Here is a 288,358-nt window from a genome sequence, read left to right as displayed (position 1 = left end):
ATGTTCGCAAAAATCTGTAAGCCCAATATTGCAGCATCTTCTCTGGTCTTTGCCCTGTCCCCACCCCTACCCCCCTACCCAGGCATTTCCCTGTTTAGCTTCTCTTCAAATTGTCTTAGACACTTCAAACCCAAATTATCCAAAAGTAAACTCATGGGTTTTTTCCCCAACCTTGGCTTCCAGCCCCATCTGATCCCTCCTGACTTTCCATATCAGTAAATGGCATCAATAGTCATTTTTCAAGCAAGAAACGAAGTCATCTGTATTTCCTTTATTCTCACCACCCAAACCAAACCATCACCAAGAAGCCACCATTTTGTTTCCCAAATATCTCTAAATCCACACAGTGCTCAGTGCTCTCCCTGCTGTCCCCCTAGTCCAGACTGTCTTTATCTCTTGCCTGGATGACTGTGGTAGCCACAGTCATCCAGTGAGATTCTCTTCCAACCTTATTCCCACACTGCATCTGTAAGGATCTTTCCAAAAAACCATGGCTGTTCCCAGTGCTCCCTACTTAAAGCCCTACCAAGGGCTTCCCATTGCTCTTAAAATAATAAACAATTCTCTAACAAGTCTACAAGGCCTCGATTCAAAGGCCCCTGTTCTCTGTGCAAGCCATACTGGCTTGTCTAATTTCTCCCATGTCCCAGTGATCCTCTCAAAAAGACCTCTACACATACTGTTTCTTCCATCTAGAATGATCAAATGCCACGATAACCACCCCTTCATCTAGCTAGCCTCTACATGACCCTTGGATCTCTGCTCCAGCATCATTTACTAAAAACCTTCTCTGACTGTTCAGTTTAGGTGGTTCCTTTATAACAAATTCCCCTTGAACCTTATTCTTTTCCTTCCTCAGAGCACGAATCTCAATTTACAATTGCATATTATGAATGGGATCGCTTGATTGATTTCTCTGCATCCCAGAAGCTTAACACAGTAGTAGGTTTTTAACAAATATGATTGAATGAATGAATGAGTTAAATGACACATCCTTTAGCAATCTGAGATTTATGACATCACAAAATAGGTCAAGGCCCAAGTTCCACATAGTCACAGGGATAGGTTCTTATCTGAGATAGGGGGGATTATAAAGCTGGGAACAACAAATAGGAAAGTCATCATGCAAATGTGTGGTTATTCAAAGTCACTCCCCTAGAGAAAAGGTCACAGGCTAAGAGAAGAGTCAGGTCCAAAGGCTTTGAGAATTAATCCAATTCTATTTGGAGAGTAAACCTCTGATTTCAGAAAGTCTGCCACAGCAGCTTTGGAAGAGTGCTAGGAGCATTCTTGATTATCACGGGGCCAGAAATCATCCTACTGGTATTCATTTGGAGGGCCAGGGAAACTAACAACCCTTCAGTGTTGAGTCAAGCCCATGCCACAGACATTTTTCATGCTCTAATGCCAACATCACCTATGTTGAGAAACACCAAAGGGAATCTGGGTGGGGGAGGGCATAATACAATTACATATCCCCCTAAACAAGCTCCACGATTCTAAGAAACTAAGCACTCAATACTAAGAAAAGAGGAAATCACTGTTTATTAAGATAGAGAACCAAGCTGTGGCAACAGCTGCCTCCTCCTTTTTTACCAGTCCTGGTGCCAAAGCAAAGCGGGACCTTCATGGCCTGGCTAAGGCTGGCATGCATGCTTGCAAGCATGTGCATGCATATGCCCTTGGATAGACTCTGGCTGGTGAACACAGACACACATATGGATGGATATGCATGGTCCACTGACAGTTGATCCTTACCCTGCCATGTCTTTTGTCTGGGGAAACTTAGAGGCTCAGCACTGGGGCTCATGGAGTTACCAGCTGGATGGATGCAGATCCCCCCAGCTCCCCAGGCTGGACTCCTCTCTTACTGATTCACCGCAAGATCAGCAGCTCAAAAACAGAAGTGCTAGAAAGTCCCCCGAGCAAAAGTCTGTTGGCACTCTCTCAGGAAAGTCTGCACTCTCTGGCAGATGCCTTCTTATGAGCTACCTCTACTTTGCTGCTGTTGCTCCGGCGGTGCCATTTTTAAACCCTCATTCTAACCACCCAACAGTCCTGGGCAAACAGCTCACTCCCATTCCGTAATGTCTGCTGGCACTGCACCCCCAGACCAGCACTGAGCAGCCCTGACCTGCCTGAACTGGTCACATGACCTTACCAGAGACAACGGGCACCACAAGCCACACAGGGTATGCATTTCTGAACCCCAAGATTCTGAATACTTGGAGAGACAACTTAAGACACAACCAAGATCTAAGGCGAGGTTGAAGAATAAGGTTCATCTCCTACATAGAGGTACCCCTTCAAGACAGGGAGAGAGAGCTGTTTCACATAATACACAGAAACAAACATAGTCAAGCAAATGAGGACACAAATAAATTGTTCCAAATAAAGGAACAAGATAAAATCTCAGGAAAAAAAAAAAAACTTAATAAAATGGAGATAATTTACCTGGCAAATATACCTGATAAAGAGTTCAAGTTAATGGCCATAAAGATGCTCACCAAACTCGAGAGAACAGATGGTCATAGTGAGAACTTCAATAAAGAGAGAAAATATAAGAAAGTACAAAGCAGGAAACTCACAGAGCTCAAGAATACAATAACTGTACTGAAAAATACACTGCAAGCATTGAACAGCAGACTAGATGATACAGAACAGATCAGTGACCTGGAACACAAGGTAGTGGAAAGTATCCAAACAGAACAACAAAAAGAAAAAAAAAAAAGAATTTTCAAAATGAGGATAGCTTAAGGCATCTGTGGGATGACAACAACAAGCATATTAACATTCTCCTGAAGGAGAAGAAAGAGAGAAAGGGGCAGAATATTTACTACAAGAAATAATGTCTGAAAACTTCTCTAACCTGGGGGGAAAAACAGACAAGCAAGTCCAGGACGCACAGAGTCCCCAGTAAGATGAATCCAAGGAGTTCCACACCAAGAAAAATTATCATTAAAAATGTCAAATTTGGGGCATCTGGGTGGCTCAGTGGGTTAAGCCTCTGCCTTCGGCTCAGGTTATGATTTCAGGGTCCTGGGATGGAGCCCCACATCAGGCTCTCTGCTTGGCAGGGAGCCTGCTTCCCCCACCCCTCTCTGCATGCCTCTCTGCCTACTTGTGATCTCTGTCTGTCAAATAAATAAATAAAATCTTTTTTAAAAATGTCAAAAGTTAAAAACAAAGAGAGAATCTTAAAAGCAGCAAGAGATAACAAATGGTTACATACAAGGAAATCCCATAAGACTATCAGGTTTTTCAGCAGAAATTTTGCAGGCTAGAAGAGAGAGACATGATATATTCAAAATGCTAAATGGAAAAGACTTCCAACCAAGAATATTCTCTCTGGCAAGGTAATCATTCAGAACTGAAGGAGAGGGAAAGAGTTTCCCAGACAAGAAAGAGCTAAGGGAGTTTATCATCACTAACCTGGCCTTACAAGAATTGTTAAAGGGTCCTCTTTGAGCTAAAAAGAAAAGGTCATAACTAGAAATAAAATATACCTCACTGGTAAAGGAAAATATAGTAAAGGTAGTAGGTCAACTTCTTATAAAGTTAGTATGAAAGTTCAAAGAAAAAGGTGGTAAAAACTACACAATAGTTAGGTAAGGGATACACAAAATAAAAATATGTTACAGATGTCAAAAACATAAAAACTGAGTAGGGAGTAAAAATGTAGTGCTTTTAGAATGCAGCCAAATTGAAGTGACTATCAACTTAAAGTAGGCTGCTATATAAATAGGTAATTACATACAAAGCTCATGATAACCATAAACCAAAACCTTATAATAGATACAGAAAAAATAATTAGAAAGGAACCTAAACATAACACTGAAAAATGTCATCAAACCACAGGGAAGAGAGCAAGAGAAGAAGAAAGGAACAGAGAAAAGCCACAGAACAACGAGAAAACAATGAGTAAAATAGCAATAAATATATGCCTATCAATAAGTAATTTAAACATAAATAGACTAAGTTCCCCAATCAAAAGGCATAGTGTGGCTGAATGAATTAAAAAAAAAAAATATGACCCATCCATACGCTGTCTACCAGAGACTCACTTCAGAGCTAAAGACACACAGACTGAAAGTAAAGGGATGGAAAAAGAAATTCCATGCAAATGGAAATGAAAACGCTGGGATAGCAATACTTAATATCAAGCAAAATAGACTTTAAAACAAAGACTGTAGTAAAAAAAAAAAAAAAGGAAAGGATTACATAATGATGAAGGGGTGAATCCAACAGGAGGATATAACATTTGTGAATATTTATGCATCCCAAAGAGGAGCAGCTAAATATATAAAACAGTATTGACAGATACACAGGGAGAAATTGACAGCAATACAATCATAGTAGGCAACTTTAAAACCCCATTTACATCAATGGATATTTCATCCAGACAAAATAAATCAAAAAGAAAATATCAGCCTTAAATGACATATTAGGCCAGGTGGACTTAACAGATATTTATGTAAGGTTCCATTCAAAAGCAGCAGAATACACATTCTCCACATGCACACATTCTTCAGGGTAGATCACATGTTAGGCCACAAACCAAGTCTCAACAAATTTAAGAAGACTGAAGTCATATCAAGCATCTTTTCCAATCACAACAGCAGGAAAGTAGAAATCAATTAGAAGAAGAAAAATGGGAAAAACATGAGCACATGAAGACTAAATAACCAATGAGTCAATGAAGAAGTTAATGTAAAATCAAAAAATATCTTGAGCCAAAAAAAATGGAAACGTAATAGTCCAAAATTTATGGGATACCACAAAGACAGTTCTAAGAGGAAAGTTCTTAGCGATTTGAGCCTACATCAAGGAATAAACAAAAAAATCTTGAATAAGCAATCTAACTTTATACTTAAAGGAACTAGAAAAAAAATGCCCAAGGTTAGTAGAAGGAAGGAAATAATAAAGATCGGAAATAATGTGGAAATAATGAAACAGAGACAAACAAACAAATAAACAATAGAAAAGATTAATGACACTAAGAGCTGGTTCTTTGAAAAGATAAAGTTGACACACATTTAGCCAGACTCATCAAGGAAAAAAAAAGAGGAGGACCCAAATAAAATAAAAAACGAAAGAGAAGTTATAACTGATATCATAGAAATACTAAGAATCATTAGATACTACTTTGAACAAATTATACACCCCAAAAATTGGGCAGCCTAGAAGAAATGGGTACATTCCTAGAAACATACAGTCCTCTGAGACTTAATTATGAAGAAAGAGAAAATCTGAATAGACCAATTACTAATAAAGAGATTGAATCAGTAATCAAAAAACTTCCAGCAAACAAAAGTCCAGGACCAGTAGCTTCACTGGTGAATTCTACCAAACATTCCCACTTGATCTTAGCCAAAAGGCCGACACATTCAAAGAAGAGTTAACACTATCCTTCTCAAATGATTCCAAGGTAAATGAAGAGAAGGACATTTCCAAACTCATTTTACCAGGTCAGTATTACACTCAAAAAATTATAGACCAATAGCCTTGATGAACATAGATGTAAAAAATCATCAATAAGATAATAGCAAATCAATTCAACAATACATTAAAAAAAATGATACACTATGACCAAGTGGGATTTATTCCAGGGACGTGAGGACAGTCTAACTTCTACAAATCAATCTATGTGATACACCACATTAACAAAATGAAGGCGGATAATCATATGATCATTGTAATATATGCAGAAAGGCATTTGACAAAATTCAACATCCATTTATGATAAAAACTCCCAACCAAGTAGTTACAGAGGAAACAGATCTCAACATAATAAAGGCTATATATGACAAATGCACAGCTATCATACTCAATAGTGAAAAGCCAAAAGTTTTTCCTAAGATCAGGAAGAAGACAAGGATGTCCCCTCTTGCCCCTTTTATTCAACACAGTATTGGAAGTTCAGCCACAGCAATTAGGCAAGAAAAAGAAAAAAAGGCATCCAAATTGGTAATGAAGAACTAAAACTGCCCCTATTTGCAGATGACATGGTACTATATATTAAAAAGCTCTAAAGACCCTAAATAAATTAATTCAGCAAAGTTGCAGGATATAAAACAAATATATAGAAGGCAGCTGCGTTTTGATACACTAATAAGGAACTGTCAGAAAAAGAATTAAGAAGACAATCCCATTCACAATTGTATATTAAAAAAAAAAATTCCCTAGAAATATATTTAACCAAGACGGTGAAAGACCTATACTCTGAGAACTGTACGCACTGATGAAAGAAATCAAACAAAACACAAACAAATGAAAAGATATTCCATGCTTATGATTGGAAGGATTAGTATTGTTAAAATGTCCATACTACCCAAAACAACCTACGGATTCAGTGTAATCCCTATCAAAATACCAATGACATTTTTCACACAACCACAACAAATACTATTAAAATGTGTATGGAACCACAAAAACAAACAAAAGAAAACCAAGCAAAACCAAACCAAAACAAAAAACCAAAAAACCTGAATAGCCAAAGCAATCTTCAGAAAGAACAAAGCTGGAGGTATCACACTCCCTGATTTTAAACTATACTACAAAGGTATGGCAATCAAAACAGTATAGTACTTGCACACAAATAGAAACATAGATCAAGAGAACAGAATAGAAAGCCCAGAAATAAACCCACACATAGACAATCAATTGATCTAAATAAAGGAGGGAAGACTATACAATGGGGAACAGACAGCGTCTTCAACAAATGGCATTGGGAAAACTGAACAGCCACAGGCAAAAGAATGAAACTGAACCACTTTCTTAACTGTATGTCAAAATAAACTCAAAATGGATTCGACCTGAAACCATAAAACTCCTAGAAGAAAACATAGGCAATAAGCGCCTTGATGCCAGCCTTAGTGATATTTTTTTTTGAACCGGATTCCACAGGCAAGAGCATCAAAAACAAAAATAAACAGGCCTGTACCAAACTCAAAAGCTTTTGCAGAGCAAGAAGAACGATCAACAAAAGAAGGCAACCCACAGAATGGGAGAAAATATTCGCCAATCCTATATCTGATAAAGGGCTACCATCCCAGAGACAGAGAGACCTCATACAACTCCATAGCAAAATGACAATCATAATCATAAATAAAAGGCCAATTAAAACTGGGCATAAGATCTAAATAGACATTTTTCTAAAGAAGACATACAGATGGACAAAATGAAAAGATATTCAACATCAGTAATCATCAGGTAAATGCAAATCAAAACCATAATGTTACATCACAGCACACCTGTCAGAATAACTATTAGCAAAAAAATAAATAACAAGTGTCAGTGAGGATGTGGACAAAGGGAATCCCGGTTCACTCTTGGTGGGAATATAAATTGGTACAGCCATTACGGAAAATAATACGGAGTTTCCTCAAAAAATTAAAAATAGAACAACCAGATGATCCTGCAATTCCACTTCTGGATATATACAAGGAAAACCAAAACACTAACTCAAAGAGATATGTATACGCCCATGTTCGCTGCAGTATTATTGACAACAGCCAAAATATGAAAGCAACAGAACTGTCTATCAATAGATGAATGGATTAAGAAGATGAGGTATATATACAACAGAACATCACTCAACCATAAAAAAAGAATGAGATTTTGCCATTGGTGACAACATGGATAGGCCTGGAGGGTATTATGCTAACCGAAATAAGTAAAAGAGAGAAAGACAAATACCATGTGATTTCACTTGTATGTGGAATCTAAAAAAATAAAATGAACAAACAAAACAAAACCAGACTCAGAGATACACAGAGCAGACCCATGGTAGCCAGAGAAAAGGGATTTGAAAAGGGGTACTTAAAATAGGTGAAATATCATATTAATTTTGTATGGTGATGGGTGGGCACTAGACTTACTACGGTGATTATAATTTATATAAATCTTGAATCACTATGTTGTATCCCTGAAACAAATATATCACTTTATTTGTGTCGATTATATTTCAATAAAATTCAAAAAATTGTCAACCCAATGCATCCCCTCATGATTAATAGAATCTTATAGTATAATATGGCCTAATAGAATACAGTATCATATATCATATAAATTATTATGGTCTTTATAACATGGGTAATGTTTTTCAACAATCACATTTTTGCCTAATCTTCAATAATTACATTATTTCTTTTCCTTTGGTAACAAACCCAATGTTCAGAAAAGCACAAAGAAGAAAAATTGAAAATCACTCACTTTTTTGCCATACAGAGAACGTTAATGTTTTGGTGACTCTTCTCCCTCAAGCATACATATTCTTTTTAATATAAAATTGAGATCTTATGATACATTCTACTTTTTATTTTTTTATTTTTTTTTAAAGATTTTATTTATTTGACAGACATATCACAAGTAGTCAGAGAGGCAGGCAGAGAGAGAGAGACGGGGAAGCAGGCTCCCTGCTGAGCAGAGAGCCCGATGCGGGGCTCGATCCCAGGACCCTGAGATCATGACCTGAGCCGAAGACAGAGGCTTTAACCCACTGAGCCACCCAGGCACCCCACATTCTACTTTTTAACTGGCTCTTTGCATTGAACAATATTTCCATTGTACGTTGCATAACACGATTTTTATGGCTGTATATCATTCCATTGCATGGATGTCCCAACCCTCATTAACCAATCCCCTTACGCCGGACATTTGTGAGCACGAGCAGTGCTCCCCTCAGGATCTCCCCTACTAACCGTTTCCCTTAGGAAAAATTCCTGGAAGTAAAATGGCTAGGTCAAAGGATGCAGTTTTTGATACTTACTGCCAAATTGTCTCTCGCAAATTTCATAACATTACAGTGTGCTCCCTCACAAGAGTGCATGAGTGTTCATTTCCCCCAAACACTTACCATCAGCCAGTGGTGGTTTCTTCTTGCCTCTTTCATCTTAAACGCAGCGGGCCGTGTTTAACAGTGAAATTCATCTTTGGAATTCATCGCCATCCTGGGTAGCCTACAGGTACACAAAAGACAGGCCTTCTGAAATGACCAGGGAAACGAATGACATATCTCAACATGAACCGAATGCTGAATTAGGTTTTGCAAAATAAATGATGGAACAAAACTCTTTTGCTGACATATTAGGGATTAAAATTCTGAGCATGACCGTGCCCGTATAGTTAAAATGACTGATTAGTCAGTGACAATGTCCCAAAGGCTTGTCACTCTCTCCACTTAGTTTCTGGTAGCATCGGCTCTATACTCTAGAGGGTTGTGTTTTCAAATACTACTCCAAGCTTTATTCTCCCACCATTTCATGTCTCCTAGTTCTCATCTTGTGTGGCATCCCTGGGCTAAGGAAGAAGACAGGGGTGCCATTTAAGCCCTCCTAGGGACAGCGGAGTTGAAATTCTGCCATCCATCCTGGTGCAGTGTCCAGCTGGGCGTGTATGCACTGTTTCCAGAACACTGACTCACGCCTAAGGAACAGCCATGGTATTTGATGCAGGAAAATACCGGTGATTCATCTTCCTCTGGAAGGCCAAGCAAGATTGTGGCCCTTTCCTAAGGTGAAGGTGCCTCATTTGAAATTCACCCAAAACCCCCGATGTCTCAAACAGTTCCTTCCGTCTGAAAAGCTGTATAAGATTTGTCACATTTGCCTACTCACATTCGGCCATAGGAAGTTCCAGCTCTGGAATGTAATCATCATATTGAACAACTAATTTCTAAATTGGGCTTGTGATCAAGACTGTTTTATAGGAATATTCATTGCTTCAAATCTGCAGCCAGAAAATACATGACAGCCTAGATTTTATGGCTGGTTCTAGATAATGGTGACACATTTCTGAGAAATGTCTCTGCTTCCTAACTCCATAAATTGGATGCTGTTTATAATAATGCAGCTAGAGCAGTCGTAGTTTATCATAAGAGCTGTTGTCCCCATGGAAATCATTATTCAGTGTATACTTGATAAACTGGTCATCATTCACAGACAGAAGAGAAATTGATATGGCCTGTTTCTATTTACAGGGGAATGGGCAATACGTCATCTTCTTATTGGACCGATGTTCATCCTACCAGAAGGACTATGTTGCCTCCTGCGTGTTGCTCAGAGAATTTTGTTAATGTCATTAGTTTTACAGGCTCTAACGCCCAGGGCTTGAGAAGAACCACTCCTGAGCTCAGACTTCTCTTCTCAGAGGAGAACCTAGGAAAGATTTCCAGATACGAATTTCATCTTGTATTTCTCAGATGGAAAAACAAAGAGGAAGTGATGAAAGGCCCGATGAGGACCTTTGCTCTTCAAAGCTGCCCTGGTCAGGATAGGCAAGCCACAATGACTTCATGTGCTGTGACATATAGGAAGATGGATGGTCAACCATGAACTGGTAAAGAGTTTACAGCTGTGGCGAGGCCTTCCGTCCTTGTGGACACGTGTTCCCCACAAGGAACATGGTAACCTCTCCCTGGAGATTAAAATCCTTCTCAATGGAGAACCAGGTGTCAGTGCAGGGGACAGTCATGCTGTGGACATCACCCTGTCCTGCCCAGTCCTGCAAGCTCTTGGTCGGCAACCATGGGTGACAGCTCTGTTGCCCCTGCAGAGAAGGCTGCCCCGGGCCCTGGCTGCTGGTTGTGTTTGCCAGCTGTATGAACAGGTGCCCTGGAAAAATGCACAGGGGCCACGTGTCCTCTGAATGACGGTCAGGCTGGGTGTGGGCTGTGAACTGTCCTACTCACAAGGTCTCAGTCTCCTCTGGGGCCACACTGAGACTCTTCCCAGCTTCTAGCACTTTCCAAGTTTCTAGTAATCTAACTTGCAGGCCGCACAGCCTCGCTCAGATTTTCAACCTCTCCTGACTCACTGGAGGAAGCCATATTGAATTAACCTGCAAGATTTATCGCGACCCAGCTGCACGCCTGCCTCCAAGCTGAGAGAGAACTACGATCCCCTTTATAGGGTCCTTCTATGTTTCCAAACGCTTTCACAAAAATTGTCTTGAGGTGGCACAACCAACGGTTAGAGTTTGAGCTCCAAAGACCCAGCTGGGCCCCTTTGTGCCCTTGGTGGCCTCCGTGGGGCTGCAAACATCGCTTTCTCGTCTGCAAAGCAGGGACCATTCTCATGGCCATGCAGTTGGTTTCTCAAAGAACATAATCCCTTAAGAAGTGTTGGTTCGATGCTGGCTCAGGGGAGTTGTTCACAACCCTCCTCCTTTACAGGTGAGGGGACTGGAGGCCGGGCAGCGTTCCTCACTTTTTGGTACTATTGGCACTTGGGGCCAGATAATCTTTGGCCAGAGAGCCGGCCCTGTACGGTGTAAAACATTTAGCATCATCCCCGGCCTTGGCATGACAGATATGGGGAGTGCCATCCCATGGCGCTGTCAACCGGTGCTTTTTGACACCCCCAAAAGTCTCCAAACATGGAAAATCATGCCCCCCCCCAACCACGTTGGGAGCTACTGAGGTGTGATAATTTGTTAGAGGGCTAAAGAGGAGCCCAGAGCCAGGACCAGAGCCCAAGAGCCAAAGCCTGTAGACGACCCATCCTCTGTCACCACAGTATCTCCCCTGAAAGGATTTATTACAGACTCACAGAGACAAAAACACCAGCAAGTTCTGCCTGACACTCAAGGGCCACGGGAGTTGAGAAAAGGGGGCATTCAAGATGGGGTTCCTGTTAGATGAGGACAGACAAGGGAAGGAGACAGAATGTGGCCTGGGAGTTGCAGGCTGGAGGAAAGCCTGGGTGGAGGGAAGACCAGGTGAGGTGTGGCTGCTCAAAGAACGAAAGGCAAAGGCTGGAGTTGGGGGGACACATGGGGCATAAGGAGGACAGAGGGACCTACTGTGGGGAGCGGAGAGGCGGGGAACAAGGGAATGGAGCCAGGCCTCAGGGAGGCAGCAAGGAGCTTGGAGCTAATGCTGAAATAGGTCTTGGCAGGGTGGTCCCTGGTCCCTAGGGTGGGGGTTAGAGGAGTGCGCCCACAGGCTCAGGTGAGGACATCTATCTGGGATGGGACTAAAGGGCCCCTGTGACCTGGAGGAGAGGCCTTCCCTGGCTGCCACCAATGGTTCTGACAGCCAGCCTGTCAGAACAGACTACAAGCAAGCTGCCTCACGAGAGAGGTGCTGTGTCTTCAAACTTCGGTGAGGACTATGTGCGCGGTGGGCCACCTGCTTGTCCTCTACAGACCCAGGCCATGTTCTGGGCCTCACTGTGCTCAGAAGCTGTGACAAATGACTTCTCCCTTAAGACTAGCCAGTTATCACAGGAGCCATTGTCCTTGTCCCCCGACCTTCCAAAGCCAAATGAAAGGTCTTTGCTTAGGCCTCTTCCTGGTTCTGAGGCGGAGGTGACAGAGGTGTTTGCTCTAACTGCCATCTGGGGAGTCAGGATTTCCTGAGGCAAGGGGCAAATGCTTCACACTCCTACTCCTCAGGAAATCCGCCCCAAGAGGCAACGAAAAAAAAAAAAAAAAACCACCCGTCGGGTCATTAGTCTATTTTTATTCTATGTGGCCTGACTTGATGCTTATCTGTCTGTACCTCGGTCTACCTGTGAGGATTTCAGTATGATGTGTGTTCAGGAAGACTTTCTGAGAACTTCCAGCTTATGAATTCTGGGGGACTGCTGACAGAGCTCAGACGGGCTAACGGGTCCTCGGCCTTGAGGCGGGGTACCAGGTTGGATGGCTTCTGAGAGCAACTGGTGACTGGCCTCGTGAGCTCTAGAACAGGCCTTTTTCATTTCTTGCTATTTCAGTGACCAGACCTTTCTCCCACATAGCAACAAGCCACCCACTGAGTCATTCATAGAGTGGTTCACACATTTATGCAGAAATACTTACCATTGCCATGAGCAGGGTTCTCTGCTCAACATGGGATCTCAGGGAGATCTTTGAGTGAAGAAGCCAGCAGCGCACAGACCCAATGCGATAAAGCTCTTCCGAGCTTGTGGGAGGTTGTGCCTCATGCCACGAAGGGCCACGCGTCTAAACCGTGAACGTGGAAGTGGCCCCCAAGCACAGAAGGTTGGTTAAGTCAAGTGAGGGGAGCGGGTGTTACCAAACGAAGTATGGCCAGCGGGACTAATTCTTTCCTTCCTGTTATCAGTCATCTTACTGTGCTAAGGAAAACGCCTGTCGACTTTCTGAGTTTGCTTCTATAGTGCAGATGGCCTGGCTGGTCGCCCCTGGCAGGGCCTCTTGCCGGGTGCCATGGAGGCCGGCTGCCGGCAGAGGGGGCCTCAGGCCCATCCGGGAAGCTGGCTGCACTCAGAGGTGCGTGTTTGTGCTGCTGAGCGAGCCCAGAACACACTAGAGGATGAGTTGATCAGAACACCATTTGGCTCGGTCCCCACTCGCCGGACTGACGGAGCCTTAAGTCCACGATGAAGTCACTTACAATGGAAAGTGCCTGGCGATGAACAGAGATTACAAAACCAGAGAAAGGAAACTGCAGGTGGGAGGGGCCCACGGGGACCAGGAAGCCCTGCTTTTTCTTAAAGCCGGCATCTGAGCGGGTGCCAAAGACCCACGGGGTTCATGCTGGCCATCAGAAGTTCCGAGCCGGCTCTGGTCTTTGTACCGGGTTGAGGCTGGTCATCCTGAAGCTGGAAGGGTCTCTAGAGGATGGAGGGTGAAGCCTCCAGGAGCGGCAGCCCGGCAGGCTGGCAGTCCACCCGCACTACTTGATAGCCCGCTGCGGACCTTAGGAGCTGGAGCTATTTGGCACACAGAAGCAGGGACCGTGCAGGCGAGGCTGAGATCCCCTCTCCGGGGAGCTGTGCCATCCAGAGGCTGAGATGTGACAGCTTAGGAAAATTAAATGTGACTGTCGAGCTGTGCCTGCGTTATGTGGCCCCAGCAGGGGGCCTGCAGCTTCCACGGCCCTTGGGCCTGGGGATGGTGCCCAGAGGGAGAGTGGGACAAGAAAATGTTGTGACAGGCTCACATTTAGGAAGGTGCTTACCAAACACTAAAGCAGCCCCTCGACACTCCAGCTCAACTCAGGTGAGGCCCTGACTCTGCACCCCTGCACGCAGCAGGGCCTGGGGTCTGCTGGAGAGAGAGAGAGAGGCCACTCAGACGGGCTTTCTGTTCCTTCCTTCCAGAAGGGGCTGGGAGCCTGCAGCCTCCTTCATGGGTGTGGGGAGCATGCGCAGAGCCGGGACGGCTTGGAGCGGGCTTGGTGCCAGTTACAGGCCACAAGGGCCACCCCCATCTCTCTTCCTGCCCCTACCTGAGCCTAGCCCACCGGCTTGGCCCCAAGGCCCTGGGTATCTGCCCTGACCTCGTTCTCAGGTCTGGCTTTACCAGGAGGCCCCAGAGCTGCTATGGAGCACAGAACGGCTGCCCGGGCCCAGCCCTTCCCCACCCCTGAGGGATGGCACTGGAGCCTTGGCAGCCTAGGCTGCTTTTGCCCGGGATACTCTGTAGATAATAATCATTTATTCACCAGTCATAACAACAAACCGTGGCCCATGAGGACTCAGAGCTGAGCTGAAGAGCAGCAGGCAGCAGGCCTAATCAGAAATTCAGTATTTTCTACCTTTCTTTTCTATTAACGATCCAAGCGCTTTCCCTGCAGCGTGCTGAGCCCAGGAATGGGACGGAGGGTGTGCAGTCAGTCTGGCGGCCCTCCGCCTTCCTGGGTGCCCCCTCTGCCACCTGCGGGCCTCCCTTCCCAGTGGCGGGGGAAGGAGGACTCCCAGCCCCGCAGCTCAGAAGCTGGGGCCTCTAGCAGCGGCTTGGTCCATCCGGTGTCTTCCACCACCTCTCCACACCTGCCTGAGATCCCCTTCGCCCACCTGCTTAACCACCACCCAGGTCTTTCAAACAAAGCTGCGCTGGCTTCTAGGGTTTTTGTAAGTGAGTGAGAGTCAGGTCTAAGGGCAAGACTCTTACTATTTTTGTGTCCTTTCCTTATTTACTTTTTAAAAGACCGCTTCACCGTTTGCTGTCTGGGCCACCCACGGCCTAAACTGTAAAGGAGATGAACTATGGCCACACTCCTCCCCTTTCTTTCCTCCTGCTTGTCAGCACCCCCTTGTCCTCCAGGAAACTGGCCCACAGACCCTTGAAAGTACACCGGTTCTGGGGGAATTTGCGCTTCACAGGCTAGGAGACCGCCCAGCTCCCACAAACGCCACGGATACTTCTAGATTGGAGAGCAGTGTGGCGCTGCTTCCTGGGCCCTTTGCATCACAGCATTTGGAATATTCTGGAGGCCTCTGTTATGGGCCCACTGGCAACGTACGCCTACCTCCTTCTGTCTGAGCTGCCCTCCCTCCCTTCACCTCCTTGGCCTGTTAGCCTGAATGTGGGGGCGTCCACTGCATTTACCTCCGTCTCGGGCTCCAGACTTGCCTTCCCACACATGTACTGAAATGCTAAGACACCAGGTCACAGTTACGGGAAGGCCCCATGTTGAGAGAACATACCCTCCCCTCTGACTCTGTAAGGCCAGTATGGAGGCTTCTGTGTTCTCTCAATGCTGGGCCCCTCCCCCATGGCACTGGGCCTTGGAGGGACGTTTGGAGGGTCTTCTGGGCAGTCCCACCCCGCCAGTGTGCTGACTGAAAACAGGCCTCGGATCTGCTGGCCTGAGGAGGGTCTGGGTGTTCGGGAAAGGAGCAGCCGTGGTCGAGGGGGGCCAGCGTGCGCCGGCGGTGTGCAGACTTGGCTGCTGAGTTCTGAAGGCTCGCAACTCATGGGAAAATGCCGGCGCTGTTTACCCACCAGCCACTAGACTGTGGAGCAACACATACATACCGGGTGGCGATCTTTGCGGGGAAGTTTCTGCAGAAGCCTGAGATGCGGAAGAGCCCGAGCAGGCAGCAGGAGCTACCATGGACTGGAAGCAGTGGTGGCTGGCCCTGGAGGAGGCCTCCTTACTCCCGGGCTCCCCCAGTCCCGCAAACTAGAGGGCTGCACCTGTTTAGCCTTCGGGAAAGCCGGTCCGAGGGGATTGGCTTGTACCGCTGAAGTTTAGCTTCCAAGGAGGGTCTCGTTCCCGGCAGGCTCCTGGGGGTGTGCTCCGAGCAGCTCTGAAGAGGGGCCCGGAGGAGCATCAAGCCAACTGTGAGCACCTGTGAGAAGTTGCCTAGGGTTTTCTGGTTGTTTCTGCCCCCTCCCCCCCCAGCCCAGGCACCATTAAAGGGGTCCTGCTAAAGGCGGCGGGGGTGTAGGAGGCTTGGCTCAGAGACTGTCAGCACCCCTCCTGAGAGGGGGAGTTAGTTGTGCCTCTCTGGTCTGACATTCCCGCGCCTATTGAATCAGTGCAGGGAGGGGTGATGCGGGTCAGTGTTATGTCAGGTCTTATTTTCCAAAGGCTACAGGCCAAAGGTACAGCGTGGGGCGGGGACTTGGGAACCTCAGCATACCTGCGAGGAGCAATAAACAAATGGCCTTCCAGAATGTGTTTTCCTTTCTCTCTGGGCTCCTCCATCAGCGATGGGAAGCCAACAGGGCTGCAACCTGCTGCTTCTCGAGTCGGCCTGTTTGCCCACACACACCCCCCATAAAAGTCAGAAAGGAAAGACCCAAAAAAATGTGCAAAAATTTGTGCTTCAGGTCCAGGAAATCCCACGTCCCGGAACCAATGGGTTAATATGGGGTCCACTGATAAATTCCAGCTGTGTCCGTGTGTGCTCTGAGGTACACCCTCCACATTCCAGCTGGAGGCCATGTAATCAGTGTTGGAATGGGTAAAAAGGATCCTATCCTGAGCTGTTTAATTTTTGTTCCTGCTTCCCAAAGGGCCTCTGCTAAAATTTCAGCTCCTCCTCTCAGCTTGGATGGGTGCGGGTAAAGTTACTTTCCAAAGAAGCCAGGAGAACGTTTCGTGTGAAGAAGGTGTGGGGCAGATGGAGTTGGCCCGCACTTGACAGAGAACGAGGCTCCATGCTGGGCTGGGCCTGAATGAGTCCCAGCTGTGTGGCTTCAGGCCGGCTGGCTGCCTCCCGCCCACTCGGGGGACAGAGCTGCCCGCCAACCCCCCACCCCCGCCCCCAGAGCAGGACATCCGGGAACCAGGCGGGAGGACAGGTGGGTCACCGCCAGACGCAGGCTCTGCACCGGGGGCCCAGCCAAGACCTCAGAGCCTGCATAGCTCCTCAAAAACCAGGAGGCCTAGCACACAATGGGGGAAAGCCCTTGGGAAAGCAAGTGTCCAGTCAGCAGAGGAAAAGCCACAGAGCCCCAGAAAGGCCTGAAGACCCTCTAGTCTTCAGGTTCAAGTCACTAACTTCTCCGTCTCCTTGGCCAGAACCGGCATCGAGAGTCTTGGAGTTCTTAGAAGGAGGGGCAACGGCGAGTTCCAGGCCAGCGCAGGCCTTCAGTACCGTTTCAGGTGCGGAAGCTGGAGTGGAAGAGCTGAAGGACCCTTTCAGGGCGGGTCTAAGAGCGGCTCAACGGGGCAATGATGCTTCTACAAATAGGCAGCTTTCTCCAAGATGCACTAACACATGATGCTTCCCCTGGGGTAGTTCTCACACACGGGCGTCCCTGGAAATGAAAGCGGCAGGCACCAACGGATCCAATGAACTCTATTTGTCACGTTAGTACAGAGACTAACAAGGGTGGGCTCAGAACTGAGGGAATTTCGTCTGAACAATTTCTAAGTGGTTTCTCATAAACTGTCATTTGGCAAAGACTCAAAACACTTCAGTCCATCATTCACTTATAAGACTTTCTAAGCAGGGCACCTGGGTGGCTCAGTCAGTCAAGCACCTAACTCTTGATTTTGGCTCAGGTCAGGATCTCAGGGTCATGAGATTGTGCCCTGAGTTGGGGGGCGGGGGGGGGGGTCCTTGCTCAGCAGGGAGTCTGCTTGAGAGTCTCTCTCTCTCCCTCTGCCCCTCCCCCTGCTTGCACATGCACTCTCTCTCTCTAAAATTAAAACAAAATAAAATCTTAAAATAAATTTCTAAGCAATGCCTGTAAATAATCGCTATCTCGAATATTCTCAAACCTGAATCTCTCCGTCTCAGGTGGTCACCCAGAGGTCATAGTTCAGCAGGAAGATCTAAGGGTTTCCACCGGAATCCACTTCACTGAGGAGGCAAACAAGAAGAAGGAACCCCTGCTCTGGGCCCCCCCACCCCAAGTTAGCACAGTTAGATCCGGGTAATCAAACCCACCCGTTGCTCCATCACTGACTCGAAACAGTGATGGGCTGGAGGAGTACAACTCCAGGTTGCTTCCTCCCTGGCCTTTAAGAGAGGACCAAGGCTCCCGCCTACGATGCTGTTGTTCCCTGAAGAAACATACACAGTCTTTGATGACTTATCTTGGCTGTGCATGAAAGGTTTTAAAATTCCAGAGAAGAATTTCCTAAGCATGGCCCTGTGGTGCAGAGGGCTATTGCAATCATTTCTTCATTTCCTGCCCTCCCGGAGTTGACAGTCTAGTGGGGGATGCATTGCTCACTGTAAGCAGAATGCCACTAACTGACTCCAAGGGAAATGGGGACTAGACCAGATTGTTACTTGGCTGAGGGCAGAGCAATTCCATTGTTCAGAGATGGGACCATGAGCCACAGTGGGAAAATAGCTAGCTAAATTATTACCTGAGGTTGCCTGAAATGAATGCCCACTGAGGGCAGAGCTTGGGGGACAGGGCTGGATCTGTCATAGAATGATGTTTGGGGCATGAAGGATGCAAGGATTATGGGGCAAGGTGGCTGTCTATAATGGAACTGGACAGCCAGAGAGGAAAGCAAAGTCAAATCAGTAGTTGTGCCTCTCAAGGCATGGACTGCAACCCCCGGGGTTTAATTCTAGAGAGAGTGAGGCACAGGGCTGAGGCCACCAAGAAATGACTGTGAGAGTGGCAGTTTTGTGACTCCAGGGTGGCGAGAGCAAGGACCCACGTGGTGGCAAGTCAGCAGCAGCGATGAGACCAAGTCCAGACAGGGTCACCTTGCTACCCATCCCCTATCCTTGCTCCTGCCACTTTCAGACTCCAAGGATTTCCACACATTCTGTGAGCTACCTGTGATCTTTCCACGAAATCCCTGTTCTGTAGAAACTCCCCAGGGTCTGTTTCTGTGCTTAAAAATCCAATACAGGGGTGCCTGGGTGGGGGGGCTCAGTTAAGCATCTGCCTTTGGCTCAGGTCATGATTCCGGGGTCCTGGGATCCAGCCCCAAATTGGGCTCCCTGCTCAGTGCGGAGCCTGCTTCTCCATCTCCCTCTGCCTGCCACTCCCCCTGCTTGTGCTCTCTCTCTCTCTCAAATAAATAAATTAAAAAAAATAAATAAAAATTCAGTACAGACACTGGATATTTCACTAAATGCTACAGAGGTTTAAAAAGACTCGAGGGCAGGCAGCAATTTGCTCCCCCCCCGCCATGTGAGGGGGTTAGGGGGTGAGGAAAATGTGTTATCACAGGCCGTAGACTTTATGAACAACTATCTCCAGGGCTGGGCTCAAATCAGGCCGAAGTTCTCTTACACACTGGGGGCCCAAACATTAGCCACGGAGGTGACTGATCACACCTCTCGCTGAGGGTCATACACTCCAGAAAATAAAAGAGATGTACAGGCATGAAACTGGACCCACCGTCCATCGCCACATAACCGAACGAGAGGAGCCAGGTGGTGGGCCTTCCTTCCAAACTCAGGACTGCTTCTTTATGTGTCTACTTCGGGGCAGTTTCTGGGTAAACCCTTGCATCAAAGAGATTTAGATGCATCAATCCCTAGGTTCTCAGGGCTGGAAAGGACTGAAATTCACTGAGTCAGAAAATAATTTTTCTCATCTGATTGTATTTTTACATATCTTCTGAGTTGCCTTAAGTGCTTTCTAGAAAAAGCAAATCAGCACAAGCTCTCTGGGAGAGCTGAGGAGCTGTGGGTGGCTGGGGTGGGAAGGCAAAGGTGGGCGGGACACGGTCACATAGAGATGTGACATGGACCCCAAACAGCGCAGGGAAACCTGAGCCACCATGGGCAGCAATGACAACAGCAAGGCAGGACTGTGGAAGATGAGAGGGCTGGGGGGCTCAGGATGATGTCACAGATATACAAATGAGCCACATGAGGTACCCTGTAAAGTCCCCCACCTGCCCAAGAGGCTCAGCCAATACCTAAGAATGACCCTCCCTGAGCCCGAGTCCTCTTCTGCCCAGCACCCGTAGATTCCATGGGAGTCCCTTCTCCTGCCACCCACGGTCTTCCCAGGGTCTGGCTGAGGGCCAAGTGACTGGGTCATCCTAGAAAAACAGGAGATGGGATTCTGCGGGGATGGAAAGTTTCCGAATCCCAGGGGGTCACGTGGGGCCCAGTGTGTCTGCAGGCTTTGGAGGGCACAGCAGTCCTCACTGTGCCCAACAACATAGGGGTCCCTCATCCCCTCCGTGGCCCAGGCAGACCCAGAGAGCTGTGGGGAAGAAGTCCACATGTCCCTATGGCCCTGGAGTGTCTGGCAGGGACTGGGATCCAGGCGAGGCGGCCACTGAAGAAGGGGATGGCGCAGGTGCCAAGGGCATGCTGGCAGTGACCCTGACAGGGATACCAATGGCAGTTTCTACCCTGATCGAACCAACCCCACAGACTCTCTCCCTCGTTTTTAGGAAGAGCCACCCGCCCACCTAAGGAAGTGCGACCATCCCACAGGCCTGAAGGACACTTACCCTGGAAGAGAATGCCCAGCATCCCCGCTTTAAACCCCCCTCAAGGGGGGTAACAAGTGGAATCTGCCTCAAAGTGGTCTTCAAAGCATAAGACAGTAGCTCTGAGTTAAAAGGACTCTTATATGAAGGCATTGTAAGCTTCTTTTTGTTTCTTTTTTTTTGGTCACCTTTTTCTCTTTTCACTCGAGGTGAGGAGGAGAATTTTGTTCTCCTTAACGGTGCAGCTATCTTTTTGTGCCATCAGCAAGGTTTTCTCGTGCTTCCAGCCAACACAAACCCAGTTTTGCTGACTGCCCCGGGCAGCGCCCACTCCCTCACGGCATCCTGGGGAGCCCCGTGTCACCCAGACACACCCAGGAATGAAAGGGCTGCGGAGAAGTGGTTTCCAGCTCCGCTCTCCACAATTCTCAGAGTCAGCTCTCCTCAGCGCAGGGACTTTTCCAGAAGTTCTAAAAGGCTCACAGGAGGTTTTATTTTGTTTTTCAACAATTACCAAGGAAAAGAAAAATAAATCAACCTGAGTAAAAGCAGAAATCCCTACTCCCTGAAACACACGCAAACCAGGGAAACCGCCCATGCTTTCTCACAGGCGGGTCGTACCCGGCCCCGGAGCTGGGAAAGGTCCAGAGTCGGTGTAATTGGCCTCGTGGACATTTTCTTTCCCTCTGCGCAATTCCCTAAGCCTGTTCCTTATTGAATAGACTTGCTCATGAATTAAGGCCTTGAAATTAAAATATATGGATCCCCAAGGGCAACTTTCAAATTACCTAGTCAGAGTGTTACACAACTACTGGTTTTCAACAAGCCAGGCCGAGGCTGCTTGACACCAGCCCCGTGCTGTTAGAGCCGCTCAGGCCCATGAACGGTGGGCTACAGCTGGGAGGACTGGTGACTCAAGTGCCCCCCGATCGTTGTTAATGACCCTTGCTCATAGTCCAGGGACAACACAGGGAGGGGACTTGTTTAAAACTCTCCAAAGACGTCCTTTGTTCAAAATCTATTATTGTAAAAGTCTGTGTGTGTGTGTGCGTGTGCGTGTGTGTGTGTGTGTTTAAAATGGGACGTCTCTCTAATTTTCTAGCAAAGACTTTCTCTTCCAAGTCACACCTGAAAGTTCACTTCTCGTGGAAATTATCCATTAATACAAAACCAGTCTTCCAAAATAAAGAATATGCCACTGGGGAAATCCTGAAAGATCAGCGATTCGCCGCTGATGTTTGTTGACTGAATCACAGTTGTGAGTTGACGTCTGGAGATGAGGTGCCGAAGTATCACACCAGGTGGGCCGTGGTGGTGCCCCAGGTGGGTGAGGGACCTCGCTTCCCTCCCAGGCCTGGGGTGAGACGGGAGCAGTGGAGGATGGAGGTGGGCCTGGGGCAGGACCGAGGGGGAGTGCCCGGATGTGCCCAGCCTGCTGAGGGGACGCTGTGCCCTGTCAGCAACCCACCCTGAAGCAGGCATGCTCCAACCCAGCCTTCCAGACAGAAGCAGAAGGGACACAGGGAGAGGCTGCTTCCTGAAATGTTCTGGTCTGTGTGGAGAAAGAGGCAGTTGGCTCCAGGCTCGAAAATATCGTAGGCCACGTGGTCAAAGCACGTACGGCAAGTGGAGTGTGCTGAGAACCAAGTCTCCAATATTTACATCTGAGGAAATATTCCATTTGAACACTAATTCCCAGGTCATATTTTTCCCTAAGACGATGGGGCAATTGGATGGGAAGGGGGTCAGAGGGAAACTGGCCGGACTGAACTGTATGGAAATCTAAGACTATTATGGAAGATTTCACGAAGCCCTCCAAGCATTTAAGTATAACAGCTGGGTAAGATGAGAACTCAAAATGGGACCAAATAGGGCTGCCTGGGTGGCTCTGTCAGTTAAGCGTCTGACTCCTGATTTTGGCTCAGGTCATGAGCTCAGGCTCTTAAGACCAAGCCCCGGGTCGGGCACTGCGCTGGGTATGGAGCCTGCTTAAGATTCCCACTCTCTCCCCCTGCACCCCCAACCCTGTGCACCTGCGCGTTCTCCTCTCTCTTTCTCTCTCTCTCAAAAAAAAAAAAAAGTGGGATCAAACATTTCAAGTTCAAAGTGAATGCTAGATTTACTGGAAGCTGAACTTATAAGCTTAAGAAAGACTGGGTTTTTAACGTTTCTGATTTTTAATAAATATAATATTCCTTTAGTAAATAAAATATTCCTGGGGCCCTACCGTGCCCCATGGGAACAGATGGGGGGTGGGGGGAGCAGGAACAGATTCCTCCTACCCCAGGTCAGACCCTGCTGGCCCCTTCAAGAGGCCCGAATAGGAAGCTCTCCTGGGAGTTCTCATCCAAAGGAGCCCCAACCGAACCCAGATCAGGGCTCCCAGAAGGCGCTCAGCGGGAGTCCGGGTCCTGACTGGAGGCAGAGAGTTCGCCGGGTTCACGGCCCCGGGGAGGAGGAGCCCTTGTGGTAACTGGCCTCCTTCACTTCCCTGTCGCAGGCCCTGGAACTGATTAGCAGGACATGAGTAATTTACCCATTAGACCACCTCCGAAGCAGGTGGGGTGCAGAAAGCAGTGGGCAGAGACAAATAAAAGTCTCCATTTCCACTCTGTGAAGGCAGCACTTAGGCGAAATGAGGGGGTTTTAGCTTTCTTTGAAATGAAACCTAGGAGGACTGAACTTCAGCCTTTTTGTTGGCAGAGGAAAGGCCTGTGGCTGCCTCTGTGCTCCCACCCCTACAATTAGGCCAGAGGCCACGCTGCTTCCTGAAACAAGATCTGTGGCATGGCCCCTCGCTCCAGGCCGGACACGTTGGCCACCGTGGTGTGGGAGGGACAGGGATAGGACGGCTCACTGAGGCAGCACGGGGAGCATGTGCAGAGATGCTGGGGGGGAGGGCAAGGCACTGGCTCTGCTCCCACCCGGGGGGGGGCCCACGCTGCTCCACTCCTTCAGCTCACTGGTCCGGGAGAGCCATCCATGTGGTGTCCCAGGCACCATCTGGAAGGTCGGTGAGGCCAAGGCATGGGTGAGCTCTAGGCTCAGGCTCTCTGGCCCAGTCCGGGGTCCCGTCACCAGGAGTCGTAAGCAGCAGCCTGGGTCATTTGTTTCCTCTTATAATGGGAAGACACACCTAATCCGGAATAAAAATGTGTGTTTTCAAGTGTATGTCTCATTTCCCCAGGCTTCCTTCCTCACCCTGATGGTGGTTTTAGGGGATGGTGAGCGGCGTTGCCTCCCGGCCAAGGCCAGCCCCTGCCCCATCCGTTCCCCAGGGCCAGTTGCCACCTGCACCTTTACTAGCGTCAGGAGGGCCTGGACTCTGCCCCCAAAGCTTGGTTCTAAGTGCTTCTTCAGATAGGTGAGTCAACTGGCTCTACCTGGAACATCACTTGGAAAATGCTGGACACTTCTATAGCAGGGCATTTGCTCATTTAGGAAAAAGCTATGGAGAAAGAAGGACCGGGCTCCCAGGAGCCACTCCTGCCCGCTCCCTCTCTCGGTATCTGCTGTCACATTCCTGCCGCCTCCGGAAGCTCTGCTTTGACCAGCCACCAGGCCTTTGACAGCTCAGGCTTTTGTCCCCAAAGGAAACTACGTTCCAAGCTCTTAAATTGGCACACTCCACTTTACTTTCTAACAACTAAACTGCAGAGGAGCAGTAAAACTTTTTTTTATTGTTTCACTGGAGGCAATTATGATTGTGTGCAATAGAATCCATTTCCTTCAGTTAGTTAAGATTTCTGACAGCTGTAGAGCGGAGAATGGGAATTTCTGGGAGGGAGTGGACGAAGCACTGGGCCTCGATGGCCGCCTGTCTGGGGAGCGGTGTCTCACCACAGGCTCCTTGGTGTCCTGAGGCCTGAGTGTGGTTCTTCAGTAACTGCCTCTGCCCTTCCACATGTGACCTGCCAGGAGGGTCCCCTAGAAGCCCCTTAGACTGCTCCCCCTCCCCCAAAGAGGGGCACCCTCCACAGCCTTGTGGAAAACTGGGCACATGCTGGCAGGCCCGGAGTGTGGTCACTCTTCTGTTTGGTGGTTCTCTCTCTCACGCCCTTCCTTCCACACCACCCCCCCCCCATTTGGTGGTATCAGTGTATCATCCCTCAGAGTCCAGCATGGGTTTTCCAGAGGTGAAGTGCTGACAGAGGATTCGTAGACCCCGAGGATTAACCTACAATGTTTTTGTTTGCATTCAAACTAGACTGTGAGGTTACCTCAAATGAACAGGTCCTGGTTTGTGACCCAAACCCAAAGCATGGTGGGCACGCCTCGAAGAACGTGTGCTATATTTAGTCCACCACAGGCCACACTCCAGCACAGATTACTTACAGTTGTTCCAAAACACAAAATTCCAGGACCCCCAAAGGTCTCTTTCCACCACGGCTGAGGCTCCGATGTAAGGTCTTCCCTCACATTACCTCAGGCAGGTCTGTCCGGGAGCTTCTTCAGGAGCAGCTCCTCAAGTCTAGTGCGCCATGTTCTGAAGACCGAACTCGAGAAAGAATTTCATGGCTCCCACACCTGCAACCAATGATGGGGATGTCAGGATAGAAAAGTTCCATTTAACACCCTCCCTTCAAAAGCAGAGAGGAGGGGAAGCCTGTATGGGCAACTGGTTCATAGCAATTTGAAATCCAGCCAGGCTCATGTCTCTAGTTCCCTGGTTGGAGCCATGTCCTGCTCTCAGAGAGTGGATCCCAGCAGCTCTTAGTCAAGAGCTTTTGTGGACAATGCCCTTAGCATTCTTGTTTTTTGTTTTTGAAGATTTTTATTTATTTATTTATTTATGAGAGAGAGAGAGAAAGCGCATGCGCGAGCGTGAGCATGAGCTGGTGTGACCACAGGCAACAATGTGCCAAACTTCTTGTAGCCTCCAGTAACATTTTCCTCACTGCCCTCCAGGCTCTCGCAGTAGTTTTTCTGAAGTCGCTCCAGCTTTTATTAACAATTCTCACAAGGTCCTCCCAGATTTCTCCCAATGCCTCATCCCAAAGCAAAGGCCATGTGTTAGCTTTTTGCTATGGCAGCAACCCAATTCTGGGTACCAAATTTTGTTCTAGTTATCTATTGCTGCATAACAAATCACCCCAAAATTTAGTGACTTAAACAACAATCCTTTTTACTGTCTTTCCCAATTTTGTGACCTTAAAACTTGGATACAGTCCACTAGATGGTATGTTTTTCCCTTCTCAGAGTCAGCTGGTGGGTGGGCTAGTCAATGGCGGCCATGATGGCACCTTGGTGGAGAAGGCTAGAAGATTGGGTTCAACAGAAACTGTCAAAGGCAGTCCTTACACAGGGCCTCTCCAGCACTGCCATCAGGATAGTTAGCTGTGTCACATGGCAACTCAAGGTTTCCAGAATGTTCCTAGAGACTGTGGAAGCTGCCATTTTCTTAAGACTTGGACTTGGAAACTGGTATAACATCACTTCTGCCATCTTCTAGTGCACAAAGTAGTCTACTCAAGGGGTGAGGACATAATCCCCACTTCTCAGTGGGAGAACTATCAAGGAATTCATGGCCATGTTTAGTTTTCCATTCTTCTTTCTGTTGCCTGGAATGACAAGTGAAGGCTGGAGTCGTAGCAGCCATACTGGCCCATGAGAAGCTATTGGGAAGAAAAGTCATGTACTGCAGATCCATAAGCTGGAAACAACTTGGATTGCTGACACCATAGAAAACCATCCAATCCCTGAACTATCTACTGAATTTTTAGAATGTGAGAGAACCAAACCATTTTTAAGTTGGTGTTATTTGGGGGCTTTTCTGTCACTTGGGATACAACCTATTCTCAGAGTAGCAGATTGCGGAGAATATTTTGTACCTCAACCGTTCATCCTGTATCCCATAGCCAGAGTTTCTTGAGACACCACATTTGGGGGCTGGCAAAATCTCCCCTACAATACCTTCCACTGTAAAACCTCTAACTCCCACCCTGATCTCATCACTTCTTTCAAAACAAATTTTCTGTCAGACTAAAATTTAGCATTCAAGGCCCTGAACAATTTGGTCCCAACCCACTTCTCCAGCCTGATTTGTCCTATCTCCTCCCCAGCCTACCCAGCCAGTGAACCCATTGAGCAAAGTGCCGTGTGTGGTCCTGCCCATGGGCCTTTATGCCTGCTGTCCTCTGCTCCCACCCCCATGTCTTTCAAATTCTACCATGTTTTTAGGACAGCATTTAAATCTCCTTTCCTCTGTGAAGGGTTCCCAGGATTACCAAGAAAGGGCTAGCTCCTTCTCTTGGGACCTCGAAAAGGAATCGCTGTCCAAATCCCTCATCTGACATCGCATTCCACCATCAATGGAGAGTTCTGTTGGTTTTATGTCCCTCACACACACACACGTCTCAATTCTCTAAGGAGACTATGAGTCGCCAAATGGCAAGGGCCTGTGTCACAGCTCTTTGGGTCTGTTGTGTCTAGCCAGTCACGGCCAGCTTTGTTGCCCAGATCCCACCCATACAGTCAAAGCAGAGCCAACTGCTGACCTAAATTGAAAGAGGGGAAGAAAATGCCATTCACCAAGCTACTACCGTTTGGTCCCTGGCAGGCTTCCTGGCATACCTTGGCAGGCTTCTTGCCCACCATGCCACCTTCTTTTACCCTCACTCACTGGACACTTGTGGTGTAAGTCCACCTCAGGAAAAAGATCAGGGAGGATCTAAGTACAGAAATGAGAACTTCTCACCTTTGCCTGTGGTTGCCTCAGAGAGAAGCCCAAGATGCCCTCCTACCAAATATCTTGCCAGAACCCCCCCGTTCCTCCCTACACACAAACACGGTCCCGGACTACAGAGAACCAGGATGGACTCTGCTGGGACATCAACTGGCTACAAATCAGGAAAACAGCTAAAGATGGCAACAATTCTGAAGGGAAACTTAAGTTAAGCTCTGCATTGCTCTCCGTGTGCACCAAAGGCCTGACAAATGAGCAGAACTGACATCCGGGGAGATTACATTTAATGAGTTATGTGGCAAAGGCTATTTCTGAAATTAATTATCAATCACTTGTAATTATTTTTAAAGGATGTTTATTAATCCACAACGCTTGGGGCAATGTGTGTGTTGGGGGGTGTTCCCTCAGTCGCTCTCAGGATCCCCACTGAGAGGCGTCCGGAGATCTGGCCCAGCCCGGGCGCTCCATCCAGCACCTGCCTGGACTTCCAGAGCAGAAAGCGGAGCCGGGAGAGGGAGATTCTGGCCTGAGCCAATCCCTGTTCAACACTGAAGCCCCATCTCCCTTCAGGCTCTGCCCCAGCCACAGGTCTTGATAATAATTCAGTCCCATTTAACCCAACATTCCTGAAAATCTGGCACCCCCAGCACATGCCTGACCTGTGGCACAGGTGTACCTGGGGTGCCCTTCTGCGCCACCATCAGGAGCAGCTCAGGAAGGTGGGACAGGTGCTGAAGCAGGGACTCAAGCCCCGCCTTAGCTCACCTGAGCGGAGAGAGGGAGCAGGGCTCTGGCTGCTCCCGATGCCTTCTCGAGACCCTATCATGCCTGCAGATACTGAAGTCAGTGCTAGAAAAACAGCCAGGTACAAACACACAACGGAGTGACAAGGAGCCTAGGCCAGCACCTCTGTCCCCGCACTCACCAGCAGAGAAATGGGTGTGACACACTCAGCCACCAGCCTCTAGCACCATTGCCAGGGCTGACCGGAGTGGCTCTCTTGGCCTGAGGTGCTCTCTGTCAAGTACACACACCTCCCCTGTACTGGGGCATTTTTCTGAAGGACCTGAAATAGCTTCCCTCCTATATCTGCCAAGGGTGGGGATGGCAGCTGGCTTCCCAGTCCTCGTGGCCCTGGTGCCCAGCAAAGTGCCCGGCAAGTGGTGGATGCTCAACAAAGATTGCTCTACCGATAACAGATGCTCCCAGACCTGCCTTCCATGAGGCCTAGCATCCACTGCTGGGGTTGGGGGCCCCCGCCCGTGACACTCTGAGGCCGCCCGGAGAACTTGGAAGGCTATCTGTGTGCAGCTGTCCATTCTTCCCACCCATTGCCGGTTGCTCTGTAGGCTCCGATGAGCTGGGGCATGTTCTTGTTCATTAATGCTGGCTCACCAGGGCATAGGGACGGCGGCCAGGATTTGAAGGTCTGGGTTCCTGACCAGGCCCTGCCTCCCACAGTCGCTACAGGCCATGTTGGAAAAACACTCTTCCTCTGAAATAGGGAGAGGGAGACTTAGTGGAGAACTTGGCAGACTCCCCCTCAACAACCGAAAAGGTCCTGAAATTCATTCCTTTCCTGAAACAGTCAAGTCAGACAAGTCACAGTGTAACAGGTCGGGGAGCATGCACATACTCTGGTCTAGACCAGAATAGGCAGAAGGGGGTCTTTCCCAGGTGGCCTGAGAAGGCTGTCCCTTGGTGCAGACAGTCCTTGGGAGGTGTCCACCCTGGACCTGCCCCTAACACTTAGAGCAGCATGGGACACCGTGACTTACACAGTGATCAGACTTACCCTGGTGTAGACTGGAAAAGACCCAAGCAAGACTTTCTAGAATATTTGCCCTTTCTTTAGCACTTTTAGAGCCATATAGAACCTCCAGACTCTTACCTACTAAGAATAAATGTCCTTGGGCTGGATCAGTCTAAAACCTCATGTTCTTCTCCCATGTCCTTCCCATATTACAGGGTCAGGAAACTTTGAACTCAGATCCTCAGGCTGATATGCTGCTTTGGTCGACTTTTTTAAAAAATGTCATTTATGGAAGAATTTGCCTTTAGTTGAAGGTATACTAATCACCCCGCAATGATCTGCACTTAAAAGATGAGGCACAACCACAGAAGGACTAGATGTAAGTAGATACTGACATCGAACAACAAACTGCACCTGGGGCCAGTTCTAGCTGCTTCTACCTGGTCATGTGACCTGAAACAATCATGTCAGTGCTTTGGCCATGGGTCCACATCTACAGAATGAGGATCAGGCTAGCCCATCTCTAAGCTCCCCTCCAGGCTCAATATGGGGATGCCCTGAACATGGCCTTGGCCTCATCACCTCCTGCTGGGGGGCAAGCACACTGCTTTAGCGTCACACCTCAAGGGACCTCTGGTGAGCTCTGAGGTCTACTATGGTTTGTCATCTCTGCAGGGGGCCCGTTCTGGCAAAAATGAGAACAGGGACACAGAAGCTGGCTCTCCCGGAGGGATGGCATCTAGCTGGGAGTTACTTCTTTTAAACCGGTGGTGGCTGAGCCGACCACAACGTGAGTGGTTTCAGAAATCAGCACACACAGAGTTAAATCTTTTGAGACATCTGCTAGGCAAACGCCAAAGGGCGGGCCCAGGGCTTGAGAACCACAAATTTGGGGTGTCCAGGTTTAGCACAAACTCCAGGCATCCATCTCTAGGAGCAAACTGGCCATTTGGCACAGAGAACCGAGCCTGAGGCCTGCCAACGCTCAACACCTAAATCACAGTGTGCTCTGAAATTGGGCATTCCATGCGGGAGGGAGGGGTCTGCCCTCAGTCCCCAGTCGGATCCCATTTCCCTGCAAATGGTCGGCATGGCTCTTGTTATCACTATTTCTAGCTCGCGGCTCACGTGTTATGCCTTAGAGATAGTGTTTATTGATACTAAACAATGCCCGAGCCGCTCTGAGGAACATCTGTGCCGCAGCTGCCATGGCCCCGCTGGAGATTTTTGTAATAGTTTGGGGATGATTCGCTAGCACAGTACGCACAGTCCTGAGAGGGCTATGTTCTACGAGTCCAGAGGATTTGGAATAATTGGAAATTTCAGGGTTTTTAAGGTTGTTATTGGGTGTGGTTCTAGGGGGACGTTTTGCTTGGTTTTGGTATAGAAGTATCAATTGCAAACATTTGTTTATAAACGTCAGCCAGAAGAACTTTGTATAGCTACAGCCTCCCACGGCCCCTGCAAAATGACCGAAGAATTGTGCTTGAAAAGTGCCCAAGGTCATAGAGCAAGCAGAATGTTCTAGAACATTCTGCTGGTAATAACTAAACTGCCAACAGTTGAGCCGGCCTCCTGGGCTAGAGGCGAAAGCAGGTCTTTAATGTTAAACGATTAAAAAAAAAAGGGAAGAGGTTGTGATCCACCCTTCACTGGCACGTCAGCACATCACAGTGGTTGTTATGCTAACAGTCCTGAAAGGTTTCAGTAAAGCATAAATACCTTCATTGGGTCTTGTGCCTTTGGTTCTGGAGCACTTTCCCTGTTAGATTTTCCTAGTAGACCTAAGAGTCCCAGGGGAGCAGAGCTGAGGCCCACAAATACTCAGTATCTAATTCTTTTTTTGTTCTGAAAAGTGGGCAGAGCCTCGCTCAGAGCGCTCGGTTACCAGATTCTAGTGCCCCCAGCCTTTCCGGGTCTTGCATTCACACCTGCATCATGTACAGATTGTGTGGCTACTGTGCGGCAAGCACTGTTCTAGAAAACCAGTGGTAAGCCATCAGAGAAGGCCCTTTATCTCCACAAGTGATGCAATCCCCACACATATAAATAACAACAAGAAGAAACACACAGAATATAGACAGGGATAAGGACTGTGCAAAGCTGAAATAAGATGCTGTGGAAGACGGGGATGGGGGCCGGGGATGGGGGCGACTTCAGAGCGCCAGGTCCAGAGAAAGCCTTGTTGACATCTGAACTCAGACTGCAAGAAGAATCCACCAGGGGAAGAGGAAGAGCTCAGCATTCTGGGCAGCCCTAAAAGCCACAACACTGGGAGAAGCTGGCCTTGTGGAGGATCCAGGGCTTGGAGCACAGTGGCTGGGGATGGGGGTGAGGTGGAGGACAGAAGAGTGTGACAACTAGGCAGGAGCTTGGAGAGCGGGAGCATATTGCCCCAAGTGCAGTGGGAACCCACATATCAGTGTGGTATCATCTGGGTGTGCTGCTCTGCTTTCCCTTCAGTATAGAACCTTCTGGAAGGACAGCGGTCAGACAGCTTCCAGCTGTAATGCCATCAAGATCCACCCAGCACTCAAGCTGAGGCCACGCTCTGCCCCATGACTAACCCATACAGGATTACTGGAGCTGGGACCCCAACAGTGTACTCCCTGCTGGGCTAGAACAGGCTTCCTAGAGCAGCACCGTGGTCTAAGGCTGTTATTACCCCTGTCTTTCTTCCTCAGTCTCTCCTTTCCCAGCTGTCAGACCTGCATCCTGGTCTGAAGACTCTCTGACTCCTACCGCTGTCTCACCCCTTTCTCCCTTGCACATTCCCCCCCACGAGCCTTCTCATCTTGTCTTGCAATTGTTTCCCAGAGAACCCGGCCTGACAGCGGGTCTGGAGCAGAGGAACAGCATGTTCTGCTTCGGGGGCTGTTGGATGGAAGATGGCATGTAGGGTCACAAAGGGAGCTGGAGATCAGCCAGGAGCTGCTGGGGACAGTTAAGTCTTGGTCATGCTGTTTGAGCGGCCCATTAGACTCCTGCATGGGTTCCTCGTTATCTTCTGGATGCAGGGGGAATGCTGCTTTTCGCATGAAACCATCTTAGATGTTGCCATCAGGATTAAAGATGGCTGCCACTTAGGGAGGGCTCAGCACTCGTGGGGACAGTACACAGGGCAGCATGCTGGGCGCGCTGTAACAGTCGTTCTATCCAGCCTTCTAACAATTCCACTTAGGGAACAAGAAGCTGGACTCAGGTTCACTGCAGAGTTCACAGCCAAGCTAGGGCACTACGGGCCCCTAGGTCATCCTACAACAAGCATCCATCTTTCCAGTCGTCTCCTATAGGGTTGAGCCTCCTGCTCTGAGCTCTTTCCTGTCAGAATCTCCAGTATGAACCCCAGGGTTCTGCCTATAGGTGCCCAGGCAGTAGAGGAACTTTCAGAAGCTTCTCAGGCTCTTCTGAACGCTGGCAAGGGTCGCCTTTTCTGTCACAGGCCTGACACCCCAACCACAAAAAAGGAGCTGGGGAGGGGGGAGAAGCTGGTATCCCCAGACCACCAGGACCTCGACTACAGTGACCCGTGGGCCCCCTCCCCTCCAACTTGGGGAGGAAAGAGAACTGTCCCAACCCCCCGCTCCCCAGGCCTCCTCCTAATAAAATGATCTTTTCTTCTTTTTTAGGCACTACTCTGAGTGTCCAGGCGAGGCCCACTGGCCCGGAAGCCACTGCGAGACTGAGAGGCAGCAGCCTGAGGGCTTCAGCGCCAGCCCGCCCCGGAAGAAAGCTCCCTTGTTTCAGGCGCACAAAGGAAGGGCGCTGGGCAGGGACAGGCCGTGAATGCTAATAGCCCGGCCCTGGGAGACCTCTCTGGGCGCTTCTGTGGACGCTCCTGCCCTGGGCTGGCCGTTGGCTGGGACCCTGCCCCATGTGGCTGCCCTGCGCCTCCTTTTCCAGGGCCCTCCCCCAGGCTTGTGCCCGTCACGTGGGGATCCAGGCGAGCATCTGTTGCAGGCAGCACAACGTCTAAACATCCGTGCAAACTTGGACCAACAGGTCCTGCGAAATGTGCTAACCATCTGCTTTTCCTTAGCCGTTTTTTGAGCAAATTATGTTTATTATGTTAATTTATTTTACTGTCAACAACACCGAATAACACAGTTGCCGCTAAACAACATCATTATATATCTCCTCTGGCATGTTACCAGAAGGTTGGGTTTGGGTTTTTGTAAATGCAGCAGGAATACATACATATTGAAACGCTGATCTATTTAAAATTGAATCCAGGACAGTAAAGCCATAGGTTGGGGGCCGGTAGAGGATAGGGGGGTTGGAGCCACTCACCTTTTCAGGGGAAGGCGCTCTATGGGAGAGGCCACAGCCTCCTGCCAGCCCTCTTCTGTGAGACTGGGCTTGGCTTGGACCCCTGTGGGGTTAGGAGACAGAGAAGTTCTCAGGCATCTGATTTTTCCTTTCAAAACTTGCCCTTCCTTCAGAAAATCCTCCCATTTTCCAGGTGGTCAAGCCAAGGGGACCCAGAAGAGCCCTAAGCTGAGAGAGGGTGTGCCCTAGTGATTCACTGGGAACCACCCTGAAACCAAAAACAGCCAGGCAGGGTTTGGATCTTACAGTAATTAAGTTTGTGATTGTTTTTCCCTCCAGCAGAGGCCAATAAACTCCATACTTCCAGAGAGAGAGGAGAAAAAAGAGGAGCGCTGTGTGGAAGACAGAGAGATAGACGAGAGAGCAAGAAGATGCATCTCAGAATATACCAGATCAGTGCGTTGGGCCTGCCATGGGCTGCTCTCAGGAGCTCTTTGGGGCCCAGCTAGTGCAGAGCTGGAGAGCCTCAGAGAAGCACCACGTTGACTCAAATAGTTCATCAGTTAGGTAACAAACAACATGAGGTGAACGCAGTTCCTGGGAGGAAAGCGGTGGAGAGCCTCAGATGGAGACCAGAGCCACCTGCTGTGGAAAGGAGCAGGATCTCCCCCAGTCAGCTCCCAGGCCCCACTGCGACGGAGTCTGCACACCCCGAGATCTGGAACTTGCCTGTGACAGCCGGGAGGCCAGGCTCCCTGCGCCATGGGAGGGAGTTTTGCCTGCTGACCTCTCAGAAGCCCAGAAAAATCCCCAGGTGGGATTTTCACAGCACCAGTGACCCGCCTGATCAAGAGATGTGGTAGCCAGGTGGCTTCTGGGTGTCCTCTCAAATATTTGGTTTCAGAGTACGGGTCGTGTTACACAGTTTAATACTGGAGACGGAAAGGGCTGGAGCAAGAAGCTTTTGTCCCCCACTTGTCCTGCAGCCGCCAGTAGACAGCCTATAAAAACGTGGGGCTCATGTTCACACAGATGGCTGTTGGTTTTACGGGCTGGGAGGTGGGGGGAGAGCAGCGGAAGAGGATGGTCCTAGTGAGGCTGTCTGAGAGTCTCCATTAAATGGGACTCAGCTGCCAGAGATAACCAGCTACCATAGAGGGACACCTGGGTCCTGGACACCTGGGGCTCAAGGGGGACTCATTGTTCTTTGAAGGCTCCCTTGCCACCCCTGAAATGTGCACAGGACTCTGTCCCACCCTGTCTCCCACAGGCACCACCTCATCACCCCCTAGTCTCACCACATGGGTGATCCCTGCCCTCGAAGGGTGGTCACAGGGCTGGCTCCTGCCCCTCTTGGACATGGGGGGGAGGGGGGACTCCTGCTCTTTGCTTTCTCCCTTCTCTAGGAGCCTTCTTACCCTTGAGAAAAGGTAATAAACCAGTTCACTCTGAAATAAGTGCCTAAATCCTATCTCTACTAGGACATTTTCCATTTTGTTGGGGAGGGGGTCAGCCTTAAATCATAAGAATGGGTTTCTTACTGTGGAATGTCTTGGTACATGACACGAAAGGAGAACCTGTCGTCCTGTTTGCAGTTCATTCTGGGGATAGAGACCATTTCCATTACAACTCCTGATGGGGGTTCCTCTGCAGCCCTGGATCCGTTTTGGGCCCCCTGGATCTGTTAAGGCAGTCTCCGTTCCACGCAGGGATTGTTCGGCATCCTGGCCAAGGATCGGAGGAGACGTGTGCAGAGGAGGTTTCCACAAGGTGGCGCTATTGCCCAGGGCCGTCTAATTGCCCTCAGAACCCGGGCGGAGAGGGAGAAGTCGCTGGAGCCACACTGGGGAAGGAAGCGGGGCGGGGGGGAGGGGGGGAGGGGGCAGGTCACTAGAGAGTGCCGTCTTTGTGGGGTGCGGCGAGTCTGGAGTCCGTAACTCAGTGACCACCGGAGGGCGGAGCCTAAAGAACAAATCGCAAACTCTCCCACATTAGTCCCCATCTCTGTTGTCAGCCCCTGCAGTTCTCTGGTTCCTGGGGTGATGGGTCGCGGCTGGGTCAAGAACGGACCGACACTGCAAGGTCCTGGGGGTGAGGGGGGTGGGCGCAAGACACCGGTCTTTTCGGGTCCAAGCGGAGCGGTGCCAGCGAGTGGCCGGGGCAGCAAGGGCCGTGGTGCCCGGAAGGTGCGGCCAGCGCAGCAACGACGGCGGGGCGCACGGACCCCCGCCACCCCCACCACCGGGCGGGTCCCGCGCCGCGGCCGGGAGGCGGGGCTTGGGCGGGGCTTGGGCACAGCTGCGCGCCCCCGCGCCCGCCCGGCCCGCCGCTCCCGCCTCCGCTCTGCGAAAAGCAAAAGCGTCTCTTCTTCTGGCTGGGCTTTCTTCGCATAAAGTGATTACCACGTGTCAGAAATAAACCGCTGCTTTCTGAATAATCACAGACCACTCCGGAGAACAGGGACTCTGGATCAAAAAGGAAAACTGTTTCCAAAGAAAATGCTACAAGCTAGTTTTCTCTCTTCCTCCCTCTCTCTCTCTCTCTCTCTCTCTCAGTTCGGGGGTGGATTTCCAAAAACAAACACCAAAAGTAAGTCGGTATCTTCTCACAACTGCAGCTGATTTCCTGTGTAAACGAAAACCATGTGATATTCCATAAATGCTTCCAGCTCTAAATGACAGGAAATGAAAACCATCGTGGAAAAGGAACGCTTCGGAATGAATTCCCAGCGCAGATATCATTAGGGCGACATTGCAGGGGGACGATGGCGGGGCGGCCTGCACGGACCTGCAGGTCATTAGAGGGACTGCTAATGGGGGCCGGGCGCCGGGGAGAGCGGCCCGGCGAAGTGTTTCTTCTGCGGGAGAAGCGGGGCGGCGGCGATCACACCCACGGCGCAGCGCCTGACAACTCGGCTTTCAATTAGGGACCGAGCCGAGAAAAGTAGTCTTTTCTTTATGCACGCCTCGCCGGGGTCAGGTTACGACCTCTCAACCGTATTCAATCGGCGGTGGCATCCATATTCATGAAGGCTAATTAACTCTGAAAGGCCCGGCTGGCTGGGCCCTCCCCGCAGCGCAGGGGTGAGAGGGTTGGGGTGGGGGCTCAGGAGGCCTCCTGAGCCCCCACCCCCACCCCCCGCCAGCTTCCCCCGCGGCCCGGCCTCTGCAGCTGCTCCCGCGCCCGCCCGAGTGCGCACGTGTGCGCAGGGAGCGCGGCGTCACCGCGGCGCTGGGACCAGCGGGGCGAGGGGAATTAGCCGCGTCATTTGTCGCCAGCCTAGCAACATGTGCTTACTTAACCGGCTGGCTCCCGCCCGGGCCGATTGTGGGAAAGGGATGCTCTTTCTAAAGGGGGTTTCAGGTTTGGGGTTTCACTTGACTTTGCAGCTTGGAGGCTCTGGGCCAAGATTCTGGTCCCAACTCCGGCTGCCTGTGGGAGCGTGGGTAAGTCACCCCAATTCTCTGGGCTCTCTGCCTTTGCTCTGCTCTGATGTGAAGCTGCCGCACTGGAGAAACAGTCACATCCTTTTCACGTAGGAACAAATCCCAAGAGATCTATCCGGGCACCATATTTTTCCGCTCAGAGTATTTTTAGGTTTCCCAGCTCATGACAAGCCAGGAGGTGCCTTGGTTTCCCCGAGGTGCAATCTGCGGGATGACATTTTCTACTTCTTCCTGTAGCAGCCGAGACCTCTGATTCTAGAATTTACAAACGAACTGGACCTAGCTTAAGGCAACTTGAGAAATTTTCTTTTATGGATAGACCCATGGACCCACAACACAGAATGCAGCCGGGTTCAAAAAGCTCCTACTTTCTCCTTCACTCACCTTTTCTCTTTTTCTGCTGTTTTGGTTTTGTTAGCCGACTGGCTTCCCCTAGGCCTGTTCCTCAGTCTACATAGCATAGAAGATGGTCCCACCCACCCTGTTCTACCAGTTTACAAGAGCCCCATTCAACTGAGAGATGAGCTAAGGGCCGCTGCTCTGAGAGTGCCTTTCCAGATTTCAGAGAGACAATCTCTGATTGGTCCATCTTGGGTCACGTGCCAAGCCTTAATCCAATCAAATGTGAGAGGAGGGTCAGTCACATGCCACAACATGGCTGCCAGAGAATTCCACCTGGAGGGGAGAGGGGAGTTAGGGGGCGAGTCGGCCTGACATGCCAAAGGCTACTGCACTAACTCAAAGTCTGGTTTCTGCTAGGCACAAGTTAATTTCTTTAGCGATAGCTCTTGGGCTCCAGATCCAAAGCTGGCTTCACCTTTTAATAAAGAGAAAGGGTAGGATTCCTTAAAGTGAGTTCAGGGACACCAGGAAGAACATGACTTCTCCAGGCATCTAGTAGGGTGTGAGGAGTGAAGACGCAGCCCTGCCATCCCAGATAAGAGGGGAACCCAACTCTCCTTAGAGAAACTTCTGTGGTCTGGGCCTGAGGAAGGATGGGATTTCTGGACTACGGCACTGGCGGGTGCCCTCCATTCTTCTTTGCGGGGGAGAGGTGTATTTGGAGCACAATGCCTCCAGCTCTGAGGGAACAGGAGTCTACCGTGTATATGACTATCAATTTAACTTTGGCTAGTTCAGGAAAAAAAAAAAAAAATTAAGTGTATTAGTCAGGGAGGGCTAACACTTTAACAACCCCCGAATCAAAGTGACTTAAGCAATAAGAAGCTTATTTTTCATTTGCATCACAGTCTAGCTGGGGAATTCAAGGGCCCAGACTCCTTTCTTCCAGTGGCTCCACGGTGTTTGATCCTCTGCACCACCGCTGGGAGGTAAGTGATGGAACATTGTGCCATAGGTTTTAGGGATCAGGCATGGAAGTCTGTCACTTCTGCCCACTTTCCATTACTCAGGATTCAGCCGTGTTGCCTCATGCAAGAGCAAGGAAGAATGGGAAAGGGGGTCCAGCTCGGTGTGTGCCCAAGGACAAAGAAAATAGTTGATATCTAGCCATTCTTTAAGTGATGTTAGGAAGCATGGAGAGTCACAGGCAGGTGGGAGTCAGAGCTGAGGCTGACCTTCCAGGAAGGTCCCTGAGACCCAGCCTTAGACCCCAGTCAGCGGAACTTCCTCCTGCGGGTTTTTCCCCTTCAGGTTATTGATTTCCCAATTCAAGTCTTGAATGGGAGCATTTGAAGGGCCAAGACTTCATCCTTCTTTCAAGGGATGCTAGGAATATGAGTTCTGGCTCTCATTCGGAAGGCCGGACTCATATTGTGAGCTCTTCCTGTAACAAGGAGATAGCCGCAAAGGAGACAAATCTCCACCATCAGAGGAGCAAAGGGAGGGAGGCCTCCTGGCGATTGTGCTCTGGCTGGACCTCGATAAAGTGGTGTTGAGGATGAATTGTAAATTATTTTCAAATAGCTCCCAAAGCAAAAAAGGCCAAGTGGCAGAAACATAGGTTCTGGGAATTGGGAGTGATGCGAGAGCTTATCTGGTCTTCAACTTCACTCAGAAATCCCTTCTACCCAAACTGCCCACAATCACTCAGCCCCATTGAAGTAGTCACAGTGATGGATAACTCAGTACTTATAAAGTAGCCTTTTGGATCACCTTTTGTTCTTTAGAAGCTTCTTTTTTTAAGTGAAGCAGAAATCTGGCTTTCTAGAACTTTTGCTGCTGGGAAGCCACTTGGAACAAATCTGTCTTTCGAGCATGCTGCAATTTTTATGTTCCACCATTCCATAATTTCTTTACTCTGCTCCAGGCTGTGCAGCCCTACTTCTTTCCAGTCCGTTCCTTATGTGGCTATCTGCTTAACAGAAGCTTGGGAGGACGCATCCCCAGTGGTAGTGCTGTAAATTTCACTAGTCCTTCAAACTATCTCAGAGAGGTGCATAAACATTCCAGTTTAACCTATGGGAAAACTAAGGCACTGAGAAATCAGGTGATAGAAGAAATCCAGGGTCCAGATCAGCACTTGAAACCACTGTCCTGAATTCCACAGGCACTGTTGCCACTCAGTCACAGCCTCCCTAGTTCCATCCAAGGGCTCCTTCTCTGTGTGCTGGCACCCTGGGCTCACTTGGATTCCCAAGCTGGAGGAGGTCTGGTCTAGTGGCCCTCTGATGTCCCCATGTGATGGCTGTCACGTTGGTACCTTTCAACAGTTCCTACAATCAGTAAAAGACACAGCCGTGGGAACATAGAAACAAGTTCTCTATGAGACCCTCTACGACGTTACTGTGACTGTGTGAGTAGGATAACTCAGAAAAAAAGACTCGTTTACACTGACTTTTTCTGTTTGGAAGAAGAAAGAAATGTATGTCATGTTACTGAAACCACTACTTGTCATCTCTGCTGGACTTGCCCTAATGTGTCCCCACGAGAAAGGAAGGAGCCCATTATTAGAGGAGTCACTGGTGACCGGGCAGAGCTGCTCTGAAAATGACAGCTGTAATAGACAATTGCTATGGGCAAGTTCAAATGTGGGTATTTCCCAGGATGCTTCAGCCATTCAGATTCTGCTCGCTATAATGGTTCATTCCAAAAGTTCTGGATCCTTTGCAGTATCTGTCTTACCCACTGTTTTCCTAATTATAAAGGGAATAGATGTTTATTATAAAATATCTTGAAAATACATGTAAATATAAAGAAAAAATTAAAATGACTAAGAATAACCACAGCTAACAATTTAGTGTCTGGGTCTTTACACATGTATTTTTATGTAATAATGTTAATGTCATGCGATATATACAGTTTTGTAGACTTTTTTTCTCATTGAATATTGTATCATATGGATATATGGATTCATTGAGAATATGGCCTTAAAACTGAATCACATTCTTGAGGCATCTGGCTGGCTCAGTCAGTTAGGCATCTCACTCTTGATTTCGGCTCAGGTCATGATCTCACGGTCATGAGATGGAGCCCTGTGTTGGGCCCCACGCTGGTTATGGAGCCTGCTTAAGACTCTCTCCCCCCTTCTCCCTCTGCCCCTTGCTCTCTCTCTCTCTCTCTCTCTCTCCAAAAAAAAAAAAAAAAAAAAAAGACTGAATCACATTTCACATTCCTTATTTCACTTGCTTATTCCTGGGTCAGGAAGCGTCATGTGTACCAGGCACTGTTGTAGGCTTTGGGGATATCTTAGGAAACAAGACAGCCACATGGGGCCTCAGGAGACTTACCATCTGGTGGGAGAGGCAGAAGTGGGGAGCTGGCCAGTACAGAGGTGATGAGCGCCATGGGAAAGAACAGAGCATCAGATCAGCATGGGGCGGTGGGGGTGGTGGGCAGGGCGGTGGCAGGCCTTCTCTGAGGGGTGTAAGCTGGAAGTGGTCAGATTCCTGAGGAAGGAGGTGGCGACAACCCTCGATGGGAGGGAGGAACAAAGGATGGCTTCAAGGCTTCTTGATTGAGTGGCCAGGCAGAGGGCCCCATGACCAACCTCCTGGTGTCGGAACTTCAGATTGTCTCCATTTTTTCTCCTTTGGCTACAAATAATGCTGCAGTGAACACCCTTCCTCAGAAGATTGTGTGAGCTTCTCTGTTCAGGTCCTTAGGGTCAAGGAATTGCTGGGACAGTTTTTAAGGATTTTGACCAAACCACCTTCCAGAGAGGGGTTCCCACCTGAAAGGCAACAGTGACGGTGAAGACAGTAGTAACAGTGGAATGCGCGTGGCTCTCCTGACACAGTGGGCACTGTTCTAAGCACTTCCCGTGTTTGTACTTATTAAATTCTCTCAACAACACTGTGAAGTAGGCGTCATTATCCCCAGAGTGTCATGGAGCTGGAGGAGACACAGGTGAGGTGACCCACCTGCCGTCACCTAGCATGGAAACAGTACTGACGACACAGCCACCCAGGAAGTCTGAACTCGCAGCTCACGGAGCAGTGTTTGGTCTCATGTGGCCGAGTTCTGATTTTCCTAAAATCCGTATTTCCTTGAACACTAGTAAGTCTGAATATTTTAATCTTTTTTTTTCTTTTTCTTTTCTGTCACATTTTTGGACGTGCGTATCGTGCGTGTGTGGTGAAGTGTGTGGAGTGTTCAGTGTGCAATGTCACGTGGGTTGTGTGTTTAGGTATATAGTGTCTGCATGTGTGTGTGGGTGTGTGTGGTGAGTAGACGTGTGTGTCTGAGTCTGTGTGGAGTGTGTGTGAGCAGTGTGCGTGTGTATGTCTGTGCCCGTGGGGAGTATGTGGGTGGGGGGTATGGAGTGGAGTGTGGGTGTGTGAGGAGGTATGTGTCCATTGCCCATTCACACCCACGAAGTCATAGGGGTCTGGAGTCATGAGGATCTTTGGAAACTTGAGCAAATTCTGAGGTGTTTTCTCCCTCCATAAACTGGAGATAATGAAATATCCCTTTTTCGTGTTGACAGAGGACGAGGGCAGATGAGAAAGCCCGTGCCCAGAGCGTTGCTCACAGTGAGGCTTGCTGTGGGCAGGGTGAATATTTGGTCGTGGGTCGTACTCCGGAGTGGTGTCCCCAAGAATCTTCTCGGGCACATGTCTGGTGTCCCCTTGGCTGTGAGATTTCCCGTTGCATGGTGAGATTTGAAGAACAGCCTGAGGCCTGGCTGGGGGCGAGTTTGTCTTTGTCCTGCCTTCCTTACGGTCAAGAGGAGAAGGTATGCTCACTCGCAGTTAGAGGGACTGATTTCGATAGGTGACAAGGACTGTGTTCGACTTCTCTCTTCCTTCCCCTGCCCCACTGAGCAGCTTTCACTGGGGCCCTCGAAGGGGCCCCCTGTTCTGTCAGCTGTCGTCCTCCTTCTCTCCAGCAGACTGTGGCGCATGTGCAGGTAAGAGGCTACCCGCACCCTGAAGAGTTTGCGTCTTGCTTGAGCACAAGCGAACACAGCTGAGGATAGAAAGTAGTAAGTAAAACCCACCCAGGACCAAGGACCCACATAATTAGGAGGTATCATTGTCCTGTGGACCGCCACTCGGTACTGAGTCCCATCTGGGGCGCTGGGAGTGCATCGGGGTGGTCTCCTAGAGAGTCTCTTCCCAGATGGTAACTTCCAGAAGGCTCTCCAGCAGGCCCAGGGAGGAGCTGCCTCTGATCGCCGTGGGGGCATTTGTGCCACTGTCCGGCCCAGAGATGGTTCTCTCCAGGAGGAGCACCCCCACTTCCACCTCAGCTGGGAAGGGGATGGGGAGGGAAGCCCAGGCCTGAACGGGAAGTCCAGTTGTAAATGGAGTGAATCTTTTTATTTTACCAGAACCAGATGTATAAAAGTACCAGGAAAAAGGGAAGCCAAAGGTTAAAAAAATAGACTACTGCCATCAGGAACAATGAAGTTTTATTGCCATGCTTGTCAATGGCGCAGTTTACGAGTGGACTCGCTGTACAGGACAGTGGAAGACAGAGGAGCCTCCTGCCCGGGAGGACAGGCATCCCCCTGCGTCAGCCCCATGCGGAGTGCTGCCAGGGCTCCCCCTGGCGTGTACCTCTGGGGGCTGGGTCCTCCAGCCTGGACCACCTCTACAGTTTGGAAGTTGATCTCCGCCATCAGTCCTGTCTCATCTATGACCAAAGTCCTGCCATTGTCTCTGTGCCTGGATAGTGACATTCAGTATTGCCTTCCCTGCAACTCCACTCACCCGCTGCACCTGCTGGCTGCCTTTCCTGAGAATACCAGCCTGAACCGTGGTGAGGCTGTGATGTGTTCCCATCACTGTGACAGTTTGTACACAATTGCAATATAATCAGCATCACTTGCTCCTCTGCTCAAAAACCCCTCCGAAGACTCCGCTCCTTCCTCTCTCCAAGTAAAAGCCATAGGCATCCCGCCAGCCCTCCGGCTCACTCCCCCACTCCATGCCAGCCCACTGGCCACGAGGCCCTTCTCCAGTGGGCAGACATGCTCCCACCAGGCCTCTGTGTTTGCTAGTCCTCCTGCCTGGAATGCTGCGTCTGGATGTCCACGCATCTCCCTCCTTTGAGTTTCTGCTCACGCTTTGCCTGGTCAGGAGGTCCTCTCTGAGCACCGTGTTTAAAATAGCAAACCCTCCCCTGCCACCTGCATGCCCTACCTTCCTCTTGCCTTATTCGTTGACCCCCTCCCTCATATCGTAAGCTCCCCAAGAGATTTTTCTTTTGTTGCGTTCACTACTGTAGTTCTAGTGCCTAGAACAGTGCCTTTTTTTTTTTTTTTTTTCCTCCCTGAACAAATGAGTCACATGTGGATTTTCCCTGCAGGGCATTTCAAGGAACAGTTTGGGCTTCCCTGCCCGCTCCCATCCCAGGCTAGGGGTGCTTAGGGAAAGCAATGTCAACATTAACTTGAGCTAAACAAAATTTGAAAGGTAGAATCTATAGAAAGATTAAAGATATTCTCAAATCGAACATGTTGTGTGGTCTGTAATTCTTCCTCCACTAGCACAGGCAGCTGTGCAGGACACCCTCAAGCCTCACTTCATATACTCTCAGCCCCGACCTTGGGATCCAGCCCCTGCTGCAGAGACCTGTTCCATGGAGACCGACTGACCTTGAGGGGTGCAGCGTGACCCTATCTTGCCTCAGGCTCCTCTAGCGTGCCCACCTCTCGATTCCCGACTCTGGTGTCTCCTCTGCCTGCAGGAAAGTGCTTGGCTCTTACACTTGTGCAACTTGGAAGTGTGGGGGCTTAATGCCCATGGGTCCATCCTCACCCTGCAGGGGACAGGAATTGATGCGTAAAGCCTTCTGCCCTTTGTCTCCGAGCAGAGAGTTCTGCCTTACCGCTAAGAAGTGCTGCCGTTCTCTCAGAAATGAGGACCAGTGGCCTGTACTGGTGGTCATGTGGCAAATGGGTGGTATTAACATCTGATATGCGATCGCATCCTACTTACTCTGATTGGCTGAAGTGCGTGGAAGGGAAGCATCGGGATACGTGAAGCTGTGGCATCTGATCAGCATGGAGGCAGCGGTCACGGTGAGGACGCCAGAGCTGGCCAGGTGTTACCTGATAGGCTCGGGACAGCCAGGTAGCAACTCAAGGCACACGGTGAAGGACAGAGGGGCCTCTATGACGGCATTGAAGAAGACGGTTCTCACCTTTCGTGGGCAGAATAAGCTTGTAAAGGAGAGGATTTATTGATGTGGGGCTATCACTCGGGACTGGGGATTCAGTGCCTGGCAAGGACACTTGGAACCAGTCTGCACAGTGCTAAGAAGGCTTCTTAAAGTCTGGGTGTAAATGGTAGACTTTCATAAATGAGGGGAAGATTTGGGATTATGTCCTTGCATATTATTGAGGAAGCGATCGGAAGGCTTGGGGGTGTTGAGTCAGTAGCTGTGATAATGGAGGACGTCATGTAAGGGGAAAAAGGTCCCCTGCTACCACATCCAAAGACTCTAAAAATATCCTTGCTTATAGGGCACTCTCATGTTCTTAAATCCTGAGGACAGGAGCACAGTATAACCCACACGGGCCCAGGAGGTACGAGCTGAGCTCCCCGAATCCATTATTAAATGGGATACCTCAAACCTGGGCCCTTCAAGTAAGAGCTGGTTTTTCCAGTGTCACATGGTGTACCACTGTTGCCTCATTTCACCGAAAGCAAAGGAAGGCACCTGACTGGCCAGGGGAACCAAAAATTTATTACAGAACACAGTAATGCTAGAAGATGGCAAGAGCTAAGTGAATCAATGCATTGGGATCAGAGCCCAAGCTCGGGCCACTCAGAGAGGCAGGAGATGAGGAGCTGGGTGGGTAATCACCCCAGAGAGAAGATCCCATGTCCTTGCCGCCCCACCCCCTTGTTTAGCATGTGGGCTCCTTATATCTTACAGATTCCATAATTCGCTACAGAGAGGCTTATCTTCGAGTTAAGCAGAACTACTACATCAGGTTTTCCTGTTTAAGCATTTGCAAACTGTACTTGACCCCTTGCCCACCTCATTTGTCCCCCACCACTTTAGATGCCCAGCCTGACTCTAGTGTGTGGGTGTCCCTCCAAGCTGGGCCAGGTCCTATAAGAGTTCTCCTGCAGTCACTTGGTCCCTCAGGCAGACCTGCTAGACAGAGGGAGTTGGACAGTTGCACCTACTGTGTGCAAGGCACTGTAGGGGCCCTGTAGGGCCCCATGGGAGCAGCACCCATGGGAGATGCAGGTTGGAGGGAGGCACAGTGGCCCTGGGAGCACTTTGCAGGGGCTTCCAGAGCTCTTGGGGGAGATGCCCTCGAGAGAGCAGTAAGCCAGTGAGCATCTCCTCGAGCACACACATGTAGAACCTGCTCTACTCGTCCCTGCTTCCCTCAGCCCGACCTGCCAAGACAAACGCAGGGCGCCATCCACAACCTGAGACGGGGGTGGAGGTGAGGGCTGTTAATTTAATGTATCGCTGGAGACAGAGGCCGAATGTGCTGACTGAACATATTCTAATAACTCGGAGGGAAAAATCCATATTGCAAATCACCTTACTTAGTTTGGCTTTACAAGAACTATTTATTCTACAGGAACCGCAGTGCGTTTATCAATTTCATTCTCCTCGAAGCGGCACGAAACGGCACACAGATGAATTAGGAAATTTTCCCTCTCCTAGCTATAACAGGAGGGTGGGAAAGAATGCGTAGACATTAGATCCTGTTCAAATAATTGATTCAGGCAGTGGCTTTGGTCATTACGCACCAATACTCTTCACGTTTGGTAACACTGAGCAGTGGTCCCCCTCCCTGGGACAGAGGAAAAGAGAGTCATCTGTCATCCAGTGTGCACGGGGGCCCTGTATATCCTCCGGGTGCTCAGACCTCTGCCGGGAGCTGGGGGAGACAGGTAATCAGCACAGGAGGGTTTGTGCCCGCAGGGACAATCGTCAATAACGCAAGAGGGTATAAACTGAATGTCCTCTGGAAGCTCCAATGACAGGTTATTACACATTTGGGAGAAATACAGGGAAGGGGGGATACCCAGCGTGCCTGCCTCTTTTGTGCCTGGCCCCAAACCCGCTGTCAGGTGTAAGCAGGACCTGGTCAGGCACATTGTTATCCCACTTTGCAGCGAAAGGTGCCAAAACCCAGAGGCATTCAGTTGGCTCAGGAACACATGGCTGGAAAACAGCAGATCCAAATCTCAGCCTCTGACCTCACATCTACTCCCCTGTCCCCTGTCCACTCTATTTTGGGCTGGGAGGGGGCAGAAGAAGATTAGGATGAAGACACAACCTAAAGGAAGGAGAGGGATAAGATGGCTCCTGGCAAAGAAAGGACAGCTGAGACTGCGGCAGGGGGTAGGGGGGAATGGGGGGGTGGGGGGGTCTTCCTAGTGACAAGGGATCCCAACTCTATAAAAAAGCCAGCTCCCTAGGGTGGTGACACCATGGCCTTGAGTGTCAGTTACATCTTATTGTGACTTTATTTCTCAGCCCCTTTGCGGAGGGGGGAGGGAGACAGAGGCACGAGGAGCCACTGGGGGCAAAGGTCGCTGAGGTTTAGAGTAAGGGTAACTAAGGAAAAATCTGAAGTCCATAAAAGCACATTTTTCTGACCTCTGCATATTCTGGAGTGTTCATTAGAGGATAGGACAGAAGTGCCCTTGTTTAAAATTCATAATTCACAACTTAGTCATTTCAATTACATCATATCCAAAAAAAAAAGAGGATTTTCTTTAGAACCTAAACATTGAAAGTCTTCATTAAAATTTTGATTAAGCCTAAAACCACTATTTTTCTGAGCATTATGTGTGATTAACAATAGAAGAACTACTTTTAACGCCATGGTTATTTGGACCCAATTCATCAGGGAGCCAGGGAAAACCATATTTGCCTATTCTTTGAATGCTGATCTCTTACATCCGATGGCATTGATTTTAATTTGGATGATTCTCTTTTCCTTGAATGTGGAAAGAACTTGAAAAAATGAATAGGGTAACTTGCAACACGGCTCGCTTTTGTTTTTCCATATAGACATTGCCACTTGCCTCTCCCAAAGACAAAGCTAGAGAGGCCACGCTGCCCTCCCATAGCCCCCGAGAAAGGATCCTCTGCTAATCCCCATCTGCCAAGCTAAGTGGGCAAAGGGAGTAAGACAAGCTAAGAGACAAGAGGAGTGAGACGCAATGCACTCTCTCATGGGACTGAGCCTCCAGCACGGGCTTAGAAAGAGCCCATGAATGACTGTGGTGTAAGTATGGTGCTGCTAAGCATCATGGGAGAGGGACCGAGCCGTGGGGGACACATAATGGAGAATCACATTCGGTTGAAGGGTAAAAAACCCCAAAAAACCCTCAAAAGGAGATGGTGTTTTGAATGTTCATAGCAGCACTATTCAGAAGAGTCCCAAGGTGCAAACAGCCCATGTGTCCATCGACTGATGAATGGAGAAGTAAAACGTGGCATAGCCACGCAAGAGAATATTACTCAGCCATGAATAGGAATGAAGTGTTGACACGTGCTACAACAGGGGTGAGCCTTGAAGACAGCACAATAAGTGAAAGAAACCATTCACAAAAGACCATATATTGTATGACCCAGTTATACAATAGGTCTAAAATTGGCAAATCCTTTGAGACAGAAACTGGAGTGGAGGTTGTGTAGGACCAGGAGAGGTGGGGAGGTTGGAGAGGGCTGATGGCTAAGGGCCGGGTTCCTCATGGGCCGTGATGGAAGTGTTCTAAAATAGATCGTGGTGATGGTTGCCCAGCTCTGAATCGTGGGACTGAATGATCTACTTTGAGCAGGAGAATTGTATGGTGATTTCAATCTCAATGAAACTATTTTTTCTTTTTTAAAGGAGAAGATGTTTGAGATGAGCTTTGGAGATTGGACTGCAAATCCATGGAGGTCTTATTAGCTCCGTGCACAGGAAATCCATCTTTAGGTCTGAGCCAAGGAGCCATGATGCTAGACCCACGCATTCTCGCATCCGGAAGCACAGGGCTTGTGAGTTAGTGCTACAGCAGGTGACTGAGGCAAGCCCTGGATGTCATGAATCTTCTTTAGATTTTTTTCAGCTCTACTGAGGTATAATTGACAGATAAAAAATGTAGTTTATCTGAAGGGCATAATGTGGTGATTGGATATACATATATACCTATATGTTACGAGAGGACTTCCCCTATCCAGTTAATTAACACATTCATCACCTCACAGATGATCTGGTTTTGGTGAGGACACTTAGGTTCTACTTTATCAGCAAATTTCAACGACATCGCCTGCATTATCAACTGTAGTCACCATGTTATACATTAGATCCTCAGACCGCATTGGTCTTGTAACTGAAAATTCATATCCTTTAAGACATCTCTCCCTTTTCCCTTCCCTGGCTACCACCATGCCATTCTCTGTTTCTATGAGGTTAATGGAGGTTTTTTTTTTTAGATCCTACATCTAGGTGATACCACGTAGTATTTGTCTTTTTCTGTATGGCTTATTTCACTTAGTACAATGTCCTCCAGGTTCATCTGTGTTGTCACAAATGGCAGGATTTCTTTCTTTCTCAAGGTGCAATGACATTCTATTATATATATAATATTTTCTTTCTCCATGCATCCACCAACGAACACTTGGGTTGTTTCCATACATTGGCTACTGTGAATAATGCTTCAATGAACATGGGAGTGAAGATACCTCTTTAAGATAATGATTTCTTTCCTTTGGATGTGTATACTCAGAATGTAGGTTGCTGAATCATATGTTAGTTCTATTTTTAACTTCTTCAGGAACCTCCATACTGTTTTCACAGTGGCTATACCAGCTTACATTTCCACCAACAATGTACCCTGGTTCCCATTTTTTCATATCCTTGCCAGCATTTGTCATCTCCTGTGATAACAGCCATCCTAGCAGCTGTGAGGTAATATCTCATTGTAGTTTCAATTTGCATTTTCCTGATGATGAATGACATTGAGCAACTTTTCTTGCACCTGTTGGCCATTTGCATGTCTTCTCTGGAAAAATGTCTATTCAGATCCTCTGCCCATTTTTACATTGGATTATTTGGGTTTTTGTTTTTGTTTTTGTTTTTTGTTTTGTTTTGCTATTGAGTTATATGAGTTCCTTGTATATTTTGGATATTTAACCTTTATCAAATATATGGCTTGTTGGGGTTCCTGGATGGTTCAGTTGTTAAGGTCTGCCTTTGGCTCAGGTCATGATCCCATAGTCCTGGGATCGAGCCCTGCGCCAGGCTCCCTGCTTGGGCGGGAAGCCTGCTTCTCCCTCTCCCTTTGCCCCTCCTCATGCTTGTGTTCCATCTCTCTCTGTCAAATAAAAAAATAAAATCTTTAAAAAAATATATAGGGGCGCCTGGGTGGCTCAGTGGGTTAAAGCCTCTGCCTTCGGCTCAGGTCATGATCCCAGGGTCCTGGGATCGAGCCCCGCATCGGGTTCTCTGCTCAGCAGGGAGCCTGCTTCTTCCTCTCTCTCTGCCTGCCTCTCTGCCTACTTGTGATCTCTGTCTGTCAAATAAATAAATAAATAAATAAATAAATAAATCTTAAAAAAAAAATATATATATATGGCTTGCAAATACTTCCCCCATTCTGTAGTTTGCCTTTTCTGTCATTGATGATTTCCTTAGCCATGCAGAAGGAGTTTAGTTTAGTTTAGTTTAGTTTGGTTTAGTCACACTTGTTTATTTTTGCTCTCATTACCTTTGCTTTTGGGGTAAAATTAAAAAAATCATTGCCAAGACCAATGTTAAGGAACTTCAACCCTATGTTTTCTTCTAGGAGTTTCATGTCTTACATTCAACTCATTAATCCATTTTGTGTTGATTTTTTATATGGTTAAGACAGGGGTCCAACTCCCTTCTTAAGCTTACAGATATCCGGTTTTCCTAACACCATTATTGAAGAAACTATCTTTTCCCCATTGTATATTCTTGGTTCTGTTGTTGAAAATTAATTGATCATATATGCATGGGTGTATTTCTGGGCTTTCTATTCTGTTCCACTGATTTATTGTCTATTTTAATGCTGATACCATACTGTTTTGATCACTGTAGATTTGTAATATAGTTTGAAATCAGGAAGCATGATGCCTCCCACATTGTTCTTCCTTCTCAAGATTTCTTTGGCTATATAGGTCCTTCGTTGTCTCACAGGAATTTTAGGATTGTTTCTCATATTTTTATGAAAAATGCCACCGGAATTTGATGGGGATATTACAGAATTTGTAGATCATCTTGTGTACTGTGAAATTTTAATAGTGTTAATTCTTCCAATCAATGGACACAGATTATCTTTCTATTTATTTGTGTCTTCTTCAATTTCTTGGATCAAGGTTCAATGGCTTTTATTGTACAGATCTTCCACCTCTTTGGTTAAATTTATTTCTAAGGATTTTATTCTTTTGATGCAATTATAAATGGGATTGTTTTCTTAATATCTATCTGATAATACGTTATTAATATATAGAAATGTAACTGATTTTTCTATGTTGATTTTTTATACTGTAACTTTACTGGATTTATTAGTTCTAACAGGTTTTTTTGGTGAAGTCTTTAGGGTTTTCTATATGTTATATCATAACCTCTGCAAACAGAGACAATTTTATTTATTCCTTTATAATTTGGATGACTTTTATTTCTTTTTCTTGCCTAACTGCTCTGGCCAGGACTTCCATACTATGTTGAATAAAAGTGGCAAGAATTCAGCATCCTTGTCTTGTTCCTGACCTTAGAGGAAAAGCTTTTAGCTTTTCACCCATGAGTATGATGTTAATGTGGGTTTGAAATGTTGAGGTATGTTCCTTCTATACTCAATTTGCTGAGAGCTTTTATTATGAAAGGGTGTTGAGTTCTATCAAAAGCTTTTTCTGCACATTCTGGGCTGCACATACGATTTTTATACTTTTCTTTGTTAATGTGGTGCATCAAATTAATTGATTTGTGGATGTTGTATCATCCTTGCATCCCTGAAATAAATCCCACTTGATCATGGTGTTTCATCCTTTTAATGTACTATTGAATTTTCTTTGCTAATACTTTGTTGAGGATTTTTGTATCTATGCTCATCAGAGGTATTGGCCTATAATTTTCTTTTCTAGTAGTGTCCTTGTTTGGTTTTGATATCAGGATAATGCTGGCCTTGTTAAATGAGTTTGGAAGTGTTTCCTCCTCTTCAGTTTTTTGGAAGCATTTTAAAAGGATTGGGAATAATTCTTCTTTACAAGTTTGGTAGAATTCACTAGTGAAGTCATCTGGTCCTGGACATTGTTGGCAGGTCTTGATTACTGATTCAGTCTTCTTAGCAATTTGGTCTATTCAGATATTCAGTCTTCATGTTTCAATCTTGGTAAGTTGTTTCTAAGAATTTACCCATTTCTTCTAAGTTATCTAATTAGTTGGCATGTGATTATTCATTGTAATTTCTTTTGTACTTAGTATTTCTGTGTTATCATTTGTAATGCCTTCTCTTTCATTTCTGATTTGAGTTTTCTCTCTTTTTTTCTTAGTCTAGCTAGAGGCTTGTGAATGTTGTTTATCTTTCCAGAACTTAGTTTCATTGATCTCTTCTATTGTCTTTCTAGTGTCTATTTCATTTATCTCTATTCTGATATTTGTTATTTCCTTCCTCCTACTAATTTAGGCTTAGTTTGTTCTTGTATTTCTAGTCCCTTGCTGTGTAAAGTTAGGTTGCTTATTTAAAATATCTCTTTTATTCTTAATGTATTTATTATTATAAACTTCCCTCTTAAACTTGTTTTGGCTGCATACGGTAAGTTTTGATGTCTCATGTTTCCATTTTTCATTTGCCTCAAGATTTTATTTTATTTTATTTTTGATTTCTTCTTTCATATAGTGGTTATTCAGGAGCGTGTTGTTTAATCTCCACATATTTGCAAATTTTCCAGTTTTCTCTCTTAATTGATCTCTGGTATCCTACCATTGTGCTCAGGATATTGATGAGATTTCATTCTTCTTATGTTTATTAAGACTTGTTTTGTGGCCTAACATCTGATCTACCTTGGAGAATGTCCCATGTGCACTTGAAAAGAATGTGTATTCTGCTACTATTGGATGGAATGTCCGATAGGTCTATAAGTATATCTGGTCTAATGTGTAGTTTAAGTCCAATGTTTCTTTATTGATTTTTTGTCTGGATCATCTATCCATTGTTGAAAGTGGGGTATTGAAGTCTGATACTATTAGTGTATTACTGTCCATTTCTCCCTTCAGCTCTGTTAATATTTTCTTTCTATGTGTAGGTGCTCTGATGTTGGGTGTATAAATAGTACAAATGCTATATCCACCAAATGAATTGACCACTTTATCATTATTTAATGATTTTCTTTGCTTCTTTTGTTTTAATTTTTAAAATTTATTCATTTGGGAGAGAGAGGGAGAGAGAGGTAGTGCAAGCAGGGGGAGAGACAGAGGCAGAGGGAGAAGGAGAAGACTCCCTGCCTAGCTGAGAGCCTGACATGGGCATGATCCCAGGACCTGGAGATCATAACCCGAGCCAAAGGCAGACACCTAACCATATGAGCCATCCAGGCACCCCTTCTTTGCTTCTTGTTACAGTTTTTAGTTTGTGGTCTATTTTGTCGGCTATAAATACAGCTACCCCTGCTTTCTTTTGTTTCTTTTGCATGGGATATATATTTTTTCCCATCTATTATTTTGAGCCTATATTGTCCTTACAGCTAAAGTGAATCTCTTGTAGGCAGCATATAATTGGGTCTTGTTTTTCTTTTATGCATTCAGATACTAATTGTTGTTGCTTTTGGTTTTGGCTGTTTTGTAATTCCTTTGTTCTTTTCTTCCTCTCTTTTTCTCTTCCTTTGTAATTTGTTGATTTTCTAGTGTGTGCTTTGATTCTTATCTCTTTATCTCTTCAACTATAGTTACTATAATTTTTTGCTTTTTTCTCACCAGAAGGCATACATGTAGCATATTATATTTATAACAGTATATTTTAAGTTGATAGCAAGTTAACTTCAAATATATATATATATATATATATATAAAGCTTTACATTTTTATATATTCCCCACCCACATTTTGTGTTTTTGGTGTCATGATTTACATCTTTATATTGTATATCCATTAATAAATTATTGTAGTTAGAGTTACTTTTAATTCTTTTGTCTTTTAATCTTTATACTAGAGTTATAAGTGATTTATCCATCTCTATTATAATATTAGAGTATTCTGAATTTACCAGTTTTATACTTTCATATATTTTTATGTTACCAATAAGTGTTTTTAATTCATATTGAAGAACTCCCTTTAGCATTTCTTTAGGCCAATCTAGTGGTGATGAACTCCTTCAGTTTTTGTTTGGGAAGCTCTTTATCTCTCCTTCAGTTGTAAAGAAAAACTTTGTTACATAAAGGATTCTTGGCTGGCACGCTTTTTTTTTTTTTTCCTTTCAAAACTTTGACTATATCATCCCACTTCCTCTGGCCTGAAGATTTCTGCTAAAAAAAAAAAAAAAAATCCATTGATAGTCTTTATAGGGTTTCCCCTCATATGTAACAAGTTGCTTTTCTTTTGCTGCTTTTAAGATTCTTTGTCTTTAACTTTTGACAGTTTAATTATAATATGTCTTGATATGTCTTTGTTTGAATTCCTTTTATTTGAAAATCTCTAGGGTTTCTGGATCTGGATGTTTGTTTCTTTCCCCAGACTAGGGGGAATTTTTTTTTTTTTTAAGATTTTATTTATTCATTTTGAGAGAGAGAGAGAGTTTAGGGGGAGGGGCAGAGGAAGAGGGAGAGAGAATCTCAAGCAGACACTATGCCGAGCTTAAAGCCCATGGCAGGGCTCGATTTCACAACCATGAGATCATAACCTGAGCTGAAATCGAAAGTCAGATGCTTAAACAACCGAGCCACCTAGGCACCCCAGCCATTATTATATTTAAATAGCCTGTCTGTGTCTTTCTATCTCTCATTTCCTTCCTCTGTAATGTATGTATTTGTCTGTTTCACAGTGCTGTGTAAGTCCTTAAGGTATCTTTATTCTTTCCACTCTTGTTTCTTTTGTCCTCTGATTTGATGAGTTCCACTGCCTTGTCTTAGGTTAAGCACATATCTTCATTTCTTTAAGATCAGTTTCTGAACATTTATCATGTCATTTTTTTGGAAACGTAGTCCCACATTTCTTCATTTTCCTTGACTCCCTGAATTTGTTTTTGTGCAGTAGATAAAACAGTCTTCTATCCCAGTCTTGACAGACTGGTCTCACGTAGGAAAAAAATCTTATCAGTCCACTTGGCTTGAGCTCCTCATTGCCTATCAAATCTTTGTGATTGCTCAAGTTGCTGATTTTGTTCCTAGTTGCTTCTAGTAGTTGAGAGTGTATCAAGATTTGTCAGTGACCCCAAAGGGGAGGATCACAGTCATCCAACCTAGAGGCAAGATGATTAGAGACTGGACTCTCAGGTAATAGCTGAAAAGTGAATTCAAACCCATTTCAGGGAGATACCACAAGATGGACATTTTTTGCCTGCACCTTCTGTGCTGGGCCTGGGTTTTATAGCCAGAGGGGGTATTCCTGAGTCCATTTAAAAACTGCTTCTCTGGAGACACCTGAGAGGCTCAGTCAGTTAAGTGTCAGTCTTCAGCTCAGGTCATGATCCCAGGGCCCTGGGATCAAGTCCCACATCAGGCTCCTTGCTCAGGAGGGAGCCTGCTTCTCCCTTTGCTTGCCGCCACGGCTTGTGCTCACTCGCTCTCTTTCTCTCTGACAAATAAACAAATAAAATCTTTAAAAAACAACAACAATAGCAACTGCTTCTTTGTTTTCTATAATCCTGTGGGACTCATGAATGTAAGTAAATCACCTATCAAACTAGGTGATTTGGAGGCCCATCCTTTGGATAGTAGTCATAAAAGTTGGGGGTGCTATATGTATAGACAAGCTCTTTCCAGGGAGATACTGGTGACTTTGTTTTATTTTGAAGTGAGGCAGAAGAAGAAGGCATGGGAAGTGCTTATTGGGTCTGTCAGGCTCCAGGGATGATCACAGTAAACACCTATATGCATGCTCCAGGGATGATCACAGTAAACACCTATATGCATGCTACTTGGGACCCCCAGGAAGCAGCTTATAAAGTATGCAGTCAGAAAAAGCCCTGTCCAAGGAAAACCCCACTTTCTACTCATTTTAATATGAGTATTTTCTCAATTGCCCAATATGTAGGAGTCCCTCAACTAGTTTCTGGATCTCTCTCAGAGTGAATTGCTTTGTATATAGCTGTAAATTTGATGCATCCATGAGAGGAGGGGAATTCAGGAGTCTACTGTTCCACCATCCTGGCTAGAGTCCCACAAACCCTCCTTTTTTTTTTTTTTAAAGATTTATTTATTTATTTATTTATTTGACAGAGAGATCACAAGTAGGCAGAGAGGCAGGCAGAGAGAGAGTGGGGGGGAAGCAGGCTCCCTGCCAAGCAGAGAGCCCGATGTGAGGCTCGATCCCAGGACCCTGGGATCATGACCTGAGCCGAAGGCAGAGGCTTTAACCCACTGAGCCACCCAGGTGCCCCCACAAACCCTCTTTTAAAGCAAGTTAGCAGGGGCACCTTGGTGGCTCAGTCGGTTAAGCATCTGTCGTCAGCTCAGGTCATGATCTCAGGGTCCTGGGGTTGAGCCCTCCATGGGGCTCCCTGCTCAGTGGGGGGCCTGCTTCTCCTTGTCCCTCTGCCCCTCCCCGCTCTCATGCTCTTTCTCTCTTGCTCCCTATCTCTTCCTCAAATAAATGAATAAATACAATCTTTAAAAATAAATAAAGCAAGTTAGCAGTCTCTCTCTTCTCCCATCTCTCACTCACACGGCTACTGGCACCATCTTCCCTAAACACAAGAAAGAGTTACAAGTTTTCTGTTTGGCCCTATTGTCCTTAAAAAGCCCTATAGCCTTTAGGGCGCTCTTAGTGCTCTTTTCTCAAACAGGCCAGCCATTTTCATGCCCTGTGTTGCATTTATGCTGATCCTTCAGCCTAGAATGTCTTCTCTGGTAAAGAACTCACACGCAAAATTTAAATGACATTGGGCCTCCTGGTTCTCCTAATTGGAATTGATCACATGTTCTTCTTTGATCCCTCAGTAGTTATCTGGTGGCTCCATTATAGCATTTATTTCATTTTGGCTTTTGTATTTGTTTATATTCCTTAGCCTATAATAGATGCTTCCTAATGGCAGATATCATTCCTTTATGTCCTTTGGATATTGATTGGGTCATACTGTGCACAAGTCACAGAACTCAATATTATGAGATTCAGATTTAATAAGGCATAGATCTTGACGTTAAGAAGTTTCAAGTCCATACTCTCAATATGTGTGGTAGAAAGAGATCTAATATCTTAAGCACAATGAGAGCTCTTACAGATCAATAAGAAAAGAATGAACATCCCTATAGGAAACTAAGGTAATTTCAGATGCTGTTGCTGAGAATAGCCAGTCACCACTGTTCCGGGGCACAGTTTAACAAAACACATTTAAAATATGTATCACCTTTGGTTCAGTAATTCCACACTAAGGAATTCCATGCTAAGGAGTTTCACCTAAGGAAGCAATTAGGACACGCACCAAGATTACATATTACTGTAACTTAACATCATTATGTTAGAGACAGGGTGATTTATAAGGAAATAGCACATCCACAGAACAGAATATTTTGCAAAAATAAAAATCACGTTTTCAAAACATATATAAGGTACAGGAAAGTATCTAGGATAAAATACGAAAAAAGGAGAATACTCACAAAAACCTGTTTTAATACTACAGTGCATCACTAAGAAGGGTTACTTAGGTTTCAAAAATTTTATCCCTTAAAATTTTTAATAATGATTACAAGTTTATTTTAAAATCAGAAAAAAATATTTGGAAGAAGAATATTAAATTGAATAGGAGAGAGAAGACACATACAGGAAGGCCCAGGGCTGTTCAGTCATTACACACCAGTACACACCAGTATACTCCAGTATGTGCAGCTATTATGCCTCATGGCCTTTTGATTGGTTAGGGCCTTGACATATGGATCATTAAAAATATTTAATATCATTTAAAATAAAATATTTAATATCATGCAAATAACTATGGTCAAAGGCAGAAAGTGACACATTTCTTAAAGTCTATGTAAAGTGGTTTGAAAAGAATTACTTGAAAACTGTTAACAAAAGAAAGGAAATAGGCCATCATATTTGACAGATGCTTACAATCACTGAGCTTAAATCTGAAAAGAATCTTAGAGATTAGCAATGTCACAGATGGAGAAAATAAGGTTCAGAAGTATTTATCCACTCACCTAAAGTCCAAAAGGCAGGGTGGTGTCACGGTTGAAATGTGTCTCCTCACCCAAATTCATACATTGAATTCCTAACCCCTGGTTCCACAGGACATGGCCTTATTTGGAAATAAGGTCATTGTAGATATAATTGACTAAGTGAAGATGAGGTTATTCAGTTGGGCCCTGGTCCAGTGTGGCTGATGTTCTTATTAAAAGGGGAAACTGGGGGCACCTGGCTGGCTCAGTCGGTGGGCACGTGACTCCTGATCTCTGGGTTGTGAGTTTGAACTCCACATTGGGTACAGAGATTACCTAAAAATAAAGTCTTAAAAGAAAGGGGAGGGGGATTTGAACACAGACATGCACACAGAGAAAACACGTATGAAAGGTAGAGATTGGGATAATGCTTCCAGGAGCCAAGGATTCTTGCCAAGGATTGGCCAAAGATTGCCAGAAAACCACCCAAAGCTGGAGGAGAGGCCTGAGCCAGAGTCTCTCTCACAGCCCATGGAAGGAAAAAAATCCTGCCCACACCGCCATATTGGACTGTAGCCTCCAGACCTGTGAGACATCCATTGCTGTTACGTTAGCTGCTTGACTTGTGCTACTCGGTTAGAGCAGCCTTAGCAAACTACTACAGGTGGGAGGCAGGCCTAGAACTCAGGAGTGCTGACTTCCAGCCCAATGCTAAGCTTTTAAACATATTGCATTGTATCTAGGAGAAGTTTCCCGACTCAGTGAACTCTTGGACCCTCTCTTGTGTGGAGGGTTTTCCGAACTTCATGCTCAGGACGGAACTTGTTTTGAATTCCAAGCCAGGTTGAGGTTGTAATTTGAGCTGAACTTGAAGGGTCACGAGGACCTTATACCTCTGGGGTCCACATGTGCCTGGAAAGGGGTGCTGAAGATCCCCTTAACTGAGTGTGAGACCTGACAGATGGCAGAACTTGGACCACAGGATGCAGGCTTGAAAGGCTTTGTGTTGCCCCCCGACTATATGAGTTTCTAATTAAGACTAAAATGGCAAGTTTGTGACAAGCACCTTTATCCCAGGCACTTGGCCGCTCTTCATACATTCCTCCTCCAGGCACAGATGTCTGAGGCCAGAACACAGAGTCCGGGACTTTTAATTCAATCCAGATTATGTACCGAGTATGCTTACCGTTAGGGCAAAGAGAAGAGCTGTACAGGCTGGTGTCTGGCTTGGTAGAGGCTACCCTCTGTGCGTAGAGCACGACGTATTCCCAGGAAGATGGGCAACAGTGGTCTCACCACCCACGAAACACCGAGGACGATACGTCGAGAAGCGTGAGTTGTTGTCATCAACAGCAGACGACGGAGACCCCCGGCCTTGTCTACCCTCACAACACTCCAGTGCATGCTCAGAACCACCTGGAAACTCAGAAGGGGCAGGTAGTTGATGAGGTTTGTGGCTGAAGGCCACAGTGACATGCCAGCTCCTCAGGATGAAACAAGGCCGTCAGGAAGCCCCTAGGACTTGGTTTCTCTAACTGCAAGTTAGAGAGGCAGGTGAGGGATGCATGAGGATCTGGGGCTCTACAGGTTTTCAGCCTCCTGGCTGACGCTGACAGACCTGTCTCCACCCAGGCCCTACTCTGCCAGCCCCCAGTCCAGCCTCAGGCCCTGCCTGGATCACCCAGGGAGCCAGCCTCTGGGGGCCCAGGCAGGATGAACACTAATTGTTTTATGACCCGCAGAACCTTTGAAAATAGAGTATTTCTACAAAACAGCTTTAAACACAAACAAGAGACTCTTCTGGAAACCACTGCCTCAAGCTGTATGAGGCAAAATAAGAAAAGGAAAGAAAGGAAAAGGAAAAAAAAAAAAAAAGAAAAGGAACAACCCACAAATTAAAGTCCATAATACATTTTTAACATAGTTTGTGGTTTTATAGTCGCTTTAATCTTTTTTTCCCCGAAACTCCTCCAAAGATTTGAGCATTAGCTGAGCCAACACACAGTTGCATTTCTAAGCAACAAACTAGTAAAACTAGACTCTGGACCCCGTCCACAACAGCTTTGTAACATCTCCAAGAGCAGAGGGTGACACGATAGATTGAAACAGATCCAAGGAACCATGACTGTGTTTTGTGTCAAAGGGCTGCTTCGTTCAAGTCTTACCAGGGTAAATCAGGCTGTCCCATGGCGTGTCTTCCCTCCCCTGTCCGTGTGCCAGGGGGACACAGTCAAGCCTTGGGATCTAGGGGCAGCACTGGGTGCCCCCAGAGTCTCTCTGGGGTAAACTGAGGGCACACACTGCCGAGGCGGAGGTGAGCTCACAGAGGGCGGGGGTGGCCGCAAAGGCCCTTCTACAGGGCCCTAGAGCTTGCTGCTAGATGTCCGGACGCTGACATTCCCCAGAGCCACCTGACCCCCAACACCGGCTCTCTGCCTGTGGTTGACCCACATCTGGTGGGAGAAGGCATCATCTTTTTGGTTTTTGCTTTTTTCCAAGTCTTAATTTCAAAGAGGAGGGTTGTGTCTCCAGGCCATGCCTTTGTTCTTCTCTTTTCTGAGGGAAGCCTGAGCCCCGTGGGCCAAGGAGAGCCTCACCCAAGAACCCGCTGGCCTAGGAACAACGGAGTTCAGCTAATCCTTAGCATCGTAAGCTAATCTCAGGTGTTCACATTTCAGTAGGTGTGACAACAGGACCTCGGTGTTGAGCTCATCTGTGTGTACCGTAGTGACACAGCCAGGCCTGCAGAGTCACGTGGGGTGACTGGGGCCTGCTGTCTTTACACCAAGCGGGATGAGGCTCCCTCATGGGACAGCAGTGAGGGGATGTGGGCAGGGGGGCGTCAGTGCACAGCACCATGGGACCGTCTGTCTGTGATCTGACAGTCACTCCAGTGTCCCTTCACAGGGGGCCTTGGGAGCTTTACTTCTGCAAATCTCCCACCCTGAAAGGCATAGGGCGTGGGTTTGGGCTTTCCTACTTGTCTGAGCAGAAATGCCACTGATTGACACCAGGGAGCAGATCCCAACAAAGTGACACCACTTCTGCTGTCTCTGATCCAACTTGTCTACCTGGAGCACAGACCTACAGGTGACATCCAAGGACAGAGGTCAGGAAGTCTCTTGCGACTAGAGGTGTCTAACTAGCTCTGAACCCTTTGCTGCAGCAGCACACAGATGAAGGGGAGAGAGAGGAATTCTAAGTGTATGTGAATGGGAGGAACAGTCTGGAAGGCGGGGAAACAAGGCCAGAACCAAGAAAAGGGGTTTCTAGGGGAGAGAGGAGTTGAATGCTGTGAGGAGGTACAGTATGATGAGGGCCATGATGAGGCCACAGAACTGGATGACACAGAGGTCTTGGTGGCGGGAAGGGACAGAAGCCGCACTGCCGTGATCTGAGGAGGACAGGAAGGCCCAGGAGGATGACCCACAGACAGGGTCCCAGCACTAGCCATCCAGAGAGACCAGCTGCCAGCCTGTAACCCTGAGTTCCCGGTGAGAAACTGTTCCCTTCTCCATTCCCTTCCATTCCACCTGGTGATGCCAGAGAGCACTTCTGTCTCACACCCATGGGCCCCCAGTGCCCCTTCCCTGCTGCCTGAACTTCCCTTTGGAATAGAGAGCGGGCCCAGTCTTACAGACATCCACAGGCCACAGCTAAACTTGGCTGACCCTGTTCTGTTTTCCTTGCATTAGTGTGGTCTCCTTCTCCTTCTTCTTTTTCTTCTTCCTTTTCTTTAGAGAGTGAGAGAACTTGTGACCAGGGACAGGGAGGGGCAGAGGGAGGAGAGACACTGAAACAGGTGCCACGTCCAGGGCAGAGCCGACCATGGGACTTGATCTCACGACCCTGCAATCATGCCCTGAGCTGAAATCAAAAGTCGGATGCTGAACCCACGGAGCCGCCCAGGCTCCCGTAGTGTGGTTATCTTCTATGTCTCACGAATGATACTATTTTTCCCATTTAGTATTGTACTAAGAAATTTCCTTATAAACTCATTAACGGATGTAAAACTGAGTCCATTGAGGGAAACAAGATAGCAGATAGCAGACTACAGGAGGTACATGATTAAGAGAGTACATCGTGGTGCGGGGCCGTGGAGCAATGAATCATCCATGAAGGAGTGGAGTGGGCAAAGGCTCTGGTGGACGGGGAGTCCCAGAGTCCAAGTCGAGGGGCTGGCCCAGTTCCTTCCAGAGAGGCCAGGACAGAGGGCCTGACTGGCTGGCCCCATAGCTCACCATGTTTGCTGACCAGGAGGGCTGCCTTTGCAAAATGGCCCAACAGGCTGCCCAACCTGGATGCACCTGGACTGGTAAGTCCCTGTCATTTGGAATCAGAACTTCTACCATTTGGGGTTTTCAGTAGCTGCTCATTCCTAACATGATAACACAAACAACCTAAAGCGAAGTAGTGCAAACACCAATGTTGTGGCCACTTGTCCTGGTCCCCAAGTCCCAGGGAGGCCGGATGGGCATCAGCCCATGAGCCTGTTCCTGGATGTCCTGGTTTGGTGATCTGCCTTCCAGGCCTCCAGCTGCTGGAGGAGAAACAACAGAAGAGATACGCAAACTGTCACTGGGATGTCACAGAGGTGAGCAGGAAACACCAGACCCGTGGCCCTCCCCAGTGAGGAGCAAAAAGAGGGGAGATTGCGACGGAATCAAAGGAAGTCAGCTCGGCAGTAACACTGTGCAGACACAAACAGAATGAGGGATAGGTCTGTCTTCCTTTTTCCTTCTTGACCCCATAAAGAAAATAAAACACACATGTGGGGAATGTAAACTAGTGTGTGCTATTACCAAGTAGCCTGCATTCAAATTAAGGATGAAAATCTAATGCTTTTTGGGGGCTGGTATTGAAAAATTTATGATGTTCTGAAGACAAGATGTTTATCATTCATTTTCTCCCTCATTTCCCCCAGGAGAATCCAATCACTGGTTATTGCTCCCCGCTCCCTCTGCATAGTCCTAGGGTCTCCACCAGAGAAGAAAAACGGTTAAAACAACAGGCGGCCTGTGGGACTTGCCTTTAATTAAATAGTCTAGGAGGCAGGAATTAACTTACAATTTGACCAAAACTAAAGCTCGAGTTTAATTGAATCCACATTACATCCACTTGCTTGCTTTCTTGTTGGCCTTCTCTTGGTTTCTGCTTTCGTCTGTTCTTGACCCCTGACTTTTGGCTTCCATTTTGAGAGTGGTTTCCCTCAGAAACCTTAGAAAAATGAATATAGGGCAAAAATATGGTTGCTTCTGGAGCATTCCCCGAAACTGTTCCCAAAGAGTCCTGGCCAGGCCTTAGCCCTTCCTGAGCTCCCTCCAGGACCTCAGGCTCCATGAGGACAGTTCCAAGAGGACAGACACCAGACCAGTACCAAGTCTGCCACCTGGGTGGGCCAGGAGAGGGCCCTTGGGTGTTACACAGGTCAGGACTTACCAAACTGAACACTTTAAATGTGTGAAGTTTATTGTACGTTAATTATATAATTGTACTTTCACAAAGCATGAAGAAAAAGGTGGTGGAGAGGAAGAGGGTGGGGAGAGGCGTCTCCTCTCTGACCTGAAATGGGCTTGAGACCCCTGGTTAGATGGGCAGATTGCACAGGCCAGAAGGGCTGGGAGGGGATCAAATGGCTTGGGCTTTTGAGTTCCACTGGATTTGAGTCCAAATCATTCACATGTTCATGGGCAAATCTTTCTGTCTCTCTCTCTGTCTGTCTCTCATTCTCTCTCTCTGTCTGCCTCCTGCCCAGCATCTTCCCCTTCCCACAGAAGACAATCAATCAAGAATCACACCTCCCACACGGTCCTGGAGCATGGGGACCAGCCGGTGGCTTTGTTCTTCCATGCTCATGGGCTCTGGAAAGGGAATGGCTGACCCATTTCCAGTTCATATTTTAGAATGTCCAGACTTTCCAGGAATTTGGGGGTCTGCAAATGCAGATGAAGAACCATCTAGAATCAATAGAAGGTGGACAGTTACAGAAAAACCCATCTCCATCACTGGTGACATAATAATGAATGATACAAGAATGAACATGACAATGACAGGATCTCCTAACTATAAGCTTGCCTAGAGCTAGGCACTGTGGCAGGCACTTTGCCCACCGTCTCCCCAGTCCTCCCACCTTCCTGCCATATGTGAATATCCTTATTTTACAGAAGAGGTGGTTGAAGCTTAGGGAAGTTGTTGATGTCGCTCAGGCAGGTAGGTGGTAAGGATGGACAGTAGATTGGGAGTAGACAGGGTAAGGAGAGGGACTCTGGGTGCAGGAAGCTGAAAGTGGCCTTTGTGTTAATTCACTAGTTCTGCTCTTTGAGAACCAGGCCCCATAAGCCCCACAGACAAGGGGACAGGGTTGTTGCACTTAGAGAAAAGGACGGAGGTGGCTTCCCAATGTCCTTGCACAGAAATGGGGATGAGAGTCTCTTCCTACTAAGTCCCTTTAGAAGAAGTAGATTTCATGGGTATTTTAGGAATGACTGAAGTCACTGGGACAAAGAATTGTTCCACTCCTGGAATGGATGTGAGGGAGGTTTGCATTCTTGTCTTGGGAAGTGTGGACCACAGAGGAGCTAGCTGGGTTCCAGGGACTGGATGAGACTTCCTGCCAGCTATCAGAGTTACTCTGAGCTCTGATCCCATGTGAAGTCTAACCAAGCCAGGAGCATGATTCTAGAAGGAAGAAGGACTTTTTCAAGTCAAGCCCAGTGCTGCCCTGGCTCAGGGCTGGGCAAGGAGTGAGCCCAGGGCCCATGCCATTGCCAGGTGGTGGGCACTAGAGGGAGGGCTGGGGGTAAGCATGTAGCCACACAGAGGAGGGGGCTGTGTCATGGACGTGGGCCACTGTTGCTATGGCCTATGGTCATGTCCCATTATATGGTCACTGCAAAAGCAGAGAGGCACACACCCTCCCCTACAGGTGAGAATGTCATCGGGCAACCCCACCTTCAGATTTCGCACCAGCACCTCATAGCTGCGAACCCCAGGCAAGTTCACTAACTTCTGCCTTCCTCAACTGTAGAACCTTTAAGGCTTGCTGTAAACACTGAGAGAGACAATACCTCGCAGGCACTGGTACCATGCTGGCCCCGAGCCAGGGCACCAGTAGCAGCAGGCTTTGTAGAATGAGATCATGCCACAGAGTATTTTATGGATTCTGAAACCTCCTCTCCCTTTGTCTTCTTCACAACATTTGGAGATGGAGACCATGACACCCATTTTACAGATGAGCAAGTAGAGAGGTTAAAGAACCTGCTTCATGGGGAGGAGCAAGATGCCAGAGGAGTAGGAGACTTAAATATCATCGGGTCCCAGGGGTTCAGCTAGATAGTTATCAAACCATTCTGAACACCTACAAACTCAGGTCGAAGAGATGAAGAGCAGCAATTCTAGGAACAGAAAGGCAACCACTTTCTGGAAGGTAGGGCCTGTAAAGAAGTGAATCTGAAGTGATGGGAAGATAGACCGTAGCAGGAGGGGCCAGTTCCCTGTGAGTGGTGGAGCAGCAGAGCACAAAATCAGAATTTTTTGAAGTCTGCTCCATGGAGGGACATTGTTCCAGAGGCTAAGCAGCGGGTGAAGTCCTCACAGAGACAGTGTGGTCTCAGTACCTGTGGGGTCACAGAAAGACTGGGGGTATCTGAGTGTGGCAGAGCTCCCAGGTATGGGAACGGGGGAAGTTGGCTACAGAGATGGAGGCAAGCAGTGGGCTCTCAGCTCAGGGTTACTTTAAACTGTGATCCAAGTCATAGTTCTTTGAGTAGGGACCTCACAAGTGGCAGGTCCAGGGAGACTCACCTTCTTTCTCTGGGAGGAGCAGAGCAGGAGCACACTGCAGGAATCTGCTGGGTTTGGAGACTCTAAAAAGGGCTGTGCACCAGAGATAGAAATGCTCGGTCACAGGGCAGGTGAGCACGGAGAGCAACCAGAGACCAGGGCGACGGGAGGGATTGACTGCTTTTCTCTGAGGATGCACTGAGGAGTGGGGCCCCGAGCTCTTGGCTCCTCCACGCCAGAGATTGGGAGGCCACCATTTTAATTCCCACCTTCCAAAGCTCTATGAAAAGCATTCAGGGAACAAAAGATATTGAGAATGAACCCGAGCAGATTACTTAGCCTGGCCCTTGGTAAGGGTGGTGCAATTCCACCTTGGGCAAAGACATTTGAGAATCCCTGCAACAGGCCCCTCCCCCAGAAGATCAGCAAGAATATCCAGCCAAGACCAAGTTCACTAATCAATGAGAACTGCAGAACTCCAGAGTTAGGGGAAAGCAATGCATAGAATTCATGGCTTTTCCCCCCATGATCCTTTAGTCTTGCAGTTAATTTTTTTTTAATTTTATTTTTTTCTTGTTCTATTTTTTTTAGCTTTTCTTCTTTCCTACTTTAACTTTTTTTTAAACTATTTCATCCTATCAATATCTTTTTAAAAATCTTTTAAAATGTTCATTGTTATAGTCATTCACTATCCCTTCATTGTATTTGACCTTATTTTTTGTATACATATAGGTTTTTCTTACTTTACAATTTTGGGACACAGTTTCTTCTAACAGATCAAAATATACCCTAAAACTAGCTCATGGATTTGTTCTAGTCTCCAGCCTGATCATACGCTTTCCTCTTTTTTTTTTCTTTTTTTCAACCAACTTCTTATCAATCCCTTTTTTAGAATCTTTAAAATTTTTCATCTCTATGTCATATTCCATCCTTTCATTGAATTTAATCCTATTTTTGTATACGTATGTTTTTCTTTCTTTAAAATTGTGGGAGGCAGTTTCTTCTAACAGACCAAACTACACCCAAAATGCAGACCAAAATACAAACAAAGTGTGTGGCTCTGTTCTATTCACACATCTAATATATGTATATAGTCTTTGTTTTTTTTTCTTTGTTTTGTTCTCCTTTCTTCTCCCTCTGTTTTTGGGTCTCTTCTGCCTTGGTTAGTATATTTTTCTAGGGTCATTGCTACACTTTCAGTATTTTGGTCTCTCATTCATTTTCTTATCTGGATAAAATAACAAGGCAGGAAAAACTCACCTCAAAAAAAAAAAAAAAAAAAGAACAAGAGGCAGTACCGATGGCTAGGGATGTAATCAATATGGACATTAATAAGATATCAGAACTAGGGTTCAGAATGATGATTATCAAGATGTTAGCCGGGCTCAAAAAAAGCATGGAAGATACTAAAGAATCCCTTTCTGGAGAAATAAATCTCTTTCTGGAGAAATAAAAGAACTAAAATCTAACCAAGTTGAAATAAAAAAAGCTATTAATGAGGTGCAATAAAAATGGAAGCTCTTACTGCTAGGATAAGTGAGGCAGAAGAGAGAATTTGTGATATATAAGCCCAGATGATGGAGAATAAAGAAGCTGAGCAAAAGAGAGATAAACAACTACCGGACCACAAGGGGAGAATTCGAGAGATAAGTGATACCATAAAGCAAAACAATATTAGAATAATTGGGATCCCAGAGGAAGAAGAAAGAGAGAGAGGGGAAGGAGGTATATTGGAGCAAATTATAACAGAGTATTTCCCTAATTTGGCAAAGGGAACAAGCATCAAAATCCAGGAAGCACAGAGAGCCCCCCTCAAAATCACTACAAAGAGGTCCACACCCTCTCATCTAATAGTAAAACTTACAAGTCTCAGTGACAAAAAGAAAATCCTGAAAGCAGCTCAGGACAAGAGATCTATAACATACAACTGTAGAAATTTTAGACTGGTGGCAGACCTATCCACAGAGACCTGGCAGACCAGAAAGGACTGGCATGATATATTCAGAGCATTAAATGAGAAAACTGTGCAGCCAAGAATACCATATCTAACTAGGCTGTCATCGTAAATAGAAGGAGAGATAAAAAGTTTCCAGGACAAACAAAAATTACAAGAATTTGCAAACATCAAACCAGCCTTACTGGAAATAGTGAAAGGGGTCCTCTAAGCAAAGAGAGAGCCTAAAAGTAACAGACCAGAAAGGAACAGAGACTGTATACAGTAATAGACACCTCACAGGCAATACAATGGCACTAAATTCATATCTTTCAATAGTTACTCTGAATGTAAATGGGCTAAATGCCCCAATCAAAAGACAGGTATCAAAATGGATTAAAAAAAAAACAAATAAACAAAAAAACCCCTGTCAATATGCTGTCTACAAGAAACTCATTTTAGACCCAAAGACATCTCCCGATTTAAAGTGAGGGGGTGGAAAACAATTTACCCTGCTAATGGACATCAAAAGAAAGCTGGGGTGGCAATCCTTACATCAGATAAATTAGATTTTAAGCCAAAGACTATAATAAGAGATGACGGAGGACACTGTATTATATTTAAAGTGTCTGTCCAACAAGAAGATCTAACAATTTTAAATATCTATGCCCCTAATATGGGAGCAGCAAATTATGTAAATCAATTAATAACAAAAATCAAAGAAACACAATGACAGTAATACAATAATAGTAGGGGACCTTAACGCCCCCCCCTCACTGAAATGGACAGATCATCTAAGCAAAAGATCAACAAGGAAATAAAGCCTTTAAATGACACACTGGATCAGATGGACATCACAGATACATTCAGAACATTCCATCTCAAAGCAAAAGAATACACATTCTTCTCTAGTGTACATGGAACAGTCTCCAGAATAGATCACATTCTGGGTCACAAATCAGGTCTCAACTGGTACCAAAAGATTGGGATCATTCCCTGCATATTTTCAGACCACAATGTTCTGAAGCTAGTACTCAATCACGAGTAAAGTTGGAAAGAACTCAAATATATGGAGGATAAAGAGCATCCTACTAAAGAATGAATGGGTCAACCAGAAAATTAAAGAAGAATTTTTAAAAAATTCATGGAAACAAATGAAAATGAAAACGCGACTGTTCAAAATCTGTGGGACACAGCAAAGGCGGTCCTGAGAGGAAAGTATATAGCAATACAAGCCTTTCTCAAGAAACAAGAAAGGTCTCTACACAACCTAACCTATACCTAAAGGAGCTGGAGAAAGTACAGCAAAGAAAACCTAAACCCAGCAGGAGAAGAGAATGTAAATACGGAATAAAATCTGAATGACTCATACATATGGTTTACAAAATAATAAATGTTAATTTATGGAAATTAAAAAAAATGAAAGAAAGAAAGACTAGAGCAGAAATCAATGAAATAGAAACCAAAACAACAGTAGAACAAATCAACAAACTTAGGAGCTGGTTCTTTGAAAGAATTAATAAGATTGATAAGCCCCTGGCCAGATTTATCAAAAAGAAAAGAGAGAGGACCCAAATAAATAAAATCATGAATGAAAGCAGAGAGATCATAACCAACACCAAAGAAATACAAACAATTATAAGAACATATTATGAGCAACTATACACCAGCAAATTTGACAATATGGAAGAAATGGATGCATTCCTAGAGACATATAAACTACCAAAACTGAACCAGGAAGAAATAGAAAACCTGAACAGACCCATAACCAGTGAGGAGATTGAAGCAGTCATCAAAAACATCCCAACAAACAAGAGCCTAGGGCCAGATGACTTCCCAGGGGAATTCTACCAAACACTTAAAGAAGAAACTGTTCAAAAAAATAGAAATGGAAGGAAAACTTCCAAAACTCATTTTATGAGGCCAGCATTACCTTGATTCCAAAACCAGACAAGGACCCCATCAAAAAGGAGAATTACAGACCAATATCCTTGATGGACATGGATGCAAAAATTCCCACCAAAATACTAGCCAATAGGATCCAACAGTACATTAAAAGGATTATTCACCACGACCAAGTTGGTTTTACTACTGGGCTGCAAGGTTGCTTCAACATCTGCAAATCAATCATTGTGATACAATACCTTAAAAAAAGAAACTACGAGAACCATGTGATATTCTCAATAGATGCTGAAAAAGCATTTGACAAATTACAGTGTTCTTTCTTGATCAAAACTCTTCAAAAATGTAGGGATAGAAAGTACATACCTCAATATCATCAAAGCCATCTATGAAAAACCCATAGCAAATATCATTCTCAATTGGGAAAAACAAAGCTTTTCCATTAAGCTCAGGAACACAGCAGGGCTGTCCACTATCACCACTGCTACTCAACATAGTACTAGAAGTCCTAGCCTCAGCAATCAGACAACAAAGAGAAACAAAAGGCATCTGAATCAGCAAAGAAGAAGTCAAACTCCTCACTCTTTGCAGATGATATGATACTTTATGTGGACAAGCCAAAAGATTCCACTCCAAAATTTCTGGAACTCATACAGGAATTCAGTGAAGTGGCAGGATATAAAATCAATGCATAGAAATCACTTGCATTTCTATACACCAACAGCAAGACAGAAGAAAGAGGCATTAAGGAGTTGATCCCATTTATAATTGTACCCCAAACCATAAGATACCTAGGAATAAAGAAGAATCCATCCTCAGAAAACTATAGAATACTCATGAAAGAAATTGAGGAAGACAGAATGAAATGGATGAAAGACCTCAATGTGAGACAGGAATCCATCAAAATCCTTGAGGAGAACACAAGCAGCTACCTCTTTGACCTCAGTGACGGCAACTTCTTCCTAGAAACATTGCCAAAGGCAAGAGAAGCAAGGGCAACAATGAACTATTGAGGCTTCATCAAGATCAAAAGCTTTTGCACAGCAAAGGAAACAGTCAACAAAACCAAGAGAAAACGGACACCATAGAAGATAATTGCAAATGACATATCAGATAAAGGGCTAGTATCCAAAATCTATAAAGAACTTATCAAACTCAACACCCAAAGAACAAATAATCCAATCAAGAAGTGGGCAGAAGGCATGAACAGACATTTCTGCAAGGAAGATGTCCAAATGGCCATAGACACATGAAAAAGAGCTCATTATCACTCGGCATCAGGGAAACACTATTCAAAACCACAATGAGATACCACCTCACACCAGTCAGAATGGCTAAAATTAACAAGTCAGGAAATGACAGGTGTTGGCAAGGATGCGGAGAAAGGGGAACCCTCCTACAGTGTTGGTGGGAATACAGGCTGGTGCAGCCACTCTGGAAAATAGCATGGAGGTCCCTCAGAAAGTTGAAAGTAGAGCTACCCTATGACCCAGCAATCACACTACTGGGAATTTACCCTAAAGATACAAATGTAGTGATCCGAAGGGGCACGTGCACCCAAATGTTTATAGCAGCAATGTCCACAATAGCCAAACTATGGAAAGAACCTAGATGTCCACCAACAGATGAATGGATAAAGAAGATGTGGTATATATATACAATGGAATAGTATGCCACTGTCAAAAAATCCAAATCTTGCCATTTGCAATGATGTGGATGGAACTAGAGGGTATTATGTTAGGCAAAATAAGTCAATCAGAGAAAGACAATTATCATATGATCTCCTTGATATGAAGAATTTGAGAGGCAGGGAGGGGGGTTGCTGGGGGTAGGGAGGTACCAAATGAGACAAGATGGGACCGGAGAGGGAGACAAACCATTAGAGACTTTTAATCTCAGGAAACAAGCTGAGGGTTGCTGGGGGTGGGAGGATGGGGTGGCTGGGGTATGGACATAGCGAGAGTATGTGTTACGGTGAGTGCTGTGAATAGTATAAGTCTGATAATTCACAGACCTGTACCCTGGGGCAAATAATGCATTATATGCAAATAAAAATAAATTAATTAATTTTAAGAAAAGAAAGAAAAGGACAGCTTTGGGGGACCTGTCCTGCTACTCAACCAAATTTCTGACACACCACTTTGTCAGTGTTAACTGCAAGCAGAATCGTATATAGAAAACCATTAAAAATTGATAACCATTGCAAGATTAAAAGAAAAAAAAAGAACCTGCTTCAAATCCAATCTCAAGACCAGGGCTTGTTCCATTGCACCAAGACTCTGTTTTCTCTTGTTCCTTTTTTGGTTAAACCCAACTACCCCCCCTTCCCTGGGCCCCCTTCCCTGGCAAGCTCCAGCAGCCAGACGACAGGCGACTTCCTTCTCACTCAGGATCCATAGCAGTGTCCTGGTTCTTGCTGTCCTCGGCTCCTGGGAGATAGGCTGTCTGCTGCCCTTGGCTCGTCCAGCCACCTTTCATGTCACAGGAGTGGATCTTTTGTATGCCCTCCTGTCCCGCTCTTACTAACTCAGTTAAAATGCATTCTGCTGCGTCAAGGTGCACGTGTGTCCCCGTGGTTGGTGACTGTGTATGGAAAGATGCATTTAGAGGAAAACTTATGTTCCAAGTGGCTTAAAGCCTTGCAAGGCCAGCTTTGATCATGAGAGGTGGGTCTGTGGGGCGACCCACAGTGCCCGTCCACCCTCCACGCAAACACCAAACAGGCATCAAAAGCAAGGAAGCAGAAGTATGCGGAGGAAGTTCACAAGGAAGGGAGTGGGCAGCTCAATGCTAAGTATGAAAAGGTTCAGTTACTATGTCAGGATCCCAAACTCCCAGATCGAAGGGAAAGTCAAAGATACCCACCGCTGCAGAAGGCCCTGCGGCATGCCCCATGCTGCAGAAAAAGTCCTCAGCAGATCTCCAGAGCCAGGGATCACCTTGACCTCCTTTCCTGCCCACCCATTCCATCTTGACTCTTTCTCTCTACCCTATCTATCCCAGACCCTGCTGTGGTCAGAGGCCGCTGAATTAAAATCGTGCCTAACAAGAGTTTTGCTGATGTCTTAGAATTTCTAGGGTGACCTAATTCCTTGTGTCTGTTTTTCACGACTTTTCTATTTTTTTCCCCCTCTCTTGTTTATAAGAGCGAACCACTGGACTGAGATCAAGCGGTTCATGGTGCCAAAAAACCAGGGAGGCTGCTGAGGCTCCAAGGGCAATGCAGAAGGGCCTTCGGGGGCAGCATCACCCCACTGAGTGGTGGCCCGGCATGCAGCACCATGGGACCCCTTGTGTCGGTCCTGCACCCTGGCTCAGCAGGGCTCACAGCTCAGGTGCACAACCACCACCACCCTGGGCTCCATCAGCAAACTGCCCTCAGCTCTAGTGGGGGGCATCGCTTTTACCTTCAAAGCCGGGGTGCAGGTGACTTGCACTGGTGTTCTATAGAAGAAAGAGAAAGTGTTCGCGGCAGGGGGAGGGGTGCACACTAGAATAGGGGGTGAATGGCCCTTGCATTTGCTTCTGCTGGGAGCTTCTGAGACTTACAGCCTGGCGTGTCAGTTCACACCCCTGAGCCTCCAGGGTTCCTGTGTGCTTGATATGGTGGGATTAATTCCCTGACCCTGGGCCCAAAAAATGAGAAAAATGCTATAGGAGCTTGCCCAAGATCACTGAGATAATAAATGGAAAAGTCCCACTAGAAACATAAATTTTTCTGAACCTAAGACTAAAAAGAAGTTACCCATATATCAAAAAGTTTAGATTGCAGTGTTTGGTCTTTCAATCGTACTTAAGTGGTGGGATTACTTGAGATAACCTGATGGTGACTCTTGTGTGACCCATATTTAATCTGCTTGATCTACCCAGGTGCTCCTTTGCACATTTCTTAAAGGGAAGCCCCTTGCATGGGGTGAGCTCCCACGGACTTGGGAATGAAAGCCCCGACCAAGCATCTAGAGATTCTAGGTGCTTCCAGCTCATCAGCTCATTCAATGGATACTCTCATCACCCTCACCATCATCATCATCCCTTACCCCTGTCCGACACTGGACAAAGAGGCACAGAACCTTAATTCACCAGCCAGAGTCCCCCCCAGAGGTAAGGTAGTGTTGGTTCAAGCCCAGGAAATCTAGTCCATAGTCTCTGCATTTCACCACTTTGCTCTCCTCTCCTGTCTCTTTCTAAGCAGCCTCGCTTTTCTCAATATTTCCATGGCGGGAGGGGCACAGATTCAATTGTGCAGATGACCTGACCACGCTGGCTTGCCCTCCTGGGAGCTATAGCTGGGCTCAGTTCGTCGCAGACTCATTGTCAAAAGCCTCACCCGGGTATTTGGGATGACCCAAGAGAGAAAGAATATTTGGGAGTAAATCCCTTTAGATCTGCCCCCCAAATTTTAATGTACACACAAATCCCCTGGAGAGGGTGTGAAAATGCAGATTCGGAGTGGCAGGTCTGAAGTGGGCTGGATGCTGGACTCCTTCCTCACAAGTGGCCAGGTGACGCAGAAGTTTCTAGTCTGAATGCCAGGCTTTGAGTAGCACGGCTCGAGACCACAGTTTTCCAGACTAGATTCCAGGGGCTAGCCTGGGATTGTGTGAAGAGTTTTGAGTAAGATTTCCTTTGAAAAAGAGGTTTTCATGCTTTGAAAAAAAAGTTTGAAAACCACAGCCCTAAATTTAATATCCCATACATTTGGAGATACTTACTAGAATGTGTGGTAAGAAATTTCTGTCCCAAAGATCATTTTTTTTATAGACTTTGCTGACTCAGGGGAATCAGCAGCCATATTTGGACAGCTGGCCTCACAGTGACCTCCCTGCTACCTAATGGAAAATGTTGAAGGTACTCTACTTAGAAATAATTATATTTACATAGCCTCTGTGGTCTCTCTCTCTCTCTTTCTCTCTTTCACAGACGCTTGTAGGAGAAAAGAATACTCACTTCTGGAATTCATCAGCTCCAGCTGTTTACTTCCATTTGAGGCCAGAAACTTATTTTTTCCCCCTGTGGTTAACTTTCTTATGGGAGAGGGGAAAGGAAGGCCTCTAACATGCAATTATCAGAAATTGTTACCCTTCACCAAAAAATCACTCAATCTGTCCCAAATGTTGACTGAGAGCTCACCACCAGACCAGAGGAGAAGAGATATGGGGAAATGGGGCTGAAGGACCTTAATAGAATCCAGGGTCTTCCACCATCTCCAGCTGCATTCTTTAAGGAAAGGATTCTGTGATCAGAGAAGTCAAGGAAATGCTGGGCTAAATGAATTTGTTTACTGTATGATTTCTTAGAGTCGACGTAAGCTAATAAAGCTGTAATTCTCCAAAAGTCACCAATAGTCTGCCGTGCTGGGGCATCCAGGTGGCTCAGTTGGTTAAGTGTCTGATTCTTGGTTTTGGCTCAGATCATGATCTCATAGGTTGTAGGATCGAGCCCCGCTTCGAGCTCAGTGCTCAGCAGAAGTCTGCCTGGATATTCTCTCCCTCTCCTTCTGCCCCTTTCCCCACTTACATATGCACTCTCTATCTCAATAAGATAGATAGATGATAGATAGATAGATAGATAGATAGATGATAGATAGATAGATGGATGATAGACAGGTTTAAAATTGTCTGCAGTATTTCTTAAATTTCCTTGAGCACAGACAGAGCCTGCTTTTTATTGAACATCTCAAAGAACACTTAAAATTCCATGGATCCCAATTTCTGGGACCAGCTGAAAGAGCCCCAGCTTCAGAGATTCTAACAAAATCCCTAAAGCTGGAGGACATCTGCCCTTGCCATCTGGTTCTCAACACAAGAAAACACCAAGACCTTTCACATCTGGAATTCCAATTCTTCCTGCCTAAGACTCTGGGCCAGCCCTGGGAGGGTGATGTTAGAGGCTGAGGTCAGAGGGCCACCCTAGTGGCCAAGGGCTGCTCCTACAAGGCTGGGGCTGGATTTCATTCCTCCTTTGGGTCTCCAGGGTGGTCTCGGAGAGCCATCTGTAAATGTGGGTGGGGCAGGATGGAAGGGGATCACAGGAAGATGGTCAGGAGGGCATGAAGGAGGAGGTACCCAAGCCAGCAGACATGCACAGCTTTCAGGAGACTGGGGAGAGTGGGAGAGAGGCCTCTGGGTATGAGAGTTGGGAACCTGGAGAGGAAGTACAACTTTCAGGTGGGCCAGGCCAGTGCAGTGGGAAATCAGCAGGTCTCTAAGATTCCATTGGGGCCAATATTGGGTGGGGCCCTGTTTTACATGTAGTACCCTTCTGCTGCCCTGGGCCTCAGCTTACTCATTTCTCAAACAGGGAGGTTTGATGGTTCTAAAGACTCTCCCAGTACTCATTTCGGCAGCACATATACTAAAATTGGAATAATACAGAGAAGATTAGCATGGATCCTGTGCAAGAACGACACGCAGATTCATGAAATGTTCCATATTTTTAGCTATGGAGAGCCTAGATGTCCATCAACAGATGAATGGATAAAGAAGATGTGGTACATACACACACACACACACACACACACACACACACACAATGGAATACTATGCAGCCATCAAAAAACCCAAATCTTGCCATTTGCAATGACATGGATAGAACTAGAGGGTATTATGCTGAGCAAAATAAGTCAGTCAGAGAAAGATAATTATCATATGATCTCACTGATGTGTGGAATTTGAGAAACAAGACAGAAGATCATAGGGGAAGGGAGGGAAAAAGGAAACAAGACGAAACCAGAGAGGGAGAGAGACCATAAGAGACTCTTAATCTTAGGAAACAAACTGAGGGTTGCTGGAGGGGAGGGGGGTGGGAGATGGGGGTGGGTGATGGAAACTGGGGAGGGTATGTGCTATGGTGAGCGCTGTGAATTGTGTAAGACTGATGAATCACAGACCTGTACCCCTGAAACAAATAATACATTATATGTTAAAAACAAAAACAAAAACAAAAAACCCTCCCGGTCTGGCACATCCCTAAATATGGTGGTTCATTGGAAGCAAGTTGGGTGAGCCTAGGGGGCACACAAACAATTTTTTATTTTAATAGTGATGTTTTTGTTTTAACGTTTATTAGAAAAAAATGTGAACTAGAACCTCCCGCTAACGCTCTCCCCAGCATTCCTCCATCAGTGGAGGCTGAAAGAGGGAGCCCCTGGGCCTCCAGCCTTGCTCAGCTCCTGAATTCTACACAGTAGGGAACAGACATGACAAAAATGAGAGCAGGCAAAGGGAGCCTATTGTGGATGGATCCTGTTATGGATGCCCAGGAAAATTCAGAATTCCCTCCAGGGAAGTAGGCTTCCTGACTATGGGAGGGAGCAGGTCTCTGGGGCCAGGGGAGGTGTGACCATGAGGTCACAGGCTTGGCATGCACCCCTGTCCCCCCAAACCCCCTCCAGCCAGCAGCCAGGGGAGGGCTGGGCAGTACCCAAGCTCAGCTGCTTCTCAAAACAGCAGTAACTGTCTTGTGTTCCCTTCACTGAAGCCTTCGCTTGTCTGCTCTCCAGTGTCTTTGGAACCCAGAGCCCAAGTCATGGACTGCTTCTCTCTCCCAGCTATGCCGTTTGTCCCTGGAAGGGACAGATGCCTGAAGATATCTACTGTCTGCAGATGAAAACAAAATGCCAGAAAATGCCCCATTTCCTGTCCGTCCAGCTGCCTTACAATCTTTGGATTCCGAGACCTGGACTGTATGCACGACATGAGATTACCTTAATTCACACTGCTCCCAAGTACACCTTGTGAAGCTGTGTTTAAACTGAAAGGTAAGAGAGTGCTCCCTGAGTTAATTCCAACTAGGTCTCCAGCTGACCCCTTAATGCTGCAGTTTAATGTGACACAGGCTTCTCTGCAAAGCAAATGGCCGGGCTTAAATAATGTAAAACTTTCTATTTTCTAACTCTGGTTCCAACCTGGCTCCGGCAGGAGGGCTCTGCCCATTCATCACTCTCCTGCCGGGAATATTAATAGCCACGGGGGGTTAGTGAGGGCCTGTTCTGTGTGAGGCGCTATTCTAGGAACTTGACACTTATTAACTCACTTAACTCCATGAGCCAGGGACGGTTATTATTCCCATTTTAAAGATGAGGCAAGTAAAGCATGGAGAGGCTAGAGCCCAGGGTCGCATGGCCGGTAAATCACAGGGCAGGGCTTTCGAACGCTTAACGGGAACATGGCCTCCCTAGAGAAAAGCTTCCAGACCTACATCTTTCCAGTCACAGGCTCTAACAAAATAAAACAAAACAAAACAAAACAAAACAAAAACCAAACACCAGATATGTGGATTGCAAGTCAGTAATTTTCGCTGTGGGTTGAGGACACCAAAAGCTTCCTCTAGAACAACATGAGAATTTAAGAATCTCCAAGAATCTCCAGGTAGCTGGGTTTTGAAATGTGACTGCAGGCCAGGAAAAAATCTGAGGCTGGCACCAGCTGGGCAGTCCAAGCTACCCAGTGGGGAGATGCCAGGAGAGAAGGAAGGAGACGGGGAGTGGAGAACCCCATCTGGAACCTCTGTCCCAGGGTTTGGTGCAGGGGAGAGAGCCCGTTCAGTTCTTCCATGCAGAGCATCCTGGGAAACACATCAGTGGGTACAGGGGGTTCGGTGGGAAGCTGATCTCACCCGCCGCTTATCAGCCCAGCTTATCAGGGGGAACAGGAACCAGTTTTGTACAGAATGGCAAATGTTGCGCTATTAGCCACATGGCCTTGGACCTGGAATCCAGGTGGGCCCTGGGGATTACACTCAGCATGCTGGTGTCTGCCTGGTTGGCAGCACACGGGTCCGTGTGGGTCCATGTGCAGTTTTCTGCCCACCCTGGACCTGGGTAGTACCTGGTTGTTAGGCCATCAGTGATGCTCCTAGCAGGAAAAAGCCCTATAGACAGGACAAAGTAGGCATACTTAGGCCATGGGAGACAGTAAAAGGCCAAGCAGACAAGCCAATGCAGCCACCAACCAGGGACTTCTCCAGGCTTTGGAGGGTAAAGTGGGTCTAAGCTCCTGGGCCTGAAAGCTCAGCCTCAGGCTTCTTCTAGCCACGCCCATCCCCACCCCCCACCCCCACCCCACCCCCCCGCTCATTCTAGCCACGCCCACCCACAAGAGCATTCTAGCTATGCCCACGCTTAGGTTCATTTGGCCACGCCCACTCCCCCAAGCTCCTTCTAGCCACGCCCACTGCCCCTGAGAGCTGTGCTGTACCGTCTCTCTGTTGGTGGTCCCAGCCTTCCGTCTCCAGCCAGCACCTTCCTTCTCAACTCCTGATGGAACACACAACTGCCCACCTGACATCCTCACTTGGGTATTTCACGTGTGTCCCAGATTTCACTCTGATCGCCTCTGCACCAGACCTTCTCTTCACCTTGGCTAATGCCAACTCCATCCTCCCAGGTACTCAGGCCAGCAACTCTTGAAGTTATCCTTGATTTCTTTTTGTTTTTCACCCCTCACACCAGCACGTTCTGTATTAGGTTGTCTGCTCACAGCATACACTCCTCACTCCTGGGCCTGTGTCTTGATCAAGACCCCTGCTTCCCACCTGGACCCTTGCCTTGGCCTCTGCACAGCTTCCTGGACTCTCCCCTGACTTCCCACTCACCAGGGCGTCCCCTGGCTGCTGAGCGAGCCCTTGCCATGGGAGTCAGGCCATGGCCCTCCTCTGCTCAGAGCCCTCCAAGATCCCACCTTGACCAGAGCACGGGGCCTCTGACCTGGCCTTGGGGCTCCTCTGTCCTCCTGTGCGGTGCACTCCCCCTCCCCCTCCAGCCACTCCGGGCCCCTTGCCCGTCCCAGAGAGCCCTTGTCCTTCCTCAAAGCACGCTTCCCAGATATCTGAATGTCTTGCTTCCTTGCTTCCAAATTCTTCCAATCGCCACCCTCCCAGTGGGGCCTACTTGGGTCACTCTATTGATAACAACCGCCCCCACCCAGGCCCATGACATTTCCTCCCTCCCTTTGCTGATTCCTTTCCTCCATAACAGTTTCCCCTTCTATGCATTTGCTGTCTGCTCCCTTCCCGGGGAGGCAGGGGCCACAGATGCAGGATCTTCACCCATATTGGCTGCTGCTGTATCTGGGCACCCGTCACCAGCAGGTGCTGATGCTGGTTTGTTACCCAAACCAGCCTATCTGCGGCATAAAGAAGGAAAGCGCTCTTCAAACAGAAGAGATGCTCACTGTTAGGATTTACAATCCTTAAACCAAAGACCTTCAGCTGTCTGACCTCCCGTGTTGCCCACATCCCCAGGGAGCTCACTCAGGCCCGGCTCTCTGGATCACAGCCATCAAGGGAGGGAGGAAGGTGATCTCTGGGGACATCTGAGCTGTGGGACAGAGACTTTGTCCTCTTCTTGCTGGAACCCTAGGGAAGCCTGGGGACCAGGAGCTGCCCCAGAGGCAGTCAGGTAACAGGAATGGTTGGAGGTTTGCTAACCACAGGCTGGCCGGCAACAGGCTGAGGCACTAAGTTCAGGCAGGCAGACAAGAAGCCCGTGGCCTCACCGAGACACAGAGCAGGCGGGACTCTCCAGTGCTATGCACGTCTCTTCACCAAACTGCAAGCTTCTGGAAGCTTCTGGAGGGCAGGGCCTGGCCTCGGCCCTTCTCCTCTGCCCAGTGGCTGCCTCAGAACTTGGTACACTGTAGGTATTCGTCAGAGGCTCGTGAGGTGAACTAAGCAGTCACCAAATGACCTCTGGGGTCACTGCCTTTGTTTGCACATTCTTAGCATGGGCAAAACCCCTGGAGGGGTGCACGTGTGGAAGCTGTGGGTCCCCCCACTTTTGCCTCCCTGTTGGTTTCTTGGGATCAACCAGTTTCCTTTGAGGTAAGGCGGCTGTGTCTGCTCCACGATATTTCAGAGTGGCCTCCGCTCTCCACCCACCCTGGGTTACCCCCGGGGCATACCCCAAAACCCAGAAAAACAGTGGAGCCCTCCCCAGCCCCGAGAGACAGAATGACATTGCTCCAAGCCCTTTTGAAAAGAGAAAGGAGCCTGGAAACTCAGACCATAAAGAATCATCTCCTACATTTCCCTCCTTCTGCTCATCATAGAGGACACGAGGGAAAGGGCTGGATTCACCCGGTTTCCCTACACCCATCCCCTAATGGTTGCATCTTCTCTCCCACCCGTGGGAACACTGCCTCCTTCACAGCCCCCTGTCGCTTTCCTTCTCCATGATGGTTTGCCGCTTTGAGGGGGTAGGAATCAAGTGTGACTCTTGGAGCCTGGGAGATTATCCACCAGTGGGCTCACGCTTTTGCAGGGGACCAAAACTGTGCCCTACCTGTTCTGCATAAACCAGGACAACCCCCAAGCCCCTCCCAGCCTTTCAGATCTCCTATCCTTGAGTTCTCCACGCAGTTTTCACCACCAAGGGGAGGCCGCCAACCACACCAAGAGAGACCTGTCCCCAGCTTGGAATCCCGGAGACCCCCAGAGCGGGGATGAACGGCTCCATTTCGCATGACAGCTAGTTCGCTTGAGGATCAGTGGAAAACTCAGCGACACTGGGAGTAAGGAAGTTGGAAAGAATGTCGGTCTTCGCTGGGATTTAATATGACAGATTTCTGGCTCTGAACTTGGACAAGATTAACTCTTCGTTCTGAAGGAAAAAGAGGAGGAAAAAAAAACCCCACCTCTCTGAAATCACAGTTCGGTGGAAAAATGTGCAGCTTTGAAAGTGTCTCAGGCCATCAGATTTGCACGTTCCCTTTTTCCGGGGCTGCATATTTTCTGCGTCTGACAATATGTTTGTTACCCCTCCTCTGTGCCAGGGACACATACAGTAAATTGTCAGCTCGAACCATGTAATCTCTTAACCAGAAGGCTCCAACATCTGCTGGCCAGTTGTCACATGGTTGGATCATTAACATGGCTTCTAATTTTACCCTTTGAATTTAACATAAAAGTTTTAATGAGCGTATGTAATTCATACTTTCCAACTTCAGAGAGTCCTGAAAGAGAAACCTATGCTTTTATAATCCAAGCCTCTGACGTAGCCGGTTTTATTTTTAAATCCCGCTCCCCCCCCCCACCCCGCCCGTGCACAAATGCATTATAAAAGAGACCACTTGGACATCATCTCCCTTTCCAAGAGAGGCATTCAAATATTTGTCTAGGTTTTGGTGAAGAGCCCCTTTCAAGTTTGGGCTCAGATGATAGGGCAGACGTGCGTATTCTACATTTCATCCTGAGAATCGTGTTGTGAGCCCCCATTCATCCGTCTATAAAAACAAATTGAAAATTGGCATGGGAAAGACGACCCCTGAGTCATGTTGAGAGAATTCAGTTTTAAAACTTGCCATCACTCTTGTGCCTGTTTTTACTGAAACAAGCTGGGGTTAGTAATGGTTTGTTCCTGCCAGCTTAGTTCACTTTTCCCATTGCCCCCTCTCTGGGTATGCCCTCAGTCTCCAGCCTAGAAAGTGACTGCATTGGATTAAATGCAATTTGGAGTGACCTTTTTATTCAGAGACGTGCCTCCGTTAATATGTTTTGGGCTATTTTTTTAGGAACAAAGTCCAAGAGACGAGAGCAGAAACATTCAAAGCCAATAGAGAGAAACCGTCCCTTGAACACCGACTAGAGCTGTGGTTCTCGTTTACCAGCTCCCGCTCAGTTTCAAAAGGAATCCCCCGTTTGAGTATTTGCCTCCTGTTCGGGGTCTTCTGTACTGAAAGCTTAATGAAGTTTTACAGCAAAAGTCCCAGAACGAAGTTTGTTAGTGTGGCTTATTAACTCCTGCTGGAAGTTCTGCCGATGTTCTACAGACACATGTCCTTTTCTGCCAAGTCCGTTTTATCCGCTCCTGCTCAGGAGAAGCGGACGGCAATGCCAGTGGTGGATGGCCAGAGTTAACAAAGCAAACTCCCTTTGTTTGTTACAGGAGATTAAGGGGACAACTTCCCTTTAATTCTCTCAGGTTTATGCAAGTTCAGAAGTAGGATCCCACCACAGCATTTTGTATGGAGAACCACATCTCAAATACGCAACATCGATTCAAATGCCTGAGGCTGACAAGCTTGACCCAAGTCGAGATAAGGTTCCTCCATTCCTCAGGAGCTATGTATTGAGTTCTGTTTTACACTGGGCAGTTTCTGAGTCCCAGGAACATAGTAGTGAAGCAGAACAAAAACGCTTACATTCTAGCACGGGGCGAAAAATGATCAACCCATGAACGATTTGCCTATGGCAGTGTAATTTTTCTTTTGAAGAGCCGAAGAAAATTTCTAGATTCTTTGGGGACTAGCGATTTGCTGTTTTTCTAGAATTCTTGGGAAAATTTGCCCGTAAAACACATTTCAACAGCTAGCGGCCAGCACTGGGGCTGGTAAAGGTGGCCCTGGCAGTGGGGTCGGATGGCAGTGGGGAGCGATCTAGAAAGAATCTAGTCCAAGGATTTGGACTAGACAGGCTTGTAGCCATGGCATACGTGGGAGGGACCACCACCACCTGTGTCGTCTCACATTCTCTAAAGAAGACAGAAGAAGGAAGATGGGGACGGTGACATGATAAGGGAGAATGGGGATCAGAGGGGCGGAAAAGGGAAGGAGTAGGGTGGGGAGTAGCTTGTGCGGGACTTGAGGCACCGAACCACATCCTACCCGTTAACTGGAAAGGACAGAGCCGGCTTCCACCCTCTTCAATCAGTGGGACGGACCTGGCTTCTTTGTGGCGAGTTTCAAGGATGATGTGGCTTATTCCAGCTCTTTCTCTTCCTAAGCGCTTCCCTTTGGCCCTGCCCTGAGGAAGGGCAGGATTTGCAGGAAGAGTCCTGGGTCTGGAGCATATATAACGCAGGGGTCGGGCACCGGGGTGGTTCAGTCGGTTAAGCGGCTGCCTTCGGCTCAAGTCATGATCTCAGGGTCTTGGGATCAAGCCTCACATCAGGGTCCCTGCTCAGCAGGGAGTCTGCTTCTCCCTCTCCGTCTGCCCCTGCCCCCTGCATGTGCTCTCTCTCTAATAAATAAAAAAAATTTTTAAAAACAAAAAAATCACACAGAGGTTGTCATGGTGCACATGTCAATGGAATACGAAAGGAAATACGAAGGTCATGTAAAATCAGCAGCACGTCTGTTACCCCAGTGCCCTACCTCCTGAGATTTATTAAGCTGCATCCTTGGAGCATTTTACATTTAGCTGAGCACATATTTGATGGTGCTGACTTAAACCGTTGCTGCCCAGTTTGGCTTCCCAGGACCAGAGACGAACAGGAGATGGGGAGAAGACAGCTGTGCGGGCTCACACCAGAAAGCTCTCAGGACTCTGCCAAACCAAAGAGAAGGATCATCCTTACTCTGAACATCTACCACACTTTCTGAATTCCTCCAAGAAGGCATTGATTGAGGTGGGGGGTGGGGGGAGGAAACAGAAAGCCAAGGAAAGGGATGGCCTTGCCACATGGATGACCCACAGTCACACCCCCTCAACCTCATCCTTTCAGCCTCCTCCTCAGCCCTCAGCCTCTAGGACAGCTTCGCTTTGTTAATGGGATCTCCATCCATCCAGCTCTCCCAGTCCAGTCTGTCACCCAGCCCTACCCAATCCACCTTCAGCCCCTCCAACCTGTGCTGGCCAATCCAATATGGCAGCCACAAGTCACCTGTGGCTATTTCAGTTATTACAAATTAAATAAAATAAAATAAAAGATTCAGTTCCTTGGTCACATTCACATCCTCTCAAGGGCCCAAGAGCCACATGTGGCCGGTGGCTACCATACGGGGCAGTGCACACAGAGAGCCCTTTCCCCTCGCAGCCCGTTCTGTTGGGCGGGCATGTCCCAAGGGAGCACAGTCGGTGTGAAGCCCGACTGTCTTGTCCGTGGCTCTCTCTCTGAACCCAGGCATTGCTACTGGAGAAAGTGACAGCCTCCCTCAGCCCAGAGTTTCATCATTTCTGGCCGGGACTAATGTTATAGTCTCTTAGACACCTCAACTTGACCCCGAAGGTTAGCATGCTCCCCGGCACAAGTGTCCTCACTGGACACTTCCTGGGGGGCTCCAGGTTCTGAGCATCCTGCCTACCAGCCCTGCAGCACTATGCCCTCCGAGCTTGTTCCTCCAGGCCCCCTCAGTGTCGCTCCCTCTGGCCAGGCGACAAGTCTTCTAGGCAGTCCCTCATCCTTCCTGTGCTCTCCCACACACAGGCTGTTATTTGGTCCTGGAGGGGCCACATTCATGGTTGTCCTCCCTTCCAGCTGTGAGCCCTGCCTGGCACGTGGGAAGGTCCAGGGGCTGTCGATAGAGGGCTGACCACAAGGGAGGGATGGGATGCAGTGACAGATGGGGAACACCGAGTCCACTTGGGTGGGGCTCTTACCTTGATGGGCCAGTCGGCGGCGCCAGAGGCAGTGGCCATCAGCCCAGTTGGTCTTTTGGATCACCTGCAGGCCAGGTGAGTGTGAGTCTCTGGGGGGGACCGGCCTGGGTGATTTGAAGGTTCCCTCTGAGATTTCAGGCACCACCAGAGCTGGGAGCCTCTGGCTCTGGGCAGGAAGCAAGGCCAGCTTGCTTTCCACTTCCGCTGACCTTCTGCCGAACTCAGGGGATGCCACGGCTGCCTTGTGACCAGAGATCTATGAGGATCACACATGGTGAATGTAGGTTCTTATGCATGTCCCACAGTGTGGGACAGAGGAGGGGAGTACCGCAGAATGGAACCTGAGATCCTATACCGGGCCATGTGACTGAGGACAGATTGTGTTCCCAAGTTGTGCAAGTTCTCTCCACACCCCCTTCTCACTCTAAAGAGGCAAAGGTTCGGAACATCACTGTACACTGGACGTTGTTATAGAGGGGGGACGCTGATGGGACATGATGGACACTGGGGCCACGCAGACCTGGATGACCCTGGTGTCTCCCAGTAGGACACAGAAATGGCAAGTGTGTGCATGCTCATGTGAATGTATGTTATGTGTAATGTGTAGGCACATGTGAATGTGTGTGTGAATGTGCACACATAGGAGTGTGTACATGTTTGTGTGTAAGTGGATATGTGGTTGTGAGTGTGCACATGCATGTGTGTACATGTGAGTGCAAATGTGTGTGCTATGAGAGTATATATGCAAACACGTGAATGTGTGCTCTGTGTGCATGTATGTATGAGTGTGTGCGTTTGTGCGTGTGCACTTTGCAAGCATGTATGTGTGTGAGTGTGTGCAGGTGTGCACGTGCACATGTGTGAGTGTGAATGTGCATGTGAGTTCACATGCATGTGTGTGTGAGTGTGGGTATGCACGTGCTGAGAACTAGAGAGAACGGTAAGTGTGGCAACAGAGACTCACCCGTGGACCCTGGGACCCTGCCCCATCTTCCTCTGCAGCTGGCGAGTCATGACCTAACACCAGCATGAGGTCCAACCTCCAGACCAAGCTGGATTCAGAGGGCAGGCAGGGCCTTGCGGGCTTTGCAGGTGAACCAAATGAGTGAATTCAGAGACCGGTGTGATTGCCGCGGGCAGCGGAAGTGCAGCAAGAAGAAAGCGAGCAGGAAGCCCGGGACTGCCTCTTCACCTACCAGCTATGTGGCTCTTCACTTCTGCGAGCCCCTTGTGTGTGGGCAGGGTGACCACGGCGCGCGCCTCTGCCCGCTGTGTGGGGCTCGGATGGGTTCAGGGCTGGGCGCAGGGTCCACGCTGGCCCCGCTGGGCTTGCCAAGCCTCTGCTTCCTCAGCCGGGGCATCTCCAGGCCAGATGAGCCAGCCTCGCATGAGCTCTGGCCTGGGAGGCAGCGCCCAAGCCCCACAGATGCCCCGTCCGGAGCAAGGAGTGAATGATTTCGGCTCCATATAAAGGTGCTGGGGAGGATTTCCAAAGTCCTAGTGGCCTTTGAGAAAGCCTAATAAATACTCCAGAGGGGAGCTGGGTCTTGCTGAAACACCGCGGCCAGGCTGGAGCTGGGCCTTGGAACTGGTGCCCATTGCCCCACGTCAAGCCTTTTTTCTCCATGGAGCCTGTCATTCCAGCCACGTGGCATTGGGAACAGCAGAGACGTCAAAGCTGTGCCCCTTATAAGGGAAGATTCACATTTTCAGCCCCTCCTCTGAGTGCCCCCGCCCCCTAAGCACACAGAGACCCCCCCCAGCCCCGGCCTTCCAACAGGAGTCTCTGGCTTCTCTTTGGTTGGCCATTATGAAATCCTGTAGAACAACTGTTAGGGACATAAGCTTAGGGGGCTGCATTATTGGAATGGACTTCTGATTTTGTCCTCCCTGCATGCCTTCCTCACAGAGCCCTCTCTCCAGAGCGCATGTACTCGTGTTTGCTTTGGGGGGATCTTTCTTTCTTCTTCTTCTTCTTTTTTTTTTTTTTTTTTTTTTAAGATTTAGTTACCTACTCTAGAAAGAGACAGAGCACGAGCAGGGAGAGGGTAGAGGGAGAAGGACAGAGAGAATCCTCAAGCAGAGTCCGGCTGAGTGTGGAGCCTGACACAGGGCTCGATCTCACGACCCTGACATCATGACCCAAGATGAAACCGAGAGTTGGATTCTCAACCAACTGAGTGGGTGGGGATCTCCCTATGGACACCACCCCACCCCAGGCCCAGAGTGGGCATGTGACCAAGGCTTTGGCAGTGACAGGCACAGGACCCAAACCCATGACCAGTGCTCCCCAGGACTTCTGCCGGCAGACTGAGGAAAGCTGTTTCCCCTTCTTGTAGTCGGGAGATGTAAGACTTGGTAGGTTTGGGGCTGCTGGCGTCCATCTTGTCTCTGCATAAGGAGCCTGTTTGGAGAATAGACCCAACAAAGGCGAGAGCAGACCAAGCCATGGAGCCCTGATAACATCCTCTGGGCACCTCTGGGTAGTGTCTAAACTTTTCAGCACCTGGCCCACCCCCGCCTCATTTTTGAGTCAACGCAGTTGGAGCTGAGTTTGTCACTGGCTACCATATGCTGATCATTAGGAAGCTCAGTGCAGAGACTTTATTCCTAGCTGTTGGCAAATAATGTCAAACCCTCAAAACACGAAAACCGACAACTGGGAAGAGCTGAGATAAATGACTGTACATGACATTGGCCAGTTCAGGCTTCTAAGGTAGGGTCAGCACCCTGAGGCCAAAGCTGGACGGGAGGAATGGTGTGGCATTGATGTGGGAGTGAAGGTGTGGGCAAGAAAAGGGGGTGGGGGCGAAAGAGAGGGAGTAAAGAGATACCAGCTCTGCCTGACTTTTCAATTTGTCCATCACGCAGAGCTCTGGGGTGGATGGCTTAGGGCCGGGATGATTCTAGGAGAGAATGTGTCTCCCACTCTCCCCTCTCCCATTCTGCCGCTCCAATCTGAAACCTCCCATGAATCCAATCACCTGGCCAATGGACACTTTTGGGGCATTGCCATGTGCCAAGTTCAAAACTGGGCTCCAGAGATGTAAAAGATGCCTCCTCAAGGGGCTCATGATCTTATGATCAACAATGACAACAAACACGAGCAAACACGACAAATGACCCCAACGAACATGGTTTCATGTTTCAAGAAATACACAAAAAACACAAAACATTTCCTTCAAAGTGCCATCATCAAGCAAATGTAGAGTATTTCTCAGAAAAGCCCAGGGAGTTCACTCTCTAGAATGAGCAGGAAAAGAACGTGGCAAAGCTCCATGATCTAAATAGAAACCATTCCTATCATCCCTATCCTCTCAAGACTGGAAGAGAAAGCTTGTATGCTGGTCTGCAAAGCACCTCGTTTCCCTTCCCTCTTTCCCTCCTGGCAGGACGCGCGGCCCTGAGCGAGGGGTCCTCCCGCAGGCAGGTGCACAGATGTGCAACTACCCGGGGCAGAGGTGAAGGCCGGTAGTGGGTCTGTCATGTGCTGTTACCTCAGGTCAGATGACCGTGCTCCAGGGCACAGAGTGACAGAAGCCTCACCAATTGCTCTTCCCCGGTCCCCTCTCTCGGCCTCTGTCTGCTCAGACACCAAGGCTCTGGAAACACCTGCCGACCAGCAGCCGTATGTGACTTCAGCAGAGAGGGTGTTCTTTGGGAAGCTTGAGTATAATGGGCATGTCTGTACGATAGGCTCTTGGGTTTGAATCTAGTAACTGCTACTCGACAGCAAATTACTTAACCGCTCAGGGACTCTGTCCCCTCATCTGTCAAATGGGCGTAATAAAAATACCTACCTCAGAGGGACACAGTGAGGTTTAAAGGAGCTAACAAACGTGAGGGCTTAGCCCAGTGCTCGGCACAAGTCAGCTGCTATAGACGTCGCTATACTCACCCCCGAGGCCCTGGCAGACTGAGCAGAGGTGAGACCATCTCCTAACTGGAAGGGAACGATGCCGCCGTCCCTCATGAGGAAGAAGGACTCTGTGCCCGGGTGTGACGGCCACGCTGGCAACTGCCAAAGTGAGCGATTCCCTCAGTGCTTATAAAAAAGCCCTGAAATACCAGTACCGAATGGCTAAACAAACCCAGATTGTTGCTGGGGATTTTGATGGGGAAAGGATTAACTCACTTCCAAGTACCCTGGCTCCATCCCAACATTATTTACTTAGCTGAGAACTGCCTTTCAACACCAGCCTGGTGAGAAAGACCAGGAAGTCTGAGCCCTGGGGGAGGTGTGATGGGCGGAGAGGGGATGACGCGGGCACGTTACAAAGACATTGGCACCACTCTCTGCTGGGTTTCTTGCTTGGCCAGACATCTAATTGAGGCACAGAGACACTGGAGGGTTTTACTTTTTGTGTTCCAGAAAGGACTGCATAATCAGGCTCATAATCAGCAACTGAAGTCTGGGCTAGGGAGGGCTAGCTTTCACCTGCTTACTTTTTCCCAGTCGTTAATCGTGATGACAGTGGTCCCCACCCCCCGGCTTTGTACGTGAGGGATACGTTCCAGGACCCCCGGTGGATGCCTGAAACCGTAGATAGTATGGAACCTTACAAATCTGATATTTTCTCTTATCCGTATACACCTATGATAGAGTTTAATTTATAAATTAAGCACAGTGAGATTGACAATAATAACAAAACAGAACAATTATGAAAAGATACCGTAATACACGTTACGGGAACGTGGTCTCTCTCCCAAGACATGACTGTATGGTACTCACCCTTCTCGTGCTGATGTGAGATAATGGAATGCCTAAGTGATGAGATGAAGGGATGTCAATGGCGTAAGCACCTCGACGTGGCGTCAGGCTAGCACTGACCTGACAACAACCCAGAACGAGGATCACCTGCTCCCGGACCCTGCTTGCTCGTGAGTAACTGAAGCCCCAGGAAGTGAAACTGCAGACAAGGGGCACCACTGTATTATGATTTAAGTCCCTCTCCGCTAGCATCCCCGGCAACAGAAGTGCAAGGTGTTAAGAGATGTTCTCATGCCACATCCCTGGCTTTCTGCTTAATGTGCCTCTTTGCATATGTGAAGCCAAAATCTATGGACCTGGAAGGTTCTAACTAAACATTTGATAATCTGTTCTGGGTGGACTTGCTTATGAGGCATGTTTTCGGCGAGCCAGGTTGGGGGGCTTTGTGGTGGGAGCTGCTTTCCCAGGGACGTGCCCCTCCCGCTGGTGTGTGTTGCTTGCCCACAGGGAGCGTTTACACCCGTGATGCTGCCCCAGAGAGGGGGCCCAACCTCAGGTGCATTCAGGTTATTCCCCAAACAGTCAAGTGTAGGAGTTTATGTCAGGTGTTTTCGTAGAGAAGAGAGGGTAAAACATGAAGCTTTGATTTTTAGGAATGATATAGGAGCCACCACAGAAAGCTAAGGAGCTGAGAATTGTTACCAGTACTCACTGAGTGCTTAACTGTGGGCTCTAGGGGTATTAAGAGCGGAAGACCCAAGATGAACTAGCTCCGGATGCTTGCTTTTAAGGGACTCATAGTCTGTGGCACCAGTAAATAACCTTGGCCAGATCGAGTGGATGAAAACCAACATCTTCAGAGTGCCTCCCAAGGGGCTGGGCTTCTCTGCCCCCCTAATAAACCTCTGATGAGGCAGGACTGCCCACAACCAACAGCTGAGGACACGGAGGTGTGGAAAGGTGACTTCATCCCCGATTCCCACTGAGGGTAAGAGGTAGAGTGAGATTTCAAACCCAGATCCCTCTGCGCTCTGGGGTCTGACTTTTCCAGTGGCCCATTTGGCCTCGCCAAGGCTACTGGGGTTCCAGCGCAAGGGGAGGTGGGCTCTATCCAGAGAAGCTGAGAAAGGCCTCAGAGAGAGGGTGACATCTGAACCATAGATTGAGCCGAGACCTCTTCCCCTTCATTGCCCATCTCGGAGAACCATGGGGGTAGCACTCCAAGAAGGCCGGGGTGCGGGGAGGGCTCTGCTTCCTGCCAGTGCTGGGACGTATGAATGAATCTTTCTCTTTGGTGCAGAAAGAAAGGAAGGCCATGGATCCCTGGGGGCCCACACCCGGGAGGAAGGGGATCAACGCTGGGCCACCAGTCAGGGCTAATGGTGTGCCACGGGTCACTGGCCAGAGAGGAACACAGGTAATTCTTAAAATGATGCACAAAGGGGCGAGGGCTTTTTTGCAGCATTGACAAACGACCCTTGAGGGATGAGGATCTCACTGTAATAAATTCTGCACACATCACTCAGACTCATGCCTTGGAACTGCCATCATCCCGGTCGATAACTGCTCTAGCTTGGGTGCTAAAATGTGCCCGGTACTTTTAATGGGCTCCCGACTGTGTTTTTCAGATGTCGGCCATGGAAGAATGCTCAGCTAAGGGCTAAGTGGTTGCCTTGGCCCCTCATTTCCGCCGAGGAGCTGTGAGCCCCAGGGAGTAAGCGCGACACCCCGTTAGATCACACAATGGTTGTCACTGGCACCCTCTAGCCGAAGCACCGGAGAGAGGTGCCCCTACCCCCAGGGTGGGGAGTGGGAAGAGGGGTTGTAGAAACAGCCCCAAGAGGAGGGTTCAACATCCTGGGTTTGGGCTCAGTCTCTCTCACGTGTCAACCAAAACTCAGAAACAAGCAAGCAAAACTCCACCAGCACGTATGGGCACTACACGTGACTCGCCTTTAGATGCAATGGGGAAAACTCCAGAGCTTGTCTCTTGGGGCCCATTTAAATACTCCGGTGATAGTCATCTGTGATATCAACAGAGCGTCTGGCCTGATGTTCAGTATTGATGGCCCCACAGGAAGAGCGAAAGTCCGTGCTGGAAAAAGCATGTGGGATCTGGGCTTACGATTTCATAAGGGAGAACTCTGCACCCCACCCCCTGCTGCCCCCCGAAGGGTCTTCTTTGATAAATATTTCTGAAATGATCTAGGGGTGTCCTTCCAGCAGCCCCCACCTTCAGTATCAATACCAGTACCATTCCTATCTGAAATGTCTTTTATAATTGTGTAATTACACACCTCATTTATCCAATTGTTAAGCCAAGAGACTGATTAAATATTAACAACTGCTTGGTTCTCGCGGCGTCATTAGTTGGAACACAACCCTGTAATCTCAGGTAACACCCGATGGTAATTATGCTGCACGTTCACACTTAGCTGAAAACCCAGAGCAGTCAATCCAGATAAGGTTGCCAGGTAGAAAATGTATTGCCTTTAAATCCCGTTTTATCTCCCCGGTCTGGAGCGAGGTGCATTTTAGCCCGGGCTCAGGGTTTTTGAGAATGAACTGGCCCCTTGCTGGGTAATGGCTGGGGCGGGGGGTGAGGCAGGGTGGCCATAACAAACAGCTCAATTCCCGCCTAGCCAGCCCTCTCCAGCCATAAATCCGACTGGGCTTCAGAAGTTATAATGGGATTTTCCTCCTAAGCACCAAGATGGAGAATCTGGTTTAGTGTAAGCATCCCTCATTTTAGGAAACAGTGCTGAGTCCGGCTGAGTTGGCCTTTGTTGCTTCCGGCAGGAGGTGGTGTTCCAGGCCCCGTGGCTTCCCTCTCTGGGGCTGCAACCTGCCTGGCCCAGATCTCCTGGGCTAAGCCGGCTGCAGGGCTTGGGAAGGGCCCTGCATGGGCTGGCTTCCTTCCAAACTGGCTCTTTCGGCCAGGCCATCCCGACCCTTTCCAGAGACCTGCAGCTTGTCCACCCGCTTTTCCTTCTCTTCCACATTCTCTGATCCCTTCCGTTTCTCCCCCACAGGGCTCTGCACGCTGTAATTCCTGCGGGGGCTCCCAAGTCCCACAGCCTTGGCTTGCTGATCCCTGAGCTGACATCCGGAGACCCTTGGGTCTCCTGTCTCAGGTTGGTCTGGCTCTCCAGGCTCGGGGACACCTGGAGATGCCTCTCCTTTGGCAAATGTGGTAGCCTGGGGACATATTCAGCAAGACCAAGTGCTCTGTGCGTGCCTGGGGCAGCCTGGCCAGTACTCAGGGCCTCAGCAGTCTTCCCTTCTAGCATCCTCCACACGTGTGTGCCTTCCTGGTGGATGGGTCATGGTCTGTCTTCCTCCTGCCCCAGGCTATTAGGTGGTATTGCGGCTTTGTTCAGACTCCAGGGGCACAAGGGGACCGCACTGCTGAAGCTGCCACTCTGGAACGTTCCTTCACCACAGCTCAGATATGGGGGAGGATGGCAAGGCCTGCCCAGCCCCTCAGGCTGGCCAGGGTGGGCTGTCTCCACTTAGCCCAGAAGGCCAGCCACAATCTCCCTTCTGCCCCTGGGGTGGTGCTGGGGCACATCTGGAAGGCGGCTGCCTTGAGAAGAATCATGAAATCACACGTCACGTCTGTTTGTAAAAATATAATACAAAGGATGCACGGCCGAGTTCCACGTGGCTACAGATGAGACAGCATTCGTGAGAAAGAATGAGTTCATTATTGCTCACGTCACACTTTTAAAAAACCACCACCTTTGCTGAACTCTGGGGAAATGTCTAGAAGAATCTGGGTTCATGTTAAAGACTGATTAATACATGGAGATATGCTGATGGGAGGAGCAAAAGGAGGAAAGAGAAGGAGCAGACTGAGCAGAATTGATAGCAGGAAGGAAGCCTTGGAGCAGGGGAGAAGTCTGTGATGTCAGACTTCTCCCCGGGGGGGGGGGGTTTGCTGGCAGAGAGGATCCTTCAGGCTTCATTACATAACCTCGCCCTCTGTGGTGTCTCCGTGCCTAACCCTGATGTCTGCTCACTTTATAAATTAATTGTGATAAAAGACGTTGGCCTGGACGTGACATGTCAAAGACCCATTTCAGGCCAGGGACGAACATGCAAAAAACAATCTCTTTTGCAAAATAAACATTCTGGGTAGCAGATTTGGGGTTTGCATTTCTTGCTCAGCAGGGCAGAGCTGTTTAAATCCTCCAAAGCAAACAGGCTGGCAACAGTCCTCTGGGGAGGAGGAGGCAGTTTTCCTCTGACAACTCATTTGCTCCATCTTAATTAGAGGAGGTTTTCGTTGTTGTTGTTTGTTTATTTAATACCAAAGTCAGGGGGAAAGTCAGATGGAGCAAAATTACACAATGTTCGGCCCGGCTCTCTAGCGGAGAGACTCAGGACATTAAAGTTGTTTCTATAAATCGCCTGGGGAATCATTAAAACTAACTTTGAAAATAAGGAGACTTGATCAGTGGCCCCTGTTTGCTAATTTCTTTTTTGACAGCTTATCCAAGGATTTGCTCCCGCATTCAATCAGCCAGTTCTGTTGGAAGCCTTCCTCCCCTTCTGACGTTTAATATGGAGGTTCCATTTTCTGCTCCCCAACTGAACTATCCACCCCTCTGTGTACATCAAAGTACCAAACTCTTCATGCCAGGTGGCAAGGCTCCCTTAGCAGGTCCGAGGCTGCCCTGATGCTAGATAAACATCCAGAAAGGCCCACCATGGCCCCTGCCTCTGTGGATTTATCATTTATCTTCCCTATTTTGCAACTGTTCCCAGGGACTGCCTTTTCACAGCTGGCAGTAGGCACACGGCGCCCAGAGGCACTGAGCCCCAGAGACATGACAAGACTGCTTGAGCCATGCCTGAAAAATGCGGCTCGTCTTACGGCTGTAGTGGGAAAAATGGAAGATTTTAATTGGTTCTGACTTCAGAATTCAGATCATAGTTTTCCCTGGAGGTGTGCATTGCAGGAAACAATATTACCAAAGCCAGGTTCTTTCTACACGGTTGAAGTCAATCAAGTTGCAGGATCATTCGTAATGGGAAAACGAAAGAGAGCATTCGAACATTTAATTACAATATTTTGTAATTGTTGAGTGACCAGTGACATTAGAAATGCTCTTGGTGACCAGCTGCACCACGTCTCTGTGTGAGATAGCAGAAACGTTCAGCAAAAATGAAGTAATTGCAGGCACCTTTTCTCCTCTTCTATCTTTCCCAAAAGGGACAGATTCAAATAGATAATTTGACTTGATTGTTTTTAATTACATTGTAAACATTTAAAAAAAGAATCTAGGATAAAGGTGAACATGAGTCAGTTGGTAATAAAATTCAGGCTCCAATTCTTCTTGGATGACAGATGAAATGAGTTTAATATATTCTTGCTCTGTGGAAAACACAGAGCATTTAAAACTGCAAACAACTGAATTCAATTAGCAGACCTTGTTCAAAATGGCCTGGAGAACCGGAGGGCCAGGAACTCAAATTATCCACCCATTGTAGAACGGGGAAAGCATCACAGTTCACGGCTGCTATGAATTGGTGAAGAAACAATATAAAATTGGTCCCTGTGTTTTTCCATCCAGCCATATCTGGCAAGCAGATCCACTAAGAGATTCAGCTGTTAATGCTTTCAAGCCCTCACCTTACATAAGCCCTTAATTCATCAGAAAGATATAAAAGGGGAGAAAATACATTCAGTGTTGAAAGATGAACTACTAACTGCATTGCTTTCAAATGCAAGTGAATCCCAGCGGTGAAGTTCAATTCCAAATTTCCCTGCACTAATAAATCACAATCAGCAGTTCCTGGGGGCCTGTGTGCCCTGCTCCCCACCTCGGGCCTTGACGGTCGCTGGGGGAACCCGGCCTGGGCCAGCCTGTGAGGGTGACGTTTTTGACTTGGGAGAAGGGAACATCCGTCCGGTTTGCAGAAGAGCAAGGCCCCGCCTCAGTGTTCCTGTCTGAGGGAGGTGGCTGCCGTGGCGGGGCCGGCCGTGAGTGTTCCTGCCCAGGATTGCACACGTGTTTTGTTGCTCTCACGGGTTGGGAGCAGGAGCCCTGGGGGGCACCTGTGTGGCCTACAGGTCTGGTCCTTCCTTTAACTAGCTGTGGATCAAGCTCAGTGGGAGAAACAGCACAAGGCCCTCACGTCTGCGGAGCAGCCCTTACTTAGAAAGCCAAGCTCCTTAGCGGGTTTCCTCAAGGTCCAGAGAGGGATGATGTGGACAAGGCAACCGGAATGCATCGCGCCTGTATCTAATTTCCAAGAGCCGGACAGTGGTCCGAGAGTGAGGGGCTGGGCCACCCGGGGAGCGAGGCCTCAGGGTACCTGCTGAGCGCCGTGCCTCTGCCCTGCTGGGCATGACATCCAGGGGCCCAGGGGCCTCCTCACCGACCTCCCATCGGGCCTGCTCCAGGGTGGGTGGAAAGAGAGGGTAAACACAGGCTCAAAGGTCATCATAAGAAAACTTGAGGGCTGGGCTGCCTCCCACCTTGGGTCCCAATAAAACACGGTGTCACTGTTGAGGTGGAGGGCACAGCCTCGTGTGGGTGGCGTGGACACTCAGCTGGGCTCCCTGGTTCGTGACCATGGGTGAGGGGTCAGGTGAGCCCGGAGGGGTTGGGGTGGCAGAGGCAGGGCAAGGCCAGCGCCTGCCACCACAGCAGAGAGCAGGGAGGGCCAGCTGGGGTCAGGAACGTGGGGCAGCTCCAAGGCAGGGATCTCGGAGCCAGAGCCAGAGAGGCGTTGGGTCCATATTCCCTGGCTGGCAGGTACATAGCCAGGCCCGTAAACCATGGGGACATGGTGAGTCTTGGCTTGAAAGGGGAGAGTGAAGGCAATCCGCGGAGGCTGGGGAGGGGCGAAGGTCCTGTGTGTTGCAGAGTCAACAGACTTCTTAGTGGCTCTTGATCTTTTCTGTGGCTTACTTTCATGGTCTTTTAAAAGAACTGCCCATGTTTTCTCAAGGAAGTTGGTGATGAACCTGACAGAAAATACTGCCACCCGTGTCTGGCACTCAGCGGGACATTGGCAGATCTCCGCTAACAATCGGATGCCATTCTGGTTAGTGTGAAAGGTTCCATTCAAACCTCACAGCCTGTTCACGTTCCCCGAGCCTCCTGTGGTCCCTGCAAATAGCATCTCCCAGCCACAGTGCGTCAACAGAGAGCAGTTAGCCTGTTTTCCTGAAATATGGTCAAATGCTCTTCCTTCAGGAGAATTAGCTCTTTCTTTGGCCCCCTCCATCAGCTCCACCACCAACCGAAATTCAGTGGCTTCTTCCCCAAGTCCAAAGACTGTGAATGCCAGAGTGTGCTGGAGGTCTCACTGAAACTATTTTAAGTTCCTTGCTGTACTAGAAGGTCTTTCGCTCCCTTATCCCTGGAAGAGAGCAAACCTTGGGTCAAAACAGCATGATTTCCTTCCTACCTACCGTCTCAACTTTTTAGCACATTGCTCAGTATTGGGGCTCAGAGCTTTCTTTTCTGGGACTGTCAACAAGGAGGCCAATTAGTGTCCATTATAGCAATGGATTTTGTGATGTGGAAATTTTCCCGATTGTAAATGGACTGAAATCCCCAATTAATCCCACAGGACCCAGAAGAGCAGGAGTCCTTTGTGAAACTGGTGTAAGCTTCCCCTCTTCAACAATAAAGGCCCTTAGAGTTACACCAATTATTGCTCTAATTATTATTTTCCATGTAAGATGGCGGACATGTTTGAAGTAGTATTTCAGTGCACTGAGGAAAACCAAAGCAAAGCAAAAACATCCAATCATTGGCTAATCCCTGCCAATCTTCTTCTCTCCTCATGCCTTTTATTATCAGTGAGAGGGCCAGATTCTCTTCTCCCGTCTGCTCTGTGTGCAAGCGGAAAAGTACAGCCCAGCAGTGGCACCTCCGAGGTAAACCCATCTGGCTGAAAGTCCAGAAGCCCTTCCCTGCGCCAGGCTGGCTCTGCAGGCCAGTGACCCCTGGGGCGGGCATGCTGGGGGGGTGCCTCTGCCCTCGAGCACGGGCACTCAGGAGCTGTGTGTTGATTTTGAATATCCCTGGAGGACCGGTGAGTAGTTCCATAAACACTTTTCTGGCAACTTGGGGACAGATTAAAGCTGCTATAAAAAGGGGAACCAGACCTGTTTTCTCCAAGCCAACATACTGAAACTTAAAAAGAGGGACCCCTGAGGAATATACGCAGGAGAACGAATTAACTAAGTGTTACCTCTGAATGGTCTGGACCAAGGAACAGCTAAGCAAAAGCGCTGGGTCTCTGCCATGGGGTGGGGGGTGGTAGCCTTTGTTTGCATCAGTGAGAGACTTGGCCTAATTTCAGAATCTCTCCTTGAAGAGACAATGAGAGGATGAAGATCACTTTGAAGCCCCAGAGGCCCTTTCTTTGACCATGGTCTACCCTCGTGACCCCGTCGTTCTGCAGGCCCGGCAAATTTGCCGGGCTGCAGAAGGTTCTCCAGGAAGTGAGGCTGGGAGGAGGAGAGGGAGTGGTCATATCCCTGTCTTCAGAAAACTGGCCAGTGTGGGCTTCTTCGCACAGGACAGAAGGGGAGCAGGTGGAGGGTAGAGGAAGGCCTTGGGTTTGAATGTTATCAGACTTTGCTTCTTGTTCAGTCCACGAGATTTCTGCCTCAGCGTTTTATGTGACTTTGGGTGAGAAGTCAGAGATGACTGCAAAATCAACCCAAACCCAAAGAGTCAGTAAATCTAGTCAAGCAAAAGTTTGAGAAAGGGTTTCAAACCCCAGAGCCCCAGTGAGGCAGTGATGTTTCTCCTTGCCCATTTCTGAAGGGGCGCTCAAGATCCACCAGGACATTGCTGGAGAGGCACCAAAGGCCTTCCTAGTGGTCCCAGGGTGTCCAAAACGCCCAGCTTAATCATGCATTTGGCCTGAGGCCACCCTTCAAAGGTCTATCAAATGCATCTTTGTGCAGAGAGAGGAGAATTCCTCATCAAGCCTCTGGCAGCAGGGACCTGAGAAACTGGGGAACAGCCCAGAAATGCCACGATGGGATAGGGAGGGGTCACAAAGTCTAAAATCTACAGTGGTGTATTACAGATTGCATTTTCTTCTTAGTGGGTCATGAAGTCAATTTAGTGTGAAGTAGCCAGCCTTTAAAATCCAAGGGAGAAGAGGACATATCAAAATGCAATGTGCATTATTACGTACATTTTCACAAAGTCAAGCTTCCGTCTGGATTGTAGGTATCTGTGTCTGTGTGTGTGTACATTCATGTGCGTACTGGGTTGACAAGATGTCTCTGTCACCATGGCTCATTGTCTATGCGGCACTGTTAGGCAGCAGGGGTGCAGCTGGGGAAATGTGCGTGGGCCCCAAAGCTGAGGGGTGACACGAATTTTCCTTCCTTCGTGATTTGGCTGAGACCTTCCTGAAAGAGCTACCACTTAATCTGGTAAAGCCATTTTTTTTTTCAACTAAAAAAACAAAATGCAGGAAAACATTTCAATAGGGCAAAAGTGGGTCTCTCCTTCCCATCTCCCAGTACTCCTTTCCTGAAATGACCCTCTGGAAATGTTCTGTGCATACACAGGCATCTATAATACATTTATCCCTTCTCCTTCTCCCTTTCCTCCTCTGTTTAAAAAGCAAACGAGAGCACACTATACATTGTTCTGGAGCTTGCTGCCTTCACACATGACACAGTCCAGCTCACAAAGAGCTACTTCAGTCTCCTACGCTCTAGCGCTGTGCTCCATTATGTGGTATGCGGTAACTTTTTAAAAACCAGGTCGGACGGACACGTAAATTGCGTAAGTTTTCCACACATTATCAGCTGCGCTGCCATGACCGTCCTCACACATCTATCTGCGCACATGCGCATTGATATCTTGAGGACGCAGTGCCGGGAGCCCGGAGATCCTGGATCAAGAAGTTGGTGCGGTTTCGATTCTGCTATGTGTCTGATTTCATTTGCCCCACTGTGACTGTACCTAAATATTACTGGCACTCTGCTGTGGGGACACTGGATCCAGGAGCCCCGGTACCTTGGTAGTGTCCCCTTGGGGATTTTCATAATCAGAAAGCTCCTCCCACCACATCCTGACATAGGACTACTGCCCTCTTGCTTCCCCAACCCCACCCTTTAGTTCAAGAAAGAATAAACACCATTCAAAAGACTGTGTTGTCTTGGATATTTTAACTTTCCTTGGGTGTAACTATGGTTCAAAAGGCTTGGCTCCATGAATGTCTTATGAAAAACTGAACTGTGCTTTAATTCGGATTACACTAGGAAAAGGCAGTGTTTTAGTGACCTAAGAACATATTCTTAAATATTGCTTCCAGATATAGCCAGAGCTCCGGGATGGTTATGCACTCATATGTTTGAGCCACCTGGATCTCGTCCATGGCCACATTTTTTTACTCAGATCTGCATTGCAACTCAGGCAGTAGTCAGGTCAGGTTCATTGCTGTTTCTGCAAAAGCCTCTAGAAGATGGGGTGGTCTCTTTACAACTCCAGAGTTGGAGATTAAATTCATATTTAATGATAGAAGGTGAAAGCTTTCATGTATTTATTTATTTATTTTGGAGTAGTGCTTAGTGGCTGTTTGACTTATCAGAAATGATCTATCATGTTAATTGCTCGCAATTTTGATTTTGGAGTCTACCAAAAGAGACAATATAGCCTTCCTATTACAGGTGAAGTCTTTGCTGCTAAGCTAACTCAGGGGTGGGGAGCAGTTCTGAAGATGGGAACAAGTATCATACAAACGAAACCCTGATGAGCTTCACATCAAAATTAGAACAGATCATCTTTATTTCTCTTTAGTTGTCCCATTTGGTTTCCTTCTACAGATAGCGATTTTTTTTCTAGGCTTAGGCAACATGTTGAAACGTTTTCACACTTTCGAGTATGGAAAATGTGATGTACCACTAAGCTAATGTCTGCATACTGAACCCAACTTTAAAATATGCTCACAAAACTGTGGCTGTAGTTTTATGATGGGGATGACCATGACCATGACCAAACAGGAGATACAATAAACATTTCACTTCAAAAGGAACATTCCCGGAGAGGTGGATATAGTTAAAATAGTTATTGGATTGCACCACAAGCCTAGATAAGCTGCTGATGGTCTAATGTCGGGCAAGACAGTATATAGTTGAAGCTAAAAGTCTGTTCTGTTAAACCCCAGTTCATCTCTACCGGGGCACTGTTTCTCAGGAGCTCAGTGAAAAGAGGAGACTCCATAAAATATGTACCTAACAAAGCATGTCAGCAGCTTGAATGGGGCAAACCAGTCCAGATCTGAGAATTCTAATAAATAAATGAAGTTGAGCATTTATTGCCAACAATCCTGTCACTGGGGCCACAGAAAGCTGGAGCCGTGCAGCTGGGAGGCAGGAGTGTGGAGCCAGAGAAGGTAATGGAACGCACCCAGGTTTGATTATTTATGGCGTGCTGATGAAGAGACAACTTTCCATATGAGGAACAGCTTAACGGAGGAACCGTCAAACTAAACCAGGAAGAGGTCCAGAGAAAGAGAGTGAAACAAAAGAGGACATGAATAAAAATGACAGCTAATAAAACAATACAAATCTAAAATGCTGTAACTTTCAGAAATAATTTAGGGCCAAAAGAAAAGAAAAAAGTCTCGTTTTGCTGGCTCTGGGACAATTTTCCAAGAAGCAAAAGACATTAAGCAAAATGAGCGTGCTGAATTTAAGACCAGATTTTCCTCTAATACCCTCCTTGCTATGAGTTTGGTTGCTGCTAAAGCTGGCTTTATTCATGAAAAGGCAAGTGGCAGTTCTGTTTGTATTTAACGTATCTATTTTTTTCAACAAATATTGATTGTACATTACTCCAGTGTCACGTGCTGGATCCTTTGGGGTTACATGCTGAGCAGACACAATCCCTGCCTTCAAGAGGCTCATGGTCTGGCATTGGAAGTGGACAAGACCATTGTCAAGTTCAAGAAACTGCTGGTACCACCTAGATCAGGACCAGGGGCGGGGGGAAATTGGGGAATGGTAGCCCCAGGGAGACAGACGAGGCCCAAAGTAAAGCCTAGAATGAAAATAATTCTGTGAATTCTGCTTCCTGTATCGATGAAGTAAACCCTTGGCGAGCCTCCATGCAATCCAGGTCCTGGTTTGATTACTGAAAAATTAAAATACCCATTCTGTGTAAAGATGTATATTTCTATGGTTCTGAGTTTTCATTTTTGAATTCTGGACCTGAGGCCTACCTGAGTTGTTTGACATGGTCTTTCTATGGTGCAACATACCTCTTCTCCAAGGCTGGCTGGAAGCATAATATCAGCCCCTGGTTCCTAGGCCCAAGTGTGCCAGACACTTCCTTTGGGTCTCCTTGGTCCTTTACCACAGTGCCTTGAGGCAGGAGCATCCTTCCCATTCTACAGGTGAGGAAATGGAGCCTTAGACAGGTCACCCTTTCATGGTCACATGGAGGGAACAGCACATTTCTACCCCTCCCTGCCTTTGGGTCAAGGATGTGGGTTGGGACTGCACCAATAACACCTCTATGCCCAAAGAAGGCTTATCAGTGAAGATCCACTGGCCCATCAAAAATGAGCCATTCCCAGAGTCACTTTAGCTGGAGGACTCCCTTTTCTTCTTGGCCCTCCCCTTCCCCCACCATCAGTAGGAGTCCTTCGCCATGCCATTCTTGCTGAAGAAGGGCTAGTCTTAAAGGCCAGAAGCCCCCTTATCTTAGGTGGCATTGGGGCCATTCCCACTATAATGTAGGGGAGTGTCTCTAGAAGCTGAGAACTAGAACATTCTATTCCAAATGAACCCACATGCATAGGCATCCAGTGGGGTCCCTCTGCACTGCACACTTCCTCTCTTAACAAGAGTCTTCTTAAAGATGAGTGCCAACCCCCCCAAACCTAGGGTTTGGGGCCCTGCTGAGACGGGGATCCAGCCAGGCGTGAGCTGGTCACACCTCTTTACCTGGGCTGGTGCCCCATTCCTAAATCTCTTCTTTTTAGAGGTCGACTACACCCTTACACCAAGCACACAAGTGTTGTGCGCTTGGTGTAAGAATCTGTGGTTAAATACTGGCTCTAGGCGGGTGTCACCACAACCTCGGGGACTCAGACTTTCCTTTCCGTGCTGGGTGGGTGTCTCCTGTCCCCACCCCTCTGCTTCATTCATACTCCAGACCCACTCCTCTCTGCCTTAGCCAACTGACCTGTATTTCAGAAATGCTGCTTAATACCTGAGCACCGAGGAGTCTAAATTAGAGTTGGAATCTGAGTTTCATGGTCTGAATTCAAGTAGGATTTTCAGTTGATCTCCTTTTTAAGTGTCTCCAGACCCATCTTCCCCAAACAAACTGGGTGCTGCACTGAATGGCAAAGTGGTTTCATGACTAACCCTGTTCTATAAGTATCAAACAGTGAAGGTCTGACAGGATCCCTTTCAAACTGGGTAGAGCCCGATCGATCAGTAAACTATGGCAAAATCTTCCAGAGGTTTCCACCCTTACCCTCCTTTTCTCAAATTTATAGAACGATTAGCAAAAACGCAAGATATGAGTTTTCCCTTTCTGGACGATTCGAGCCAAATCCTGCTTATGAACACTTGCTTTAAAAACGAGACATTAAAAACAGATGACTTAAGATCCACAAGTTTATCAATTCTAATTCAGTTTCTCCTGCTTAGGCAACTTCCTGCAGCATGGAAAAATGGGCCACATGCACGGTACCTCTGCCCATAGGCTGAAATTCCAGTTGGCCGGCCGCTCACACTCCCCCATTCTAAGAAAATGATTCTGCAGCCAAGGATGGCCCAGAGCTCCAAATGGCAACTTTTCTGATGAGAGGTCACTTCCCAGGAATTTAAGAGGCAACCATTTACTCTTTGACTTTCAAAGTGAACCCTGGGCTTGAAAGGCACAGCGGCTTGGAGAGCCAATGAGCTAGGGACAACCCTGTGAAGTTCCTTGAGGGGGAGGGCAAGCTCTTCAGACACCTCGACATCTGGACTGCACACCTAGTGCACTTTCCAGGTTGTAAATTTCCTGGCCCGAAAGACTATTTGAAAAGAACTTTTAACCAAAAAAGTGGTTTTTTATTAGCTGAAGTACTAAAAAAGTTTTGATTACTTTGATATGGAACACTACAGCTGTAAGGCTTAGCCAACATCTGATCTTCAAGGCAACATACGTTTAAGAAAACAGCAAAATTAAAAAAAAACCCAAAAAAACCTGAGTCCTGGAAACATGGATTTTCAATTACAGTAGACGCGAACCTTATTAAATGTACTGCCCTATAGCCTCTCCTACTACCCCAGCAAATCTGATAAATATCAACACTATACTACACTTGAGACTGAACTGGTTTTGCCACCTGGAAACGTATCACATTTGTTAGTCTACTTGAACAGAAACCAGCTGAACCAAATGACATATGCACACATTCAGACATGCCACAAACTGTATTTGAAGAAAAATCTCTCATCTTTTACATTTCAATCTCCAAATTTTCATCTTTTTATTCATTCTTAAATAAAGTCTAGGACAGTAACAGTTAGTACATAGAATTTTGGGATAAAACTGAATGTAGTTAGAAAAATATACATCAAGGGTTTGTGTGCGTGCGTGTGTATATGCATATATATATATATACACACACACACACACATACATACATACATATATATATTTACTTATTTCATAAGAAAATAAAACTATGTACAAAATCACTTGTGCTCATTCATGCTGATCCTAACTTGTTTGACTTTTATAATGAAGCACCACCCTAGGAACACAAAGCTTTGAGAGAAAGAGAAAGCCAGTAAGCAACACTCTCGTTAACCCCCTTTCCCACCCCAGTATTTCATTGTTCAGGTTTGTCGTCAAGTCCGATCACTCCCTGGTGGCAGAGCGTGTGTAAGATGGTCCATAGCTTGGAAGGGTTCTCACAATTGTGCTGCTGCTCCCAGTGCAGGAGGAGTTCTTCTTTCCTTGGCAGTGTCTGTGTGCATAGGATGCAGTTCAAGCCTGAGTGGGACCGAAGCAGGGGGACGTGGGGGTTGGGACCCGCAGGGGCCCAGGGGGCCGCACCTGCCTCACTGGGTCCTGCCTGGGCTCCTTCAGCCTTTCTGAGGATTTCCATATCCTTCTGGGGATAAAGGCAGAGCTGCCGCTTCAGTTTGGGAAATGTGGGGAACTCCTCCTCAGGGGGACTGTGCTTGTGAAGCAGCTTTCTTCTCTCAGGATGCTGTTTCCAGAAGGGAGCAGCGTATTTCACCAGCTCCTCCTGAGTGCCTCTGCTTCCTGGTAGGATCTCCTCTTGCAGCCGGCCCTGAATTTCCTCTCCGTGGACGTAAAGTAAGTGAAACTTGATTTCGGCGAAAGACTGAGCAGTGATCTGACAGCGGCCACATTTGATCTGTAACTTGACTTCATCTGCCTGGGTGAGGAGGAGGTCCTCTTCCAGGCTTGACTTGTTTTCCCTGGAAAGGGGGAAAAATAGCCAACAGAAGATGTCACAAAAAGCGCCCCTGGAGCTTTTCCTCTCAGATGCTTGCCTTCAGGGATCCAGAACACCCCTGCTGAGAAGTTCCAGGAATGGGGGGAACAGCACCCGGGAAGCAGAGGCCACGGGGAATACCAGCCGTCCCTCCTGCTTGGGGCCGCCTGGTTCTCAAGCTCCCAGCGTCCACTGAGGGAGGGGGTGTTTCCCATCCTGTCTCTCTCCCCCAGAGGGGCTAATGACTCTTTGGTGACCAATGAGGTGTCATCGACTCAAGAGGCAGGTAGCATCAAGTGAAACCTGGCAGGGACCCCGTTGGTTCAGCCATACTGTTGCCCCTCCTCACTACCCTTGAGCGTGCAAAGCAGTTTGGACATTTTACCTAAAAATCAAATTGTACCACAGAAAACTAAGAAGAAGGCAGGGTTTCTTGAGGGAGTCCGCTATGTGCGTTAATGAAAGGCACAGATGCCCGCAAGTGGACAGGAATGCCCGAAGAAAAGCAGAGAAACTATAGAAAAGCCGGGAAGAAACAGGCCAGATGGAAGATTTTAACAAATGTAACGGAGGAAGACACAACTGGATAGAAAGTATCTGGAACAATTAGGACAATTAAGAATGATGAGGGGCAGAGCATCTAAGGTTAGAAAATGTTTAATTTTCCTGGTGCAATGAGAATGGATTTTAGTGAAACTCCCCCCGTCACCTGGTGGAAAGTGGGCAAACGGAGGGAGACCACCTGGTGTAGCCCTGCTCACAGCCCTAAGACCAGACTATGGAACTCCATGGCTTACTGCTGGTTCCTAAAGCCCAGAGCCAGGACCTGCACAGGGCAGCAGTGACACAGGAAACGTTAATCCGGCCTGACAGGAAAAACTGGGCCAACGTCGAGGGCTGGGTCTGGGCACCTGAGGTTGTGGTCAGCGTGGGGCACGTGGAGTCCCCACCATGGGTCAGATTGTATTCTGGGGCAAAGGACAATGTTTAGATGTAAATTCTGTGGCCACAGGTTTGGGGAAAATTAGTTTGCAGAAAGCACCAGGAACCACAGGCAGCACCTTACGGATTCATGTCTCAGAGGCCAAAATCCTCCCTGACTCTGCTGTCGCTGGCAGAGCCCGACCTGGCATGTGCACCCTGCCCTACAGGGGCGAGCATAATGGGCCACCCGCACTGCTCGGAAACCCAAGAGAGATGAGACCACTCTTTACAGAACGAGAAGGAAGAGGCAGCTCCCTGTCGAGATCTTAATCTGGGGGATGCTTTTATGAAGTCACCTTTCTGAATGTGAAATCCCGCTCTGTTCTCCAAACCCAAACCGACCCCCCTCCCTGCCTCCATGCCTACATCCCAGGGTCACTCACCTCTCCCCGGATCCCTCGGTCCCTCGCAAACCCAGGCCTCTGTTCCTCGGCGAGTCCCCCGGCTGCCTCTCTCCGGGGGAGGGCTCTGTGCTGATGACCACCCGGTGTACTTCTTTCAGGTGGCCAAAGTAGACTCTGACGTGACCGAACACCTTGGCACAGAACTCACAGCACACGAGTTTCTTCAGACGGTTCTCGCCATGCTGGAGCCTCATGTGTGCGCTCAGGCTGCCCGAGCGCACATACGCCTTGCGGCACAGGCGACAGCTGTACGGCCGTCTGTTCGTGTGTGTGTTCATGTGGTCTCGGAGGTGCTGCTTGAACTGGAAGTGGTGGTCACACACATGACACCTGTGCCAGGGCTTCTTGAGGCTGGGGAAGCCATTCCGCAGTGTGGAGTTGGGCTTCGGGGATGCGCTGCCGTCCTGCTTCCAGCCCAGGTACTTAGGAGTGAGCGGATTACTGAATAAAACGTCCTGTCCCAGGCTGCCGGGGGCGTGGGGCTGAAGCATGCCTGCTGGAGAAGCCAGGGGAGCCAGGGCGGGCACTATGATCACCGGCTTCGGCATAATGCTGCGGTATTTCTTCAGAGCCCCGGGTTTTTGGTCCCTGGATTCCTGGGGATCGGTTTTCACTCTTTCTTTACTATCTTTACACTTATTAATGATACACTTCCTCCTTTTCCCCTGAAATGCCAACATTTCCTCTGGTACCTTTCGTTTCCGTACTCTTCTCTTCGCTGCCCCGCTGTTCAGTTTGGCTTTGTGGCCTAGATCCAGTCTGGTGGCAGGACAAAAAGTGCTCTCGCAGGGATTTTGCTTTGACAACTGTGGAGCAGGTGCCTTGCCAACTGTTTTGGTGGCTGCATGAAAGCCCTCCGTGATGGAAGCTGTCTGATCAGAGACGGACCTGAGCCCGGGCAGAGAACTGTCTGCTGTGTTAATATCCGACGGACCTTTGCACACCTCCGCTGTTTTCATCCGGGCATAGGGGAGGATTGGCAATTTACCTCTGGGGACTGGAGAGATCAGCTGAACCGTGTTGCCAAAAACAGTGGGTGATAAAATGGTCATGGCTTTTGCAAGATCAACTTGTTCTTTAAGCTTTTCACCAGCAACAGAAGAAGGCTTACTGCAGGTTTTCTTGGTCACCAAGTTCGCTTTGCCTGAAGGCTTTGCGAGATCCTGCTTGCCAGAGAGCTCCTCTGGTGTCGACGATGGTGGGGTGGCAGGAGGGCTCGTATCTCCACGGTCACTGGTCACCAGAGGTGGGGAGTCCCCGGGGCCACCTTGGTTGGTTGGTGCCGCCATGCTAATGCCGGCTGGGGCTTGGTCTCGTGACGGCACTTGCTCCAACAGACCAGCTTTGTGCGGGGGTTCGGGATGGTCAAGTGGGGCGGGGGACACATGGGTTTGGGCAGGAGGTATGCCAGCACCAGTCTCAGAGGAGCTCTGAATGGGTTTCTTTCTTGATCCTTTGTTATTTCTCGGAGGTTGGTATCGAGGAATAGGCAGTTTAATGTTTTCAGGCAGTGGTAATCTGGGCTTCTGGATTGACTGAGCTGAGGCAACGTGTGGCAGAGCAACGAGAGAAAACGTCCCTTCCTGTCCAGCAACCTGCATCAGAGCATAATTCTGGGCAGGCACTCCCAGTGGCTTGGCGTTGATGGAGGGGCCTGGATTCACCTGATCAGAGAGTGATGGGGAATGGCACGATAGCACTCTGGATGTTAGGACCTTGGGCACGATTTTTGGTGCAATGGTCCTAAACTGACTTTTATTTTGCAAACCTTTCCCACTCTGAATCGGTCCAGAAGAGATGTGTGATTCACCTGCAATGACAGTACAATATAAAAAGTCACCCTAGTGTCGCTGTCCTACTGTGGAGAGTTTACTTACCTGCAGTAAGCTCTCAGACCCACCCTGGCCCTTCTGGGCAAACTCCTGTGTTTCTCAAGACCCAGACTTAAAATCAACTCTTACACACCTTCCCAGGGGCTGATTAGTCTCTGCTATGGTTCCAAAGCCCCCAGGATATCACTGACCACTTTCCATGATAATTTATCTCTTTGTATATCCCTACTACTCAACACAGAGCTTCTCAAGAGCTGGCCTCTGTCTTTCCCAAACTGTATACCACAAGTTCACCTTCTCTATGTACCTAGTTCTGGTTCCTGATCTCCCTGACCTCCCGAGCCACAAAGACTCTCCTCTGGTATGTTCTGCTGTGTATTTCATTTATTTTATGGACACGTCTTATTCTCCTTATTAAGCTTTGGGAGAGGAAAGCTTATGTTTAATTCATATCCATATTTCCCACCCTATCTTCAGTGTGAAACAAACGTGTCTTGTATCAAGCTCGTTTCTCTCTTTCAGGACACACCATTTGACCCACTGGCAGTGGGCTGTTTGCACAGCGGAGGAATTCCTGACTGAATGCGAGCTTTGTTGCTGTTCCCCAGGTGACTTGTGAATTTCTTCCCACACCTTTCAAACTGTTTACGTGTGCTTTTGCAATTAAATCACCAGCATGAAAAAAGCTGATGTGACACCTTAAAAAATGTTGAAGGAAAACAAAATGATAAGATATGGAGACAACATAAAAAATACATGAATCACATAAAAACACCTGCTGGGACATTAATAGGAATAATTTTAAGTGGTAACAATAACACTTCCTACTCCTGGGATTTATTAGGTTAATGGAAGACCAATTACAACTTATACGCCAAGAGAATATTAAGGCTACATTTCGATGCACCACTTCTAAGAACTGAATCATCTTTTTTTATTCTCCCGAGACCTCAAGGTCAATCAGGCCTGGCTGTGGAAAAGCTCCCCTTTTCTAGGTGCCTCATTTTAGCCAAACTTCACTCCCACTCACGCTTATGGGGTACTCAGGCCACTCTAGGGACTGGCTATGACAAGCCCACATCCCCTTTCTGAAACCTTTGGGGCCAGATGTATTTTGCTATTTACACTTAAATTTTAGGGAAGTAATAAGACGCATAAACCAAATGTTATGGAAACACCCAGCAGGGTCTGCAGAGCACCCAAATTAAACCTCTTGCCACTTCCGTAGTAAAACAGATGAGTATTCACAAAACCCTGGGACAATTGAAGATTTTTAAAATAGTCTCACTCAGTTCAGGTTTTGCCTCTGAACAAGTTTTGGTACCCAACTATTGGTGAGATAGTTGGGTACCAAATTTCGAAGTTGTGGGTGAAGGATCCAAGGGCAGTTTGGGGGATACCAAGGACACAAAGATGAACGACACAATTTCTGCCTTCAGAAGCTGATAATTAAAACATTGTTAGGGGCACCTGGGTGGCTCAGTGGGTTAAACCCTCTGCCTTTGGCTCCGGTCCTGATCCCAGGGTCCTGGGCTCTCTGCTCAGTGGGGAGCCTGCTTCCCCCGCCTCTCTGCCTATCTCTCTGCCTGTTTGTGATCTCTCTCTCTCTGTCAAATACATAAATAAAATCTTAAAAAAATTTTTTTTAAATCAGCCTAGATTTTAATGTCTACAGTTACCAAAACTAACAATTTTAGCAGAGAGCTGTTTCTTTTGGCAAAAATGACGCTCCTCACATATAAGTAGCACAGTAGGAATAAGGGTGAAATGAATACTGACCAACTTGTTTTAGAAAGTAATCACTCCCTGGTGATGAAAAAGTATGTTAAAAACACATTTCATGTGGCAGTTTGCATTAGAGTAAGAAGCAAAAAGAGGAGCACGATGGTCTGGATAAACTCAGGTTGGAATAACTGTGTGATCTGTTGGGATCCTTCTCAGCTTTGTTTCCATGAAGTTCATGGGTAAATAAACAAGCCGATCACCTCACAACAGTCTCCCAAATGGGTCTGCCACATTGGCTTCTTCTTCCTGAATACTTTGATTTATTTTCTGGTTCTGTATTTATGGCTTTTAAATTTAAATGTCTTTCATTTTAAGCCTTATCTTCTCATCTTTGTGGAAGAAGTACAGAAATAAGTTGTAAAGAAATATGTTAAATCAGGATTGAGTTTACAAAAAGTTTAATGTTATTGAAAGCTCTCGTTTGCTTAAAGACAAGGCTTAATAAATAATTATGTTAGTGATAATAATGGTCATGGCATCTACACAACAAATTGAAGAGGGAGGAAGAGGAGAGAAAACATGGGGTCCTTCAGATCTGCTTCATACTTGCAACGGACTAAGCACAGAAGAACTGGAAGAAAGGCTACTCTGTTTTTTTGTTTTAAATATTTTTTTATTTATTTGACAGAGATCACAAGTAGGCAGAGAGGCAGGCAGAGAGAGAGGAGGAAGAAGGCTCCCCGCAGAGCAGAGAGCCCGATGCGGGGCTCGATCCCAGTACACTGGGATCATGAACTGAGCCGAAGACAGAGGCTTTAACCCACTGAGCCACCCAGGCGCCCTGCGGCTACTCTGTTCTTCATCAGTCATAAATCCTCTTGAATAACATGTGACAATACTACATCATAGAACAAGACACATTACCTCACTCCTTTGCTAAAAATTGTCCAATGGCTCTTCATCTCAGAACCCAAGCCAAAGTCATTGCCATGGCGTGAGAGGCATTATGGCATGGGCTCCTGGGAACCTCTCTGACTGACTTCCTCTGTTCACTACCCTCCAGCCAAGGTGGCCTCTTTGCTGTTCCTTCCAGGTGCCACATATCCGCTTCCTTAGCCTTTACATTTGCTCTGCTCACTGCCAGGAAGCCCCTTCTCCCTCCAGACAAATCCCGGTATTTGTTGCAGCATTTCCTTCAAGTCTGGTCAAATCGCTTTTTCCCGGTGAGCCTTCTCTGACCATCTTAATTGAAACTACCCCCTTCTGAACTCCCCACCTCCTTTCCTGTTGTAATTTTCTCGAGCACATTGGCTCCATCTCCTGGACTACGTTATGGGCCACTGCCTTCCCTCACGGAAGTGGACTTCTTGAAGGCAGAGTCTGTCTATGATTCCAGGATCTAGAACAGTGTTGGGCATGTGGCAGAAATGTCATAATTGTAATTACTTGTTGAAGTTGTAAGTGGCAATTAAGTGACTCATGGCTGAAATAAAGAATTTACAGATTCAGCTTAAAAAATTGTCTTTAAAAAAAAGAAAGGGGACCACAGTTTAAAAGTAAACTTCAACTTTTCCAGATTTTCAAAATTAAAAGAGGAGAGGATCTATGTCCAGAAAAAAATTTTTTTTCAACTTAATTTCACTGTCAGAATAAGAAACTGGGTTAGCATCACGATAAAACCGTTTAATACAAAGGGGATCGGTGAGGCCTGCTGATTAACCATCTGAGGGAGGAAGAGAGAACAGTAAATTATGGTGCTTGGGTACAAGATAACACAGAGCAACGAGCAAGCTCTGAAGAAGAAACTGTTTTTTTTCTTTTCTTTTCTTTTTTAAAAAAAGATATCCACAGAAGGGTAAAGCGGGAACTGAAGAGGGAAAAAACAACTGGAAATGGAAAAACTGAACCTCAAAGGCAGAGAATGGTGATGTCAACGTGAAGAAGAGCAGAAATAACAAAGACCAGAAGGTACAGCTGAAGCAACAATCTGTGGTCAAGGTCAATTCAAAGTCTCTAAAGATTTAAGTTGTGAAGGGGCTTCCTATTTTTTATGACCAAGTATAAGAAAGCAAGCTTCTGACAGTGAAGGTTTCCAGAAATGAAACTAGATATACTTTAGAGAGCCATCCAAAAGGGAGCGAGCTAATTATGATGCATTTAAAGTTAATGTGCTTTGATTGATCTTCAAAAGTTTCTACATTACGGTGGAAATAAAATCACACAGGAAGAATAAGGCCATTCAAAGGAAAAGAAGGCCGACTGTGATCTGGGAGCAGAGGGAAGCCTTTGGGGTCCCTGGCTGCCCCAGTGTGGGAGAACACTGAGTGGTGAGCAGCACAGGCAGCCTGAAACAACAGTCCGAGGTGCCATGTACGATGCCTCCCAGACAGAGCCAACTCTCTAGTCTGCTGCAATTCAAAGAAGTAGATCTGGGGGTAGAACTGTTGATCAGTTGTCTTCATGAGCAACAATTAGAGGGTAATCACAAGAAATCTGTGGGGTGAAAGATATGGCCTTACTAGATAAATGTAAACTCAGCATGCGGGCCTGGATCTATCAGGAAGTGTGGACAAGGGTGAGGGTGTCCATGAAGGTGGTGATACGTCCCTTTTCCCAGAATCATTAATGATGGAATGACACGGAATACGGCGATTCATTAGAAGAAATGTAAGGCAGGAGAAAGAGGACAAGGTCCCCAAAGAGAAGAAAAGTAACCCCTAGAGATTATTTAAATATGTCCAACAATAGGGACATCATAAAATAACCCTCCAACCATCCAATGTAACGCCATGCAACAGTAAGAAAGACGGGTGAGCTAGATCCATCTAGAATATTCTCCAAGATGAGATGTATAGTGTGCTATCACTTGGATTAAAAAAAAATAGTGAGATACACACACAAATATATTCCTTTTATGCAGAGAATATCTCTGAAGGGAAGCAAAAGAAACTGGCATTCATGGTGGCCTTGGGTTTGGGGGACACGGGAAACGAAGCAGTCAGAATGGGATACAACACGCTTCTCTTCCACTGAGCACTTCCTGTGCCTGGCACACAGGAGGTGCCTGCAAATATCTGTTGGAGGAATTCAAGGACAATGAAGTTTCCCTTTTGAATCTGTTTTTAAAATGGGTACCTTTGGGTATAAGTCACGGTGGGTAAGTGTGTATCTACATAAATGAGTGTGTCTAGATTCCACATGGCATGTCTTCTGTTTTCCTTGCCTGTTTAAGGACAAGAATTGCTAACGATGAGGGAAGTAATCTAATCATCTGACAGGCCGTGCATAACCACCCCCCAAAGTTAAACACTGAGAAGTACGAGAGCTCATTATTTCCCAAGGACAATGGGAGTCCTGAGAATTGTTCCCGCAAACAGTGGGCTCTTTAGGATAAAACAAGGCAATTTGCAATAAAGGTCAGTTATGCTAGAATAACTACAGGTTTTTGTTTTTTTTTTAAAGTAGTTTGAACAATAGGAGTTGTAAGAGAAGCTGAAAATGCTGTTAGCTTTTTAAAACTCTAAAACACGAGGACAGCGTGACTGTACGAAGTCTTTCTTGGCAATGCAGCTGCAATGGTGGTTTGCTCCACAAGCATTTACAAGGCCTCCCCAGATGGTGTGACCTGAAAACCCTCCCCGTCACCTACTGAATTATAGATCTCAAAGAACTGTGCACTAAATAACGAGAAGTAGAAATTTCCAGTGACATTCATAATTTCTGGAAATCCTGCAAAATTTCCCATAACACAGTTAAAGAGACTCACAGGACTCACAGGCACTAAACATGGACTTTTATTAACTGAAAACATAAAAGGTTCACTCAGTAAAATTAATTTTGTGCAATTATACAATGTGAAACTGAATATTAGGATTTTAAATATGGACTGTTTTTACTACATTAAGCATATTAAAAATAACTATTTTGCAAAGTGACATTTACAGTTGGTGAAAAATTGACGGAACTATGGATTAAAGGAAAACACGGAGGTATGGAGTCCTTACTGTGGGCTGGGATCTGTGCTAGGTCTTTTCACTGAGCCCTCACACAAACGTTGCAAGTAACTTATTGTCCCCTTTTCACAGACTGAGAAAAACGAGATTTCAGGAAGTTAACCAATTGCCAAAGTCCACACCACGCAGATCTGTCCCATTCTGATTTGAAGCAATGAACTTTCCCTCCTTTGTTCTCCCCTCAAAGGGGCTACATTATAAACAAAGTTGTCCTATTTAACTATAAGATATAATGTTGTCTCTGAATTTTAAGGAGAGGAAAAAAGGGGAAACTTGAAACAGGAATGACTTGTCATATTCCAAAACTTCCGTTTACCATTAAATGAGACTTTCTGAAAGCCCACTCACTAGAGAGAATTCTAGTAGTCGTTAAAGTCATTTAATGACTATTAAGATAGTCATTAAAGGTTAAAGCAGATTTTTTAAAGTTGACTTTGCCCTTACTATCCATAGGACTCTGATAAGTCCAATGACGTTACCAGACCTACTTGTTTGGAGAAGGTAAATGTGTGTCCTCCTCCTCCTCCAACACCACCAAAGGACTGGTCTGACATGTGTTGGCAGCAGGCAGAGACAGCAGAGGGAGGAATGAGGGCTTGATGTTACTAAGTGCCAGCATGGAAGCCAGCTTGATCACAGTCTCACAACAAGGCCTAGACAATACTAAGAGACAAGCACAAGGGCGGGCGATTCTGTCAATGACTGCAATCATCAATTCACTCCCTCATTTCCCCTGGCACAACCAAGGCCTGCTCTGTGACTTCTGAGTGAAGTTGGTCCCGCTCGTCCCTCTGTTGGTTTGGGCACAGTTCCATTACCCCACCTGCTTGGGACCCCTCCGGCCTTCTGCTGAACATGGAGTAGTGAACGGGCAGAGGGAGGAGAGTCCCCGCTCTTGAAACAGGCTCCCTGACCTAGGCTCAGAACACAAGTGCTGCCAAAGTCTTAGCCACAAAAGAGCCAAAACTTTCAGATGTTGTTTAGGTTTTAATTTTCTTAAACTGTAGAACCCTATTTTTTTTTTTTTTATTTATTCATTTGACAGAGAGAGACCACAAGTAGGCAGAGCAACAGACAGAGAGAGACGGGGAAGCAGGCTCCCTGCTGAGCAGAGAGCCCGATGTGGGGCTCGATCCCAGGACTCTGGGATCATGACCTGAGCCGAAGGCAGAGGCTTAACCCACTGAGCCACCCAGGCGCCCCTAGAACCCTATTTTTAATTTTATTTGCTGGCATCCCTGTTCTCCCTCTCACTTGGCTTTCAAATGATAAATTCCAGTTGGGGTTCAAACTGTTTCCCAAGATGGTCTCTGGTTAAAACATATTTGGTTAAACCCTGGAGAAGTAGGAGATAAAAGAAACAGCTCATAACACAAGGGAGCTCAACTTCATTTTCTCTGAAAAACCTATAAACACACTGAGCCATTGCCTACCCTCTCTCCAAGGCACCGCCCAGCCTCTGCAGCAACAGAGTCAACAAGAATTCCTTCAGCACTGACTACAGAGTACACTGTACAATGTGCTGGCAACAGGCACACTGTTGTTTTGTGTCTAAAGACTCAGGATGCCAAATATCATTTCTAGTCCACTTATCTGGAGCACTAAGACCTCCTAGAGTCAGTACATCTAGGACCCAGATTTCAGGCAATCTGATACCATACAAATAGGCACTTCCCCAATCAGGTATCTTGTATCCAGAGTTCAGTTTTGTCCATTCTGCTCACACACTTCCCTGCTCTGTAGAGCCATGCTCTCAGCTAATGCCTTCTCCTTCCCTCCTCTAATGACACCCCCAAGTGACAGCCAGGCACCCTCCCTGCAGCAAGGGACTGTGAGACCAGTCCTGCCAGACAGTGAATTCATTCCCTCGATTAGCAAGAAAGGGGATGCTTGCTGAGCACTGGTTTCTTCACTTCCTAGCACTTATCAGACACTTTACATGCACTATGTCATTTAATTGTCACAAAAACCTGAGTTAGAAATTTCCATTAAGGGGTGCCTGGGTAGTGCAGTCAGTTAAGCGTCTGACTCTTGATTTTAGCTCAGGTCCTGACCTCATGGGTCGGGAGCTGGAGGTCCATATCAGGCTCTGTGCTCAGCACGAATTTGCCTGGATATTCTCTCCCTCTGCCCTTTCCCCAACTTGTGCATGTGCCTCCCCATCGCTCTCAAATAAATAAATTAATTAAAAATCTTTAAAAAAAAGAGAGAGTAAGAGTGATTATTGCGAAGTACTTTTTATAGATCAAGACTTTGAAGCTGGTTCAGTAACGGTGCTGGGACTCAAAACCCTGGCCTGGTGGACATGCTGACTGAGCTTACTGAGCACAGTGATGGCCTCTATCATGGTCAGTGAAAACATGGGGCTTGGGGTTCAGAAAGGTGTGGTTTCAGCTCCTGGCTTTATCTTGCGGCTTGGGAAAGTCACTCTCTGAGCCTAACTGTCCCATTTACAAAATGGGCATAAGAATATCTTGCTGCAAAGGTCACGGTCAGGATTAAATGAAAAAAGTACCCATGAAGGTGCCAGGATAGTGCCTATGACAGTTAGATGCTCAGCAGACATTAACCTTTCGCTTTCTCTTGACAAGAAGTCTATGAGGTTCCCAACAGTTATTTTTGGTGAGAAGGAAAAAAAAAAGCACAAATCTTGAATGCTAATCATATGGAAATAGTACTGAATCCTTAAACTGATGTTTCTTTTTTGAAAAGTAAATAAAGGAAAGAGGGAAGGAATGGCTATTATTTGTGAATAATGGTCCCAATAAAATTGTAAAGCATTTTTTCCTTCACACTGCTCTCCAGCCACCTCTTAGGGCAACTCCACTGTCCCCAAATCTCAGCTCTCCTATCAACCCCTCTTCCTTCCTGCCCCCAAGTTTCCCATCCCAGTTGACAAAGTGCTAATCAGAGGAACCATTATAGTGAAGAGGAGTTAACATATGTGCATTTTAAAGAGCTGTTTACTGGGACACTCTTCCCTGATTTTGTTTATATTGAGTATAGAGGTTAATTGCCTGCCCTGGCCAGGAAGAAAGTCACTCCCCTTAGCAGACTGGGAGTGGGGGTGAGCCCAGGTCTCAGCGGCCCTGGAAGGGAAGGAGCCTAGAGCAGAACTAGGGATGCTGGCCACAGCTCTACAGGACCTGAGAGCAAGAGCCATGGTGATTTTGCCATTTAGGAGGGAAAATATCCTCTCACAGAGGACAGGGACAGGTCAACCATAATTTGAGACCACTTTCTTGTAGATTTCAGTGTTTTGGGTGAGGAAGTCATTAAGAAGAAAATTGAAGATAGCTTAAAAAAAGATACAAGGGAAAGGTGGGTGCAGAAAGAGGAGCCCATAAAATTAAATAAATTAGACATGTAAATATATCAGGAAGCAAGAGGAAATAAGCATTCTTTATGAAAGAATTTGAAATTCCATTACCTAAAATGTTAATGGCAATAAAAGGAAAACTAATATGACAGGGTTTGTTAAGTTCAAGTAACTAATTATTCTTTTTGGACCACATATTTCATGTCCCAAATGAAAAAAAGATATAAAAAGCTTTATAATTTAAAATACATTTTAATAATCCTCCATTTCAATGAATGTTTCCTTCATTTTAATTATCAGTCCTTTTATCAGTCCTTATTTCTGGGAGGAATTTTTGATTTCAAGTGCTTCTGATGAAAAGCAGTTGAGAACTATGAAATCTTTGAATTTTTAATACAGTTAAAAAGATAAAGTTATTAATCTTTTTGGCCAAAAAAATTATAACATGCACAAGACTGTATTAATTATTACAAAACAGTCAATTTTGTATCTTTACCCAAATCTAAGAATGACTGAGTAGGATAAAAACGTAACAGTTTAATGATCTATGGGGGACACAAAGAAGACAAATAGAAACTCATGAAATGCTTTATTAATTCCATCCTCCCATTCTTATTCTTACTGTTAATATTAACTAGAATTATTAAGACTCAGTTGGGCCACACAACTGAAATTCAGAACAGTTTGAAACTGAACTTGATCCAGGTAAAAACATCACATCACTTCAGTTGATGTCCTACCCCTCCTAGCAAACACCTGTGTGCACCATCCTTCCAGGAGATTCCGACATTTTCTGAGTCAGTAGTTTTTCAACACAATGGGTGGGCAGGGAAACATCTCCCGCAGAAGAGCTTTCGTAAGCCACACGGATGTCTCATGGCAAGAATGCTTTGACCAGCAAATTAAAAATGGGCCCCTTTTTAATCATATTTTAATATCAGTTGGAATGGTTAGGAATCTGGGATGAGTAACAAGATGGCAGTTAGTGAAGAAAACCTTTTCCTTAGTGGGATAAACAGAAAGATAAGGTTTCAACATGAGAATGTGCAGTCAGTTGGAACAATTAAACCAGGACACATGCAGAAGGCTCTTGCCTTTGGTCAAAGTACCATTTTTATGAAACCAAAGCGGCAAAGATCACAGTATGGTTAAAAGCAAGGGACTGGAATCACGAAGACAGTTTTATACTGTGATTTCAAGAGGAGATTTACTTTATAGAATGGGTAATTTTTAAGAAGCATCCAAACTGCATTTTTAAAAATGAAGTAATTGTTCCACCGCTTTATGGTATGGTTTTACAGATGTTTTGTTTTCACTTCTGATTTATCTTCAACTCAGTGATTTACAACCCTTTTTTGCTGCAAGTTTTTCTCTACCTCAGCTTTTATGTCAAATAGTTCATGATTTGTAAGTGCAAAGGCACAGGACTGTGTATCCCTTTGTCATGGGGATAATTATTCCCTAAACTCCTGCTTGGTAAAGTCTTGACTGAATTATTTCTTAGTCAAGACACACCTTGATTAATATAGAGAGATCACCTAGAATACAGACACACTGAAAAAAAAAATAAGGACAATGAAGCAGCAGACGCTCGCTAGTACTGAGGTAACTGCATGAGCGGTGGTTACCTTTGTGAAATGGACCAGATTGGTTATGTAGGAGTTAATCGGCAAATACTGATTCTGAGGTGCAGCTGAGGTCGTCAGATGCCGACCTGAGCTACCACAGAGAGAGAAATCATCAGAGCCGGAAAGCTGTGGGACCACTTTGGAATCCTTTCCTTGTTGATTCTGCCTGGCTTCTTCTCCATCAATACCTTTCCTGTAATTTGGATGGCAATGATAAAGTCTAGTTGAAGGAACATGTACTCTCATCTACACGTGAGAAACGCGTCAGAGTTAACCCTCCATCTTCCCTGAAGAGATGCAGTGATTATGCAGTCCACCTGCACTCCCTTTTTCTCAAGGCTCTGCTCAGTGGTACGTGTGTGTGCTGAGGTAGATGACCCCTGGTTCTGGAGCAAGCCTAATGGCTGACCATCCGTGGACACTGCTAGCATATGCTGGGTTCACCCCACTGCTATCTTCCTACGGCACCTACCCTAACTGGTCCCACACTGTGCTCTCCACTCCCACTGCTTGCTGCCTGGCACTGAGGAATCCAACCACTGTCAACAACAGACAACAATACAAATTTAAAGTTCCCAGTGTCAAACTGCAGACCTATTCCACAATCTTTTATCCCTAGGAGACTCCCTTCAGTTCCTCACTGGGGTTAGCTCAGGTTTCTTTCAATGCTTTTCTGAGGCGCGCTCTCTCTCTCCCCCGCCCTTATGCCCGTGTCTCACTCTCTCTCTTGCCAATGATTTTTGGCATTGACTCTGCAATGGACAAAATGTTTGTGTTTCCCCCAAATTCATATATTGAAATCCTAATGCCCCAGCATAATGGTATTTAAAGGTGGGGCCATTGGGAGATCATTAGATCATGAGGGTAGAACCCTTATGAATAGGATTAATGTCTTCATAAAAGAGACCTCACAGAATACAATGAAAAGATAGCAGTTTGCAACCCAGAAGAGGGCTCTGAAGGGGAGCAGAATACATGACACCAAATATGCTACTTTGGCATAAAGATTATTTTGAGCTAAAGGCAACCAGACATAGAAGACTCAAGAAAAACTTTTACCTCTTCCTAACTACCTGAAAGAATTTTCCTAGGGAGCCTGGCTCAGAGAGAGGGGTATTACCAGAGACACGTTTTATCTGAATGCCCCATCTCTATGACAGGACAAACATCTAATTACCAAACATCTGCTCTTCTTATCATCTTATGAATTACCCTCCTCCTCTTTGGAGCCCCAGGCCCCTATCCCATTCCTTAGCTCAGGATGGCCTATAAACCTCAATTCCCCAACTTGTCTTTGGGTCACACTGTCTTTGTGGGGCCTGCATTCAGACATAATTAAATTTGTTTTTCTCCTGTCCTGTGTTAATTTTATGATTAGGTTAGCCAAATAACAAAAAAGGGTAGAGGAGAAATTTTTCCTCCCCAACAGTTGTCGCCAGAATCTGACCATGTTGGCACCCTGATCTTGTACTTTCAGCCTCCAGAATTATGAGAAATAAATTCCTGTTGCTTATAGCCACTTATTCTATGGTACTTTGCTATAGCAGCCTGGATTGACTAAGACCTCATGGACAAAAGAGAAGTCATCAAGTAGAAAATCACTTACTGTTCCTTATTTCTATTTCTAGATTCTTATATGTAATTAAACAACAGAAATAAATTTCCTATTCTGGGGTGAGGGGAAAGGAGGGAGAAGCACTGTTACTCTAAATATACAATTCATCTCAAGTCCTGAGACACTAAAATGTAAAAAAATGTGCATTTTAGAATAAGGAAATGGGAGTATTTCCAACCCTGTTCTGTACCTCATACTTCTCTCTAGGCCCCTCCTGGTGCTTCGGGGATCCTCTACCATCAGTGAGCTCCCAGTCTTCCCTGACCATCCTATCTAAAAGTACCTGCTCAGCCCCATGTGATCACCTGCTGTTTCTTTCTCTGCTCTTACTGTCCCCTTCATTATAATATTATATTATCTGTTTCCTCCTGTTGGAATATAAGCTCCAAGCAAGAGGAGCTTATTTTATTCACTGCCAAGACCTCCGTCTCCAGATCAGTATCTGATACACAGCCATCGCACAGTATGTTATTTACTAAATGAGTGAACTATTAACTCTCAACTATATTGTCTTGCTTTCTCCTTTGCTTTTGCTGAACACAAAAATATAAAGAGCGAGACACCAATTAGGAGTATTTGGGCTCTATCTCCTCCTCAGGCTACTGCCCTAACTCCTTTCTTTTCTTCATGAGAAAATTAAATAGTAGTTAGTATATATGGTCCCTGTCTCTATTCACCAGCTTCTATTCATTCCTCAATCCCCTATACCTTAAATTCCATTGTGTAGTACTAAAATGTCCTTCTGTCAGGAGTCAGATTTTGTGCTTAATTTATTATATCTCATTTAATCCTCCACCAACTCTTAATATCTCCAGTCTACAGATACAGAAACGGAGTATTTCTTGAAAGGGCACAAGGCTGGTAAGTGAGAGTAAAATTTGAACCCAGGTCTGTCTGGCACTAAAGCTGTTCTCCCTTACATTCCAACACACTGAACTTATTACTAAAGTGTTTTACAACTTATCTATTTACATGTCAGTCTCCTCTGGTGGCTGGTGAGTGCCATATAATAGGAAGCCATAGCATCATTGATGGAGAGAGAGTTAACACACAGAGTGATTCCCTTCAGTGTCCTGGGCCATTCTTGCCTGGGTGGCCTTCTTTTACAGAGCTTCTAGTGAGCAAATCAGGTTCACACCAAAATGTCAATCTTTAAAAGCAATAATTACACAATAAATTTAATGGCACTTCCAAATACTGACGTATTTTTTTATGATGTGAATGAAGAAAAAAATTATTACAAAGGTGTTTTATAATTTTAGAGATAATACAGGTTTTGTAATCCTACACCACCTGCTTTTGAAATGAAGTCATTGAAGAACACTGGGACTGAACAAAAAAGTCTAAAAATGCTGAAAGAACTTCTGGATTCCTCATGTGGCAAGTCCTGCCCCTTTAATAAACTTGATCAAACATCAGGGCTTCTGTGCTATGGCCTATGGTTTGGATCTGGGGGATTTCCTTTTTTGGTGGTGGCGGGGGAGAGGGAGTTCCTCAGGGAAAAGCAAACAAATTACATCACATATTAAAAGGAGGGCAGAGGTCTGGCTTTGGTTCTTCCTTTTGCTACTGGAATGCATCTGAGCAAGATAATAATCCTTATTGGATTTTAGTTGCCTCCTTTAACAAGAGAGGATTACAATGGATCATCACGTCTCAAAGTGTGGTCTGCCAACCCTGGGAAGGGTCCCAACACTGTCTTCTCATACTAATAACAAGATGAAATTTGCCTTTCCCAGTGCGTTGATCTTTGCATCTGTTGCACTAATGGGACAAAAGGGAGAATTGGGTAAAACTGCTGACACCTTAGCCTGAATTCAGGCAGTGACAGCAAAGTGTCCACACAGTCATATTCTTTACCAACACACTTTCTCAGTACAGTAACACAGAGGCAGCACAAAATTTTAGTTTTATAAAAACCATGCCTTTTACATGCCTTTTTAAAACTCTGTGTGATGGAATGGTTCATACTCATAGAACCGCCCGCTGCACACCGAAGGATGACTTGAGGCCAAGCACTTGAGCCACGGAGGTGCAAAGCTGAACTAGTGGCTTTTGTCACGGAATGCCACTTCTACCTGACACTACAGCTGACAGACACATATTGAAAGAGCATGGTCAAATTTAGGTACTTGGCAGACATTTTCTCAAAAGTGAATGAACAGAGCTTGTCACTACAAGAAAAAACATCTGATGGTAACCGTTGCCAGTGATAAAAATCATTCTTAAAAGCGACAGAATTTTGGAAAACATGACTCCATCACTGGGAGCTTGAAGCTTCCCAATACTCAATGATTTTTGAAATGAGACTGGCAGTTACATTAACAAATCTTTCAAATACTAAGTAAAATGTTATACAGAAGATCTGCAAACTCAATGAACTTTCCTCCCCAAAAAACCAATACTTGATGTTACACGCATGGTTAAAAGACTCACTCAAGAGTAAGACCAAAAAGTGGAAAAAGAGAAGTACCTTGATGTGGTTTCAATTTCTCATTACAACTAAACTTTAAGAAGTGACCTGACTTATTTGAAGTCATTTACAGTTATCGGACATATTATGGTGTTGTATCAAAGAAAAAGAGGAACAATTACCTGAAAAGGCTATTAATATACTCCCTCTGTTTCCAGCTACTGGAAAGCTAGATTTCCTACAAACACCTCAACATAAATGACATATCACAACATACTGTAAGTAAGACCAGATGTGTGACTCTGCCATTTTTAATGAAGCCAGACTTGTAAGACATATTTGCAAAGAACAAAAGTCAATGCCAGTCTTCTCATTAAATGTTTCTAATTACATAAAATAGGTTACTTATATTAAGCTCTAATGAACTTCTTATTCTTATTTTAAAATGAACTCACAAATATATATATATATTTTCAGTTTATAATCTCAAATATGATAAATACCAATAGATATAATAGATATACACAAATGTTCTTTAGAGTCCTCAAATTTTTAGGAGTATAAAGGGGTCCTGAAACTAAAAAGTTTGAGAATTCCACTTAGATAAAATCTAATGTCCCAGCTCTTCTGAGAGTCTGTGAATTTTTTTGTTGGGTTTGTGAATGAGAACATAAGATAAAATCTGGAAATGTCTTGCTTTTGGTTGATAAGTTTCTATTTCTTTCACTGTGGTTTCCTGTGAGAATATAATACGGCAGATCCACAGGACAGAGTTTTGAAAATAAAGCATCTAAAGGTAATTTATCCTAATAAAAATATCAACTATAATTAAGACTTCAGTAGTTGAAAATGTTAGAACGAAGATTAAGTAATGAAATGCTTGACAAAAATCTTACAAAGGTGTAATGCTTCAGAAATTTATTTTACTTAGTGTGAATTTATATTCATGGAATAGCTCATAAATTACATTTAAACTAATGATGTTTGTATTTTCCCCCAGTTTAAAGAAATGTCATCACAAGGTTCTCTTGGTAGTATAAAATCTTTTAAAACGTAGAGCACTGTTTTTAAAGAACTTGTAACAAGATGCATTCAAAATCATTTTAAATTATTTTATCAAAACAAAACTAGTACGTTTTTGTTTCTAGTATAAGTTGCATGTTGAAGTTTCTGTAAGGATCTTAATAATTTTGGTGCCAATTAATTTACAGATAGGACAGTATGTTTATTCCATTAAAGCATACTAAGACTTATGTACTTATTAGTATTAGACTTTTACAAACATGAAATGCCTAGCCTACATTTCTGTCTTGCAAAGCATCCTAAATACCTCTGTCAAACTTCTTTGCTTTTATCCCAGCTCAACTCATCACACCAACCATCTGCATAAATAAAGATGTAAGCATCTGCTATATGGCAAATGGTCTCAGGGGCAGATGCTTCCATCCTTGTGTTCATGTCACTGGGGCTGGATACATTATTTGAACAGATGTACACAATCTGAAAGTGTTGTATCCCTCAGTGAAATGTCTCCAACTGCTTTCTATCAAAGAACATAAATGCTATTTGCACCTGCATTTATGTTAATAATATAAAGGCAGCGGGGGTTCTGACAAAGTGGAATGTGATGCTATGAAATATATTTGCATGGTTAATTGGAGCTTCTGAGAGACTCTGCTGCCAAATGGCCGCAATGACATTGATACATGCCCAAGCGGACTATCTGATTAGTAGCCTGTTTTTTTTAAGCAGGGGAATATGGCTATTTCAAACAACAAACTCATAATCTGAATTTACTAATAAGAATATTCTAAACCCTAGCATGATAGCTCAAAATAGGAAAATAACTTCCAATATAAGGTCTACCTGATAAGCTGCAGGCCACCCAGGTCATTTCCATTTTGTTCTATAAGGAAATTTCTGTAGGTATTTGTGTGTTTTCCATTTGTAATGCTGTCAACAGCATAACATACCAATAATCTATAGTGGTATTTTGCAGAGGTTATTACACTGGAAAGTTCCAATTTCCAACATTAAGTAAGTTAACCAAAACCAGCTTGAAAATGTCAATTTGTAGATAGTCTATGACATAAAATGGTACCAAAAGTCCAAGAACAGCATTTATACCACTAGTTAAGATCAAACTGTTTCCATATGAATGCCACATATTTGGAAACTTAATATGTTGGTAATACATAGGGAATGATTCCTCCCCCACCCACCAATAATGAGGTGACAAAGCCATGTTAACCACTAAACGCAAAGCATCAGATTATAGTGGTTCTCCTTGCTACTGTGCATTAAATATGAGGGCTGAAAAGCTAAAGAATTTGCATTAATAGTTGTATTCATAGCTTTACTGAGCTAAAAACTTGCGGTCTCTTTCAAATAATATATTTATTACTTTATTTTTATTGTTTTAAAAGATTTTATTTATTTGAGAGAGAGAGCGCATGAGAGCACAAGTGGTGGGAAGGGACAGAGGGAGAGGGAGAAACAGACTTCCCACTGAGCCGGCAGCCCAACACGGGGCCCGATTCCAAGACCCTGAGATCAGGATGTGACCTGAAGGCAGACACTTAACAGACTGAGCAACCCAGGCACCTTATATTTATTACTTTATGAAATTGACATTGATAATATCAGTGTGTTGATAAAATCAAAGTGTTCCCTGAGTTTTAGTATGCTATACTCACAAATACCAAAAATCAACTTTGCACAAAATTCTTATATTTGAGCTAAATTTTACCCAAAGTAACTTATTTGGCACATTATTCTGAGATTTACATTGCGCTTTAAAAGAATTTACAAGGTAAATTATAGTTGATCCTCATCATTTCCAGATTCTAGAGGTAAAAATTTCACCTGCTTGCTAAAATTTCTTTACAGTCCCCAAATCCATACTGGTGATGCCTGCATGGTCATCTGTGGACACGCACAAGCGAAACACGCGAGTCATGCCACGCACACATTCTCAGCCGTGGCTGATGCTCTCTGCCTTCTTGCAGCTCTTCTATTACAAACAAGTGTCATTTTCGTGCTCTATTTAGTGTTACCTTTTTCTTATTTTTTTTCCCTTTTTGGTTGGTGATTTCACTGTCAAGCATAGGGCTGCTATGCTGTCCAGTGTTCCTAAGTGTGAGAAAACACGGATGTGCTTTGTAGAAAAAAGACACATGTTAGATAAGCTTTGCTTAAGGCATGAGTGATCATGCTGTGTCTGTGAGCTCAGGGTTAAGGACTCCACAGAAAGCTAGGTTCTGTACTGATAGTTGATGAAAATACTGTGCTGTGACCAGAGTCTCACGGGAACCTAATGATGTGGAGCAATAGTTCAGTATTAGCTACGACCTTATAGCGTGGGGCTCTCATGAATGAGGAGCATCAACTGTATCTTATCCCATCTGGCTGGTCCAGAGCAAGAATTACTGTTCCCAGTTGAGAGATGAAGGGACTGAGGCTCCCTGATTTGGCCAAGATCAAAGAGCCTGAAAAGAAGGGTGGAAGGGTCAAGAGAGCTCAACTCATCAGCTCTTAGTTCAGTATTCTTTCCCCAGACTGAGAGGGCAGGAAGAGAGGGGGAAGGGGAGAGGAAGGGGGAGAGGAGAAGAGAAGACAGGACCGGAACTTAAGAAGTGGCTTCAATACCATGGTGGAAAGTCAAACTATAGTTAGATAGTAAGACAATAAACCATTTTTAGGTTAAGTCCTCATAGAAAGCAAACTGTTCTCATAGGCAGCACAGCTTTACTGAAACCGAGCCAAAACAGCAGAGCTTCATTTGAGTTTCCTTTTTTCTTCTGTGCTCCTTCCTCACGGTCCCTCCAAAGGCAGTAAGTATTTGTTAAGTGAACACGCAGACTTGGGAACTCCATCTTGGTGTTTTGTCAAGAAGCACAGATTAAAATGTTTTCACAGCATCTAAGTCTAAGGATTTTTTTGAAGTTTCAGTTTAAAGCATTTTCAACAAAATTTAATGTATATATGAGAAGCCACTACATGTCAAAGTGCTTGACAGCCTGCCAGAGACAAAAAAATTCATCAAGAAGTTTATGAAGAACCTGATTCTAGGAGCCTAGAAGAATATTTTGCTAAACTTAAAAAAAAAAAAATTCACTACTTTCCCCAACTGTTCCCTGAGTTCTAATATGCTATACTCACAAATACTAAAATGTTTACGTTGAATGTAAGTATATATATATTTTAAGTCTACATTTTTAAGCCATACCATAATTATTTTAAAAGTATTTTATTAAATCAGAAAATCCAGGTTTTTTGGTTTTTGTGTGTGTGTGTTTTTTTTTTAGATCCAAATCTGAATTCACATGATACATGGTAATGGCCATGACTGCAGTGTTAAACACTGCACAGGTTTTGGAACTGAGTCGGGGTTGACTGCATATTTAGCTAACTGCTGCGGTTCCAAAGGGGGTCATTAAGACCCTCTTGCCTCAAAGCATCTGCTGTGTCTCACTCCTACTTATTATTAGTCTCATTGACTAAAAATAGCACTCACAATTTGAAAACTACCTTTGAACAATGCAAATGTTATGACAGAGCTGAGAAGAATGTTGGAAGACCTGTGTAATAAGACCCTTCTACCTGCAGCACACTTGCCTCGTCAATGGCAAAACTGAATTGTGAAGTTGGCAAAAGACGAATTTTGAACAACTCCAGTAAAACAGACCCTCCCTGGGCTTAAATGAAGACTCATTCCTGTCCAATGGACAGTAGGACTTGTTTCAACCAACTACCTGGAGACCAACAATTCATCCTGTCTTCTCTGAGGAGCAAATTTCGATCCTTCATTGACATCACCATAGTGAACTTTCTGGCACATGGAAAGCATGAACTGTCCCGTCAGAGAACCATGGGGCAGAGCTGCTCATTTGTGTGTTCCTTATCTGGCAAGTAAAAATTCATGTGCATTTTCAATCACTGTGGTGGTTTTGTCTGTCCTTCAACAAATTTAAAGTAGAAATTACAACAACTGTAGTTGGCATTATTCCGTTGTTTTCATACTTTTTTTTTTTTCAAAAGCATATTGCTACAATTTGCTATTTTCCAACACAAAATACCCGCTCTTATAATTCTATTATCTTACCATTTGAAAATATCAAGCAAAAAACCAGAAAGTTATGGGAAAACCATAAATCCTATCTCCAAATCCTGAATGCATGAGAAGACAGAAAATCATAACGAAGTAAGTCTAATGAACTTCTGGAGATTCAATAAGTAATACTTTCACACAGAAAGGAATAATGATGACACTAAATTATACTGGAAAGCTTTTAATATACTACAGATTATCATTAGAGTGATACTATAATATTAAATCCCCTTATCCAAAATTAGAAAACATTTAAATAGAAGGCATTAGAATTTCTAATTAGTTTCCTCCAGTTCTTTCTCAGAATTAAGCCCATATCCCTTGACCCCCTAAAGTCCACCTCTTTGTGTTCTACACACGGATTAACGTCCTGAACAAATGTCATCTCCTCTGGTGTGTTTCCCCCCCAAAACATCAGCCTCAAAACTTCTGACCTAACCAATGATCCCTTCATCCAGGTTCGCAAAGGACGTCATACTTTCAATACAGCATTTGCCATGAGTTTAGTTAATTACATTCATGTCTGCTCTTCTAATAGGATTTTGTGTTTTGTAAAAGCACAAAGATCCCTTAAATCTTTGGATCTGACTGGTTAACTATTATATTGGTGATCATTAAGTCTGCTTCCACCACGGAAATTTTGTTAGGAGATACTATGTGACACACTGGATTTTCTTAAGTTCCACAACTCTGCTAGTAATATCCTAACCTGAATTTCATATATTAATATGTATAATATATGTTCATGTGTGTTTATAAGTCTGAAATGTTTAAGTACCATAATTTTAGATAGCCATCAATGATGTGTTAAATAAATTACTCAGCATTTAATTAACAAATGACATGTCTCATGTCACGTAACTGATTACATTTGATGACAGAAACATAAATTCATATGGCTGATCAAAGAAGAAAAAGGAGAATGATCTAAAAATAGAACTAGAAATGCTCTTTATAGATTTACCCTGTGACACAGGGGACACATAGTGAGTTTTGGATTTTGATAGCTCTGGGTTCAAGTCTTAGCTGTCACTTCCCTAATTGGTGATCTTGGTAAAAGTAACCAATCTCCCTGAACCTGTCAAAGATTATACCTAATTTATGGTGAGGATTAAAAAAACAAAGTTGTGGGCAGAGTGACTACCACACTGGAGGCACTTGATAAATTGAGCTCTTTTAGTTATTTTATCTTTTTCTCTGTTAAATTCTGGGTTTGGGGCTCAAGCATCTCTGGTCCCAGAAAAGACTGACAAAGTATTTACGAGTGCTACTGAACTCCTTGCTAGGCTTGAAGGTATCTTATTTTCTGGCTAGGCCCATGGAGGTAACTAAGCTCATGCAGCTCAAGAGGTAGATGCGAAAAAAAAAACCCAGAATAAGGCCTGATGAGAAACAAAGGAGGCAGGAGGCATGAGAGGTGACATGAATGACTCCCCCATATTAGATGGAAACCAAGCGGCTCATTGCTTTGTTACACAGATTTACCACCTTTTAGAGATGGAGAAGAATATCTAGTAATCCTGGCTTTACTAATGGGGAAACCGAGGCTTACAAGCAAAATAAGTTGTCTGAAGTTCAACAGCTGGTTGGCAGTAGATGTGGGAAAGGAGGCCAGTTTTCCTGACATCCAGTCCTCTTCCTTCTAAGCAGTCACACCACTAGCTCAGATGAACAAGGTGATTCCAGCTAGGACACTAAGTTTCCAACTCCTTGATCAGCTACCTACTACTACAGATATCTTCCAAAGGGTATACACCAGAAAACACTCACAGGAAATGCACACTTTCTGTTTCTAGTTAGGGTTCTCTCCTTTCTCTCTCATCCCATGCCCTTTCTTGCCCTTGTGCTCAGGACTGGATCTCATGCGAGTCTTAAGGACACTTACTCTTCCTTTGGTCAAATGTCTGGACCAGAAGTAAGCCTGAGGTCTGCTCTGTATTTACTTCCCTGGGGTCCCCATGGACCATGCTTGGCGTTTTAAGGTACCTGGTACCTGAAGGTACCTGAAGCAGGAGACAGTCATGCTCATCTCATTACATCAGCCTCCTCAGATGGAGGGAGCCCAGATATCAATAACGACCATTAAGAGGATAGCCACTATCATCTTACAGTGCCTAGTACGCAAGTAGGAATATGCTGGGTGATTCATGTGCATATCTCCTTTCATCTCCACGTGACCACAGGGTAGTACTTACTATGTTCATTTTACAGATTTATAGAGGAGAAAGTGGAGTCAAGTGATGTACCTAAGATATGCAATTCAGTGGTAGCACTGAGTGTCAGACCTGGACTCTACACTCTTTTAACAGTTATGATGCTTCCTTTTGGTAGAGAGATCAAAGAGTGTTTGCTACGGTTAAGGGTTCTTTGTAGCGAATTCCCTTCATTCATTAAAAGTTATGTCTTCCATGAAGGAAGCCCAAATTCACATTATTAAAGACATTATTTTTCTCACATACATATCAAAACTTCTCTTCTGTGTAGAAGAGAATATGTAGGGGCAGGTAAAAGAATTGAATTCTTCCTAAAGGTTAGAGTTTGCCCTTGACAATGATGGAAATTTAATTACTCTTTATTCAGAAAAAACTCTATCTCCACTTATACTCTGCTTTTCTGAAACCTTCAAGAGTTCCTTTTAAAAAGCCATGACTTACTTTATAAATCACGTGGGGCTGGATCTGAATAAACTAATTCCTGTTTCTTTCTAAATGACTATGAGAAGAAACAAGTCAAAGAAATGTATTAGTGAATATCCCCTCTCTCTACATGTGTGTTGTAGTGTGCATGTGTGTAAGAATATATACATACACATATATAGTCTTCTCATTAAAACACGTCCTTCTGTTTCACCAAAATCAATACCTGATAATTGCCGTTGACTTCAATTGGTGCCAACTAACTGCTAACTCATGGCCTGGGTTCTGTGAGCTTTGTGTGGGGATGAGATGGTCCTGCTCTCGAGGAGTTCTCAGTCAAACATACATGTCCTTCATATGCTTCAGTAATTTACCAAAGGAAATCAACTTTCTGATATAATTAGAATTTTGTTCTCAGTTCCAGGAAATAAATTACCTTTGGTTGGGGGACAGTGGCACTGAATGTGTCAATTTCCACTATTTATAACACACTCATTACCACTTTCCTCAGCACGGTTTATCTTACCTGGATCTTTCAGTGGTACTGAGAGAGAATTCTGCATTATGATATGCTGGACGTGAACAGCAACCTTCCTAGAAAGAACCAAGCACAAATAATAATTAGAAACCAATTCAGATGCCTTGTTAATACATACGAACAATGTACATTATAAGCTCTTTAAAAACTCTTCATAGTTTTAATGATCTGAGTAATAAGAAATGGACTGCACTATTAAGAATCTCATGTTTTTATTTCCTTCTCATTTGCACACAGACAGGGATGCCCAGAGGGTACTGGTGTAGGCCTGGAGGTGGAAGCAATGACACAGCGAGAGAGGAACTGTACCTGCATCTCTGTCCACAGTGGCAAAGAAAAAAAAAAAAAAAGTAGACAAAATTAAGATTCCCTAAAAATGCCTGCCAGATAATTATGTTTCATATACTCTATTTAAGAAGAAATAACTCAAATGTTTAGCAATATAGGTAAAGTTAGCATAATTGCACTAATTGCAGTATACTCATTGGATGAAATATAATTCAGTCATTAAGATACAATTATAAAGATTATGTAGGAAGATGGAAAATGTACTGAATGAATATGGTAAATGACATACACCCTAGGATTACAACTATATAAAAAATAAAGGGATAGCAAAATGCAGGACACGAAATAGGTTAAGATGGGTACTGGCCATGTGTCTGTTGAGGCACTTCAGGGGTTTTTGCCTCCAAATTAGCTATTTTCTGAGTTGTCTATAATACAGTGTATATTCAAAACATCTGAATATAAAAATAAGGCAGTCAAAGACATTGAAAAAAATATAGGTAAATATTTTATAAGCCGTCAAACACAGAAGTGTTTCAAGCATGACACCAAAGACAGAAGCCGTTAAGGTAAAGATGGATGAATTTTTCTATTTAAAATTTTAAGTGTTTTTAAATAGAAAATTAGCCAAAGTTAAAAGGCTTGACTTCTACGCCAGTTAAGACTGAGTAACAGAGGCCAGATTTATCCTCCTGCCTGAAACAACCCAAAATATAAACAAAATATGTGAAACAATATTTCAAAAAACTGGACATCAGATCACAAGAGACTGTTCTCCTGGGGGACAGGAAACAAATGAGAAGAGCCATATGACAACGTTGTAGGAAGGGAGAACCTTGGTGGAGATTCCCAGAGTAATGGAGAAAAGAGAGCTGTGGAAAGAGAAACAAAGAGCAAAGAAGAGGGTCTCTATCAGGTATCCGCACATGTAACTGATCAGCACATGCAAATAAAGAAACTACCTGAGGTCAGGGGAAGATCCAAGCTGCTCCACACTCACAGAGACACAGGGATATCACCCCTTCCTACCAGCCAGACTGAAGAAACTCCTAATTCACAGGACGTCGAGTAGGGGATAAAGAAGGGTCTTGCCTTAGCAGAGGAAATAATCAAGCCCCACACCAAGCATTTCTCTGGTTTCATGTAACAAACTGTAAAGCGAGACTGAAAAGGAACAAACTATTTCCAAGTGCCTTAACTGTACATTTAGAACAGGCCTACAAAAACATCCATCACCCAACAACATAAACTTTGTATCTGACATGTAATTAAAAATTATCAAGCATATAAAGAAGCAGGAAAACATGAGCCATAATGCAGAAAATAATCAAAACTGACCCTGAACTGACACTCATTAGAATAAGCAGTCAAGAACATTAAGTTCTAACTGTAATTAAGTAAGGACTGTATTTCATATGTTCAAAAAGTTAAATACAGACAGGAAAGATATAAAAAAGACCCACATAAAATTTCCGGAGATGAAAACTCTAACATATAAAAAGAAAATACACTGGATGGGATTAACAGCATATTATCCATGTTAAAATAAAATGTTAGCAAACTTGAAAACACAGTAATTAGAGATTTTTGAAAATGAAACTCAGGGAGAAGAGAGTTAAAAAAAAAAAGAAAGAAAGAAAAGAAAGGAAGAAATGATTAGTGAGAGCTATAGGACAATTCAAAGCAAGCAGCCTAATATATATATGGAGAGAAGAAAAATGGAAAGACAAAAAAATCATTTTAGAAATAATGGGCAGAAATGTTTCCAAATTTGAGTAAAACTAAATAAACACACAGACCCGAAAAGCTGAAAACTACCCGAAGCATTAAAAAACAGTGAAAACTACACCAAAGCATATCATGACCAAATTGCTCAAAACTGCTAAAAATAAAATTTTTTAAAAGGCATTCCAAAGATACATTACATATAGAGGATTTCCTGTTGGAAACAATGCAAGTGAGAAGACAGTGGAGCCGCATCTTTTAAAATATTGAAAAAAAATACCCTGTAATGTAGAATTCTATGTTCACATATAGTATCTTTAAAAAATAAAGGAGAAATGAAGATATTTTATAAATATATAAGCTGAAAAATACATTACAAGTTCACTCACACTATAAAAATGTGAACAATGTCTTTTAGGCAGAAGGAATGTTAGATTAGAATATGGATCTATACATAGGAAGGAAAAATAATAGAAAGTGGAACTGTACAGTAAACATACAAGGCTTTTTTCCCCTTAATAGTTGAATCTCCTAAAAATGTAACTATTTGAATAAAAAGAATTAAGGATGCAGTGTGGGGTTTATAACATATGTAAAATGATATATGATAACAATCAGACAAAAGTTGAGAAGGGAGAAATGTAAGTATACAATTGTAAAGTTCTTTTATTATCAGTGAATTGGTATAATATGACTGCAAGGTACGTTATGCTAAGTTGAACATGTATATTATACATCTCAAGACAACAACTAAAATCACAAAAGAAAGAAATTTCAGCTAAAAACCAAGAATTAAAAAAATGGAATCATAAAAATACTGTTTTTCAAGGGAATATAAGAGAATAAAATAGATGGGATATCAAGATGACAGATTAAAACCTAATCATATCAATAATCGTATTAATTATAAGTGATATAAATATCTCAATAAAAGATAAAGTTTGGATAAAAATCCACGACCCAACTATATGTTGCCTATAAGAAAGGCACTTTAAATATGGAGATACAAATAGGTTATAAGTAAAAGAATGGAAAAAGATATATCATGTTAGCACTAGACAAAAGAAAGTTAGAGTGGTTATATTAGTATCAGAAAAAGTAGATTATATAGTAATGAATATTACCAGGCATAAAGAAGGTCATTTCATAATTATAAAAAGTCAACTCATCAAAAAGATGTAATAATCCCAAATGTTTATGTTCCAAATAATTGAGCTTCAAAATACATAAAGCAAGAACTAATAGAACTGTAAGGAAAAGTAGAAAATAATTCATAATCAATATTCAGTAAGAGACAGAAAGTCACTAAAGATATTAGAGGTCAACTTGACCCAACATTTATAAAACATTCCACCCAACACCACAGAATACACATGGTTTTCAAGTGCACATGAAATATTTATCAAGACAGACCATATTTTGGGTCATAAAGAAAGTCTCAATACACTAAAGAAGATTCAAGTCATATAATGTGTGTTCTCTGACCACAGTGGAATTAAAGTAGAAAACAAAAAACATAAATATTTCCTGGGAAATCTTCAAATATTTGTTAATTAAATCACACACTAACCTATGGATTCAAAGAAGAAATCAAAATGAAAATAATCAAGTTTTTGAACTGAATGAAATGCAAAAACAACATATCAAAAAGCAGTACACAGAAATTTAGAGTACTAAGCATCTATTTTAGTAAAGAAAGTAGGCCTCAAGTCAATGACCTTAGTTTTTACCTTAGTTTCTACCTGAAGTCAATGACCTTAGTTTCTACCTTAAAACCCAGAAAAAGCAAACTTAACCCAAATTAAGTAGAAGAAAAGAAATGAGAGACTGGAGTAAATAAGTGAAAGGAACAACAGAAAAATAAGTAAAAATAAATTAAATCAAAAGCAGACTTTTCAACAATATCAATAAATATGATAAACCTTTAGCTTAATCAAAAGAAAGAAAACACAAATGACCAGTATCAGGAATGGGAGAGGTGACCTCATTATAGATACTACTGCTATTAAAAAGATAACAGGGATCATTACAAACAACATTTTGGCAATAAATTTGATAATTTAAACTAAATAAACAATTCTCCCGAAAGACAAATTACCAAAGCTCATTCAAGAAGTTACCCTATATTTTCAAAGAAACTGAATTTCTAGTTAAAAATCTTCCCTTGAAGAAAACTCTAGTCTGCAGTGGTTGGTTTGCTGGAATCTACTGAATATTTAAAGAAGAAACAATATCAATTATATACAAATTCTTCTAGAAAATTGAAAAGGAGGTGGAATCTAACAGTCTAATTCTATGAGGTCAATATTATACAGATACTATACAATATTAAAACCAGGTAAGTCACTAGAAGGCAAGAAACCTCCAGACCAACCTCCCTCAAACATAAATGCAAAAATTACAAACTAAATTTTAGACCGAAGAAAATACAAAAAGAGAAAACTACAGGCCCTATCCCCATTGAACACAGATGCAATAAATCCTCAACAAAATACTAACAAACGGAATTCAACAATACATTAAAAAAATTATTCACCATGATTATGTAAGATATATTCTAGGGATACAAGGGTGGTTCAATATTTGCAAATCAATCAATATGATACATTACATTAACCAGAGAAAGGATAAAAACCACATTATCATCTCAATAGATTTAGAAAAAGCATCTGACAAAATACCACATCCATTCCTAATTAAAAACCCTCAACAAAGTTGAGGATTAGAGGGAACATATCTCAACATAATAAAGGCCATATTTGAAAAACCTACAGCTAACATCAGACTGAAAGGGAAAAAGTGAGAGCTTCTCCCCCAAGATCAGAAGCAAGACAAGGATGTCCGCTCTCACCACTTTTATCCAACAAAGTATTGGAAGTTCTAGCTGTAGCTATTAGGTAAGAAAAAGAAATAGGAGGCATCCAAACTGGTAAGGAAGAAGTAAAACTTTCACTATTTGCAGATGACATGATATGATATATAGAAAACCTAAAGACTCCAACCAAAAAATAAATAAATAAAGATTCCACTAATAGAATTTATAAATGGATTCAATAAAGTCAAAGGATACAAAATTAATATGCAGAAATATGTTACATATCTGTGCACTAATAATGAAGTAGCAGAAAAATAAATTAAGAAAACAATCTATTTACAATTGCACCAAAAAGAACAAGATGCCTAGGAATAAATTCAACCAAGGAGTTGGAAGACCTATACTCTGAAAACTATAACAATGATGAAAGATACTAAAGACAACACAAACAAATGAGAAGATATCCCATGGTCATGAACTAGAAGAGTATTACTGAAATGTCTACAGTACCCAAAGCAATCACAGATTCAATGTAATCTGTATCAAAATATCAATAGCATTTTTTCACAGAATTAGAAAAGATAATACTAAAATTTGTATGGAATGACAAAAGACCCCAAATAGCCAAAGCAATCTTGAGAAAGAAGCACAAAGCTAAAGGTATTGCAATTCCAGATTTCAAACTATATTACAAGGCTATGATAATCAAAACAGTATGGCAGCAGCACAAAAACAGACACACAGATCAACAGAACAAAATAGAGAGGCCAGAAATAAACCCATTATTATAGGGTCAATTAATCTATGCCAGAGGAGGCAAGAATATACAACAGGGAGTAAATAATGTTAGGAAAACCGGACCACTGCATGGAGCTGGGTCACCTTCTCACACCATACAAAAAAATAAACTCAAAATGGATTAAAGAAATAATTGTGAAACCATAAAACTCCTGGAAGAAAACATAGGTAGTAATTTCTTTGACATCAGCCTGAGAAACATTTTTTTCCTCAGGCAAGGGAAACAAAAGCAAAAATAAACAATAAACTACACCAAAATGTTGCTTTTTGCACAGCAAAAGAAACCAACAGAACAAGGCAGCCTACTTAATAGGAGATATTTGCATGAAGACTCTTTGGGGGTTATTTTTGCAATATGCATCCTGAGCCTTAAAGTTCCACATTCCTTTTGATTCAGACCTTCCATTACGGAAAGTTATCATTATAATGTGCAAAGCTATACTGCCATCCATCTTAATTATCATCATCTTTAGCACCCTTTTAAAATTCTTCAGAGTGCCATTTAAAATACACACAAAAAGTAAAACCCCTAAGTAAATTAACATACATTTTTAAATAAAGCTATTATAAACAATGTTTCTAAAAGTATTTAAAATATGAAAAATGCTTACCATACATTTTTGTATGAAAGGGGCTGGTTATGGAGAGGTATGGTTCAATACTTTCCCCCCATGTATGTATGAGAAAAACTACCAAATATTAAAAGGGAATATTTCTTACTTTTTTTTTTTTTTTTAAGATTTATTTATTTTAGAGAGAGAGTGTGTGTGAGTGCATGTCGGGGAGAGGGAGAGAGAATCTCAAGCAGACTCCCTACATGGAGCCCGACGCAGGGCTCAATCCCAGGACCCCAAGACCATGACCTGAGCTGAAATCCAGAGTCGGATATTCAACAAACTGAGCTACCCAGGCACCTCTAAATGGGGCTATTTCTGAATGGGGGATTAAATTACTATTTTTTCTTTCCTTTTTATGCTTATGGATATATGACTAAGTTTTCCAAATGAATAAATACTATCTTTGCCATCAGAAAAAAAGAAAAAAAGAAAAAGCCAAGTCTTTATATTATTGCTATGGAATGCTACATGAAATAAGGAGAGCCATTAAAATAATTTTACCTGTACCTCCAATATTTTGATATTTAAAGTAGAAAAATTGCTCAAATGGAGTCTAATTTCTTCCTCTACCATATAAAGCACTGGTGTATTGAATTCTACTGTAATTATGAAAAATGAATAAATTATGTAATAAATGCACCTATGCTTATTAAAGAAAACTTATGAATAATCATAATCTTCCATCTTCTGATTGGGCTGGAAATAAAAGTGCATTATATAAATGTGCTAGAGGAAAACTGGCATAAAAAGTCATATAAGATCCAAGTGTTTTTCAAATATCATATAAGTCAATATGCATCCTTACTCAAGGCACCATGATACAGGACTAGCAGTCAGTGGGTCCTTCACAGTAAGTACAATTTCCCAAAATTATAACCTGACTTTCTCACTTGAATGCCGAAAGATATAGTAAGTAGAAAAATCTACCTGAAAGGAAAAAAATATTAACAAATGCAAACAGTGAATGCCATAAATTACAGCAAGATTTAACATAATATACTTTCTAAATCACTCATATGAGTACTTTTAATCTCAGTTAATATGTCATTTTTAAAGGGCTGATTAAAAATGAAGAGTAGGTGAATTGGTTACTTGAGAAGTGACAGCTTGATGGTTCTAGAAATGGAAATTTCCCATTTATTCCTAGTTAAGGAAAGCTAAGGCAGACGTTGCCTTGTCTTTGTTATGCTACCTTGCCTCAAAAATAAATTTAGATAAAGAACCATACACAATACATGAAAACCACTGGCTCCATGCTCAGTGAACTCATTAACATTAACCCCGGTGTGAGTATGTGACTAAGTGCATGCTCTTTTGTGTGCATATGGCACCAACCAGAGCTGCAATGTGGCTGTTCATGTAGATTATTATTTCTAGGGAACCATTTCCTAGAGAAGAAACATGTCATACATCACCTGCCTGATACACTGTTATTTAGATAAATGCCATAATGCAATAAAAGTGGCCAGGAGAACCTGAAATATGAAAATATTTAAAAAGTTTTTGGTGCCTTACCATTGGTAATTTATAACAGACTCTTCTTTGTATGTTAAGATAATGTGATTGGGCAGGTGTTCCTCCCACAGGCCTTCCTGTTTTGATTCTAGGGTGACTTTTGATTTTAAAAATTTGTATGGGGGGGGGCACCTGGGTGGCTCGGTGGGTTAAGGCCTCTGTCTTCGGCTCAGGTCATGATCCCAGGGTCCTGGGATCGAGCCCCGGGTCGGGCTCTCTGCTTGGCGGGGAGCCTGCTTCCCCCCCTCTCTCTGCTTGCCTCTCTGTCTACTTGTAATCTCTGTCTGTGAAATAAATAAGTAAAAATCTAAAAAAAAAAAAAAAAAATTTTGTATGGAGGGCGCCTAGGTGGCTCAATGGGTTAAAGCCTCTGCCTTCAGCTCAGGTCATGATCCTAGGGTCCTGCGATTGAGCCCCGCATCAGGCTCTCTGCTCAACAGGGAGTCTGCTTCCCCCTCTCTCTCTGCCTGCCTCTCTGCCTACTTGTGATCTCTGCCTGTCAAATAAAAAAGACAAAACAAACAAACAAACCAAAAAAACAAAAATTTGTATGGAACTAGAAAAAACTGTGAATTGCTAGGGAAATGTTGAAAAAGAAAAAACAAGCTGGGGACATTACGTTACCTGACTTCAAGCTTTACTACAAAGCTGTGATCACTAAGACAGCATGGTACTGGCACAAAAACAGACACACAGACCAATGGAACAGAGTAGAGAGCCCAGATATGGGCCCTCAACTCTATGGTCAAATAATCTTCCACAAAGCAAGAAAAAATAGCCAGTGGAAAAAAGACAGTGTCTTCAAAAGATGGGGCAGGGAAAATTGGACAGCTATGTATAAAAGAATGAAATTCAAACATTCTCGTACACCATACACAAAGATAAACTCAAAATGGATGAAAGACCTCAATGTGAGGCAGGAATCTATCAAAATCCTAGAGGAGAACAGAGGCAGTAACTTCTTCGACATCGGACACAGCAACTTCTTTCAAGACATGTTTCCAAAGGCAAAGGAAACAAAAGTGAAAATGAACTTTTGGGACTTCATCAAGATAAAAAGTGTCTGCACAGCAAAAGCAAACAAACAAACAAACAAACAAAAAAAAAACAGTCAACAAAACAGACAATCTACAGAATGGGAGAAGATTTTCACAAATGACACTACAGACAGAGGGCTGATATCCAAGATCTATAAAGAACTCTTGGAGATAGAAGTAAGATGGCAGAGGAATAGCAGACTGAAATGATATCTGGTTCCAGGAGTTCAGCTAGATAGTCATCAAACCAATCCGGACATCTACAAACTCAGCAGGAGATAGAAGAGAAGAGCAACAATTCTAGGAAGAGAAAAGTGACCACCTTCTGGAAGGTAGGACATGCAGAGAAGTGAATCTGAAGCGATATACAGGAGGAATGACCGCAGCGGGTGGGGACAGGCTCCTGGCAAGTGGTGGAACAGTGGAGCACAAAATCAGAACTTTTAGAAGTCTACTCCACTGAGGGACATCGCTCCAGAGGCTAAGCAGGGGTGGAGCCCTTGGGAGGACAATGTGGTCTCAGGACCTGCGGGGTCACAGAAAGACCAGGGTGTCTGAGTGTGGCAGAGCTCCCAGGTATCGGAGCAGGGAAGCTGGCTACAGAGACAGAGCCGAGCAGTGAGCTCACAGCTCACGGTGACCTTAAACTGTGATCCAAGGCACAGTTGGGCCATGCTCTTCAAGCAGGCCCCACAAGTGGCAGATCTGGAGAGACCCCCTCCTTCTTCCTCTATGAGAGGCAGAACGGGAGTGAGCAGCAGGAATCTGCTGGGTTTGGAGACTCCAAAGGGGGCTGTGCAACAGAGAAAGAAACGCTCAGTCATAGGCTGGATGAGCATGGAGTGTGGCCAGAGACCAGGGAGACGGGAGGGACTGACTGCTTTTCTCTGAGGGTGCACTGAGGAGTGGGGCCCCGAGCTCTCGGCTCCTCCATGCTGGAGATTGGGAGCCTACCATTTTCATTCCCATCCTCCAAAGCTCTATGAAAAGCATTCAGGGAACAAAAGCTACTGAGAGCAAACCTGAGCAGATTACTTAGCCTGGCCCCTGGCAAGGGTGGTGCAATTCCAGCTCAGGAAAAGACATTTGAGAATCCCTGCAACAGGCCCCTCCCCCAGAAGATCAGCAAGAATATCAGCCAAGACAAAGTTTACCATTAACGAGAACAGCAGAACTCCAGAGTTAGGGGAAAGAAATGCATAGAATTCATGGCTTTTTCCCCATGATCCTTTAGTCTTGCAGTGTTAAATTAAACAAAAATTTTTTTCTTATTCTATTTTTTAAACTTTTCTTCTTTCTTCTTTTGACATTTTTAAACTGTTTTTTCTTAACAATACATTTTTTTAAAAATCTTTCAAAATCTTCATTGTTATAGTGATATTTCATCCCTTCATTGTATTTAACCTTATTTTTTGTGTACATATAGTTTTTTTTTTTCTTTAAAATTTTGGGGTACAATTTCTTCTAATAGATCAAAATATACCCTAAATCTAGCACATGACTTAGTTCTGGTCTCCAGACTGATCACATTCTCTCCTCTTTTTTTTATTTTTCCAAGCAACTAATCAATTACTTTTTTAGGACTTTTTAAAAAATTTTCATCTTTACAGTCACATTCCATCCCTTCATCGTGTTTATCCTTATTTTTTTGTGTGTGTATGTATGTATGTATGTATACACACACACACACACACACGTGTGTGTGTGTGTGTGTGTGTGTGTATATAATTTTTCTTTCTTTAAAATTTTGGGAGGTAGTTTTTCTACGAGTCCAGAATACACCCAGAATCAAGAGGGTAGCTCTGTTCTAGTCACCAGTCTATTTATTTATTTATTTATTTATTATTTTAAAAGATTTTTTTATTTTTATTTTTTCCCCCATTCTTCTCTCCCCAGTTGTGGGTCTCTTCTGATTAGGTTAGCATATATTTTTCTGGGGTCTTTGCTGCCTTTTTATATTTTATTCTCTCATACATACATTCTTATCTGGATAAAATGACAAGGCGGAAAAACTCACCACAAAAAAAGAGAACAAGAGGCAGTACTGACAGCTAGGGACCTAATCAATACGGACATTGGTAATATGTCAGAGCTAGAGTTCAGAATGACAATTACCAAGGTGCTAGCTGGGTCCGAAAAAGGCAAGGAAGATATTAGAGAAAACCTTTCTGGAGAAGTGAAAGAACTAAAATCTAACCAAGTTGAAATAAAAGAAGCTATTAATGAGGTGCAATAAAAAATGGATGCTCTTACTGCTAGGATAAATGAGGCAGAAGAGAGAATTAGTGACACAGAAGCCCAGATGATGGAGAATAAAAAGCTGAGAAAAAGAGAGATAAACAACTACTGGACCATGAGGGGAGAATTTGAGAGATAAGTGATAGAAAAAGACAAAACAATATTAAAATAATCGGGATCTCAGAGGAAGAAAGAGAGAGAGGGGGGCAGGAGGTATACTGTAGCAAATTATAGCAGAGTATTTCCCTAATTTGTGAAGGGAACAAGCATCAAAATCCAGGAGGCACAGAGAAGCCCCCTCAAAATCAATAAAAATAGATCCACACCCCCTTGTCTAATAGTAAAACTTACAAGTCTTAGTGACAAAGAGAAAATCCTGAAAGCAGCTTGGGAAAATAAGTCTGTAACATACAATAGTAGAAATATTAGATTGGCAGCAGATTTATCCACAGAGACCTGGCAGGCCAGAAAGAACTGGCATGATATATTCAGAGCTCTAAATGAGAAACCTATGCAACTGAGAATACTATATCCAGCTAGACTATCAACGAAAATAGGAGAGATAAAAAGCTTCCAGGACAAACAAAAACTAAAAGAATTTGCAAACACCAAACCAGCCCTACAGGAAATATTGAGGGGATCCTTTAAGCAAAGAGAGAGCCTAAAAGTAGTAGACCAGAAAGGAACAGAGACAATATACACTAACAGTCACCTTAGAGGCAATACAATGGCACTAAATTCATATCTTTCAATTGTTACCCTGAATGTAAATGGGCTAAATGTCCCAATCAAAAGACACAGGGTATTAAAATGGATTAAAAAAAAAAAAAGGACCCATTGATGTGCTGTCTACAGGAAACTCATTGTAGACCCAAAGACACCTCCAGATTTAAAGTGAGGGGGTGAAAAACAATTTACCATGCTAGTGGACATCAAAAGAAAGCTGGGATGGCAATCCTTACATCAGATGAATTAGATTTTAAGCCAAAGAGTATAAGAGATGAAGAAGGACACTATATCATACCTGAAGGGTCTGTCCAACAAGAAGATCTAACAACTTTAAATATCTATGCCCCTAACATGGAAGGAGCCAATGATATAACCAATTAAAAACAAAATCAAAGAAATACATTGACATTAATACGGTAATAGTAGGGGACTTTAAGAATCCCTTCACTGAAATGGCCAGATCATCTAAGCAAAAGATCAACAAGGAAATAAAGGCTTTAAATGACACACTGGATCAGATGGACATCACAGATATATTCAGAACATTCCATCCCAAAGCAAAAGAATACACATTCTTCTCCAGTGCACGTGGAACATTCTTCAGAATAGACCACATCCTGGGTCACAAATCAGGTTTCAACCAGTACCAAAAGACTGGGATCATTCCCTGCATATTTACAGACCATAATGCTCTGAAGGTAAGTACTCAATTACAAGAGTAAAGTTGGAAAGAACTCAAATATATGGAGGATAAAGAGCGTACTATTAAAGAATGAACGGGTCAACCAGAAAATTAAAGAAGAATTAAAAAAATTCATGAAACAAATGAAAATGAAAACACGACTCTTCAAAATCTGTGGGACACAGCACAGGCGGTCCTGAGAAGAAAGTATATAGTGATACAAGCCTTTCTCAAGAAACAAGAAAGGTCTCAAGTACACAATCTAACCCTATACCTAAAGGAGCTGAAGAAAGAACAGCAAAGAAAGCCTAAACCCAGCAGAAGAAGAGAAATAAGAAAGATCAGAGCAGAAATCAATGAAATAGAAACCAAAACAACAGTAGAACAAATAAACAAACTTAGGAGCTGGTTCTTCAAAAGAATTAATAAGATTGATAAACCCTGGCCAGAGTTACCAAAAAGAAAAGAGAAAGGACCCAAATAAATAAAATCATGAATGAAAGAGGAGAGATCACAACCAACACCAAAGAAATACAATTATAAGAACATATTATGAGCAACTATATGCCAGCAAATTTGACAATATGGAAGAAATGGATGCATTCCTGGAGACATATAAACTACCAAAAGTGAACCAGGAAGAAACAGAAAACCTGAACAGACCCATAACCAGTAAGGAGTTTGAAGCAATCATCAAAAATCTCCCAACAAACAAGAGCCCAGGGCCAGATGACTTCCCAGGGGAATTCTACCAAACATTTAAAGAAGAATTAATACCTATTCTTATGAAACTGTTCCAAAAAATAGAAATGGAAGGAAAACTTCCAAACTAATTTCATGAGGTCAGCATTACTTTGATCCCAAAACCAGACAAAGACCCCATCAAAAAGGAGAATTACAGACCAATATCCTCGATGAACACAGATGCAAAAATTCTCACCAAAATACTAGCCAATAATATCCACTAGTACATTAAAAGGATTATCCACCACAACCAAGTGGGATTTATTCCTGGGCTGCAAGGTTGGTTCAATATCCACAAATCAATCAATGTGATAGAATATATTAATGAAAGAAAGAATAAGAAACATGTAATACTCTCAATAGATGCTGAAAAAACATTTGAAAAAGTACAGCATCCTTTCTTGATCAAAACTCTTCAAAGTGTAGGGACAGAGGGTATATCTCTCAATATCATCAAAGCCGTCTATGAAAAACCCACAGCAAATATCATTCTCAATGGGGAAAAACTGAGAGCTTTCCCCCTGAGGTCAGGACTGTCCACTATCATCACTGCTATTCAACATAGTACGATAAGTCCTAGCTTCAACAATCAGACAATAAAAACAAACAAAAGGCATCCAAATCGGCAAAGAAGAAGTCAAACTCCTCACTCATTGCGGAACATATGATACTTTATGTGGACAAGCCAAAAGATTCCACTCCAAAAATGCTGGAACTCATACAGGAATTCAGTGAAGTGGCAGGATATAAAATCAATGCACAGAAATCACTTGCATTTCTATACACCAACAGCAAGACAGAAGAAAAAGACATTAAGGAGCCAATCCCATTTACAAGTGCACCAAAACCCAGAAGATACCTAGGAATAAATCTAACCAAAGAGGCAAAGAATCTGTACTCAGAAAACTATAATGTACTCATGAGAGAAATTGAGGAAGACACAAAGAAATGAAAAACGTTCCATGCTCATGGATTGGAAGAACAAATATTGTGAAAATGTCTATGCTACCTAAAGCAATCTACACATCTAATGCAATCCCTATCAAAATACCATCCATTTTTTCAAGGAAATGGAAAAAATAATCCTAAAATTTATATGGAACCAGAAAAGACCCCGAATAGCCAGAGGAATGTTGAAAAAGAAAGCCAAAGTTGGTGGCATCACAATTACAGACTTCAAGCTCTATTACAAAGTTGTAATCATCAAGACAGCATGGTACTGGCACAAAACACAAAGACACATAGATTAATGGAACAGAATAGAGAGCCCAGAAATAGACCCTCAACTCTAGGGTCAACTAATCTTTGACAAAGCAGGAAAGAATGTCAGTCTCTTTCAACAGTCTCTTCAACAAATGGTGTTGGGAAAATTGGACAGCCACATGCAGAAGAATGAAACTGGAACATTTCCTTACACCACACAGAACAATAGATGGATAAAAGACCTCAATATGAGAGAGGAATCCATCAAAATCCTTGAGGAGAACACAAGCAGCAACCTCTTCGACCTCAGCCACAGCAACTTCTCCCTAGAAACATCACCAAAGGCAAGGGAAGCAAGGGCAAAAATGAACTACTGGGACTTCATCAAGATCAAAAGCTTTTGCACAGCAAAGGAAACAGTTAACAAAACCCAAAGACAACTGACAGAATGGGAGAAGATATTCACAATTGACAAATCAGATAAACGGCTAGTATCCAAAATCTATAAAGAACTTATCAAACTTAACACCCAAAGAACAAATAATCCAATCAAGAAATGGGCAGAGGACATGAACAGACATTTCTGCAGAGAAGATATCCAGATGACCAAGAGACAAATGAAAAAGCGCTCAACATCACTTGGCATCAGGGAAATACAAATCAAAACCACAATGAGATACCACCTCACACCAGTCAGAATGGCTAAAACTAATAAGTCAGGAAATGACTGATGTTGGCGAGGATGTGGAGAAAGGGGAACCCTCCTACACTCTTGGTGGGAATGCAAGCTGGTGCAGCCACTCTGGATAATAGCATGGAGGTTCCTCAGAAAGTTGAAAATAGAGCTATCCTATGACCCAGCAATCGCACTACTGGGTTATTTACCCTAAAGATACAAATACAGTGATCCATAGGGGCATGTGCACCCATATGTTCATAGCAGCAATGTTCACAATAGCGAAACTATGGAAAGAGCCAAGATGCCCTTCAAAGATGAATGGATAAAGAAAATACAGTTCATATACACAAGGGAATATTACGCAGCCATCAGAAAGGATGAATACCCAACTTTTACATCAACATAGACAGGACTAGAGGAGATTATGCTGAATGAATTAAGTCAAGCAGAAAAAGTCAATTATCATATGGTTTCACTTACTTGTGGAGCATTAGGAATAACACTGAGGACATTAGGAGAAGGAAAGGAAAAGTAAATTGGGGTAAATTGGAGGGAGAGATGAAGCATGAGAGACTGTGGATTGTGAGAAACAAACTGAGGGTTTTGGAGGGGAGAGGGGTGGAGGGATGGGTGAGCCGGGTGGTGGGTATTAAGGAAGGCATGTCTGCATGGAATACTAGGTGTGGTGCATAAACAATGAATCTTGGAACACTGAAAAACTAATATTAAATTCTAGGTTTGAGGCTAGAACTGGAGTGGGTAAATCCACAGGTGAGAGCTTCACCAACATTAACTGTTCTGCACTGAGTGCCTATTATGCGTGTGACCTATCAGGTATTCACACATACCTCTTAGCCTCACCTGAGGATCAGCAGTTATCATCTTTCAAGTAAGAAACGTTGGCTCAAAGAAATGAAGTGACATGTGTAAGGTCACTAGGATGAGCCAGAATTAATGTCCTCAGGTGTGTGTGTGATTCCTAAATTCCTTTTTTAAAAAAAGATTTATTTATTTGACAGAGAGAGATCACAAGTAGGCAGAGAGGCAGGCAGAGGGGCAGGGGGAAGCAGACTCCCTGATGAGCAGAGAGCCCGATGCGGGGATTGATCCCAGGACCCTGAGACCATGACCTGAGCCGAAGGCAGAGGCTTAACACACTGAGCCACCCAGGTGCCCCTGATTCCTAAATTCTTATACATGTTCCTGCTCTCCCACATGCAGGTTCTCTCTCCCTCCCCCTCCACCCTTCCTTCCTTTTTTTCTGATGCACACATGAACGCACACACAAGTGTGCAATGTGTCAATGGAAATATGCAGAGAATGTTTTTGTGCTAGATACTAGAATCAATGGAAAATCAGGGAAACAAAGAATGGGAACAAAGTAACGGGGAAAGGTGATTTAGGGAAGCTGGGAAAGGAGTGAACTTGGGGAATAAAAGAATTCAGGGAGAAATGATAGTCATCTTTGATATATGAGAAGTTACTTGGAAGAAGGATTGGAGGGACCCTCTGGAGTTCAAGCAAAGACCAGTGAGGCAAACACATGATAAGAGGGCAAATTTAGCCTACATATAAGGAAGAAATTCCTCATGACTACTGATATTCAACTCTGGAACCTAGTGCAAGGCGTGCTATGAGACATATTAAATTCTGTTACCCAAGAAGTTGAGGGAGAAGCTGACTGAAGCTTTGGTTTTCCACCCTAAGAATACATACACTACACCTTAGGAACATGGCAGCAAAGGACTGAGAAAGGTTGTATAACCCCAGACAACGTATAACTGAAAATGTCACCTTCTTTTATGTATTAAGGAAATGAAACTGATCATGACACAGAGGAGGGAAAAAAGGAACTGCCGGAAAGAACTCATACTTGTGAAGTATTCAACGCTGCTCTTGTCCTTTATATACTCAGGTCTTGTTTGAAAAAATGAAATGCACTTGAGGATTAATTTCCCTAGCTTGACTTAAGTAATTTCATGTGTCTATTACATATCACTATTTTTTTTAGCTTTCAAATCAATTTTATTGAGATATAATTTACATAGAACAAATATATACACAAACATATACTCCTGTGTACTAATCACATTCTTTATTCATATTAGGGACCCAGCTGGTAGGACAGAGTGCCTTCCAGGGCTCACTAATCCTGCAGACAGCAAACAACTCCCCTGTGAACACTCATTTCAGATGCAAACAAATCAATCCAGAGTCCATATCCCCAACCAACTCTATCATTTTACTGTCACCCAACTTGCCAACATTTTCCCTGGCCTAAATCACACCAGGGCCAGGTACCAGACAGCCAGGACCACCTTACAGCCCGGAGCAGCTGAAATAATTCAAACTAGCCAATCGTAAACTGTTTTATCTTGCCCTGCCTTGCCTCTCCCAGGAAAACCACAATAAAGGCTCTAAGCCATGCCTTCCCATAGCTCCTTCTGCCTCCTGTCCAACCCTGGAACTTCCCAACCTGTGCCCTCTCCTCTTAGGAGCTGTTAAGAGAGAAATTCCTTTTTCAAAGGTGGTTTTCCCTGTGTCTTTCACCCCACCATATCTGAAACAAATCCCAGATATATTTTAAGAAAAAACAAAATGGGAATATCACTCTGGAAAGTTCCCTCATTACCTGAAGATGTTCCCTTGTGTTCCTTGTAGTCAATCCCCACACCCCTCATCACCAGACCCAGGCAGTCACTGATGCTTTCTGTCACTATAAATTAGCTTTGCTTGTTCAAGGATTTTCTCTCACTTCATATCAATCAAACAGTATGAATTCTCTTCTTGTATGCAGCTAATCATTCTTTTCTCTTGTTGAACAGTATTCCGTCCTATGTCTGTACCACTATTTGTTTATCCATAAACACTGATGGGCATTTTCCTTGTTGCCAATTTTGGGCTCTCATGTAAATATTGCTACAGGTATTTGTGTCCAAGTCTGTGTGTAGATAAATGTGTTCGCAACTCAGGTGAAAGCCTATGAGTGGAATTTAGCTGAGGGTGGTATATTAACTGTATATTTAACTTTATAAGTAATTAATTGCTTGTTTTCCGAAGTAGTTATACTATATTCCATTGATTTAAAAAACTACCTCTTCTAGGCAATGATTGAATTCATGTTTTTTGAGATCTTTACATAAGCAAGAGGACCCGAATCCCTTAGGTTCCATTTTGTGAAAATAATATAAGCTTACAGTACATAAATTCTGACTAATAGCAGTATTCATCATTTGCATTTGCTCAATTATAATAAGAGTTTATTCCTATCTCTGTCCTACTTAAGAAACAAATAATAAAATTCTCAAATTGGTAGTAAAGGATAAGGAAAGCTGAAAGAGAATCTATAAATTTTGATCCACTTAGAAAATTCCTAATGCTTCATTAATATAATGTATTAATATTTGACAATCTCCTTCCTTCCCTAAATGACTGCATACCGCTAATGAGTTCAGTAAGAAAGCCCCTCTTTAAATTCAGATATTTCTGAATGTCAGCCACTGAGAGAATAAAGTGCTTTACAGAGTCATCCTGGGGGTACTAATTTGTTTAAGACTCCTCAAGGTAACTTCTTTTCTACTTAGAGTTGGGGAAACTCTTGAAGTACAAAGTCTTATTTCCCCTAATTTTTTAGATGTGTTGTTAAGGTGGTCTCACCAGATGCTCACTCCTGCTCTCCAAACCAAAAAACCCTAAAAGACTAGATTGACCCTTAATTATCAGGACCGTGTTCCAGCCCAATCTCAATGAGTTAAGTGCAACGTAATGAGCTAAAGGTTGTAAAAGGATCAGCAAACTGAGTAAGAAGATGAACATTTTAAATGAAAACTTCCTACTGCGTGGAGTAAGAAGTTTTCATTTTATCCTTTTTTCTGTTTCAATTTCCCCAAATTAGGAAGGGAGAGAATAATACGTAACTGGTTTGACTGATTAGAAAACATTAAACTAGATCTTATGTGTTGAAAATACACTGTAACAAAACAAAACTATTCAAAAAACAGTACATTCTATGTTAACCAAGTTCTCCAGGATTCTTCCAAAAGTAAAGAAATGGTTATTACTATCTTTGGCATTTCCAAGGGAAAAAAAGGAGATACAGTAGAATATACTTAGAAACACAAACAATGTTCTTTTCTTTTCTTTTCTTTTTAAAGATCTTATTTATTTATTTGACATAGAGAGAGAGAGAGATCACAAATAGGCAGAGAGGCAGGCAGGGAGAGAGGGGGAAGCAGGCTCCCTGTTGAGCAGAGAGCCCGATGCAGTGCTTGATCCCAGGACCCTGAGATCATGACCTGAGCCGAAGGCAGAGGCTTAACCCATTGCACCACCCAGGCGCCCCAACAACATTATTTTCAACTGTAAGATCGAACCCTTTGCTCTCATAAAGTGCACGTAGATGTAGATACTCAGGTTCCTTACCACGTGCTGTACATATGACTGAACAATGCAGGATGTTGGGGAGGGCATTTTTCTGTCTCAATCAAAATCTATTCAGGAAAATATGTTCTAGCCTGAGGCCTTCATTTCTTTTCCCTTCACAGGATTTCTATACAATTTCTTCCAACTCCTGTGGCTCTAAGTACAACTCTACATTTATATTTCCAGTTTCCAGGTGCCAGGGTGAAATGTTCTCTGCTTACTATGTATCTCCACTTGCCTACCTGCAGACTGAATGTAGTTCCTGCTTCCAATGAAAATGTTTTTCAAATTTATTGCCTCTGCTCCAAACCCATTACTGTTTTAGGTCAGGTCTTGTTGCTATTATAACAGCTTCCTCAATTGTCTCCCTGCTTCCTGGCTTCCATCTTTTCAACTATTCTTTGTGATATAGCTAGAACTCTCCCTCTTTCCTTTTTAATGAAAACAATTTTTATTTTACTTAGATTTGTTGAGGTATGACAGACAGAACTGTACATGGAGTGTACAATATGATGACATGACATGTATATACTTTGTGAAATGGTTACCACAATCAGGGTAATTAACATATCCCATCATCTCACAGTTATGTGCGCGCACACTGCCAACATATAAGGTCCCCTTTCAGCAATTTCAAAGAAACAACACAGTATTACCAACTATAGCTGCCATGTTGTATGTTAGATCCCCAGAGACAAGCACTTTCAATTCTCAGAGCTGATTTTTTCTGGCTTTGTATCTCCGTATCTTGGATAACATGCTTACGATTCTACTTCTTGACTGGTCAGTTTTAGGCAGTATCTACTGTTGCTCCACTGTGGAGTAGGGAGGGCTATCTGTATTTTTCTCTCCCCATCAACAAGAATCCTGTTTAATCATTTTTCTGAGTATAGAATTGCAGGTTGAAATTTAAAGGCGTTGTTTCACCATCTTTCGGTTTCCAATGTTGGTGTTAACAAATCCAAAGTTATTTGCGGTCCTTTTTATGCAGTCTGTTTTTATTTTTTCTCTATGGAAACAATGTTTAGAAATTTCACAATTTTGTATCTCAGCATATTTTCATCCATTTGCCAAGTGTTTGGTGGGCCTTTTCAATCTGGAAACTCTTACATTCAGATCCTTGGTTATCCAATTGTTTTTTTGAGACTTCTTAACTTACCTTTCTCTGTCTCCACACCCCTCCTTCCCACCCCCCCGCCGCCTACCGCCCCAAACTCTTATTATTCAGATGTCCACCCTCCCTGGATAGTTACACTTTGTTTCCCCTTCTTCCTATGTTTTCTTTTATTTTTCCTCTTCCTGGAAAAATGTATCTTCCAGTGTTTCAACGGAGTTCCAACTGTCATCTTTACCCAGTGTTCCATGAATTTTTTTTTTTTTTTTAAGTAATCTCTATACCCAGTCTGAAGCTCGAACTTATAACCCCAAGGATCAAAGATCCCATGTTCCATCTACTGAGTCAGCCAGGTGCCCACCGTGAATGGTCTTTTTAATGCAAATCCTGCTTCTCCTAGCCCTCAACTCCTTCAATGGCTCCCTGTTGTCCACAAGATAAAGTCCAACCTCTTTTGCACAGCACATGAAGCCTTCCACACACTGGCCTGTGGGGTCACTGATGCTACATTATTAAGAGCTGCATCTCCAAGGCAACCTAACAGGTCGACTCACTCACAGGCCTCCACAATTCTTCATGGAAAGGCCTTCTCTTCCCTGTCTTGTTACATAATTCCTACTTACCTTCCTCTGCAATGTCCACCTGGCTAATTCAAGTTATTTTTATTGCTCTGTTCATTATCTTCCAACACACTTTGGCTCTCTCATAGAATGCAGCATCTGTTTAAATCTATCTATTTTCCCCTTAATTTTGTGAGTTTTCTTGACAGCAGGGACAATGCCATATTTATCTCTGTATTTCCAGAATCTGGAAGTGACTGGTCTATAAGAAGGTTTAGTAAATATTTACTGAATGAATAAAAGTCACTAGTCCTATAAAAACAATAGTGCTAAAAATTATTTAATAATACATGCACAGTTCCACCTAGTGCTTTTCATACCATTTAAATCTTTCAGTTTGCAATAGTAAGTTCCTAAAATTCTGAGTAATCTTTTCATGAATAGCGATTTCTAAAATCTGAAGCAGTATCTTTTAATTTTGCCATTATTATACTTTTCCATAACTTAAAGTGACAGATAATTGACTAAGTTAATTTTTTCAGTAGTAAATTTCTTTTGATCATGACAGATTGCCTGGTTGTGTTTTTATAAGGACTGAAACACTCCTAAAATGACTTAAAAATTATCTTACATAACTGTGAAAAAAGAAAAAAGTCCCACTTTCAATTTCTCTAGTACCAGGCTGGGGCTTTTCAGACAGATCAACACTGTTCTATGCGTCATCACCTACCGATGAAAAGTCCTAGGAAACAATGATTCCCAGACTTATCTTTAAGTGCAATACGCTGATGCTGCAGCTTTTCTGTTAAAAGGCCTTAGTGCTTTTTAGTCCGATTTAAAAACACTCAAGTTTTGGCAAGTTTTAACAAACAGGCATCCTTCCATTTCTCATTTCTTCAAACGTAAAAGATACAGATGTAAGAAAAATATTTGGGTGTTTCTACACCACCGAGAGCATCCTTAGAATTTCCCGCCTGGATCGTCAATGCTCAAAGAATGAAGATGTTCAGGCCAGAGAAGTTACCATTATGAAGAGATGAAAGCAATGTGAAAAGAACTGCACCATCTGGTAATAAATGACACTCATCAGTAAAAGAAATGCATAAAATAAAGATGCTGTCATTTACACATTCATGATATAGATACATATTGTGAAACTGTTCATTATTTCACTCCCTTGGATCATTCTGGCTGGTGGTGTTTCAATCAGTTTAGATTTAATTCATTACTTAGAAATAATCGTATCTCCGCCATTCGTGCTCTTCTCCTGTCTACATTCAGTGATGCAATCATCTTTAAACGAAGCAGGTTTACAGCAAATCAGTATAATTTCAAAATCATTTTAGATTCCTCACATTCTTTTTCTCTCCTAAATCTTACCTGCAGCCAAGCACCACAGTGTTTTGGTTTCATCACCATGGACCCACTGGTGTGATTTCAACAGACTCTAGTTCTACCTCCTGCGTCTCTCCCTTTCTCACCTGCTCGAAGCACTGCCAGGAAAGGGCATTTCTCTCTCAGCCCTGCTCCCATCTTTAGCTTTTTTCTTCCTCCTCTACAGTGTCTGCATTAAATTAAAATCCCATCAATTAGCTTTACAATGACTGTTTCAATTAAAGAAAAAAAACCACATCACAGCTCTATTTCCTGCTAACTTCATCCATATTTTTTATGTTCTTGTGGGTGTGTGAGCGGCTGCTTAACAAATGATTCTGTGATTTTTCTCCCTCTTCTCAAATAATTCAAACTTTCATCTTTTTCCTGGAGCACTCTAGTCACAGATTTACCTTTTCAGCATCAGCTAAATTTTTGTTATTCTATGCCCCCCCATGGCATTTGTCTAATACTTAGGTTATCAGAAAATGATTATCTCCAAAACGGAAAAAGCGAAACAAAAATGAACAAGCCTCCCTCTCATTCTATAAACCTGTATTCTTTCCTCAGAGGCAACAGCTCTTAGCACCAGTGCGGGTCTCCTTTCAGAAACAGTCTGTATGTGTATGACTTTCTCTTCTCCCCAAATCAGGGCAGATGATATATGCTATTCTTTTTTCATTTAATATATTTTCAAGAGCTCTCTGTGTCGGCACTTATGGATCCTCTTCATTCCTTTTTTTTTTTTTTTTTAAGATTCAGCTTTTTAAAGATTTTATTTATTCATTTATTTTAGGAGGGGAGGAGCAGAGGGAGAGGGACAAGCAGACTCCATGCTGAGCATGGAGCCAGAAGCAGGGCTCGATCCCATGACTCTGAGATCATGACCTGAGCTGAAATCAAGAGTTGGACGCTCAACTGACTGAGCCACCCAGGTGCCCCCTCTTCATTCTTTTTAAAGGCTATTATTTCATTGCATAGACCCACAACTTCTTAACCATTTACCCACTGACTGACAATGAGATTGTTCTCAGTCTTTTACTCTCAAAAACAAAGCTAATGTGTGCATTCTTACACCATGTAAGTCCATCTGTGGGATGAAAGCCAATAAGGAGTTTCTGAGGTTGATTTAAAATTTTTATGGATATTACCAAACTGTCACTCAAAGAAGTTATACTGACTTAGCCAACAACATACGAAAATGCTTCTAAAGCACTATTTGCAAAAATTGCCACAGGAATTTTTCAGTCAGCTATCCAAAAGTTTCAAAGAGTCCAGTATGCCTAGATATTTTTCTCAGCTCTAGTTGAATATAAAAACACTGCTCTTTGTTGAGATATACAGACACTGACAATAAAACGAAAACCAAGTTTCGGAGCTCAAGAATTTAGAAAGGTGATTGTTTATGGAAAATCCCTGACAGACTAGAGAGGAAAAAAGAGTCAGTTGTAAGAGAAAGTGCTGCTGCCCAGTATCACCCAAAGGAAGTGGGTATTAATGTCATGGACCATCGCCCATTAGTTGGCGTCGGTACATTCTTGCCATGAAATGAGAAGACAAAGTGATTTCCTAATTGTAAAAGACAAACCAGATAAAATAATAGCAGGAAAAAATCCTACATATATGAAAAACGAGCCTTTTAAAAATGCTTTTCATTACAAGACACCACAGAATGTACAGGTGTAGTTTAAAGAATAATTTTATAGCATAAAAATGGTGCTCCTTTGTCTAACATGAAATGGTGTCTTGACTGAGGTGCTACCAGCTGAGGATCAGGTGAACCCAATTAACCCAATTTTTACTTGTCCGTACTAAGTGGTTTATTTTAGATGTATACTACTCCCTAAATCCTTTAGGGTACAACATAGAAAACCATAAACAGGCTATAAAGGTCATGACATTAATTTTCCTGTCATTTTCATGCTTTAAATAGGCATCAGAAAACTAAAAAAAAATCTTGTCCTCTGGGAAGGAAGGCAAATCTGAAACTAATTATGGTAGTTATTATTGTAATACTATTAAATTAAACACTGTGACCCAAGCTAAATTTATCGTGGTACCTTCTGTTAATGAATAAAACTTCCCAAATAAGATTACTGCATCCTCTCATATAGCAAACTGATTCACCAGAGGACTAGTAGAACAAAGTAACCACTGCAAAACCTGAATTTTCACTCACTTAAAGTTAACTAAAAAGTTTAAAAAGCATACATAGACTCTTTTTGCATAAAATGCTCTTAAAAAGCTTTATTTAAAAAGTAAAAACTTTACATGGGCAGAATAGTCATATCTGTCACAGACAGTTTATCTCCACTGTTTTCTGTGGTCTAATATTTCTCCTATTTTGTGAACTAGGGATTTGCTCCTATTACTATTTATTTAAACCTAAGAGAAAATAAAGTGTGAGTATGGGGGGTTATCTCAGTAGCTTCTTTTCCTGCTGAAATTTCCGAAACTCAAACTGCCTTAGGTGTTTGGAGGACAACATGGTTCAGAGGCAACATCCAAGTTTGAGTTTCCTGAGAGTTCAGGTTCCCACCTCAATACCAACAGCTGGCCTGGGCTCCAGGTGGGAGAGGAAGCTGCTTGACCTGGCAAGTAGGAAGTGTTTGCTGTGTGTGTCCTCGAGCGCCCTGACACCGGAATGACTACCCATGCAGACTCCGTTAGGCTCTTTTAATTCTTACAAATGTTCGAGGAGAGATTAGGGCCAAGGACAGTGAATGATGAGTTTGAGTGGGTGGGAAGAAAAGTTAGGCAAGAAGGACTATCAACATCTGTGTGAGCCTAAAGAGCAGGGGAAAGGTGAATAAATAGCAATCACAAAAGAAAGAAAAAGGAAGTGGGAGGGAAAAGGAACAATGGCAACATTATTTTAAAAGGAGAAATGGCATGCCAAAGGAAAAAAAAATCACTTAAATTCCAGTTTCCTTAAATATCTCAGAAGATACAGAAAACCATTTAAGAGCTAGTTCTTCGTACACTCTCTTGGCAGTTAGTAAAGACACTTACAGGACCTTCTGTGCTCTGGCAATAGTCTTTTTTTTTTTTTTTTTTAATTTGACAACAAACAGAGATCACAGGTAGACAGAGAGGCAGGCAGAGAGAGAGGAAGGGAAGCAGGCTGGCTGCTGAGCAGAGAGCCCGATGTGGGACTCGATCCCAGGACCCTGGGATCATGACCTGAGCCGAAGGCAGAGGCTTTAACCCACTGAGCCACCCAGGCGCCCTGGCGATAGTCTTAATAGTCAGCCTCAGTGACTACCGACTCACCGTTAAAATTTTTGCTGCTGATTAACGGCAACAGAATACTAAAACTTAAGGTGACTAAAATTAAATACTTTACATGTCTTTTTTTTTTTTTTTAAAGATTTGAGGGAGAGAGAGACAGAGAAAGTGAACAGAGGGAGAGGGAGATAAGCAGCTCCTTGCTAAGTGGGGAGCCTGATGCAGGGATCCAGCCCAGGACCCTCAGATCATGATCTGATTCGAGATCGAGAGTCAGATGCTTAACTGACTGAGCCACCCAGGTACCCCTAAAACTAAAAACTTTAATAGCATCTTCATTTCTCTAAATTTGAAAATTAGTTTTAAAATAAGATTTTCTAATTGTCTTTATTTAGTGTTAAGGGACTATGGGGAAGTACCATGCTGGAAAGACTAGAGAAAAATCAGAATGCAGAGAACTATTTACTCTTGCAAGGGTTTCTACAATGGCTGACTGTGGATATGCAAGAATTCCAATTCAAAGGATATGATTAGGAGTGTTTCCCTGATCTTTTGTTTTTATTTATTTGACCATGTTCCCACAACCTATTGTTTTCCAGTTTAGAGACCCACATTCCAAACTGCCCTTTTTACTCAAAACATGTATATTTTCACAGGAACTGATGAAATAATTTTTCCAGCTAGTGCATGATGGCCTTACCTGGCAGCCAACATGGAGGCAGTCATCTCTGTTTTATAATCATTTCAATGGCTCGTTGCATTTTGCAGTTATTGTTTTAGAAAAATTAGTAGAACTCAAAAGATGAAAAGTAAAAGTGATTAATATGACACCAAAAGCACAGAAAATAAAAATATAAATAGACAATTTGTACTGCATCAAATTTAAGAACTTCTGTGCATCGAAGTAAATAATCAAGAGAATGAAAAGGCAGCCTACAACACAGTAGAAAATAATCTTAAGTCATATATCTGATAAGGGAATAATATCCAGAATATAAAAAGAATTCCTACAACTCAACAAATAACCAGTTTAAAAATTGGGGAAAGAACTTGAAGAGACACTTCTCCAAAGAGGATATATAAATGGTCAACAAGTACATGAAAAGGTGCTCAATACCACATATCTATCATTAGAGAAATGCAAATAAAACTCAGTGAAATGTCACTTCACACCCATTAAGATGGCTACTATCAAAAGGAAAAAAAAAAAGAAAAGAACAAGTGTTGATGAGGATGTGGAGAAATTAGAGCCTTTGCACACTTTTGGTGGGAATGAAAAATGGTACAACTGCTTTAGAAAACAGTATGGTGGGTTCTCAAAAAATTAAAAACAGAATGATCATCTGATCCAACAATTTCCTTTCTGGATAAATATCCAAAAGATATGAAAGCAAGATCTTGGAAGAGACGTATGCACACCCACATGCATTAGCAGCACAATTCACAATAGCCAGGAAGCAATGTGAGTATCCACTGATGGATGAATAGATAAATAAAACATAGTGTACATATACAATGGACTATTATTCAGCCTTAAAAAAGAAGTTTTGACACTTGCTACAACATGATGAACCCGGACGACATTGTGCTAAGTGAAATAAGCCAGTCCCAAAGACAAATATTATGTGATTCTACTTAAAGATGTATCTAGAGTGGTGAAATTCATATAAACAGGAAGTAGAATGGTGGTTGCCAAAGGATGGAGGGATTTGTTGTCTAACAGGTATAGAGTTTCAGTTTTGCAAGATGACAAAAGTCATAGATCGGTTGCACAACAATGTGAATATACTTAACACTATTGAAGTGCACAGTCAGAAGTGCTTAAGACGATGAATTTTATGTTACATGTTTTTTACTATAGTTTTTAAAAAAGTAAGTGTCATTATACTAGTATTAAGAATAATTTTAAGTTTCGGGGTGCCTAGCTGGCTCTGTTGGCTAGGCCTCCCACTCTTGATTTCGGTTCAGGTCATGATCTCAGGGTCCTGAAATCGAGTTCCGCGTCAGGCTCCACACTGACTGTGGAGCTGGCTCAAGAGTCTCTCTCCCTCTGTCCCTCATCATGGTCCCCCACCCCACTTATGCTCTCTATCTCTCTCTAAACAACAACAAAAAAGAATAAATCTTAAAGGCAACATAAATTTACACAGAAGTGGCAATCATTCAGAGTGTTTTATGTGGGCAAATCTTTAGTCTTTATTGGAAGCATGCTGGACTTTACCCAGGCATATATGTGTTCAGTTGTGAGGAAAAAAAAAATTAAAGAATATTAACAGGGACACCCGGGAGGCTCAGTAGATTAAGCGTCTGCCTTTGGCTCAGGTCATGATCCCGGGTCCTGGGATCGAGTCCCACATAGGGCTCCTTGCTCAGCAGGAAGGTTGCTTCTCTCTCTGCCTGCTGCTTCCCCTGCTTGTATGCTCTCTCTCTCCCTCTCCTTCTCTCTCTCAGATAAATATATAAAAATCTTTAAAAAAATAAAGAATATTTACAGAATACACATTATTTATACTAGACATATATCTGTGTCAAAAGAAATGATGCATTAAGGAATTAGATAATGTTTTAGTAGTTTGCTGGTGACAGAATATTTTCTTACACAGCATTACACACTTTTGTGTATTTTTTTGAGGAACATAATTTGTACAAAATTAAATACTATCTATAAACAGGAAGTACTAGTCTAGGGCTCCTCAGGCCATAGGCTATGAACATAGCTACTCTGAAGACTGGATCTGGTTCATTTCTAAAGATTTTTACTTTACTTTTTATTTTTATTTGAGAGAGAGGGAGCATGAGCAGGGAGACGGGAGGGGAAATGAGAGAGGGAGAAGCAGACTCCCTCTGAGCAGCGAGCCTGACATGGGGCTTGATCCTAGGATCCTGGGGTCACAACCTGAGCTGAAGGCAGATGCTTAACTGACTGAGCCCCCCAGGCACCCCATGATCTGGTTCATTTCTATTTCCCCAAAAACATATCACCCCATGTCCTCTTGTGAGTATATCAGAGAGGCAGAGGGTTTCTAGGTAACATTTGTTCATGAGGCTACCTTAATATTAGCAGCTGACAAAAGACCTAGTGGTACAAGGAAAGTGCCTCAATAAATAATAATATCTTCTCAGCTCCAGGTTGGCTCTGGCAGGGGTGAGTCTGTCCCTCCTCCTTCAATCCACAGTTACCCCCTTCCCACTTCGCAGGCTCTGGTATTACCAAAGTTGAGTTGAGAGAATCAAGTTAACGAAAGTGGTTCTAGATTAAAATAGCCACAAGTATATCACAGTTTAGCTATAAACCCTTCAATTAGTTTTGAGATTAAAGCAGCAAGCCACTGATGCTTGGGCTCCCCAAGACTTTGTGGTTGTATTCACAACACGAGGCAGTATTCTCCCACCCGCATGCAGGGCCTTTTCCTGGGGATATTCAGTTACAGCTGAAGATCGAAAATGCTGGCAATCACTATACACCTATAGATAATATCCTCCAACAACCACACTGCATGAAATCCAAAAATGAAACACCACTAATCAGAAATCTTTTCTCATTTTGGCATACAATCTCCAACACTGGTATTATAAAATCAATTGGTTGCTGCTGTAAATTCACTGAGCATTCAGTTTCCCTATAAAGGACTGGACAGGGAGTTAATTTTAGTCTAACTAAGTAAAGGCATATAAAAATAAAAGGATGATTTCAAAGGAGAAGGAACTTCTAAGGGCAGCTACTTCTGGAAAGAAGAGTACTGGGAGATAGGCACACTTGGTGGGGGAGAATGACTTCTCATCGTGTGCTCTTTTGTAAATCTTGTCAATATTTTACCTTGTTGGATACACTACTTAAGACAACATTATCAACAATAAGGACAATGAGAAGGATGAGTAGATTTAGAGAGAGAGGTGGTTCTCAATAAATACTGGCAGGGAAAAATGTCCATGAAATAATTCTAAGTGAAGCAAATTGTCGAACAATAGGTATACTCTGATCCCACTTGTTAGAAAAATAAAAGGTGTATTCCCACAGAAACATCAAATTGTCAATAGCCATTGCCCTGGGGACTTTGAGTTAGTAGAATTTTCCTTTTTTCTTTGTACTTTGTGTGTGTGTGTGGCCGGAATGCATGTGTGTATGCATGCAGATAGATACATAGTGCATATAACCACATTACCATCTTTTTTTTTTTTTAAGATTTTATTTATTTATTTGTCAGAGAGAGTGAGCATAGGCAGACAGAGAGGCAGGCAGAGGCAGAGGGAGAAGCAGGTTCCCTGCTGAGCAAGGAGCCCGACGTGGGACTCGATCCCAGGACCCTGGGATCATGACCCGAGCCGAAGGCAGCCGCTTAACCAACTGAGCCACCCAGGCATCCCTACCATCTTTTTAATAATAAAAACAATAAACAACTATCCTAAAAGAGAGGAAAGGACCCCAGATTCCACTTTAAAAACACCTATTTAAGAAAGACAAATGGATAGTTTGATTTTTTTTTTTTTTTTTTTAGATTGATTGATTTTTGAGAGAGAATGCGTGTGCACGGGGCAGGGGATGGCAGAGGGAGAGGGAGACAGAGAATCTCAAGTAGACTCCCCACTGAGCACGGAGTCTGCCATGGGGCTTGATCCCAGAACCCTGAGATCATGACCTGAGGGAGTTGACACCTAACTGACTGAGTCACCCAGGTGCCCTGATATTTTGATTTTCAAGTAGTAAATGAACAAATGAAATGATAGTCTTTTTTCACTTTCTGTATTTTCCTCATTCCAAATTCACAATGACCATTACTATCAATAAATTATTTTTTTGTCAAGATCAAATGCACAAGGTTCACCAATCAACCATCTAATATCTATAACAAATAGCAATTAGTAGATTGTGCCTATGTCAATTAGAGGGATATTAGATGTATTTTCTTAAAATACATGTTTTGATACTTTTGGCTCAACTTAAGATGATTTCAGCTTAGTAACAGACTTAAGGATGGATTTTCAAAATCAGCACAAAACTCAAAAAAAATTCTATAAAGAAGCAATATTCTCTGACTTCTTTCACAGTTTAGGTTCAATTAGTCTATTTCCTAATTACAATTTAATTCTCCAACACTGAACTGACTATACGTCTACTGATTCCATGTCTCTTTCTGGACAGACTCAAAACTCTCGAGGGCAGGGTCCAGGTTTGTCTTGTTCCCATTAGACCCAGAACCTTGGAGGGGGAGAAGTCTTCCAGAAGTATTTGAGGAACAGACTTTGAAAGATATAAACCTAAATAAAAGGAGTTGTGAGATTCACAGATATCCAAGGGCAACACAGATCCTAAATAAAGATTATGTAACCAACCAACCAAAAAAGATCCACATCATAGTTAAAAATAGCATAAGGATAGAAGAAAAAGTTATTTGCCTAAACCATCAGTCCAACAAAATCAAAGCAAATGTTCTCTAAGTACAATTGCCAAAGCCTCCAGAGTTTGGCTATCTTATGAATATTAGTCTCTGAGTCACAAAGCCAAAGCCTTAAAAAAAAACAAACAAACCACAAGTAACTTCTGAAATGGGATTACAATACTATACAGTCTTAAGGTATGTTATCACAGGAAACATGATCTTATTAGAAGATTCTCTAGGAATTCATTTTGTTTCAATTATCTTTAAGTAAGAATTATAAGATGGTGAATATTCTCACACACACACACACACACACACACACACACACACACCCCTAGACTTCCATTTTGACAATTCTTGACAGAAATCCAAATCTTAATACTTTTCACTGAATATGTATGGTTTTTGGCATGTCCATACTTATGTCATCTACTACAGCTGAATTAAGTCTACTCATGATCTATCCACTTTCAGCAGAATTTTAAACAAAATGGAAGGTTATACTTTTTCTAAATCAAAAAAATCTAACCAAACAAAACAAAACTTCCCTAGCCACAAGGATAACTAATTAGTCATATGCTTTCTTACATAAGCTTACATCTTTTGTCAAAGCAGGGCTGTATAAAAGGCAGTTCATTCATTCATCAGATCAATATAACTAACAACCCCACAAGCCAGTCATCAGAAAATTTTTTCTGTATGAGGGCCATATAGGTCATATTTGCAGTTTTGTGGGCCCTACAGGCTCCGTCACAACTACTCCTTCCTGCTGTTGTAGCATGAAAGCAGCCACAGACAATGTAATTGAGTAAGCGTGGGTGTGTACCAATAAAACTTTATTTATGGATATTGGAACTTTATATAAATCTCATGTGTCACAAAGCATTATCTTCTTTTGCTTTTTTTCAATAATTTGGAAATGTAAAAACTATCCTTAGTTTGCAAGCCATATAAAAATAGGCCCAATGTGGCCGGTTAGCCACAGTCTACTAACTCCTGACCGAAACCAACTCTTTAATAAACCTGGTTTATACCAATTGCTAGCCATGTAACCTTGTCCTTACACCACCAAAATAAGCCCAGATAACAAACAAAACCAGCAAAAACAACAACCACAATTGAATTATAATATCTTAATTTGTAGGTTAGTAACAACAGTGGTGACAGCTAACATTTATTTTGAGCTTACCGTGTTCCAAATAGTGTTCTTAACATTTTTTAGGAGATTTAACTGAGAGAGAGAGAGACAGAGACAGAGACAGAGACAGACAAACAGGGGAGGGGCGGAAGAAGAGAGAGAGAGAGAGATTGAGAGAATCCAAGCAAACTCCCCAACCCAGCACACAGCCCGACTGGGGACTCCATCCCAGGAACCCTAGATCATGATAAGAGCCAAAATCAAGTCGATGCTTAACTGACTGAGCCACCCAGGTGCCCCTAAATAGTGTTCTAAGCATTTTAAATATGCGCTAATTCATTTAATTCTAACCATAGTCTTAGGATATATATTTTATGATCATCATATTACAAATGAGGAACTAGGCACAGAGAGGTTAATTAATTTATCTAAGCTCACACAACTAGTATCTGGTGAAGCTGAAGTTCAAGACAGGCCTTGGGTTCTGCTCTTAACCACAAATGTCCCAACCTCAGAAATTTCCCCATTCTTTTCTTAAAGTTCCCATTTCAAATGACAACTTTCAGAAATTAAGACACGCAATGGAAAAAGCACATATGAAAAACAAATGACAATCTTCAGAAATTAAAACTCATAATGAAATAAGCATGTATGGAAAACAATGTAACACAGTTAATGCTGATAAGTAAAGAGCTAATCCTAAGGTCGACAGCAAGAAAAATGGAAACTTGAGTCAAGTGGATTCAAGCTTTGGTGTTTCCATGGAAAAATTAGCAGCAATGGCTCTTGACTCCCTCCTGTGTATGCTGGCTGATGAGAACAGACATTGGTGAGAATGCCTGAGAACAGGGTTGCAAAAGGCAGGTCATTATGATTTTCTCTAAATGACCCTTGATTCTCCTAATTTAATGTGCCTCAAGGTTTGCTATAAACAATGGCCTTTATAGATTTATAATGTTTCTCTTATTACTTGTATATTAGCAGTAAAATATTAATGAAAAGGGAGATGCCTTTCTTGTAACAGTTAGAGTATAACAATTTAAATCACAAGTCATTTGTATGATCTCTTTTCTTTCCAGATCTTTACTTGTCAGTTGGTTCTGTGTGCTGACATTCCAAATCTGAGTGAATGCCCAATAACTAAATCTTCAAGGGTCATTTGAAAAACAATTTTAGGGTACAGATTAAAATTTATTTCAGTGTAGTCTTAAATTGCCAAAGTGGCTTTTAGAAATTATAATAAAACACTACTGCTCTACATAACTGCAGAATAAAAACATCTTTGAAGAACCTGACATTTTAAGACTTTGGCTGGCCAAGGAAATAAGAATTGCTAAAACTGAACTCATTCCAATTATTCCTCACTGGAAGATAGTTACTTGCCAAAAAATTATTTCAGAGTCTATTTCCATTACTTACATCAAACTGAAGAAACCTAAATGACAGATGATCTCTACAGCATTGGGGGATCATCAGCAAGGCCAAGTACATTAAAATAAGACACTGAGGATGTAGACTAGGACAAAAGAGACTCCCAGATGGGGTGCCTGGGTGGCTCAGTGGGTTAAGCCTCTGCCTTCGGCTCAGGTCATGAGCCCAGGGTCCTGGGATCGAGCCCCGCATTGGGCTCTCTGCTCGGCGGAGAGTCTGCTTCCCCCTCTCTCTCTCCCTGCCTCTCTGCCTACTTGTGATCTCTCTCTCTCTGTCAAATAAATAAAATCTTAAAGAGAGAGAGAGAGAGAGAGAGAGACTCCCAGAGGAAAAACCTGTCTGGAAAACATATAAAAATTATTTGTCTAGTTTCCTCAAACACTTTTTGAACTTTCCCCAAATATTTGCTACCAGTAAATTGCATACTTCTATACGATGTGACTGCTTCGGTAAGAAAGAGCGATTGCTTAACAGAAAAAAAAAATCCCTTTATAGTACTTGAAGTTGTTCATAGCAAAGTACATACTGAAGGAATCTCTCTGGCTTAGCAATGGCCCTCCAATGCATTCACAGGGAAAAGTCCAACAACTCCCTCACTTCCTAGTTCTAGGTTTTTACCTAATCCTGTCAGTTTTAACTCCTAAACAGCCCTTAGATACATTGGTATCTTCTCATCTCTATTGCCAACTACCTGATGCCAGTTGCTGTGTCATTCTCTGCAGAGACCATTGAATACTCTAATAGCTTCCTCTCCCACTCCTTCTCTAACCAACATGGCCACAGTCCTCTTTTCAAAACATCAATTAGAATGCGCCATCCCAGAATGAAAACCACTGGACGCCATAGCAAGTCCGTGAATTTTTGCAGTCTCACCTCAGCCTGCTCCTCAGTTTCAACCTGCACCCTATACCCTCATCTTCTGTGTCCCAGCCACACAAGCTTTCCAGCAGTTTCCTGAACACAGGATGGCTCTGTTGGTGGAGTCTTTACACATCCTGGTTCCCTTTCCCTGTAATGCTGCTTGTCTTCTGGATAACGTGGCTTCATCCTTCAGTTCTCAAGGCAGGATAAGCTCCTTAGGAGAACTGTCTGACCTAGTCTCAGATACTCCTATTAATAACCTCACTGAACCCTGGACCCTTTTCCTTAGAGCATTTACCACAATTGTAATTTTACTTAGATAATACCTGCTGTCTTCAATACACAAGAAGCTCCAGAAGGCAGTGGTCATACCCCTTTGTGTTCACCTGGTACCCTAAACATCTGGCACAATAACAGAAGACCTAGGAGGAGCTCAGTTAATACCCATTTACTTATATTTGTGATAAAATTCACCCTTTTGAAGTATACAATTCGATGTTTTATAGTATATTCACAAAGTTATAGAACCACCACACCATCTAATTCCAGAATGTCCCATCACCCTAAAGAGAAACCTCATACCCATTAGCAGTCACCCTACTACCTGCTTGGCCCTGGAAATCATTAATCTACTTTCTGTCTCTGTAGATTCACTTATTCTGAAAATTTCATGTTAGTGGTATCATATAATATGTGGCCTTTTGGTGTCTGACTTCTTTCACTTGGCATAATGTTTTCAAGGTTCATGAATGTTACAGAATGTACCAGTACTTTCGTTCCTTTTTGTTGCCAGATAATAAGCCACTGTATGGATATACCACTTTTGTTTAGTCATCGACTGACAGACATTTGGGTTGTTTCCACTTTTTGGTCATTATGAATAATGCTGCTATGAACATTTGTGCACAAGTTTTTGTGTGGCCATATTCACTTCTCCTGGATATATACTTAGGAATGGAACAGGTATATTCTATAGTACTACAGGCTGGGTCACAGGGTAACTCTATGCTTCATCTTCTGAGGAATGGTCAGACTTTTCCAAAGCAGCTGTCCATTTACATTCCCATCAGTAATATAGGAGGTTTCCAATTTCCACATATTCTTACTGAATCTTTTTTGTCCATTTTTAAAATTATGGCCATCCTAATGGGTATGAAGTTGTATATCACTGTGGCTCTAATCACTGTAATGTTGGCAAGGTTGCCAGGTGCTCATGGACAATTTGTATATCTTCTTAGGAGAAAGAGCTATGTAAATCCTTTGATCACTTTAAAATTGTGGTTCCTTTTTGTTACTGAGTTGTAATACTTTTTATATTCAGTCCAAGTCCCTTAGCAGATAGATGATGGTGTCCCATTCTGAACGATGCCTTTTTGCTTTCTTTTTGCTATCCTCCAAAGCACAAAAGTTTTCATTTTGAACTTTTCTTTTATTGCTCACGCTTTTCATGTCAAACTAAGAAATGATCGCCTAATCCAAGGTATAAAGATTTCAAACTTTGTTTTCCTTTCAGAGTTTTATATAGTTTCAGTTTTAGCTCTTGCATTTAGATCTTTGATCCACTTTGAGTTAATTTTTGAATATCATGTGAGGCACAGGTCCCCTTTCATTTGCTTGCATGTGATACCCAGTTGTTCCAAGCCACTGGTTGATAAGACTGTTCTTTTCCCCCCTGAAATGTCTTCACACGCTGGTTGAAAATCAATTTACCATACATGTGAGGGTTTATTCAGGACTCTCAATCCTATTCCATTGACCTCTATGCCTAGCCTTTTGTCAGTACCACCCTATCTTGTTTATTGTAACTTTACAGTAAGTTCCGAAATTGAGAAGTGTGAGTCTTCCTGTTTTCTTTTCTAAGATTGGTTTGCCTATTATAAGTCCCTTGAATCTCCATATGAATTTTAGGATCAGCATGTCAACTTCTACAAAAAATGGCAACTGGGATTTTCACTGAGATTGCTTTGAATCTGTTGATCCATTTGGGTGTATTGCCATCTTAACAACGTTAAGTCTTCCAATTCAAGGGGATTAAGAGGTATAAACTTCCAATTGTGAAATAAGTAAGTCACGGGGATGAAAAGTACAGCATAGGGAATATGGTCAATAATACTATAAGAACTTTTATGGTGACAGATAGTAACTATGCTTATTGTGGTGAGCATTTCATAATGTATATAATTGTCAAATCACCATGTTGTACAATGGAATCCATATAATACTGCATATCAACTATACTTCAATTAAAAAACTGTAAGATGTCTTTCGATTTATTTGTCTTTACTTTCTAACATTTTTAAACTTTAGAGCATAAGTCTTGTATTTCTTTTGTTAAACTTATTGTTAAATATTTATTCTTTTTGATGCTATTATAAATGCAACTATTTTCTTAATTTCACTTTTGAAGGATTCACTGCTAGTGTACATAAATACAACTGATTTTCATACTGATTGTATATTTTTTAGCCCTGCTAAAACTTGCTTATTAATTCTAAGTTTTTTCAGTTGGTTCCTTAAGGTTTTCCATATTCAGAATAATACCATCTATAAATACAAAAAGTTTTCTCTTTTGATTTGGATTCTTTTTTACCCCTTTCCTTGCCTAAATGCCCTTAATAGAAGTGGCAAGAGAACACATCCTCACGTTCATCCTGATCTTAGGAAGAGAACTTTCAATCTGTCACTGGTAAGTACGATGTGAGTTGTGGAATTTTTGTAGTTCCCACCTATTTCTACATTATTGAGTGTTTTCATCATAAAAGGAACATCAATTTTGTCAAATGCTTTTTCTGTGCCTATTAAATGATGATCACATAGCTTTTCTTCATTTTATTAATGTATTACATTGATTAAAAATAATCTTGCATTTCTGATAAAATCATCCCACGTGGCCTTTGTTTCTAATCTTCTTTATAGTTACTAGATTTGGTTTGCTAGTATTTTGTTGGCAATTTTTGCATTTGTATTTATAAGGAATATTGGTCTGTAGTTTTCCTGGTGTTGTCTTTGTCTGGTTTCAGCATCAGGATATACTGGCCGAATCGAATGAATTGGAAAGTATTTTCTCCTCTAATTTTTAGAAGACTTTGTAAAGCACGGGTATTAATTTTTCTTTATAGCTCTGATAGACTTCACAGGTGAAGCCATCTGGGTTTGGGCTTTTTTTACTCTGTGGGAACTTTTTAAATAATTCAATCACTTGTCAGTTCAGATTTTCTTTCTTGAGTTAGTTTTGGTAGTTTTTGTCTTTTAGGAGTTTGTCCATTTCATCTAAGTCACCTGATAATATTTTGGCATACAATTATTTCTACACTTGATTTTAGCCAAAAGGCCAAGAAGTGATGGCATACGATTATTTCTAATGTTCCTTTAAAATCCTTTCTTATTTCTGTAAGATCGGTAGTAATGCACCCTCTTTCATTTCTGATCTTACTAACTTGAATGTTCTCTTTTTTTCTTGGTCAGTCTAAAGATTTGTCAGTTTTATTAAGATCTTTTAAAGAATCAACCTTTGCTTTCATTGATTTTCTCTATTTTTTTATTCTCTAGTCCTTAAATTTATGCTTTCACCTTTATTTATTTATTTATTTATTTTCTTTCTATTTGCTCTTCTTTTTTCTAGGTTCTTAAGGTGGAAGGTTCAGTCACTGATTTGAGATTTTTTTTTTTTAAGATTTTATTTATTTATTTAGCAGAGAGAGAGATCACAAGTAGGCGGAGAGGCAGGCAGAGAGAGAGGAGGAAGCAGGCTCCCTGCAGAGCAGAGAGCCCGACTTGGGGCTTGATCCCAGGACCCTGAGATCATGACCTGAGCCGAAGGCAGCGGCTTCAACCCACTGAGCCACCCAGGCGCCCCCTGTTACTTATTTTTTATTGTATTCTGTTGTGGTCAGAGAAAATACTTTGTATAATTTCCATCCTTTTTACATTAATTGAGGCTTGTTTTATAGCCTAATGGACAGTCTATTCTGGAGAATGATCCATGTACATTGAGAAGAATGTATAGTCTGCTCTTGTTGAGTGGAGTGTTCTATATATGTCTCCTATGTCTATTTAATTTACAGTGTTGGAATGGAACCCAAGCTGTTCTGATGTATTTAAGAGGGTGCTCATCTTTTTAAGTGTACATCCTTCCATTTCATATTACCCTAATGGTTAAAAGTATGCACAATAAAGTTCTCAATTTGGATCTGCTCTTAAATACATCTGTTCTAAAAAACTCTTAAGGACAGCAAGTAGGAAAAATATGTAGCTGTTCTAGGTTTCCTAATTAATTTCATATCTATCTCATAAAGGACTGCAAAACACCCTGCAAATAAAAAAATCAATACAGAGTGCACAGAGAAATGTGAAAATGTTACTTCAAACAATTAGTACTAAAATTTAGTTTGCCCAAGCATTTTCTAGAAGAAAGATCCTACCAGTTGATATAACCAAAATAAATTTTATTATTAAGGAACTTCATTTATGAAATTGATACTCTGGGAAGTCATATGCATTAAAGACTATTTTAAAGTAGGCCTTATGAGGCAAGTTGAAAAACTGTGACAACTGTATCAATGCACACAAATTATATAATGTTTTTATCATGTGATGTCTCAAAATATCTAGAAAATAAAACTTGACTTTCTTCAAATTCTTAGAAAAGATAATTGAATTTTCAAACTTAGGAGATAAACACAAAGCAATATTTGTATATCATGAAGACCACAATCACATTTTTGGGGGGAAAAAAAAAAAGCTCGACGCTGTTTTGTTAAGCAAAATCACAAAGATATTTGCTTTATACTACCGTATAATACAAAAGCTTACACTTCAGTAAAGTACTAAGATTTCTCAAAGTATATGTACACGGATATAACTTAATGACTATGGAATTACTTAAAGTTACAAATCCAAAGATATGCTTAACTTTTGATTCTGATTATTATGTAATGTACACTCAGCACCTCACAGTTACTATCCATGAGCTGCTACTAAATCATTGCCATCTTTATCTTTACTTGGTAACAGAAAAATCAAACTCCAAAGTACATAAAAAATTGTTAACTGAACTCATGGTTCTGGGCTGATATTTTCTATTTCCAAAAAACAGAACTCAAAAAAGTCCAAACCTAATACCTGAAATGATGAATGTCAGAAAATAACTGTTCCTTTAATTTTCTTTTCCTAGTCCTTATTTCTACTCACTCCTCTTCACTTTTACCTTATATCTAGCCTTACATCACATATCCTCTTATTGAAAGTAATAAAAACACTTCTTTTCCTTTTTAAAAAAAAATTTTTTTTCCCCAGGGAGAGAGAGAGTGAGCACAGTGGGAGGGGCAGAAGGGGAAGGAAAGGGAGAGAGAGAATTTTAAGTAGATTCCACACTGAGCATGAAGCCTAACGTGGGCTCCATCCCATGACTCTGAGATCATGACCTCAGCTAAAACCAAGAGTTAGATGCTTAACCAAGTGAACCCCCCAGGTGTCCCCCAAACACTTCTCTTCTTAATACTGCATACTGAATCATTTTCAAACTTGTAAGAGGTAGTGTTAATGATAAGAGGGTGCTTTCCATCCCAAATTAATGACACTGACTGTATGATCTATCTAGGCGAAAAAATTTAAGTACAGCAAAGGTATTATAGAAGGAGCTGTGGCTTATGCAGTCATAGTAATCATCACAGACCACACGCCTGAATCTAATAATATATTTGCCATGCTGTTAAATCACACCTTCTTCCAATTTTGATAGCCACAGCACAATATATCCACACAACTATGGTGCACGTAAAAGGCAGTGATAACAACAGGGATGTAAAGAGATTTTTGGAACTGTTGCTATGATCAAAATAAAGGTAATGGCAGGCATACTTACTCTTATTCACAGTCTGCCTGGCTGGGTCTTCTTCACATTAGTTATTGAGGCTCCCTAGGTTCAACTAAGCACTTCTGAAGAAGCAAGGTCCTGGAACACTCCATATTCTACCCATGCCTGGGACACACTGAATGCAGAAAGACTTAAGGCTTTCCTAGAACATGCTTACCATGAGCAAGAGTGGGAAGGAAGATTCAGCAGAGGCTATAAGCACAGGAAAGAGGAAAGGTCATATTAAAGTGGTTACAGATAGCAGGCAGCACGAATCTCTAGAGAGAAAGATGAAGAACATTAGTGTTAAGGAAGGCAAGAGCTGATGGGTGCTTAAGAAGAGACAAGAGGACTGTGCTTCAGCAAAGCCCACATTCCTCTAGTTCTCCTGTACACATTTAGAAGAATCTGGTAATACCAAAACATTCTTTTCTCCCCATTCAGGCAAAAGCCTCCTACAGACACAGGTGGGAAAAGAGGCAAAAATATAGTGAAAACAGTAGCAGGCACTTCCAGACTGATCAGACTGATCTGATCAGACTGAAAATAAAAAAAGAATCTATTCAGTACAAAAGACTCTCAGCAGGGATTTGGTAGCATGTTGGATGGAGAACCGTATCTTATAAAGGGAGCAGAGAGGAACTTTATCTTTTAGTACTAATACAGGACTCTTCTTTGAAAATCACTGATTTAAACCAAGTCTTTAGTTGTGCTTTTGTAAAATATACTTAGACTTACAGAAACGCATTATCCTTTCATCCAGACTATTCTTGATAAAAATGATAAAATATATATATAATTTTAGGAGTGCCTGGATGGCCCATTCAGTCAGGCAGCCAACTCTTGGTTTCAGCTCAGGTCATGATCTCAGGGTCATAGGATGGAGCCCTGCATCTGGCTCCACATTCAGCAAGGAGTCTGCTTGAGATTCTCTCTTTCCCTCTCTCTCTGCCCCTCCCCCCACTAGCATGCATTCTCTCTCTCAAATAAATCTTTATATATACATATATATAGTTTTAAAGTATCTTTTAAAGAAATTTCATATAAACATTGTTTTTAGTAAGCCAATTCTAAATTAATAGCATTAAAACTGAAGCTATTGTATTCAATTTTCTTTCGTATAAAAATCAAGGCTAGAATTTCATATATTCTAGAATTGAAAATATCCAGGGGAATCACTATAAAAAGTATCAAAATCTTAGAGTAATTTGGTTCCAGTAAACAGAAATCTTCATAATTTAAAAAATCTGAACAGAGGAATAAATATATCAATTATGATCCATACTTCTCAGCTACTTTAAATATTAAAGTTTTTTAAAAAATATCTTATTTATTTTATTTGAGAGAGAGAATGAGAGAGAGAGACAGAGCATGAGAAGAGGGAGGGTCAGAGGGAGAAGCAGAATCCCTGCCTAGCAGGGAGCCTGATGTGGGACTCGATCCTGGGTCTCCAGGATCATGACCTGAGCCGAAGGCAGTTGCTTAACCAACTGAGCCACCCAGGCACCCTAGATAAATATAAAGTTTAACTGGGTAAGAGAAAGTAATTCTCTTGGTAGGTCAGAAAGATGGGAGTCACTGTTACTTCAAATAAGAACATTTATCTATTTAGCAAAGGTTTGTAAAAAAAGTATAAAATTTTATTAAAAATCCCTGATCAAATAAAATGTGTCCCATAGTCTCATTAGAGCTGCAATGTCCAGCACTTTTTCACCATTTACTTAGTGACTACCTCTGAGGTATACACAGTGAACAGCTTGCTTAGATATATACAGGTTCTGCCCTTAAAAAGCTAGTTAAAGTCTTGCTGGTGTGGAAAAAAGGTCTTGTAGGATAAATAAAATGTACGATAACATGTGAATTACCAGAAGCTTGAAAGCATTTAAACCACCACAAATGTTTTTTTTCAGTTTTAAGGTATAACTGACAAAACTGCAAGTAACTTAATGTATACCAAGTAATGATTGATATATGTATACACTGTGAAAGGATACCCCCCATCAAGTTAATTAACATGTCACCTCATACATGTAATCTCCCCCTTTTTTTGCCAAGAACATTTAAGTTCTACTCGCTCAGTAAATTTCAGAATGATACATCATGCCATATATTAGATCCTCAGACTTTATTCATTTTATAGCTGAAAGTTTGCACCCTTTTACCAACCTCTCCCTATTTTCCAGACACTCCAACCCCTGGCAGCCATTTTTCTACTTTCAACTTTGTCCATCAGTTCAACTTTTTTTCCCTTAGATTCCACATTCGTCTTTCTCTCTCTGGCTTATTTCACTTAGCATAATGCTCCCCAGATCTATCCATCCATTTGTTGCCACAAATGACAGGATTTCCTGCATGTATATTTTCTCCAATCTTGTCAGTTTTTATTAAAATGACTTATTTGTAGGACATAGAATTATCTTTTTTTTTCCCCCCTACTGGAAATATATCTTCAGTACACAGGTAGCAATTCATCTGGTCTTGGTATGACAAGGCAGAAGCGAATCCAATCTAAATAACAAAAAGGACACTAAAAACTTACCTATAACTTTAAATAACAGGTTAATTGTAACATTTAAAAAAACTTGTCAGCTGATATTTCAATTGCCTATCATTTTATGTGTATTTATGTGAATGCTAAAAATCAAAGTAGATTTTGATGAAATACTACTCAGCAATAAAAAATAAACTACTGATGAATGCAATTATTTGGATGAACATTAAGGGAATTATGCTAAATAAAATAGACAATCCCAAAGATTCCATTTATGTAACATTATTGCAATGAAAAAATTATAGAAATAGAGAACAAATTAGTGGTTGCCAGGGGTTAGGGATGGGAAAATGGGGTAGGTGAGCATGGTTATAAAGGGGTAACATGAAGAATCCTTGTGATGGAACTGTTCTCTTCTTGACTGTGGTAGATAAAGGAAGCTACTCATGTGATAAGTTCACAGAAACTAAATGTATACATATGCATATGAGTTCAAGTAAAACTAGGGAAATCCAAATAAGACTTGAATTGTATCACTGTATCATCTGGATGGTACTCTCTTTTGGGGGAAAATGCATAAAGATAACATTGGGTGCCTATTATTTCTTATAACTACATGGGAATTTATAATTATCCCAAACTTAAAAGTTAAGTAAAAAAAATAGCTTCAAGGTACTCAGAGCATTCTCAAAGACAGTTATTGGATTGTCTATCCATGACTACAGAATTCCAATTTCTTAAAGTAATCTTCCTCCAGTTTATCTATATTTCACTTTAGTTGGTGTCAGCCCATGAAGAAAGGCAGATTTCAGCAGACAAAGGAAGAAATGTCTTGAGGTTGTAAAGAATGCAATAAAACCATATTAATATTTTAAAAAGTAGATCTTGAAATGTACTTGAACGTTTGAGATCATAATGACATAAACAAGTATTTATGACCTAAGAAGAACTGCCTACTTTGGTACTTTGAAGAATTAAAAAAAATCACACAGAATTAAGTTACAAAGCTAACACATTTGTTTATGCAGCTGGTCTTTTTTAAAATTGAGGAACTTTAAACCTACAATTCTAATAGGCTTACTGGTGACACCCCAATCCTTTGAAAAATAAATGAAATATCATAAATCATCTGACAGTTCTTAAGCTTAGATTTTTATCATCACTCAGACACTTTAAAAATAAAAAGGAATATGAAAGGATAGGATCTTGTTTTGTGCCTTATAAAGTTTAGGATAGAAAATAAATCATAATATTAAACGTCATTTAGAACCTTAACTTCAATACTTAGGACTGAATTGGCATAATATTCTTGGTCATTCCTGTGAGAATTCATGCAAGTAGAGTAGCTTTTCTTACAAAATATTTCAGAACTCTGGCACTTCCTGTGATAAATGAAGCAATAAGGCTTTGGAATTGCAATTGGGTATATTTAAGTACTTCATATAGGCAAGCAGACTGTCATCCTGCTGGATATGCAGCACTATGAATTTATTATTTGGCATCAAAGGAATGTCTGAATACTTATAAAGAGTAAAGGGTTGGGGTAAGCCCTTTTAATTTTAAACTACAAATTCAGGACCACATTAGAGCTACAGAGTTCAACCTTTGTTTTCTGGCAAGTTGATGTAATGAAAAATATTCACAGATTTTGCAGGAAATGTTGAAATGAAAAATCTATAAATACCTCAAAAATGTTTAATATTCAACAAAAGAACAGTAAGATCTGTGTGTTAGCCACAGCATCCTAAGAATTTTTATCATAGTTAAGTTTCAAGAAAATAAATTACAGGACACATTCTCCATGACCTGATTATAAGGTACCTTTATGATTGGTCAATGATCAATTTACCTGACACTCTAATTCATAAAAGTATGCCTTCAGAAGTCCCCTGGAGTAGCATTAGGGGAGTGAGGTCAAAGCTGGACCTATATAAGACTGTCATCATTTTAGATCTCACTGGTTTTTAAATTAATTTTTAAGATACAGCTACCAAAATGGTAGCCTCCCAATAAGGACTTAACTAATGTCACACCCCTATCAGGCTGTGTACAGGCATTTGATAAACATTTGAATAAATGGCTTAACTTTGCATATTACTGCTAATGAAAAATTCTTAGATTTAATATTAAAATGTATATTTTGTTACTCATGGAATTATCAAATATTCAATTATATCAAAGAATATTTTAACACGTGCAAGCTATAAAGAAAAATAATAAACACTCTTCCCACTAGCCATTTTAGGGAATAAAACCTTACTAGTAATTTTGAAGTTGCCTTTATGGGCTTTTTCATTCCAATTCTAATTCTCCTTGCCATGCCTTCATCCCATACACTGAATTTATTTCCATTGCTCTCCTTTACAAGAAATGTATCCTTAATCAACATAGTTTGTAATTTTTCAAGATTTTGAATGAAATTATATTGATTAGAATCATATTGGGAGTATTCTTATATGTTCACAAGATTCATCCGTGATGGTGTGTTTGAATATAGCACAATTATGCCTTCTCCTGTTGATGGGTATCTCAGTTCTTTTCACTTTTCTGGAATACTGTCTTACATGTTTCTCTGTGTACATTTACAGAAGTTTCTATGCCTCAACATGGAATCATTTTGTTGGCATATGCATGAGTTATTAGATAATGACTAACTGTTTTATATGGTTGACCTAATTTACACTACCGCTAGCAAGGGTGAGAGAGGTCAGGATATTCCCTTGCCAACACTTGCCTATCTGGCAGATATAAAATAGTATCTCCTTGTGATATTTTTAACGCTCTTTTTTCCTTTCTTTGAAGTAAGATTTACATAAAATAAAATGTACCAATCTTGAGTGTACCATTCCATCAGTTTTTACAAATTCATACGCCTTGTAACCCAAACCATTACCATCACCTCAAAGAACGTTCCTTCATAATCCTTCCCAGTCAATTCCTGCCTATTCCCTAGACAAACCACTCCATTCTTTTCCCTCATAAAAGTTGCTTGTACTAGAACTTCATAAAAATGTAATACTGTATGTACGTATTCTTTTGTATAAGATTTCTTTCAGCTAATATAATGAGATTCATCCACGCTGTTGTAGGTATTAGTACTGTGTTTCAATTTCTTGCTGAGTAGTATTACCTGACCCCCAAAGTCATGAAGATAGTCTCTGTTTTTTTTTTTGCCCCCAAACCTTACAGTTGCGGCTTTTTAATTTAGTAATATAATCCATCTCAATTAATTTCTGTGCTTGGTGGAATGTAGGAATTGAGATTTTTTTTCCCCATATGGATATCCAGTTGTTCCAGCAGTATTTATTGAAAAACTTTCCTTTCCTCCTTGGGTTGCTTTGAATTTTGTTTGAAATCAAATGACCAAATAACTGTGGGTCTATTCTTGCCTCTCTGTTCAACTGTATTTATCTTTTTGTTGATCCTTGCAGCAGCACCACACTGTTTTGGTTATTGTAGTGTATGATTATGCTGTGAAGTCAAGGTCTCCAACTATGATTTTATGATTGTTTTAGAAATTCTCAATCTTTAACATTTCCACATAACTTGTAGAATCACCTTGTCAATTTTATTTAAAAAGCCTGCATGAATGCAATGCAAAAAAAAAAAAAAAAAAGCCTGCATGGAAAAAAAAAGCCTATGTGAATATGGTAGGGATTATGTTCAATCTATAGATCAATTTGCAGATAACTGTCCTCTAATTGAGTATTCCAATCCATGAATATGTCATGTCTCATCATTTATGCAAGTATTCCTTAATTTTTCAGTAATGTTTTATTGTTTCCCATGTAGAGATCCTACAGGTCTTTTGTTTAATGCATTTTTTAAAATATTTTATTTATTTGACAGAGAGAAATCACAACTAGGCAGAGAGGCAGGCAGAGAGAGAGAGTAGGAAGCAGGCTCCCTGCGGAGCAGAGAGCCCGAGATGCGGGGCTCGATCCCAGGACCCTGAGATCATGACCTGAGCCGAAGGCAGAGGCTTTAACCCACTGAGCCACCCAGGCGCCCCTGTTTAATGCATTTTTAAAAAGATTTTATTTATTCATTTGAAAGAGAGAGAACACAAACAGGGAGAAGAAGCAGAGGGAGAGGGAGAAGCAGACTCTCACTGAGCAGGGAGCCTGATAGGGGCTCAATCCAAGAACCCTGAGGTCACGACCCAAGCAGAAGGCAGATGCCCAACTGACTGAGCCATCCAAGCGCCCTATTTAATGTATTCTTAAATACTGTATAATTTTATTAAAAATGGGAAACAGGATTATTATTGATAATCTCAATTCAAAAATACTCATTACTTATTAGGGCCGCTCCATCACATACTCTAGCTTTGGAAATATTAAATACATCATATTCTGAGCAATTTTGTTTAACAGTAGTACATTCTGTATAGTAAGATAAGAATTTCTAAAAATGGGACAAGAACTCTACAACTTGGCAGTAAAATAAAGAAGTGGATATAGTCCAAGCGCATACATGCTGGAAATAGGATCAGGAAATTTCTTTAATCCACTCTCACTTGAAGTATATTCTCTGATGGGTCAAAAGGGGGTTAGCTATATGATGACCTCTGTCTAGAGTTCTCTAGAATCTAGATCCTTGAAGCATGGACTCTTTGTTAACTATTCCAAAGCCAACTCTTTTTTTTTTTTGACTGGTGGCCCATATAATCGTGACAAAGCATTTCAAAAAGAGTAAAGTAAGTAGTAGTTAGCTTTGAGTTTTGAGCAGATGTAACAGCTCTGTGGTCTTTGGTAAAGACAGACCTGTATCCAAAGGCTCTTAGGTTTCCCACTAGGCCTTCTTTCTATTGCAACCTGTTTGTTTCACTTCTTCCACTACACTATTACCCCCTTTCCTCATTCTCTGCTTCTTCCTGGCATCACCAATTTCATTTTCCATACCTTCACTATCTGATTCTTCAGACATCTGTATTTATCAGGATCTAAGAACGAATAGATCAAATTTCTCATCATCACCACACCAACGCTAAAAGGTATCCCTCTTGGCTTTCCTTTTGTTTTATTAATTTTGAATCCAGTCAGTTACTATAGTGTCGTATCAGTTTCAGGTGTACAACATAGTGATTCAGTAATTCCATACATTACCCAGGCATCATCATGGCAAGCGCCCTCCTTAATCCTCGTCACGTACTTAACCCATCCCTCATCCTCCTCCCCACCAGTAACCATCAATTTGTTCTCTATAATTAAGAGTCTGTTTCTTGGTTTCTCTCTCTCTCTTTAAGATTTATTTATTTATTTGGAAGAGAGAGAAAGCATGAGCAGGAAGGGAAGAGGGAGAAGGAGAGAGAATCTCAGCTGACTCCATGTTGAGCACAGAGCCTGATGCAGGGTTCAGTCTCATGACCCTGAGATCATGATCTGAGCCAAACCAAGAGGTAGATGCTTAACCAACTGTGCCACCAAGGCACCCCCCTTTTTTCCCTTTGTTCATTTGTTTTGTTTCTTAAATTCCACATGAGTAAAATCATATGGTATTTATCTTTCTCTGACTTATTCTGCTTAGCATTATACTCCCTACCTCCATCCATGTTGTTACAAATGGCAAGATTTCATTCCCTTTGATGGCTGAATAATATTCCATTGCACATATACCTCATGTCTTCTTTATCCATTCATCTATCAGTGGACACTTGGGTTGCTTCTGTAATTTGGCTCTTGTAACCAACGCTGCTATAAATACACAGGAACATGTACCCCTTAGAATTAGTTTTGTATTCTTTGGGTAAATACCTACTAGTGTGAATACTGGATGATAGGGTAGTTTTATTTTTAACTTTTTGATGAACCTCCATACTGTTTTCCACAGTGGCTGCATCAGTTTGCATCCTATCAACAATGCACGAGGGTTCCTTTTCCTTCACATCTTTGCCAACACCTGTTGTTTTCTGTGTTGTTGATTTTAACCATTCTGACAAGTTTGAGGTGGTATTTCATTGCAGTTTTGATTTGCATTTCCATAATGGTGAGTAATGATGAACATCTTTTCATGTATCTGTCTGTTCATGACTTCTGGCCATTTTTTAATTGGATTATTGGTTTTTGATTGTTGAGTTACATCAGTTCTTTATTATCTTTTAGATACTTTATTGAATATGATGAGAATGAATATGATACCCTTTATTGAATATGTCATTTGCAAATATCTTCCCCTACTCTGTAGATTGCCCTTTACTTTTGGTGATTGTTCCCTTCTTCAAAAAGAAACTTTTTATTTTGATCTAAACCCAATAGTTTATTTTTGCTTTTTGTTTCCCTTGCCTCAGGAGACATATCTAGAAAAAAGTTGCTATATCAAAAAAAATTGCTTATGTCAAAGAATTTACTGCCTGTGTTCTCTTCTGGGTTTTTATGGCTTCGGGCCTCATATTTACATCTTTAATCCATTTTGAATTTATTTTTGTGTATAGTATAAGAAAGTGGTCTTTTTTTTTTTTTTTTGCACGTAGCTGTCTAGTTTTCCCAACATCATTTATTAAAAAGACTGTCCTTTTCCCACTAGATATTCTTTCCTGCTTTCTTGAAGATTAATTAATTGGACATAAAGTTGTGGGTTTATTTGTGGGTTTTCTATTCGGTTCTTTTGATCTAGGTGTTTATTTTTGGCTAGTATCATACTGTTTTGATTATTACAGCTTGATGATATAACTTAAAGTCTGGAATTATGGTTTCAGCTTTGCTTTTCTTTTTCAAGACTGCTTTGGCTATTTGTGGTCTTTTGTGGTTCCATACAAATTTTAGGACTGTTTATTCTAGTTCTGTGACAAATGTTGTTGGTATTTTCATAGGGATTGCATTAAATGTATAGATTGCTTTGGGTAGTACAGACATTTTAATATTTGTTCTTTCACTCCACGAGCATGGAATGTCTTTCTTTCTTTGTGTCATCTTCAATCTCTTTCATCAATATTTTATAGTTTTCAGAGTACGGTTCTTTCACCTTTTTGGTTAGGTCTATTCCTAGCTATCTTATTGTTTTAGATAAAACTGAAAATGCGACTGTTTTCTTAATTTCTCTTTCTGCTGCTTCATTACTGGTGTATAGAACTTCTGTACTTTAATTTTGCATCCTGCAGTTTTACTGAGTTTGTGTATCAGTTCTAGCATTTTTTTTGTTGTTGTTAAGTCTTTTGGGTTTTCTACATATACTATCATGTCATCTGCAAGTTGTGAAAGTTTTACATATTCCTTACCAATTTGGATGCTTTTTATTTCTTTCTGCTGACTGCTATGGCTAGGACTTCCACTACCATGTTAAATATAAGTGGTGAGAGTGGCCATCCTTGTCTTGTTCCTGATCTTAGGGGAAAGGCTCTCAGTTTTTCCCCACTGAAGTTGATGTTAACTATGGGTTTTTCATACATAACCTTTATTATGTTGAAATATGTTCCCTCTAAACCTACTCTGTTAAGGGTTTTTGCCATGAATTGAGGTTGTGTTTTGTTAAATGCCTCTTCTGCATCCATTGAAATGATCATATGTTTTTTATCCTTTCTCTTATAGATGTGATGTATCACATTGCTTGATTTGCTAATACTGAACCACCCTTACCTGCTAGCAGGTTAGGAAGCTAGTGTCTGTGTAGTGCTGCCTCCTACAGGTGGCTTTGTTTATGCTGGGGGACTGTGGAGGAAAATGGCACCTGCCAGCTCCCTTGTTTTCAGAGAAGTCCCCCAACACGCTCTGAAATCAATATAAATAGATCTGTCTCCTGTTTGTCCCTGGCTTTGTGTAAACTGCTGTTTTTATGTTGCCTCTCCATGCAGGCTGCTATCTCTTCAAGGACAAAGACCCAGCTATCACTCATCCTCTTGGCTCACACACTAAGTCCACTGACTTTTAAAGCTCCAGGCTCCAAGTCCCACTCGTTTTACAAACTCCAATTCAGCCTCTGGTCAAATGCTATGGGATTAGTCTTCCTTTTGTGAGCTTCCTGTTTCAAGAGCGCATTTCTCTGCCTTATCCATGCACACAGCTCCCTCCCCCTTGCAGGCAGCCTCCCTCTATCTTTCTAACCTTCCTAACCTTTCAGATGCAGCTTCTTCTCTATATTTATGTGGAGTTCGTTCCACCAGTCTTCGGATCACTCTCTGCTTTACTTCCTTGGATGTGGATGATATCTGGTTGTAAATGTGGAACAAGGTAATAAGCTCAGGGTTCTCCCACTCTGTTATCTTCTTGGCTTCTCTTTTTAAGTCTTTCTCCATATGCTTTCCCTTAACGTTCTTCATATTCTCTTCTCAGTCAAATTTGTCCTCTTCCTAAAGGCCTTTCTTCTGCTTTATTAAGGTTGTTACTGGTATAATCCTCTTCCTTGGTATCTTTCACATGCATTTCTACATTGGTGGTCACTGGTGAGCCAACTTCCCTTCATCAGTAAACATTATTTTCTTACTCACTTGAAGTGTTTTCATTATGTTGTTTCTGTGATTTCTTTGATTTTTTGTGCCTCATCAGTATTAGGGGGCCATTTTGTTTTTATCATTTCTTCTTCCAGTTTGCCCCTCATCTGCCTCTCTTCCTGTTTCCTTTATTATTAATTCCACTGGCCAGTCTATACTCTTCTGCTTCTGGTCTCTTTTTACCTGCCTGAAGAACGGACATTTTCTCACCAAAATAAGCTCTAAATTCTACTTAGTCATTGGTAAGAGACAGAGCGCTAGGCTCATTAATTCTTTAGTTAGTTCTTTCTACATTTTCTGAAGAAATCTTATCCCTGTTGTCACAGCAAGACCGAAAGATTACACATCTGGGTAAAGGTAACTTATTCAAATCAAATGTTTCTTCATCATTCATCATATATACTAGCACATGTAGAAAACAAAACACCTGCGAGCTCATTCTTCTAATTGTTGATCTTGGGCTAAAAATGACTCCATATTTTTTTTTCTTCTAGATATCCAGATTTTTATTTCCTTTATAGGCACTTTCTTCTCAAGAAATCGTTATACCTTTTTTTTTTTCTTCTGGAAGAAGCAAAATTAAGAAAGCTTCATCATCTATTTGGCAGCCTATCTGTTCTGTAAATATGAATTGGCAGCCTCCAGACTATCAAACCAAAGAACCCAATTCACGGCCTGGATATCCAACATGCTGGCTGAAGTATGAAAAGCAGAGAGCACTGTTAGCTCTCTTGCAAATAAACTTATTGCAGTCTTCCATTTTTCTTATCTGTTGCTGTCAACCATAGAAGTCAAGAACAGAAATATCAGAGTGTATAGGCAGTAGAACACTTGGTTTAGACCCTGAACCTTTTTACAACTGAAAAATTATATATGACGCACTTCTTCAGATGGCTTTTCAAAAAGGAATGTAGGATGCTCTTTTACCACAGCTCACAAACTATGTAGTTTTGTTCCAAATTGACAGGGGTGGTATATTTTTTATTTTCTCACCAACCCAAACATATTCAGACTTTTTCTAACTTAAACATAAAAGGTCTTTTACAGATTTCATTTGTTTTGCCTAGAAAAAAGTAAAGTAAATGTTTCTGGGGAAGATTTTTGATAAAGCACTCAGAGCACAGTTATCAGCAAAGTCTATGCCCAAGATTCTACTTCATCATGAGCTAATCTTTGGAGATTGGTATCATGTAAACTTATTGGTTCATCCTTATGTTTAAGAAGTCAAACTGGCAGCAAAACAAGTACATTTACATGTTGATTTTCTCAAACTTCTTGTCTTAGATCCTTCCTATGGATGAGATTGCTGAAAAGTTGTGATTCTTTCCTAGTTCTTGGAAAACCCAAAGGCTTGAGAAATAGAAAAGTTCTTTCTTAAGTATTCTTTTCTTGAAAATATTTTATGTATACTCCATTGTTTGAAATCTTGCACTGAATGAAATCTGAAGCCAATATAATTTCTCTATTTATAAATAACTCAAACCTATTTGCCTGGCTCTTCCCACCAAAATCTTTCTTGACTTCTGAGGTCCAGCAACTTTACTATAAAAACCCAGTCACACAGTATGCCCTCTCAAACTTCAGATGTTAGTTGTCTTTTATCTTAGGAAAGTTTAATCTCTAAGCATTAATTTTACCACACTAGCTTGGTTATCATATCTGCAATTATACATATGATGGATCTGCTCTGCCTGTCTTCTGTATCAGTGGTCTATAAATTGAGGTACTCTGGGGCTACATGAAGACTTTCCAGGAGATATGTTGGTACAGTTTTAAGGTAATCAAATTCCAGATCATCAACTTCCATCTTTTCTATTACTGATCTTTTGGCAAATACACCTGTATCTAAGGTATTAAGCCAGCCTCTTTCGTATTTCCTTCTCCTCTCCTTCACAATCACTTTTCTCACTTTACAAAAGAAATGTATCCTACCCATTAATCCCAACTAGTGTATTTCCCTGGAATATAAACTCTCCAGGATGTCAAACCTGTCAAACCTGTAAATCCTCCCTTTTATGAAAGTAGTACAATAAAGATTTGTTTATCCCCCATCATATATATATCTACACATGTGTAGATATATATATCACATATTTTATTAGGAAACGGACTATGTGGGCCTACGTTAGTATATTATAAGTTCAGATATGTAGTACAATGAAGCAGTAAGGAGGGTATTTTTACTTAAGGACGTTACATCTTCCATACCCTTATTATTGCAAAAGAATCATCTCAACTTTAGAAGACTTTAGTGAACACAAAGCAAAGAAATATTGAAGGCATCAGTATCTTACTGTATCCAGGCAACGCATAGTAAGGCTCTGCGCCTTATCTATTTATCTATATTAGAATTAGAATTCAGCTGTGTGATGGTTGTCATGGAGACATATATTAACATATTTATTTGAGCTGAAAAATCAAGTTGGACTTTTACCCACAGAGGAAGTCTGATTTGAAAGATAAACTTGTAACTGAAGACTAGCTTTGTCAATTAAATGACAACAATTTTCCTTAAATTGAGTGATCTATATTTATAGCTGCAAGGTTCTGGATAAAAAATACATTTCAGATGTATGTTAAGACAAAAATTACTCTAAAAACTCACTGTATAATGGAAAATGTGTTTTAAAATTCATAATATCTCTAAACAGTCCTTTCTAAGTATTTTGAGTTAAACAAGTTACCTGTAAGCAAAAGAGTAATAACTTTTAATATTCTTTTGATAAATCTTAATTAACCCTTTTTGATAAACTTCCCCAAACTGACAAAGTGATAATGAATCCCTCTGCAAGTCAGGTGGTTTCCAATTCTTTGCTTTCTATAAGTGATTGAGCAATTGAGTTGTCAGTAGATAGATCATTATAATAATTTATAGATTATTTTATGATTTCTGGCACCTAACTCAGCAGGATGAGAGAAGTTAATGAATGATGCAGTTCTGGCATATTGTAAACACTAATATTTTAAAACTAAAGGTGTTACATCACCTTTTAAATGTATATTTGACGTGGCTCACTTCTCTTATTTCTACTTTTTTTTTTTTTTTTTTTCTTGAAGTAGGCTCCACACCCAGTGTGGATGAGATCAAGAACTGAACTGAGATCAAGAGTCTGACACTTAATCAACTGAGCCACTCAGGTACCCTTACTTCTCTCATTTCTAATTTCCATGACTTCACTATTTTTCTATACTAATTCTTTTCTCTTACACTCCTTCAAATTTTGTTTTCATTTCTTTGGTATTTTGTTTTTTTCTTCAACTTCTTTTCTGGGTTCTGCTTCTAATTTTTAAAGATTTTATTTATTTATTTATTTGTCAGAGAGAGAGAGAGAGAGCACACAAGCAGGCAGAATGGCAGGCAGAGGCAGAGAGAGAAGCAGGCTTCCCACTGAGCAAGAAGCCTGATATGGGACTTGATCCCAGGACCCTGGGATCATGACCTGAGCTGAAGGCAGTGGCTTAACTGGCTGAGCCACCCAGGCATCCCTCTGCTTCTAATTTTATAATTAAGTTTACTTATAATTAATTTATAAGTTATAGTTTAACCATTTCCCATTTTGTGTGTGATGTGAGATAGGAATCCAGTATTATTTTCTTTTATCTGAGCAATCTCTTGCCTTAGCACCTTACACTGAAAAATCTAACTTCTGTATATAAATGGATCTGTTTCTGAATTCTCTATGCTTCCCACTGACCAACATATATATCCTTACACTGGTTTAAATTTGTTTTATATTAAATCATTACATAAGGCAGGAAAAACACCTTGTTCTTTAGGAGTGTCTCTGTAATTTTTGGACCATCTTTCAACATAAATTGCACCAATATCTTACTGATATTGAAATTATATTCAATTATATTATATATGAAATTATATTTATATTTATAAATTATATTACATATATGAAATTATATTCTATTAAATTCAACCATATTGAAATTATATTAAAATATCATGTTCTATAGAATTCTTCTAATGTCTTTTTTCACATCTGTGAACATAATCACATGACGTTTTCTCTTCTTTTTCATTTTTTTTTTAAGTTTTTATTTTAATTCCAGTATAGTTGGCATAGCATTATATTAATTTCAGTTGTACAATATAGTGATTCAACAGTTCCATTTATCACCCAATGCTCATCACAACAAGTGGTCTCCTTAATCCCCACCACCTATAACCTATCATCACCCATTACTCCTCTGGTAATCATTAGTTTGTTCTCTATAGCTAAGAGTCTGTTTCTTGCTTTGTCCCTCTCTTTTTCCTTTGCTCATTTGGTTTTTTTCCTTAAATTACATACGAGTGAAATCTCGTGGTATTTGTCTTTCTCTTATCTCATTTAGAATTATACTCTCCAGTTCCAACCATGTTGTTGCAATGCCAAGATTTCACATTTCAGATTTAATAGCTGAATAATATCCCCTTATATAGTATATATATTTATATATATAATACAGTGAAATATTGTAATGTATAATTTATACAAGAGGGAATATCTTGCATATAAGCATTTTATATTTTTATAAATTATAAAATTTATATATGTAAATTATACATAAATATAAAACTTATAAATTATAAAATTTGTAATTATATATAATTATTTATATGATTTACCATTATATACATATGATTTATAAAATTAATAAATTTTCTAAAAAATATTTATTTTTATAAAAAATAAAATTTATAAAATTTATAATTATATATATATATATCACATCCATGTATATGCATATAGTGGATTATTCCACACATAAACTACCATTTATCTATTAATGGATGCTTCTATAATCTGGCTATCGTAAATAATGCTGCAATAAACATATGAGTGCATATATGCTTTCGAATTAGTGTTTTTTCTTTTTTTGGGGTAAATACCCAGTAATGCAAATACTGGATTGTGGGGTAGTTCAATCTTTAACTTTTTGAGGAACCTCTGTACTGTTTTCCACAGTGGCTATACCAGTTTGTATTCCCACCAACAGTGCATGAGTGTTCCTTTTTCTTCATATCCTTGCTAGCAGTTGTTGTTTCTTGTGTTGTTGATTTTAGCCATTCCGACAGGTTTGAAGTAATATCTCATTGTAGTTTTGATGTGCATTTCCCTGATAATAAGTGATGTTGCACATCTTTTCATATGTGTGTTGGACCATTCCTCTTCCATTATGTCCAGAATTATGTCAGTCATCACCAAAATAACAACTACAATAACAATAATAATAATCAAAAGTAGTAGTAGTATCATTAAAACTCCCCAAGTCTGTTAGGAATTTGATCCTAAGTGCATTAAGAGAATTAACATCTTTGCAACATTTAGTCTCCCAATACATTAATACAGCATTTCTCTCCATTTAATTGGATCATAGTTAACGTTCAACAGAAGTTTATAATTTTCTCAATAAAGGTCATAGACATTATTTGTTAGATTTATCCAAATGTCATCTATATTGTATTCTATACTTCATTCTATATTGTAAATTTTGTAGTTTTAAAATTACATTTATTATAGTAACTTCGCTGTGAAGAAACCTGGCAGACACCACCTTAACCAAGTGGTCAAGGTTAACATTAACAATAATGTTATATTATATGATATGATAACATCATGGGGTCCATTTTACCAATGACCTCACCTCTACTCTTCAAAAGTGTCAGGGTTCTGAAAAGAAAAGAGCAAGGACTAGCTGTAAATTGGGGTAGACTAAAGATATATAGCTACCCAGACTTGATTCTGAAACAGAAAAAGGGTATCAGTAGGAAAAACTGGGAAAATCTGAATAAAGGCATAGTTTAGTAACATTATTGTACCAAAGTCAATTTCTTAGTTTTGAAAAAATATAGCATGGCCACATGGAATGTTAATAATTTCAGAATAAAATGTTCTTAAAATTATACTCTCTGGTTTTTTGTTGTCACTGCCAGTCCATAGAAATGTAATTGGCTTACCTATACTGCTTCTGTATCCAAAGACCTTGCTAAATTCCCTAGTCAATTCTAGGAATTCAGCTGTAGAGTTTTGGAAATTTTCTACATAGATAATTACACCAATTTGCCAATAATGACAGTGTTTTTTTCTTCCTTTCCATTCTTATACCTTTTCTTTTATAATCGTCTTCCCCCTCCCATCACCGCCCATCTTATTCTGCAGGCTAGCATCGCTGGTAAGATCTCTATTCTAGTCTATATTGAATACAAATGGTGATATCAGGGATCTTTATATTTTAAGACTTAAATTATCTCCTCTGACATCGCTGTAGCAACATTTTTTTCTATATATGTCTCCTATGGCAAGGGAAATAAAAGCAAAAATGAATTATTGAGACTATATCAAAATAAAAAGTGTCTGTGCAGTGAAGGAAACAATCAACAAAAGTAAAAGACAAGTTACTAAATGGGAGAAGATATTTGCAAATGATATATCCAACAATAGGTTAGTATCCAAAATATATAAGTAACTTACACAACTCAACACCCCAAATCCAAATAACCTAATTAAAAAATGGGCAGAAGACATGAAGGGACATTTCTCCAAAGATATCCAGACGTAGCTAAGAGACACATGAAAAGTTGCTCAACATCACTCATTATTGGGGAAATGCAAATCAGAACCACAATGAGGTATCACTTTACACCTGTCAAAATAGCTAAAATCAAAAACACAAGAAGTAACACGTGTTAGTGAGGATGTAGAGAAAAAGGAACCCTCGTGCACTGTTGGTGGGAATACAAACTGGTACAGCCACTGTGGAAAACAGTATGGAGGTTCCTCAAAAAATTAAAAATAGAACTACCCTACAATCCAATTATTGCACTACTCGGTATTTACCAAAAAAAAATTACAAAAACACTAATTGGAAAGGACATATGTACCCCTATGTTTATTGCAGCATTATTTTTTATTTATTTATTTATTTATTTATTTATTTGACAGACAGAGATCACAAGTAGGCAGAGAAGCAGGCAGAGAGAGAGGAGAAAGCAGGCTCTCCACAGAGCAGAGAGCCCGATGCGGCGCTCGATCCCAGGACCCTGGGATCATGACCTGAGCCAAAGGCAGAGGCCTTAACCCACTGAGCCACCCAGGCGCCCCTATTGCAGCATTATTAACAAGAGCCAAGTTATGGAAGCAACCAAGTGTCCACTGATAGATGAGTGGATAAAAATGTTGTATATGTTGTGTATATATATACAACATTTTTATATATCTATATCTATATATTTATAGATATATTTATCTAAAATAGATATTTTAAATATCTATTTATATATAGATATATATACATATATATATATCTATTTATATATAGATCTACCTATCTATCTATCTCACATCACACACACACATAATGGAATATTATTCAGCCATCAAAGGGAATGAAATCTTTCCATTTGCAACAACACGGATGGAGCTAGACAATATAATGCTAAGCAAAGTCAGTCAGTCAGAGAAACAAATACATGTGATTTCATTTAAATGTGGAATTTAAGAAACAAAACAAACAAATAAATAAAAGAGACAAACTAAGAAACGGACTTTTAGCTATAGAGAGCTGATGGTTTCCAGGGGGGAGATGAATTGGCAGGATGGATGAAATAGGTGATGGGGATTAAAGGGTACACTTATCTTGATGAGCACTGAGTCATGTATATAGACTTGCTGAATCACTGTATTGTATACCTGAAACATTAATATAACACTGTAAGTTAACTATACTGGAATTAAAATAAAAATCTTTAAAAAAAGACTTAATTATCTCTGTCGATGGCCAGAGATAATCTTAATTTCATCAGAATAATTTAAAAAGCAGTTAGTTGCTTTTACTTCAAACATTCCCAAAGAGATAGCAGTATCATTGTGGTTTTTTTTAGTTTTAAATATTGAAATGTTTGTTCAAAGTGCATAAAAGAGTGTAACACAAAGAAAAGGAAGTAACACAAAGACAAAAAAGGAAAGCAATATGGTATTATGTTACTAAAACAAAATAAAAGCTGTGCCATTAACCATGTTAACCCGTGGACAATTAACATTGTCCAAACTTAACCTTCCCCTGTGTCACAGTGTGGAGCTGTCACTGAGAAGCGGCTGCCTAGCCTACATGTAGAGCCTACATTTCCAAACCTTGCCTCCCACCCCATTACACCAGGTGTGGCTTTGTGCATAGTCTTCCCCAGAAGGATGTCAGTACAGCAAGTGGTGGAGTGTCAGTTCTCAGGTTCAACCTGAACTTTTCAGAGCACGTGTGGTGTGTTCCTGCTCTTTCCCCAAATCCTGGAGGACAAAAAGTCCCACATTACAGAAAGTTACCTACCAATAAGGAATGCCTTCAATACACTTATTATTGGTGATAAATACACTTCACTCAGGTTTAATCTATCATATTTTTTTGGAGTCCATTTATTGTCGCAGGTAGTTTTCAAGTGGGTACAGACCAAACAGAAAATATAGAAGACATGGCAACTGCTTAGCAGTCAGGCAGCACGAGATAAATTGATTAAAGGATGGGAAGATAGTTATGTCACACAGTCACAAAAACTTAGTAAAAATATTGTTTGTCAAAAGGAAACTGTGATAGAAATAAAAAAAGTGGTTGCCTCCTGGGGAGCAAAGCAGGGGATTAACTGGAAAAGAGCATACATCTGGGGTAATGGAAGTGTTCTATATCTTATTGGGGACAGTGGTTTTTACTGTGTGTTTACTGTGTATAAATTATATCTCAATTTTTTTAAATGCCTGAGATAGCTTCGAAGACACAATGGTGTCTACCAAGAGTACAGCTGTAGGGTAAAGGAGAAGGAAAACAGAATACTAGAATAACAGTATTACGTGCTGCTTTTCTTTGAGAATTTACAAGCAAGGAATGTACACAGGCAAGAACTAACCGACTGGACAGCAGAAATGGCAGGGAATAGAGAACCCAGAAATTTGGGGGCCCCAAATTAGAAACACTGATTGTTTCTGGATTTCAGTAAGAGAGAAGGCCAAAAAGTTTTGAGCAAAAATGGCCATTAGGTTTTCTCATGTAACCAGTGGGAAGTCAGTCTTGTTACAAATCAGGCTAAGTACATTACTTCCATGAAACCTATTTCAGATGGCCACATGACAGCATCCTTTGAAAGATAAGAGAGGTAAGAACAGAAGTAAGGAAGCAAAGAAATAAGAGACTGGGATTTTTTGGTTAGAGTAACCATATAATTTATTGTCCAAACTGGGATAGTTTTGAGAATGAAAGAAGGAATTATTACTTACCATGCACAAGAGATATGTATAAACTATAACTCCCTCTGCCAGACTGGGACATGTAAGTCACTCTATTACTAGCACAGGAAAGTAACTACAAAAAGATAGATCAGGGCCAATTAGGTTTCTGAGGGAATAATATTGACAAAAAACCCATAAGCCTTGCCTATAAGCCTTTCACGCTTCAAACAACGCTCACACAGTCAAATTGCAGGGACTAAAAGAAAGATATGAAGGTTACGTAACCTCCAAGGAGGACATAGTTGACCTTGGAGGAAAATAAACAAGGAAGAACTTTCTGGAAGGCAGAATTATGTCCTATAGAATAATGAATAATGGAATTCCTTCTAGAGAGGAGGAGGACCAGAGTCTAATCAAGAGATAGCTTCTACCCTGGGCAAAAATCCTTGCCATCTCCTGTTTCTGTCACTGTCAATATTCCTAATTCTAAATGTTCCTTCAGCTTTAGGAAATTAAACATAAACTTGTAATTTGCTAACTGGGCCCAAAGCAATAAATTATGGGCAATGCACATAACGTGATGGTGGTAAGAATAAGTCCAAAAAGTCTTTCACAAAGATCACTGAACTGACTGCCAAGAGGCCATGATTCTCTTCTAACCTTCACTATTAGCTGTGTGACCCTGGATAAATCATGATTTCTCAGGACTTCAGTTCCATCACTTAGAAAGTGAGTAAGAGGATGCCTTCCAGCTCTAATAATTCTAATTTAAAGTTCCTGACCTCACCGAGCCAAAAGAACTACAAAAATCCTCTATAAAATGTCATTACCTAGAGAATACATAATAAACTAGTTGGTGTGGTTTTATAGCAAAAGCAACTCAGCACAATTCTAAAAAGTTATATTGGCAAGAAAAATCCTGGCACTCTTTCATTTCTTGATTTTTCTATATTATTTTGGTTTCACTATAGTACATTAAGGAATAAAATAGAACTTTTTTTTAAAACTGGAAAAGACAATTACCTTCCATTTCATTAGGCTTTAGAAACTAATCCAAAAAGAAAGGGAAAACTGCACTGCACCTAAAAATTTCAATTCTTTTATAGTACATACAGACTAAAAGTTAGAATATTTTAAAAACAAAAATGCAATTTGAAGTACTTTAATCTAAAGATACCATAACAAAATATAAGTTACATAGTCAACAATAATCGCTGAATCCCAAAAATATTATTTTTTCAAATAATTAAAATTTTCAAAATACATCTGCTAAATTTCAACTTTTGATGCCCCTTCTAATTTTCTTTCTTTTTTTTTTTTTAAAAGATATTATTTATTTATTTGACAGACAGAGATCACAAGTAGGCAGAGAGGCAGGCAGGAGGAAGCAGGCTCCCCGCTGAGCAGGGAGCCCAATGCGGGGCTCGATCCCACGACCCTGGGATCATGACCTGAGCTGAAGGCAGAGGCTTAACCCACTGAGCCACCCAGGCACCCCACCCTTTCTAATTTTCAAAAGAAAATTCTATTCAGGACTTTGTCTTCCTCATTGAGAGAAGAAAAAAAACTAATATTCTATATGATACTTTGTTACTCATAATTTTATATATATATATAGATATATATATATATATACTCACGTGCGTGTGTGTGTGTGTGTGTGTGTGTGTGTATATGCCAAACATTTTAAGAGAGTAAGGCCCAAACTTTGTCTCTTGAAATCACTGGATGATGGCACAAAGGAAAAATGGCAAATATTTTACAAGTCCTGCTATCCCATACCCTAGTATTATCAGTGAGTTTCTAACACAATCACAGTGTGATTGTGTTATTTTGGTTTCAAAAATAACTGAAATTATAATTGGTTGTTACTGATTATACAATTATGGATAGATGTTGGACTACTATATAAAACAAGAAACATTAACTCCGTTGTATCTGGAAAAAAGTTCACACTCATACTCTTGGGTGAATTAGTGAATCAAAAAAAGAAAAACAAGAGTAAGGACCATGAACATGCCTCAAATCTCTGAAAGGAAAATTTACAGGTATACCTCAGATTATACAAAAATTTCAGTAAGTCTAAATGATGGAAAGTTATAAGTGAAATAGTTTTTAAAAACCATTTAAGAGAACTATTTAGAGATATTTGACAACAACTCTCAGGTAAAGAAAGACATGCTTTTTTTATAATAAAAATTACCCCTTAATATACTTCACAGAATGCCTGGGTGGCTCAGTCAGTTAAGTGTCTGACTCATGATTTTGGCTCAGGTCATGATTTTGGGGGGGGGGGGGGGTCTGCTTGAGATTCTCTCTCTCTCTCCCCCGTTATTCTCTCTCTCTCTCTCTCTCAATAAATAAATAAACCTTTAAAAAATTTTTCACAAATTTAGATGTTTCCATAGCAGCACTGATGTTGAGAAGTCTCTTGTTGGTTTTATTCAAAACACTTTGCATGTGACAATTTTTTTTTTCTTCTCTGGAAACTTTCAGGCTTATCTTTACTTCTGTTCTAGAAAAGTCTTCTATTATTTCTTGAATGATTCTGTCCCATTTTCTCTTGCATCAGTGAGCTGCTATTGGACCTGCTGGGTTGCGCCGCTAATGATTTCTCCCTCATATTTAGCTTTCAACAGCTCAGTGAGTTTCTTTCAGCCTTTAGATTTCTAATTTTTGAGAGTTATTTCCTGTTTTTTTACTTTTCTTTTTAATTCTTCTTTTTAAAAAAAAACTGTTTTCTGTGTAAAATCTTTTCACATTTTCAAAGACAATAATTATGGTTTCACATTCTCGACTAGGTTACAGTATCAAACACTTTCTGTGTTCGCATTTATGAGAATTACTGATGTCATCTACTTCTTATCAAAGAAAGAGGTGGAATTTTTATTTCCCATTTCTTTTGTTTGGGATAGATATTTTAATAGGAGAAGGCAGAAAGTTCTTTATATGCCATCTTAAGAGCAAAAGTATAGTTTCTAAGTTAGTTCACACAGACCATTTGTAATGGTTGAATTTACTACAGTTTTGGTCTTCTCATATCCCTCATATCCCTTCTTCTCATTCCTTTGGAGAGAGCCTCTCTCACACCCTGAGATCCCACAGGGGCCCTCAATCACTGGACAACGCACCTCTGTTGCAGCATTGGTGAACATGCCCTAAGCTGGTCCACCAGAATACTCCATTCCCTGGGTCACAGTGATTATTCACCACCCATGTCGCCAGAGCTGTTCCGTATCTTCTCTGAGGCTGATAGCTGGATGGGTGGCCCAACAAGTTCTCTTCCTGTTGGCACTGCTAAACCAGGAAGACAACAGTCTCAAGGTGCTGGTGGTCATTTTACTGATCATATGCCTGTCTGCATAATGATGAATAAAGAAACCAGCAGAGCTGAAAAAGGGTCCAGATGAGATCATCTGAGTTCCTGGCTGCGACCATGCCTGAAGCCAGATGCAACTCTGGAAACCATAGTCTTATAAATAATTAAGTTCCTTTTATTTTCATAAGCTGGCTTGAGCTGGCTTTCTTTCACTTACAACCAAACAAGTCCTGATGAATTCATCATTTCATCAAAATGTTCCAAATTACTAACACTTGAACTATAAAACACTACTTATTTGCCAAAAATTAAATAGCCCAACTTTTTATTAAAATAAAATCACAATCGTAAATAACACACACATATGTCTCTTTTATTTGAGTATTCTCATGTTTTCAGGGTAACAGTATCTTTGAGAATGAGGAATATATGATAAGATATGTAAGATATTACATATCTTATAGCCACTGACCTACAGAATAATTTTCTTCCAGGTACTTCAGAAAGTCTTGTCATTTCTTAAAACCCTGTCTATCAGAGCTCTCAGTTTTTAATAAAACTCAAGTTGCATGGTTATCTTACCTAAAGGCTATGTGGAAAAAGAAAATAATAGATCCCAAAATATTCGTTCCCTTAGGAGGAAAAATTTGGTTTACATTCAAAAAATTATTCAGTCTCAATCTCTGACCCAGGGACTGGAAACAAGGATATTTTCAACCCAAGTATTTGTGGGAAGGAGGTAGATAGTAATAACATGGTTCCAAGGAGATAGGTAGGAATGCTTAGAAGTCATGTGTTCCTTGGATGCTCTCCCTGGAGTAACTTTCTTCTTATTATGTAAAGGCCATGTGGTCGCCAATCCAATGGTCAATGTCTACGCTTCTGGGTTTGAAGATCTTGCCTGGGTCTTTATTGGTTTCAAGAACATTTACAGGCCAGGCAGATAATCTCAAAGAAGGAAGAAGCTGAGGAATTTTAATGTATTACATTCCTTTATCTGCACTAAAAAGTATATCCTTTTAAAATTCTAGTGTCTCTCACTTCTCTTTTTTGATTGGTTCAAGTATTTTTTTTCATGCATCATTTCTATCTACTGTTCCTCTTTCATCCATGGTTTGTTTTACAGTGCTATCATAAATAACAGATTTCTGGCATTGATACTCTTTGTATGCAAAGAAATCGTGTATGAATAAGAACTAATAATAATTAATGATAATAATAGTTCAGTTTATTGAGCACTTAGGATGTGCCATGCACTGTTCTAAATGATTTCCACATATTAAGTTATTCTGTCCTCATTTCAACCCTATGCGGTAGGTACCATGATCCTCACTTTATAGATGAGAGCATGGAGACACTGAGATGAGTAAGCAGCCTATCCAAGAGCACACAGAAAATAAGTTGTAAATAGGGAAACAGGCATTCTGATCTCTGTTCTTAAACTATTACTCTGCACTGTCCAAAGAAATATGCCATCCTATTATGGGTTGAATTGTGTCCCACAAAATGTTATGTTGAAGTATTAACCTCTCGTACCTGTGAATGTAACCTTATTTGGAAACAGGGTCTATGTAGATGTAATTAGGTTAATATGATGTTATACTGGCTTAGGGTGGGCGCCAATGCAATATGACTACTGTCCTTATAAGAAGAGGAAAACCTGGACACAGAGGAAAGACATTCATGAGATGATGGGGTGGTTGGAGATTGGGGTTATGCTGCCATGACCTAAGGAATGTACCAGAAGCTAGAACAGGCAGGAAGGAGCATCTCCTAGAGGTCTCTGAGGGAGCATGGCCCTGCCAACACCCTGATTGCAGATTTCTGGCCTCTAGAGCAGTGAGAGGATATATTTCTGTTGATTACAGCTACCCAGTTTATGGTATTTTGTCAAGACAGCCCTAGGAAACTAACACACTGTCTTTCACTTATACTGAAATATACCATCCTATCAACCTGTTATCTCCAATTTTCATATAGAAGGCAGAACTAGTACTGTTTAACTTTCTTCTTATTTCTATGTAAAGAAAATCAACAGCCAGGAGTGGGGCCATGAGAATGGGAAAGTAAAGCCTCCCATCTAGTACAAGAAGCTGCTTTTTCACTCCAGCGGACTACCGTCACATGGAAAGGTAGGACTAAAGTTGCCAGGTCTCCAGTTTGCATGAGAACCCAGAAATGTGGATTTGTACATTAAATCAGTCAACAAGTTAAACTGGTGACTAGTTAAAATAACACTAGTAATAACGAATTCACATTTAAAACAAATACTGGGCAAACATGGCACATCTGCGGACCAAATCTGATCATAATCTCTGCTTTGCATGTTTGCTTAACTTTCTGTGTCCACTCTCCCTTTCACTCTCCTTGACCAGGCCCTAACTGGGGTCATCCAGCCACCAGACCTAGGATGCAGGCACAGCATGGGTGCATGAGAAGCCATGTGGAAGTCAGCACCCTAGAACTAGGGAACCCTCTTCAAGATACAGAATGCGGCAGATGTAGAAGAGTTTTCCACACTTCTGAATACAAGACAGAATGGGTACATTCCTCTGGATCTGGGTCTGGAGTCTAACACTACTCCTCTATTTTGTCGGATGGTCTTCCGAAGGCTTTCCTTTCTCTTTCTTTTTCTTCTTTCTTCTTCTTCTTCTTTTTTTTTTTTTTTGGTCTTTGTTAGTCTGATGTATAAGAGACTTAGAGCTTTAGTGGGTACAGGTTTTGGGTAAGTCTAGGACATGACCTTGGTACTTCCAGGCTCCTGGCCATTTCATTCATAGTGCTGTACTTATACTTTAATGAGTACCCTAAATTTCTTATCTCTCACATGTACACTTGAAAGAAGCGCTGAGTGGGTTTTAATAGCTCATAGTTGCCTTTCAGTATTCACCATCCTATAACCTATGAAAGTTGTCCAGAAATCTGGAAACATTTTTGAAAAGAAGTTCTGTGAAATCAGTTTTATAAAATGTGACTTTACTACTCAGGCTTATTTAAAAAAAAAAAAAAAACCTTCCAAAATATAAAGAATTGTTCTGATAATGTGAACATCCACTCTAGCCCAGTAAGTCTATTACTATGTGGTAGTCTGAGTCTCTTCTGAGTCCTCACTGGCTACGAATCTGTCTTCTGTCTTCATTCATTATCTACCGGAGCTCAGACCTATTTGATGTGGTACAGAAACTACTGATTGCTGCTGGTGAGAGAAAATAAGTACCTGACAGGTTGCCAGGACTCTCTCTGCTACATTGAGATATTAAAGTCAGTGATGCAGTTTGGCACACTGTGGTGTTTGGGGCCTGCAAAATCAACAAACATTATTTTGGAAAGTCTGCAGAGCGTGTCAAGAAGTGAAATACCACAAAATCCGTCCAAGTTCATCTCATTTAATGGTTTGGGTTTTTTAAGTTTATTTTTTGCTTGAATTAAAAATATCTCAATCTTCCTTTCCAAACCTGTAAAGTCATACTGAAAGTCACTAACAGGTTTCTCACAAAACCTCAAAGGGTCAGTAAAGCCGGTTTTGTCCCCCCCCATGGCAGATGAAGAAACTGAAGTTGAAAGCCTTAAGTAACTTGTTCAGGGTTGTTTGTGATGGAGGAAGAAGCTTGCATGCACAGCGCCTGACGCTGAGTGCAGTGACCTTTCCCACAAATAAGGCATGCAGGATTGGAAGACCAGGCTGCTGAGCCCTTAGGACAGCCAGAGCTGCGATCAAAACCGCCCTTAACTTGTGATGTGAGAGAAACTGTTCAAGCCTCTGTAGATTGGAAGCTTCTCACTTGTAAAGGGGAGTTAAAATTATAAAATACATGCAAACTCCATGACGCAGAGTGGGCACTCAGCCGATGTCCGTCCCCTTCCCTCACTTCCTGACAAGATCTCTTAGATCTAAGCAGACCACCCATTCTCTGGTTAAACACTTGAATGATTAGTGAAAACCTAAGTAGCCATAGAAAACTAACTCAAGAGGTGCCTGGGTGGCTCAGTCGTTAAGCATCTGCCTTAGGCTCAGGTCATGATACCAGGGTCCTGGGATCGAGGCCCGCATCGGGCTCCCTGCCCAGCAGGAAGCCTGCTTCTCTCTCTCCCGCTCCCCCTGCTTGTGTTCCCTCTCTCCCTGTGTCTCTCTCTGTCAAATAAATAAATAAATCTTAAAAAAAAAAAAAAAAGAAAGAAAGAAAAGTAACTCAAGACACTGATGACACAATAAATTCACTGTCATGGGCAAAGACCACAGGAGAGGTTGTTGTCTCAGAACAGCCAAAAGAGTGGTTTAAAAAAAAAAAAAATCCACGATGTGGAGTCTTTTCTTAAAGGAAACAGGTCACATCAAAACATCACACCTTGAACTTATTCTCTGCCATATAAATAAATATGGCCCCTTGTTTCCAAACACAAAATAGTCAAAACATCTCCAAGAGGTATGAAATACTTTCAACCCATGGCATTTTTGAGACTCCCAAAAGCTGTCATGTCCCACGGCAGCCAGGAGCAACACTCCTCAGGATCATGTGGCTTGTCAGTGCCACAAAAGAACTGCAATGCTGACTCCTTTACACCTCCAGTCTACTGGCTCACTTGGGTGAGGACAAGGTAGGGGCATGCATGACTGTCACTAGGAGGGTATGGGCCTGGATAAGAACCACTAATTGTGGATGTGAGCAGCCGAGAAACATAAGCTCAGAGCTGCTAAGGTCAGGAGGTATTCACAGGCCTACCTACTACCACAAAAATTAAGCAATTAGTAAATCTGATGCTAAAAATATTAAAATGCATAACATGATTTAGAAAGTTTCTTCAAATTTCAACTTCATGCTAGGGAATTATGTGCCAATAGCTGTCTTATATTTGTGACTTCAGCTCTTGGCACAATCCTGCAGAACTGGGGTTGTGTTATTGCATACGTGGGTGGTTATTAAATGCTTTATAATGATTATGTTAAAGGTCATATTCCTCATCCACATAACTTCACTTACTATTATGAGTTAGATGTGTACATGAGTAGACAATGGTCTCCTTCTATTAAATGCAAACTGGCTGAAATTACTGTTTAAGTTGCCAGGTTGTAAGAGAGAAGAGATCAAATTAATGAGGGTGAAGTTGTATAATCAGTTTATAAAACAAATCATGCCGAGGTCAAGGCTGACATCGCCAACTCCCACTCATCTAAGTACCCTTAAAAATGTGACCTTCTCTGTTTTCCCTGCCACTACTGCTCTAATTCAAGCTGTTTCTTATTTCTTTTCCATTCACATGCAGTTGGTGAATCATTTATCTTGGCAAACTCGAATTCCATCATGTCACCGGGCTCAGAAACCTCTGAGGGCTTCCCACTGCTTGACACACAAAGGCCCAACTCCTCAGCAAGGCATTCATGGCTCTACTAAACTTGGCCCATCCTTCTAATGGAGTGGTTCTCAACCGCTAGGGGAACTTTGAAAGATAAACAGGTTTACATCTTGAGTCCCAGAAATTCTATTTATTAGTTCTGGGGTAAGATCCAGGGATCTGCATTTTTAAAAATATCTCTAGATGACTTTTATTCACTGCCAGTGTTGAACCACTGGTGTAATTTTACCACCTATTATTTCACCCAACATGAAGGAACCTTCTGTTCCAGCCAGTAATGCTGATTTGTTTGTTTGTATCTCTAGTTCTCCATTCATGCTGTTAATCCAACCTGGAATGTCAGTTCCTCTTCTAGCTCTTTATTTAAATTTAAATCTTTGCCATTCCTCTAAGATTAACTGAATTCCCACCACCATTTTTACAACCGTTGTGAATCATAATAATATTGCCATTCTGATAACCCCAAGAGTATTTGTTACCTTAATGAAGTACTTTACGGCAATTAATAACACACTGTTTGTACTGTGAGTGCTTTTTTTTTTTTTTCACACTTCACTCCCTGTATTCCCGGCTCCTGGAGGGAAAGTAAACTTCTCATGATATCTTTGGTTCTCATTCCCTAGCCCCTGGCACCTATGAAAGCATTAAATATAAAGCAGACATTCACTCATGTGGCTCAAAGCTTATGATGACTAAGCAAATTAAAGTCTCTAAAATTTATGCTGTGTATTCTTATAGCCTGACAACGTAAGTTATCAACCTTCAGGATTGTTTATGCACACACTGATGAGTTTTTCATGGGAAGCATCAGTATTCCCATGCAGAAATGAGAATCTCTTGTCCATAAAACCTGGTATGATAGCAAACACAGGGTTGGTTAATCCCTAATAAACACGTTCCTCCCATACACAGAAGTATTTTCCATATTTATATATTCCATATTATATATTTAATTCTCATAAGTTCACAGGAAAGGAAGAAGTAGTAAAACAGTTCTAATCTGCCAATACCTGACTTAGAGTGACCCATCCATGTGATAAAACAGTTGAAGACTCAGGATAGAATCAGGATAGCTGATGACTATCCTTATCTACTGCAAGAAGACTACAAGAGCAAGTGTTCCCTTGCCCTCAATTTAGAAGACATGAAAGTACCAGTAACCTACAGTAAATGTCTCTTATGCAAATACTGAAAACCAAAAACAACTGGTCTGAGAGCATCCAATATGCTGAGCCACTGCCAGGGGTCCAGCTCAGGCTTTCCTTTTGCTCCAGCTGGCCAGAAAGGTACTGTTCTGCTTCTAGGACACAGGAGATGTGATTTCACTCTCAGAGCTACAATTTCTCTACAAAATGGTGTCATGCATGATGACTTCCTGTAGTTCAAGTAGCACTGGTACTTATGAGTTAAATAGTCTTGGGAGGACTTGCTGAGAACCGAACCACTATTTATAACATTGTTTTTGTAGGAAAATGTCTTCTGCATTCCAAACAACAGAATTAGATATGAACTTCTGGAATCCAGTTTCTTTCACAGATTAAGAACTGACTGCGTCTTGTTAATTACACTATGGTTAGTATTTTCCTAGGATAAAATGGCAGCGTGGAGGCTTGCCAGAAGTGTGTACCAGGAATGAAAAGTTGCCATGAATATGGACCATATGTGACTATAAGGATGAAAGACAGAAAGGATGACGAAAAAAAATCCAGGCACATTACTAATTTATTAAGCAAGTATTTACTGAGCACTATTGAGGCTATGCTGAATGCTGGGAGAGACCAAAATTACTCAGAGAAGAAGTTTGATTCTATAGTCCTTACAACCTAAGATGTGAGATAAGTAAACACAAATTATAAAGCTGCCTGGTAAAATGTGCTATGATAGTGATAAAAACAAAATACTGGATAAAGTCAGCAGAGAGAGCTAGTGGTTTAGCTGGAGCAATCAGGGAAAGCTCCACAGATGAGAATGCACCTGGGCTGAGCCTTCAGGGTTTGCACAAGATTTCGACAAGCACAGTGAGGGTGAAGAAGAGAACATCACAGAAAAAAAACAAGAAATACAGAACACATCAAGCCACAGAGCCATGAAAAATGATGAGAATTCAGAGAAGAGGAAAGAGTCCAGTTGGCTAAGATGAGGCATATTTTTAGGAACTGGGTAGAGGGCTTTGAATACCAGGCAATGAAACATGGAATTTATCCAGTGGTGAGTGGGGAGCCATTAAAGTATTTTAAAAGTATTAGAGTTCTATATGCCGATCTATCTAGCAGTGGAATACAGGATAGAGGAAGAGTAAATGGAGACAGAAGACCATTAGAGGTAATTATATTAATTGAAGGTGGTTAAGATGACCTTTCAAAGCTCAGTTTTTGATTAAAGGTTCAAGTACTAGTTCATTACTAAGTATGTCCCTCCAATAATCACAAACATATAAGTCATTTAGAAAAGCCATACAAAGCCTCAAAAAACTGAAAAACATAGTATTAGCTATAATGGAAAAACCACCTTTAAAAATATTAAGTTTGGCATATCATCAGGACCTGATGACTAGACTTAATGCAAAATAAAGGAGGATTCTGAGGTGTTAATCACATTTTAAAAATAATACCAAGAGTTTAAACCTTACATTTTTAATAAGCATATGAAACTTACTAAGAAATCATCTTTCTACTATTTTCCAAGACCAATGATGCAATATATAATGTGACTCCAAGATATTCTGAGAAATTTGTGAGTTGAGAAAGTGTCAAAGGTACTGGACTTAATTCTTTACATGTTGAATCAATCTTAACCTGGCATTAAAATGGATACGAGCAGACTTACTTGAAGTGATCTGACTTAGCAAGTATCTTCAAAACTTCAAATTTTCAGTACTGAATGAAACACAGCATTCATCTTTATCTGAAAAAAAAAAAGTAATGGAAGTAATGAAATTGAGAGAATTGATAGGTAGCTTATAGAAGCCAATTATATGATTATACCTTAAAGACATAAAAGAGTTATATAAAGTCCTATAAAACCGACATTACTTAGACTATGTATAATTTAAGAATGTAAGACAAAAATCTCAAGCTATGCCCAAAGACTTCTAAAATAGGAGATATAATATATTCCTTTCATATATTTTTATGTCAATCTCCTCAAAATTCTGAAAAATATATTATTAGATATTCAAGCCTGATTCACATTGAATTCTTTCATTTAGCCAATAATCAAACCCTCTTCAGTTCTAATATCATGGAGAGCAGGGAAAGATGAAGTTGTGTAAGAGACAGTTTCTGTCCTCAAGAAACCCACACACTACAGAAGGAGACAAACATGAAAAACTCCATATCAAGGCAGATAATAATAAGCATGCAAGTGGTACAAGGTATATGGGATTGTGGAGAAGGTTAATTACTACAGGAAATATGTGGGAAGGTTGTGTTATGGACTGAATTGCAGCTTGGAAGTTCATGTAGTAACTCCTTAATCTCCAGTACCTCAGAACATGACTTATTTGAAGACAGGGCTCTTAGGAAGGTAATTAAGTTAAAATCGGGCTGTTAAAGTGGGTCCTAATACAATCTGACTGGTGTCTTATAAGAAGAGATTAGGACACACAGAGAGGCACCAGGGATGTGCACACAGAGCAGAAAGACCATGTGAGGACACAGCAAGAAGAAGCTCATCTACAAGCCAAGAGAAAAGCCTCAGAAGAAATCAAACCTGTGGACACCTTGATCTTGGATGTCTAGTTTCTAAAACAGCAAATAAATTTCTGTTGAGTCATCCAGTCTGCAGTTTTTTGTTTTGCCTAACATACTCTGTAAAGGTAATAATCAGATAAAGGTAAGGGTTGGAAACAACATTCTAAGAAACAAAAATTATTTTAGGCATACGGGCCAACATGTACAGTGTGAAATAAATCACTATACTTCCATAATACGAGTATAGCTTGGGGAAAAGGAAGAGAAAAGTGAGAATGGGGGTGGAGGGGAGGAAAAGATAGGGACCAATAGGCCAACAGATAGATAAGGACTAGAATTTGGAGTTCAGGTCATATTGCAAAAGGGGCTGAATACTGCATTTAGTATATGAGCTTTTATTTTAGACATAAAAGGAACCATCAGTGGTTTTTCAGTAGAAAACATGTTTGAATTTGTATTTTTGGAATGATGGCTCTAGTTTTGGAATACGAGTTACTATGAAAAGATCCCCAAGGCAGTGAGACCTGTTTTGCTACTGTCATAGTCAAAATAAGAAAGCAGGGCAATTGTAATGGAAATAAAAAGTTAAAAATTCACTGAAGATGTGCTTGAAAGTGAAAACCAGAATAATCACTCCATCACTTATGCATGACTGAGAACTGGAACAACTACCACCATTCAGTTATAGTTACAAATGCACAGTGTCTTGGCCCTCAACAGGCCTTTCTTTCAATCACAACCATACGTCGTGTGTATCAACTATTACCTTAAAAACATCAACCAATCCAAAGACTTGCCCCACTTCTAATATCTGACCTTAGAACTTCAGAGCTCAACCTATAATCAGTAAAAACCTTAAATTCATTTCCTCAAAGGAGGCACCACTTCAGAATCATCTGTGTGGTCTCTCCTGCTACAGCAAGTCAATAAAACAGTTTGCTTATCCCCTAAAAGGTGTATTTATTTAAGAAGGGGGTTTCCACAAAAGATGGATGTCCATCAGTGAAGTCAAGGAAGAAGAAAGGAGGGAGAGCCCTGTCCTACCTTTTAAGGGCAGAAGGAAAATTAAGCACTTAACAGTCACTGATGACCTTAGAAAGAAATTTCAGGAAGGCAATAGAAGCAAAAACTTCCAGTAAGGACTGAAGAGAAAGGAGAAGTGAAATTAACTAGCAAATTTTATTCTTCTAAGAAGGCTGGCATAGTTTGAAAGTGAAGGTGAATCTTTAACAAGGATGTTTGCTGGGGCACTTGTATGGCTCAGTGGATTAAGCCTCTGCCTTCGGTTCAGTCATGATCCCAGGGTCCTGAAATCTAGCCCCCCATCGGGCTCTCTGTTCAGCAGGGAGCCTGCTTCCCCGTCTGTCTCTGCCTATTTGTGATATCTCATTCTCTCTCTCTCTCTCTCTCTCGTTAAATAAATAAAATTTAAAAAAAACACAAGGATTTTTGCTGTTGTTACTGTTTTGTTTTGTTTTGTTTTTCCATTTTTAATGTTAGTAGAAGGAGGACATGGAGAGGGAAAGTGGCAAATACAAGAGAAAAAGGGAATAAAACTCTGGTAGAGTTAGCCATGTTAAAGAGAGAAAACAGTTTCTTCCCTATGATTAGAAATGAAGGAAAGGATGGGTGATAAATACAAAGAAAAATTGTTGCGTATAAGGGGGTAAAGTTGAGGTAGTTAAGATCCAATGGCAAGACCATCTATTAACATAGAGAGGTTGAAAGAGGGAGGGGAGGAAAGATAAAAACAGAGACAGTATATGAATGAAGGAATATTAGAATTTAAGAATTTAAGACAGAAAAAAAAAATTGCCAGAGGAGTAAGGAAAAGAGAGGGCTTTCAGTATTTGAAATCTATGAAAGCTTCTGGTTGACAGAGCTGAGCAAGTTAAATAAATAATGAGTTCTGAGTATCAGAAATTCAAAAACATGAATTAAGAACAGATTATAAATCACATAGTGTGGGGTGGAGAGGACAGTTCCAGGTCTGATGTTGACATAATTGAGGAAGTTGGAGCAATGTTTTCTAAATCAACCAATACCAAGACTTAGAAAGGGGAGGTGGCAGTGTTAAGAGAGAAGGAACTGATGCACAAAGGTGGCACACTAATCACTGAATTGACTGTGGACAGCAAAGGAACACATCAACTGTCCTTTAAATCTAAAATTAGATCCATTGAGGGGCACCTGAGTCACTCAGTCAGTTAAGCGTCTGCCTTCAGCTCAGGTAATGATTCCAGGGTCCTGCAATCATGCCCCATGTCGGGCTCTGCTCAGCAGGGAATCTGCTTCTCCCTCTCCCTCTGCCCCTGCCCTACTCATGCTCGCTTTCTCACTCTCTTTCATGAATAAATAAAATCTTTAAAAATTTTAAAAAATAAATTTAGATCTATCGATAGATGACTGGATAAAGATGAGGTACTACACACACACACACACACACACACACACACACAGTAGAATATTACTCAGGCATAAAAAATTAAATGTTGCCATTGGATGGATCTAGAGGTTATTGCTAAGTGAGATAAGCCAATAAGAAAGAGACAAATACCACATGATTTCACTCACAGGTGGAATTTAAAAACAAAACAAACAGAAAAAAGGAGACAAGCTGGGGTGCCTGGGTGGCACAGTCATTTAATTGTCTGACTCTCTGCTCAGGTCTTGATCTCAGGGTCGTAAGTTCAAGCCCAGTGTTGGGCTCCATGCTGGGTGTGGAGAAAAGGGAAATGGAGGAGAGGGGAAGGAAAGGTAAGGTAAAGGGAGGGAAAGGAAAGGAAAGGAAAACAAAAGGAAAAATCAGACAAGCAAATAAAACAAAACAAAACAAAACAAAAAGCCAGACTCTAAAAAATAGAGAACAAACAGATAGTTACCAGATGGGAGGTGGGTGGAGGAATGAGTGGTGAAATAGATAAAGTGGATTAAGAGCAGACATATCTTGATGAATACTGAGTAATATATGGAAGTGCTGGATCATATTGTACACCCGGAATTAATTTAACACTGCATATTAAATATCTAGAATTAGAAAAATTCAATATATTTTCTTCAGATGGCCATGCAAAAAAACCCCAACAAACAAACAAACAAACAAATAAAAACAAATGGGGGACTGTCCACAAAAGCCAAGTTTAAATTTCTAGGGAGGACGGGGAAGAAGAGTTCTAGGGAAAGATCAAAGTTATAAAACTCTGTTCAAAATAGAGCAGAGGGTCCAGATGACATGAGGAACTGGAAGTAGGCCAGTAGTGGAACTGTGGGTTCCATGAGAGTAAGACAGGTCTGACTCATTGGAAAAAAGAACATGATTAAGAGTAGGGCTTCACCCAGGATGACAAGTGACAAAACACCACTCGTTTTTTCTGCTTTATCTGTTTGGTGAGATAGGGTAAAAGATGGGCCACATATGTCACCAATCTCTCGCTCTCTCTTAGACCTTGCCAGCCCAAAACTACATATATTCTCTTCTCATTCATACAGCAAACTCAACAGGGCAAGTCAAGTCAATCCACTTTGAATATGCAGGAAGACTCCATAGAGATATAATCACACTCTTTTACCCAGTTTCTCCAAAGATAAAGTTGATATTTTTTATTCTGAGCTATGTCTACTTCTCAAAGGGTTCAGAAGTTGGAAGAAGGAATAGATGGTGTATTTAATTGGCCTACTCAAACTCCAACAAAAGCTATGTAAACTGAATAAATGGAAATCAATCTGAAGGAAATTATATGGAAAGTGAGTTTAGTGTAGAACTTGTTTCAATTCATTTCACCTAATCTTTTCTTTTAATTAATAAATGTTTATTATTGCATTTTATTTCCTGTTAGCTTTTTTAAAATTCCAATGTAGTTAACATATAGTGTTATATTAGATTCAGGTATACAATATAGTTTTCCGCAGTGGCTGCACCAGTTTGCTTTCCCACCAACAGTGCACAAGGGTTCCTTTTTCTACATATTATTGCCAACATATGTTAATTTTTTTTTTTATTTTAGTCATTATGGCTGGTGTGAGTTGATACCTCAAAGTAGTTCTGATGTACATTTGATAATGAGTTACATTGAGCATGTTTTCAAGTTTCTTTTGGCCATCTGGATATCTTCTTTGGAGAAATGTCTGTTCTTGTCTTCTGCCCATTTTTTAACTGTATTACTTGTTTTTTTGGTGTTGAGTTGTATTAGTCCTTTATATATTTTGGATACTAACTCTCCATCAGCTATGACATTTGTGAATACCTCTTCCCATTCAGCGGGTTGCCTTTTAGTTTAATTGTTTCCTTCACTGTGCAGAAGATTTTTATTTTAATATAGTCCCAATAGTTAATTTTTGTTTTTATTTCCCCTGCTTTAGGAGACATATCTGAAAAATGTTCCATGGCCAATCAAGACATCACTGCCTATGCTCTCTGCTAGGACTTTATAGTTTCAGGTCTCACTTTCAGTTCTTTCACCTATTTTGAATTTTTTGTGTGTGTGGTGTAAGAAAATGGTCCAGTTTCATTCTTTTGCTGACCAGTTTTCTGAATACTATTTGTTGAAGAAATTATTTTTTTCCCACTGGATATTCTTTCCTGCTTTGTTAAAGACTGACCATATAGTTGTGGGTTTATTTCTGGGTTTTCTATTCTGTTCCATTTATCTATGTGTTTATTTTTGTGCCATTACCATACTGTTTTGATAACAAGACCTTTGTAATCTAACTTGAATTCTGGAATCGTGATACCTTCAGCTTTGCTTTTCTTCTTCAAGGCTGCTTTCATTCTTCTGGGCCTTTGTGGTTCTATATAAATTTTAGGATTGTTTCTGTTAGCTTTTTGTTCAAATACCTTTGTACTTCGTTAAAGCAATTATCCTAGACATTACAAATACTTCCTTGAGTTACTACCTTTTTACCACTTCGTATACAAGACAAAAACATTGGTTTTACTCCATTTACACCTTTCTGCCCTTTGTTCTATTGTTTTATTTTATTTCTACATATGTTTTAAGCCTGAAAGATACTGTTATTGCTTTAAATAGGCACAAATCTTTTATATTTACTCACATATTTATGCTTTTCATTTTTTCCCAAAGTTCTATGGTCCCAACTGGGATCATTTTTCTTCAGACTGAATACCTTCCTTTAGCATTATTGTACTCTGGTGCTACCTGTAATAAAGTCTCCCATCTTTTGTCTAAAAATATCTTTATTTTGCCTTCATTTAAAAAATATTTTTACTGGACATAAAGTTTTTTTTTGGCAATATTTTTCCTTTCTGTACTTAAACTTTAAAGATGTCATTCCATTGTGTTCTAATTTTAAAAATTTCTGTAGAACGGTTTGCCATAAATCTTATTGTTGCTCTTTTGAAGTTACTGTGGTTTCTTTCCTTGGGTTATTTTAAGATTTTCAATCTGGTTTCTTCAAGTTTCATTATGTTGTACCTAGGTGTGGTTTTCTTTATACTAATCTTGCCTAAGGTCCAAAAGATTTCTGTATTGCTTGACTCTGTAGATTGCTATCTTTCATCAGCTTGGAAAATCTTTGGTTATTATCTTTTCAAGTATTGTTTTTGCTTCTTTTCGTCTCCTATGACTCCAATTATATGTATATTAGATGAAATGACAGTCCATATATCTCTTATCCTATATTGTTCTTTACATTTTTTTCCCTGTGATTAAGCTTGTACATTTTCCCACTGAACTCTCTTTGAGATTACTAATTCTAGTTTATTTTTTGCTGTGTCTACTTTACTATTAAAATCCAATCTTAATTTCAGATATTGTATTTTTTAGCTCTAGAGTATTTTTTTATATATCTCAACTTTCTGTTACTGTTCTTTGTCTTTTCCTCCATATTTAACCACTTCCTTTATTTCCTTTAACATATTTATAACTGATAAAATCCTTGTCTGATTAACTCTTACTTAGAATGTCATTGATGGATCTAAGTATACTTTTACTTCTTCCTTGGATTGATTTTTCCTTTTTACATCTTACATAACTTTTTAGTGTATTCTTAATACTGTGAATGTGACAAACATAAAACTGTAGTGGATATTATTTTTTCCCATATAGGACCCATCTTTTCCATTATTAGACAGGTAGAGTGAGGAAATGATCTCTTCAATCTAATCAGTTTACTTCTGGTATAAAATGTCTCAAAAGTTAGAAGTCTGACCACTCTAAAACTACCATGCTTTTAGAAAGGTCATGTAAAGTCTGCCCAGGCACCATATGCATGTGTAAAGATATCTTAGATCCTCTAAAGCAATTCACCCATCAGCTAAATACTATCTAGTGATCTCATGCAATGCAACATGGAACAGAAAAATCACCCAGCTAAGATCGATCTTAACTGCCAATCCACAGAATCATAAGCTTTATAAAACAATTATGTTTTAAATCACTAAGTATTGGGGCAATTTATTATGTAATAACAGATCATCACAACAATGACTTTTGTAATTTATTTGTTACAGGGGCCACAATGTCCTGTCACCACCTTCTACAACCCAACTGGAAGCAAAAGCCTAAACTTAGATATTATTCAGAAGTAATGTACAAAGATAATTACAAGGTAAAATTATTCTTTGAAGATAAAAAAAGCCAACATTCTCTGGAATGTTATAAAATAAACAATTTTCAAAACATAAACTTCGACTAAGTTATTGCAATTAACATTTTAACAATTTAACAAATTAACAATTCTCCAAACATAAACTTCAACTAAGTTATTGCAATTAACATTTTCTTCTTACTAAATAAACTATTGTACATATATAATCAAGCCAAAAGATTCATGCTCAGGTTATCCTTTAGTTAATTTAACAAATGGTTATTTAGATACTTTCTCATGATTAGAGCAAGACCAGAATTACAAATATAAAATCAAATACTGGTAGTGGTCTAAAGCAGTGATTTTAAAATATAAAATAAAGAAATACTGGTATGTTAAAATAAATTATGAAATGCAGAACAGATAATAGCTGTTACTAAAGTGATAATATATACATGTATACACACATCCACATAGACACATATACATGTATGTATGTATGCATGTATGTATATGTAATTGTGTAAGTATGTACGTGTGCACTCAAATCTTTACTTAAATGGAGGAGTGCCCTATGCCGGTATGTTTACCATAGTCTTATTACAGCTAAAAACTAGAAACAATTTAAATACACATTAACAGGAAAATAAGGGACTAGAGAAAAGAAATAAGTCTTTAATTTTTTATTCTATTTAGTCTATATTTCATATATGAATTGAATTGTCAGAAATGCTTTACAACACCTATGTATCACTTTTGAAAATTTAGAATGGACACCACACTATTCCAAGTTTAGTGTCTATGGCCATGTTATACTGTCTTCAGAGCCTGAATGATCCCTTGGTCTAAACACTGGAGAACAGCCAAAATGATTTCTCAGGGAGAATCATAACCCATCAGCACATATTTCTCCAGGCTACCCCTAGACATATATGGTAGACAGTCTATTCTGATACTTTTCCTCCTCAGGCTCCCCAGCATCCCCAGAGGATGCCAACCGTACTCTCAATCTAGCTATTAAAGTAAATGGCTCCATATCTAACCCGTAACTGAGAATTACCATACTCCAGGTACTTGCCAGGGAGTAAAATGCTAAACTTAACCATTACTCAGTTTTTACAAAAAAGCTTCTGCGGAGCTGCTGCATATCTATTTGGTACACCCATTCATTATTATAAAACCGCATGTCTGGACTAAGACATACCACCAAAGAGCAGCATTCTTGGCTTTGTCCTTTTACCACTCTCTTTCTTATTCGCCCAGCATTACAATTCACCCAGTATTCAGTGAAGTGCCTTTGATGTTAAGCCACTAGACTGTACTGAAGAGAGGTTTAAGAAATAGTTCTAGAAAAGAGTCTTCAGTTATTTACTACAGGGATGCTCTTGAGGGCAGAGTTGAATATGCTGTACTATGAATAAAATGATACATTTCTCTTTGAGTTATAATTATTAGGTTTCTCCTAAAATGCTGATAAATGTTGATCTTGTGAACACTAGTAAAAACATTTCATCTTAGAATGGTCTCTTTAGAAAATTTAGAGTAAAATTTGTGACCCCCTCAAGGAAATAAAGGGGCTTTTATGAGATGCATTGTGTGTCCTGCCCTTGGTCCATTTGTCCCATTTTTATCACCTCTGTTATTTTTATAATACTAGGTACAATTAATATACCATAAAATTCACCTGTTATAAGTATACAGTTTAATGTTTTAGTCAATTTACAGAGGTGTGTAATCATCACCAAAATCCAATCTCAAAACATTCCCTTAACTCCTCAATACCCCCTAAGTCCATATGCAATAACCCCTGCTGCCATCCCCCCAAACTCCTCTGATTGGCTCTATCTAGATATTTCATACAAGTGGAATCATACAATTTTTAGTCTCTTGAATTTGGCATCTTTCACTTAGCATAATATTTTTGAGGTTCATCCATATTATAGCATATATCAGTATTTTCATTTATCAATTACTGAAGAGTATTCTAATATATGGGCATACCATGTTTTGTTTATCCATTTATTAGCTGGACATTTGAATTGTTTCTCATTTTTGTCTATAATGAAAAAAGGTACTATGAACAATTGCAAACAAGTTTTGGGGTGGAAATATGTTTTCATTTCTCTTAGGTAGATTCTGAGAAGTAGAATTGCTGGGTTTTATGGTGTGATAGTTAATTTTACGTGTCAACTTGATTGGGCACAATGCCCAGATATTTGGTCAAACATTATTCTGAAGAGTGTTTTTGCATGAAATTTACATTTAAATTGGTGGACTTTGAGTAAAGCAGATTGGCCTCCATTTTGTGGGTGGGTCTCATCCAATTAGTGGGAGGCCTGAATAGAACAAAAGGCTAACCTCTCAAATGGAGAGGAAATTCCCCAGAAGACTGCCTTCACACTTCATCTGCAACATCAGCTCTTCCTAGTTTTCCAGCAGACTAGCTTTGAGCTCAAACTGCAATTATTTGTTGAGTCCCCAGCCTGTCAAGCTCCCCTATCACATTCTGGACCCACCAAACCTCCAGTCACATGAGCTAATTCCTTAAAATAAATCTGTCCCTATACATAGACAAATTCTATTGAGTGTTTCTCTGGAAACCTGACTAATGCATATGTTAGGCTGGTTTCATTTTTATTTTAATTTAATTTTATTTATTCATTTAAAAGATTTTATTTATTTATTTGACAGAGAGAGACACAGAGAGAGAGGGAACACAAGCAGGGAGAGTAAGAGAGGGAGAAGCAGGCTTCCCGCTGAGCAGGGAGCCTGATGAAGGGCTTGATCCCAGGACCCTGGGACCATACCCTGAGCCTAAGGCAGATCCTTAACGACTGAGCCACCCAGGCTCCCCATGTTGGTTTAATTTTTAAAGAAATGGTCGAACTGTCTTCCAAGGTGGGTATACCATTCTGCATTCCCACCAACAATGTCTGGGCCTTCCTGTTTCCCCACATCCTAGACAGGAGATATTATGTGTCTTTTTTGACAAGCGGCCTCACCAGTGGGCATGGAGTAGTATCTTACTGTGTTTTTAATGTGGGTTTTCCTAATAACTAATGACGATGAGCACATTTTCAGGTGCTTATTAGTCATTTAAGTCTTTTTTTATGAAATGCCTGTTCAATTCTTTTGCTTATTTTTTAACTGGGTTGTCTGTCTTCTCATCATTCAAATGTTGGAGTTCTTTATATGTTCTGGATACTGTTCTTGGTATGATCAGATATGATCTGTAAGTATTTTCTCTGTGGCTTGTCTTTTCAGTTTTTTAACAGTGTCTTTTGAGGCAAGTTTGCAATTTTAATGAAGTCAAATTTATCCCTTTTTTTCCTCTATGTCTCATGCTTTTGGTGTTATATCTACTAACTCTTTGCCCAATCCAAGGTCATGAAGTTTCTTCTTTGCTTTCTTTCAGATTTTTATAGTTTTAACTCTTACATTTAGGTTCATAATTAATTTTGAGCTAATTTTTTGTACTGTTGTTTTTGTGAGGAAGTACATTTTTTCGCATATGGATACCCAGTTTTTTCAGAACCATGTGTTTAAAAGATGACCCTTTGTTTATTGAATAGTCTTTAGCAGCTTTTAAAAAAAAGAAAAAAAGAAAAAAAAAATCAACGGACCAAAAATGTAAGGGTTTATTCTTAGACTCTCAATTCCACTCTATTGATCTGAAAGTTTATCATTACGCCAATGATATACTGTCTTGGTTACCGTCACCTGACATTGAATTTTGAATCTGGGAAGTAACAAAGTCCTCCAACTTTGTTATTTCATTCATTTATTTAAAACATTATTTTATTTTACGTGTACTAATGAATGCTATCTTAAATTCTTTCCAAGGGAAGACAGATATAATACAAAAACAAAATAGAGTATATTTTAAGGATGTTTTCAAAAAAGTATACTCCTCTTAAGATCTGAAAGTGAGGGGCGCCTGGGTGGCTCAGTAGGTTAAGCCTCTGCCTTCAACTCGGGTCATGATCTCAGGGTCCTGGGATCGAGTCCCACATCAGGCTCCCAGCTCAGCAGGGAGCCTGCTTCCCCCCCTCTCTCTGTCTGCCTCTCTGCCTACTTGTGATCTCTCTCTCTGTGTCAAATAAATAAATAAATAAATAAAAATTAAAAAATAAAAAAGATCTGAAAGTGACAAGCACTAATGCATTTTCCTATTATTATTATGGTATTAAGTCTCCCGCAACAAACACCCACATCCACACTTATCAAATGCTTACTAAGTATTAGGCATGATGCAGAGTTAGGCACTAAAGATACAGAGATAAGACACAGTCCCTAACCTGGCACAAAAATAGAGAATGATGGCATAGTGAATTATAGCAACAATTGAAAAAAACAGGGGTAGGAAGGGAAAGGTATATTAATTTCATCTGACAGATTTACCTTACTTCATATAATCTTGTTTCTGAAAAAAAAAATGGCTTATGATTTTTGGTATTTTTTTAAACAAAGTGAGTTTGAAAGCACCAGAGGCTACTACTTACAAAAGCTTAGAGTAAGCAATTCTTTTTATAGAGTTTCTTTCAACTAGTAAGGTCTTTTACTTCACTCCTTATTTTTAAGGAACTTAAAATTTTTACCAAAAAAATTTACACTAAGGAAAAAATTCAAACAAAACAGAAATATGTATAGTGGAAAGTGTAAGCCCCATTTTACCTCCAATCCATCCTTCTCCTCTCCCCAGAAACAACTTCTGTTATGCTTGGTCAACTCCTATTTGTTCAGAGCTATATAAAATGCAGAGAGTAAGAACTCTTGAAATCTTCACACCAATCTCAAATCTTGTTTTATAAAGGAGCCTCTTTCCCACTCACACAATACCAGAATAGCTAGCAAGACTTAAGCATTATTATTCTTTTTCCTTCTATATCCCATCCTATACTCTAGAAAAGGTAGAGATTAAGAGAAAAATGGACATAAGCAACAGACCTAAATTGCGTGTGTATGTGTTGTGCCTATGTGTGTGTGTCTGTGTCTGTGTGTATAACCTTCATAGTAATGATTCCTGAAACCTGTTCTACGGGAGATTTTAACAGGTATTCTTAAAAAAGAAAAGAAAAGAAGGAAGCTAAAAGGAAGGAAGGAAGAAGGGCAGAAAGGAAGGCAAGCAGGCAAGCAGTGGGCATTTCCGAAGTTAAATATATTTGGGAAATACTGGCTTAAATGAAATATCAATATTCACTGAGATGCTCCCACTTTCATAAAATTAGCTGACCACCAAACTCTTTAATCATGGGTCACTTTGTGATATCCTGAAAGACTGAGGCAAAAATACAGTGTGGGAAATAACCATTGGTTATAGTTTCCATTCATCATCACACTGGCAGCAACAGGTGAACAAATAAGGATATGGAGAGATGTGCATGCAGTCACAAAAATATGCTAAGGCCAAAAGACTAAACAGTAAAGTCAGGCAACTGTCTTAAAATTCTATCTTTACTATGTTAGAGAAACTGATTTCATTTCTTTGTTGTATTGTTTTTCCTTTGGCTGTTTATGAAATAAAAGAATAAAACTAGAGATAAAAGCTTGGCTCTAAAATTAAATGGATTAAAGTGTTTGCTTTTAATAGTGAGTAATAACAAGTAAATACAATCAAAGGGTCTCAATGTAAATTCTAGCCATATTTTAATTTGCTTCACAAAACTGATTTGTTTGGAATAGTATTACAGTATTTGCTTTATTGTAGAAGAATCTTGAAGAGGTTAATAAAAAATTGCTGTGAGGTTGTATTTTTACAAAGTTACTATAGCTACCTATATCTGTGCAACAAAAAACAGTGAATTTGGATCTATCTCCTTATACACCAGACTTCAAATCAAGGTATAAATCAGCAGTGAAGTCTCTTAAAAACTTGCCATTGAGATTGGATGAAGCCTTTAACACCAAAGTATAATCATGAATGATAATTTTTCAATATATATCCTGTCTTCCCTCTGAAATTTTAATTTGGGAGGACTTCTTACTGAAGTGGATCCTTACGATAACTAACAGAGTTGTATGTCCTTAGTGGAAGCTATTCTGAAATTGTACTTCCCTAAAAAACAAGGAATAAATAAATCACCAATGGAGAAAAGGCTCCATCATATACTTAAGCTTTTTTGTTTCTGTTGTTTCTTTATTGCTGTTGGGAACAGGAAGTGTGATAACTAACACCAGTATTTATAAATGTAAAACAGCCTCATTCTTTTATAGCTAAAACCCAACTATTTGTCTAGTACCCAACTCACACTTCCTTTATGAAATCTCGCACCACTCTCAAATCAAAATGATTTTTCCTTCCACTAAGCTACATGAGTCTCATTCAGGCCGCTCACTTAGCACATCCCCACATTTGATGTACCGTTAAGTTGCTGTTCAACTTGACTAGTGGATGTATTCTATTCACTGAAATGTCTAAAAGACTTTAGATTTATTTAGTAAGTATTTGTGGATGACTGACATTACTATTCAGTGCTTTATGATGGTCTTAGGAATAGAGAGTCCTTGGGAGAAAATGTAAGTGTTTTTCCATTATGAGAACAGTGAACAGGTTTATCAGTTTTAGGAAATGTTAACAGACTATCTATAATTTAAGTAACTTACAACTAAATCTCATTGTTTTCTATGACATAGCAGTGGTGTGGTTAGACCAGCCAGGAGTACAACACTTTTATGGAATTGGGCACAAAATGCTTTGAGAGAATTAACTGTTTTTTTTTTTTTTTTTTTTTGAGAATTAACTGCTAAATAACAAAGGACTTCGAACAAGATCTATCATTAGAGACTAACAAAAGGGTGAGTGAAACATTATTAGACATACACATAATAATGCATATACAGAACAAGTAAGAATCCACAGACGTAATCTGCCAGTTTAATTCACTCATTCAACAAACCATTATTGAAAGCCCATGGCGCAGCAGGCTTTGTTTTTCGTTTAGGGGAACTAAAGGTGAATGAGAAATCTCAACCATGGGATGCCTGGGTGGCTCAGTTGGTTAAGCGGCTGCCTTCGGCTCAGGTCATGATCCCAGCGTCCTGGGATCGAGTCCCACATCGGGCTCCTTGCTCTGCAGGGAGCCTGCTTCTCCCTCTGCCACTCTGTCTGCCTGTGCTCACTCTCTCTCTCTCTCTGACAAATAAATAAATAAAATCTTTAAAAAAAAAAAAAAAAAAAAAGAAATCTCAACCATTCCTGTTGGCTCTCTAAGGCAAATCCAAACAGAATCAATCTAAAAATTCATCTACCCACCTCTGTGTAAAACCGTATTACACATGGTTAAGGTGCATAAAGAGTATTTTATCTCACTGTTTTTAAGGAATACAAATAGTTTACTTCAGCCTAAACACCAGCAAGCTTAAATTATCCTAGAAGCTCCTTCCAAGAGACGTTGTTTCATTTCTAGTCTGTCCCCAAACCCTAAGGTTCCCAAGTTGTAGAATGAAGACACAGAGATGTGCTATTAGCAACACAAGCAAACTGACCCCAGAGCCCTGTCTAAAGAAACACTCCTTACCTAACAATGAGGGCAGTGCTGGCCCAGGGACCCCCTGCCCCTATCAGTTCACCAGCAGCTGCTGACATAGTCTTAGGCTTCACAGGAGCACAGCATTTTCTTCTCTAAAACTTAAGGGGAAAGGCAAAAATAGAAAACCTTTTGGCAACCACGAAAATGTATATTTAAAAAATTGCGGAATAAAAATGAGCTGCTATATACTTTTAAAACCAGAGAAAAAGGAGAAAATTACAAGTACCAGTAGCCTCCCTATGCTCAACTACAACCTGAACAGAACCGAGGCAGAAATGTGGCAGTTTCAGTTAAGCAGCTTTGCATTTGAGGCAACTTAAAATGATCTAGCAATTAAGCAAGCTGAAAGTAACATGGTAGAGACAAGTTTTACTTTTAGAATCAGAACCCATTTTTCAAGTGTGTTAAGAAGGAAGAATGCAATCTTTAACAGATGGATGGGCTTTCATTTAACTAGAAATTCACTAAACCAGGAATCAGGAGATTTTAAAACCTACACAGTTAACTGGACAACACACTTGGATACTAAATTTGATTTTTAAAACTAGTAGGTTATGCTCTGTTCTTGTGTTAAATCACAGGGATTTCTTCTGGGATTGCAAAGGAATGAGCATGTAGCCTATCTCACGAAGGAAGGAGAGATTTCTAGCCTTTAAAAACAAGAGGTTCGCCTACATGATCACCTGGGACAGACTTGGCCAGAGCAAGCAGGCTAGAAGGTTATAGGAGCCTGGGAATGTTTAACATCAAGAAAGAAATTACAGCTCAGTAAGATCAGAGGGAATTACACAGGAAATGTGAACAGTAACCCTTTCATATCTCCATACCCCCTCCTACTGCCTGTGATAAATGGACTCCTGCAGCCATCCAGCTATGTGAATACACAGACCAACAGCAGAGGGGGACTGGGAAAAAGGAAAGAAGCCATTTTATATAAACACACACACACACACACACATACACACACACACACACTCACAGCCCAGCCAAAATTCATGACATGCTAAAATCATGTTGCTCCAGAAAACTGCCTTTAGCCTTTCTAATTGCCACGTATGCACTGTATCACTGCCTTATCCAACAGAGCCTTAAGTAAAAATTCCAAAGAAACTTGAAGAATCAGGCAGGGGTGGGGGGACAGAATAGTTGGCAGACGCATCACAAGTATGGAAACGTGGCTCCTCTGAAGCTGACCAAACAAATAGGTCTCCACCCTGGCTTATGTTTAAACATCTTGTTCCTAGTCAGTCTGTAGGGAAAACATTCTTTCCACAATAAATAATACGCAACCGAATCAGAAATTCTTACTCCATCCTTTATCTGCTCTATGTAGAAGTTTTTCGGCATTATAAACCAGAAGCTCAGAGAAGTCAACTAATTTTGAATTCTATTAAAAAAGTTTAGATGGAGTCAAGGCAAATTAAAATATTTCTTGTTTCTAATCTGGAAAAGCAAACGTGCGATCCTAGACTCCTCTAGAGACCCCTGGCTCGGGATCTCAAGAACACAAGCTATTCTTACACAACTGCCTTCCTTTCAGAAAAGGGGAAATATTCAGTTTCCATAGACAGGTTAGTTTAAAAGAGATTAATTAAAAACAAACAAACAAACAAACAAACAAACCCTATCCATGGTCCTCAGACACTGAGGGCATGGGTGGGGCAGAAAAATAAAGAAAGAAAAAAGTGATATTTCCAATGGGCTAAGCTTAAAATATGGAATGGAATTTCACAGATCACTTTGAAATAAGGTTTAACTTTTTTCATTGGTATAACTTCAGGATAGAGGTGGCTTGCCACAAAGAGTAGGTTAAGAAATAAATGAAAGTAAACAGAGATGACAAAGCAAACCACCAGTAAAAGTAAAAAGCTTTTTAGAACTATCCAGAAGAGGAACAATAAAACCAAAGGATTTTATTTTTTCCAGCAAAGTGCCTCTTCCAAAGTACACGTCTCTTCTTCAGGAAACAGCCTATACCAGTAGTGTTTTTGTATAATAAATGGCACATCAGTCAAATGGCAAATGAGATTTAAACTGCAGACTTCCTAGTTGCCTTAAACAACTGATTTCTTATGGCTCCCAGAGAGGCAATCTGATAACTCTTCAATAAGTTAAAGGTGCTTGTTCTTTCCATGGACTCTGAGTTTATGTTAACCTTTATGTTAGGAGAAGCATTAGGGGGATGACAGGGAGCAAAATAATACACAAATTCTGAATAAGAAACCAGACAACTGAGGGGGCTTTCACACAAAGATCAGTTCCCCATTAAATGAGGACCCTGAAGGGCACCAAATAGAAACTCAGTGTAACCACCTCCCCATCTGGAAACAAGAGCTTACTTTTAGCACTTCTTAACCACCATTCACCCATGTCTTGTTCTGATAAACATAAACACTTCATATCCCCACTGAATGTTGTTTGGGATCTCAAAATAATTTAAGTATTATAACCAAAAAGAAACCACAGCAAGATAATTTGATTGTTTTTTTCAAACAATGTTGCACTACAACAGAATTACACTTTTTTAAGTACACAGATGTTAATTTATATTTGCTTACTTTTATCTTGAAGACAAAAGATCAAAAATGTCTGTGAACATGAATGTATAATGACAATGAAATGATGATTACTGGGACCTTCAGCATATCTCCTCTTTTGAGTTACTGTCAATGATCTTTTCAGTTCTTAAATTGGGCCTAAAGAAATGCTGACTGATACATATTAGGCCTTCAATATTTGTTAAATGATTCAGCAGTAAGGCCGCTTCTTCTATTTGGAAAATAAGAGAGCCCTAATATAGTTCTCTCTTGCAAGTAATAAAGGATAGAAGCAACAAGAAGGTTAAATCTTCAGAACAGAGGCAATATAGTTAAAAGAGGCAAACTGTAGACAGCCTTGACAAGAGTTAATGATAATAAAAATAGTAAGACTATCACCTAATACTTGCACATTTGTACAGTACCTCCCAATATATAAAACATTTTATATAATTTCAACCCTACAACTTTATAAAGTGGATGTTATTATCATTTGATTCAAACAGCAGAAAGTGGCTTTTTCGAGATCACCCAACTAGTTAAACAGCAGAGCTGAGATTCAAACCTTCCTAAAAAGCTATCTCATTCATTAAAAGCACTTTATTTTATCATGAAATTTTGAAAATTTCCTCCAAACTCCAAAATCAGGGAAGACATAATAAGCACAACCTTTTTTTCCCTTTCAATCCACTCACTATCACTCCCTTTCTACCAATTCCCATTAAAAAAAAAAAAAAAAAAAAAATTTGTCCAAGCTCCCACTGCAGCAGCCTCTCTCTGTTCCTCATACCAGAATGACTAAGGGCACAGGGAGAAGCATCTTCCAAAAACAAACAGCCTTCCACCTAGGTCTTGTAACCTACAACTTTCCCCAAAATAAGGATATCATCACAGGCAAGGACTTTTAAAACCATTAACTAGTGAGGAATGTCTGGGGTTGTCTGTTCTTCACTGAGAATGAGTCAAATATGACAAAAATTACCTCTGCATTCCTAAAAGGTGAGCAGGAGTTCCCCTCACATTTCCCTCCTTCTGGCTTAGCAAAAACACCCCCTCTGGGGACTTGGTAGTGAAAGGCTGACTGCGCAAGAGTAACAAAACTAACAGAACTAAAAGTTATTTTCTTACCAACTTGTACAGATTATTCCTCACGTTTATTTTTGAAGCCTTAAAGACTGATAAACTACTGGCATTAGTAATTTAATGTAAATATGAGGTATAATGAAGGTAAAAATGTATTCCTACAAAACCAACTATTTTTACTCACCTCTGAAGCTTATTATAAAGATTATTAAGCTAAATTATATGAAAAATGCTAAATATCTCATCTAGAACAAAGTAACTACTCAATAAATGTCAGCTGTAATTAGTAACATTACTGAAGAATTAAAAACAAAACATGACAGAAGGCCATATTTAAAATGAACAAGCAAACAATATATTCCACGGGTTGTTTTTTTTTTAAATCTATGCAAAACATAAATATCTGTTCTATGTATAAAAACATATGCATATAAATATTCAAAAAAACTTTTTGGATGAATGAATGACAAAATGATGACCTCTGGGAGGATGGGGGGGGTGGTCAAAGGGAACTTTGATAGGTAATAAAATTAATTTTTTAAAAAGCAAAATAGAAAATATCTTTACACAAAATCTTATCTTCATTCCTATAGTTGATTTCAGTAGTACATGAAAAGTTTACTTCTATTTTTAGGTAATGTATCCAAACGATGTCTGAAACCTCATTTTCTTTAGGATTACCATCTAAGTTTTATGTTACATACTGCTTTCAATAATCTTCCTAATGATACTTCTAATTGCTATATTAAAAATACCTGCTGGTACACAAAAAATATATTTATTAAGTTTTAGAACTCAATGTATTTAATCAAGGGGCAAGGAGTCTTTCAAAGTCCAGGAAGCCATAAATCAAAACAGTTTTACATAAAAAGATTACCTTTTCTCTTTAAATTTTCTGTTTACATTTAATAAACTACAGACAGAAATTCAAGTCCTTGATTCTTTTTAAAGCCACAGAGTTGCCTATTTAAAATCATCATAACAATCTCAAATGTCTTGAGTGCTGCTCTAATTAAAAATCTTTCTTCCTAGGCTCTTTATAACTTCTAATTCTTGTCTGTGCCATATCGATGCTGGTTTTAAAATTCTAACTTTCCTTCTAGTTTACAACCATAACTTTGACTTTTTCATCCCATTCTTTTTTCTTTCAGATCATCTAGATTTGAGCCCATAAACTGTGGGCAAACCGGGTCACAAAAGCTCTTATTAACTCCCTCAGTGCAGCAAATAGCGGGCCTCCTATGGTTCAGGCACGGAGGTAACCCACATGCATCACAGACCCAGCCAGCCTGGGCCCTTCAATTTACAAATCCAGCTTATAAATTAAAGGCCTCCACTGCTGTAAAAAAGAGACCAACATTTCAATAGATGAACACTAGAGAAAGTAGCCTCTTCCTTGTCCAGGAGACACTGGGCTTAATAGGAAATCCCCATCTCAAAGAGCTGTGGGATTCAGGGATTGTGGGAGGCTGTGCAATCTCTTTAGATATATTCAAAATTCAAGAAAGCCTCTTTCTATAAATTAATGGGGAACAGTATTTGATCAAAAGGTATTTTCCTATAATTTCAAATAAAGTATTCTAGTTATCATTTGTAGCTGCCACAGGGCAATTCCAATAATAATAATAATAATAATATACAGCTTTATTTCTAGAAAATAAGAAGCACATGTACTGACATTTTTTTTTCCTCCTAGATGTTCAGCTGTGGACTCTTTAATATTAAGCTGCTGGACCTACAAAAATGTACAATGGTTCCCCCAGTAGTCAACTCTCTTAATTTTAGACAGCTTAACTTCACACAGTAGTTAAGAACATCGATTTTGGAAACAAGGCCTAGATCTACTTCATGCTAATTGTCATCGGTCAAGTTACTCAGGTGCTCTGTGCCTCAGTTTCTAGGTTAATACAATACCTACCTTATAGGACGACTGTAAGGATTACTTAACTGGTTATACATAAAACACCAGAACCATGCCTGACACAGAGTAAAACATTGTGAAGTTTTTGGCTGTTATTATTATCCCTAACATCAGAAATGTATAGCTCTTAGAAAGAAACAGAACTTTTAGCGCAGCTCACTATAACCATTAAAGAAATAGGTTCTTTGAGACTGTTTAGTTCTATTAGAACACAAGCAAAGTTCCCTGCATCATTCTCTCCTGTGCATTCTAATGATTTATTCCCTCCTGTATGTCTCCATGTATCCTGGGCTCTACTTATCCATTTACTCATCTCCTTCTGGACTATAAATGTCTTAAGAACAGGGATTCTATCTAACCTTGTAGTCTCAACATCTAGCACAGAGCCTTGCATAGAGCAAATGCTCTACAGAAACAATGAAACATAGTCTAAGCAATTTAACCTTGAAAGCCCATGGCCATGACATTAATTCCTTTGTGAAGAAGCTGTGTTTTGCAACTCTTTACCCGGGTAGTCCAGCAGAAGGTGAATAACCTTCTGCATGATAATGACATACAGTACCCTTCTATGTACAGGCTGAAGAGAAGAGGAATCCTGTGTCCCACAGAAGAGTCTAGAATTCCAGTTGTTACTACCAATAACAAAGGTCTTCCTCTATCAAGAAAAAAAAAAGTATTAGCCATTTATCCATCTGCCTTACTCAGGTTAGGTTCTTAAGGACAGAAGCCACTGAATGTTGACCTCCACATCCCTAGGTGGACCTACCATACAACGGCACTTCATAAAAGCCTATCACCTGCATTTTTTATCCAAGCTTCTAACTTATTTGTATTTTACTTGGATTTATTTATGACATGTCTTTATTTACTAGAATAAAACACATTTCTGAAATGAAACAATTCTCCTTTTTCCCCAGCTCTTGGTAGAGAGGGAAATGAAAGTCCGCAAAGTGATGACTAGAGAAGAGAAGCCAACTGATGTCTGCTCGCATGATCTTTTCCGTGCTGCCCCAGATGAAGCCTTTGTCAGTGGCTCAGCCTCCAGAACCGAGCCAGAACAAAGCCTTTCTTCAAAAAAGAATCACCCTTTGACTGCTGTATAGATTTTATTCAGTCAGCACTGCTATCTCGCTCTCTTACCATTCTGACATGTTCATTATTTCAAAATTCTATCTGCCCACCCTGCTTGTGACCATGTCCAGCTTAGCTTATGACAAAAAGCTGGCTTGGGCAGCATCCTCTCGCTGATGTTGTGAAACATGAATTCAGTGCCAGCAGCCTTTGGACCACTCAGGAGCTCATCAATGAAAGACCTTCAGTATGACCTTTAGCCTCATGTCTGGGTATTATCACCCAGTGGGCCCACCTCCCAGCACCCTCAATCTCAAGATAAGCACATTTCCTAGAATCACCTTCTGGGAGTCTAGATAAATATCTTTCCACATTTTCTCAGGGAAAAGGAGTGATGTCACATTCCTCTAAGTCATTCTATGAGAAGACTACTTCCACGTGTTATAACTGGGATCTCCAGCACAGCATGTGTCACTTACCTAATATTAGGTCAGAACATAAACACACAAGTCATATATGATCCCTTCTTCTAACTCTCTGCACTCAAAGCAATAAGATAAGTGATTTATTCCTCTTGACTCTGCAAGATGAAATTAAGCTGATTTCTTTGCTTAATGAAATTATAAATAAAACTGCTGTCAAATGGAAACTTCTTTGCTATCCTTGGGGTCCTGGCCAGTCATGGAATTTTAAAGTTAGAAAGGATCTCAGAGAGTCATCTTCCTCATTTCATAGATCTAGCCTGAGGCCCAGAAAAGCTGAGTGTTTTGCCATGGTCACAAAGAAAAACAGAGAACCAAAGCTGGGGAAAAAAAGGCCTTCCTGCCTCCTCGGCCCTTATGCCGTCCACATACCACACTAAGATGAATCTCTTGGCAAGAGACTTCACTATAACCCGCAATCCCGGAGAGGCTGTTCTCAGTTTCACTTCACTCCCTACATCTTGGTAGGCCAGCCACATAATTATCTGCTTAAAAAAAATAAACATATATATATATAGATAGATAGATATAGATATCTATATATATATATGACAAGATGGAAGTCTTGTCATTCATTCATATATATATACACACACATGAACGAAAATAACTAAAATAACTCTAAAAATAACTTTGCAGCATCACTATTTTCTTAAAGCTATTACCCCTAGCAACTGCCACAGGCTTCTTTTTTCCACACTGTTTCCAAGAGAAGACTGAGTGCTATCTAAGACCCTCCTTCCCTAAATAGTCTTTAAGTATAATGTGAAAAAAATGGGAAAGCCCCATATTCAAGCTTCTTTATTATAGAAAGGGAACGGAGCTGGTAACCTCTCATGACAAGGAACGTTCAAGATAGGCTAACAGCCTATCAGAGACTCAAAGCAGTGAAAGGACAGCTTCTCTCACGAAACAAACATTAATGAGAATGTGAGTGCATGCCCTGTGTTACTTATATAGTAATGACAGGGACATCTTAGAAACAAGCAGACTAGTAAATAACTGGAGATGTTCCCATAAATTGAAAAAATCAAAACCAAATTAAACAAAGATAAACTTTAAATCAAAGAGCAAGAAGTCCAAAACACAATGGAAACAAAAAAGAATTTAAAACAGAAAGCTTCAAACAAGATCAATGAAGTAAAACCAATTAGATCAATTCTGACAATAAATATAAATGATTTAAAATATCCTTAAAAGACAAAGGTTCTCACTAGGTTAAAAAATGAAATCTAGCTATACTCTACTTTTAGGAAATATCTAAAAGACATGACAAAGAAAGAGCAAACATAGCAAGTATAAAGACATATAGGGAAATATAAAATAAGGTAGCAATATTCATGTCAGCTAAAACACAAAGCTCATAGAAAAAATTAGGAAGAAAGTCATATTATTCTGACAAAAGTATAATTATCAATTGAGATGTTGAAAGCAAATAATACATTAACACACATTCTACACCAAAAACTGATACAAATATAAGAAAAATTAATAAATTAATGATTTATATCTTTAAGCCTTTGACAGACTAGACAAAAAAATTATAGAAACGTTGGTAACAGATAAATAATTCTAGCTGAAACTGTACTTCAAATTTTGAGTTTTGACTTTTCCCAGGTTAACAACATAACACTGAAAAACTGGTAACAGTAACACTGAACTCTCATGATGCTGAGCAGGCACAGCTCCCAGTCAGCTACACAATCATGAGGGTAAATGACCAATAGTCTTTTTTTTTTTTTTTTTAAAGATTTTATTTATTTATTGACAGAGAGAGAGATCACAAGTAGGCAGAGAGACAGGCAGAGAGAGAGGGAAGCAGGCTCCCTGCTGAGCAGAGAGCCCGATGCGGGACTCGATCCCAGAACCCTGAGATCATGACCTGAGCTGAAGGCAGAGGCTCAACCCACTGAGCCACCCAGGCGTCCCAATGACCAATAGTCTTAAAACACATACAACCATTCTGTTTTTCACTTTCAATAGAGCATTCAATTTATTACATGAGATATTCAACATTTTATTATAACACAGTCTTTATGTTAGAGGATTTTTGCCCAGCAGGCTAATATAAGTGTCATGCCTGTTTAAGGGAGGCTGAGCTAGCTACGATGTTTGGTAGCATAGATGTATTAAATGCATTGTCAACTTAACTTAAGATACTTTCAATGTACAATGGGTTTATCAGGATATAACCCCACTGTAAGTTGAAGAAAACCTATATATCAATTTATTAATAATTAGTATGTAAAGTTTAAGAGTAACTTGAACTTTGAGAAACACTCTCTTAAATAATTATCTTAATTGAGACTGCCCCCTAAAATATACTGGATATGTCCAAAAAGTACACAGAGAAAAACAGAATTCTTAAATGCTTTCCTTTGAATTAGTGTATAAACTTTCTGCTATAACAAAGAGATTCAGGGGCGCCTGCGAACACAGTCAGTTAAGTATCCAACTCTTGGTTTTGGTTCAGGTTGTGATCTCAGGATCACATGAAATTGAGCCTTGTGTGGGGCTCTGCGCTCAGCGTGGAGTCTGATTGAGAATCTCTCTCCCTCTCCCACTGTCCCTCCTGCTCGTGCTCACTCTCTCTCTAAAATACACAAATCTTTGGGAAAAAAAAAGATAAAAAAAAAATACAGTAGCTCAAGTTAGAAATTTTTCTTTTTCATGTTATAATACTGGGTGGCAAGGAAAGGTATGCTGTACAAGATCACCACGGACCTACACTGGCTCTATTATCCTTTACATGACCTCCAGCTCTGGACCTAAGATGGTTGCTACACCTGATATAACATGCCAACCAAGCAGAAAAGGAAAAGAGAAAGTCTAGGACATGTAGCTTGTTTTGAAGGAGTTAACCTTATACAATCATCTTTCAACTATTATTAGCCACAAAGTCACACCCTGCTGCAAGAGAAGCCGAGCAATGTAGTTTCTAGGTGGGCAGCCATATATATGCTCAGGTAAAATCTAGAAGTTCTGTTTCTAAAATGAAGAATAGATTCCAAGAGACATTGGAGTATTATGTATATATTCTGATTAGAAAAATGCAAAAGAATAATAAAACAAAACCCAGAATGAATTATGTGTAATCACTTCATTTTAGCTGGCTTCATCTTAGTGCCAAGGACACTACCAAATATCAATTTAAGAAGACAGAAAAGTACATCAGTGAAATCTAAGGATGCTAAGGTTCTATTCCAATACATCAAATCACAGGCTAGAAAGTATACCGAGAATTCATTTATTCTCTTTCCTTGTTTAAGGATATTTAATTCATGTATTATTGTTTCTATTGTATATACTGATTTATCTGAACAGACTTTTCAGGTTGACTAAGTTTCAGGTTTTTTTTTTCTTAAGATTTTATTTATTTATTTGACAGAGATTGCAAGTAGGCAGAGAAGCAAGCAGAGAGAGAGGAGGAAGCAGGCTCCCTGCTGAGCAGAGAGCCCAATGTGGGGCTCAATCCCAGGACCCTGAGATCGTGACCTGAGCCGAAGGCAGAGGCTTTAACACACTGAGCCACCCAGGCGCCCCTCAGTTTCAGTCTTATACAGAGGTCTTCTACTATTAGACAGAGTTAATCTTTTGCTAGTTAAATAACTTTCAACATTTGTGGAATGCTTTTTAAAACAACATTACTAGGGGTGCCGGGGTGGCTCAGTCAGTTAAGCATCTGACTCTTGGTTTCAGCTCAGGTCATGATCTCAGGGTCACAAGATCAAGCCAGCAAAGGGCTCTGCATTCAGCACAGAGTCTGCTTGGGATTCTTTCCCTCCTCCTCTCCCTCCCCTTCTGTCCCTCTCCCTGCTCACACTCTCTCTCATATAAATAATCTTAAAAAAATAAAACATTATTGAACTATAGTTTATATACAGTAAAATATATGCATTTTCACGCATATTTCAATGCATTTTACAAACATATACCCATATGTCCCTATAATCACCACCAGAACACACTCATCATGCCAAAAGTTTTCTCATACCCAGTCCAGGTCAATTACACTGAACTCTCAGCTGCAAGCAACAACTTGTCTGCTTATTATCACTAATGATTAAATTTGCCTTTTCTAACATTTCTGATGTAGTAATCCAAGGCAGTAAATGGAATCATAGAATTTGGATTCTTTTGTGTCCGGCTTATTTAACTCAGCATAACGTTTCTGAGAGTCATTCATGTTGTGTGTATCAGTTCTTTAGCCCCTTTTATTGCCAAGTAGTATTCCACTGCATGGATATACCCCAGTGTGTTTATCTAGTCACTAGTTGATGGTCCTAGCTTGCAGCTATTATGAATAAAGCTGCTATGAACATTTATGTGCAGGTGTGTGTGTAAACTGACTTTCATTTCTTTGGGGTAAATTTTTAGGAGTAAAATTGTTGCATCTTATGGCAATAGTATTTACCTTTGTAATACTACCAAACTGTTTTCTAAAATAGTTTTATCATTTCACTTTCCCCATGGCAAAATATATGAAAGTCCAACTGGTCTACATTTCAGCTAACAGGTGCTCTTTTTTAATTTTTAATTTTAGCTATTCTGACAAATATATAGTGGTATCTCATTGTATTGATTTGGGGTTTTTTCTGAGGTTTAATGATATTGAATCTCTTTTCCTGTGCTACACCGGCCATTCATTATTTTCTTGTGCATATTTTTTAAACTGGGTTGTTCTTATTATTAATGGGCTGTAAAAGTTCTTTATATATTCTGGTCACAAGTCATTTGTCAGATATATATATATAGTGCATATGTTCTCTCTGTTTAAAGACTACCTTTTCATTTTCTTAATGATATCTTTCAAAGAACAGAAGTTTTAAATTTTGATAGAGTCCATTTGTCAATTTTTCTTTTATGGTTCATGCTTTTTATGTCCTAAGATATCTCTGCCTATCCCAACTTCACGAATATTTTCTGTGATTTTTTTCTTCAAGTTTTATAGTTTCAGTTTCAATCCGTTTCAGTTTCAGATCCATGATTCTTTTCAAGATATTTTTATATATGAAGAATAAGGGTTGAGGTTAATTTTTAAAAAAATTTTGGATATCCAGGTGTTCTAGTACCATATGTTGAAAAGACTATCTTTTCTCCATTTAATTACCTTGGCATGATTATCAAAAAATCAATTGACTATATAGTGTGGGTCTGTTTCTGGATTCTCTATTCTATCCCATTGATATATATGTCTACTTTAAACCAACACTGCTTTGATCACTGTGGCTTTAAAGAGGAAGCTTTAAAATGAAGAGAAAGTCTTGAGGCACCTGGGTGGCTTGATTGGTTGAGCATCCAACTCTTGATTTTGGCTAAGGTCATGATCTCATGGGTCATGGGACTGAGCCCTGTATCAGGATCTGCACTCAGCAGGGAATATGCTTGAGATTCTCTCTCTCTCAAACAAATACATTTTTTAAAAAGTAGAGGAAGTTGGGAACCTGGGTGGCTCAGTGGGTTAAAGCCTCTGCTTTCGGCTCAGGTCATGATCCCAGGGTCCTGGGATCGAGTCCCGCATCGGGCTCTCTGCTCAGCAGGGAGCCTGCTTCCTCCTCTCTCTCTCTCTTGGCCTGCCTCTCTGCCTACTTGTGATCTCTGTCTGTCAAATAAATAAATAAAATCTTTAAAAAAAAAAAAAAAAAAAAAAAAAAGTAGAGGAAGTTTTGAAACTTCCAATACTGTTCTTGTCAATTTTTTTTTAACTTTTCTAGGTCCTTTGTATTTCCATACAGATTTAAAATCTCAATTTCCAATTTTTCATTGCTAGTATATACACATACAACTGATTTTGTATATCTACTTTGTGTCCTATAATCTTGCTAAATTCAATTACAAATTCTAGTGGCTTTTGAGAGATTGCTCAGCATTTTCTCTATACATGACCATGTTACATGCAAATGAAGACGTTTTATTTCTACTTTGGCAATCTGTATGCCATTTCTTTCTTTTTATTGCCTATTACACTGGCTGGGGTCTCCATCACAGTGCTAAACAGACATAAGGAGGGGAGTAGGCGTCCTTGCCTTGTTTCTTAGGGGGAAAGCATTCTAACTTGTGATATTAATGAGATTTTAGCAAAAGATATATGTAGATGTCTTTTCTCAAGTTGAGAAAGTTCCCTTCTGTTTTTAGTTTCCCAAGAGATTCCTTTCATGAATGGCTCTTGAATTTAGTCCATTGTTTTCTCTGCAACTATTCACAGTACTGTATAGCTTTTTTCCATTTTTCCTGTTAAAGTGATGACTTACGCTAGGGGATATCCTAAAATTAAACCAAGCTTGCACACCCAGGAAAACCCCATGTTTTTATATACTGCTGGATTTAATTTGCTAATCTTTAAAAACTTTTCTTGTATGTTCATGAGGATATTTGTTCATAGTTTTCTTGTAATATCTGTATCTTGATTGGTATCAACATAATGCTGATGTCCTAAAATGAGTTGGGATGTGTTCCTTCTTTCTCTATTTTCTGAATTATTTCTCCTTTAAATGTTTGATGGAATCATCAGTTACAACATTATAACATCCAGTTATGGGACTGGAATTCTTTCAGTTTTTGTTTCTGGTTTGCTTTGTTTGTATGGAAAGGGTTTTAACTAAGGATATAACTTCTTTAAGATATGGTACTACTCTAATTTTATTTCTTCCAGAGTCAAATTTCAGTAATGTGTGTCTTCCAAGGAATTTATCTGTTTCATCAGTGTTGTCAAACTTATTTCTAAATGGTATTTCTTCTATATGCTATTAATTTCTGTAGAATATGTAATGACATCCCTTCTCTCAATCCTGATATTATACTTACTAACATGTGTTTTCCTCCTTCTTTATTTTTCTTGATTAGACTACCTAGAGGTTTATTCATCTTTTCAAAAAGCCTGCATTTGGTTTCCTTGATCATCTCTTCGATTTCTGTTCTTGTTGATTATTTCCTTCCTTCTACTTACTTTGGTTTTAATTTGCTCTTCTTTTTCTGGCTTCTTAAGGTGGATATTTAGATCACTTATTTTATCCCTTTCTTCTTTTCTAATACACGTATTTAAAGTTAAATATTTGAGCTCTGCTTCAGCTAAACCTCACAGATTTTTATGTGTTTTCATTCTGACTCACTTCAAGACAACTTTTAATTTCCCTATTTTATTATTTTTTTTTAACCAATGTGTTAGAAGCATTTGATGTAATTACAAATATTGAGGACTTTTCAGATACCTTTCTGATATTCATTTCTAACTTAATTGTTGGGGTCAGAGGACATACTATGCATAACTTCCATTATTTTAAAGTTAATGAGACTTGTTTTATATATTAGCATGTGGTGGTTTATGTTGATGAATGTTCCACATGCACTTGAAAGGAATATAAACTCTGCTCTTCTTGAGTGAAATGTTTTATAAATACTAATCAAATTACATTAGTTTACAGTGTTGTTATACACATATCTATATCTTTCCTGATATTCTTTGTACTTGTCTAATCAATTACTTTTATCAATGCTGAAATGTCCAATTATAATAGATTTCTCAATGTATTCTTTCAGCTCTATTGGTTTCTGCTTCATGTATTTTGACAATGTAGCATATTGGCTGCATTTAAAGTTATTATTTCATCTTGAAATATTGATCCATTTATCATTACGAAGTGTCCTTTTTTAACCTTATTAACATCATTTGTTCTGAAGCCCACTCTGATATTAATATAGCCACTCCAGTTTTCTGTTACATATATGTAACATATGAAAATATATACATATGTATATATGTATATATTTTCCCAACCTTTTTCTAAACTATTTCAAGAGTTTCTTGAGAACAACATAGAGTTTACTCTTACTTTTTTATTCAATCTGACAATCTTTGCCTTCTAATTAGAGTACATCATCTACATTTAATGTGATTACTGACATGGTTGTATATAGTTCTACCATCTTGTTGCAGGTTTTCTATTTGTCCCTTCTGTTCTTTGTTCTTTTTTCCCTTTTTTTTTTTTTTAATCTTCTTTTGGATTTTTTTTTTTAGGAGTTCATTTCATATTTACCAATGGTTTCTTATAAGTTAATTCTGTTTTTCCAACCTTTTAAGGGGATGCTCTCTAACTTATTATAACCTACCTTCAAAACACATTACACCTTCATGTCTAAGACTCTTACAATAATATGATTCCTTTCCCCGTCCAATTCTTTGAGCTATTGTTGTCACACATTTTACTTTTACATGTTATAACTCCACTAGACAGACACTGTTATTATTTTTTGCTTCAAAGGGTTACCTTTTTAAAAAAAAAATACAAAGAAAAAAAAATTCTTATGTTTTTTGACATATGAGACATTTCAAGGATTCTTTATTCCTTTGTATAGTCCAAATTTCCATCTGCTACCATTTCCCTTTTGCTTAAAGAAATTCCTTTAATATTTCTTATAATGTAAGTCTGCTGGTCATAAGTTGTCTCAATTTTTGTCTAAAAAAGCTCTTCCTCTCTTATGTTTTTTCCTCCTAAATGTCCTAAAATATTTTTGTTAGCTATGGAATACTAGGTTGACAATCTTTTAGCACTTAAAAAATGCTATTAAACTGCATTCTGGTTTGAATAGTTTCCTAGAAGTCCGCTGTCTAAATTCTTAACTGTATTCCTTTGTATGCAATGTATTTTTTCCCCCTCTGACAGCTTTTAAAATTTTTTCATTATCACTGATTTTCAGCAATTTTCTTATGCTGTGCCTTGGGATGTATGTATCTTGCCTGGGGTCTGTTTAATTTTTTTGGATCTATGGGTTTAGAGCTTACTTCAAATTGGGGGAAATTTCAGCCATTATTTATTTAAATTTTTTCTCTTTCTCGCCCTCCCCCCAAAATTCTGAGACTCCACTTACACTTATGTTAGACTCATGGTATTTATCTTATAGGGCACCAAGCTGCTTTCATCTTTTTCAGTCTTTTTTCTATCACGTGGATAAATTCTCACCGTTTTCACAGACCTTTTCTCCCAAAGGATCTAACTGCACTTAATTCCACCTAGTTACTGCATTTTGAAATCTCTAGATATTCCAATTCTCATTATGTTTATTTACATGGGCCATATTTACAATAGCTGCTTCACTGTACTTGTCTGCTAATTGTACCATCTCTGCGATTTTAGGGTCTATTTTTATTGTCTCCTTGTTCTGAGATTTTTCTCTTGCTTCTTTGTTTATCAAGTAAGGCTTAACTAGATACAATTTACTTGAATTTTATGTTGCTGAGTGCTAGATTTTTTTGTATTAATTTATAGAGTGTTAAACTGCCAGACAGGAAAGTTACCTGCAGATTAACAAGATTCTTTTGAGGCTTGGTTTTAAGCTGTTTTAGAACTTGTGTAGAGGAACCTTTATTCTAGGGCTCATTCTTAGAAAGAACTGGTAAGTTTTCATTCTTTACAAGTTATCCTTGCCAACTTCTGGGGGTTTCAAATTGAATGCACAGTGTGGTGTTCAGCCAAATCCTCAAGAACACCCCATGCGGATTTCGGGAATTCTTTCTGTGCCGAACACCCTCCTCTCCAGGAGAATGAGATTTTAAATGTATCAGACTTTCCTATCTTGCCTCCTTTTTACTTCCTTCCCTGCTCCATAGTGAAAGACACTTCACTTCTAGATTCAGGTTACTGAATTTTAAAGGTTGAAAGGAAAACCAATCTCCCTTTAAAAACCTGCTTGGCCTACCTTACTAAAAAAGGAGGCAGCAGTGTAAAGGGTGTTTATTTACATAAACACACACACTCTCACACACACACACACACACACACACACACACACAGAGTTTAGAATACAGAAAAAGCACAGATTTTTGCTTCTCAGTAAACTTAAGCTTTAAAAGTAGCAAATCAATAAATATTAAAAAGTAGGATTCTCTACTCTAAACCATAATTCTGCATAAAAACGTATTTATTTCTCTACCTTTTTTCTTAAAAATGTATGCCCTTTACTATTTGTTTTGGAAGATGCCCTGACTGAACCCCCCACTATACCATTAAATAGTTTACATGTTTATTGAGGAAAAAAATGAGATTTTGGGGGGAGACTGAAGACAGACATGTGGGTGGCAGGAAGCAAATGTTTCCTCCAAGGCTAGGCTGTCATAAACCTAGTTTATATCTTTTTTAAGTCAAATTGAGTAATAGTGAAAATTTCATTTTTGAATTTTCTTCTCATTATGTTGTAAGAATAACTACGAGTCACTGAATAGTCTTTAAAAACATGATTCTTATCCAGGGATGGAACTAAGGAGCGATGAGTGAGGTACCTACCTCTCCTTAGTCCCAGACCTGTTCTTAACAAACATAATAGGAAGGTACTGAAATTCCTTGCTACACAGAGTGGGGTCCATAAATCAGTATCAGCATTATCTGGGAACTTGTTAGAAATGTAAAATCTTGCCCTCCCCAGACTTAATCAAAATTTCATTTTAATAAGGTCTCCATGTGATTCATATATACATTAAAGTTTCAAAAGCAGTGCCCTAGTTTATCTATTTCTTCTATTATTGAAGTTCTGTATTATTTTCAATTATTTTGCCATAATAACTATTTTTCTATGATAATATTATAATAGAACCCCACTGTACATATATTTGTGTTCTCGAGTAATTATCTTGTTAAAAGGAATACGTTAAATTGAGAATCCTAGGTCATTATGTTTTCTTTCAAATTTGAAACTCCTAAGCTGCTTGGTCTGCGAAACCACTTAACTGGGCTTCCTGGAATTATGAGTTAAGAAAATTCACAGATCAAGATAAAAAGTGGCTATATACATGAACTTGAATCCCAGCTCTGACAAAACTAGCCGTGTAACTATGGGCAATGATGTAACCTGTCCAAGACAGTTTCCTCATATGCTAAATGGGGGTTATAATAGCCTCACAGGATTCCTATGAGGATTAAGTTAAGTAAAAACAGATAAAGCATTTAGAAAACATGTTAAGTAAAACAGATAAAGCATTTAGAAAACATGTGTTTGCAATTAAGAGGAAAAATTAGTAAATAAAGAGGCTCTAAGTGAACCTGATGTATTTTTAAGGTCTGAATTTTCAAACATCATTTATATGTAGTTTAAAAGCCTCTTTCTTCTTATCCTTGATTCTTGGATCTTTCCTAAGTAGATGAGTTTGACAGAAAAAAGTGCATTACATTTAAGAACTGCTTCTTCCTTTTCTTTCTTTAGTACTTCATTATTAGTTTTAAAAGAAATGTGGATTTGTTAGTCTTCTGCTAAGGCCAGATACAAAAATTAATCTTAACTGCCAGGTGCAATAGGTCAAGAACCATGACATATGTAATGCTCATGTTACCTTTACAGTTGAGGAGGTACTGCTATCTATTCTCTCCTCCTAGGAGAATCCCTGGCTCGAATCAAGACTGGAATATCAATACAGGAGATAATCCAAACTGTATGTTTTAAATCAGAGGAGTAGTTTTGCTTGGGTAAAGTCAACATAGTAACCATGAAGAAGGAGCAGTCAAATCTAAAAGACAGAGATAGGTATAATGGGAAAGGAGGCAGCAAAGTCAGAAACCCAGAAAAGATTGAGAAATAGGAGATTCAAGGTGAAATCAGGGTAAGGAGTTCAGGCCTTCCTTAGAACAGTATATTCATATATTGCTGATTTCATATTGATTTCATAGTGATCACACTGCTGATTTCATATTGATCTGCCAAGCACCATGCTGGTTGGGGCAGGCCCTGGTGCTACACAAAGCTGCCAGGCTGGAGGCAACTTCTAGATGTGCCATCCTATTATTTGGATCCTAGCTACCAGAAGCAATCAAATATAAAGTACTTTAGTATCCAGAGACCCTGAAAATTATTCTTTCTTATATCGTTGATTCCAAATTCCACAGTTCAGGGGTTATAAGCAACTGGGATTTGCATGAATAGCATTATCCAGGCGTAACTAAAAGCACTTAGAACAAAGTTCTCTACTACAAAATCCTACTTCTGCCTTTCTAAGAGAAGATAAGGGAATGGCTACATGACCCTCAAGGAAACATTCAAACATGATCACTAATTCTCAAAGAGCTTCTAATGTAAGGGAAACTATGAGGTGAATTTTCCATTTCTAGTAAACTCTAATCAAAAGGCTATTGCCACCCACCCTCCCGCAAAAAAAGCCATTACCATGTATTATTCTCTCTACTTCTGCAATTCAGTGAACTTTTTGTTTAACAACTAAAACCTATCAGGGAATTTGTGTATGTATGTATTGCTTATTTTAGACCAAAAATTAATCAAAATAAAATCTAAATAAAAAATGGAAGAAAGAAAATTTTCTCAAAGTAATTTCCTTTGGATGGGGACTTGAGCAATCTGACTGGAATCAACCCTGAAAGCAGCTCTTCTTTCTCTTCAAATATTGGAAACTTTTACCCTTTATTGGTGAAAGTTTCCAATACAAATACAGGAGAATAAATCTAAGGAAGACTTAGAAAGAGTGCCCTGAAAAAAAAAAAAAAAAAGATTCTAAAAACTTATATAATCTGAGTTAGAAAGATCTAAAAATCAATTCTCTGACCCTTCCTTCACTCCAGCACATTTTTCCTCCACAACTTGTGGAGTACCAACCTGATCAGCCTCAAAGATACATACGCTGCCAGTGCTGGAGAACTCACTGTCCAGTGAAGGAGCCCAGTTTATTTGCAAGTAAATGTAACTGTTGCCAGCTTATTCATTATAGTGCTCATTACACTAAGTAGAAATTCTGTGACTTCTCCCATTGATTCTAGCTATGTCTTTCTGTTGCTCTGAATCTCCAAGTCCTCTTCCACTTGAAAGCAATGCAAATTACAGAAACTTGGAATAATAAAGTTGCAAAATTTCTAGTGTAACCTCACTTACTACATGCGCTAGAGAGACTTGGGTATGTACGTTTGTTCTCTCTAAATCCACCTCCGCTGCTATCAGACTGGAGTCTGAGCTGGTTGGAATGAGGGTGCAGGGTAGTAAGTAAGAGGGATTTAGCTGATTCCAGTGGCCTTGGAGAATTTAAGGAATTGCAAAAGGGCAACTGTGGTTAGAGCAGAGTGAGCAAGACAGAGAACGGTAGGAGATAAAGTCAGCAGGCAGAACACGCAGGGCCTGGTAGAACATGGTAAGACTTGGGGTTTTATCCTGAGTGTGATGGGTAGTCACTCAAGGGTTCTGAACAGGAAAATGACAGGAACTGTTAAACATTTTTAAAAAACCACTTTTGCTCCTGTATGGAGAACTGACTGGAGAGGTACAAGGAAGAGATAAGGAAGGTCAGTTATAAGTCTGTTGCTATCATCCAGGTAACTTGTAATGATGATAGGTTGTATTATATTAGGAAGTAGTGGGTAGTGGCAATACAGGGGTATTTAAGGATATATGCTGAAAGGATATATAAGCCTTATTGATGGGCTGGAAATGGGTTCAGAAGGAAAGAGAAAACTCAAGATGGCCTCTAATTTTTGGCTTCAGCAACTGTGTGGACCATTTACTGAGTTGAAGAATAAGGAGGGCAGGAACACATTTGGGGAGGAGAGTCCAAGAGTTCTATTTCAGCCATGATAAGTTTGAAATGTTTATTAGACTTTCAAATAAATGTTGAATAGGCAGCCATAGATATGAGCCTGGAGCTCATAGGAGAGATACAGATTAAGAATAAATCTGGGAGAACAGGAGGCATTTAAAGCAAGGGGTCACATGAGACCACATAGGGAATAAATGTAGAAGGTAGCCAAGGACTAAGCCCTGAAGAACGTCAGCTTTTGGAGACCATGAAGAAGACAATATAGCATAGGAGACTTTGTAATTTTAGGTGTATTTTATGCAGAAAGATATAGCTAGAACCAATGGGGAGAAGTTACAGAGAGATTTCTGCATGGTGTAATGAGCACTTTGATGAATAAGCTGTTAACTCTTATCCTCTCAGTAAAACAGAATTACAGTTAACCCTTGAAAAACACGGATTTGAACCGCATGGATTTTGGGATGCTTGGGTGGCTCAGTCGGTTAAGTATCTGCCTTGGGTTCAGGTCATGATCCCAGGGTTCTGGGATGGAATCCCACATTAGCCTCCTTTTCTGAGGGGAGGCTGCCTCTCCCTCTGCCGTCACCTCCCCTGCTTGTGCTCTGTCAAATGCATAAATAAAATCTTAAAAAAAAAAAAAAAAGAACTGCATGGATTTTTTGGATACAGTACTATACTCTAAATGTATTTTTCTTATAATTGTCTTAATAACATTTTCTTTTCTCCAACTTATTTTATTATAAGAATATAGTACATAATAATGTACAAAATACGTGTTAATCAACTGTTTACATTATTAGCAAATCTTCCTGTCAATAATAGGCTATTTGTAGTTAAGTTTTAGGGAAGTCAAAAGTTATATGTGGATTTGACTGTGGGATGGATCAGGACCCCTGAAGCCCATATTGTTCAAATGTTAACTGTATTTTATATGCACAAAGTTCAAAGTCACCCATCATAATCTTTCAAAGTCACGTGCCTACTCTATTTCTGACTCCTGCCCTATTGACTGAGTCTGGATAGCTGCATTTCACGTGTCAGCTGCTCAATTACCACATCTCTGGCCTCTGGCGTGTGCCCTGGCTTCTGGATCCAAATTTTCACCCCAACTAACAACTCCTAGTTGCCCAACACTGACCAAGAGGCACGCTGAGATCATGTTCCCCAGAGCTGCCAAAAGTTCTTGGCTTATGATCAATGAAGCACACAATGAGTGAGTGTTCAGCAGTTAATCAGGTGACAGAGAACAAATGACATGTTAGGGAATCACAGAATGAGCCGAATCAAGGCTGGAACAGGGAACAAGAGATTGTACTCCAGGCTAGTCACCCCAGGGCAATCTGCTCTAGGTCACCCAGTGTGATCAGATACCCTTTTCCCCAGAAGAGTTAAAGTTCTCTCAAGTTTACCAAGTATCCATGGATTAAGGATTTCCTGGACACTGGTACCAAACAGCAGGTACTGCACACCACGGGGACCTGCTCTTTCTGCACCAAAGCCTCAGGGTTAGCCTGGAGACATGTGTTACTTCCCCCGCCATATCTATAAAGGGGATTCCAAACTATTTTTGTATTTGTGAAGATTAAATGAGATCACTGTAAGTACCTGGTACATAGAAAGTGCTCAATACCTATTAGGTATTCTCATTTATACATTAGATGACCACAAAATGACAGGTGAATGATAAAGTATGTCTCTAAAAACAACACGTTTAGGCTTTCTAGTACAAAAGATTAATAAAAGAGATTTTCTGTTTGTTTATATATGAACTATTACATGATCGAAGGAATTTAAACTTCTCCTGAAAAAGCGCTCTTCCATTTTTCTGAACTTCCCTACCAAGATCTGGTGAAATTATGTTACACAATTAAGAAGTAAAGAGGTCAATTCTACTAACATTAGATTGATGAATAAATACCACCAAGCAAAACAGAAATCTCGGAGCCTAATAATTATTCTACAATAGTCACTCAGGCTTGTTGTTATTTTAAATGTCTATATCCTTTAAGTATAATATATTTCTATTTCCCTTTAGGAAATTTAAGTTTAACTAAAATCATTAAAGTTGGCAACAGAAGCAGGAAACCATTTATAAGACCAGCATGGCTATTTTACTTTTATTAATGAAAACTTATGTAATAGTTTCAGCAAACTACAGAGTTCCATTCTTGTAGTCTTTTAATATTTATAGAAATTTAAAAGAGTTATACAGTTAGAGTTCATTTTTGAAACTGAGAATTTCTATTATCTGACAGCAATCAATTATTTTAGGTCAATTACAGAAATGGCTATTTAAGAGTTATATTCACCTTTATTCATACTCCTTAACAATAGGTCAACTGTGTCTTGTACTTGACCTAGAAGCTCACAGAGGTGTAACTGAACATACACTGAGAGGGTCTCAACTCCAAAATGGAGGCCCATCACTGGCCTTTGGCCTCCAATAGTACATCAAAGTAAAAAGAAGAAAAAGAAAAAAGCAGGGCATAGGGAAAGTGCTTATGTTAATACAAAGTTCTGTACTAAACTACCAAAAAGCATAGAAGCACCTTGAAAGAATCAAAGAGCAAGTCTGTACTCAGGTGTAACAAGATGGCCACAAACACCATGCCAATATCCAAAAACTGAAATCCCATGCCTCCTACGAACTAAAAAATGAAACCCACAGTCACATATGCCTTGCATCTTTATTAATAGAATCTAGATTTTTTTAAAAAGGTAACAACTCTGATTTTTCAAACAATTACAGAGAAAAGCTACTTCTAAACTATAATTTTCAAATAAATCAACCTTGATTTATTTCTGCTTTAAGTGAATTTTTATTTGGGAATAATTTTAGATTTACAGGAAAGTTGCAAGGATACCATGGAGCTCCTGTATAACCCTCACTCAATTTTAACATCTTACATAATCATGGTTTTGGCAAGACTAAGGAATTAATCTTGTTTTGCTGCTATTAATTAAGCTGCACATTTTATCTGTATTTCACCTGCTTTTCCGCTAATGGCTTTTTGCAGTTGCAAGATATAATCCAGATACCACATAGCATTTACTGATTTTATTTATTTAATTTATTTGTTTATAGTGCTTTAAGTTCGGGAATGTGCCAAACTTGTGTGTCTTATTAAATGTCTTCCTTATAAATATGACAGAAAATAACCCTCCCCTAAGATGGAAATATGACTTATCGGATCCTAGAGAAATGTTCCATGAAGACTTATATAAATATGAATTTCTACTAATGTTTTACTGAAGAGAAAAAGAGGTAAGTCACTTTGTCAGGAACCTATGAGATCAAATTATTTAATGTTTCAGACATATCTCTGCAAAAAATACTTGTCACTTACCAGTCTCCCAAGGTTCCGGTAAAGAGCCACAGACATACAGTAAATCCTTTTAATTAATTCTGTAATAGAATGTAAAGTATTATTATACTCATAGTCAAATAACCCATTTTTAATAAATATAAAGAAACTGCCTTCCTTTCATTCCCAAATTTCATTTTTAATTACTGTATTCTTTTTTAAGATAACAAAGGAACTAATTTAAGGGAGAATAATTTGGGAAATATGTTACATGTCTTTAGTTTAAAAGTGAAGGCATGCAAAATTTAATAAAAGTTTTGAGATGAACCGAAAATGTTCTACAAAAAAAAGAAAGAAATGCCAAATGAATGAAACCGACTAGGAAGAATTCTTCACATTCTTTTCCACGTACATAATTGCGGTAGAAATTACTGAATAGTCACAAACAAGTGAATCATATTGAGAGCATAGCCTTTTTTTTTTCTAATATTTTATTTATTTATTTGACAGAGAGAGATCACAAGTAGGCAGAGAGGCAGGCAGAGAGAGAGGGGGAAGCAGGCTCCCTGCTGAGCAGAGAGCTCAATGAGGGGCTAGATCCCAGGACCCTGAGATCATGACCTGAGCTGAAGGCAGAGGCTTAACCCCCTGAGCCACCCAGGTGCCCTGAGGGCATAGCCTTTTGATGGAACAATAGTAATCCAGAGTTTGGAGTTGGGAGGCTTTTGAAAAAATACATCTCCAGTTAAGTGTCCACATGTGTCAGTTTGCCTGAGACAGTCCCAGCTTACGCCTGTTGTCACAGTGTCCCACTAAATTTATTATTTCTCTTATATTTTTCTTATTCTGGTGCCCTTTTTTTGTTGTTGTTAATGGTAGCAGTATTAATAAGCCTGAATTTTCACTTTTAGGTTCTGCCATTATCTTGTCAAGCAGTATGAGATGCAGTGCAGGGAACCCAGCTGCCTATCTAACATGTGGTTAAATCTGGAAGACCCTGAGCAGTAACCCAAAGACAATACTCAAAGCCACAGGCTTTGGGGGGGGGGGGGGAGCGCACTCAGACAGGAATAGCTAGAGATGATTAACTCCTTCAGTCCTGGGTGGAGGTGGAGGAAGTATTTAATGCTGCTGCCCCTGCTTATGACTAGCTCAAAGACCAATTTAAGAAAAACAGATGGAGAGGTTTTATGTATTATTCTATAAAGCATGACTTTTCATTTAGATCAAATGACTATTCTTTAAATTTATCTCTCAATTCTAATTAAAATTTATCTTGTTTATACAATCAAAGTTAAGGGACAGCTGTTACTTTCCTGGTTCTATTAACAGAAGAAATTCAAACTTAAATGATGTCAGCTTTCTACTGGTGTAAGGAGATACATGAAATAGAAAATTCAGTTAATTCCCTTTTCTTAATTGATTTAGAAAGTAATTCAATAAAACAATACACATACAAATATACTGATGGCCTAATAACATAAATTTTATATATTTGCAATAACAACATAGACAAAGCAGATGAGAGGAAAGCTGTATTGGGGTAAGGAAATAACACCAAATGGAAACTCAAATCCACAGAAATGTAAGAAGAGAATGCAAAATAGAAAGGCTAATATAATCAACTCTACAAATATGTATTTGTTCTCCTTTCTTCCCTCAGCTTCTTTGAAAGACATAAGATAAGGGGCACTTGGGTGGCTCAGTCAGTTAAGTGTCTGACTTCTGCTCAGATCATGATCTCAGGATCCTGGGATTGAGCCCAGTTTGGCAGGCTCCATTCTCAGCTGGGAGTCTGCCTGTCCCTTTTCCTCCCCCTGTGCACCTCTCCTCACTTGTGTGCTCTCTCTCTCTCAAATAAGAAAATAAATAAATAAATAAATAAATAAATAATAAAAGACATGAAATTAAATAAAATAAAAATTATAACAATATATGGTTGGGGTTTTACAACACATAGACATAATACATACAATAATGGTAGCAAAAAGTGGGGAAAGAGAAAAATGGAGCTATACAGGAGAAAAGTTTATTTTGCTGAATTTAAGTAAAAATGAGAAGTAGATTCTTCTAAGTTAAAATGTATATTTTAAAAACCTAGAGCAAACACTAAGAAAACTCAAGTTGTATAATTTAAAAATGATTAAGGGACTCAAAATATCACAGTGGAAGATACTCACTTAATTCAAAAGAAGTCACTTAAATTTAAAAGAATTCAAGAGAATTTTTCAAAAAAGCATGAGGCCTACAGAAAACAAAAAGCAAAAGAGCAGATGTAAATCCAATCATATCAATAATATTAAATGTAAACATATTAACCCAATCAAAAAGGAGAGATCATCAGATTATATTTTTTAAAAATCCAGTGACACTTAGCCCTTGAACAACATGGTTTGAGCTGCACAAGTCCATTTAATGTGGATTTTTAAAAATAAATACAGTACTGTAAATGTATTTTCTTTTCCTTAGTATTTTCCTTTTTTTTAAAGATTTTATTTATTTATTTATTTGAGAGACAGAGAGAACATGAGCAGGGGGGCAGGGCAGAGGAAGAGGAAGAAACAGATTCCCTACCGGGCAGGAAGCATTACATGGGGCAAGATCCCAGGACCCTGAGATGACCTGAGCTGAAGGCAGATGCTTAACTGACTGAGCCACGCAGGCACCCTGAAATCTGGGATTTTGATGTTTCTAGCTTTGTTCTTCCTGCTCAAGATTTTTTAAAAAAACTTTTTGGTTTCAGTTTCATTTTTGTTTTCTTAACAAGTCTACTGTTTAATCTCTCAGGATGAAAAAAAAAAACAATTAATAAGGTTCTAAAGAATTAAACAACAAAGGAATGTCAAGGGAACAATTCTCTGGGGTATCAGAGTTATTCCAGTTTAACACTTAGCTTCAAAACAAAATGAGTTTTTATATTTTCTAAATGAAATAATGTACAACCACCATCTTCTAACTTCCAAACACAAAGCTTCATCATAAGCTTGGTTAAAAAAACAAACAAACAAACAAACAAAAAAAAAACAGAAAAAAAAACCAAAAAACAAAAAAGTTTTCTCGAGATTTTTTTGGCTATTTGAGGTCTTTAGCAGTTCTACACAAATTTTAGATTTTTTTTTTTGGTAATTATATAGTTTATTGATATGTTCACTGTCTTGCCTCCTCCATTACACTCTAATTTCCCTGAGGACAGAGAGTAAGTCTGTTTTAATCACCATTATATACTACTAGTGTATTACTTAGTACTTAAGGAATCTCAAAAAAAAAAAAAAATCACTAAAAATATCAGCAGTACATAATGAAAAAAAAAATTTGTAATTAGAAGAGGTGGAAATTTTATAACTGTTTGTTCTTATTCTGCGAAAAATATTGCTGGTATTTTGATAGGAACTGCATCAAATCTGTAGATTGTTTTGGGTAATATGGACATTTTAACAATATCAATTCTTCCAATCCAAGAGTATGGTATACCTTTCCATTTGTTTGAGTCATCTTCAATTTCTTTTATCAGTGTTTTCAGTTTTCAGAATATAGGTCTTTTATCCCTTTGGTTAAATGTATTCCTAATTATCTTATTATTTTTGCTGCAATTTTAAATTGGATTTTTTCCCTTAATATTTTTTTTGTGCTAGTTTGTTATTAGTGTATAGAAATGCAACAGATTTTTGTATGTTAATTTGTATTGTGCAACTTTACTGAATTCTTTTATCAGTTCTAATAGTTTTTTAGGGCTTTCTATATATAGTATCATGTCATCTGCAACTGGTACATTTTATTTCCTCCTTACCAATTTGGATGGCTTTTATTTCTTTTTCCTGTCTGATTGCTGCGGCTAGGAAACCAGTATATGTTGAATGAAGTGGTGAATGCAGACATCCTTGTCTTACTCCTGATCTTACAGGAAACCCTTTCAGTTTTTGCAACTGAGATAATGTTAGCTGTGGGTTTGTCATATATAGTCTTAATTACATTGAGGTATGTTCCCTCTAAACCTCTCTTTGTGGAGTTTTTACCATGAAGGGATGTTGAATGTTGTCAAATGCTCTACTGAGATGATCATGTGGTTTTTACCCTTTGTCTTGTTAATGTGATGAATCATGTTGTATGATTTGCAGATACTGAACCCTCCCTGCATCCCAGGAATAAATCCTATATCATTATCGTGAATGATCCTTTTAATATATTACTGAACTCAGTTTGTTAATATTTTGTTGAGGATTTTTGCATCTATGGTTATCAGAGATTACAGGCCTATAGTTTTCTTTTTTTGTAGTGTCTTTGTCCAGTTTTGGCATTAGGGTAGTGGCTGGCCTCATAAAATTAATTTGGTAGTTTTCCTTCTTCTTCTATTTCTTGAAATAGTTTAGGAAGAATCAGTATTAACTTTTCTTTAAATGTTTGGTAGGACTCACCTGAGAATCCACCTGGTCCTGAACTTTTGTTTGTTGGTACATTTTTTATTACCAATTCATTACTAGTAATCAATCGGTTCAAATTTTCTATTTCTTCTGATTCAGTTTTGGAAGATTATATGTTTCTAGGAATTCCCATTTCTTCTATGTTATCCAACTTGTTGGCATATAATTTTTCATAGTAGTCCTTACAATCCTTTATATAAAATACATGGTATATTATATATTATAACATATATATTATATATATTTTATTATTTCATGATGTCACGACCTTGATATGGTGTTATGTCATGACCTTTATATGGTGTCAGTTATTTCTCCTCCTTCATTTCTAATTTTATTTGAGTCCTCTCTTTTTTTTGTTGTTGTTGAATCTGGCTAAAGGTTTATCAATTTTACTCATCTTTTCAAAGAGCCAGCTCTTGATTTCATGGGTCCATTTCTTTTTTAAGCTCTATTTCATTTATTTATGTTCTGATCTTTATTTCCTTCCTTCTAATAATTTTGGGCTTTGGTTTTTTTCAGTCCCCTTAAGTGTAAGGTTAGATTGCTTATTTGAGATTTTCCTTGCTTATTTATCTAGGGCTTTATTACCTCAAACTTTCCTCTTAGAACTGCTTTTGGTAGGTCCCAAAGATTTTGTACTGTTGCGTTTCCATTTTCATTTGTCTACATACATTTTTTAAATTCATCTTTGATTTCATTAACCCACTAACTGTTTAGTAACATGCTATTCAGCTTCCATGTATTTGTGGTTTTTTCCCAGTTTTCTTCATGTAATTTCTAGTTTCATACTTCTGTGGTTGGAAAAAAAAAGTGCTCGATGTTAATTCAGTCTTCTTAAATTTGAGGCTAATTTTGTGGCCTAACATATGCTCTATCCTAGAGAGTGTTCCAGTGCATTTGAATATGTATCCCGGTATTTGGGGATGGAATGTTCTGTATATATATCTGTTAAGCTCATCTGGTTGAATATGGCATACAAAGCCACTGTTTTAATCCTATATCTGTCTTGTCCAATACAATTATTGAGCACCTGAAATGTGGCTAGCATGATTTGGGAACTGAATTATAAATTTTATTCTAACAAGTTTTAATTCAAATTTAAATAGCCACATGTGGCCAATGGCTACCACATAGACAATGCAGGCTTAGAGCATACAACCACTATGAAATTTTTGGCAGATATGTATTTTCAAAAAAATGGATAAATAAGCTAACCTTTAAAATATTAAAAATAAAATGTATATATCACAGAGATGGCAGCTTTATAATAATATAAATAAATAAGTAAATATAACCCTTTTTAAGTTTGCATAAATTTATCAAAAAGTCTTCCTTAATATTCACCACCAGGCTCACGTATTGTATGGAGCACTGGGTGTGGTACATAAACAATGAATCTTGGAACACTAAAAAAAAAATAAAATAAAATAAAAAGATTTCTCAAAAAGCAATGAAATAGGGAGTGTATATATATATATGTGTGTGTATATATATATACACATATATATAATATACATACATATATATGTATATAATGTGTGTGTGTGTATATATGTAAATATATATATCAGAAAATTTTGGAATCAGTTGTGCTCATCTTCCTGGATAGAGTTCTTAATGGGCTGAAGAACTCTTAACAGCAGTCCTATTTCTAGATTTCATCCATTCTCTCAAGGAAACGAAAAAGTCAACCTAATGGGAACAGCACTCAAGTGTTTTTCCATAATCTATCAACAATCCCTATCCCTACTCAGTCAAAAACTGTAAGAACTGTGAATTTTACCAGAATCTTGAACAAATACAATGGAAGTGTAAGGTGTTTCTGTCCCCCTATTTGTTCCCCAGTCCTAAATTCTTCAGATTTGATTTTTACAACCAGTTTTTATCACTAAAAACGGTCCTTAACTTTCAGTCAAACGTTTCTTATCATGTTAGGTGCTGCATTAGGAAACAGATGAAAAGTATAATCTTTGTCCTTAAAGGAATTATAGTCTAGAGAGAGCAAGCACTCAATAAACCAGCAGAACTGAACAATGGTTAAGGGCCAAATGAGTAGCACTTATATACCTATATGGTTGCAGAGAAAAGGAACACCTAGTTCCCAGGAATAGAAAGGAAAAAGTATCAGGGAAGTGAGGCAATAGCAGAGGCATCCCTAAGCTAAGTCTTAGAAGATAAGCAGGACTTACCAAAGCAATCAAGGGGGAAAGAGAAGTGTTTCAAACAAGTAAAAGCTCAAACAAGTAAAGACTCAAAACAAGTAAAGGCTCAAAAAACAAGTAAAGGCTCAAAACCCCAAAGAACTCAGAATTGAGACAAGTTCAGTACTGAAATACAGTAAAGGAGAAGAGGGGAGAAAAGAACACTAGACAAGTGGGTAGAGACTCTACCCTGAAGCCCTTTGCTTGCAAGGGAGGAGACTGGATTTTATCTGGAAGGTGCAGGAGCCCAAAGAATTCTGAGCTCTGGAATAACGTGATCAGATTTACATTAAGAAAAAAAAAATCAGTCTGCAACAGTAGGAGGTATAAATAAGAGAAAATCTGAGATGGAATATAGGACGAGCACATCAGAGACCATTCTAGTAGTGTAAGTGAAAAGAAATAAGTGTTCAAACTCAAGCAGAGGCAATAGAGATGGTGTCAAAATTATGCACTTGTGGGGTATTTAGAGTATGAAACATGACTGTATATGGGGATAAGAAAGAATTAAAAAAAAAACAGGGTGAGTTCTAATTCCTTACTTGAGAAAAAAGACACTGGTATTTATCAATAAAACAGAATATAGGAAGAACAAGAAGGGCAGGTTTGAGAGGTAATTTTGGAGTTTTGAAACTCAGGAAGAAGGTAGTCATCAGTAAAATCAATAGTACCCAAAAAATAAGCTCAAATCTACAAGCCCCAGCTCAGGTTTACTGAATTAGAAACTCTACAGATGGAGCCCAGCAATCTGTATTTTTAATCACCTTCCAGATGATTCTGGTGTTTGCTAAACCTGCAGAACCACTATCCTTGCCAAACATTACTAGTAATACTGGCAAAGAATCAAGCAATCGGGTAGGCACTGATGATGACAGAAGGGAAAGGTTATTAGTAGAAGGAGCAGAATCCTGATTACAGAAGAATTAAGGGATACACTATAAGAAGAGAGAGCACATGTAGACTCTTCTTTCAATACAGCCTTAAGAGAACAGGAAGAGGTGATTAAATAAAAAATAATTAACAGAAAAAAGTCCTTCAAAAGGAAGAAAATGATTCACAGCCCAGGCAGAGGAACTGGCCTTGGGAGGTAAGGCAGGCACCAGTGGCTGCCTTCCCAGTCCACTCTCCTTCCTGGAAAACAGAAATCTGATTGAGTTCTTCTCTGGGAGGGTTGGAGGGCCATGAATCTTGACTAATCTAAGCCAATCACAGGACTTCTATATCCCTTGCCATGGACTGGTTTAGAAATGGGTTATATGACGTAGATTCAGGTAGTGAAGTCTGTTAAGCTTTTTTATTTATTTATTTATTTTTTTAATTTATTTTTTTAAAGATTTTATTTATTTGACAGACAGAGATCACAAGTAGGCAGAGAGGCAGGCAGAGAGAGAGAGAGGAGGAGGAAGCAGGCTTCCCGCTGAGGAGAGAGCCAGATGCGGGGCTCATCCCAGGACCCTGGGATCATGACCAGAGCTGAAGGCAGAGGCTTTAACCCACTGAGCCACCCAGGTGCCCCCCTGCTAAGCTTTTTTCATTCTACAAAAAGACATAAAAGAAATGCTATGGTCTGCATTTTTGTGCTTCCCACCCCACAAAATGCACAGGTTGAAGCCCTAATCCGCAGTGTGATAGTATTTGAAGGTGGGACTTTTGGGAGGTAATTAAGGTTATATTAGTTCATGAGGGTGGAGCCCCAAATTAAGTGTTCTTACAAAATGAGAAAGAGACTAGAAAGCTCTCTCTCTGCTATGTGAGGAAACAGCAAAAAGATGGTCGTCCTCAAGCCAGAAACAGGAAACTTTATCTTAGACTTCCCAAACTCCAGAACTGTGCTAAATAAATATTTGTTGTTTAAGCTACCCAGTCTATAGTATTTTGTGATAGCAGCTGTTGCTGCTCAAGACAAGAAACACCTTCCTTTCTTACAATCTTGAGTGCTTGGGTATAAGGATAGAAATCTTGGAGCTAAAGCTGCCTGCCATCTTCAGACCAAGGGGCGACAAGCCTGAGGACAAAAGCTAACTCATCCAGGATGTTAGAATGGAAAGACAGATCCTGAGAGCTTAATGACAGCAGTGAGCTGCTATATGAACCAACGATAAAACCATCTTTCTTCCAAATTTCTTGTTATATGAGATCATAAAATTTACTTATTATTTTCAGTTTCAGTTGGGCCTTCCACTACTTGCCAGCTGAAAGCATTCTGATACAGAAAGACATTTTCGCTGAGATGGGTGTAAGTGAAATTAACTTTGCCTACTGGACACATGGGAATTTGTGGGAGTTTCAGACTAAGGTTTCATTTATTAGACAAAATGAAGCTCATATAGATCTATTTTATAAAGGGACTGCCTTAACGGCTCTTTTGTACTTTAAAATATCTAGTATTTCTAATGATAACAATAGTCATGAAGATGATAATGGTGATAAGCTCATGGCCATTAAAATATTTTTAAGAGCTAGGCATTTTATCCTTGTATTATTTACCTTCTGCATTCTATTTGACTTCCACAGTGAAATCATACTAAAATCTTCTACTTTCTATTTGTAACAATTTTCAGGTCAGTTTCATTTTTCAAACTTTCTTGGTATATAACACTATACACCACAATAAAGTTTACAGAGGGAACCCTTAATTTCAAAGAACACTCTGAAAACCAAACAATATATTAAAAAGATTTCTATTTTTATTTCCATATATTTTCTAAATCTGTTCAAGGAAAGAAAACATTTCAACTGCATCTATGGAATGATACCTTTGATTCATATCAAGGGGTGGAAAATCAACATTGTGGCCATGTAGATAAACACTAGAGAAAGTACAATTTGAGCACAAATAACAAAAAGCACTAGAACTGTATGTCTATCCAACCAGTCCCCAAATGGTGAAAAACAAAATTGGAAGTTGAATTTTAAGAGTTTTTGAAGCCCCGAACATTTTTCCTATAGAAACAATGTTACTGTAAGTCATTCCGTTACTGGGCCAGTTTATAAAACCCTTATAAAACTATACACAAAAAACTATTGTTTGAATTACACCCAGACAGAATAATACTTTTTCCTTTGGAAAATACACCATTTTCTTCCTCCGCCCTCTACCAAGTTCCAGGAGAGTGGGCCTAGCCATGGACTCCGTTCACCTCTCCAACCTCATCATTACTCTCCACACTGCGCGTTCTCTGAATTGGCCACACTGCTCTCCTTCAACCTGCAGGGTCTTTTTTCCTTGTAGTCGCTGCTGGAATATCCTCCTCGACCTCTTCCAGATCACCCTCCCTCAGCCTTCTGGGGCTTAAATGATACTTCCTCAAGAAGACAGTTCCTCCTCCCTACACTGAGTCACTTGTCCCTGCTGCACCCCTCACCACAATATTTCTCCCACTGTACTGTAATCACTTTGCTTAGCCTCCCCATAATCTCCATATTTGGAGGATACATCTTACTTGCTACTCTTTTAAACATAGATGAGTAGCTGGTATTTTGAAGATGTTTAATACATATTTGTTTGTATGAATGAATTTACATACACAGGTATTTCAATTTGTTTTTAACCTGACCCATGGAATATTTAACCCGATCTATGGTCACTACCAGGAGATGAAGCAGTTTTCCAAAGATTTCTCCACTCTTGAATTTATACCTACAATTTGTTCACAGAGAGGAGGCTACCTATCCAATTTCTTCCGTATTGCATAAAGTAACTTAAATAGAGCATTAAAATTCTAGCAAACAGAAGTATGTATTCTAATATTATCTTTATCTCTTTCTTATAGGTAATGTCATTCATTCTTGTGCTTGTTTTGGTTTTTAAAATTTTTTAATATTTTATTCAATTTAATTACCATATATTATATTATTAGTTTCAGAGGAAGAATTTAGTGATTCATCAGTTGCATACAACACCCAGTGCTTATTACTTCATGTGCCCTCCTTAATGTCCATCACCCAGCTACCCCATCTCCCCACCCATCTTTCCTCCAGCCACCCTCAGTTTATTTCTTATAGGTAAGAGTCTCCTATGATTTGCCACCCTCTCTGTTTTCATCTTATTTTATTTTTCCTTCTCTTCCCCTGTCATCTGTTTTGTTTCTTAAATTCCACATATGAGTGAAATCATATGGTATTTGTCTTTCTTTCAATGACTTATGTCCATCAACAGATGAATGTGGTAAATATACACAAAAGAAGATGTGGTATATATACACAATGGAATATTACTCAGCCATCAAAAAGAATGAAATCTTTCCATTTGCAACAATGTCGATGGAACTAGAGGGTTCTAGGCTAAGGTAATTTCATTCATTTTTATGGCTTTTACAACAATCAATGAAATGCTAATTACCCAATTTGTATCTCTAGGCCTGATTTGTCTCTTGTCTTAAAAATCCAAATTTCCAGGTGTCCATAATTTTATACCTGAATGTCCCATAAGGACTTCACTCTAGTATTTCTTTTCTCCTATGTTCTCCATTTCAGATAATGACATTACCATCTGGCTACCAGAACGTGATACTCAAGTGCCCTCACTTTTGTTACTTAAGGATTGGCCCATGGACCAACAGTATTTGTTGTTCATCACCTGGAATCTTTTTAGAAACACAATATTGTACCCCACCCTAGACCTGGTAAATTAGAATTTACCTTTTAACAAAACCCCCAGACAATTCATATACATATTAAAATCTGAGAAACACTAATCTCTAATTCCTTTTTCTACCTACCCCACATATCAAGAACTGAGTCTACACAGGAAAACGTCTCATATACATTCCTTCCCATCCATTTCTGTTATTGTCCTGACTTAACCCATCACCTCTTGTCTGGAACATTGCAATGACCTCTTCGTCGATCTCATTCCTTTAATCCACTGGTTCTCATCCAGAAGTTCATAAGAGACACTCTGCTGTAAAGCTATGAATTTGAGAAAAGCCATATGGTTGGCTGACCAGAACTGTGCATAATATAAAACCCATCTTACCTATGCTGCAATCAAAATCTAGGGATGCTGACATATGGGAAAGCATGCAAAAATAAAAGCAGAAGACTGAGAACCACTCGTCTTGTGTCTCCTCAAAACACTCATTCTCCATACTGACCTCAGTTTTCTCTCCAAAATACAAATATGATCATATCATATCACTCTCTAAAGTCTTTCAATGGCTTCTGCACACATCATGTACTTCCACCCCTCCCCCTTTCTGTTCATGCTTTCCTTTTTTTCTCCTTTTGGCAAAAATCTTGCTCATCTTCTAAAGTCCTGTTCAAGAATCAACTCACTGGGAAAAAAAAAAAAAAGTCATCTTATCCTGCCAATTTTCTTGGTAAATAACTGCTTTCCCCCTCCCCCTGCTCCCCACCATATGTTCATCACGTGATCGTGGCTGCCTATCTTCCCTGCCAGACAAGGACTTCCCTGAAGGCACTCTGTATCTCAGTCACTGACAGATGGTAGATACTCAAAAAATGTAAAAGAAGTCAATTACCATTTATATCTGACATCATCAAAAGCTGTAGAACTTCTCACTGATAACATGAATGCCTTTATAAACTATAAAATACTAAGTACCATATATCTATAAGATGGATTCATTTAGAAAATAAAATGAAAAAGAAAAATACCTCTCAAGCTAGATAGATCCAAGTATAGTAAAAATTTAAATATGCTTAAAGACTTAATTCACAGTCACATAAATGCAGCTACCCTTGTTAGCCCACAATCTGGGTAGGTCTACCCTGTTTCCTGATAGTTAAACCAGATAATTGGACAAGAAGAAGAGTTTAGCTTTTGATAAGGAGAGAGAGAGACAGGCCTGCCAGTTGACTTGAAAAATTATATATTTTATCATAAAGATTAAAAAGTTATCTTTATTTAATAAAGAAACTTATTATCTGTAATTTAAAATCATTAACATTTCAGCTTTGCATATTACTTTTCAAAGGTGGTTAAATCACACTAAACATACCATTTTGTATTCAGTTATAAAATTCTGCCATAAATTACACTCATAATTACACTTTTGGTGACCACATTATTTTATCATCTTGACATACCTGTAGTTCATTAAAACATTCATCAAATTTCATTAATTTAGTTCTAAATTTATTGAACAACTTCTGTGTGCCAGGCCCTGAGACAGCTGACCACCCCTAACCCCTAATCAAGTGGCAGGGGTTGACCCATATACCCAGCAATACCCAGCACTGCAGTGGCATGCTGAATGCAAATCAAATATGGCTCACCAGCAGTGCTAAGTGGGGTTGAATGACTCTCCCATCTGACTGCCACTCTCAAAGGATGAGAAGTGAACACGAGGTCAGAAGGAAGAGGGAGAAAAATGCAATATGGACAAGGCATAAGAACCTAAAATCACACACATTCAGAGACAGGAAGTGACTGAGAGTATAGCACAAGAAACAAACGTGAATGGTGCCCACTTTATTAATATATCACCAGAACTGGAACTTGTTTTAATTTCCAGTACTTTCAAGAGAATAGAAAGGGTGACTCAATGTAGATTTAAAATGCATTTCTTTGATTACCTGTGATGATGAACATATTCCTACTTTTTGATTACTAATTGTATTACTCATCCATTAAAATTCTCTGTCCATTTATGGACTAAGCCTTGATATTTTTTTCCTCATTAAGTTTAAGAGAACTCTTCAGGTATTACAGATACAAACCCTTAGTCACACTTGATACGAGCATTTTCCCCAGTCTGTTACATGATTTTTCCATTGTGAGTAAGTCTTAAATGTTATATACATATTCACACTGTTGACCAATTCCTTGGTGAGGTTTTCATTGCTCCAGTATTGAATTATTACACTGAGTTACTGAGTTATCACAAATCTGATAAATGTCACATGCTATTTTCTTTTTTTAAGATTTATTTATTTATTTGAGAGAGAGAGAGCAAGAGCAAGCATGGGGGGAGCAGCAGAGGGAGAGGAAGAGAGAGAGAGAAGCTGACTCCCCACTGTGCAGAGCCTCATGTGGGGCTCACGCCCCTGAGATAATTACCTGAGCCAAAATAAAGAGTCAGATGCTTAACCAACTAAGCCCCTCACGTGCACCTACATTCTATCTTCTACTGAATTTTCTAAAGTGTGATTTTAAAAATATTTAGCTCTTGATACCAGCTAGACCTGATAAAGATACGATGTAAAAAACATTCATAGCCATTAATAGCCATTAATCTCCCTCCTTCTATCCTACTCCCATTCCCTTTGCCAAAATACAGCTAGGGAATTAGTTTGTATACAAACTCTTCATTCCTTTTAATTCAAATTCCCTTACCTATCGATACTGGGAAGAGAACAGCTGGAGCAGGTGTCCTATGCACTATGTTTAGAGATGGCCCTGAAGCACCCACACCCTCTATGAAAGAAATAAGAATTAATATTTCAAGGCACATAGAAGGACACAAAATACTTAATGGACACATCAGTAATAAAAACCAGTGCTAATTTTGAAGTAGTGCTGGCAACATTTCATTCCTATACCTTCTATGTCCCCAAAACTAGAAATAACCAGCATTTTCTTTGAGGGCTTAGCATGCCATAGCCTTTTGACTTGATGTTACGACAAGCAATTTTAAAATTACAAAGGAATGGCTTGGTCAAGCAGTTTGCCATTGAGCACATCTGACTCCCATGGGAGTTTGGAAATTGGAGGGGGAAGGGCACATTCTAGATGTCACAATGAGGGAGCACACATTGCTATCAGTGAGAAACCAGAGATCCAAAGTATTCGACTACATATAAGACAATCTTGTACAACAAAAATGTCCACCTCAAATGCCAATGGCCACCTCGGTTTAGCTTATAGCCCAAGGTGACTTGCTTCCAATATCTAGTCAAGGTATCTCTCCTGACTTCCGTTTGTTCTATCCACCCTGCCTTGGGTACTTGTTTCACAGTGATAGGGCCTGCCCCAGGGAAGACTGTGAAGTGTACCTGGCTTTACTGGATGTCCTCCTTATTCCACCTATGGGGACTCTCACTTTACCACCCTTTCTGGCCTGAAGTCATTCAAGTAACATCCCCACAAGTTCCTGGGCTTTAGCTACACTGTTCTCGCTCTGATCCACCCAAACATGTTTCCTGCAAGTTTTCAGCAAATACCTGATAAACAAATCACACTAAGATACTAATCTCATGACAATATAGTGCACTCTTTTTCCCAGGGATATCCGTATTGAAAATTTAATCCAAAGATACCACTTCTTACCATCTCCTCTATTACCACCCTGGTCCAAGCTACTACACCATCTTTCTACCTGTACCACCATAGCACTTTCTTAGCAAGTCTTCCTGCTTCAACCTTATATATAATTCGTAGTCTCTTCTCAACAGTGATCTATCATTTCTTAGCTCCAAGCCCTCTGATAGCTCCCTAATTCACTCAGAATAAAAGCCAAGTATTTCCAATGGCGTTCAAGGCCATAAATGAAATGAGGAAATCTGGAGGAAGAGCGTACCAGAAAGAAAAAACAAGAGTCCACTTTGGTCATGTTAAGTATGAGATGCCTAGGAGACATTCCAGTGGAGCTGCCAGAAAGGTGTTATTCTTAGATCTTCAGGCAAGAGCTTTAGGCTAAATGGTTTTCACCTGGGGGTGATTTTGACCCCCCAGGAGACACTCTGCAATGTGTGACACATTTTTGCTTGCCACTTGTGGGATAGAGGGGGTTCTACTGGCATCTAGTAGGTAGAGGCCAGAGATGCTGTTGCTATACACCCTACAGTGCACAAGACAGCCCCCCAACAAAAATGGACCCCATCTAAAATGTCACTAGGTGCTAAGGCTGAGATGCCTTAAAACCCAAAGCGCAAAGTGAGAAAAATGAGAGACCCTGAGGAGCTTCTCTTCCGGCGCTCAGGTAAAAGTGGAAGGACCAACATAGAAGACTGAAAAGGGTCAGCCAGAATGGGAAAAGGCAATGCAGGAAAGGGTGGTGGGCCAAAGGCCAGAGAAGAGTGTTCCTGAAAGGAAGCAATGCTCAATAGTCGTCCACTTCAGGATAAACAGCTAAGGTGGCAAGTGACACCAGTCTGGGTAAGGTTTGAAAGAATAGAGGAGGTGTGCTGTGGGCATAAGAGAACAGAGGCACATGGGAGGGCTGCCAGGTAAGTGAGGCTGCAGGGTATATCACTCAAGTGAAACCAACAGGCAGGTAGTTGGGCTCCTCCAGCCCTCTGGCTTTGCCAGATGGGAGAGATCAAAGAGGTGCAAAGGCATAAGGGAATCTGCAGAAGAGCAATTTGAATTGGGGCAGCTAGGACTGGATAAGGAAGAACTGATGACAGAAGGGAACTAATGAATAAAGAGGAGTGGGGGAGGGGGTTAATGAACTGAAATTCTTGATGAGTCATAACCATGCTTCCATATCAATAAATATACTCCTCTATTGTGCTTTTAATTGTTCCATATTAATATAATCTCTCTTAATACTATTAAAGTAAATGTGATTTTACTTTAGCAAGAAAGAGCTATTTACTATCTGAACACTGCTCAGGGTCCTATTTACTTTGCCAGACCAGGATGAAAGAGCATTTGTGGGAAAGACCGTGTAATCATGAAAGATATGCTAAATAACAGTCATGGGTTAAAATACTGGTGTTTTCATTGCTCATGTTGCAACTTTTTTTTTTAAATTTTTATTTATTTATTTGACACACAGAGATCACAAGTAGGCAGAGAGGCAGGCAGAGAGAGAGGAAGGGAAGCAGGCTCCCCGCTGAGCAGAGAGCCCAATGTGGGGCTCGATCCCAGGACCCTGGGATCATGACCGAAGCTGGAGGCAGAGGCTTTAGTCCACGGAGTCACCCAGGTGCCCCGCAACTTTGAATGACTTACTTAACCTCTCTGATCCTAAATCTCTTTACTTAACAGAATGTGGCAGACACAGAAGGCACACAAAATCCCCTTCAACAATATCCACATCCTAATCCCTGGAACCTGTGAATATGTTATGTTACATGGCAACCAGGAATTAAGATTGCTAATCAAATGACCTTAAAATAAGGATACTATCCTGGAATACCGAGGTGGACCCACAGGAACCACAAGGGTCTTAAAGGGAAAAGAGAGAAGCGTTAAGAGTCAGAACCAAAAGACTGCCTGTGAGACTTGTCCCACCACCGCTGATCTGTACATGAAGGGAGGGCCAAAAGCCACAGAATGTGGGCAGCCTCTAAAAGCTGGAAAAGACAAGAAAACTGATCTCCCCTAAAACCTCCAGGAAGGAATGCAGTCCTGCCAACACTCAGTAACACCCATTTTGGGCTTCTGACCTCCAGAACTGTAGGATAATAAGTTTGTGTTGTTTTAAGCCATGAAGTTTCTCTTAATTTGTTACAGAAGAATAGGAAACTAACACCAGGTAAAATGAATCAACTTCCGTATCTGTATAACCAAGAAAATATATGTAAAAAGTGCCAAACTGAATGCCTAGGATATGGGAAATGTTTAAATAGCTGTTATTAATATTATTAGTGCTAATACCATCACAGCACCAAAACCAGTGGTAGTCAAGATTCAGTTCTAGAATTTACACAGTGCTGTGACCTAAGACATCTTAGCTAACCTTAGTTACCCTACAGGACTCATTTCTCTCACTTATAAAACAAAATGAGGGGGCCTAGAATACATGACTTCTAAAGTTTCTTCCAGCTCTAAAATTTTACGATTCAAAAACCTAATTCCTTAATGACATTCTACTTATTGCTAATTAACAGATTCAGAAAATCCTATTAAATAAAAACAGTAAGCCAAGCAGTTTTCATTTAATGTTTCAACATTTTCAATACTTTATATTCCTGAGTTATAGCCTTATAAAGTTGAGTCATGGCATAAAAATCAAAGACCTGCAAGCAAGGGAAAATATCTAAGTCATCCTGCTGCTATTTAAAGGCCTCACAGTCAAACTACAATAATATCTTCTCAAGTAGCTCAAAGTATATTCCCACACATTACCTCATTTATTCTTTTTTTTAATAGCTCTATTGAGATATAATTCACATACTATGCAATTAACCCCTTCACAGCAGATGATTCTCTGATTTTGGTATATTCACAGAGTTGTAAAACGATCACCACAAATAATTTTTTAGACCATTTCCATTATCCCAAAAAGAAACTCTCTTTGCATTAGCAGTCTTTCCCCATCTCCTTTCTATGACCCTTCCTGGTCACTAATCTACTTTCTGCCCCCATAGATTGGCCTATTCTGGACATTTCATATAAATGGAGTCCTACAACATAGGGCAATTTGTGTATCTGACTTCTTAGCATGTTTTGAGATTTGTCCATGTTGTAGCATGTGTCAGCACTTCCTTTTTCATGCTAAATTATATCCCATTGGATTGTGTGAATAATACACCACATTTTGCTTAACCATTCATCAGCGGATGGACATTTGCATTGTTTCTGTGTTTTAACTATCTGGAATAATGCTGCTATGAGCATTAGTGTATAAATGTTTATGTGGATGTGTGTTTTGGGTATAGACCCAGGAGTGGAATTGCTGGGTAACCTACGGTAACTCTATGTTTTAAGCTTTTAAAGAACTGCTAAGCTGTTTTCCAAAGGGGCTGCCTCCTTTCCTCCCACCAGCAATGTATGAGCATTCATTCCAATTTCACCACATTCTTACCAATACCTGTTATTATCTGTCTTTGACTACGTGCTATCTTTTGTGATTTTGACTTGCTTACCCCTATGACTAATGAAGTTGAGCATCTTTTCATGAGCTTATTTACAATTTGCAAGTCTTCTTTGGAGAAATGTCTATTCAGGTCCTCTGCCCATTTTTTAATCATGTTGTTCTTATTATTACCAGGTTGTAAGAGTTCCTTATAAATTCTGGATACAAGTCCATTGTCAGATAACTGATTTGCATGTATGTATTTTCTCCCACTCTATGTACCTCATCTAATCTTAGTGGAGCTACTTACACTCAATAAACAAAGTCTGTGTTGCTATCCCCATTTTACTGGTAGAATTGGCATTTTTATATGATTAAATAGACTTGACAACTGGCAGACTCAAAAAAAAAAAAAAAAAAGCTTACAGAGTTTAAAGGGGCCATATATTCATGGCTACAGTGTTGACAGCATACCCAGAAAGGTGCCCTCATTCAATCCTGATGCTGTCTATATCAATAACCAGACAGTATTATTTCTACAGTTATATCACAGATAATTCACTCATTCACTCAAAAAATAGTTATTATATGTTAATGTAGCAGGTGCTGTGCTCAGGATGCATCAGTGAACATGACCAAGTCCTTCATTAACCTTATAATGTGGCAGTGTTATACAAAATCCCGAGTGCTAAATCAATTTCTTAGTGCTCAGAAATCTACCCTCAACTCTCAAGAAGAAACATTACAGATTTTAATGCAAGGAATATCCCATTTTTTAATCCAAAGTGTCAAACTTACTTTGTGGCCCAGGATAACCTTGTTTGAGTACTGACCTCACTAGGCCACCACTTGGTTCTTATAAATCCTTTTTCTGATGCAGCCATGTTTACTTTAATGGCATCTGTCAAAAGGAAATCCAAGTAGAAGAGGAAAATACTCATATTTTTACCTTTAACCAGAAAAGCCTGAAGGCTCAAGGTCTATATCATAGCCAGTTCCTACCCCATGTGAATAAAAATGTTATAATAGCTCCATTAAACATAAGAACAAAAATACAGAATTACAAACCCAACCACCTAAAAAGGTAGTTCAAACCTGGCATATCAAAGTATCCTTAAGGCAAAGCAGAAGGACTAAATAGCCCCCGGAGACTGAAGGCATAGCACTAAATGGCCCTCACAAACTTGACATTTCTTGGCCTTGTGTTTTGTTCCAGAAATGTTATTCCAAACTATAATATATCTATTTTATTTTTTTAAAAATGTTAGCATATTTAATTAGAGTCAATAAAAGAATTTGTTGAGAAAGATGGTTTATAATTAGAACTACATTCAGTTTTGCTGTGCAGGCTCAGTAAATCAAGTAACAGCTAGTAAAACTACCACTGGGGAAGAGAGTACCACGCCTACTGGTAGCTCTGAATGGCACTGCACACCACCTTGTAATCGGAGGGCATGCATAGTGCCCTCTGCCCAGCTAAGTGCCTGCAGATTGAGGCAGCACAGGCTGAGCCTGGAGAGGGGGACCCAAGGTGATCCCAGAGATGGCATGCTACAAGGAAGGCAGCAGCCACAGACCAGTGCGGGGCTCTTCCACACAGTGAACTGAAAGGCTTGGGCTTTGCTTCAGGGAGTCAGGGAACCGCCCTAAGAGGGCGGAACACAGCACGCAGCCTTCCATTTCCCCTACTTTCACCTGTCTTACATCCTGGGCTTCCAGGGAAGTTGTCCAACGACTAAAATCAGACTCTGACGAAACGGTCTGTATATCTAAATCTAGAGGAAGTCTTAGCTCAGCAGACAACAGGGCACATCACATCTGAAAGACCGGCAGGGACAAAATGGGAGAATGAATAATGAAGCTGGTGAGGGGCAGAGTTAAAAACAGGAAAGGGTGCGGCAGAAGCCAAAGGTCAGGGTCAGACCTTTATCCACTGGAAATAATGCCTATTGTGGAGTGGGTGTGCCTGCTAAAAAGAGCAGCAATGGGATCCTTCACCCAGAAGGACTCAACTGCTGAAATCTTAAACTCCAATCCGCTACTTACAGGCTACAATCCCCTACCCTTCTAGCTCTCTCAATCCCTTACCTGACATTGCCAATCAAAACTCCACAGAACAGCCAACGTGAGCCTTCAGAAAAGTAAAACAGATCACGTCACTTCTCTGATTCAAACCTTCCAATGGCTTTCTCAGGACACCTGAATGAAAAAATCCCAGATCCTACTGCAGTCCTGCAGCATGCCCGCCCTCGGTAATTACCACTCTCCTCCTCACTTATGCTCCCCAGCTACCTGGCCACTGCTTAGGCAAGCTCTGGGCCAGGGCTCTGGCATACCCTGGGGTGCTCTTCCCACAGCTATGTCTTCACCACATGCCAGTCTCAGCTCAGAGGGCATCTCTTCCAAGAGCCTTTTCTTGTTCACATCATTTAAAATAGCATCTGCATCACTCTCTACCCCCTTATCCTTCATTTTTCTTTTTAACATTTTCATGTATATGTATGTTTATCTACCTCCCTCTAGAAGCCAGCTCCAGCAGGGGAGGGACCTTGTTTTGATCTAAGCTGCCACACCACAGAGAACAGTGTTTGGAAGATAAATGCTCAGTATTGAATGAATGAATGAATGAATGAATCATACTTGGTCTTAATATGTTCGAGATTTCAGTTTCTCCCCATGCCCTCTCTATTCTCTTCCTGATCCATCAGCCATGCTCCAAGCTTCACTTCCTATCCACTATAAACCTAGGATCTGATCATCCAGCTTTGCCCACTCTCTTGCCTATACTTAGCTTTCTGGCTGGCTTGTCCTTCCCCTAAACCAATCTTCTCCACTCCCACACTCATACTAGAGATTGCTACTGTAGAAGCCCCAACCAAGTGGAGCAGAGACTCTGCAAATGCATGGTCTCAGACCATCTCAACAGGGCCCTTGCTTGCCGCTGCCCATCAGTCTCTTTGTGGGCTCCCAATCAACTCCCTCTCTCACATCTCACAGAATCAATTCCAAACTTCCATCACTTTCTTCAAACTTCCTATTCTTCCCTCTACTCAGCAAATGACATTACCTCCACAGAACCAAGAGAGGTTCTTAGGTCAGACTCCCTTGGTTTCCTCCACCCCTGCTGACCAACAACCGCACCCTTACCTCCTTCCTGAGAAAGTGGAGGAAGGATGTCCCTCATCCTTCCCGAAGGTAACCTTCCACCAAGCTCCAGAACTCAAGCCATCCCTCCTCCTAGGGGATCCAAAGCCATCATTTACCCACCTTCCTCTTCCAAACTTTCTACTTCTCCTTTAAGACTCCCCCCCTCCCCACTGTACCACTGTACAGAAATGCTTAAAGTTCTTTCATTATAAAACAAATGAACAGAAAAAACTAACATACTCCCCCAGATGCGATGTCTCTCTCTCTTGCCACTGTCCTAGTTGCGCCTTCCCCTTCACAGACAACCGTCTTGAAAAAAGGGCTTAAACTCATTATTTCTACCCCTCCCACCACCACCCCCAATTCACTACTCAACCTCTGCAATCTGGATTTTGTGGAAACACAACACTCTCTCCAAAATACGAATGACTTCTTAACTCAAAATTCACTCAGAATTTATTAGACCTGTCAATTTAATATTGGCATTCTCAATTTTAAAATACTTATCTCTTGGCTTCAGTAACATTACTCTTTCTTGGTGTTCTCCTCTTTTGTATTCTTTTTTGCAGTTTGCTTTGCTGTTGACTGTGATCTGAGAAAAGCCCCTTGCGTGTGGTATGGCAGTTAAAAACCTGGGCTGTCTTAGCTTGGGCTGCCATAACAAAATACCGTGAGTGGGTGGCTTAAATAATAAAATGTATTTTTCTCACAGTCTGGAGGCTGGAAGTCCGAGATCAAGGTGCCTGTATAGTCTGGTTCTGGTGAAAACCCTCCTCCTGAGTTGCAGATAGCTGCCTTCTCACTGGATCCTCACATGGCAGAGAGCTCTGGTGTCTCTTCCTCTTCTTATAAGGACACCAGTTCTATTGGACCTACTGGATCACCCTTATGACCTCATTTAACCTTAATCACCTCCCTAAAATCCCTATCTCCAAATATAGTCACATGGGTGATTAAGGCTTCAACATATGAATTGGGAGGACACAATACAGTCCATAATAGCCAACAGTAAGACAAGAATGGTAAAAACCAAATGTTGAATGACAACAATAACTATACAAGTGAAAGAACTCTATAGCAACAAGGAAAATGGACAGCACATGGATATATCAGGACACAAAATTTTTACAAGAATATGTTATGCATATGAAATAAAAAGAAAATCACAACAGGAATGATGTTCAAATAAAGGAGTTTAGTTCTAAACTCTTTGTTAGATAATTTGAAAGCTAAACCTTCACAGAAATAATATATAAACAGAAAGCTTCACGTGAGAAAAAAACCACTAAAAACAATTCCAAATTGAATTCTCCATGTTTGTTTCCTGTTTTCATCACCACCATCTGTATTAACCAAGAAATAGGCTAAACTGCTGTAACAAGACCAGGAATTTAGCGACACCAACAAAAGAGGAGTTCACTTCTCTCTCATGTAGTGGTCATGGGGACTGAGGTTCCTTCTCTCCTGTCCTGCCACTCTCCCTGGGGGACTGCCCTTGTCTGTAGGATGGTAGCTGGCTCAACCACAAGTCATCCATGGGGGCGGGGCAAAAAGAATATGACAGACAGCTGATTTTTAATACAAATGGGATGTGCACACATCACTTCCACTCCCATCCATAGCCAAAACTTAAGATATGTGGTCTCCTCTGGCTACAAGGAGCCTCAGAAATCGGAGCTATGTGACAGCAAATATCAGAGGTGGGAGTGCATCCTTCTTCCCACTCTGAAACATTCCTCTCTTTTTCTAAAGGGATAACCTGAAGGGATAACCCAGTTATTGGATTCAGCTCAAAGTCTAAGATCTCTGGGTGATACACAACTCTTCAAGAGATACCAATTGTGTCCCTGTCCCCTGTCCAGTGACCTACAAACTCACAGACAAGTAACTTTGCTCTCTACCACCACCATTACACCCAATGTACAATAGAATACAAATAAGATTAATGCAATTAAGTTTTCCATTCTGAAAAGAATGGCAAATACTATTCTTACCAATGATGAAATACTGCTGGACAGAAATGGCAGAGAGTCCCCACTCTACCAGGAAGCAAGATTCTTGGTTAAACTCAGGTTCTGTGCTGGGGTGGGGTTGGGGGGAAGGGGGATCTTAGGGAGGAGACAGACTCCCTTGTCCATTTGCCTGCTGGAGCCTGGCTTTGTCTCTGGAAGATACTGTCTTCTGTTATCCTTTCCAGCAATATATGAAGTGAACACAAGAAAGTAAGTGCTCCCAAAGAAAGAGGTCGGAGAGAACTAACAGCCTATTCCTGGGGGCACATGTTTGGGGGTCAAAGATTGCTTTAGTTGTCAAACAATGGCAAACCATCACAGGTTTTGGCAAGCTAAACTTGTGGCATCTTTGGCAATATAATCCTCTCAAAACCTCCACAGGTCTCTTTGTCTTAGGTCAGTGCCACGTGAAAGTGACCACAACTCAAAATTTAGTCTGATGGTAGATGCTAAGCTTGTCAATTCTGTCCTCCTATTATTAGCTGACCTCTGAGGCAGATGCATCCCTCTCTCCCTTGATTTCAGGTTAGCTAACTTGAGAGCATCTGATTCAGACGGTGGGATGATTATACCACCACCACACCCGACTCACATAGGGACAAGCCATGTGACCTAAAATGTTCTTTCTGCCTGAATGATTTCAGGCTCAGCCACTCGATTAGCTTTGGCCAATAAAAGATGAACAAAAGTAACACATGCCGCTTCCAAGCAGCTGCTTCTGCCATGTCTCCCTTCCCTCTAAAACAGAACAGCAATGGCCCCAAAACGCCTATTCCTTTGGCTTAGAGTGGTAGAGGATGGTGGAACAGAGCCATAGACATGTCATAAGTAAGAAATAAACCTTTGTTGTCCTACGGAGACTTTGTGTTTGTAACTGGAGCTTTACCTAGCTTAAGTGACTGGTTCAGGTGGCAAGATAAATCCTTAATATGATCCTTGCCTAGCGTGGCTTCCACTTTTCTCTGGCCAAGAAAATCTGACAAAGTTTCCTAAAAACAAATCTAACCTCTTGCTGTTTGGGAAAAAGAAACTACTTTTTCCAGCCCTGCAAAACCCCGTATTACTGTCCTTTTAGTCAGTGCAAAGCATAGGCTATGGGCACACAGAACTTCATTAGCAAATTTATATCCCCTCCCACCTCTAAGGGCAAACTAGCTAATTGTTCTCTTACTTGACACCCTCTTGCATTTCCTTGCTAAAGCAGCTAATCAACTCATGTGAACCTTCTCACATTAGCAGTCTAACCACTCTCCTGGAGCTACAAACTGGACAGACATACCCATGCCCTTCCAAGTTATCAGAAGTGACAGCTTCAGCAAGGGTTCTGCTATAGCGTAACAAGGGTCACCAGTTTTCCAGCCTCTAACATGGTGCCTACTGTCTGCTGGCCAACCACGCAGCCATTGCCATGCATTTTAGCTATTACAGCAACACCCCACTGCAGGTACCAATTTTGGCACTAAACTAGGTATTGGGAAAGCTGCTGTGATAAAACAATGACAAAAACAGTGGCTCAAACAAAAAAGTTTATTCTCTTCCTGGAAATAGTACAGAGATAGGGCGGTGCTTAGGGGAGGGTGAGCAGTGGTTGGTTCTGTCCCACAAGGTCATCTGGGGACCTAGGCCGACTAGCGATGGCTCTCCCATCCACATCACAGGATGTCTACCTCTGGGTTCAAGGCAGCTGTTGTCATTCTAGTTGTTTTTGTCTAGTCAGGGTGGGGGGTGGGGGTATGGCACAGAGAGAAGAACAGGACTAGCACCTCATCTTTAAGAAAGTAACCCAGAAGTTGCACATACCACTTTTGCTCACATTTAATTGGCCCAAACCTAATCACATAGACAATCTCCTATAGTCAGGGGAAGTTGGAAAATACAGTCTCTAAGAGAGATTCAGATATGAATAGAGAAAAGGATATCCTAGATACCAGAGAAGAAGTAACAACAGTCTCTGTCATACTTCACACAATCTATTCTCAAGAGTCATCAGGAAATTTTTTTAAAAGCATATTTCAGATTTCAGACTGTGGTACCCTCTGTTTAAAACCTCCACTGGCTTCCTCTTTCACTGAGCATAAAAACCAAAGTCCTTACAATGGCCTACAATCCCCATGCAACCTGCTCCCTCCATTACCTCTCTCATTTCATTTCCTAATACTCTTCCCTTAAAATAAACACCAAATGTATAAAAGACCTAAATGTGAAAGGTAAAACTATGAAGCTAATGAAGTAAAAAGTAGGATGATATATCTAGGATCTTAGAGTGATAAAAGATTTCTGAAGATCCCAAAAGTATAAACAATATGGGAAAATTCTGATGGAACTGAAAGAATTGACTCCATCAAAATTAAGGACTGTTAATCAACAAAAAACATTATAAAGTAAACAGCTGGAATAATATGTTTGCAACCTCAAAAAAAATTTTTTTTTTAAATTTTAAAAAAGCATTTAATATCCAGTATATGCCAAGAACTCCTTAAGATAACAAGAAGATAGGAAATGAAATTAAAAATTTGGTAAGAGACAGCAGCAGATAATTTACAGAAGGTAAAAAATAAAATACAGAATGCCCCATTATATTTGAACTAAAGATAAGCAATAAAGATATTTAGTATAAGTATATCCCAACTAATGCAAGGGTATATACTTATATTCAATAATTATTTGTTTATCTAATATTCAAATTTAACAGGCTGTCCTATGTTTTTACTTGCTAAATCTGACAACTAACAGTGAAATCCATATGGCTAACAAGTAAATGAAGAGAAACCCAACCTCTCTGCTTATGAAAGAAATGCAAAATAAAACTATGAGATACCATTTTATACCTGTTATATTAGCAGATAATGTTTTTTTTCCTGTTATGACAGAAGATCATTTAACTCAGGATTCTTTTTTTGATCATATCACTGGGCAATAAAAGCCCAACTATTTATTGCATATGCACAGAGAAAAACCACATTTCAAATCCATTATTTCATACACATAAATAATAGCACATAAGTAATCCCAGTAACCACATTCAGGTATCAAAGACATCTTTTTCCTAGAAAATCTAAGTATCTATTTAGTATAAATTTATAAAATGTAAATGTTGAGGATAAAAATGTTTAAGTATCATTTAGTAATTAAAGAATAGTGCTTCATAAACAATATTAATTTTAGTACTGGGTTGAGATTAAGCTCTTAAGGTTAACTATCGTAGCAGGTCAGAAATTTGGACTGTGAACAAATACAAGAATTAGGCTTCACATTTGCAAAGAGCTTTCACATAAAAATGTTTTATCCAACTCATAAATGTAGCTTTATCATTGGATAATACTTGTCTAGAGGGCAGAGAGGGATAGCACAAGCTATAGGTTAAGAAAGGAAACCGGCTGCATATAAACATGACAATACCCATTACCCATTCTTTTTTTTAAGTACTATGAGCTTATTTCATATGTAAATACAGTACACAGGATATTTTTAATAAAACTTCAATACAACAAAGAAAATACACCAAAAACTGATTTTGCCTTCTCTAACTTCTAATATAAAGAATGCCCTCTGAGTTTATCTTAGCATCTCGAAGGAAAACATTTTTAAAACTAAAATATCATGTGAGAGATCACTTTAGAAAAATATCTACTTTTTGTCAGAGTTCCAGTAAACCGTTGTGAATACCTCTTGATTTCATTCTAAATAAAAATATTATAAAATAAGAATTAAAACAAAATACTTTATAAAAATGGTACTACAATTGTGGTAAAATGATTCAAAGATACTAAAATAATTCAGCCTACCTTATACAAAAGACATACACTATAATCATTAACCTTCTAAAATGCTGATAAAAATAATCCTTAATTAACTTTCAAAAAGTCATCACTTCTAGATGTATCTCTAACAACAGCAAAAACAATAAACTTTTAGATCTATAATTCAACATCCATCAAGACTGCTTTTGGCAGGCATATGATACAACACACTCCCACAAGAGAGAAAAATAGACATAAAAGTAATAGCTTTCACCACAGTGTTTAAAACATTAAAGTATTTCCATAAATAACGTATTACCTTTTTAACTATATATAAAAATAATCCTTGAAGCAGCCTGGGTCCCAAATAACATATAATCCTGTGACTGGTAGATAGAAAACAAATGATATTCACAGCACTCATTTCTTTTTTTAAAAGTTTCAGAAGAAAAGCAAAATCAGAAGTATATATTAGCGCAACTGCTAATATAAATGTTTGACATAAATTTCAATGGAGAATAAAAGTACCTATTCTCCAGTTTCAAAAGAAAGGAAAAGATTATTCTTTGGCTCTATTCCAAGCTGGGAACAAGTAACCACAGAACCAGTTTTAAATATGCCCCAATCTATCAATCCTTAAACTCTAGTCAACATTTCCACTTAAGCCCTCAGCTGAGAAAGTCAGCCGATCAGTAACTGCCTTGCTTCTGTACCCTTGCTTCTCAATGCCAGCCAGTCCCTAAAGTCCAAGTTTAAAGTTGGCCAATCCCTAAATTGTCTCACTGAAAGTAAGCCAATCTTAAAACTCCATGCTTCTTCAAAACCCTATCTAAGTACATCTCTGCCTGTTTCGAGGATTTTACTCTGCAAGCATAGCTCTCCCTCCCTTAGCAAATATGAAATCCAGCTCTGTTTCAGTTATACTTAATGGTGGTCTCTCCCCTCAATAATGCTATAAATTTTATGTTAACCTGGATATAGCATTTTTCTTCATGGAGGTAAGAAAAATATTTTTATGCTAAGTCAGTTGTATGGAAAGTTGAAAATCTTCACTTTTTAAATATAATTATAATCCTTCATGGCCCAATATACAAATGCACTAACAAAGGTCTTTTTTCTTCCCTTCTTAATCCCAGACCCACAGTTTCATACTATCAATTGTCCACATCCAGCCTATTCTATTGTATTCTATTCTACAGAAAACATTAAAATTTCCAATTACAGACCTAAAAATATAGAACTGTTGTTTGCCACAAGGGCAGGAGGTGCGGGGATAGGTAAAAATGGGTGAAGGGGAATGGAAGGTACAAGCTTCCAGTTATGGGATGAGTAAATCTCAGGGATGAAAGGGACAGCATGAGGAATATTGTCAAGATATTATAATAGTTTTATATGGTGACACTTGCTGTGAGCACAACACAATATACAGAACTGAGGAATCACTATCTTTGTACACCTGAACTAATTTAACATTGTGTGTCAACTATACTTCATTAAAACAAACAGTCTGATTTTAAAAATGGGCAGAGGATCAGAATAAACATTTTTCTGAAGAAGACATACAGATGGCCAACAGGAACATGAAAAGGCACTCAATATCACTCGTCATTAGAGAAAAGCAAAACCACAATGAGATCCCACCTCATACCAGTTAGAATGGCTATCATCAAACACACAAGAGGTAACAAATGTTGACAAGACTACGGAGAAAAGAAAAGGGAACCCTTGTGTACCGTGGCTGGGAATGTAAACTGATGCAGCCACTGTGGAGAACAGTGTGCAGATCTCCCCAAAAAAGAAAACTAAAACTCCCATATGCCCCAGCAATTCCACTTCTGGGTATTAAAATTTTTCTTCCAATCACTGAAATTCACAGCAAGAACTGAATATCATCAAATAATCTTCAAATGAAATAATAACTCATCAAATATTTGAGTAGATATTCTTTTGGAAAGTAAGAGAGCCTCAAATGTGACTAAAAGATGGCAAGGGCTAAAGAGAATAACATGGTTTCTAATTTAAAAATTAGAATGAATGGAAATCCTATTCTAAATCTAAATCCCTCTATCAGAATGGCAAGTGAATCATGCCAAGTAGGTTACTTCACCCAAGTATACTCAAATACAGCTGAGAGCCATCTCTTCACACTGCTTTTGGACCTGAGTGTGCTCAAAAAATAAATTCTACATAGCAAGCAGCACTACCTTATGCTTTATCAAAACTGAGTAAAGATCCCACTCAACTCCAATCACAGTACAAACACTGAATTACCAACTGATTCAAGTGACAACATGAACATCTAACTAGGTGTTGTAGTCACCCCCAAATATGCCACTTTGGCCTTTTGATTATTTTGAATCAAAGGTACTTAAAAACAGCAGGTGCAAGGGCACTCTGACTCTCCTTTTTTTTTGTCCTGAAAGTAAAAAACTCCCCTGTGAAAGGTATCCTCCCTTGTACCAGGAGGAAGGAAGACATTCTTAGCACCAGAGATAGGGAACTGGGAGCAGAGAAACCTGTACAAAGAAATCTTATCTTCTCCTTACTTCTTCACCATTTACTACCCCTAGCCCAGACTCTTCTGGAACCTGTCAGTTTTTCACAAATTTATTGTTTCTTTGCCTAAAATGTGTAAAAGGTTCCGTTTTGGTTACTTCTTTGGGTCTTGACGAAGGTTCCCCTGTATAAGTTTAATGAAGTTTGTATGTTTTTCTACTGCTAATCTGTCTTGTATCAGTTTACTACTTAGGCCCAGACCAAGACCCAAAGATGATGGAGACTTTTTCTTCCCTTACAGTGTCAAGAGACCTACTTAGTTAGGTTAAGAATGGATTTGGTGAATTTATCCAGAAACTGTCAAATTTCTTTATTAGAGGGTATCCAGAGAGGCAGCACAGGTCAGTAAAAATAGTCAAAACTTTATTATGAGTTGGGTGATCTTAAGTAAATTCCTAGTTTTCATAAGACAGGAAGATCAAATGAGACAACCAGTAACTTTAAAAATGTCCTAAGCATCAAAACCTCGCAGAGTCCTAGATTTGCTTTTGCCCTAACTTGCTATAATATATATAGCAAGTCATTTTGATCTAAGTCTGTTTCCCCATCTGGCAAGTAGTGAGGATAATGCATGTCCTACACATTCCATGGGATGTTCATTAAAATCACATATAAAAATTAATGTGAAAGTATTTATGAAATATATAAACAACCATGTAACTGTGAAATAGTTAATTCAATATATGAACGAGATTTATACTAGCAAACCTGTTACAACCTAGAATCGTATAATGCCCAAATTAATTTTACTAAGAAAAAATATTCATAGCTAAATACCAAACCAAAAACACTAGACATATTGGCAACCAAAAAAATTCATGGCTATTAGGTACAAAAACTGTTTTCCTTGCAATAAATGAACCAAATTGGCTCAGCTCTCCAACTCAAAGCAGTTGAACACAATCTTTTGTTCAAGTCAGGTGTTTGCCACTTACAACTACTGCCTCAACCTCCAAAGCATCAAAAAAAAAACAAAACAAAACAAAAACAAAAACAAAAAACCCCAAAAATAGTAAGGAAGAAGGTTTCTCAGTATCAGCAGTACTGACATTTTGAACTGGGTAATTGTTTTTGTTGGGTTGTTTTGTGCATTACAGGATATTTAAGAATATCCCTGGCCTCCACCGACTACATGACAGGTACAATGCCCTCACACACAGTTGTAATAACCAAAAATGTCTCTAGACATTTGCCAAATATCTCCAGAGTGACTTGGGGGAAAGAACAAAATCATCCCCAGTGGAGAATCACTGAGGTAAATCCATAGTTTCATATATTCCAGTATTTATATCACATTTATGTAGAATGCAGCTTCAAGCTAGCAACTTTGCTAGGACCAAAGAAAAGAATGCTGTCTGTAGGATAGTAATATTTAAGAATTATAGCTATGGTAGGGAGTTATGGTTAACATATCCCTTCCATCACCATGTAGTTTTTGCTTAAACCTCTCTAAGAATTTTCTTCTTGCATGTTCTTTTGGGATAATAATTTGGTTTAATCTGTCACTAAAGCTTAGCCTCCACCCAGCCTTACTAATTAATAGTCATTATTTATGTGGGGAAAAAAAAAATCAAGCCTCAAGATCTTAATTTCTAAGTAACCATGTATCAAATGAATCAAATTTAAGTGACACTTAAGTGTTTACATTATTCAAATATATTTAAACATTTACAATGCTAAAGAAAAGTACACAAACTAGTAGTATTCAGCTCTTACTGCAAGTACACTGTGTGTGTCTATATATGTATATATACACATATAATGTGTATATACACATACACACTATATATACACACATATATATACACACACATACATATATGAGTTGAAGGTAATAACAGAATAGACTAATAAAAACTACAAGATAAAAAAAAGAAAAAAAAAGAAACTATAAGACATTTAAATATTAAAAAATATTTAGTGCCCACTACATGTTATCAGTGGGTGAGATAAATAATTTTCTAAAAGAAACAATTTCTGGACACTTGCATTTGTATTCTTAACTAGTAGTTTCTAAATTTGTTCATGTAAATATAGATTTTTAAAAGAATTTGGATTTTACAAGTTATCTAGAATGGTCAGTGTTAGAAAGAGGGGTTCCTGTCTTCAAACAGGAAAACTTAACCATTATGCCCACCCTGCTGGGAGTGTTCTAGCACAATTAAACAATGATCAAACAATGCCCTCGCTGAGCCTGAACTTAAAAAATCATAAAGCCTGAGCAATCAGGAGCCCCTTCAAGATACTTTATACTATATATGAATATCTGATATTCCTGGGAAAGCTAGCTGCAACTGTAGATAAAGAAATACTAATCCATTTCAACCCTACTAAACTTAGGGAAGCCATGGTAGGGGACTTAAGGTTCTGTTAACTGCAAAATGAAATGGCACATTTCTGCATTTCTATTTGTGGAGGGTTCCCATTTAGAGTGATGGTGGATTTGGTTATTCATATCAACTATCCCACTGACAGCTAAAAAAGCTAAATAAGATATTTTATATGTTGTAAGAAAAAAAAACTCTGAAATTAATCACAAAATCTACAATGGTGTAATTCTATAAAATGTTTTAATGGTTCAAATTTGAAATACGTTAGGAAGTAATAAAATTACGACAAATGTATTGACATTAGAGTATACTCTTAAAGAGATGTACAGAAATAAGACACAAATTTTTGTGCATATTGTTCTAGTTTCCATGTTCTACAATGTTCCAGATGGGAGAGGTCATCTATAACTCCACCAATGACATATACCACCAGATCCCCTTTCTATGACAAAAAAAAATACCTCAGTGTTAAAAAGACGAGCAGCAGAGAAACTGAAACTTACTCCAACATGTGGAACTTTGGCGTGATACACTTAAACCAGTGGAAACCTGCCTAAATACCTCACACAGCCCCTCCATCACTCTGTATTATGCAAGCTGCAACATTTCAAGCCAACTCCCTTATTTCACTAGTAAATCCTGTCAACACTGAGGTAATAGAATTGGAAAATCTCATCACTCCACAATGATACTAAAATATCAGAATTTATTTCATTTGGTAAAAATTATATGTTTGCCAAATAAAGCTAATGCAAATACAGTAAAATATGCAAGATTATGAGTAATTCTTTTGTTGAAGAGGACTCTTGGGGAGCCTCAAATTCACTGTGCAATTGGTTAGGCATTCTTTTGCTCCTTTGACCCCTTCCTGCCCCATCCCTCCAGTATACAGGGTGGAGGGGGCTGCAAAGGTCAGAATGAAATGATCAGCATGCTTTTATGCATTTGGTCTACTCTCGTTTTATTCCCAAAAAGTTTTTCCTCAGACTGCTCCTCCAAGGAGAGTGCTATGTATATTCATCCCTGAACTCCCAAAACTTAACCAAATGTCCCACATATAAAGTCATCCCTAACAGCTACTACACGGCAGGCACTGGATTAAGAACTAGAGACAGAGAAGTAAAAAAGATACAGACCTCACCTTCACAGAACTTCATGGAAGGGGGATATTGGATATTGGCTGTGTGAACTGAATTAAAAGTCCAGTCAGCACAGCCCAACTGCCCATGTTCTTTTTCTCCACTGCTAACCAAGGTTTAGGTGAGGAATAAAACCAGGCTTTCTCTTCAGAAATATACATGTGAATCTCCAGCTCTGACCATTCCCCTGAGTTCCATATTCATATATCCAACTGCCTACTCAACAAGTTGACTTACAGGTCGTTACAGACATTGATTGTGGGGACTCCAAAGCCAGACTGCTGGGTTTTGAATCCTGGTTCCGTGACTCGCAAGCTGGGTGATTTTAGGCAAGTCACTTTCAACCTCTCTGTGCCTCTGTGTTCTCATTTGCAAAATGCGGATTATAATGATCCCTAGCACATACAACCGTTGTAAGGATTAAATTAATTAATATACCTAAGAATGCTTAAAACCCTGCCCAGTACAGTATATGCCTACAAAGTGCCTACTATTACTACTAGCTCTAGTATTATTACTATGTCTACAAGGCATCTAAAACTCGTCCAAAACAGAATTTGTGATTTTCTCACCAAATCCCTTTCCACCTGCTCAGTCAATAGCACTACTGTTCTCCCAGTTGTTCCAGCCTAAAACCTAGGAAGTCATGACTTTTCCTTTTCCTCACTCTCCAGTTTAGTAAATCCACACCAGTAGCTCTACCCTCAAATTTTGTCATGAATTTGACCATTTACTATCATCTCTGCAACTACTTCTCCAAGGCCAAGACAGCAGCAGCTCTCCTCCACGGTAGAGCCACGCCTCCTACCTCTCCACTTTTGATACCCTCCCCCACTCCATGACCTTCAAGTTAATTCTGCAACCAATAAAAGTAAAATCAAATGCTATTTCCTTGATATAAAACTTCCAGTGATTTTTCTATCACACCTAGAATCACACCTTTACTTCACCATAGCCCTCATAATCTGGCCTGGTTTTCCAACATCATCTGCCACCACTTTCCCTCTCCCTTGCAGTGATCTAAACACTCACCTTGCTTTGCCTTGGCCACCTCAGGCTAGCTTCCCCCTCAGACCACTGCTTCTTTGTTGCTCCTGTTCTAAAGGACTGTCATCTGGAGCAGAGACTCTGAAGCCAGATTGCCCAAATTTGTATACTGTCTCTATCACATTTTAGCTGTACAATCTTGGGCAATGCTTCCTGTGCATCAATTTCTTCTTCTATAAAAATGGAGGTATTAGTATTTACAGCATAAGGTCGGTATAAAAATTTAGTGTTTAGAAGACCGCCTCACTTATTAGTAAGCTCCACGTTAAGTGCTGACTGCTCTTATGATCCTTGCCTGAAATGTTCTTACCTCAGGCTCTTCCTCTCACTTCAGTTGATTCAACTGTCACCTTTTCGAAAGGCCTTCCCTTACAGACCATATCTAAAACAACCTACCTTGTTCCCCCACTGTCATTCCCTTATCTTCCTTTACCTCACTGTACTTAGTCACTCTCTGAAATGATACTATGTACTTAATCCTTGCAGCCTAGTCACTGGAAAATGAGCTCCACCAGGTTGGGGACTATCTTGTTTGCTGCTCTATTTCTGGTTCTGACTCAGAACCTGACTTCTGAATAAACATACTTCTTATCCAGGCTAGGAGACCTATGGGAATTTCTTAATAACAAGACCATACTTAGTCTTTTGTTCTTAAACTTGTGATCTCCTTTGATCCTTGAAAAAACAACAGCAAATACACCATCATCTCCCAATTTAGACCAAAAAAGGAAATCCCAAATTTGGGTGACTTGTCTTTGGACACAAAACTATTAGCCGGTAGAACCAAAATTAGCACCCCTGCTTTCTAATTCTAAGGCTTCTCAAAGAAGGATAAACTGACTTTACAGAAATGTGACCTCTCAATCCCTGGAATAAATACTCGCTGAGATGTGTACAACAGTCTTCCCTCCAAACTTCCTAACAAATACTTACCTCTAAATTTGAGAGTATTAGAGTACTCACTCCTCAATAATGTACTAACCCTTGGCAAGCCAAAACATTCAAAGTCAGATATGACAATGGGATATTCCAAGTCCACACAGAAACAACCCCTAAAACTCAGTGTATCCATGTTGAGTATAATGTACTAGTTCCAACATGATAAAACCTTTCTCTGAAAAACCCAGCCAAGGAGACTTCATACTTGTCAAGAACACTGTGATAAGGGCACCAGTCATTTCTTGATCCCTGTTCCACAAAGTTCAGTAACAACAGTTTAGGTCACCCATCAGACTCAAGTGTTGTCCATGATCATTTGGGGGGTGGGTGCGAGGGGGTTGAGGGGGCAAACTCTGAAAAAGATCCCTACGTACAAGACCTTGGTTAAATGGCCATTGGCCGGCACATTCTCAGAATAACGATTGTCTTTCTGAGCTTTCACCTAGCAAGTTTACATGCTTGTGTTACCTCATATGCTCTCACAATGTTCCCGGTTCTGTGAGAATGACAACTAGGCCAGAGGCAGCGTCACCTCCATTTTACACAAAAAGGAAACTGAGGCAGCAGGTGGTTATCTTTACAGCTTGTCCTCAGCGATCTGGTCACTTGCAGGATCCCAAAGAAAGCCTAGATGTGGAGTGTCTGAAGAAACCCTCCATTCCAGACTTCACGTCAAACTCCAGGGCTGAAGGGGAAACTAAGCCCCTTCATCAAGGAAGAGGAAAAAAGGGGGTCGCTCCCCATTGGACTTCCCCCGTTGCTTCCCCTTCCTCGCTCGCCAGCCCCTAGAGCCCTCTCGGCCCCAGGGGAGAAGTGCGGGCCTGCCCCCGCGGGGCGCGGCCTCGCCTCCTCGCACTCCCGGTCCCGCCCGCCCCAGAGGGCGCGCTCCCACTCTGGGCGGGCACCTGTCCCTTCACCACGTTCGGCGGCTCCCCGATCGCCCAAGAATCAAACGCCCGCAGCCACCACCGACACCGGGAATGCGAGCAGCAGGGCGAGACCCGCAGGCCCAGAGAGCTGCAGGAATCCTCAGAAACTTACAGTTTTCCTACAGCGTGCGCGTCACGGCGAGGTGACGTCACGGGACCCGGCGTTCAGGGAGGTCAGGCCGCTGGGCGCCGGGCCGCACCACCCCCACGGCTCCGCCCCGTGCGCGACGGCGGGAGAGACGCCCCTTTCCTCAGCGGCCCCGCCCCCCACCGTGTGGCGCTAGGCGCAGGCGCACACGGCCTGTGTGGCCGCCTTCTAGGGCGGGGACTGCTTGAGAGACTTTCGCCGAAAACCTGTGGCGGGGGCGCCAATGTAAGGGGGCGTAAACATACACCCCCACCCCACCACCTCCCCCACCCTCGGGAGCGCAGCAAACAAGTTGTCGCCCTGGGAGCTGGAGTCGGACGCCAGGGTTGTGAGGTAGATTTTCCGCAGACATTGCCTCCTTTCCTCACGTGTTCATTAAAAGTTCCACGTGTGGAAACAACCATTTGCTCCGCACCAGGTGCCTGCAAGCCCTCGGGCGGGAGGAGTCAGCTCTCCCACGGGTCCTCGCTTCCACCCGGCCCCGCCCCTGGCCCCGCCCCCGGATCCGCCCCAACCGGACCTGCCTCGGCTCCGCCCCGCCCCCGCCGACTAGACCGCTCCCCTCGAATCCGCCCTTCCGGCTCTCGCTCGGAGCTCCAGCGGGCGCTGCCTGTGCCGCCTTGTCCCGGCGCCCGCTAGGAAATTTTAGTGTGTCCTTCCTACTGGATTTCCCGTTTGGGCTCAGTGAAGCTACTTACAGGTTACCGTTCACCTCTATTAAATTTAGTTAACGGTGGTCTGTGTAAACAAATTATGTACACTTTTTGGCCAGTGTGAACTTTCCACCACCTCCCGCTCACGTGATGATGCCTTCCTGTGCCCTGGGTCTCTGCTCTTCTTTATGCTCTTATTGACGACGAGTTCTGGTGTTCAAAGATAGCACAGCAGAAGGGAAAATGAAGGCTCGAAGAACTAACGCCGATATAGTAAGAGATTATTTCTGGCTTATAGGATTCCTACATTACTTACAGAAGCAGGGAACAAAATAAACGTTTTGGTTAAAAGTGGCTCACGCAAATCAGTCTTGGGGGGAAAATAATAGGAAAAACAGGCCTTGGAAATAGACCCTAAGGAGGAAATTTTGAAGAGGGGAAGAATCTCTTTTAAAAACGTATTTGGAATCAGGACAAGTTGTTAGATCAGGCATGGGATTTTGCCAGGCAGCTCCAGTATAAATAAAACCTGAAACAATGGTTTGTTTACACTCTCATTGAAAATATTGTAGTATTTTCATAGGAACGAGTGATTACAGGAGAATATTAGTCTTTAACTCTTGACATCTAAGCGGGTTAAAAATAAGTATGTGTATTATTCAGGAAAAATCTAAAGTTTGAACAGTTTCTGATTTGAGTAATATTCATATATTTATGTTAATATTATACAAGATCTTTATATCAAATGATGATCTTTATTATCAAATGATGTAAGAAACGTGTAAATAATTTTAAGAGTAAAGTATTTTTCTGTGGAGCAGAGTTATAGAAAAGTTAGCACGTTTTAAAAGTGCTACATATTTTTAAAAATGGTATTTATATTTTTCTTTGGAAAACAGCAACTTTAAGAAAACTTTAAGTTGTACATTTGTTAACATACCTATAAAATGTTTTATGTGTATCATGCCAAAAGTCGGAATTCTCTTGAGACTCCAGATATACCTATGGGAGTGTTTCACAAGTAAATGTCATCTCTCGTTTTTAAGAAGTATACATCAAGTTCTTTAAACGTTTTTAACACAGAGTACATTTGCTTCTCTAAGATGGTTTAGCTTCTGGATGCTTACCATACTGGTAAGTTATTAGTATACTTTTGAGCTTGTGCGGGAGACAGGAACACAAGAAAGAAGACAAATATATTCAATAAGATGGGGGGGGGGGAGAAAACAAATGTCTTATTATTCAGTATGTTTTTTCCTTTGCTACCCCAATATTTAAAACAAAAACAAACACTTCCGACTTCCTATATTGCTAGATGCAGGAAAGAAGTACTGTGGCCAAGAAAAGAATGGCAAGCAGAAAGGGTACCCAAACAAAGAGGAACTTCAGGGAATGTCAAATTTGTGGGAATATACACATTCAGATTCTGTCAAGTTCCTGTGACAAACTGGAATCTGATCTAAATAAGTAGCCAGGAAAAAAAAAAAATAGTAGCCAGGAGCTAGGGTCAAAAGTATGTTGGTATTAGAGAGAGGAACTCTAAGAAGAACTTCTTACTTTAAGAAAATAAAACCCCAGACATTCAGTGGTTAGCACGGGGGGGACTAAGGGCTTCCACTCTGGCCCTTGGGGTTTCAGTCTCCACTGGTGGTTCTTAGTATATATGCTGCCGAAGAGAGCACTCCACTGGTGGTTCTTTCATTTTAGTATCTGCTGCCCTTAAGCAAGTTAGCCCCCAGAGCACTCTACTTCAGAACTCTTCCCTTGGTCCTACGCTGCAAACTGAGAAAACCTTAACTGTACTACTTGGGAAAAATAAAAGGTGGAAATACAATGGCTACTATTTACTGGGTTTTATATGTACCCAACCCTGCATTATCTCATTAATCCTTGCAACTGGATGAGATAAATGCTGCCATTATCTCCATTTGACACAGAAGACAAGACATGGGAACAAGACATGGTTCCCAATGCTAAGTATGTCACATTCTGCAGCCTCTAAGTAGCAAAGTCAAGATTTAAATCCATACTCCAGAATCCACAGCCATAACCACTGATCTATATGAAGTTTCATGTAACAATGTAAGAAACAGACTCAGAAGGTCCAAGATATATAAATTCTAGCTCCCAAAGACTGATACCATGGGTATCTTCTTCACTATTCCACAACCTGTCTTTGCATGGATACTCCTATATCATTGTTTAAGGTGCTCATCATAACCCACTGAGTTGATTTTGTAACCATTAATAGATTACCACCCTGAGAAACCCTCATCAGAATCCAAAACATAAAATATCAGGCTGTATCGCATGTGATAAGGGTAATTTTTCCAAAAGCATAAATTAGGGGAAACCATTATTTCAGAACACACACATATTTGTTGCTATGCTGTTGTAGTTCTTCCTATGGGTCTCAATGAAAAAAGTGTGAAAAACACTATTACAACCACCCCTTGCCTGACTTCTATGCATATTTCTTCCTTCAGAATCAAGACCAAGAGAAACCAAATCTGACTCTGTAACCCCCTTGCATCTGTCTCAGCTCCAAGATCTGGTCTGAGAGGTCTCTTTCCAGGCAATCAAGACAAATGATGAGGTCATTCTTATATCCAGAAAGGCTCCTGTCTCCAGCACAAGCACAAAAGTATAATAACTTGACAGTATAGTAAGCATCGAGAAGCCAAGAGTTACACAGAATTAAAGAGAGGTCATTCTGAAAAGGGAGCAGAGATAAGGAGCTTAGTGGAAGAAAGACCTGAGACAAAGATTGGAGAGCTATAGAAGTATGTGTGATTAAGAACCACATAATCTTTCACAGGTCTGCTGGCACAGAGTTTGCAAAGTATTTCAAATGTCATTTTATCAGCTCTCCCCGCCAACCCCTTTATTTAGCTAATTCTTTCCATCCTTTCAGTCCCTTCTTAGCAGGAACTCCCTCTGAAATTTCCCTAAGCTATCTTCGCTCTTGGCCTTGAAAATTATTTTCATTTCCTTCTCTGCTAGACTGTAAGCTCTGTGAGGGTAGGGACAATGTTGGTCTTGTTCAACCTCAAATCCTCTGCTTGAAGCCGAACATACCCTAAGTTGAGACTCAGGAACTGTGTGTGGAGGGAGGAATTAATGGACAGATGAACTCAAATTTAAAGACTGGCTAGATTTCTTACTCAAGATGCTAGTTGTTTTTTTAAAAGGAGGCACTGTGTTAATAGAGAAGAAAAATCCTTAAGGAGAAAAAACATTCAGAATGATGATGCGAGCATATCATAACAAAACACCGATCAGGGTCAGCTCTGTTGTTAACTGGGTAGTTTTGTGCAAGTCCAGTAACTTTCTGAGCCTTTAATGGGCTCAACAAATGTTATTTGTAGTGAATGTCCTAATAGAGTGTTACCCTGGGGGAACTCTGGGAAATCAGGGCAGGCCACCTGGAGCCTTATTTGCATGAAGTTCCCTGAAAGAAACTGACAGGCACTGGGAGCTGGCAATTAATCCTCTTAAACAAAAGATGTTGGACAAAGGCTTCCCCCAACAACAAGAGGGTGGAATGGGGGAGTGAGGAGGGAAATGGAAGACAAGTAACTAGTGTCATTTCTCTCAGGAGCCAAGTTCATGATTGAGTACAGGGCCAGGTGCTTGTTTTTGAGTATAAAGTTGAAAAAAATCAAGCTGCGTGTGTGTGTGTGTGTGTGTGTGTGTGTGTGTGTGTGTGTTGAGATTGAAGGGTAGGGGAGGAAGATGCAGGAGAAAGAAGAGGGTGTCAAAAAGATTTACAATTATTCAAGGAAAAAACCTAACCTACTATACGGCACAACCAGCAGGCAGAATGTTCCAGAAACAGGTCTCTGGGTCTTTGTGTATCCTGTTCTTCCTCCCTGGAATCTATTTTATCCCTTATCTCTTGGAAAAGACCTACTCTTTCTTCAAGTTCAAGTTCTATCATTAATTACCTCTGCTAATAACTGCCAACATTAACTGAGCGTTAGCTTGGATCTAAAGCGGAGTACTCTCCAATGAAACCTTCAATCTTGACAACTATTAATTTTTTCTTAGAGGTACAAAAACTAATGGTGCATCTTACAGTTGCTGGCATCTTCAGTTGAGTAACAAATAGTGTGTTGTATTACATTTGTTTGTGCTTCTTTCTCCCCCATGAAACTGTGAATTCTTTGAAGACAGAGAAGGATTTATTCAACTTTGCGTCCTTAGCACCTAATGTAGCTCCTGGCACTTAAAAAACGTTTGACAGACTTCCCGCAGTCAGTTGAAGAAGGAATGTCATCTCCCTGACAGAGTTACAGGTAGGTGCAATCTAGGAGACAAAAGTCATAGACTGTTATGACCAAAATTTGTGGTTACCCCTAAGACCTCACTAGCCTGGGAAAATGAAGTCACAACTTCCTCTGAGTTTTGTCCTAGTTAAGTTCTATCTGGCATTAAAGGTATGTGACAGTCCCCCTGGGCAATTAATTCAGCACATCTCTTCTCCACTTGACAAATTGCCATTTACTACTTACCCTTTATGTTGGGCTTACACAATTTTTAACCAATTAAAGCAGTTATACTAAGGCCAAATCAAAACAATATTTTAAAATCTGATTTGGCAAACGCAGATCCAGTTGTGTTTAGACTTTAAACTGGAGATGATACTCAGCTCACCAAATCCTTTGATTTATGTTTTTATGTTTTTGACTTGACTATCAGGAGATAACACATTTTAAAAGCAAGCATTTGACTTCTTCCAAAAAGTCAGAAGCTCCGATGATGTTGGCCATCCATTCACCCAGGGCATTCATCACTGGAGTGAAGCTGCCTGGTTCAGAGGCACAGATGTTCCCCATTTTCCCATAACCCCACCTGGGGACTATTTAACCTACCCACTTGGCCCCTAAAGGCACTTGAGTTTATGACAGATCTTGAAAGTAAAGGGCTTGATCATTTAAGTCTCTAGCTTAAGAAGGATCATAAAACCTAAAAATGAACAGCTTTGCCCAGAAATTCGGTAATGCTGTAAGCGAATTAATGATAGCCAATAGTCACATTTTCCTTTATAAATAGAGTTTTCACAATTTTTATATCTTTCTTCTAGAGAAGAAATATTCTTGTGCATTATGGATTTTCCAATACTGTATTGCTTTTTGGTGTGTAAACAAAAGAGAAAAATATTTAAGAGAAACTGAAATGCAAAATACACAGTCGGGTTCACAGTATGGCCTGGCATGTGTGACTGTTGTATTGACTAACTCACAGAATACACACTTACCCAGCATGCAACTTTCTTTCCCAGGCCTCACAGTTCTCTCGTGACACATGGGAGAAGGGAAGTGCATATCCGTTAATTATCAGGTTTGTGTTTTGTTCTATACCACAAACGGTAGTCACAGTCACTTTTACATTATACTTTAAGCTCTGAGGTTATAAAGAATATGAGTAATTCATCAGTTTGTTATTTTGGTGAGATTCTCTTGTTTAGACATGTAGTAGATACAGCTATTGACCTTGGTTGCAAATGGCAGAAAAACCCCAAGATAACAGGCTTAAATGGGATTGGCTTACTTCTTTCCTGTGTAAAAAACGTCTGGATATATGTGATCCAAGGGCCAGTTTGCCCATGTCAAGTGTCAGAAACTCAGGTTCTTCCTATCTTGTTGTTCAATCATGCATGACCTACATTCCCAGTCATCTTACAGTCCAAGATGGCAGCCTAGCTCCAGTAATCCCTCAGCATGCAGGAAGGAGAAGCTCCAGAATATTCTGCAGCTAGTACTCCTCAAATCCCCCTTTTTCAAAGAAGCTTTTTTCAGCAAATGAAGAAACTGATCAATCGATTTCTCTTCTAAATTCCCTTAAAACTTATTTGTACTGGACTGTAACTGTTTAAATACTTAAAATGTATTTATATTATGAATATTCTCAACATCTCTGTCATCATCATCATTCTTAAATCTATAACAATGATTCTAAACCCTGGTTACACAGTAGAGTTGCCTGACAAACTATAAAATGAAAAACAGTCCTCAGGTGCCACAGGTCCAGGATCCATACTTAGAAAACATCTGCAAAGGTGGAAGAAGACAGATAGTTGGGGGCTGAGAATGGGGTTGTTGAGAGGGGATTCACACCAGTTGTAGGTTCTGTCAGGGGTTCACTTAGGAGTATGTGTGCCAGGGAAGCTAGACCTCAGCCTAGGATTCTATATAGAGGGTCCTGAGGCCAAGCATGATGCAGAGGTATGAGGCTTCATAACTGTGAATGGATGACAGAAACCCCTGGGCCAGGATGACCAGAAGTGGCAGCCATCAGGCACTGAAGATCTGAGGCTCTTCCCCATCGTTTCTGGGTTTGTGTACAACCCTGAGAGAAGGAATAGGAGCCAGGAAGACAAAGAGAAAGAGAGATAGCAAGCATTTTCAACCTCTCTAGTATGGAAGCTAAATCAGATTGGATTTAATTTAGAAGAATTAAAGACATATGATGGTTCTTAGGACTCAAATCTCATGGAACAAAATTGTAGATGTGACAAAAGCTGATATATGTGCAGGAAAATACCTTATATTTAAACAATACTTTATTGTCTTATATTGTTCTCGTGCTCTAATTATTATCTGATTATAACTACAAAGCCACCCTTTAGAGTGAATACAAAACAGAGAGGTGATATCAGTAAAAATTTAGGATGATACCTGAAGAACCCCAGATAAAGATGGTGAAACTCAGAAAGATATTTGTGGTTTCTGACTCTTACAGTTGACAAAAATGTCAAGTATATTCCTAACTAGAGATTTTCCTTGCTATCAGTATCTTCTTACTTATAGAAGCAAAAATAATTTTTTCACTTTAAAATTTTCATTCCTGGGCGCTTGGGTGGCTCAGTGGTTTAAGCCGCTGCCTTCGGCTCAGGTCATGATCTCAGGGTCCTGGGATCGAGTCCCGCATCGGGCTCTCTGCTTGGGGGGGAGCCTGCTTCCCTCTCTCACTCTCTCTGCCTGCCTCTCTGCCTACTTGTGATCTCTCTCTCTCTGTCAAATAAAATAAATAAAATCTTTAAAAAAAAAAAATTTTCATTCCTGCCGTATCTATCCGATTGAATGGGCACCTAACCACATTTTTACTTATATACACACCAAAAACATGCAGGGAAAGAGACATCCATTCTACACTAAGTTGCTTTGAATTTTCCTTTCATATATTACTTCTAAAGCATATATTACTTCTTTTTAAATTTGAAATATATTGCTCTTGTAATGTAAAGTAGACCAGTTTCTTTTTTACTATTATTTAAATTTTAGTTAGCATAGAGTGCAGTGTTAATTTCTGGAGTAGAATTCAGCGATTCATCAGTTACATAAAACACCAAGTGCTCATCACAAATGCGCTCCTAAATATGCATCACCCATTGGGCCCATCCCCCACCCACCACCCTCCATCAACCCTCAGTTTGTTCTCTATAGGTCTCTTATGGTTTGTTTCCCTCTCTCCTTTTTCTCTTTTCCCCTTTCCCATATGTTCATTTGTTTTGTTCTTTAAATTCCACATATGAGTGAGGTCATATGTTGTTTGTCTTTCGCTGACTGACTTATTTCGCTGAACATAATACTCTCTAGCTCCATCCACATCATTGCAGATGGCAAGATTTCATTCTTTTTTTTTTTTTTTTTTTAGAAAGAGAGAGAGAGCACACAAGCAGGCAGAAAGGCAGAGAGAGAAGCAGGCTCCCTGCGGAGCAAGGAGCCCAATGAGGGACTCGATCCCAAGACCCTGGCATCATGACCCAAGCTGAAGGCAGGGCTTAACCCACTGAGCCACCCAGGCGTCCCGAGGAATCTCCATACTATTCTCCAGAGTGGCTACACCAGTTTGCATTCCCAACATTGCCAGAGGTTCCCCCTTTCTTCACATCCTCACCAACACCTGTTGTTTGTGTTGTTAATTTTAGCCATTCCAATATGTGTGAGATAGTATCTCATCATGGTTTTGATTTGTATTTTCCTGATGATGAGTGATGTTGAGCATCTTTTCATGTGTCTGTTAGCCATCTGGGTGTCTTCTTTGGAAAAGTGTCTATTCATGCCTTTGTCCCATTTCTTAACCAGATTGCTTGTTTTTTAGGTAGTGAGTTTGATAAGTTCTTTATAGATTTTGGATACTAACCCTTTATCAGATATGTCATTTACAAATATCTTCTCCCATTCCATAGGCTGCTTTTAGTTCTGTTGGTTGTTTCTTTTGCTGTGCAGAAGGTTTTTATCTTGATCAAGTCCCAATAGTTCATTTTTGCTTTTGTTTCAGGTTGTTCCAGCGCCATTTATGTGACAACTATCTTTCCCCAGCTGAATTACCATAGTACTTTTGGTATCATCTCTGACATTATCTCCCTCCACCCTACCCCACAAAATTCAATCTGAACTCTTCCTAACTAACCTTTCCTCACTCAAGGCCATCCTTCTCACTATGGTCAGGTTTAGGCTAAAAAAATAAACCACCACCACCACCAAGAACAGCAAAAACCCATAAAGTCTCTCTCTGTAGTGGATTCTATGACACATTGCTCAGATCCCTCCTCTGAATGGAGACATTTGTTCCAGCTTCTGGACATGTTGGTTGGTGATGGCTCACAGCTGTGTCCCTCTCCAGGAATTGCTCTCATCTGCAGAAATCAGCCTTGCCCGAGGCTATCCCTCGTCCCTGGGGTCAGTTTGTGTTCAGTGATTCTCAGTGGAGGCCTTGGCTTCAAGGTAGGACAACTCTGAATGGCCACTATGGCTCCATGGGATCAGTTGCAGCCCTGATGCATCTGCATCGAGGCCCAACTTCCCCTTTTCTTGGGCCTCTTCCCTTTTACTCTCTTACAGGTACTGTTCCCAAAATTATTCCCTATATAAATTGCTGCATGAAAATCTCAGGCCTTGTGTGACAATTTCTCAGAGAGCCTGAACTCTTAGCATCTTAAAGCTGATTATGTCATTTCTCTGCTTAAAGTCCTTAGCCTATAGGACATACAAAGGCTTTCATAGGTTGGCTCCAATTTATCTCTCTCTCCTCAACTTCCTCTGCCACCATTGACTCTGTCCTTCAAACAACTTTATATATTTATATCCCCCAATTCCCCATTGCTCACTTCTTTGCATGTGGACTTCTCTCTGCCAACGATAAATTTCCCACCTTCTGCTTACCCTTCTGTTCTGCCTTGGATCAGATGTCACCTCCTCTGGGAAGCCTTCGTATTTTTCCTCACAACACCATAAAACTCTTTATGTAAGAATTTGCTATCTAATATTGAAATGTATTTGTTTGCCTATCTGACTCTTGTACTAAATTGTGAACTTCTGTAGGCAGGGACTGAATCCGGGGTCTCATGCCATCGTGGATAGATTTTCAATACATTTTTTTAAGTGGGGCACTGTAAAAAAGTGTTAAATATTTGGAAATTTTTGCCATATTTGGTTCATGTGTCTTATATCTAGAAGGTCATGTATCATCTTTAATAGAGGCTATATATTTTTTCAATCTTTTTAAGATTCTGGATTACCATACTGGCTGGAAACAAATCCAGGCAAACACTTCAAGATGAAATGAAATTCAAACCACAGATCTTTAAAGTTAGTTCTGTTTATTAAAAAAAAAAGGGGGGGGGGACTGGGAAAGGCTTGAGGTGGAAACACCAATGCTTTCAGTGGGTGGGAGGAGGGAAGAGAAAGAAAGAGAGAAGGGTGGAGAAAGAGCTGATTAAATTGGATTGGCTGGTTAGAGACTGGAAATTTTCCTCCCTTTCCCAAGAGGCTTATTTTTTATCTTTCTTTTTCACACCGTGAAGTGTCAAATTAAATTGCAAAGTTAATTC

At 41.3% G+C, this 288,358-nt stretch overlaps 1 protein-coding gene across 3 annotated transcripts; it reads right to left on the bottom strand.

The window, feature by feature from the left end:
• Positions 1-103,434: 103,434 nt before the first annotated feature.
• Positions 103,435-277,945, bottom strand: ZNF438 (zinc finger protein 438). Of its 3 annotated transcripts, none has more exons than XM_080811145.1 (6): positions 277,832-277,945; positions 241,650-241,708; positions 202,752-202,829; positions 130,694-130,761; positions 105,856-107,686; positions 103,435-104,471 (listed from the first exon to the last, which is right to left on the bottom strand). In XM_080811145.1, the coding sequence occupies exons 4-6, from the start codon at positions 130,728-130,730 to the stop codon at positions 103,853-103,855; spliced, it is 2,487 nt and encodes an 828-aa protein (XP_080667271.1). In that variant the 5' UTR covers positions 130,731-130,761; positions 202,752-202,829; positions 241,650-241,708; positions 277,832-277,945; the 3' UTR covers positions 103,435-103,852. The 3 variants fall into 3 exon arrangements, with proteins under 3 accessions (XP_080667271.1, XP_080667272.1, XP_080667273.1); XM_080811146.1 differs by lacking the exon at positions 277,832-277,945 and adding an exon at positions 276,162-276,315 and having other exon boundaries at positions 103,436-104,471; XM_080811147.1 differs by lacking the exon at positions 241,650-241,708 and having other exon boundaries at positions 103,436-104,471; positions 277,832-277,939.
• Positions 277,946-288,358: the final 10,413 nt, after the last annotated feature.

The sequence above is a fragment of the Martes martes genome, assembly GCF_963455335.1.
Source record: "Martes martes genome assembly, chromosome: 8".
NCBI classification, from domain to species: Eukaryota; Metazoa; Chordata; class Mammalia; order Carnivora; family Mustelidae; genus Martes; species Martes martes.
This window is presented reverse-complemented; position numbering and strand designations above follow the sequence as displayed.

What these genes read in the sequence shown, in the direction of transcription:
- ZNF438 (XM_080811145.1), bottom strand. Translation starts at nt 130,730, where the DNA reads ATGCAGAATTCTCTCTCAGTACCACTGAAAGATCCAG. An exon ending in AGTACCACTGAAAGATCCAG is followed by an intron (nt 107,687 to 130,693) that starts GTAAGATAAACC and finishes CTGTCATTGCAG; the next exon opens with GTGAATCACACATCTCTTCT. An exon ending in ACCGAGGGATCCGGGGAGAG is followed by an intron (nt 104,472 to 105,855) that starts GTGAGTGACCCT and finishes CCCCCTTTCCAG; the next exon opens with GGAAAACAAGTCAAGCCTGG.